A 288358-nucleotide genomic window follows, 5' to 3' on the forward strand; every position below is an offset into this window, starting at 1 on the left:
TGGTAGGAACCCCTGATAATGGGCACAGCAGGTGTACAGACCCAGGAACTCAGCACAGGGATGGTGGGAACCCCTCATAATGGGCACTGTGGGTGTACAGACCCAGGAGCTCAGCACAGGGATGGTGGGAACCCATCATAATGGGCACAGCGGGCGTACAGACCCGGGAGCTCAGCACAAGGATGGTGGGAACCCCTGAGAATGGGCACAGTGGGTGTACAGACCCAGGAACTCAGCACAGGGATGGTGGGAACCCATCATAATGGGCACAGCGGGCGTACAGACCCGGGAGCTCAGCACAAGGATGGTGGGAACCCCTGATAATGGGCACAGTGGGTGTACATACCCAGGAACTCAGCACAGGGATGGTTGGAACCCATCATAATGGGCACAGCGGGCGTACAGACCCGGGAGCTCAGCACAAGGATGGTGGGAACCCCTGATAATGGGCACAGCGGGTGTACAGACCCAGGAACTCAGCACAGGGATGGTGGGAACCCCTCATAATGGGCACTGTGGGTGTACAGACCCAGGAGCTCAGCACAGGGATGGTGGTAACCCATCATAATGGGCACAGCAGGCGTACAGACCCGGGAGCTCAGCACAAGGATGGTGGGAACCCCTGATAATGGGCACAGCGGGTGTACAGACCCGCAAACTCGGCACGGGGATGGTGGGAGCCCCTCATAATGTGCACAGCAGGAGTACAGCCCCAGGACAAAGTCAGCACAGCACAGGGATGGTGGGAGCCCCTCATAATGCACACAGCAGGGGTACAAACCCAGAAGGAAGTTGGCACAGCACAGGGATTGTGGGAGCCTCTCATAATGAGCATACTGAGTCGATGACTGCCATATTGAGAAAGGTATTTTTGCTTTTTAAATTCATCATGACGAACGTTTGTAATTGTTACAAAAAGTTAACGAACCTGACGAAAATTCGTATTTCATACGAATCCAAATTGAATTTCTGACCCGAATTACGAAATACGAATTAACGGCTGATACGGAACAGAACAAAATGAATTTATTGCCGGCGTACATGTCTACTATTCATATGATTAGAAAAGCAACTACTCAGGTCGTGGTTTAATTAATAGCCTGTCTCCTTCTTTCGGTACTGATGCTTAATTTGATATAATAGTGGTAAAAATAAACGTACAAAAATGGCATAAGTGAAGTTCAAATGTATGTTTTATGACTTTTGAATTCAATTTTTTGTTTAACTTTTGTACAAATAATTCTTATTATGGCTGAGTTGTGTAAAAGTGGTTGAGAAAGACCGAAGAAAAAAAAGCATCAGGACTTCACAGGCCACAATAAAGAGGAAAGTGAAAATGCAACCTTAATGTATAGATTTTAAAAAAATTCTTGGAGCTTTTTTTTTATTTTATTTTTTTTTGGCACATTTCTTACTTTTCACAATAAATTGATACCTCAACTATTCTCAGTGGTTTGCAAAAGCACGTTCACTTCTTCAATTTTTTTTCATAATTTGGTATGTAAGGATTTGGGAGGTGTGCAAGACAAGACAAGTTAAATGGAGAACTCCTGTTTACATAAAAAAAAAAATTTTTTTTTAACTTTTTGCATTTACTTTTCATGTTTCCATGTTACATGTGTTATATTTGTTTGGTTACATTATAGACTTTATGTACATTACGTTTCCTGGCCTGGGTTGGTTTCACTAATGGATCAACTTGAGTTCCCTGCTAGGTGGTATTATTCCATAAGGACTGGTGTACAGATTTTTATTTTTTGTGGGGAAGGTGTTAAATATTTTAAGTATTTTTATTCTGGGTTGTATTTGTGGGATATTTTATAATCATAAGTGTTTTGTGATTTATAATAAAGTTGTGTTTCATCTTTCATACATCTCTTTGTGGTGCGGATATTTATTTTAGCAATAAAAACATGACATTGGGTCGAGCCCTTCCCTACTCTATGCAAATTTAAAGAGAGAGTTTGGGCTATACATGTTACTTATTACCAAATTACCTTTCTCTTAGCATTCAAATAAAAAACATCGCTGTATGTTTGGGTTAGGATTTTGTTTTCACTCCGTATTGTTACCATATCACTAAAATATTACCATATCTGTACTGAAAATGACTTACAACCACATGGTCTGTATTGTCCTCTATTGTTTACATTGCATGGATTCTAAATGTCCCTTTTCTCTAGTTGGAAGGTGGTGGGGTGGGGTCATTGGCTTTTTGATTGGACTCCATTCAAGTCAACCTGACACAAACACTACGTCCCAGCTGGAGGCCAAACAATGCGCTGGGACCTCGCCCCGTCTCTTAGTCATTTTTTTTTTCTGCAGAAAACCTTATAGCAGAATTTTTTACAAATTGTACCAATAAGCTATATTATAATAAAAAAATAAATAAATATATATATTATAATTTTTTTATTTTTTATTTACAGAATACATGAGCCATGTTATAAAACCTATAAAATTATCTTTGAAAAATATGCCTCCAGCCACTGGCTACAAGTGCAAAAACACGTACTTTAGCTTGTCATGTGGCCATTCCTACTTGTCTACATTACACAAATATATGAATCTAGACTGGGAGATTATATGTATGTGTATATATATATATATATATATATATATATATATATATATATATATATATATATATATATATATATATATATATATATATATAAGAAGCTTGTGTGTATGATGTAATATTGAACTGTTTGCTGTCTTGCTTACTGGGCACCTAAACCCCCCTCCTGCCCAGACCAATTTTCAGCTTTAACGCTGTCACACTTTGAATGACAATTGCGCAGTCATACAACAATGTGCACAACCTTTTGGTGGTATTTGATCACCTCTGGGTTTTTTATTTTTTGTTAAAAAAATTTAAATACAGAATAAAAAAAAAAATACAAAACTGTTTTATATTTTGTTAATAAATTTTGCAGACAGGTATTTTTTCTCCTTCATTGATGTACGCTGATGAGGCTACACTGATGGGCACTGATAGACTGCACTGATAAGGTGACACTGATGGGCACTAATAGGTGGCACTGATCGGCACTGGCAGGTGACAATGATAGGCAGCACTGCTAGGTGGCACTGATTGGCACCACTGGTGGGCATTGATAGGTGGCACTGATTGCAGGCACTGATTCGTGACACTGTGAGCACTGATTTGTGGCACTAGCACGCAGTACTGGTGGGCACATATGAGGCTCTTCCTCTTCAGGACCGATGTCCCTTCAAACAGAAGCGGTGATTGGCTTTTTTTTTTCTCCTCACACTGTCAGCGTGAGAAGAAAAAAAAAAAATGATTACTGATCTTCTGTTTACATCACGTGATCAGCTGTCATCTGCTGACAGCTGATCACATGGTAAGGGGTCGGGATCTCCATAAGCACCTTCCTTACCTTACAGCAGGGGTAGGCAAACTCGGCCCTCCAGCTGTAGTGAAACTACAAGTCCCATGAGACATTGCAAGACCCTGATAATCACAGGCATGGCTCCTAGAGGCAGAGGCATGATGGGATTTGTGGTTTCACCACAACTGGAGTGCCGATGTTAAAAAACAAGGTGTGCCAACTAAATTCAGTATATTTTAATGGTTTGTTCTAATATACTGCACTTAGTTGGCACACCTTGTTTTTTACCTTGCTTTCCATAGTCTGCTTCGCTCTTAAGGGAGCTGCCACCAGTGCTGTGTTTATTCCTTTACCCATCAACGGACTTTAGTTTCTTACCAGTACTCTACTCCATACTGATCCATTGTCACCATCACTACTAACATTGCCATCACTTATGCCCATTTATTGACATTTTTTAGACCTCATGTGCAGTGTGTGTTTTAGTATGTTCATTTTAGCATTTTCTTTTTATAACGCTGTATTTGCCCTTACTCTTGCGTCATCTTTCCTTTTCTGGATTGCCGAGGTCACCTACCCCTGCCTTGCAGTCTTAAGCTGGCTATAGACTGATCAAAATCTGGCCAGTTCAACAAGAACCAGCTGAATTTCAATCAGTCTATAAGCCTTCAGCAGTGATCATTGTATTTTGTTGGTGGAGAAGGCTCCCCATTCTCCCACGCTCCAGGAGGTATCCCCCCATCTACACTAAGGCTGGATTCACACCTAGGCATGTTTAGTGCTTTTTGAATTTTTAAGATTTGCACTACAGACGTGTTCCATAGGAAACCATGGTAAATAGGCTGTAGTGCAAATCTGCAAAAAGCACAAAAAATGTATAGGTGTGAATCAGGCCTAACTGTGTTGATGGGGAAATCTAGCAATTGTTTGAAGGAAAGAAAATTGTGTATGGCCTGCCTTAGCATTTTTAAACAGGGTACACACTAACTATGCAAGGCTAATTCAGCAAACTCCTCCAATAAGCTGTTTTGTTCTGACAGGGGGATGACCCCCCCCCCCCCACCAGAACTGAGCCATTGGCTGAGAGTGCTGATTGGGAGTCAGCCACGTCTGACAGAAGGCAGCCAAATGTCTGCTTTTTTTTTTTAAGCTCCCATTTTCTCCCAAAATTCGGCCCGTGTGCACAGGGCTTTAGCCTACAACAGGAAGTGATATTATCATCAGGATCTCCAAGCAAGAAGCATTTCAATAGATTCACAAAATAAATATTCCCTTAAATTTTACGAATAGCCACAATTTTTTGAGTGGGGAAGGGTTAAAACCCCTGCCGGGTTATTTTATTTCTGTCTGTGCACCACATTTTGTTTTCACTCCCTGTTCCAGAGAGGCAACGGGAATTTAGAGGAAATCTTACAAAGTGATTGGAATTCTCCTAATTGCTAGTTGTCCCTGGAACATCTTCCCTCACCTCTTGTTCTGGGGACAACTCTAAAATTTTGGACTTCCCCATCACTTTCTTTCTCGGTGACAACGATTTCCAGGACAAATAAAAAAAAGAATGAAGTGGGGACACAGACCTCAATAAAAACTTCATAGAGGATCAAAATCTTCCCGGCCCAAAAGATTTTGCCTACAGATATACTTTAAGAAAACTGTATATGGTACTAAAAAAAAAAAAAAAAAAAAAAAAAAGGTTTCGGGTTTACATAGACCTTCTTAACCTCCCCTGGCGGTACGATTATTTCAGATTTTATGTGCTGAAAGCGGTACCATTATTTTGCATGGAAATTTGGCGTTTTATATTGTAGGCCTGTAATTCTTAGAAATAATTCACTTAAATCTGTCCAAACAAGAGTCTAGTAGACATCCCGGGTATGATAAAATTTGAAATATGAAATCATAAATTATATATATATATATATATATATATATATATATATATATATATATATATATATATTATTAAAATAAATAATTATACCAAATAATAATATAATAATAATAAAAATTATTCAATAATGTAATCAAATCAAAAACACTGAAATATGCTGAGTTGCAGAATTGTTGCTGTCATTACTTTTAGTGTTTGATGATAAATTTCCCCACAAATCGCTATCGCTCAATTCTGCGAGGTGATTCTAATTTATTATTGCTGTTTTCTAGCTGGTCTATAACCACTTTTGATGTAAACTGACATTTTGGGTTGCTATTGGCAAACTCCAGTTTCCTGGCATAAAGAACAGTATTTATAATATAAAACTACATGCAGGACACTGGACAAACCACTAAGGACAAAGGGGATGTGTAATTATTTGATACAGTATACTGTAATCTTACAGATTACAGTACTGTATCTATACTGTGTATTTAACTTTTTGAATTTGAACTCCGTCCCCGTGTGCCGCAACGCTCGCAGGGAATGGAGCCCGGCGATGTGACAGATCGAGCGGAGGACAGCTCGCTGATCACATCGGGGAGACATTGCTGGATCCAGGGGACAAGGTAAGTAAACCCCTACATGGATCTAGTGATGCAATAAGGAGTCTGGCTCGGGAATACCACCAGGGAGCTTAAAGAGAAAGAATATTCTTTTAAAGACAGACAGTGAGTGGTACATGAAAAGAGAAAACAACTTCTCAGCAGGATTTGAGAATAATGCCGCGTACATACGGTCGGACTTTCCAACGGCAAATGTGGGATCGGAGCTTGTTGTCAGAAATTCCAACCGTGTGTAGGCTCCATTGGACAGTTTCCATTGGAATTTCCGTCGCACAAAATTTGAGATCTGGTTCTTAAATTTTCTGACAACCAAATCCGTTTGCGTAAGTTCCGATCACGTGTGTACACAATTCCGATGCACAAAGTGCCACGCATGCTCGGAATCAAGCAGAAGAGCCGCACTGGCTATTGAACTTCATTTTTCTCGGCTTGTCGTACGTGTTGTACGTCACCGCGTTCTTGACATTTGGAATTTCTGACCATCTTTGTGTGCCCGTGTGTATGCAAGACAAGTTTGAGCCAACATCCATTGGAAAAAAACATGGGATTTTGTTGTCGGAATGTCCGATCGTATGTACAGGGCATTAGACCTTCTATGGCTCTATGTCAAACTGGAAAAACCAGATGGAGACCTTTGAAACGACCTGTCACGGAATATAATGCTATCTTAAGTTGGCCATAGATGGTTAGAATTTCGGCCACTGCAGCAAGAACCGTCTGAGGTTCGGACCATGTATGGGCAGGCTGAACGTACCCATTTGATCGATTGATCAACTTGGGTACAACCAGCCAGTGGGATTACTGTGTTCTCCGATTGGTCATGGCTTCTCCCCCACCCATGGAGGCTCCATTGGCCCTGCGGGAGGGATTTCCCCATTAACACAGTCAGTGTTGATAGGGGAATCTAGCAATTTTCTTTTGTTGCAGGAAAGCCATTTATAACAGATAAGGAACATTATGGACACAGACAATTAGATTAGACCGTCTACCAAGACATTTACAACAAAGGTGTAAAGAGACCTTTCATATCACCTGTCACCAAATACGAATCTGAAATTTGAAAAGCAATTCACGTCTTCAGCCATGTACTAGAGCTGTAGCAGCAATACCTGACCCACACTTTCTGGGATTGGATTATGTTAAATAGAGCAGGGTGTTCACACCTTGCAACATGTTGTACAACAGCATAAAATAACCTGATATAGTGTATATTATACTGTAATGTTCTAACCATTTCCTAAAGATGTTTACATCTTCTGATATGTAATTGAATATCGCCAACGGAACTAATTCATGGATTGGGGGCCCCCCCCTTTTTTGTGTTTATTTATTTATTTTTCTTTTTTGGTCTTTCTTCTCCCCCCCCCCTCTCCCCCCCTCTTTTTCATTGGCTGGGCCCATGGTTTACCCGGGCCCTCCCCTGCTTTCCTGGCTCCCCCGCGCTCCCTCTTCTTTCCACTCCTGCCCCCCTATGCCTCCGGGACCTGGTACATCCCCTTTCCCCCCCCCCCTTTTTTCCCCCTACCAAACGCCGCTCACTTTGGTGTAGGAGAATGGTTAATTCTATGCACAGATCTGAAGTATATCCTTTATTTTGTGATAAGTGACCTGTTTGGTGTATGTATATGGATATTTCCCTTTTTCTTGACGGAATGTATGTCTTAAGCTGACCTGTTTATTCTTCTTTGTTCAAATAAAGTTCACTTTTGTTAAAAAAAAAAAAAATTCATGGATTGGGATTCAGCCAGGTTAGCAGGGACTGGCCAAACTTCAATCCATGGGACACCAGGATTGGAGATCGTACTAAATGCTCTTTACCCCTGCAGGAGTGAGGGCTTCTGGTGAGTGCATATCCCTAAGGGGGAGCACGAGAAGTCACCTTATTTGCTGCTCAGAAGTCAAGATAAAGTTGTATCACCTGAAAACCAGCACAAGTCACTTTTCTGGGAATATTAGATATTTAATATTGAGAGACTCTCTTTTTTCTCACATGGACTGAGTATTCATCACACGTGTGTGTGTGTGTGTGTGTATATATGTATATATACACTTTTTTTATTTGCTATGTTTGCACACACGCTTTCTATTTGCCACACAGTTTTTTTTTCTCACTTATTATTATATTATTTTTTTTATTCATTTGTTTATCAGTGGTTCACTTTGTCATATATATTTTTTCCAATATGGCAATAGCATTTGCTAGTAGCCATTAGTCATATGGTAGACACTTACACTTCTTTGATGTAAATAGTTTTAATTTTCACTCTTGTATTTTGGATATGATGTACTATATTATAGTATATAGGGACTCACCTTCATATATTTTTTTTGTTGTCCCATATAGACTTTATACCATTACACACCCATTTTTAAACTCAACACGGTTAGGTAATACACATGCCAATTTCACATTCTTTTTAGCAGCGCCATTTTCCCCTTTTTGTGATTATTTGTTTTTTGGGCACCGCTTTGTGGCGTCTTTGCTCGGGGAGGCTGCAGCTATACTTATACCCAAGCGTGGAATTTTGTGTTTAAACTTCAATCCATGCATGGCAACTGGGGTTAAACAGAAGTCGATCTGCTGATCGACTTCTGTTCAACCACCCTGTTGGAAATTTGCCACTCAACCAGCACCACAGGCAATAGACTGCAGTTCTGATCTGTGTATTTTGATGGTGGAGAAGTCTACCCACTGTCAGAATACAGAGACACAGCGGGGAGGATTCCTCTATCCACAATGAAAGTGCGAATAGGGAAATTGTGTCAGGTTTTTTTTTGTATTTTTTTTTTTTTTTAAGTAAACCACTAGTTGAATGAAAAAACCCTAACTCGTCAATTGCCAGTCTAAGATAACAACAACAAAAAAACCTAATGTGTTTTAGCCATTCCTTAAGTTATCCAAAAAAAATAAAAGATGACTAGAGATACAATTTAACTGAAATATGTGTCACCTTCCAACATTACTTTTAGGCAAACCATCATGTTTGAGAATATACAATGGTAACGTTGTACAGGTAACGAGACAAACACCTCTAAGCACAAAGGTTTATTGGCAGAAGGATCAGCAAAAAATATTAATACGAAAAAGAAACACACAGAGCATTTATAATCATTGGAAACAACATTATTCAAATATAAAAGGATTATAAAATACAAAAATAAGGGAAACATATGGTCAATGCTAAATTTTCTTAACCATGATAATGATGAAAGTGTCTTTACAGCCCAAAACTTTTTTTCCTGTTAGTTTAGGATGGAGTGCGGAAAGGTTAACCCAGCCTTTCTCAACCTTTTCAACACAGAGGAACCCTTGAACTAGTTCTCCAGTCCCGGGGAACCCCTGATAAAAATTAGAAATCTACAACTTGTGATACATTAGTGTGATGGTCAGTGGCAAAAATGGTCCTTATTACACTTGTGGTCATTGGGAAGAATTACCCCCCTTACAGATAGCTAAAAAGATCAATGGTGTTGGTGGGAGCTTATTTGGGAGGCGGAAATGGCCCAATGCTGAAGGAACCCCTAGCAACCTCTGGAGGAACCCTGGTTGAGAATAACTGGGTTAAACATTGATTTTCACAAGTATTATATTGGCTAGGCTGGCCATACCCGGCGTAACGGGGAAATCCCTCCTGCTGAGACATAGTCTTCTCTTAGCGTAAGACGGGGAGACAGTGATTATCACTAGCGGCTATAGCAGCCACTTGCAATAATCGAAAGTGAATCTGGCAAGCTGGTTATACCAAAGTTGATCGATCGGTCACCTTGGTACATTCAGCCTGCCCATACATGGTCCAAATCTCGGCAGGTTCCTGCTGGACCAGCCGAGTTTTGAACCATGTATAGCTGGCCTTAAACATATTTAAAGCTAAAATTATTTTGTTAGTTTTGGATGGAGGTGCAACAGGAAGTGAAAGGAAATCTCTCCAAAGTGAGCAAAATTTCACGCAGTTGTCACCAGAACAGGTAAAAGATTTGCCTTCATCTCTTGGTCTGGTGACAACTTTAACATTTAGGATTTCCCATCACCTTCTATCACAGTCACCAAGACAAATAGAAAGATAGAATTACTCTAGTTGAGATACAGACAGCAATACAATTTGTCAAGGGCTCTAATCTTTTCCTACTCTATCCAAAACTGGAAGAAAAATACTTTGGCCTCTACATACACTTTCAATAAAGTTAATAATAAAAATGATATGTATATATTTAAATGCAATAAAAAATTTCACTTTTTAACTCTATTATAGTAATTACTTTATAATTCTGATGGAGCCTTTTGGAAAAACATAGAAAGCAGCATGGAGGGGCTCGGTGAAGGTGGTGGAGAAGGTGTAGAGGTGCCTGACGGGGTCACACAGCTGGTAGAAGGACAAATGGCCAGCCTCATACTCCAGATGAATCCCGACAGTTTTTATTAAAGATTTGGAGTCTATGTTTGTAGAAATGTTCTTGTGCCTGACTTGAATACCTGAAGTTCTTTGAATCAGACTCCATGATTTCTCATTGCAGCCAATAAATGATTCATCTCCTGCAATCTTCCTCTCCATGCTTTCACAGGCAACCCCTATTAGCCATTCCTCAGCTTCACTCACATCCACCTCCCAATAATGTGTCCCGGATGCAAAGTTTTGGATGCTTAATACCTGGCAGCATTTAAACCTTTTAGGGCCATCCGGCCTGTTTACACTGACGTCGGTATGAGAAACTCTCTTCCGTTTTTTTGATAATATCAGGTTTTCATGAGCCGTATTTATGTCCAATAAAATATCGGATTTCTCCATCACTGAAAAGTTTCTTTTCATCATCAAATCCTTCAGATTGTGAGTAAAGTTGCATAGTCCTCTTTGTAACATCTTTGAGATGGTTCCCTCAGTTATACATCCAGCATTGGTTTCACCATCTGATGTATCAACAATCTCGGGAATAATCTCCCCTCTGTTAGGTGCTTTCTTCAAGACAGTTAAGGGATCTTCAATATTGCACAGTTCTTTCATTTGATTCATTTTCTTGGACAGTTCATCCTTCTGTTGCTCCAACTTCTGGATCAGAGAAGAGACCGTATGTGAGATATGCTTCTTCTGCCTGCATGTTTCCAGCAGGACCCGCTTTTCCACATCTTCCAGTTGTTTCCTGATTTCTCTAAACATCTCCGTGACTCTCCTTACAATGGCAATTGTTTTTCCATTCTCTTCTGTCCTGTGGTTTTCCAGAATTTGGATCCTACTTTGGATCTCCTGTTTCTCAAAGTCCAATGCATTTGTAGATTTTCTCAAATTCTCCTTTATCTTCTCAGAGGCCTCATTCAGAAGGTCCACCTGGTGTCCTCTGTGGTCTCCAGCCACCCAGCAGGACATACAGATACAGGCACTGTCCTCTGAGCAGTAATATTTTAGGACCTCCTGGTGTATGGAACATTTTCTGTCTCCAAATGACGTGGTGGGTTCAGTTAAAATGTGATGCACCGACTTACTGTGGTTGCTCAAGTGCTTATCACAAAATGAGGCCTCACAGTGGAGACATGTTTTAGAAGCCGGTGTAGGAGAATCGCAGTACGTACACAAGACCTCTTTTTCTTCCTGGTTGGTGGATCTGAAACACTCCACGATGTTGCACAGCTTCCGGTTCTTCTCCAGTGGAGGGCGCTCTTTATATTGCTCTCTGCACTCCGGACAGGAATACTCTCCAGAACCCTTCTGATTATCCAGCACAGTTACAATACAGTCCCAGCAGAAGTTATGTCCACATTTCAGTGATATGGGCTCCTTATAAAGATTCAGGCAGATGGAGCAGTTCAGCTCCTCTCTCAGGTCAGCAGATGCCATTGTAGAGATGAAAATGTCCTTGCAAGAAGGACATTCACTTGTGAGAGAACTTCAGCCTCACTTCATCACCTTCATACCTTGGTGAAGAAAGACTTTCTTTGGAAGCTTTGTTATGTAAAGTGAGATCTGAATTCCCTGTAAAGTGAGATCCACCCTTCTCTAGTAACCCTTTATCTGCTGAAGACGGATAGTTTTATACCTTGCTAGCCATTCTGGACCAGGCCTTTTCTGGTATTTTTTTGTTTACACATAAAAATCTGTATTTTTTTTTGTTCACTTAATGGTTTTTCCATTTCAGGTTTTTGCGCCAACGCGGAATAAAAAAAAATTATATATATTTTTTGCTAGAAAATGACATAAAACCCCCAAACTTTATATATATATATATATATATATATATATACATACATACATACATATATAATAATAATTATGTATGTATTTTTTTTTTAGCAGAAGCCCTAGAGCAGTGATGGCGAACCTTGGCACCCCAGATGTCTTGGAACTACATTTCCCATGATGCTCAACTACACTGCAGAGGGCATGAGCATCATGGTAAATGTAGTTCCAAAACATCTGGGGTGCCAAGGTTCGCCATCACTGCCCTAGAGAATAAATTGGTGGGTTTTGCAATTTTTTATGTCTCACGTTGTTTGAGCAGCCATTTTTCCAAACACAATTTTTTGAGAACTAATACAGTTTTTTGAATGTTTTTGTAAAATATAAAACATGGTGTTACGTCAAGTAAAAAGATACCAAAACATGTTCTGCTTTAAAGTTGCATATGCCCGTGCAACGGTGACAAACGATGTACATTTTACTATTCATACGTGACGATTTAAAAGCTTTTATAGGTTACCACTAAGGATGAGCTCAGGCGTGTTCGCATGCTCCACGCGCAGAGCCCACCAGGAAGTCGGCGCAGCGCTGCGCTAATCACAGGCAGTGAGACATTTCCCTGATGTGCGGCTGCAGAGATTGGGCAATGTCTCACTGCCTGTGATTGACGCAGCGCTGCGCCGACTTCCTCGTGGGCTCTGCACATGGAGCATGCGAACACGCCAGAGCTCATCCCTAGTCACCACTTTAGATGTACAGAGGAGGTCTAGTGCTAGAATTGCTGCCCATGATTTGACGTCCACGGCGATACCTCACTTGTGTGGGAATGATCGCTGTCTGCATGTATCCAGGACCTCTATGCAACATTCACCTTTGCGCACGAGGGGGATGGAGGGCAAAATAAAATTCAATTATGAATTAATTTTCTTTTTTTTTTATACTCTGTTGCTTTTTACATTTATTTTTTATTACTTTTATTTCTGTCACAAGGAATGTAAACATCCTTGTGACAGCAACAGGCAGTGACAGGTTCTCTTTATGGAGAGATCTGGGGTCAATAAGACCCCAAATCCCTCCTCTGCCCTTAGAAGCATTCAAAACAGCAAGATCTGTGTTTTCAAATACTTTTTAAAAATGGCGCCGTTGACATCCGAGTAAATAGGAAGTGATGTCAGGTCATTACTTCCGGGCTACCATAGCGGAGAGCCGATCAAAGCCGATCCCGGCTTTGTTTGGCTGTGCAATCAGCTGGCGGATGCACCAGCTGGTCACTTAGGTCTCCCAGTAGGATGTGAGAGCCTGAGCAAGCCATGGAAGGTGGTGGGAGGGTGGGATCGGCTAGTTAGCCGCTAGGATTGCATTTGCAAGAAAGCCAACTGCCAGCTCTAAATAAAAGGCGCCGGGGTGATGCCTGTTATCCCGATGTAACCACTTGAAGTCCAGCGACATATTGGTACATCGCTGGTCTGGAAGTGGTTAATACAGGAACTCTAGAGTTTAAAGCCTTGTACTCACAATGAGAATATCGGACGAATGATCCTCCATTTCATTTTTTTTCATTTTTGTATGCTAGTTTCATATCAAATATGAAGATGTTACTAAACGAAAATTCTCATGCGACAGAATACAACTTCGGAAGTGGTGTAATGTGTTGGATTGTTTTGTAATGTATTCTGTAGTTTCCAAACATGCGCGGTATTGATCTTTTGTTTTGATTTAAACGAAAATAATTTGTTTTGTTATTATATGAGAAAATGTTTTGTGTCCCTTTGGATAATTTCTCATGAACTGTCGTGATCAGCCCTCGAAAGCTGTGTACTAACGATCAGATTATCGTTCGATTGCTTCCACGCCGGTATTCGTCCGTTTTTCTGTGTATTAGGCATAACTCTGGGGTGTCCAACCTTTTGACCCTCCTGGGCCACATTGGAAGAAGAGGAACTGTCTTGGGCCACACATAAAATACACTAATAATAGGGATATCTGATGAGCAGAAAAAGTTGGACAGATCACAAGTTAAAAATCACTGATATAGATATATACATTGAGTAAAGTATTGAACACGTCACCATTTTTCTAGGTAAATATATTTCTAAAGGTGCGATTGACCACATGTCAACCCATGCAATCCATACATACAAAGAAACCAAAACATATACGTTCAGAAATTTAAGTTCTGTGTAATAAAATAGAATGGCACAGGGAAAGAGTATTGAATACTTGAAGAAAGGGAGGTGTAAAAAGGCATGGAAAGCCAAGACACCAGCTGAAATCTATCAGTAATTTAGAAAGCAAACCTGCCCCTTGTCAGTGCAAATTAATATTGGCTTGTTCAGTCTCAACTGATGGCCTATAAGGTGCCTCGTTACCAAGGTGTCACCCAAGGAACATCTCAAGACCTTCACAACCTTATTGCTGCAAAACATACCGATGGCATCGGTTACAGAAGGATTCGTAAACTTCTGAATAAACCAGCCATGACCAACTGCTCCTCGCAAGATTTCTGACAGAGGAGTGAAAAGAATTATCAGAAGAGTTGTCCAAGAGCCAAGGACCAATTGTGGAGAGCTTCATAAAGAAAACAATAAGTAATCCACTCAACCGCCATGGCCTGTATGCACATTCACCATACAAGACTCCATTGCTGAAGAGAAAGCATGCTGAAGCTTGTTTAAAGTTTGCTGCACAACATTTAGACAAGCCTGTGAAATACGGGGAGAATATAGTCTGGTCATATGAGACCAAAATTGAACTCCTTGGATGCCGTAATACACACCATGTTTGGAGGTCAAATTGCACATCACCCCAATAACACCCCCCATACCAATAGTGAAGTTTGGAGGTGGGAACATCATGGTGTGGGGCTGTTTTTCAGAATACGGTACTGGCAAACTTCATATTATTGAAGGAAGGCTGAATGGAAAAATGTACCAAGACATGATACAAATCTGCTGCCATCTACCAGGATGATGCAGATGAAATGAGTGTGGACATTTCAGCAAAACAATGATCCCAAACACAAAGCCAAGGAAACTCTAATTTGGTTTCAAAGAAAGAAAAATAAAGCTGCTAGAAAGGCCCAGCCAATCACCTGAATCCATTAGAAAATCTATGGAAAGAACTAAAGATCAGAGTTTATAGAAGAGGAACACGGAACCTTCAAGATTCAGTTAGCGTGTTCAATACTTTTCCCCAGTGTCACTCCATTTTATTACATATAACTTCATTTCTAATCTTATTTGTTATGGTTTCTTTCTATGTGTGGATTGCATGGGTTGTTACCGACACAAAATTTGAAAATGTTCATATTAATGGCACATTTAGGCTAGGTTCACACTAGTGGGAATTGGATGCTGTGGTTTACCCATATCCGATTTGCAAACAAAGTACTGTATTTATTGGCGTATAACACTCACTTTTTCACCATGAAAATCAGGTGCAAAAAAGCGTGTGCGTGTTATAAGCTGATACTTAAATTTTAGCGGAATGGACAAGGAGGGGCATGGGACGAGAGCCACCAGATCACATACAGTGAGAATCTCCTGTTGGCAGCCTCTGTAATAGGAAGTCCCGTCTCTTGGGCCACCATTGGACCACTGTTCTGTCTATCATAGGAGATTCTCACTGTATGTAATCTGTCGGCGCTCATCCCGCCCCCCCCCCCCATCCCTTCCTGTCCCCTCTAGGCTGCAGATGGACATCAATCAGGCTGCACTTATGGCAATGGTGAGGCTGCTGCATTGATGGCAATGGTGAGGCTACATTGATGTGGACTAATGAGGCTGCATTGATGGAACTTGTGAGGCTCAAGATGGGCATTGGTCAGGCTGCATTGATGGCAATGGTGAGGCTGCAAATAGGCACTGAACTGAATTTTTTTTACGCAGATAAATACGGTATCTGATAACTGCTTAAAAAGGGTGTGCCACATCCCAGAGACATATAGAACTAGAAAACCCCCTAAAGGTGAGACTTTTAGAGGCACTACCACATCAAATATAAAGAAAAAATGATTTATTGTACAAATGAAAAAATACATATACATATATATATATATATATATATATATATATATATATATATATATATATATATACACATAATAATCTCACATAATAGAGGATGCATAAAAATGCACGGCAGGGACAGAAGCGAAATAGACAAAATACAGTTTCCTGGACCCAACGACGTTTCAGAGATGAATTGTATTCTCCTTCATCAGGGGTTATTCACAGGGAGTGGACTGTATCACAATCACTTAAAAAGGTACATCTAAGCATCCAAGAATGTTAAAAATAAAAAGGGAGCATCAAGGCGCAGAGTCATCCACAAATCCCATCCACCGAGAACTGATGCATCGGCTAATATGAAGAAGATAACATCAAAAGGGGCAAAAAGTAGAATGAGATAAGAATCCCTCAATACGCATCCACCAGTCCAACTGGAGCCTAGGGTTACCAGACAGCCAGTGGGCTAATATGTGCACTGGGGCCCAAAGGATTGGAGAATCTACATCCCAAAATGCTGACACTCACAGCCGGCGATGCAGCAGGGGAAGAACAGCCAAGAGCTTAGTGGATCCAGAAACAGAGATCGCTGCCTGGAAAGGGTGCCAAGTAGCTACAGGCTCCAGTTATTGGCTCCACCAGCACCTAAAAGAGCGCCCTTCCCCTGGCCCGATTCGCATGACAGGAGATTGTGACCGGCTCTCTATGGCAGTGTTTCTCAACTCCAGTCCTCAAGGTGCCCCAACAGGTCATGTTTTCAGGCTTTCCATTATTTTGCACAGGTGATTTGATCAGTTTCCCTGCCTTAGTAATTATCACAGCCATTTCATCTGAGGGAAATCCTGAAAACATGACCTGTTGGGGCGCCTTGAGGACTGGAGTTGAGAAACACTGCTCTGTGGAGCCGGTTCACACATCTCTGGGTTGGCTGTGGAGCGTATCGTACAGAGGTCCTTTTCGTCTTTGGCTCATTTTTAAGGCCGAATTCAGGCAAAAATTCCGCCCTGATTCATCCCTGAAACAGAGAACAGGGACGCCACCGGACCTCCTGCTGCAAGCCGCCTGTGAGCCCAGCCTCAGAAATCTATTTACCTAGAAAAGTGGTAACGTGTTCAATACCTAATTTACCCGCTGTACCTATCTGAGTAATAAAACCAAATTTTTTGGTGATATATTATAAAAGTAAAAGAAGGTAACATAAAACTAGTGCAATATCTGACACTGCTTTGATAAAATAACACATCGATATGTGGTTGGATGGATGGAGTAGCACTGAATTCCTAAGGTGCTCATCAGATATTTTGGTCCTAATTTTGCCCTTCATGTGCTTCATCCTTGATAATAGTCGTTCACAAATATAGGTGCTGCCAAAAACTGATGACATGAATAAAGTGTGTGAGGAGTGGGAGATTTTTCTTTAGGAAGATAAAGCTTGCAAAAGAGTAAAGTAAAACGGTAAAGAGATGCTGTCAATCGAAAAAAAAAAAAATCAAATTTTTAAGTTTAAGATTTTGTGTTGGGCCGCATTGATGGAAGTCTTGGGCCGCATGCGGCCTTGTGGACTGCAGGTTGGACACCCCAGGATTAACCCAGTGGCGACTGGTGCTCAATATTTTGGGGTGGCAAACCAACACTTCCCCTGGTGGGAGACGGATGGGAAGGTGGTGATCCCCCCCCCCCCCCATGGGAGACGGACTGGAAGCCGGCAATCATCCCCCGCAGGAGACAGGCGGGAAGGCGGCGATCAGAGGCCTCCTTACCTTAGGAGGCAGATGAGGAGGATCCAGGGTAGGGCGGCTTCTCCTCCTGGCCGAACAGGAAGTGGATCGTGAGAACCGGTTGGCCGGGGAGTCCCAAGACTCCCCGGCCAATCTGGTCTCAGGACCTGCTTCCCGATTGGCTGGGAGGAGAATTAGGAACACAATAGAGAATATTAAAGTGGTTGTAAACCCTTACAAACCACTTTGACCTACAGGTAAGCCTAGATCAGTGATGGCGAACCTTGGCACTCCAGATGTTTTGGAACTACATTTCCCATGATGCTCATGCACTCTGCAGTGTAGTTGAGCATCATGGGAAATGTAGTTCCAAAACATCTGGAGTGCCAAGGTTTGCCATCACTGGCCTAGATTAAGGCTTACCTGTAGGTCCAAGAAATATCTCCTAAACCTACACGGTTTAGGAGATATTTGCCGAAAGACAGGCACCGCTGTCTAGGGCGCATGCGCCCTAGACAGCACCGCGCAGGCGCACTGAGCGCGCCACAGTTAACGGCGATATGCCGCGAGTGGGGGCTCCCGTGCGCATGCGCGGGAATGACATCATCGCGGCTCCGATGAATGACAGCGCGGGAGCAGCGAGACCCACCAAGAAGATGGAGGCTTCGTACACAAGGGGACAGCGGTGACATCGTTGGCTCCTGTGTCAGGTAAGTGACACATAATGGACTACTATGCGATGTATAGTAGTCCATTATGCTTTACCTTTGCAGGGAATCAAAGAGGAAGTAAACCCATCAGGGTTTACTTCCTCTTTAATTCGCTATTGTCACACAACTGGGTGCAGTGCCCTGTGCCCCGAGCTCTAACCATGTGATTCAAAAAGAAAAAAAAAAACATTGAAATCCATGCATCCGGCACCCTGCATGTAGATTAGGGGGATGGCACCCCTGCGCCCCCGTATGGGCGGGCTGCCGCTGTTTTAACCCTTTCACTGCCAGAGCAGTTTGTGCAATTTTTTTGTACACATGCATAAGAAGTCATTTTAGCCCTGAAAATTACATAAAACCCCCAAAACGGTATATGTTTTCTGAAAGCAGAGACCCTAAAGAATAAAATAGTGGTCATTGCAATTTTTTATGTCACAGGATATTACCACAAAAATCCAGAAACGCAAAATTTCAGTAAAAAAATACACTAAAGTTAATTTTAGGGCACACATGCGCAATGGATTACTGCAAATTGCCCCCCATCCACCAGGTGGCCATAACACCGCTGCACACCTGCGAAAGGGCTGTGTATTTGTGTGTTTCAAGAATGCATGCAATTTCACGCACCATCCCACAATGCACAAATGTTTACCTAGGATAAGAGAGAGGCAGCTAAGGGGGGGGTTTGAGGAGGAGAAGAGAGATCTGGGGCTGAGCCATCTTCTCCCTTCCCTGTTGTAGTCACAGATCACACAACCTGGAAGCAGCTTCTCCGTCCTCTCTCCAGTCATGTGATTAGTCACATGACAAAGGGGGGAGAGAAAGAAGGGCAGCCTGCGCTCATTACTCAGCAGTGGCAAGCTGAGACTGAGTTTAGTTCTCAGTCTCAGAGCAGGCTCTCTTCTGCCCCCTGCAGGCTAGAGGGAGGAGAAAACTCCAGCAGAAGCTGGCCATTGCTCCTTCTGCAAGCGGATTATGATGTGATGGGGGAACTCCGATTAAATGGGGGGGCTTCTGATGTAGCAAGTCACCTCTAATGTGAAGGTGGGGCTTATGGGCAAAAGAATGCTCCCCTGGGACTATTTGATGATTTTCAGGCACAGGCAGATTAACCACTTGCCGACCGCACTATAGTCGAATGACGGCTACAGCACGGCAAGCTAGTTCTTGGATGCCTTCCTATCATGGGGTCCAGTGATCATGCCTGCTGATCACAGATTAAGGTAAGGAGCTTGAAATGATGGTGGGAACCCCTGTGAGGACACATACTGTACTTGAAATGATGGTGGGAGCCCCTGTGAGGACACCTCCTGTACTTGAAATGATGGTGGGAACCCCTGTGAGGACACCTCCTGTACTTGAAATGATGGTGGGAACCCCTGTGAGGACACCTCCTGTACTTGAAATGACGGTGGGAACCCCTGTGAGGACACCTCCTGTACTTGAAATGATGGTGGGAACCCCTGTGAGGACACCTCCTGTACTTGAAATGACGGTGGGAACCCCTGTGAGGACACCTCCTGTACTTGAAATAATGGTGGGAACCCCTGTGAGGACACCTCCTGTACTTGAAATGATGGTGGGAACCCCGGTGAGGACACCTCCTGTACTTGAAATAATGGTGGGAACCCCTGTGAGGACACCTCCTGTACTTGAAATGATGGTGGGAACCCCTGTGAGCACACCTCATGTACTTAAATTATGGTGGGAGCCCCTGTGAGGACACCTCCTGTACTTGAAATGATGGTGGGAACCCCTGTGAGGACACCTTCTGTACTTGAAATTATGGTGGGAACCCCTGTGAGGACACCTGTACTTGAAATGATGGTGGGAACCCCTGTGAGGACACATCCTATACTTGAAATGATGGTGGGAGCCCCTGCGAGGACACATCCTGTACTTGAAATGATGGTGGGAACCCCCGCGAGGACACCTCCTGTACTTCAAATGATGGTGGGAACCCCTGTGAGGACACCTCCTGTACTTCAAATGATGGTGGGAACCCCTGCGAGGACACTTCCTGTACTTGAAATGATGGTGGGAACCCCTGTGAGGACACCTCCTGTACTTGAAATGATGGTTGTCTGAACCCCTGTGAGGACACCTCCTGTACTTGAAATGATGGTGGGAACCCCTGTGAGGACACCTCCTGTACTTAAAATGATGGTTGTCTGAACCCCTGTGAGGACACCTCCTGTACTTGAAATGATGGTGGGAACCCCTGTGAGGACACCTATTGTACTTGAAATGTTGGGGGGAGCCCCTGTGAGGACACCTCCTGTACTTGAAATGATGGTGGGAACCCCTGTGAGGACACCTCCTGTACTTGAAATGATGGTGGGAACCCCTGTGAGGACACCTACTGTACTTGAAATGATGGTGGGAGCCCCCGTGAGGACACCTCCTGTACTTAAATGATGGTGGGAGCCCCCGTGAGGACACCTCCTGTACTTAAATGATGGTGGGAGCCCCCGTGAGGACACCTCTTGTACTTCAAATGATGGTGGGAACCCCTGCGAGGGCACCTCCTGTACTTCAAATGATGGTGGGAACCCCTGTGAGGACACCTCCTGTACTTCAAATGATGATGGGAACCCCTGTGAGGACACCTCCTGTACTTGAAATGATGGTTGTCTGAACCCCTGTGAGGACACCTCCTGTACTTCAAATGATGGTGGGAACCCCTGTGAGGACACCTCCTGTACTTAAAATGATGGTGGGAACCCCTGTGAGGACACCTCCTGTACTTGAAATGATGGTGGGAACCCCTGTGAGGACACCTACTGTACTTCAAATGATGGTGGGAGCCCCTGTGAGGACACCTCCTGTACTTCAAATGATGGTGGGAGCCCCTGTGAGGACACCTCCTGTTCTTCAAATGATGGTGGGAACCCCTGTGAGGACACCTCCTGTACTTGAAATGATGGTGGGAGCCCCTGTGAGGACACCTCCTGTACTTAAATGATGGTGGGAGCCCCTGTGAGGACCCCTCCTGTACTTCAAATGATGGTGGGAACCCCTGTGAGGACACCTCCTGTACTTGAAATGATGGTGGGAACCCCTTTGAGGACACCTACTGTACTTGAAATGATGGTGGGAGCCCCTGTGAGGACACCTACTGTACTTGAAATGATGGTGGGAACCCCTGTGAGGACACCTCCTGTACTTGAAATGATGGTGGGAACCCCTGTGAGGACACCTACTGTACTTGAAATGATGGTGGGAACCCCTTTGAGGACACCTCCTGTACTTGAAATGATGGTTGTCTGAACCCCTGTGAGGACACCTCCTGTACTTGAAATGATGGTGGGAACCCCTGTGAGGACACCTATTGTACTTGAAATGTTGGGGGGAGCCCCTGTGAGGACACCTCCTGTACTTGAAATGATGGTGGGAACCCCTGTGAGGACACCTCATGTACTTGAAATGATGGTGGGAACCCCTGTGAGGACACCTCCTGTACTTGAAATGATGGTGGGAACCCCTGTGAGGACACCTACTGTACTTGAAATGATGGTGGGAACCATGGGCGTCCACAGGTAGGGGCAAGGGGGGTCAAGTGCCCCCCCCTCGAATCAGGGATCAGATCTTAAATTCAACACAGTTCCATCGGTATCGGGTTGTGGGCAGTACACACCCCTGTGCAACCCGCCAGTGGGGTGACGCCATCAAGGTGCTGTCAAGCCCCCCTATCAGTGTAGTGTGACTGCGGGCTCTTTTCCCTGCTCAGTCCAGCAGAAAACTCGGCGGCGCTGTGACAAGAGAATGGCAAGCTGCGGGCTATCAGGTTTCTCCCGGTCATCCCCCCCTTTCTCCTGTCAGGAAGAAGAGATGACGGCTCTCACCAGGTTCCTCGCCCAGCTTTCTGCCCGCTCCGTTCCTTCCCTATTTTTCATAACTGAGGGCCAATCAAAGGAGACTAGGAGAGGAGAGCATCATGGGACATGTAGTCCCAAAGTTTGGTGGCCCCATTTTCCACAGGGAGGAGGCTACAGTTCAATCGAGAAAGATTGAGAGACTGCAGCCTGGAAAAAAGCTGAGGGAGAGAGTGCGACAGGAAAAAGAACGAGGAGTGTGCTGGGCGGAAGCAAGAGAGAGAGCCATGCTGCCCAGCACCACCAGAGAGAGAGCTACACTGCGCCGTGCCACCAGAGAAAGTCATGCTGTCCAGCGCCACCAGAGAGAGCCACGCTGCCCAGCACCGCCAGAGAGAGAAACACTGAGCCACTGCCAGGGTACAGACATACTACACTACTGACCAGAGTCACCCACGGGGGAACCCAGAGTGAGCGGTCGTCCAGCCAGAGGGATCACTGCTGTAGTTTCGCTGGGTCTGTTAAGAGGGCCTGTTGGCCATTATCCATTACTTATCCTAGGGATTGTACTATGTCTGCAGTCTCTGACCATGATAATGTGATAATGACATTGTCGAAAAGGGGCGGCGCATGTGTGACCCTAAAATTATGCCCCCCCCTGAAAAAAGTTCTGCGGACGCCCATGGTGGGAACCCCTGTGAGGACACCTCCTGTACTGAAATGATGGTGGGAGCCCCTGTGAGGACACCTACTGTACTTGAAATGATGGTGGGAGCCCCTGTGAGGACACCTCCTGTACTTGAAATGATGGTGGAAACCCCTATGAGGACACCTCCTGTACTTAAATGATGGTGGGAGCCCCCGTGAGGACACCTCCTGTACTTAAATGATGGTGGGAGCCCCCGTGAGGACACCTCCTGTACTTGAAATGATGGTGGGAATCCCTGTGAGGACACCTCCTGTACTTGAAATGATGGTGGGAACCCCTGTGAGGACACCTCCTGTACTTGAAATGATGGTGGGAACCCCTTTGAGGACACCTACTGTACTTCAAATGATGGTGTGAGCCCCTGTGAGGACACTTCCTGTACTTCAAATGATGGTGGGAACCCCTGTGAGGACACCTACTGTACTTCAAATGATGGTGGGAGCCCCTGTGAGGACACTTCCTGTACTTCAAATGATGGTGGGAACCCCTGTGAGGACACCTCCTGTACTTGAAATGATGGTGGACACCCCTGTGAGGACACCTCCTGTACTTGAAATGATGGTGGGTGAGGACACCTCCTGTACTTGAAATGATGGTGGGAACCCCTGTGAGGACACCTACTGTACTTGAAATGATGGTGGGAACCCCTGTGAGGACACCTACTGTACTTCAAATGATGGTGGGAGCCCCTGTGAGGACACCTCCTGTACTTGAAATGATGGTGGGAACCCCTTTGAGGACACCTACTGTACTTCAAATGATGGTGGGAGCCCCTGTGAGGACACTTCCTGTACTTCAAATGATGGTGGGAACCCCTGTGAGGACACCTCCTGTACTTTAAATGATGGTGGGAACCCCTGTGAGGACACCTACTGTACTTGAAATGATGGTGGGAACCCCTTTGAGGACACCTCCTGTACTTGAAATGATGGTTGTCTGAACCCCTGTGAGGACACCTCCTGTACTTGAAATGATGGTGGGAACCCCTGTGAGGACACCTATTGTACTTGAAATGATGGTGGGAACCCCTGTGAGGACACCTATTGTACTTGAAATGTTGGGGGGAGCCCCTGTGAGGACACCTCCTGTACTTGAAATGATGGTGGGAACCCCTGTGAGGACACCTACTGTACTTAAATGATGGTGGGAGCCCCTGTGAGGACACCTCCTGTACTTGAAATGATGGTGGGAACCCCTGTGAGGACACCTACTGTACTTGAAATGATGGTGGGAGCCCCCGTGAGGACACCTCCTGTACCTAAATGATGGTGGGAGCCCCCGTGAGGACACCTCCTGTACTTAAATGATGGTGGGAGCCCCCGTGAGGACACCTCCTGTACCTAAATGATGGTGGGAGCCCCCGTGAGGACACCTCCTGTACTTCAAATGATGGTGGGAACCCCTGCGAGGACACCTCCTGTACTTCAAATGATGGTGGGAACCCCTGTGAAGACACCTCCTGTACTTCAAATGATGGTGGGAACCCCTGTGAGGACACCTCCTGTACTTGAAATGATGGTTGTCTGAACCCCTGTGAGGACACCTCCTGTACTTCAAATGATGGTGGGAACCCCTGTGAGGACACCTCCTGTACTTAAAATGATGCTGGGAACCCCTGTGAGGACACCTCCTGTACTTGAAATGATGGTTGTCTGAACCCCTGTGAGGACACCTCCTGTACTTGAAATGATGGTGGGAACCCCTGTGAGGACACCTACTGTACTTCAAATGATGGTGGGAGCCCCTGTGAGGACACCTCCTGTACTTGAAATGATGGTGGGAGCCCCTGTGAGGACACCTCCTGTTCTTCAAATGATGGTGGGAACCCCTGTGAGGACACCTCCTGTACTTAAATGATGGTGGGAGCCCCTGTGAGGACACCTCCTGTACTTAAATGATGGTGGGAGCCCCTGTGAGGACACCTCCTGTACTTCAAATGATGGCGGGAACCCCTGTGAGGACACCTCCTGTACTTGAAATGATGGTGGGAACCCCTTTGTGGACACCTACTGTACTTGAAATGATGGTGGGAGCCCCTGTGAGGACACCTACTGTACTTGAAATGATGGTGGGAACCCCTGTGAGGACACCTATTGTACTTGAAATGATGGTGGGAGCCCCTGTGAGGACACCTACTGTACTTGAAATGATGGTGGGAACCCCTGTGAGGACACCTCCTGTACTTGAAATGATGGTGGGAACCCCTGTGAGGACACCTACTGTACTTGAAATGATGGTGGGAACCCCTTTGAGGACACCTCCTGTACTTGAAATGATGGTTGTCTGAACCCCTGTGAGGACACCTCCTGTACTTGAAATGATGGTGGGAACCCCTGTGAGGACACCTCCTGTACTTGAAATGATGGTGGGAACCCCTGTGAGGACACCTCCTGTACTTGAAATGATGGTGGGAACCCCTGTGAGGACACCTCCTGTACTTGAAATGATGGTGGGAACCCCTGTGAGGACACCTCCTGTACTTGAAATGATGGTGGGAACCCCTGTGAGGACACCTCCTGTACTTGAAATGATGGTGGGAACCCCTGTGAGGACACCTACTGTACTTGAAATGATGGTGGGAACCCCTGTGAGGACACCTCCTGTACTGAAATGATGGTGGGAGCCCCTGTGAGGACACCTACTGTACTTGAAATGATGGTGGGAGCCCCTGTGAGGACACCTCCTGTACTTGAAATGATGGTGGAAACCCCTATGAGGACACCTCCTGTACTTAAATGATGGTGGGAGCCCCCGTGAGGACACCTCCTGTACTTAAATGATGGTGGGAGCCCCCGTGAGGACACCTCCTGTACTTGAAATGATGGTGGGAATCCCTGTGAGGACACCTCCTGTACTTGAAATGATGGTGGGAACCCCTGTGAGGACACCTCCTGTACTTGAAATGATGGTGGGAACCCCTTTGAGGACACCTACTGTACTTCAAATGATGGTGTGAGCCCCTGTGAGGACACTTCCTGTACTTCAAATGATGGTGGGAACCCCTGTGAGGACACCTCCTGTACTTAAATGATGGTGGGAACCCCTGTGAGGACACCTCCTGTACTTCAAATGATGGTGGGAGCCCCTGTGAGGACACCTCCTGTACTTGAAATGATGGTGGGAACCCCTTTGAGGACACCTACTGTACTTCAAATGATGGTGGGAGCCCCTGTGAGGACACCTCCTGTACTTGAAATGATGGTGGGAACCCCTGTGAGGACACCTCCTGTACTTGAAATGATGGTGGGAACCCCTGTGAGGACACCTCCTGTACTTGAAATGATGGTGGGAACCCCTGTGAGGACACCTCCTGTACTTGAAATGATGGTGGGAACACCTTTGAGGACACCTACTGTACTTCAAATGATGGTGGGAGCCCCTGTGAGGACACTTCCTGTACTTCAAATGATGGTGGGAACCCCTGTGAGGACACCTCCTGTACTTGAAATGATGGTGGGAACCCCTGTGAGGACACCTCCTGTGCTTGAAATGATGGTGGGAGCCCCTGTGAGGACACCTCCTGTTCTTCAAATGATGGTGGGAACCCCTGTGAGGACACCTCCTGTACTTAAATGATGGTGGGAGCCCCTGTGAGGACACCTCCTGTACTTAAATGATGGTGGGAGCCCCTGTGAGGACACCTCCTGTACTTCAAATGATGGTGGGAACCCCTGTGAGGACACCTCCTGTACTTGAAATGATGGTGGAAACCCCTTTGTGGACACCTACTGTACTTGAAATGATGGTGGGAGCCCCTGTGAGGACACCTACTGTACTTGAAATGATGGTGGGAACCCCTGTGAGGACACCTACTGTACTTGAAATGATGGTGGGAGCCCCTGTGAGGACACCTACTGTACTTGAAATGATGGTGGGAACCCCTGTGAGGACACCTCCTGTACTTGAAATGATGGTGGGAACCCCGTGAGGACACCTACTGTACTTGAAATGATGGTGGGAACCCCTTTGAGGACACCTCCTGTACTTGAAATGATGGTTGTCTGAACCCCTGTGAGGACACCTCCTGTACTTGAAATGATGGTGGGAACCCCTGTGAGGACACCTCCTGTACTTGAAATGATGGTGGGAACCCCTGTGAGGACACCTCCTGTACTTGAAATGATGGTGGGAACCCCTGTGAGGACACCTCCTGTACTTGAAATGATGGTGGGAACCCCTCGAGGACACCTCCTGTACTTGAAATGATGGTGGGAACCCCTGTGAGGACACCTCCTGTACTTGAAATGATGGTGGGAACCCCTGTGAGGACACCTACTGTACTTGAAATGATGGTGGGAACCCCTGTGAGGACACCTCCTGTACTGAAATGATGGTGGGAGCCCCTGTGAGGACACCTACTGTATTCGAAATGATGGTGGGAGCCCCTGTGAGGACACCTCCTGTACTTGAAATGATGGTGGGAACCCCTGTGAGGACACCTCCTGTACTTAAATGATGGTGGGAGCCCCCGTGAGGACACCTCCTGTACTTAAATGATGGTGGGAGCCCCTGTGAGGACACCTCCTGTACTTGAAATGATGGTGGGAACCCCTGTGAGGACACCTCCTGTACTTGAAATGATGGTGGGAACCCCTGTGAGGACACCTCCTGTACTTGAAATGATGGTGGGAACCCCTGTGAGGACACCTCCTGTACTTGAAATGATGGTGGGAACACCTTTAAGGACACCTACTGTACTTCAAATGATGGTGGGAGCCCCTGTGAGGACACTTCCTGTACTTCAAATGATGGTGGGAACCCCTGTGAGGACACCTCCTGTACTTGAAATGATGGTGGGAACCCCTGTGAGGACACCTCCTGTGCTTGAAATGATGGTGGGAACCCCTGTGAGGACACCTCCTGTACTTGAAATGATGGTGGGAACCCCTGTGAGGACACCTACTGTACTTGAAATGATGGTGGGAACCCCTGTGAGGACGCCTACTGTACTTCAAATGATGGTGGGAGCCCCTGTGAGGACACCTCCTGTACCTGAAATGATGGTGGGAACCCCTTTGAGGACACCTACTGTACTTCAAATGATGGTGGGAGCCCCTGTGAGGACACTTCCTGTACTTCAAATGATGGTGGGAACCCCTGTGAGGACACCTCCCGTACCTGAAATGATGGTGGGAACCCCTTTGAGGACACCTACTGTACTTCAAATGATGGTGGGAGCCCCTGTGAGGACACTTCCTGTACTTCAAATGATGGTGGGAACCCCTGTGAGGACACCTCCTGTACTTTAAATGATGGTGGGAACCCCTGTTAGGACACCTCCTGTACTTGAAATGATGGTGGGAACCCCTGTGAGGACACCTCCTTTACTTGAAATGATGGTGGGAACCCCTGTGAGGACACCTACTGTACTTGAAATGATGGTGGGAACCCCTGTGAGGACACCTCCTGTACTTAAAATGATGGTGGGAACCCCTGTGAGGACACCTCCTGTACTTGAAATGATGGTGGGAACCCCTGTGAGGACACCTCCTGTACTTGAAATGATGGTTGTCTGAACCCCTGTGAGGACACCTCCTGTACTTCAAATGATGGTGGGAACCCCTGTGAGGACACCTATTGTACTTGAAATGATGGTGGGAGCCCCTGTGAGGACACCTCCTGTACTTCAAATGATGGTGGGAACCCCTGTGAGGACACCTACTGTACTTGAAATGATGGTGGGAACCCCTGTGAGGACTAGTGATGGACGAACTTCCGACGGGACGTTTCGCGAACGCGAAACGCGAACGGACACAAACGTTCGCGAAAACGACCGTTCGCCGCGGGCTCCATTGACTTCAATGGGAGGCGAATTTCGCAAACCTTTAGGTCGAATTTGCGGCCACGGGGTAATTATTAGGGGGTAGCACGTAGTCCCACCACCTGGACAATAGCATAATACATGTATGAGGTGAATTTGGGATCGATAACTACAAGCATTTTTTTTTTATTTGGGAAATTGTTCTGACAATTCAGGACTATGGAGCTAATGAAGGCAATGGAGGAGAGGGAAGGTCAGGGACCAGGGTAGGCAAACAAGAGGGTGCAGGAGATACAGAGCACTGACAGCAGCACCGTAATACAGAGCACTGACATCAGCACCGTGACATACAGCGCTGACAGCAGCTCCGTGACATACAGCGCTGACAGCAGCTCCGTGACATACAGCGCTGACAGCAGCTCCGTGACATACAGCGCTGACAGCAGCTCCGTGACATACAGCGCTGACAGCAGCTCCGTGACATACAGCGCTGACAGCAGCACCGTGACATACAGCGCTGACAGCAGCTCCGTGACATACAGCGCTGACAGCAGCTCCGTGACATACAGCGCTGACAGCAGCTCCGTGACATACAGCACTGACAGCAGCTCCGTGACATACAGCGCTGACAGCAGCTCCGTGACATACAGCGCTGACAGCAGCACCGTGACATACAGCGCTGACAGCAGCTCCGTGACATACAGCGCTGACAGCAGCTCCGTGACATACAGCGCTGACAGCAGCTCCGTGACATACAGCGCTGACAGCAGCTCCGTGACATACAGCGCTGACAGCAGCTCCGTGACATACAGCGCTGACAGCAGCTCCGTGACATACAGCGCTGACAGCAGCTCCGTGACATACAGCGCTGACAGCAGCACCGTAAGCAGCCCCAGGAGGAAGTCAGCACAGCACAGGGATGGTGTGATCCCCTCATAATAAGAACCCCCAGGAGGAAGTCAGCACAGCACAGGGATGGTGGGAGCCCCTCATAATAAGAACCCCCAGGAGGAAGTCAGCACAGCACAGGGATGGTGGGAACCCCTCATAATAAGCAGCCCCAGTAGAAATATGACACCGCTCAACCTCTTCAAAGAGGAGGGTAGGGGCATATAGTACGGTGTGCTTTTTTGGGTCAGGGAAGTGAGCCAAATGAATTAAGAAGGTCTGTGTGCTTGATTCCAAAAATTGTTTATAGACATATACATGGTCTACTGATCACATGTGTTGAATTCCTCCGAGATCCATGCCTCATTCATTTTTAGAAATGTGAGGTAGTTAACACTGTCGTGAGCTAGGCGAGTACGCTTATCGGTCACAATCCCCCCTGCTGCGCTGAACGTCCTTTCGGACAGGACACTGGATGAGGGGCAAGCCAACAGTTCGATTGCAAATTGGGCAAGCTCTGGCCAGAGGTCAAGCCTGCCCACCCAGTAGTCTAGGGGTTCATCACTCCTCAGAGCGTCCACATCGGCCGTTAACCCAATGTAGTCGGACACCTGACGGTCTAGGCGTTCCCTGATGCTGGATCCGGATGACACCTGTCGATGGGTCGGCTGAAAGAATGACCTCATATCCGAAGTCACCAACACATCTTCAAACCGGCCTCTTCTTGCAGGCGCTGTTGGATTGGTACCCGCAAATCCTTCTCTGGGAGTGGGAATTGCTCCTCTGCCAGCGCACGCAAAAGCAGAATGCAGCATTTCTCGAAGCAAGGCCTGGAAGTGCTGCATTCTGACAGCCCTCTGCGACGGCGGTAACATTTCCGCCATTTTGTGTTTGTACCGGGGATCTAAGTACGTTGCCACCCAGTACTGGTCCTTGACCCTCATGCTTTTTATACGGGGGTCCCTATTAAAACACTGGAGCATGAAGGCCCCCATTTGCACTCAAGCGGAAGGTATGTGGTGGTGGTGGTGTTGTTGGTGGTAGTGTCTTTGGGGGTGCACATAGCAGAGAGTGAAGAAGAGGGTGCAGATCGAGAGGATGAGGAGGGTGCAGAAGAATAAGGCTGAGTGAGCCACTCAACCAAGTCTGGTGCGTCCTTTAAAGTAATTGAACGCACCTTCTGCAACTTCCCACTTTGGCTCAAGGCTGTTGCTCCTGCCCTACCCCTACCACCCCTGCGGAAGGGCCTGCCTCTTCCTCTGCCTGTCATTTTTTAAATCACCCTGTGACAAAACTCTTAGTCCCTATACCGCTGAAGGACTGCTGCAGTATAGGGCAGCGGTCAGCAGTAGTGCACGTCAACCCTATGTATTGTGGACCGATAGCGGTCCTTACAGAACAGCAGACTGTACTGCACTCAGGCCTATGTACCGTAGCACCCTATACCAAGTTACCAGTCCTTATAAAAACTTTTGTGGACCAAGCAGGTTGTGTGTTAGTGTTTAGCAGACTGTGCGTCAGTCCCTATACCGCTGAAGGACTGCTGCAGTATAGGGCAGCGGTCAGCAGTAGTGCACGGCAACCCTATGTATTGTGGACCGATAGCGGTCCTTACAGAACAGCAGACTGTAACGCACTCAGGCCTATGTACCGTAGCACCCTATACCAAGTTACCAGTCCTTATAAGAACTTTTGTGGACCAAGCAGGTTGTGTGTTAGTGATTAGCAGACTGTACGTCAGTCCCTATACCAATGAAGGACTGCTGCAGTATAGGGCAGCGGTCAGCAGTAGTGCACGGCAACCCTATGTATTGTGGACCGATAGCGGTCCTTACAGAACAGCAGACTGTACTGCACTCAGGCCTATGTACCGTAGCACCCTATACCAAGTTACCAGTCCTTATAAAAACTTTTGTGGACCAAGCAGGTTGTGTGTTAGTGTTTAGCAGACTGTGCGTCAGTCCCTATACCGCTGAAGGACTGCTGCAGTATAGGGCAGCGGTCAGCAGTAGTGCACGGCAACCCTATGTATTGTGGACCGATAGCGGTCCTTACAGAACAGCAGACTGTACTGCACTCAGGCCTATGTACCGTAGCACCCTATACCAAGTTACCAGTCCTTATAAAAACTTTTGTGGACCAAGCAGGTTGTGTGTTAGTGTTTAGCAGACTGTGCGTCAGTCCCTATACCGCTGAAGGACTGCTGCAGTATAGGGCAGCGGTCAGCAGTAGTGCACGGCAACCCTATGTATTGTGGACCGATAGCGGTCCTTACAGAACAGCAGACTGTAACGCACTCAGGCCTATGTACCGTAGCACCCTATGCCAAGTTACCAGTCCTTATAAGAACTTTTGTGGACCAAGCAGGTTGTGTGTTAGTGATTAGCAGACTGTACGTCAGTCCCTATACCAATGAAGGACTGCTGCAGTATAGGGCAGCGGTCAGCAGTAGTGCACGGCAACCCTATGTATTGTGGACCGATAGCGGTCCTTACAGAACAGCAGACTGTACTGCACTCAGGCCTATGTACCGTAGCACCCTATACCAAGTTACCAGTCCTTATAAGAACTTTTGTGGACCAAGCAGGTTGTGTATTAGTGTTTAGCAGACTGTGCGTCAGTCCCTATACCGCTGAAGGACTGCTGCAGTATAGGGCAGCGGTCAGCAGTAGTGCACGGCAACCCTATGTATTGTGGACCGATAGCAGTCCTTACAGAACAGCAGACTGTACTGCACTCAGGCCTATGTACCGTAGCACCCTATACCAAGTTACCAGTCCTTATAAAAACTTTTGTGGACCAAGCAGGTTGTGTGTTAGTGTTTAGCAGACTGTGCGTCAGTCCCTATACCGCTGAAGGACTGCTGCAGTATAGGGCAGCGGTCAGCAGTAGTGCACGTCAACCCTATGTATTGTGGACCGATAGCGGTCCTTACAGAACAGCAGACTGTAACGCACTCAGGCCTATGTACCGTAGCACCCTATACCAAGTTACCAGTCCTTATAAGAACTTTTGTGGACCAAGCAGGTTGTGTATTAGTGTTTAGCAGACTGTGCGTCAGTCCCTATACCGCTGAAGGACTGCTGCAGTATAGGGCAGCGGTCAGCAGTAGTGCACGGCAACCCTATGTATTGTGGACCGATAGCGGTCCTTACAGAACAGCAGACTGTACCGCACCCAAGCCTATGTACCGTAGCACCCTAGACAGACCAAGTTACCAGTCCTGATAAAGAGCTTTGTGGAACAAGTGAGTTGTGAATGATTAGCAGACTGCAGCAGAAGGGCAGCAGTCAAGTATAATATTCTTTCTATATTTGGAAGAAAGAATATTATACGTGTACAAGCCTATTACCGTACCACTGATACCAGTCCTGAAAAGAACCTTTGTGGAACTAATAGTAACAGCAAGTCTTTAAAATTATCCTCACTGCCTGACACACTGCTTCCTGCCTGTCCCTATACAAATTGGCAAAAAAGAGTAGGCTGGAACGATTAGCTGGAATAGCTCTTTTGTGGACCTGATAGTAACAGCTAATGATGATGATGATGATGATGATGAAGAAAGACTAATCTGGCTGAGCTGTCCCTAAAATAGCAGCATACAGCGCTCTGTCCCTTTATCTAAACTGACAAAAGAAACTCAGGCTGCTGACCTAACACCTATACCAGTCCTGAAAAGAACTTTTGTGTACCAAATAGCTAGCGTTTTCTCTGTCCCTACTCCACACAGGATCCTTTCCCTACAGTGACAGAAGAAAGAATGTAAAATGGCCACCGGATCGGGTGTATTTATAGGTTAGGGGGAATGTCCAAGTGTCCATGAGCTGTCATGTCTCAATTGGTTGTCCTGTAACACATGATAAACGTGTCACGAAAGGTTAAAGTTCTTGTATACATTAAACACGTAAGTCCGCCGGGGCGAACGACGGAAAAAGGCGTTCGAACCCGCGGACGGCGAAAGTCGGAAATTCGCCGCGAAACGACCGCCGGGCGAAACGTTCGTCCATCACTAGTGAGGACACCTCCTGTACTGAAATGATGGTGGGAGCCCCTGTGAGGACACCTACTGTACTTGAAATGATGGTGGGAGCCCCATGTGAGGACACCTCCTGTACTTGAAATGATGGTGGGAACCCCTGTGAGGACACCTCCTGTACTTAAATGATGGTGGGAGCCCCCGTGAGGACACCTCCTGTACTTAAATGATGGTGGGAGCCCCCGTGAGGACACCTCCTGTACTTGAAATGATGGTGGGAACCCCTGTGAGGACACCTCCTGTACTTGAAATGATGGTGGGAACCCCTGTGAGGACACCTCCTGTACTTGAAATGATGGTGGGAACCCCTGTGAGGACACCTCATGTACTTGAAATGATGGTGAGAACCCCTGTGAGGACACCTCCTGTACTTGAAATGATGGTGGGAACCCCTGTGAGGACACCTCCTGTACTTGAAATGATGGTGGGAACCCCTGTGAGGACACCTCCTGTACTTGAAATGATGGTGGGAACCCCTGTGAGGACACCTCCTGTACTTCAAATGATGGTGAGAACACCTTTGAGGACACCTACTGTACTTCAAATGATGGTGGGAGCCCCTGTGAGGACACTTCCTGTACTTCAAATGATGGTGGGAACCCCTGTGAGGACACCTCCTGTACTTGAAATGATGGTGGGAACCCCTGTGAGGACACCTCCTGTACTTGAAATGATGGTGGGAACCCCTGTGAGGACACCTACTGTACTTGAAATGATGGTGGGAACCCCTGTGAGGACACCTACTGTACTTCAAATGATGGTGGGAGCCCCTGTGAGGACACCTCCTGTACCTGAAATGATGGTGGGAACCCCTTTGAGGACACCTACTGTACTTCAAATGATGGTGGGAGCCCCTGTGAGGACACCTACTGCTCAGGAAACTTCCTGGCGGGCTCTGCACGTGGAGCATGTGAACATGCCGGAGCTCATCCTTATTGGATATATGTGAACCCAGCCTTACTGCTTTCTGTAAAGCAGAAAAATTAAATATATTATCCTGACAGAGTCCTAACCGTTCCTTAAAGGAAAAAAAATGATAATATTAGCCAATGATACACCTCTAAATATCACTTCCAATATCGCTTATTCAGATTGTAGGAGGCCTGCTACGTTGTATAAGAGAATATACAATGGTAACATTGTACAGATAACAAGACAAGCACCTCTTTCAAAAAGTGGAAAGGTTTATTGACAGAAGGATCAGCATTTGTAGACAGTTCTGATACAAAGAGCATTTATAATCATTAGCAACAGTGTACAAAAACTAACAAGATACCAATTAAAGGAAAAAATACCAATTAAAGGAAACCTACGGTCTTAATTGTATTGCCAACTATGATGATATAAAAGAAACTTTTTTTTATTTTATTTTTATTTTCAATGGAGTATAGAAGGGTTAAACATTAATAAAATTAAATTAATGCTAAATTAATATTTATAAAGAAAAGCTTTTTTGGATGTTTTTGATTGAATAGAGAAGGGTAAAACACCTGTCAATTTATAATTTTTGCTACTAAATTCCATTGGGGAGATTTTCCTTCACTTTCTCTCCTGGAGATGCAAAATTAAGGCAAGTCATAGATTATGCAATTTTCTGTCCTTGCATTATGGGTGGAAGGAAAGCAAATTTCTTGATTCTCCGATCAATACAGTCAGTGTTAATGGGAAATCCCTCCCGTATCGCTATTGTGTTCTGCCGGCAGGGAGCCTTACCTGCCGCCAGAACACAATGATCAGTGTTGCCAGTCATAATTGTTCAGGAAAATGCAAAGGGAGTTTTTTTTTCCAGTGTGCTGAATTAAAGGTCACCATACTAAGACCAGCCATAAAAGCCTTTGGTTACAGGAAACAAATGCAGTTAATTTGATCAATTCCCTTCCTCCCGCTAAGCCATTGTGTTCTCCCAATGGGGGAAGCCATCCCCGCTGGGAGAACACAGTGATTATTGCTAGCAGCTATAACAGCTTCTTTCAATAATCGCATGTATAATCTGGCAGGCTGATTGTAGACAAGTTGATCAACCAACTTGAGTACAACCAGCCTGCCAGATTACACATGTGATTATTGAAAGCTTGCCCATACATGGTTCAAATCTCGGCCAGTTTCTGCTGAACCGGCCAAGATTTGAATCGTCAATGCCCGACTTAACTAGGCGATGTTAGTGCGGCAATCTCCACTTTTATTGGCTATTGTGTTCTGACAGGGTGACTGCCCTTGCCGTTGGCTGCAAGCGCTGATTGGATGCTGGTTTTATAACATCGATAAAAGCCGGTCCTTAGACTGGCTGCTGTTGGATAGGCTACTGTACACCAGACCGAGTGTTGACTGGTTTGTTGAACCTGCGAATATTCGGCCCATATGTATCAGCCTTAATATGGCTGGTTGTACACAAGTCGATCGATAGACTAGGGCAGTGATGGCGAACCTTGGCATCCCAGATGTTTTGGAACTACATTTTCCATGATGCTCCACTACACTGCAGAGTGCATGAGCATCACGGGAAGTGTAGTTCCAAAACATCTGGGGTGCCAAGGTTCGCCATCACTGGACTAGGGTGCCCATACATGGATAAAAACCAGTCACCAGTCCCTGGTGAACCAGCTGAATTCTGATCGGTGTATACCCGATGATCTATTTAAAGTAATGGGAATTCCATGCAGTTGTCACCAGAACAGGGGCCTCCATTGGGATATTTACCTGCGATTTACTTTCTTATGGTGAAAACTTTAACATTTTGGATTTAAAGTATAACTAAAGGCAAAACATAATTTTTTTCGTTTTGGAAAGAATGGAGATGGATTTTCTAGCATGTCTGTTCAGTTTTTATTGCACCCTGTGCACTTGTTAATGGGATTCACCTTCTCTAATTGTCCTGTTTAGCATTAGCTTTGAGCGTGAAAGTAAAAGAAACCCCAAGTTTTGGGTTGCCCCCAGAAAAATCACAGAGGGAAAATCAGCCAATGGGGACACTAGTTCTGGTGACCTGGAGGTTCCCAAGGAATTCCCATAATTTGCAGAGATTTTGTCACTTCAAGTTCACAAAAATTGAAATCCCTGCAGTGGGATACAGATGGCAAAAATAATTTGTATCTAAAATGAAAAAAAAAAAGTTTTGGTTTTAGTTCTACTTTAGGTCTCAGTAACAAGGACAATCATGTCCCATACACGCGGTCGCATTTTCCGGTGGAAAATGGGTCGCATTTTCCGGGGGGTAAATGTGCGATCGGATCATCCTGTCGGAAAATCTGACTGCGTGTGGGCTCCATCTGACTTTTTCCGTCTGAGTTTCCGACGCACAAAGTTTGAGAGCAGGAACAAAAATTTTCCGACAACAAAATCCGATCACATAAATTCCAATCATGTGTAGACAATTCTGACGGACAAAGTGCCACGCATGCTCAGAATAAACTAAGAGACGAAAGCTATTGGCTACTGGCCCGTTTTATAGTCCTGACGTACGTGTTTGACGTCACCTCGTTCAGAACTTTGTGCAACCGTGTGTTTCGGGCAAAATCCGTGAAAAAATCTGACGGATTTTGTGGTCAGAATGTCCGACCGTGTGTGTGGGGCATCAGAGGGGGTGAATCTAACTAGCTAAAACACAGACAGCAATGGGATTTAAGGAGTACTAATCCTTTCCTACTCAAAACTAAAAAAGTTAGGACTATAAATACATTTTATAGTAAAAAAAAAAATACATTTTATAGTAATATATACAAAAACGGAATTGTGCATTTTACCTTTTAGTATTTAAGTTATAATTCTGATGGAGGTATTTGGAAACAAGTAGAAAGCAGCATAGAGGGGTTCGGTGAAGGTGGTGGTGAAGGTGTGGAGATGTCTGATGGGGTCACACAGCTGGTAGAAGGACAGACAGCCAGCCTCATAATCCAGATAGATCCCAATGGTCTTTAGCAGAGATTTGGAATCGATATGTTTAGATGTGTCCCTGTGCCTGGCATGAAGCCTTGACGTTATTTGACTAAGAGCCCACGAATTGTCATTATATCCTATTATAAATTCACGTCCTGCGATCTTCCTCTCTATGGTTTCAGTGGCCACCCCGATCAGCCATTCCTCCGCTTCACTCACATCCACCTCCCAGTAATGTGTCCCGGATGTAAAGCTTTGGAGACTTAACACTTGGCTGGATTTAAACCTATTTGGTCCATCTGACCTGCTCTCTTCAATGGCAGTATAAGTGGCTATCTTGTGTTTCTTTGATATAAAAATGTTCTCATGAGCCGTATTAATATCGAATACAATATTGGATTTTTCCATCAATGAAAATTGACTCTTTTTCATCAGATCCTTCAAATTGCTAGTAAAGTTGTGAAGCTCTCCGTCTAGAATCCTCGAGATCATTTGTTCATTTATACACGGAGCGTGTTTTGTATCTTTGGTTGAATCTTCTATCCCAGAACTAATATCATCTCCGTTAGGTGGCATTTTCAAAACAGTCAATGGATCTGGAAGCTTACAAAGTTCTTTCATTTGATTAATTTTCCTGGACAGCTTGCTTTGCTGGTTCTCCAACTGCTGGATCAGATCAGAGACGGCCTGGGAGATCTGCTCCTTCTGTCTGGAGATCTCACTCAGGACTCTCTCCTCTACATCATCCAGCTCTTTCCTGATGTCTCTAAACAGCTCAGCGACTCTGCCGGCAACAGCAATTTGTTTTCTCTCTTCTTGCATCCCGTGACTTTCCAGATTCCGGATCCTCATTGGGATCTCCTGTCTCTCAAAGTCCAATATAATTGTAGATTCTCTCAGATTCACTTTCTTTTTCTCAGATGCCACATTCAGAAGGTCCACCTGGTGTCCTCTGTGGTCTCCAGCCACCCAGCAGGACATACATATACAGGCACCGTCCTCTGTGCAGTAGTATTTTAGTACCTCTTGATGTACGGAGCATTTTCTCTCTCCAAATGATGTGGTGGGTTTGGTTAAAATATGATCCGGTGACTTGCTGTGGTTGCTTAGGTGCTTTTCACAAAATGAGGCCTCGCATAACAGACATGTTTTTAAAGCCGGTGTAGGAAAATCGCAGTACGTACACAAGACCTCTCTTTCCTCCTGGTGAGCGGATTTGAAGCACTCCACGATGTTGCACAGTTTCCTGTTCTTCTCCAGTGCAGGATACGCTGTATACCGCACTCTGCACTCCGGACAGGAATAAACTCCAGACTCCTCCTGTGTATCCAGAGCAGTCACAATACAGTCCCAGCAGAAGCTGTGTGCACACTTCAGCGATATGGGCTCCTTATACAGGTTCAGGCAGATGGAGCACTTCAGCTCATCTCTTAGGTCAGCAGATGCCATTTGGAAGAAGGACAAATAACTGGTGATGCAGCTTTGGGACTTCGGTCTTTTAAACTGGTGATGGAAGAGTTGGGGCTTTGGTTTTATATTCTATTGATGAACTAGTCAGTTTGGATGCTTTGTTATGTAAAGTGAAGTCTTCTCTCTTAGTGAAGTGAGACCCTCCCCCGTAAGCCTTTCTCTGCTGAAGATAGATAATCAATGACTAACATAGCACAAGACAATTGCAGAAAATGTACCCTTGACTGGCTAATGTAGGTATTGACCACTTCAGCCCTGGAAGATTTTACTGCTATGCTTTAACTGACAATTGCGCGGTCATGCGACACTGTACCCAAACAAAATTGATGTCCTTTTTTCCTCACAAGTAGAGCGTTCTATTGGTTGTATTTGATCACCTCTGCATTTTTTCTATTTTTTGCACTATAAAATTTTTAAAAAAGCAACGATTGAAAAAAAAAAACGCTATATTTTTTACTTTTTTATCAAAATAGTGTTGCGCTACCATCAATATTCCACCTATAAATGGTAGCGCAACACTATTTATTTATTTTGATATCTAATTATTTGGATGACTGGCCATTTTAGAGTGTTTGCAGCTGTTTTCATGTAGGCACATTTCACTTATTATCCACATTTGCGCTTGAGTATCTTTATCTTGATTTTTTACTTTTTGCTATAATAAATATCTCCCCAAAAAAAACAAAAAATAAACACGTTTTCGTCAGTTTAGACCGATATGTATTCTTCTACATATTTTTGGTCAAAAAAAATAAAATAAAAATTGTAATAAGCATATATTGATTGGTTTGCGCAAAAGTTATAGCATCTACAAACTATGGGATTGTTTTATGGCATTTTTATTTTTTATTAGTAGTAATGGCGGCAATCTGCGAATTTTTATTTTTTTATCGTGCCTGCGACATTATGGCGGACATATTGGACACTTTTGCCACTAGTTTGGAACCATTGTCATTTATACAGCGCATTTATAAGTGCTATAAAAGTGTACCGATTAGCGTGTAAAGGACACTGGCAGGGAAGGGGTTAACCACTAGGGGGCGATGAAGGGGTTAAGTGTGTCCTAGGGAGTGATTCTAACTGTGGGGGGGAGGGGCTACACCTCACATGACAGCGACCACTGCTTCCAATGACAGGGAGCAGTGGATCTCTGTCATGACATAAGGCAGAATGGGGAAATAATATAAAATGCCTTGTTTACATAGGCATCTCCCCGTTTTACCTCTCCACACTGCACTCGCGGGCCGCTGGAGAACATAGAGTTCCTGGGACCTGCGGGCGCGTGCCCACGCCCGAAAGGCGTCAAATGTAAAGGGATGTACCTGGATACTCATTTCCCTGCTTGTGCCATTGTGCCGACGTACATCTGTGTGCGGCGTTTGGCAAGCGGTTAAAGTTGCAAAATTTTGGGATTCTTTAGGTCCCTTCCTCTGGCTTTATCAAATTCTGAAAATGGTTCCACATCTCAGGATGGATCCAAGAGGTCCCAATAGCTTTTATCCTTTGGAAATTCAGTTTAGCTAATAAAATATATTTTTAAATTCCACACTTTAGGCATCTGAAGAAGTCATGCAGTTTAGTAAATAACTCACGCAGATTGTACATTACAAAATTTTCGACATCTCAAATCAAACTGACGAGGAGATTTCAGAGTTGATATAGTTGAGGAGCAAAATACTGGATAGTCACAGCAAACTGTGAGCTGTGAAAATATAAGAGAAGACAAATCAAAGATTATTTGTGATGAGCTCAACTTACAATGGAGCGTCTGCAACCCTTAAGCTGGCCATACATGGACCAAAATTCGAATGGTTCCTGCTGAACTGGTCAAACTGAAATTCAGGTATGGGCACCTTGGTTGTACACGAGCGATCTCTCAGGTTTTTCTCAAACAATTAGTGTGATATATATAATAATGTAATATAAAATATAGCTAGCAACATCGATCATTATGTTCTGCCGGCAGGGAACGTTCCCCATCGACAGAACACAATAGTGCTGCGGGAGTGATTCTCCCATTAACACTGACTGTGTTGATGGGGAATCAAGCAATTTCCTTTCCTTCCACCAAATTACATAGTCTATAGCCTGCCTTAGGCTAAGTTAAGACATGTAGTTGGGGGTTGCCGAGTTGAGCTGCATTTTTAGCTCCCCCTTAAGCTACAATGGGTTGTTTACATGCTGTGGTTGCAATGCTTCACTTCGTGCCTGGGGCAAAACTATCCAACACAGTCCCACTGTACATGGTCCTTTCAGGCAAATAGTGAACCGCTGCTAATACCCTGCAACTGCAAGCAAAGATGGGGTTAAAACAGGAGATGTGGAGGCATTACATTGCCTCCTTTCCACCTGTTAAACGTCTCTGAAAAGTGATCTGAATGTAGATTGCTTTTCAGAGGAGTGGTGGATTTAGATACACATCTTAACCTATTATTATTATTATACAGGATTTATATAGCGCCAACAGTGTACGCAGCGGTTTACAATATAAAAAGGAGACAATACAGTTATAATACAATAAAATACAAGAGGATTAAAGTGGTTGTAAACCCTTACAGACCACTTTTACCTTCAGGTAAGCCTAGATTAATTCTTACCTGTAGGTGCAAGAAATATCTCCTAAACCTACATGGTTTAGGAGATATTTGCAAAAGACAGGCACCGCTGTCTACAGCGCATGGGCCGTAGACAGTGGTGCGCAGGCGCACTGAGCATGCCGTTAGTGGCAGCTCCCGTGCACATGCGCGGGAGTAACGCCATCGTGGCTCCGCCCAATCACAGCACCGGAGCCGCGATACCTGGAAGAAGATGGGCACTTCATGGAAGAGGGGACAGCGGTGACTTCGCTGGCTCCTGTGTCAGGTAAGTGACACATAATGGGCTACTATGCGATGCATAGTAGTCCATTATGCTTTACCTTTGCAGGGAAACAAAGAGGAAGTAAAACCATCAGGGTTCACTTCCTCTTTAAGAGGGCCCTGCTCAGAAGAGCTTACAATCTAATAAGGTGGGGCAGGTGGTACAAAAGGTTGTAACTGTGGGGGATGAGCTGATGAACGTGGTAGAAGATTAGTTAGAGACGTGTTAGGCTTTCCTGAAGAGATGAGTTTTCAGGAATTGCTTGAAGGCAGCAAGAGTAGGGGATAGCCAGACCAGTGGAGGTAGCGAGTTCCAGAGGATGGGAAAGGCTCCGAGAACCTAGCCTTATGCCCCGTACACATGAGCGGAATTTCCATCTAAAATATCTTGGATGGTTTTTCTGACAGAATTCCGCTCAAGCTTGGCTTGCATACACACGGTCACTCAAGTTCTCGGAACTTTCGACTGCCAAGAACGCGGTGACGTACAACACTACAATATTATGACGAGCCAAGAAAATTAAGTTCAATGCTTCCGAGCATGCGTCGAATTGTTTCCGAGCATGCATAGGAATTTTGTGCGTCGAAATTGCTACAGACGATCGAAATAGAGAACCTGCTCTCAATCTTTTGCTGGCAGGAATTCCGCCAGCAAAAGTCCAATGGAGCGTACACAACGGTCGCATTTTCTGACCAAAACCTCACATCGGACGTTTTCTGGCAGGATTTCCGATCGTGTGTACGCGGCATTAGGAGCCATTATGAAAACAGAGACAGGCGGCAGATCATACGCATTAGGGGCTTTTCCTGAAGCCACTCCCTCACATGATCTGCTATCTACAGTCCAAGGCCTCCTTCAAGAAATATTAGGTGACTCCGCTCCCTCCACTATCGTGCCAAATAGCTCCTTCACTGCTCCCTCCACTATTGGCAGAGCCCCTCTGCCGGTTCCACAAGAAGTTAACACACCTAGAGATGTCATTTGTAAGCTACTTACTGTAAATACTCCATAAAGGAATCTGTTATTTGTGCTCAGAGAGGTAAACTACACCTAGATTTTGATGCCACTAATTTATCTCACTTTGTGGACTTCCCCAGGAGGACACTCGTGCAACGGCAACCTGTTCCCACTACTTGAAATCTTATGCCAAGAAAAGGCAGATTATCTCTGGAGGTTCCCCTTTCAGTTGTCAGCAAATAAAAATGTCACCCTGAGGAATAAAGATGATCTGCCTAAACATCTGAAAAATCGGGAACTTCCAGATGTAGACTTCCTGGATTTGTTGTTTTTTTTTTGGGGACATCCCACTGCCACAATGTCCTGAATTCGGAGCCGTATGGGCGCCATTATACTAGAGGCATATCCAAGCTTGTCCCATGAGTCGAATGCCCCATACACACGGTCGGACATTCTGACCACAAAATCCGTCTTTTTCCGGATTTTCTTCTGACGGATTTTGTCCGAAACTTGTGTTGCCTATACACAATCGGACAAAGTTGTCGAAAAATCAGATCGTTCAGAACTTGGTGACGTTTGTTGCTTACAACGGGACTACGTAGAGGATAGTAGCTTTGGTCTCGTAATTTAATCTGAGCATGCGTGGCACTTTGTCCTATCAGAATTCTCTACAAACGATCGGAAAAAGTCAGATCGGATTTTTTTGTCTGAAAATTTAAGATCCTGCTTTTTTTCTGTCGGAATTTCTGACGGAAAAAGTCCGATAGAGCCCACACACAATCGGATTTTCTGACAATATAATCTGATCTTTTCCGTCGGAATTTTGTGTACAGGGCATAAGGCAGGCCATAGACTGTGTGAATTGTTTTCCTGCAACCAAATTATGAGCATCCACTGACCTTTCTCCATTGGAATCTCTCGGTATGACGCCCCAAGAAACAAGATCTCTTCTATCCCATAAGAAAAAAAAATAATAATAAACTTTTACTTGGGGTCCACTTTACAAATGTCCCATACTTTATCAGAAATTAGGAGAAAAAAAAGCTCACCTCCCCAAATCCAAAAGATCATTTGGCTATCCTATGTCTCATCTATAAGCTTTCGGGTCAAAGAATCATCCTAGAACAGTGATTCTCAACCAGAGTTCTGTGGAACCCCTGGGTTCCTCCAGAGGTTGCTAGGGGTTCCTTCAGCATTGGGCAATTTCTGCCTCTCGGATAAGTTCCCACTCACACCATTGATCTTTTTAGCCATCTGTAAGGAGGTAATTCTTCCCAATGACCACAAGTGTAAGGACCATTCTTCCCACCGACCATCACACTAATGTATCATGAGTTGTAGATTTCAAATTTTTAGCCGGGGTTCCCCGAGACCGGAGAACTATTTCAAGGGTTCCTCTGTGTTGAAAAGGTTGAGAAAGGCTGTCCTAGAAGTTCTTGGCCAAATAGTATAGGACCCCTTCCCGCTGGGTGCAAATAGTTCAAGAAATATTTCCAAGGACATATTCTAGTTGTTGGAGGGGTTGTAACCAACTTTTCTTTATTCATGGTAGTCCTGTCCCAAGATCAAGAGCTTTTGAGAAATTACACCCTAGATACAGAAGACCGCTCTTAAACCAATTAAATGTACGCCATTAAAATGTATTTTCCGTGATATACCGTAAACTCTTCTAAGTCATAATAGTGTAACCCTGTATCTACTGAAGGTGGCAAAAAACTTGCATTCCTAGATACTGGAAACAAGCTACATGCCCCACCATGTCAGAATAGAAGGGAGAGTTAAATGACATTGTGGAGGGTAAACGCTGGATCCATGATGTTAAGAACAAACATGGTGAATTTATGTGTCATAAATGGACTTGGGATGGCTGGATTTATTATTCATATTGTTTGTCAGAAACATACATACTCCTTGTCCCACCCATTTTATGGTATATGGATAGATAGTAATAAATGACTGTATGACGTATAAACCTATGGATCATTATACACTATATTACCAAAAGTATTGGTACACCTGCCTTTACACGCACATGAAATTTAATGGCCTCCCAGTCTTGGTCCGTAGGGTTCAATATTGAGTTGGCCCACCCTTTGCAGCTACAACAGCTTCAACTCTTCCGGGAAGGCCGTCCACAAGGTTTAGGAGTGTGTCTATGGGAGTGTTTGACCATTAATCCAGGAAGCGAATTTGTGAGATCAGGCACTGATGTTTGATGGGAAGTCCTGGCTCACAGTCTCCGTTCTAATTCATTGCAAAGATGTTTTATCGGGTTAAGGTCAGGACTCTGTGCAGGCCAGTCAAATTCCTCCACCCCAAACTCGCTCACCCATGTCTTTATGGACCTTGCTTTCTGCAGTAGTCCAAATCATTTGGTGGAGGGGGGATTATGGTGTGGGGGTGTTTTTCAGGGGTTGGGTTTGGCCCCTTAGTTCCAATGAAGGGAACTCTTAGGGCGTCAGCATACCAAGACATTTTGGAAAATGTCATGCTCCCAACTTTGCAGGAATGGTTTGGGGGTGGCCCCTTCCTGTTCCAACATGACTGCACACCAGTGCACAAAGCAAGGTCCATAAAGACATGGATAAGCGAGTTTGGGGTGGAGGAACTTGACTGGCCTGCACAGAGTCCTGACCTCAACCCGATATAACACCTGTGGGATGAATCAGATTGGAGACTGCGAGCCAGGCCTTCTTGTCCAACATCAGTGCCTGACCTCTCAAATGCACTTCTGGAAGAATAGTCAAACATTCCCATAGATACAGTGGTGTGAAAAAGTGTTTGCCCCCTTCCTCATTTCCTGTTCCTTTGCATGTTTGTCACACTTAAGTGTTTCGGAACATCAAACCAATTTAAACAATAGTCAAGGACAACACAAGTAAACACAAAATGCAATTTGTAAATGAAGGTGTTTATTATTAAAGGTGAAAATAAATCCAAACCATCATGGCCCTGTGTGAAAAAGTGATTGCCCCCTAAACCTAATAACTGGTTGGGCCACCCTTAGCAGCAACAACTGCAACCAAGCGTTTGCGATAACATGCAATGAGGCTTTAACAGCATCCTGGAGGAATTTTGGCCCACTCATCTTTGCAGAATTGTCCTAATTCAGTTACATTAGAGGGTTTTCGAGCATGAACGGCCTTTTTAAGGTCATACCACAACATCTCAATAGGATTCAGGTCAGGACTTTGGCTAGGCCACTCCAAAGTCTTCATTTTGTTTTTCTTCAGCCATTCGGTGGTGGACTTGCTGGTGTGTTTAGGATCATTGTCCTGCTGCAGAACCCAAGTTCGTTTCAGCTTGAGTACATGAACAGATGGTCGGACATTCTCCTTCAGGATCTCTTGGTAGACAGCAGAATTCATAGTTCCTTTTATCACGGCAAGTCTTCCAGGTCCTGAAGCAGCAAAACAGCCCCAGACCATCACACTACCACCACCATATTTTACTGTTGGTATAATGTTCTTTTTATGAAATGCAGTGTTCCTTCTACGCCAGATATACTTGGACACACACCTTCCAAAGAGTTCCACTTTTGTCTCATCGGTCCACAGAATGTTGTCCCAAAAGTCTTGGGGATAATCAAGATGTGTTGTGGAGAAATTGAGACGAGCTTTGATGTTCTTTTTGCTCAGCAGTGGTTTTCTCCTTGGAACTCTGCCATGCAGGCCATTTTTGCCCAGTCTTTTCCTGATGGTGGAGGCATGAACGCTGACCTTAACTGAGGCAAGTGAGGCCTGCAGTTCCTTGGACGTTGTTGTGGGGTCTTTTGTGACCTCTTGGATGAGTCGTCGCTGCGCTCTTGGGGTAATTTTGGGCGGCCGGCCACTCCTGGGAAGGTTCACCACTGTTCCATGTCTTTGCCATTTGTGGATAATGGCTCTCACTGTGGTTCGCTGGATTCCCAAAACTTTGGAAATGGCTTTATAACCCTTTCCAGACTGATAGATCTCAATTACTTTCTTTCTCAATTGTTCCTGAATTTCTTTGGGTCTCGGCATGATGTGTAGCTTTTAAGGATCTTCTGGTGGACCTTACTGTGTCAAGCAGCTCCTATTTAAGTGATGCCTTGATTGTGAACAGGTGTGGCAATAATCAGGCCTGGGTGTGGCTATAGAAATTGAACTCAGGTGTGGACAACCACAGTTATAGTATGTTTTAACAAGGGGGGCAATCACTTTTTCACACAGGGCCATGATGGTTTGGATTTTTTTTCACCTTTAATAATAAACACCTTCATTTACAAATTGCATTTTGTGTTTACTTGTGTTGTCCTTGACTATTGTTTAAATTGGTTTGATGTTCCGAAACACTTAAGTGTGACAAACATGCAAAGGAACAGGAAATGAGGAAGGGGGCAAACACTTTTTCACACCACTGTACACTCCTAAACCTTGTGGACGGCCTTCCCAGAAGAGTTGAAGCTTTTATAGCTGCAAAGGGTGGGCCAACTAAATATTGAACCCTACGGACTAAGACTGGGATGCCATTAACCACTTCCGGATGGCCCGCTGCATATATACTGTGGCAGGGTGGCCCAGCTGCACAAAATCACATACCTGTACGTGATTTTGTGCACAAGATCTGGGGTGCGCAGGCGTGCTGCCCCCTCTGTGATTGGACACAGTGGGGGCCAATCAGTGGGTCCGTCGGCTGCAATGGACCTGGCGATTTTCAGAGGAGAGGCAGAACGGAGGTCTGCTTATGTAAACAAGGCAGATCCCCATTCATCAGAGAGGAAAATTGAGATCTTGAGTTTCTGCTAAGCAGAAACACAGATATCTGTTTTCATCTAATGCATCCGTTCCCCCACAGTTAGAAAGCACGCCCTAGGAGCGCACTTAACCCTTTGATCACCCCTGATGTTAACCTCTTCCCTGCCAGTGTCATTTATACAGTGACAGTGCTTTTTTTTTTTTTTGGCCCTAAACACTGTCTTGGTGTCACTGGTCCCCAGATTTGTCCACTGCAATATCCCAATACCGCAAAAAATCGCTGATCACCGGCATCAATAGTAAAAACAATAAAAAAAAATAAAAAGTCCATAAATCTATCCTATAGTTTATAGACGATATACCTTTTGCGCAAACCAATCAATAGACGCTTATTGGGATTTTTTTTACCAAAAGTATGTAGCAGAATACATATTGGCCTAAATTGATGAAGCTATTAGATATTTTTACTGGGTATGTTTTATAGCAGAAAGTAAAAAAAAAAAAAAAATATATATATATATATATATATATATATATATATATATAATTTTTTATTTTTTTTTAATTGTTGTTCCCTTTGTTGTTTATAGCATAAAAAATAAAAACCGCAGAGGTGATCAAATACCACCAAAAGAAAGCTCTATTTGTGGGGAAGAAAAGGCACACATTTTATTTGGGTACATCGTCTCACGACTGCGCAATTGTCAGTTAAAGTAACACAGGGCCGTATTGCAAAAAACGGCCTGGTCGTGACGGGGGGTAAAACCTTCTGGAGCTGAAGTGGTTAAAGTTTATGTGCATGTAAAAGCAAGTGTCCCAATACTTTTGGAATGTACCTGTCAAATGCTGATTCCTTTGGTGCATTGATGGCATTTATTCAAACTTTATACCCATTGGAATTGTTAACCCTTTAAAAACATCTGAGATTTCACTTCCCCTATTGACGCCCCCAGACCAAATCTCAATATTTATTCAGAATTTTCAGGGAATCTGAGCATTCAAATCAAAGATTCAATACAGTGCCTTGAAAAAGTATTCATACCCCTTTACATTTTCCACATTTTGTCATGTTACAACCAAAAACGTAAATGTATTTTATTGGGAATTTTATGTGATGGACCAACACAAAGTGGCACAAAATTGTGAAGTGGAAGGAAAATGATAAACCGTTTTCAAAAGTTTTTACAAATAAATATGTGAAATGTGTGGTGTGCATTTGTATTCAGCCCCCTTTTACTCTGATACCCCCAACTAAAATCTTGTGAAAACAATTGCCTTCAGAAGTCAGCTAATTAGTAAATAGAGTCCACCTGTGTGTAATCTCATATCGGTAGAAATACAGCTGTTCTGTGAAGCCCTCAGAGGTTTGTTAGAGAACCTTAGTGAACAAACAGCATCATGAAGGCCAAGGAACACACCAGACAGGTCAGGGATAAAGTTGTGGAGAAGTTCAAAGCAGGGTTAGGTTATAAAAAAAAAATATCCCAAGCTTTGAACATCTCACAGAGCTCTGTTCAATGCATCATCTGAGAATGGAAAGAGTATGGCACAACTGCAAACCTACCAAGACATGGCCATCCACCTAAACTGACCGGCCGGGCAAGGAGAGCATTCATCAGAGGAGCGGCCAAGAGGCCCATGGTAACTCTGGAGGAGCTGCAGAGATCCACAGATCAGGTGGGAGAAACTATTAGTGGTGCTCTCCACAAATCTGGCCTTGGAAGAGTGACGAGAGGAAATCCATTGTTGAAAGAAACCCATAAGAAGTCCCATTTACAGTTTGCGAGAAGCCATGTGGGGGACACAGCAAACATGTGGAAGAAGGTGCTCTGGTCAGATGAGACCAAAATGTAACTTTTTGGCCTAAAAGCAAAATGCTATGTGTGGCAGAAAACTAACACTGCACATCACTCTGAACACACCATCCCCACCGTGAAACATGGTGGTGGCAGCATCATGTTGTGGGGATGCTTTTCTTCATCAGGGACAGGGAAGCTGGTCAGAGTTGATGGGAAGATGGATGGAGCCAAATACAGGGCAATCTTAGAAGAAAGCCTGGTATGACCCGTACACATGACCGGACTTTCCGCCAGAATAGGTCCGATGGAATCATTCCGTCAAATATTCCGATTGTGTGTGGGCTAATCCAATCGGTTTTCTAAAAAAATTCAGTCAGACCTAGAAATAGAACATGTTTCAAATCTGTCCGATGGACTCAATTCCTATCAGGAAAACCATTCGTCTGTATGCTGGTCCGACGGACCAAATACAACGCAAGGGCAGCTATTGGTTACTGGCTATTGAACTTCTTTTTCTAGCCCCGTCGTACGTCATCATGTTCAAAATGAACGGACTTTCGAATAAACTTTAGTCCATTCATGTGTGGGCAAATCCGTTTGTTCGGAAGTCCAACGTAGCTCTGTCGAAAGCCCGTCGGGAAGACCTTCTGACCTTTTCTGCTGGAAAGTCTGGTCGTGTGTACGCGGCATTAGAGTCTGCATAAGACTTGAGACTGGGGCGGAGGTTCACCTTCCAGCAGGACAACGACCCTAAACATACAGCCAGAGCTACAGTGGAATGGTTTAGATCAGAGATATGCAATTAGCGGACCTCCAGCTGTTGTAGAACTACAAGTCCCATGAAGCATAGCAAAATTCTGACATCCACAAGCATGACACCAGAGGCAGAGGCACGATGGGACTTGTAGTTTTGCAACAGCTGGAGGTCCACTAATTGCATATCCCTGGTTTAGATCAAAGAATATTCATGTGTTAGTCCCTGTACACACGGTCGGAGATTTCCACAACCAAATCCGTCGGATTTTGTCCGTCAAATCTTGTCCGAAACTGTTGCATACACACGGTCGGACTAAGTTGTCAAAAAATCCGATCTTTCAGAACGCGATGACGTTATTTCGTTACGATGGGACTACATTCAGGCTAGTAGCCAATAGCTTTGATGTAGGAATTTGATCTGAGCATGCGTGGCACTTGGTCAGATTTGAATTCTCTACACATGATCGGAGTATGTCCGATCGGACCAGTTGGTCGGGAAATATTTCCAACAAGTTGGAAAATTGGGTCCAATGCATACCACACACAGTCTGATTATCCGACAACACAGTCCGATAGGACACATTCCACCGGATTCTCCGATCGTGTGTACAAGGCTTTAGAATGGCCCAGTCAATGTCCAGACCTAAATCATATTGATAATCTGCAGGAAGACTTGAAAATTGATGTTCACAGACGCTTTCCATCCAATCTGACAGAGCTTGTATTATTTTGCAAAGAAGAATGGGCAAAAATGTCCCTCTCTAGATGTGCAAAGCTGGTAGAGACGTCCCCAAAAAGACTTGCAGCTGTAATTGCAGTGAAAGGGGATTCTACAAACTATTGACTCAGGGGGGCGCCATACACCCGTACCCCCCACTTTTTTCTCATATTTATTTGTAAAAAATGTGAAAAACCATTTATCATTTTCCTTCCACTTCACAATTATGTGGCACGTTATGTTGGTCTATCACATAAAATCCCAATAAAATACATTTAAGTTTTTGGTTGTAAAATGACAAAATGTGGAAAATTTCAAGGGGTATGAATACTTTTTCAAGGCACTGTATATAATCTGATTGGGATGAGCCAGTTATGTTCATCGATTTTAACTATTCTGTATGAAAATGATGCAAATCCTTGGGTTATACAATTTCAGATCATCAAGAGGAAGGACGATAGTATGATTTATGAGTTTAGAAATAATGCAACAATAAAGTACCATATGTTCAATAGAAAATAAATCGCTCATAATAAAATGTTTGATTTTGCAAAGGTAACAACTGAAGTATTACTAAACTATACACAGTTTAAAAGTGCTCTTTTGTTGGCATTTAAAAACATTCAAGAGACTTCTGTACATTGGATAAAATTTCATGTGCAGAAATGGTGAAAGTAATTTTTATAACTCTGTATTATTACCATGTTTCCATATTCCCATACCTGTATGCTAAACCTGTTATAACATTGATGTGTCTGTATTGTCCTGTTTTGTTTACTGCATATGGATTCTGAAGGACTCCGCCTGATGTTCTCCAGCTGGGTGGTGGTCAGACGAGGTCTTTGTCTCGGGTTGTCTCATTGTCCACCTAGTGACTGGAGTCTAAACCATACAATGGATACAATACAATGGAGCCCTCACATTCTAGTCTGCTCTAAGAAAACCCTCTTTGCCTTAGAAAAGTTTTATAATACAAATTGTTATCTATTGTATTATTTATTTATTTTTAAGTTAGCCAAACAACCGACAATGGTGTCCCTTTATTCCTCAGTAACCTACCAATACACACCTTCAGGCATGAAGCTCGAAAAAACAACACCCAACCCAGGGTTCCTGGTTGGGATTGGATTATGTCCTTTAACACATTTCTTGGTCGATCAACATTACAAAACCTCCCAACTTTTTGAGATGGATGGGGGGGGGGGGGGGGGGGGGGAAATCTTTCAGCATGTAAGCAAAGGATGTGCCCCAAGTTTCATCATAAAAAATGAACATGTTAAAGAAATTTGGTTGTGTCCGTTAGTGCTTATTATTTCCACTTCTCTTCCTTCCTCAAAATATTAAATGCAATAATGTGGAGGCCAGGTGGAGGATAACACTTATTACAATTAAACTGTACATTTCCTAATGATGTTTTTATATATGCAGCCGAAAAATGAGGGGCGAAGGGATTTGGTTTGAAAAGAGGGGTCAGTTGTGAGCTACGCAAAATAAGTAAATTTCAATATGGAGGGGAGACCATTTTTTTATGATACACTTACTAGTTACACTTTCTTCAAAACATGGCTTCGGACACGCTTTAAAGCACTCTGAACGCCAGTCAAAGCTCCTGTCGCTAAATAAAATGGTTAGCTTACAGTCCTGTTTACACCTTTCTTCGATTAGGCTTTGGTGGTGCTTCGATGAGGCTTTGGTGGGGCTTTGGCGGGGCTTCGATGAGGCTTTGATGAGGTTTTGGCAGGGATTCGATGAGGCTTTGGCAGGGCTTCGATGAGGCTTTGGCGGGGCTTTGGCGGGGCTTCAAGTGAGCTTGGCCATAGACTTCTATAGAGGCTTTGAAGATGCTTTGAAGCACCGCTAAAGCTATATGGGGTATAATTTTTGAAGCAATGTGTAAAAACAGGACTGTAAGCTTACCATTTTATTCAGTGACAGGAGCTTTGACTAGCATTCAGAGAGCTTTAACAAAGCCTGTTTGAAGCAAGTGTAAACTAGCCGTTAATGTATGTTTAACTACTTAACGGCGACGCTATAGCCGAATGACGGCTACAGCGTGGCACAGTAACTCTGGGAGGGCGTACATTGATGTCCTCGCAGAATCTTGCTCCCGCGTGTCCCCTGGGGGGCACACCTGGCAACATCCGTGACCTGGACCCGGCACATCACGGATCACAGTGGCCGTTTACCACGTGATCGCTCTGTTAAATGACAAAGTGATCACTTGTAAACAAACTGGTGTCGCGTCCAGAGAGATCAGATGCTGCTGCAGCGCTGTGGGCTGGATGTGTAGTGCCCACAGCGCTGATTTGGGCCCACTCCAGCCATTCAGCCAGCCATCCTTCCATTCATGCTCAGCCAGCCATCCTTCCATTCATGCTCAGCCAGCCATCCATACTCAGCAATATACATCCATCCATCCATGCTCAGCCATCTATCCATACTCAGCAATACTCATCCATCCATCCTCAGCAATACTCATCCATCCTCAGCAATACTCACCCATCCTCAGCCAGCCAGCCATCCATACTCAGCAATACTCATCCATCCATACTCAGCAATACTCAACCATTCATCCATCCATGCTCAGCCATCTATCCATACTCAGCAATACTCATCCATCCATCCATGCTGAGCCATCCCATCCACCCCCATCCATACTCCGCAATACCCAGCCATACTCAGCCTTACCCAGCCACCCCATCCGTACCCGGCTGTACCTAGCCACACTCATTCATGCTCAGTCATCCCATCCATACTCAGCCATCCCCATCCACAGCACATCCATCCCCATTCATGCTCCTCCATACCACATCAGTTCTCATTCATGCCACATCCATGCCACTAGAGTGCCACACAAAAGTGTAATAGGTAGTCAAATTTGATTTGACATTTATGTCCCTAGAACGCCTGATGGCGCTCCCTGCATGTTGGGCCTCTCTATGTGGCCAGACTGTGTAAAAGTCTCACACATGTGGTATCGCTGTATTCGGGAGGAGTGGGAGAATCTATTTTGGGGTGTAATTTTTGGTATACACATGCTATGTGTTATAAATATTGTATAAATGTACAACTTTGTGTAAAAAAAAAAAATGCGTTTTCATTTTCTTTACACGTATTCCAGAAGCTTGTAGAAAAAAATGACATGTTCAAAAGACCCATTTACATTGTCCTAATGCTCCAGGGCCTTCAAAATTGTAAGAGGTAATCAAGAAATGATATGTGTAATTTATGCTCCAAGAACCTCTGCATATTGGGCCTCTCCATGTGGATACGCTGTGTAAAAGTCTCACACATGTGGAATCGCCATACTTAAATAGTAGAATGTGTTTTGGGGTGTAATTTATGCTATACATATGCTGTGTGTGAGAAATAACCTGCTATTAACAATTTTGTGAAAATAAAAAAATCTTAATATTGCAAAGAATTGTGGGAAAAATTACAACTTCAAAAAACTCACCATGCCTCTTACTAAATACCTTGGAATGTCTACTTTCCAAAAAGGGATAATTTGTGGGGTATTTGTACTTTCCTAGCTTGTTGGGGTCTCAAGAAATTAGATAGGCCGTAAGTTCTTCAGGTGTGATCAATTTTCAGAGATTGGCACCATAGCTTGTGGACTCTATAAGTTTTACAATGACCAAATAATATACACATACATATTTGGGTTATTTTTACCAAAGAAATGTATCAGTATAAATTTTGGCCAAAATGTATGAAGAAAAATTACCAATTAGCATTACTAATTGGCAACAGACACTGAGGCCGCGTACACACGCGGGGACTGTTCGCCCAACTTTGTCCGTCAAACAGTTTCGGCAAACAGTCCGCTCAAAATTAGCATGGACGGACATGGCCACACACGACGGACGAACAGTTTGCTGAAACCGTACGCGATGACGTGAACGGCACGTACGACGGGACGAAAAATACGAGGTCCTATACACTGCATTATAACTTTCGGCATGAAAATCCTTTCTGAGCATGCGCGCAACTTTGTTTGACGAACAAGCCTACACACGAGCGGACTGTTCGCTGAAACAAGGTTTCAGCGGACAGTTTTTCGGAAATTCCGAAAAACCTTGCCCGTCAAACTGTCCGCTGAAACTGTCCGCTGAAAGCCCACACACGAGCGGACTGTCCGCCCAAACACTGTTCAGCGGACAAAGTTGGGCGAACAGTCCGCCCGTGTGTACGCGGCCTAAGAAAAATGCATTTTTTTTACAGAATTTTCAGTCTTTTTTTCTTTTATAGCCCAAAAATAAAAAAAACAGAGGTGATTAGCTGTTCTCCCAATATCCTGCTTGTCACAGCACTTCCATCCGAGTGTCTGCAACTACAGTCCTGCGACCAGCTGCGACTTCCTGCTACAAGCTTCCGGGTCTTCATCTGCAGGCACTCGTGTTCCTCCTGTTCCACCTTCAGCGGGACCTGGGCTGGAGATGCAAAAGAGACCAACCTCGTCATTTCAGTCTCAATTTAGGTACTTGACATTGCCACATTACTTGCCACCAGATGCAGCTTGTCACTTGCCACGTCACCTGCCACCAGATGCCGATTGCCACTTGTAGCATTGCCTACCACCAGATACAGATTGTCACTATCCTGCAACAGTGACAGCAGAAAAACAGGCTCCTCTCCCCAGCTTTTCAGCACATGTGAGGGCGAGCAGCAGAGAGATGATGTAATCTCTCTGCTGCCCACAGCTGCACAGTGAGGGTGGAATTACGGTGATGCAGGGTAGGCGGTGAGAGATGACGTTATCTCTCTGCTCGCTCACCTGCCCGCTCACTGTCCTGCCTTTCTGTTCACCCACTGTCCCGCTTACTGGTATGACTGCCCACCTGCCTGCTCTGCTCACCCTCTGGCCCACTCAAGGGTCTGATCGCCCACTCCGCTCACTTGCCAACCTGCTTACTGACCTGACTGCCCACCCACTCACCCGCTGGCCACCCACCCAGCCAGCCCGCTCACTATTATCGGGGGGGAGAGCAATTACACCGTTGCCCTCCTTGGATCCCCACTAGTTTGGATAATGTTTGGTTCCATTACGCCACAATCTGTCTTTTGGGCTCATTCTATCTCCTTCTATTATATATTACCAAACAAGAACTATACAAATTTATATCCACTGTGAACCCCAATAAGTGTTGTCAAAATAAATTTATTAGCACAACAAAAAATTGCAATCTTTTGTTAAAAACCACAGTTAAAAATCAACTGCATGTATAAAATTTGCCAATTTGTTATTTCAACAATAGCCTTATTCACGGTATAATTTGTAGATATGGAATATACTATGGATGCATACTTGATCATTTAAACGGTAGATGCACACATCTGTACCAACAATTATAATGACCAGTCAGAAAAATGTATTCCCAATCAATGGATGAATGAATGAATGAAATACTTATATAGCGCACAATGCGAACTGGATCTATTAACATAAAGTGGTGACAAAAAGTGAGATCTGCAGAATACTTACCATGCCTCTTAGCAAATAGCTTGGGGTGTCTACTTTCCAAAATGGGGTCATTTGGGGGAGTTTTGTGCTATCTTGACATTTTATGGCCTTCGAAACTGATAGGTAGTGAGGAGTGAAATCAAAAATGTATGCCCTTAGAAAGCCTGAAAGCGGTGCTTGGTTTTCAGGGTCCTGTACGCGGTTAGACTACCAAAAAGTCCCACACATGTGGTATCCCCTTGGTCAGGAGAAGCAGCAGAATGTATTTTGGGGTGTAATTCTACATATAACCATATTATGTTTGAAAACTATGTTTGATAACTTTGAAAAATGACAAAAAAATTAATAAAAAGAATTACACAATCACTTGTGACAAAAAATGTAAATATTCAATGGACTCAACATGCCTCTCACCAATTTCCTTGGGGTGTCTAATTTCCAAAATGGGGTCATGGAGGGAGGGAGTTGTACTGCCCTGCCATTTTAGCACCTCAAGAAATGAGATAGGCAGTCAAACTAAAAGCTGCATAAATTTCAGAAAATTTACCCTAGTTTGTAGACGCTATAACTTTTGCGCAAACCAATATACGCATATTGACTTTTTTTTTTTTACCAAAGACATGTGGCTGAATACATTTTGACCTAAATGTATGACTAAAATTGAGTTTACTGGATTTTTCTTATGACAAAAAGTAGAAAATATCTTTTTTTTTTTCCAACATTTTCGGTATTTTTCAGATTATATCGTAAAAAAATAAAAATTGCATAGGCAATCAAATACCATCAATAGAAATCTCAATTTGTGGGGAAAAAAGGACATCAATGGACAGGAAGGAGGTAAAATCTTCCGGGCTGAAGTGGTTAAAATAGAACATTTATGGTTTCTTATTTTGGATGAACCCCTGACGGGAGGGCAGCATCTGAACCCACAAAACACCTTGGCTTTATTTTTCTATTGATTTTCTTATAAAACATAAAATCTTTTGGGCAGGCTGATTGTACCCAAGTTGATCGATCGATTGACTTGGGTATAACCTGTACGTCAGATTTGCACATACTTTTATTGCCAGTGGCTATGGATGCTAGCAATAATCACTGTGTTCTCCCACCAAGAGAACACATTAGCTCAATGGAAAAGTTTCCCCATCAACACTGGGTGTGTTGATGGGGGAATCAAGCGATTTTCTTTCCTTAAACCCATGCAAGGAAAAAAATAAAATAAAAATCACACCATCTATGGCCTGCCCTGGAGAATATACAAAGGTAATATTGTACAATTAATGGAACAAACACCTCTTTTAAAAGGCAGAAAGGTTTATTGACAGAAGGATCAGCAAACAATATATAGAGAAAGGAAGCACACAGAGCATTTATAATTATTAGCAACACTTTTTACAAAATACATTTATTAAAAAAAAATATAAAAATAAATATTAGAAAAAAGAATTATAAAATACAAAATAAAGATAAAGTGTTTTTTTTTAGAAGTCCTAATTATTTTGCCAGCACTTAAATTTCATAACGGTGATAATAAAAAGTGTCTGTATAGCCAAAACGCTTTTGCTAGTATTTTTATAATGCGTAGAAGGGTTAAACAGAACTATTATAATGCACAAAGTTTAGTTATATAAAAAAAAAAATTTTGGAAACTTTTCATAGAATAGAGAAGGGTTAAATATATTACATATATTTTTCTTTTGCTGCTGAAATTTCCATTGTGGAGATTGTCCCTCACTTTCTGTCCTGCTGATGCAATAGGAATTAAGAGGAGATCTCTTCAAAGCGAGAGGAACTGTCACCAATCTTCCAATGGGGACAACCTTTCCCAGTTGTCACCGGGACAGGTTGCCCCCATTGGAAGATTTACCCTTGCATCTTGTTCTAGTGACAACTTTAACATTTTGTATTTCAGATGAATTTAACTAGCTGACACACAGGCAGCAATGACATTTGGCAGGAGGTTCTAGTCCTTTCTACACTACCCCAAAACTGAAAGAAAAAAAAGGTTTGGCTATAAATACATTTTAAAGTAAAGGACATGGATTTGCTATAGTAATATATGCAAATACAACAAAAAATAAAAAAGATGTAATTTTACTTATTTCCTTTGTTAGAGTATTTAAGTTTTAATTCTGATAGAGGTTTGTGGAAGCACATGGAAAGCAGCATGGAGAGGTTCAGTGAAGGTGGTGGTGAAGGTGTGGAGGTGTACAACAAGGTCACATATGTGGTAGAAGGACAGGCGGCCGGCTTCGTACTCCAGATAAATCCCAACAGTCTTTAGTAAAGATGTGGAGTCTATTTTAGTAACCATGTCCCTGTGCTGGACATAAAGCCTTGATGTTGTTTGACTTAGACTCCAGGATTTGTGATTACAACCCAATAAGGACACACTTCCTGAAATCTTCCTCTCCATGCATTCACTGGCCACCCCTATCAGCCATTCCTCCGCTTCACTCACATCCACCTCCCAGTAATGTGTCCCGGATGTGAATCTTTGTACACTCAATACCTGGCTGCAGTTGAATCTCTGTGGACTATCCGGCCTGTACACACAGATTTCGGCATTAGTGGCTCTCTTCTGATCCTTTGATATAAGCAGCTTAACGCTAGCTGTGTTTATATCCAGGGAAATATTGGATTTCTCCGTCATTGAAAACTGTTTCTTTGTCATCAGATCCTTCAGACTCAACATCAAATTGCAGAGCCCACTCTGTAGTATCTGGGCGATCAGTCCCTCATTTAGACATACAGGATTTTTTACATCATCGGCTGTATCCTCTGTCCCAGGACTGATGTGGTCTCCAGTTGGTGGCCTTTTCAAGACACTTAAAGGGTCTTGGATGTCACACAGTTCTTTTATCTGACTAATCCTCCTGGACAAGTTGACCTCCTTTTGCTTCAGCTGCCCATTCAGATCAGAGACTGACTGGGAGATCTGCTGCTTCTGTCTACGTATCTCTAGCAGCACTCCCTTCTCGACACCACTCAGCTGTTGCATAATTCCTATAAGCAAGTCAGTGTAGCTCCGGGTAACGGCAAAAGTTTTTTTGTCCTTTTGTCTCCAGTGACTGTCCAGGTCTTGGATTCTCCTCTTGATCTCCTGCCTCTCAGAGTCTAATGTAATTGTTAATTTTCTCAGTTTCTCTTTCTTTTTCTCAGAGGCCTCATTTAGAAGCTCCACCTGGTGTCCTTTGTGGTCTCCAGCCACCCAGCAGGACATACAGATACAGGTATTATCATCTGAGCAGTAAAATTTCAGAGTCTCCTGATGTGTGGAGCATTTCCTCTCTCCAAATGACGTGGTAGGTTTGGTTAAAATGTGATCCGCTGACTTGCTGTGGTAACTTAGGTGCTTCGCACAAAATGAGGCCTCGCATGACAGACATGCTTTAGAAGCCGGTACGGGAGAATCGCAGTACGTACACAAGACTTCCTCCTCGTAAGCAGTTTTGAACAATGCCATGATTTTACTCAACTTCCCATTCTTTGACAGCATAGGGCGCTCCGTGTACTGCTCTCTGCACTCTGGACAGGAATAAAATTCAGACCACTCTTGTGCATCCAGTGCGGTTACAATGCAATCCTGGCAGAAGTTGTGTCCACATCTCAGTGTTGCGGGATCCTTATAAAGGTTCAGGCAGATGGAGCACTCCAGCTCGTTTCTCAGGTCAGCAGATTCCATTTTGGAGAAGAATAACTGGTAGTGGTGCAAGGTCAAATATCTGGTGATGCAACTTTGGGACGTCGGTCTTATATACTGGTGAAGAGAGTTGCTTTGGATGTTTTGATATGTAAATTGAGGTCTTCTCTACTTGTAAAGTGAGATCCACCTTCCTCCAGTAACTCTTTGTCTACCGAAGACATTGTTTTGTACCATGTTAACTTTAGATTATTGCAAAAAGTTTACCCTTGATTGGCTAATTTAAGATTAACCACTTACCGCCCGTTTTACGCCGATATACGTTGACACAATGGCAGCAGTGGGCAAATGGGCATACCTGTACATCCTCTTTAACAGCCGGGGGTAGCAGGCGTACAGCATGACCGTGCCCATGGGACCGGCGGACTCGATGTCCGCTGGTTTCCCAGTGATCACGTCACAAAGCCACAGAACGGGGAAGTGCGTATGTAAACAAGGCATTTCCCCATTCTGCTCCCTGTCATCAGGAGAAGAGGAGCAGTGATCGCTGTCATGTGAGTTGAAGCCCATCCCCCCGCAGTTAGAATCGGTAAGCCGGTGCAGCCCTCCTCAGATAGGGAAATCCAATAGACAACTAAAAAGAAAATGCAGGGAGGCACAAACGCCTAGTGCATTACTGGAGATTTATTGAGAAACCATAAATAACTAGTGGCAAAACGGATACTCACAAAGGTGAAAGATAAAAAAACGTGATAAACGTTAGATACAGACAAGTGCCCGAATCGTGTGACCCTAAGGGCACCTCAATGCTGGCTAGCGGATGCATTTCTGAGTGTGCTTACCTTACCTTTGTGAGTATCTATTTTGCCACTTTTGACATTTTCTTAATAAATCTCTGGTACTGCATTAGGTGTTTGCGCCCCAACCCCCACCCCCGTTGGCATTTAAAAAAAAAACATTCAAGAGACTGCTGTACATAGGATTCAACAAAACAAGATAGCGGACAGAGGGAGAAGAATCGGAGAGGGGAGAAGAAATCGGAAAGTGACGCCGGAGATGTCTTAATAAATTACTTTAAAAACCTATGTACTGCGTTTTTATTTTTGACAATTTTTTTTTTAGATGAATGGGTAGGGGCCGGGATCTGGGGGCCCCCCATGTTAAAGGGGTTTTCCAGATTCTGATAAGCCCCCTGCAGACCCCAACAACCAACGGCAAGGGTTGTCGGGAAGAGGCTCTTGTCCTCATCAACATGGGGACAAGGTGCTTTGGGGTGGGGGGGTGCAGGATACCCCCCTGCCCCAAAGCACCGACCCCCCCCCCCCCCCCCATGTTGAGGGCACTGGCCTGGTACAGTTTAGGAGAGGGTGCTCGCTCATCCTGACCTACCGGTTTGTGTACTTGGATCAAGGTCTGGTATGGATTTTGGGGGGACCCCATGCCATTTTTTTTGGTGTGGGGGTTCCCCTTAAAGTGGTTGTAAACCCTTACAAACCACTTTGACCTACAGGTAAGCCTAGATTAAGGCTTACCTGTAGGTCCAAGAAATATCTCCTAAACCTATACGGTTTAGAAGATATTTACCTGAAGACAGACAGGCGTACTAAGCGCGGCATTTCCAAGAATGGAGCTGCCGCGCGTGTCGACTCCCGTGCGCATGCGCGGGAGTGACGTCATCGCGGCTTCGCCGAATGACAGCGGCGGAGCTGCGAGACGCCACCAACAAGATGGATGCGGCGGACTACAGGGGACTGGGCAAGCCACAGATCGCGGCGATATGCCGCGAGTGTCGGCTCCCGTGCGCCGGAGCAGCGAGACCCAATAAGATTGACACTCGGAAACACAGGGGACAGCGGTGACATCGCTGGCTCCTGTGTCAGTAGTCCATTATGCTTTACCTTTGCAAGGTTTCATGGGTTTACTTCCTATTTAAAATCCAATCTAGACTGAAGGGCCTGGTATGCTCTTGGAGGGGGGAACCCATGCCGTTTTTTTTGTGTTTTTTTTTACATTTTGGAGTTCCCCCTAAAGATTCATACCAGACACAGTGCCTGGTATTGTCGGATCCCTGTTCATTGAAGTCGGACGCATGTCAGACTTCAAGTAGCAAGGCAAAGTCGGATCCACAGTCGTACGACTGTCGTGCCGTACCAGTGTGAACCCAGCCTGAATGGCTATTAAAGGTAACCATCCCCATCTGTGATCTGTTTGTTTGTAATTAGTGTGTGTGTATAAAAGGTCAATGAGTTTCTGGACTCTTGACAGACCCTTGCATCTTTCATCCAGTGCTGCACTGACATTTCTGGATTCTGAGTCATGGGGAAAGCAAAAGGATTGTCAAAAGATCTCTGGAAAAAGGTAGTTGAACTGTAGAAAACAAAATAAAGTGAAGGTTCTGGAGTGGCCATCTCAGTCTCCTGACCTCAATATCATTGAGCCACTCCGGGGAGATCTCAAACATGCCGTTCATGCAAGACGGCCCGAGAGTTTTCAGGAACTGGAGGCTTTTTTCCAAGAGGAATGGGCAGCTTTACTATCTGAGAAGATAAAGAGCCTCAAATACCACAAAAGACTTCAAGCTGACAGGGGGGGCCAGTGTCTCAGTCTGGAGGATGTCAGAGGGGGCCAGTGTCTCAGTCTGGAGGATGTCAGAGGGGGCCAGTGTCTCAGTCTGGAGGATGTCAGAGGGGGCCAGTGTCTCAGTCTGGAGGATGTCAGAGGGGGCCAGTGTCTCAGTCTGGAGGATGACAGAGGGGGCCAGTCTCAGTCTGGAGGATGACAGAGGGGGCCAGTCTCAGTCTGGAGGATGTCAGAGGGGGCCAGTGTCTCAGTCTGGAGGATGTCAGAGGGGGCCAGTGTCTCAGTCTGGAGGATGTCAGAGGGGGCCAGTGTCTCAGATCCTCCAGACTGAGACACTGGCCCCCTCTGACATCCTCCAGACTGAGACACTGGCCCCCTCTGACATCCTCCAGACTGAGACTGGCCCCCGACAGATCCTCCAGACTGAGACACTGGCCCCCTCTGACATCCCCCAGACTGAGACACTGGCCCCCTCTGACATCCTCCAGACTGAGACACTGGCCCCCTCTGACATCCTCCAGACTGAGACTGGCCCCTGACAGATCCTCCAGACTGAGACTGGCCCCTGACAGATCCTCCAGACTTAGACACTGCCCCCCCCCCCCTACATCCACATGACCCGCCCCCTAATTATAATACAACTACGCCTACTGCCAAAAAAGTGTCCCGATTTTTTTTTTTTTTTACAATGTTGGCAACTATGTAAGTACTCAGTTCTTATACAATGGTTAAACCACTTCCACACCTTCTGGTTTACAAACCTGTAATAATAGGACTGGTCATGGCAGTCATACACAAATTGGAGGCCATTCCTCACACAATCCCACCAATGTTGTCAATGCTTGCTGTTGGTTGAAAAACACTTTTTATTTTGATTAATTATACCCGGCATCCATAATACAATGTATAAAATGCAATGCAAATACATACATTTGAACAGTTTAAATTCTTCCAAAATATTAATTGTTACTCAAAATCCTAGCAATCCCTTATATATAGGCTTAACCACTGCATACTTGGCACTTGTACCCCCTTCCTGCCCAGGCCATTTTTCAGCGCTGTCGCACTTTGAATGACAATTACGTGGTATTACGTGGTCATGCAACACTGTACCCACATTAAATGTTATTTTTTTTCACACAGCTTCCCAGACTTCCCTTTCTAAAATAGAAAATTTATGATTTTTTTTATTTTTGTTGTCACTCAGATGGGGTGACAGCGTTTGGACCCACAAAAGAGTTTCTATTGATTATCCAATAAAACATAATTTATCAACTCTTTGGTGTGGGACCTTCTACCTATAGCAAAAATAAATACAATAACTTGACAGATGCTCTAACTATTCCTTTTAATATAAATACAATATCAATATCATTAAATATATATATATATATATATATATATATATATATATATATATATATATATATATATATACACATATATATATATAATTTATGTCAATATAATTATAGGAGACCTGCTACATTGTGTTAATAGGTGGTTCAAATCTCAGACTGTTCAGCAGGGACTGGCTAAGATTTGATCTATATATAGGCAGGCAGACTGTACCAAATTTGATCGATTGACTTGGACACAACCAGCATGTCAAATTTTTACATACGATTATTGCCAGTGGCTATGGACGCTAGCAATAATCACTGTGTTCTCCCACCAAGAGAAAACACATTATCTCCATGGAAAAGAATCCAGCCCATCAACACTGGCTGTGTTGAGAATCGAGCAATTTTCTTTCCTGCAACCCGTGGTTGCAGGAAAGAAAAATCGCACCAACTACGGCCTGCCTTAGAGAATATACAAAGGCAACATTGTACAGATAATGGGACAAACACCTCTTTAAGAAAGCAAAAAAGTTTATTGGCACAAGGATCTGAAAACAATCCTGATAGAGAAATGAAGCACACAGAGCATTTTAAATCATTAGCAACACTTTATAAAATATTATAAAAAAAATATATATAAAAAAAATTATAAAAAATACAAAATACATAACGTGGTTTCCTAGCAGTCCTAATTAGTTTGCCAGCACTTACTTTTCACAGTAGTGATAATAAAACGTGTCTATATATACAAAAATTTTTTTTTTGCTATTTTTTTTTATAGAGTGCAGAAGGGTTAAACAACTATTATAATGCATAAAGTGTATTTATAGAAAAAAAAAATTTGGAAGCTTTTTATAGAATAGAGAAGGGTTAAATATTGATTTTTTTTTTTTTTTTTTTTTGCTGCTGAATTCCCATTGGGGAGATTGTCCTTCACTTTCTGTCCTGCAGATGCAACAGGAAGTAAGAGAAGATCTCTCCAAAGAGGCGAATTCAATGCAGTTGTCCCCATTGGAAGATTTACCCTCGCATCTTGTTCTGGTGACAACTAACATTTTGGATTTCAGTCTTGGTGACCTAGACAACTAGAGAGGATCAATCTAACTAGCTAAGACACAGGCAGCCATGACATTTGGCAGGGGTGAAAATTTCCTTTCTGATTCTACCCAAAAACTGAAAGACAAAAAAAAGGTTTGGCTATACATGCATTTATAAAGTAAAGGACATGACTTTCTATAATATATGCAAATGCAATAAAAAATTAAATTTTACTTTTTACCCGTGTCACAGAATTTAAGTTTTTATTCTGATAGAGCTTTGAGGAAACAAATGGAAAGCAGCATGGAGGGGTTCGGTGAAGGTGGTGGTGAAGGTGTGGAGGTGTCTGATGGGGCCACACAACTGGTAGAAGGATAGACAGCCGGCTTCATACTCCAGATAAATCCCAATAGTCTTTAGTAAGCATTTGGAGTCTATATAAATAGGATTGTCTCCGTGTCGGACATGAAGCCTTGAAGCGGTTTGACTTAGACTCCAGGATTTGTTGTTATAACCTATAAAGGACACACTTCCTACAATCTTCCTCTCCATGCTTTCACTGGCCACCCCTATCAACCATTCCTCCGCTTCACTCACATCCACCTCCCAGTAATGTGTCCCGGATGTGAATCTTTGTACACCCAATACCTGGCTGCAGTTGAATCTCTGAGGACTATCTGGCTTAGCCATACAGAGATCAGCATTAGTGGCTCTCTTCTGATCCTTTGATATAAAAAGGTGATGGTGAGCTGTGTTTACATCCAGGAAAATGTTCGATTTCTCCATCACTGAAAATTGTCTCGTTTTCATCATATCCTTCAGATTCCGAGTCAGGTTGCAGAGCTCACGCTGTAGTCTATCTGAGATCATTTCTTCATCTAGACATTTAGGAGTTCTTATTGTATCACCTATCCCAGGACTGATGTCATCTCCATTCGGTGGCATTTTCAAGACAGTTAATGGGTCTTGGCTGTCACACATTTTTTTCATATGCCTAATCTTCCTGGACAGTTGGCTCTGCTTTTGGTTCAGCTGCCTGGTCAGATCAGAAACGGAATCGGAGATCTGGTTGTCCTGTCTTCGTATCTCTTGCAGGAATCCCTTCTCTACTCCACTCAGCTGTTCCGTAATTTCTATGAAGAGGTCAGTGTAGCTCCGGGTAACGGCAAACGTTTTTTTGTCCTCTTCTCTCCAGTAATTATCCAGGTTCTGGATTCTCCTCTGGATCTCCTGTCTCTCAGAGTCCAACGTATTTGTACATTTTCTCAGTTTCTCTTTTTTTCTCTCACAGGCCTCGTTTAGAAGCTCCACCTGGTGTCCTTTGTGGTCTCCAGCTGCCCAGCAGGACATACAGATACAGGCACTGTCCTCTGAGCAGTAATAATTCAGAGTCTCTTTATGCGTGGAGCATTTGCTCTCTCCAAATGAAGTGGACGGTTCGGTTAATATGTGATCCACTGATTTTCTGTGGGAACTTAGGTGCTTTCCGCAAAACGAAGCCTCGCATAACAGGCACGTTTTAGAAGCTGGTACGGGAGAATCGCAGTACGTACACAAGACTTCCTCCTTGTAAGCAGTTCTGAACCATTCCACGATTTTACACAGGTTCCTGTTCTTCAACAGCATAGGGCGCTCCATATACTGCTCTCTGCACTCTGGACAGGAATAAATTCCGGAGCACTCCTGTGTATTCAGGGCAGTCGCAATACAATCCCAGCAGAAGTTGTGTCCGCACATCAGTGTTGTGGGATCCTTATAAAGGTTCAAGCAGATGGGGCACTTGAGCTCATCTCTCAGGTCAGCAGATGCCATTTTGGAGAAGGACAAATAACTGGTGGTGGTACAAGGTCAAATATCTGCTGATGCAACTTTGGGGCTTTGGTCTTATATACTGGTGATATAAGAATTGCTTTGGATACTTTTGTTATGTAAAGTGAAGCCTTCCCTCCTAGTAAAGTGAGATCCACCCTCCCCCAGTTTTGTACCATGTTAGCTATTGATTATTGCAAAAAAGGTTAAGTTTACCCTTGATTAGCTAACTTAAGTTGTTAAGGTTGCAAGCTTTTGGGAGACATTAGGTTTCTTCTTCGAGCTTTATTAAATTATGAACACGGTTCTGCTATTTTAGGGATTGTAGAATATATCCGAAGAGCGACCAAAAAGGTCCCAAAAGCTTGTATCTTAAGGAAATTAGTTGAACCATTTCAATGCACCATTTAAACTCCAAATTTTCTACATCTGATGAAGACATACAGTTTCATAAATACTTAACATAGATTTTACATCACAGAACCTTCACCATCTTTTCACTTCAAACTGAAAACGTGGTTGCAATAGTAAAAGGAGATGGGACAATGAGACTTCAAAAGTTTATATATTTGAAAAGCAAATCACAGCAAACGATGACATGTGAAAATATAAAGGTCTCTTCTGACAGATTAAAGCGGACCTCCACCCTCAAGTGGAAGTTCCGCTCATCTGATCCCTCCCCCCTCCGGTGCCACAATCGTCACCTTTCAGGGGGGAGGGGGGTGCAGTTACCTGGATAATCCAGGTATCTGCACCCACTTCCGGGACAAGACCTCCGCAGATGCCCCGCCCCCCGTTGTGTTCTGGGAAACACACAGTTCCCAGGACACAGCAGGGACCAGCAGAGACGCGCAGCGCGACTCGCGGATGTGCAGTAGGGAACCGGGCAGTGAAGCCGCAATGCTTCACTTCCCGATTCCCTGACAGAGGATGGCGGCGGGGGCAGCAGAGAGATGAGCGATTGCTCGTCATCTGCCGCCGACATCGCTGGACCCTGGGACAGGTAAGTGTCCATTTATTAAAAGTCAGCAGCTGCAATATTTGTAGCTGCTGGCTTTTAATATTTTTTTTAAAGGTGCAGAACCACTTTAATGTAAAGAAAACAATGCTGGCAATTGCACGGCAATATAAAAATATATATATTAAACGACGTAGGGCCCCCACCTTTGGGTCTGGTATGGATTTTAAATGGAACACTACGCCAAAATAAAGAATTAAAAAAAAGGCATAGGGTCCTCCCCAAATTCCATACCAGACCCTTATCCTGGCATGCAGCCCGGCAGGTCAGGAAAGGGGGGGGGCAAGCTCTGCGCTCACCCCAAAGCACCTTGTCCCCATGTCGTTTTTTGACCGATTGGAATTCTTTTTTTTTTTTTTTTTTTTTTTTTTTTTGCTACTTCAGCGAATTTTTCATGAGGTCCAATCAGATTAACGTTCATATACGTTATCCTCTTCTTCACATCATTGTAGCATTTATTTTCTAATTGAAATCCCGAACAAAGATTCCCCTTTTTTTTTTTTTTCCCCAAATACAAAGAACTACTGTTATCCAGAAGGAAAGGTATACCAACAGAACAAAGAGAGAAAAAAAAAAAAAAAAAAAAGAAAACATTATAAAATTCAACCCTACCCATTTCTCCCCTTCTTCACTCTCTTACACCTCCCCCCCCCCTCCCCCCCCGCCAACCCTCTCCCCCCACCTATGCGTAGAAGTTCCAACCTTCTCAAGATCTGATATGCTCAGCGTAGCTCCATGATTTTTTAAATTTTTTCCACTCATGCCATAACTCTACTCCTGTCTGTCCCCTATCCTCCTGGCTTTCCCTTCGCCTAGTCATCCGGTAAGTCTCTTCCACAGTATCGATCCATTCCCATGTTGCTGGGCTTTCCTCTTTTTGCCAATTTTTTGGTATCAGTCTTTTAGCTGCATTTAAAAGATGTGGTACCAAAGAATTCCGATATTTTTTCATTTCCTCCCTCGTACCATGAAATAGAACCACCCATGGATCCTCGGGGATTGAGATATTTGTAATTTCTCTTATATGGTGTAATATTCTTTTCCAATATTCCTTTATTTTGGGGCACTTCCACCACAGGTGGGCCATTGTTCCCACTTCCCCGCATCCTCTCCAACAATCCCCAGATTTACTTGGATCAATTTTATGCATTTTGTCTGGGGTAGCGTACCATCTGGAAATAAGTTTATAATTCATTTCTGCTGTTCTGCTATCGACTGCAGATTTATGTATAAGTTTAAAATTTTTCCTCTTGGTGCTATTATCACATAGTGTTCCCATATCCATTTCCCATTTCTGCATATAGGGTAGACTCTCCAGCTCCCCTTCCTCAGCCAGGAGCCCATACAGCTTAGAGATTGTTCCCCTGGAGTCTTCTGTTAAGCAAAGCTTCTCCAGGGGTGACCACTCCTCTTCCGTTTTTAGTGGCTGTGGTAGGCTTCTGACAAAGTGAGCCAGCTGGAGATATCTCCACTCGTCTATTTTACCTAGATCCCCTTTGTGTTTCATCTCGTGTAGTGTCAAAATCTTTCCTCCTTTTATAATATCCCGCACCTGTGCCTTTTCTTTCAACCAGTTTCCGCTATTTATTTTTAACCCTGGCGGGAAATATTCATTTTCTTTTAATTCCAAAAGTGGCGAATTATATTGCTTATTTAAATGCTTATAAACCCTATCCCAAACCCTAAGTGTGTTTTGTGTCAATATACTAGTGCCTATATCCAATGTCCTGTGTTTAGGCGGGTTCCAAACTATTTTATTCAACTGTGTTTTACTCAGCCCATTCTCTATGTTAACCCATCTTTTTTCCTTATTATTAACTTTTACCCACTCTATTAATCTCGACAATACGATAGCATTGTAATACTGTTGTATATCTGGTACCGCAAGTCCCCCTTTAAGTTTGCTTCGCTTCAGGATATCGAAGGAGACTCTAGGTTTTTTTTTATTCCATATGAATCCCCCTAACAGAGTCTTAATCTTCGAAAAATAGAACTTCGGTATCTCTATGGGGATTATTTGGAATTTATAAAGGATCTTAGGAACAATGAACATCTTTAAACTAGTAATACGTCCCAACCAGGTCAAGGGTCTATTGACCAATCTATTGCACTCTTTCTTAATTTCATCTAGCAATGGAACAAAATTTAATTTAAATAAATTCTCTAATGGGATTGTAAGTTTTATTCCCAAGTAATTTATTGCCTTCCGCCAGGGAAAACAGAATTTTTTTTGAAGCCCCCTTTTTTCCAGTTCGCCCGTATTGATATTAAGTACCACCGATTTGGCTATGTTAATTTTAAAATTCGAAAGTTGGCCATAATGTGCTATCGCTTCCATTAATTTAGGCATCGTATTACTTGGCTCCCTAATATAAAATAACACATCATCAGCAAACGCAGCCAATTTATGCTCTTCTTGTCCTATTAAGATTCCTTTGATCCATGGATCCTTGCGAATCGAGGCAAGAAGAGGTTCTAGGGATAGCACAAACAGCAGGGGTGAAAGAGGACACCCCTGCCTTGTGCCATTTTTCATCTCGAAAGGTAAAGAAAGCGTACCGTTGATCTTAATCCTTGAGATTGGACGGTAGTAAAGTGTCTTAATCCTTTGGATCATTTTTGGTCCCACACCCATTGTCTCCAGGGTTCTGAACATGAACCCCCAGTCTACCCTGTCGAAGGCCTTCTGGGCATCTATCGACAGGAGTAGACTCGGGGCCCCTCCCCCCTCACCCCGGGACAAAAGGAGCAATGTTCTCACTCCGTTATCCCTCCCCTCCCTTCCAGATACAAAACCCACTTGGTCGGGATGGACTAATGACTTCATTAAAATCTTCATTCTACTGGCCAAAATTTTTGCAAACAGCTTTGTATCGGCATTCACTAACGAAATAGGCCTGAAATTAGAGCACAAAGTCTCTTTCTTCCCTTCCTTCCGTATAACCGTTATGGAAGCAGTCCTTGCTTCTTCACTCAGTTCGTACTCAACCCCTAAATTATTCAAATAATTACATAGGTGGGGAATTAATAATTTCTTAAATTTCTTGAAATAGAATACAGAAAACCCATCTGGTCCCGGACTTTTACCAGATGCTGAGTCCATCAGAGCCTTATTTAATTCCTCCTCTGAAATAGGTTTCTCTAAGGTTTCCATTTCTATTTCTGAAATTTTTGTCAATCGGGCTCTTTCCAAATATTCCTCTATTTTTAGTTCCTTTTCTTCTACCTTGAGTCCTATAGGCTGGTCTACTGCATATAATTTCTCGTAATAACCCCTAAATATTTCCGCGATCTCACTCGTTCCGTGAACCATATCTCCTTTACTTGACTGAATTTTCCCTATGTAATTTCTGGATTTAACCCTCTGTAATCTTCTTGCTAAATATTTTGTAGGTTTGTTATCTCCATAGTACCTATCCCTAGCTAATTGATTAAACGTTTTTTGAGTTTCCTGTTCCATCAAGGTTCTTAATTCATCCCGTTTAATTACCAATTTTTGAAAAATTTCCTTATCCTGATTTGGGTGTTTTTTATGTTGCTGCTCTATTCTAAATATTTCTTCAATCAATGTTTTAATTTTTTCTGATCTCTCTTTTTTTCTTCTGGCTCCCATTGATATCAGGATCCCCCTAATATAGGCTTTGTGGGCCTCCCATAGATTCTGACTTGAAATATGTCCGGTATTGTTGATCGAAAAATATTGTTCTAATTCTTTACTGATCTTCTCCTCTCCCTCTGCATCCTGAATCAAACCTTCGTTTAGCCTCCAGGTGAAAGGCTTACGCTCTCCTCCCCTTAATTGCAGCTTCATCCTAACGGGAGCATGGTCGGAGAGTGAGACCACCCCAATCGAGGTCTCTTCCACCATTTCCAGAATTCTATGGTCTACAAAGATATAATCGATCCGGGAATACGTCCTGTGCACAGGGGAGTAGAACGTGAAATCTTTCTCGTTTGGGTGCTGTACTCTCCAAACATCTACTAATTGACAATTATGAAGTTTTTGTTTTATTCTTTTTAATTGCACCTTACTGGTCCCCTGTGCCCTGGACGTACTATCCAGTCCCGGATCGACACAAAAATTCAGGTCCCCCATCAAGATTACTGGTCCTCTCCCAAAATCTCTTAGTTTCCCCAGGAGGCCCTCTAAATATTTTGTAGGGTCCCGATTAGGGGCATAAATATTAATCAGTGTACATTCCATATCTCTTAATTTACCTCTTAAGATTAGGTACCTTCCCTCCGGGTCAACCATTCTATCTTCTAAATTAAACTGTATTTTCTTTGAGAAACCAATAGCAACTCCCCTTCCTCTACTTGTTATCGCATCACCGTAGTACCACACAGGAAACTCCCTTGAATATAGCTTAATATTGGCCTTATGAGAAAAATGGGTTTCCTGTAAAAAAATTACCTCTGCTTTATAAAACCTCAATTCCTTCAATATCTTATGCCTCTTGCTAGGCGAATTTAACCCTTTGACGTTATATGACATAAAGTTTATGGCTTGCATTATTGAGTCTCTAGATTACCTAATAAGAATATCTTTCTTACCTCCTCTACCATAGGTTTTCCTTCCCTCCCCTCCCCCTGTCTCTCCCTTCCCTTACCCCCCGACCCTCCCCTTCTCTCCCCCCCCTCCCCCCCTCCACCAACCCCTCCCCCCACCCCCTCCCACTCTGTCCCACCACCCACCCTCCCCGGGCCTAAATCTGGCCCTTGGCTCACCGAGTGGTCCGGTAATCCCGACCCTCGATAAGTCCTGTAGATTCTAAGGTACAGAACAGTTTTCGGCCTCTCCATCCCCTCCCCCCCCCCCAGGACATTCCTAAGAGGGGGGGGAGGGGTGGTCAGACCAGCCCCCCCCTGCCACACAAATGCTTAGACATAATTTCACATACTTCTCTCCCTTCCTCCCAGCCACCCACCTCTCCCCTCCAACACCCCCGGATCCCCTTCTATCCAGCCCGGCAAAGCCGGTGCCTGAATACTCAAACTCTCGCAGAAGTCCAGCAGCTCGTCTGGGAAACGCAACCTAGCTGTCTTGCCATCCTTAAATCCTATAAGACAAGCCGGGAACCCCCAACTATAACGTATGTTCTGCATTTTCATCAGCTCCAACAGAGGTTTCAGAAGCCGCTTTGTAGTCAAAGTCTCTGCGGCTAAGTCTGGGAAAATTTGTAGATCTGACCCTGCATAATTTAAGACCTCTCTCCCCTTTAATTTTGACCATATCTCGTCTTTATCTTCACAGAATCTGAATCTGACAATAATGTCCCGAGGCTTATTTAATCCTCCGTTCCTTAATCTACCTACACGATGGACCCTTTCAATTTTGGGGAATCCATCCTCTCCTCTGCCCAGGAGTGGATTAAATATATTTTTGATAATCTCCCTCAGGTCTTCTTGCTTGCTTTCAGGAACTGCACGTAATCTTAAATTTTGTCTGCGATTTCTATTTTCTTGATCCTCTAATTGATACAGGATTTTCCTCTGATTCTGATTTATTGATTTAATATGGTCTTTTACTCTTTCTATTTCTAGGGCTTGCTTTTCCATATTAGACTCCACTTCTTCCACTCTGTTCAATAGGTGGCCCAGATCCCCTCGCAATAGAGCAATTTCTGATTTTATTGCGACTTCAAGATTAGATAGCATTTCTCTCAGGACTTGCTGAGTTAGAGGCAAGTCTACTCCCTGGTGCTCTCCATCTCTACTCAACTCCATTTCGCTTTCGGTTGTAAGGTCATCCCTTGAGTGTTCCCTACTTTTCCCCTGTTTTTTATCTTGACCCTTCTTTTTTCCTGTATTCGGGGGTATTTCTTCCGCCCCCTCTCCTTTTGGGCTTCCCCCTTGGGTCAGATATTGCTTAATTGTGCTGTCAGTTGTATTTTTTGGGGTTTTAAGGCCCCCTCTTCGCCCATTCTGTTTGGAGGATTTATTCATTTTATTGCACGAAGATTGAAAGTTTTAAATTGTCCCTCAATACGTGGGTTCCTGGATGTACTCCTATTCCATCCCAAAAATAAATAAATAAATAAATAAATAAAAAAATAAAAGGACCCACACCACGTTGTGCCCTCCTTAGATAAAGCCTTCCACCATCCCCTGCACTCTTAGATTTTTACGGGGGGTCTTTTAAGACAACACACATAGGGTATAGGACCCCGCAGCACTTATTTAACCAAACATGCAGGGTATTTTGATCTTTAGTCTGGGCCAATAAGACCAGAAGAGCACACAGAGAGAAGCACACACCAGCGGAGCCCCCTAGCCAGTTTTTTTTTTTTTACCGCCTCATGTCCAGATCAACAGGTATTGAAGAAAAAAAAGGGGAAAAAAAAAAAAAAAAAAACATTGAATTAAATACCCCCCTTAGCCGCCATGTCTTATTCTTTTGGAGTTTGAAAAGAGATTGCACTCCGTATATTTAATATAGCCCCCTACTATGTTGCCCAATCAAGCTGGGGTTTCAGTTAAAGCCTCCGGTGGGGTGTCATTGCCATTGCAGCTTTCCACAGGTCTGCTCTTGGGCTTTGCATAATCACACAGCTATTTTTGGAATGCTCATTCACTCCCCCGATCCAGCAACTCTAGCAATGACCACCCAATCACTTTTAAAACCTTCAACACAACTGCAACACAGATCACAAATTCAACATTGCTTATCTGCTCCACGTTGCCGTTTGGTTTCGGTCCTCTCCTTCACTTATGGTTGCGATGGTTGAGAGTCCTTCTCAGCGCCCTTCTCAGCGCTAGGTGCTAGTGGTGAGCCGAACGGCGAGGGGGAGAGGGGGGAAAGACAGCGGGGACACGGAGAGCCCGGACTATATCCTCGTCCTGCCTGTTCCCCATGTGGCATCCAGCGGGGGGGGGGCGGTCTCCGGAGCGGTGGCGTCTAGGATGATACCGGGATGGATGTTTCCTCCAGCTGGAGCCTCTCACTCTCCCAGCTGTCTCCCGCACAGCACGCCGTCTTCTCGCTCCGGCCGACCTCTCACTGCTTCCTCCCTCAGAACCTGCGTCCTACGTCATGACGCTTTGGCAGCTGCCCGATCTCTCTCCCAGCCCGACCGATTGGAATTCTAATCATTCTGAAAAGTTGGAATTCGATTCAATTTAATAAATTAAACTAATTTGAACTAAGGAAAACTAAATTCCAAAACCAAATTAATCAAATTCCATAATGAAACTAAATTAGTAACATAACAAATCTATGCACAACTAAACTAAACAGGTTTTTCCTTTCTACACATCTAATGAAGACATACAGTTTAGTACATAATTAACAGATTGTACGTCGCAAAAAAAACCTCAACCATCTATTCATTTCAAAGTGGTTGCAAAAGTAGAAAGAGATGAGAATTCAAAAGTTTATATATTTCAAGAACAAATCACAGAAAACGATGAAATGTGAAAATATAAGCGATTACATGGGATATGCTCAACTTAAGAAGCTTTTGCAACCCTTAAAAGTAATTGAAAGCCTTGTGCACACCTTAAAAACCACCTGAAATTTCCATGTCCCTATTGATTGAATACCACCTGACAAAATTCCCCAAATTTTGCTAAAATCTTAATATTTATGATGCGGGGATTTCAGAGAATGAAAACTACGTTTTTCTCTGCAATGCTATGAAAATTCAAAACATCGGAGTGTACAAATCAAAGACGAGAAATAATCTGATATAAGGAAACCTGGGTTACGTTCAAAGAGTTCCAACTACTTTTTATGTCAATTATGCAAATCCTTACACTAATAAAATTCCAGATCTAAGCCCTTGTACACACGATCAGAGATTCCGACGGAATGTGTCCGATCGGAGCGTTTTGTCGAATATTCCAACTGTGTGTGGTATGCATCGGACTGTTTCCGTCGGAATATCCGTCGGACCAAATTTTCCAACTTGCCGGAAATATTTTTCCACAAAATGCTCCGATCGGACATACTCCGATCATGTGTAGAGAATTCCGATCGGACAAAGTGCCACGCATGCTCAGATCAAATTCCTAGACCAAAGCTATTGGCTACTAGCCTGAACGTAGTCCCGTCGTAACGAAATAACGTCATCACGTTGTGAAAGATCAGATTTTCCGACAACTTCGTCCGACTGTGTATATCCACTTTCAGACCGGACCATTTTGCTGGTAAATGACCAGAGGTCTTTTTACACTTTGGCACTGCGCTGCTTTAACTGGTAATTGCGCGGTCATGCAATGTTGTACCCAAACAAAATTTGCGTCCTTTTCTTCCCACAAATAGAGCTTTCTTTTGATGGTATTTGATTGCCTCTGCGATTTTTATTTTTTGCGATATAAATGTAAAAAGACCGCAAATTTTGAAAAAAAATGATATTTTCTACTTTTTGTTATTAGAAAAATCCAATAAACTCAATTTTAGTCATACATTTAGGCCAAAATGTATTCAGCCACATGTCTTTGGTAAAAAAAAAGTCAATAATTGTATATTTATTGGTTTGCGCAAAAGTTGTCACATCTACAAACTAAGGTACGTTTTCTGGAATTTACGCAGCTTTTAGTTTACGACTGCCTAGCTCATTTCTTGAGGTGCTAAAATGGCAGGGCAGTACAAAACCCCCCCAAATGACCCCATTTTGGAAAGTAGACCCCCTAAGGAAATTGATAAGAGGCATGTTGAGCCCATTGAATATTTTATTTTTTTGCCTCAAGCGATTGAATAATGACAAAAAAAAAAATTTTTTTTTTTTTTTACACAAAGTTGTCACTAAATGATATATTGCTCACACATGCTATGGGCGTATGTGAAATGACACCCCAAAATAAATTCTGCTGCTTCTCCTGAGTATGGGGATACCACATATGTGGGACTTTTTGGGAGCCTAGCCGCGTACGGGGCCCCGAAAACCAAGCACCGCCTTCAGGCTTTCTAAGGGCGTAAATTTTTGAGTTCACTTCTCACTACCTATTACAGTTTTGAAGGCCATAAAATGCCAAGATGGCACAAAACCCCCACAAATGACCCCATTTTAGAAAGTAGACACCCCAAGCTATTTGCTGAGAGGCATGTTGAGTTCATGGAATATTTTATATTTTGCCACAAGTTGCGGGAAAATTACAAACTTTTTTTTTTTTTTTTTTTTTTTTAACAAAGTTGTCACTAAATGATATATTGCTCATGCATGCCATGGGCATATGTGAAATGACACCCCAAAATAAATTCTGCTGCTTCTCCTGAGTACGAGGATACCACATATGTGGGACTTTTTGGGAGCCTAGCCGCGTACGGGGCCCCGAAAACCAAGCACCGCCTTCAGGCTTTCTAAGGGCGTAAATTTTTGAGTTCACTTCTCACTACCTATTACAGTTTTGAAGGCCATAAAATGCCAAGATGGCACAAAACCCCCACAAATGACCCCATTTTAGAAAGTAGACACCCCAAGCTATTTGCTGAGAGGCATGTTGAGTCCATGGAATATTTTATATTTTGCCACAAGTTGCGGGAAAATTACAAACTTTTTTTTTTTTTTTTTCACAAAGTTGTCACTAAATGATATATTGCTCACGCATGCCATGGGCATATGTGAAATGACACCCCAAAATAAATTCTGCTGCTTCTCCTGAGTATGGGGATACCACATATGTGGGACTTTTTGGGAGCCTAGCCGCGTACGGGGCCCCGAAAACCAAGCACCGCCTTCAGGCTTTCTAAGGGCGTTACAGTTTTGAAGGCCATAAAATGCCAAGATGGCACAAACCCCCCCCAAATGACCCCATTTTGGAAAGTAGACACCCCTAAATTTAGGGGTACACTAGTGAGACTAGGTAATAAATGGCGGGTGCCCTGAAACTATAAAAAAATAACTAACCAACCAGCGTCACCTGTAACAGTTATATGGTGATCACTGGTGAAAGGGTTAACTAGGGGGCAATTAGGGGGCTTTATGCGGTAGTATATGGGGGTCCCTGGCGCTATAAAAAGCTGCAGCGAACCTAAATACCTACCTGCCTAACTAGCGTCACCTGTGACACTAATACAGCGATCAGAAAAACGATCGCTTATTAGGCTGGGTTCACACTGGAGCGATGCGGGAACGCCACGAATGCGCGGCGGGTTCCCGCATCGCATGCCTCCCGGCGGCAGTTCACACTGCCCTATGCGAACTGCTGGGAGTGTCAGTGAAATGTTACTGACACCCCCAGATCAGTTCGCATATCGCAGTGCGATCTGCAAACTCGGATCGCATGGTGTGAACACCCATGCGATCCGATTCTGCTGCGGGCCAAAAAAAGGGTCCCGTGCGAATTTGCGGCGGGTGCGGCGGGTGCGGCGAATGGCTGAACTCGAATCGCACAGAGATCGGATGTGATTTGCACTGCAGTGCGGTGCGAATCACATCCGTTCTCATAAACCGCTGCAATGTGAACCCAGCCTTAGTGACACTGGCGACGGGGGGTGATCACGGGGTTAAACCTTTATTGGGGGGGTTAGGGGGGTACCTTAGAACTAAAGGGGGCTAACCCTAACTGCCCTAACAGTTATTAGTCACAAATGACACCCGCCGGGTGATCAGGGGGTTAAACCTTTATTAGGTAATAAATGGCGGGTGCCCTGAAACTATAAAAAAATAACTAACCAACCAGCGTCACCTGTAACAGTTATATGGTGATCACTGGTGAAAGGGTTAACTAGGGGGCAATCAGGGGGCTTTATGCGGTAGTATATGGGGGTCCCTGGCGCTATAAAAAGCTGCGGCGAACCTAAATACCTACCTGCCTAACTAGCGTCACCTGTGACACTAATACGGCGATCAGAAAAATGATCGCTTATTAGGCTGGGTTCACACTGGAGCGATGCGGAAACGCCGCGAATCCGCGGCGGGTTCCCGCATCGCATGCCTCCCGGCGGCAGTTCACACTGCCCTATGCGAACTGCTGGGAGTGTCAGTGAAATGTTACTGACACCCCCAGATCAGTTCGCATATCGCAGTGCGATCTGCAAACTTGGATCGCATGGTGTGAACACCCATGCGATCCGATTCTGCTGCGGGCCAAAAAAAGGGTCCCGTGCGAATTTGCGGCGGGTGCGGCGGGTGTGGCGGGTGCGGCGAATGGCTGAACTCGAATCGCACAGAGATCGGATGTGATTTGCACTGCAGTGCGGTGCGAATCACATTCGTTCTCATAAACCGCTGCAATGTGAACCCAGCCTTAGTGACACTGGCGACGGGGGGTGATCACGGGGTTAAACCTTTATTGGGGGGGTTAGGGGGGTACATTAGAACTAAAGGGGGCTAACTCTAACTGCCCTAACAGTTATTACAGTCACAAATGACACCAATGCAAAAAAAAAAAAAAAAAAAAAAATGACATTGGTGTCACTGTGACTGGGGGGCAGGGGTAATTGGGGGGGTGATCGGGGGGTAAAGGGGGGGTGTGAGTGTGCCTGGCATGTTCTACTGTGTGTGTAGAGTGTTGGTGCAACTTACTGATCCGCTCTCCTCCGTGTCGGAACGAAAAATACCGACACGGAGGAGAGAATACATCACTTCCTCTCCTGTGTTTACATTACAGGAGAGGAAGTGATGTCACCGGGGATTTCTATTCGTCGGGAGCGATCGCGAGGGGGTGGCCATGAATGAATGGCCGTCCCCTCGTCCGGGATCGCTCCCGTACGAATACCGACCGCCGCAGGCACCGGGCGGGGGCCCGATCGGGCCCCCGACCCGCGGGAGGCAAGGGACGTACATGTATGTCCTTATGCCTGCCCGTGCCATTGTACCGACGTACATCGGCGTGCGGCGGTCGGCAACTGGATATACAACAGTTTCGGACAAAATCCGTCAGACAAAATCCGACGGATTTGGTTGTCAGAATCTCCGACCGTGTGTACAAGGGCTTAGAGTTTAGAAATTAGTTTAGAAAGAAATGCGTATCTAATAAATAAAAACGAAATCACTCATAATAAAACGTTTGCTAAAATGTTTTCGCAAAGGTAACAACTAATTCGTAAATTACATAGACTTTAAAGTAAAAAAAAAAGTGACCTTTTGACACTTAAAGACAAAACTTTCGAGCGACTGCTGTACAGTTGATAACATTTCATATGTGCAAAGGGTGAACATATTAGCTGTTTTTTTTTGTATTACTAGCATAGGGCAAACTCCATTTTAGCACGATCTGTATTGTTTAAAGGACATTATTTCTGCAGGACCACACCTATTCTCCAGCTGGGAGGTGATTAGAGGAGGTTGGATGCTAATCAGTCCTCCTCCTACCTGGAGTCCAAACAATACATTGGGACCCCTCATATGCCAATCTGCTCTTAAACAATCTTCTTTGCCTTTGAAAATACAAATAGTTACCCATTGTTTGTGTTTTTATTGTAATCAAACCACCAACAATGGTGTCTTGTTATCTTTCCCCAGTAATTTAACAATTCCCACCTTGGGGCATGAAGCTCAAGGAGTAACACCTGACCTAGTCTTCCTGGGCTTGATTGGATTATGTCCTTTTAGAACAGGATGTCCACAACATTTCATACCTTTGTTGGTCAATAAATATTACAAAACCTTTTTTTTTTTTTTTTTTTAAAGAAAAGAAAAAATTGAAAAAAGAAGAAAAAAAGAAAAAAAAAGGAAAAAAAGAAAAAAAAAAGGAAAAAACTAAGAAAAAAAAAAAGAAAAAATAAATATTACAAAACCTTCCAACTTTTTGAGATGGGAAAGAAGGATATTTTATGTAAGCAAAGGACATACCTCTACCATGCCTCAAGTTTCATGGACAACAAGTAATTAATATGAAAAAAAAAATGGCTATACACATTAGCACTTAAAGCGGAGTACCACCCAAAAATGGAACTTCCACTTTAAGGGAAGGTGTCCCCCTGACATGCCACATTTGGCATGTCATTTTCTTGTGGGGGGAGAGCGGAAACCCTCTTTTTAGAGGGTTCCAGCTCCCACTTCCTCCCGGGGCATCGGAAGGAAGAACATCTCTTCTCCCTCCCTCTCGGCAATCATCTGGGACACGTCACAGGACCCAGATGGTTGCCCGGCCAGTCACAGCGCGCAGAGCGGTTCGTGCATGCGCAGTGCGTGCCCGGCTGTGAAGCCACAGCCGGGCGCCCACAGTGACAGGAGGGGTAGACGAGTGGGGCTTCCTTCCCTGTATTATGGATACTGGTAAAACGATTTGCTTTAGCGTTGTATGACTAGAATGGGGAAAACCCATTTTGGCACTGATGAGTCTGAACTGTCCTCGATTGGTTACATCATATGGATTTCTGAAGAACCACACCTATCTTTCTCCAGCAGGGTGTTGGATAGAGGAAGTCTAAGCCCTTGTACACACGGTCGGAGATTCCGACAACCAAATCCGTCGGATTTTGCCCGTCGGATTTTGTCCGTCGGATCTTGTCCGAAACTGTTGTATACACACGGTCGGACGAAGTTGTCAGAAAATCCGATCGTTCAGAACGTGATGATGTTATTTCCTTACGACGGGACTACGTTCAGGCTAGTAGCCAATAGCTTTGGTGTAGGAATTTGATCTGAGCATGCGTGGCACTTTGTCGATCGGAATTCTCTACACATGATTGGAGTATGTCCGATCGGAGCATTTTGTTGGAAAATATTTCCGGCAAGTTGGAAAATTTGGTCCGACGGATATTCTGACGGAAACAGTCCGATGCAGACCACACACAGTCGGAATATCCGACAAAACGCTCCGATCGGAGATTCCGACTAATGTTCCGACGGAATCTCCGATCGTGTGTACAAGGGCTTTGTCTAATGTTGGATGCTAATGAAATCACCTACTAGCTGCTGTCTAAACAATACATTGGGAACCCCTAGCCTGCCCTAAAAGTATTTTTTGCCTCAGAATAATTTTATAATACAAAGAATAACTTACATTTTTGTTTATTTAAACAACCATATTTACATTTGTGGTAAAACAATTCAAATATAACAAAACTCTTATTTTAACCAACAACTTTCTCTGTGAAAAAGCTTATGAATAAGGCCTCATGCACGCTGGACATTATAAAAACACCAGTAGCGTTAGCTGTAGAATGATTTTTTTTAGTCTTTTTAGTTTTTTTTTAGTTTTTTTGGATGCGTTTTATAACAGAAAGTAAAAAAAAAATATTTCTTTTTCAAACTTGGTCTTTTTTTGTTTACAGCGCCAAAAATTAAAAACTGTAGAAGTGAAAAATGCCACCAAAAGAAAGCTCTATTTGTGGGAAAGAGACAATTTTATTTGGGTACCGCATTGCATGACAATGTGCAATTGTCAGTTAACCACTTCAACCCCAGAAGATTTTGCTCCTTAATGACCAGGCCATTTTTTGCGATACTGCACTGCGTCAATTTAACTGACGCTGTACCCAAACAAAATTTATGTCCTTTTTTTCCCCCACAAATAGAGCTTCCGTTTGCTGGTATTGGATCACCTCTGCGGTTTTTATTTTTTGCGCTCAAAGCAACTTAAAAAAAGTAACAATTTTGAAAAAAAACAAACAATTTTTTAGTTTTTGCTGTAATAAATATCCCCAAATATTTAAAAAAAAAAAAAAAATGTCTTCATCAGTTTAGGCCAATACCTCCTACATATTTTTGGGAAAAAAAATAAAATAAAAAAAATCGCAATAAATGCATATTGATTGGTTTGTGCAAAAGTTATTGTTTCTACAAAATTGGGGATAGATTTATGGCATTTTTATTTTTACTAGTAATGGTGGCAATCTGCGATTATTAGCGGGACTGTGACATTGCGGCGGACAGATCGGACACTTTTAACAAATTTTTTGTGACCAATGACATTTATACAGCGATCAGTGATAAAAAAAAAATACACTGATTACTGTGTAAATGTCACTGGCAGGGAAGGGGTTAACACTAGGGGGCGATCAAGGGGTTAAATGGGTTCCCTCACTGTGTGTTATAACTGTGGGGGGGATGGGACTGACTGGAGGAGGAGACAGATTGCTGTTCCCAATTACTAGGAACAGCAGATGTTCTCCTCTCCTGTCAGAAAGGGGATTTGTGTATTTACATACACAGATCCCCGTTCTGGCTCTCATGCCCATGATCACGGGTGGCCAGCGGACATCGTGCATCGGGTTCCCCACCATGCAGCGGGAGCACCTGCTATGGCTCTTGAAGAAGCCGAGGTACGCCGATTAGCGGGAACGTGCCGGCGGCTGGTCGGCAAGTGGTTAAAGTAACGCTGTGCAGTATTGCAAAAAATATCTATCAATCTAATCTATATCTATCTATCTATCTATCTATCTATCTATCTATCTATCTATATATATATAAATACACACACACACTAGAAATGTGCAATTCGTAAATTTCGGAAATCCAAAAATTAGAACATTAGAGATTTCATAAATTTGAAAATTCTAAATAATGAATATCTGAGAATTCGGAAACCCAAAAATCTGAAATAACTAATAATAATAAATTATAAGTATTTGAATTTCTTTTCAAATTTGGCGGTTAGTGAACACAACGAATACGAATTTATCCGAAGTTACGAATTATCTGAAATAATGAATGCCACAGCTAAACAAATGGACCGTAACAATCTAATAATAATAAATAACAATAATAATAATAAAAAAACTTTTTATTATTAATTTATTCCATTCCATTTGTTTAGATGCGGCATTCGTTATTTCGGATGATTCGTAACTTCAGATAAATTTGTATTCATTACATTCACAAACAGACAAATTTGAAAGGCAATTCCAATACCTATAATTTAATAGTTATTATTTAGAATTTTACAGATTTTTGATTTTTTTTTTCAGATTTTAGAATTTTAGAATTAAGCAAAAAAACGAATGAAACAAAAACAAACAATTTTTTTGTCAGTGCACATGTCTAATACACTCATACACACACACACACACACACGTACCTGATCATGCACTTCCGGGTAGCAGACGTGAACGTGCACCGCCAACGGCTCGCTCCCGCTGTGATTATTCATGACAGATTGCTGTTCTGTCAGGGGGGGAAGGAATGGATCCTGTGTTCCCCCTAGTAAAAGCACCTCCTACACAGTAAACGCACACGGCTAGTTAACTCTTTGATTGCCCCTGGAGGTTCACCCCTTTCTCAGCCAGTGTCATTAGTGACAGTGACAGTGCATATTTATAGCACTGATCACTTTATTGGTGTTACTGGTTCCCAAAAAAAAGTGTCAGTCCAATTGTCCACTACAATATTGCAGTCTCGCTATAAGTTGCTGTTCGCCGCCATTGCTAGAAAAAAAAATTTGTGTACAGTGTCGCACGACCATGCAAATGTCACTTAACCCCTTGCCGACCATCCCGAGTACATATAATGCGGGGTGGCAGCAGCTCTTCTGGCTCTGCGGCATGCGCGCACCGCCAGCGACCAGCTTCTGCTGTGATGGGCACAGCAGGAACCAATCAGCATGTCCGGTAGGCCCGATGTCCACTGGGACATGCCAGTCATTCATGAGAGGCGCAGAACGGCGGTCTGCCTATGATCACAAGGCAGATTGTCGTTCTGCTAGTAGGGGAGACGGGGATCCTGTGTTTCTGCCAAGCAGGAACACAGATCTCGGTCCTATCGTCAAAGCACCCCCCCCCGGGCACATTTAACCTTTTGATCGCTCCTGATGTTAACCCCTTCCCTGCCATTGTCATTAGTACAGTGACACTGCATTTTTTTTTCTTTAGCACTGTACTGGTGTCGCTGGTTCACAATTAGTGTCAGATTTGTCCACCACAAGGTTGCAGTCCCCAAAAAAAAAAAAATCACTGAGCACCACCATTACTAGAAAAAAAAAATCCATAAATCTATCGAATAGTTTATAGACTTTTGCCCAAACCAAGCAATATAAGGTTATATTGCACCACACCCCAAGATACAAAATTATATTCTTTATTTATTAAAACAGCTAGCAAAAAGTGCTGTACTGACGCGTTTCATACTAGGCATAGTGCTTTCTATTTCAGAAAGTTCCATGGCTAGCACGGGATGTGTCAGACACGAGCCGAGCCAACATGCGGTGTAACTACATAATGTGGACATAAAACCAGAAGGTGAATAAAGAAATAAAACAAATTACCACATAAACCACCTTGTAGCGCTTAACTTATACCACAATAAATGCAACAAAAATTATTGATTGCAATACTGTGTTTTCCCCAAATCTATATAGATTCGCACGTGCAAAATCATGAATAGTGATAAACTATAATGCAATACAGTACAAATGTGAAAAATTAGTGAGAAAAATATATATGGAAAAAAATTATATATATATATATATATATATATAGTCCATAAGAAGAAATCCAAAATGAAGAAAGTTTTTTCTTATGTGAAAATTCAGTGTCCATATAACAAAAGCCTTCACCACACCCTTGTGTTCGTGACCCCCCTCGTTTGGAGCACTCACCAGCTGTAGCGCTCAGCACTCTCGTGTTGAGCCAGAAAAGTGTATTAAAGAGGAGGGCCGGTTATACAAAAAAAAAAAAAAAAAAGTCAGCAGCTGCAAACACTGCAGCTGCTGACTTAATCAACACACTCACCTGTCCAGGGTGCCCGCGATGTCGGCCGCCCGAGGCCGACCCGTCCCTCGGCTCTCGGGTCCCGGTGCTGCCATTTCTTGTAAGGGAAACAGGCAGTGGAGTCTTACGGCTTCACTGCCCGTTTCCTACTGCGCATGCGCGAGTCCCGCAGCTACTGCGCATGCGCGAGTCCCGCAGCGCTTTCTGAATGGGACGCGCTGTGTTCTGGAACACACAGTTCCCAGAACACAGCGCGACTCATTACCCAGAAGACGCCGCGACGAAGACAGAAGACAGAAGATCTCCGCGGAGGAGGAAGAGGAAGATTAGGAGAAAGTGCCTAGCAACAGGCATTTCTGGTAAGTAAAAAAAATAAAAAAATTTCATTTTTTTTTTTTATATTTTTTTGTAATTTTGAATATTTTTTTTGTTTTCAGGGTGGCCCTCCACTTTAAGGTCTTTTTAATGATGTTGGTAAATATCCAGCAATCGCTTGCAGTGTGATTCCCTTCAGATATCACTAGAATTTCCTCTCAAAATACCACCAGTAGAGCACCAAACACACTGCAAAAGGGGGTGTCAAAGGTCAATAGTGATATCCACAAACCCACAGTGCTCCTTCATCGCAGACATGGCCATACAATGACACACAGCACCTGAACTGTAGATCACTGTAACACTGCTCTCAGTCTTGGTGCTGCATTTCCCCACACTGTTACTGTATGTGCTGCTTCCAACATAATGTGGAGTCTAACCTGCCTGGAGCAGCATATGCGATGTTCAGTATTCCCCGGCTGTTCGGTTGCTCCAATAACGCTGTACGTTCTGCATTGTATTGGGACAAGTATGCAGGTCAGAAGCTCCAACTTTATTTTCACTTTAACTCTATAGTTACATCTCAGGTGCTGGTTCAGTCACCTAAAAAAAAGTGCACCTAAAAAAAAGTACCACCAGCAGCAGGAATACTTTTTCAGTAAAATAACCAGCAGTAGGAAGTTCTGTACTGACGCATTTCACCATAGGCATAGTGCTTTCTCTCTGAGCTCTGTGCCTAGTGTCAGTACAGAAGAGTGATGTTGAGCCAGCACCTGAAATGTTTCTTTGAAGTGTGATGTCTAATCTGACCTGGAGCTGCAAATAATACTTTTTTTTATTAAAATACTCAGGAGGAACAGGTTCTGACTGACGCATTTCGCACCAAGCACATCGCTTTCTCTTTGTGCCTTGCACAAACTGCGTAAGTAGAGCTTGTTCCTGCTGGCTATTTTGATACAGGAAGAATTCCTGCCCGATGCATGCACAGTACAACCATGGAAATTCTGACATCTACTGCGCATGCGTCAGATTCCCCACCCGACGCATGTGCAGTGCGGTCACAAGAAATCCAGCATCTAGTGCGCATGTGTCGGATTCCCCGTCCGACGCGTCCGCAGGGTGGCCCTGATAATCCGGCAGTTACTGCGCATGCGTCAGATCCCTGCCCAGAAAATCTAATCCAGGTTCTATCCTGAGTTTTCTTTGTCCATGTAGTGAGGTGTGCCCAGCCTTGGGATCGGTCTTATCAGGACTCGCTCCCTATAGGTGGCAGCTGGAAATCAGAACTAAACAAAGAGGCGAGATAGAAAATGTGATGTACTGGGATGAGTGTGCAGATTTCTGTGCTGTTGTCACCCATGTGAGTCTTCTATAATGGAGATATTTATCTTCTCATTTCCATCTCCACTCAGGGCTTTGTAAGTCAATCTTCCCCACATGTGCCGTGTTCAGTATTCCAACGCATGTGCAGCGTGGCCCCGGGAAATCCCGCATCCTCCATAGAGGAGCCATAACCAAGAGCGCCCCCTACAGGCCATCTACCAATACTATACAGACTGCAATACACCCCTCATATATTCATATTATACACCCCCCATATATTCATATTATACACCCCCCATATATTCATATTATACACCCCCCATATATTTCTACTATACACCCCCCATATATATTCCTACTATACACCCCCATATATATTTTTACTATACACCCCCCATATATTCCTACTATACGTCCCCATATATTCCTACTATAAACCCCCCCATATATATTCCTACTATACACCCCCATATATATTTCTACTATACACTCCCCCATATATATTCCTACTATACACCCCCCATATATATTCCTACTATACAGCCCCCCATATATATTCCTGCTATACAGCCCCCCATATATTCCTACTATGCATCCCCCATATATATATTCCTACTATACACCCCCATATATATATTTCTAATATACACCCCCCATATATATATATATATATATATATATATATATATATATATATATATTCCTACTATACACCCCATTTATATATTCCTACTATACACCCCCCATATATATATTCCTACTATACACCCCCCCGTATATTCATCTCCTGTCCTGCTGCCCCCCTCCTGTGGCCATGCTCCAGAACCATACACTCTGCACTCCTCTCCTGCCACATACTAAGCATTGCCACTGTACATTCCCTATTTAACATCATCACATTCTGCAAGTCACCACAAGCTTTTTTTTTACCACACCCCTTTAAGGAAAATCTTTTAACTGGGGCACCAGTAACAGTCACACGTCTACAGCAGGCCATAGATGGATAGAATTTCAAATAAAAATTCTTAGGAAATGTCTTAGGCTGCTTTCACACTGGGGCGGTATTCAGGCGTTACAGCGCTAAAAATAGCGCCTGTGTAACGCCTGAAAAAAAAACGGCCCCTTTCACTCCAGTGTGAAAGCCGGAGGGCTTTCATACTGGAGCGATGCGCTGGCAGGACGGTGAAAAAAGTCCTGCCAGCCGCATCTTTGGAGCGGTGAATTCACCGCTCCTAAACCGCTCCTACCCATTGAAATCAATGGGACACCGCGGCAATACCGCCGGCAAAGCGCCGCTGCAGCGGCGCTTTGCGGGCGGGTTTAACCCCTTTTCGGCCGCTAGCGGGGGTTAAAACCACCCCGCTAGCGCCCGCACACCGCCGCTAAAACGACGGTAAAGCGCCGCTAAAAATAGCGGCACTTTACCGCCGACGCCGCTCCCGCTGCAGTGTGAAAGCAGCCTTAGGAAATTTCATAGGAAAATTCTCAGAACATTCCAATGTCATTGGAAAGATTTCATTTGCCTTTACCATTTGATTTTGGACTGGACAAAAATCACATACACTGTTAGAAAACATTTCCACCCTGCTTCTTCAATTTTTCTAACCACTGCGGTCAAAAACAACCATCAATTGGCTCCACTAATGATTAGAAAAAAAAAACTTTTTTTTTTTTTTTTTTTAAGAATTTGTGTTTAAAATTCTATCCATCTATTGCCAGCTTAAGGGGATTGATCTCCTCTCAGTTTGGAATGATGTCTACTCATTTTTTGTTGTGTCCTGGTGACAATTAAAAATTTAGAAAATTTCTCTACAATTGTCACCAAGACAAAACACAATCTCTCCAGAACGGACACAAAGCACAATACACTACAAAGGTTGTAACTCTTTCTTCATCTATTCAATACATTAAAACAGTATTTATTCCAATCTCTGCCATTGCTATTTATTTTTAATTCTAATGGAACATTTGTCAAACACATAGAAAGCGGCATGGAGGGGTTCGGTAAAGCTGGCAGTGAAGGTGTAGAGATGTCTGACGGGGCCACACAGCTGGTAAAAGGACAGACGTCCTGCATCGTAATCCAGATATATTCCTATTAATTTCAAAGGAGAATCTGCGCTTAGGGCAATCTGTCTATTATTGTGTGTTGCCACGAAGCGCGTGACAATAGCAAGTCCCCATGATTTGTCATTATAACCGATATAGGATTCATTTCCTTCTATCTTCCGCTCTATGCTGTGACCAACCACCCCAACCAGCCATTTGTCTGCTCCACTCAAATCCACCTCCCAGTAATGTTTTCCCGAGGTGAAGCTGTTTGTACTTAGTATCTGTTTGGATTCAAACCTTTCTGGACCGTCCGGCCTGTTCTGACAGGTGATACTGCAAGAGGCTGTCCTCAGATCCTCGGATATAATAAAATTTTTATGAGCAGTGTTTATATCCAGTAAAATATCCGATTTTTCCATCCCTGAGAATTGTCGCTTGATCTTCAGATCTATCAAACTGTCCGTAAAGTGGAGAAGACTTCTGTGTAGCATCTGTGAGATAATTCCTTCATCCAGGTGTCCAACATCTCCAACGTCTTTGATTGCATCATTAGTCCCAGGAATAATGTTATCTTTGCTAGGTGCCTTTTTTAAGATCGTTATTGGATCTTGGATGTTACATAGTTCTTTCATCTCCTTAATCTTTCTGGAAAGCTCGTTTTTTTGTTGCTCCAGCTGCGGGATCAGCTTAGAGATTGATTGGGTGATCTGCCCCTCCTGTCTGGAGACCTCAGTCAGGACTCTCTTCTCTACATCATCCAAATGTTTCCTGATGTCTCTAAACAGCTCAGTGACTCTCTTGGTGACATCAGCTGCTTTTTCCTTCTCTTCTTTCCTGTGATTTTCCAGATTCTGGATTCTCCTCTGGATCTCCTGTTTCTCAGAGTCCAATGTTTTCGTAGATTCATCCAGTTTCTCTTTTGTCTTCTCGGAGGCCTCATTCAGAAGCTCCACCTGGTGTCCTTTGTGGTCTCCAGCCACCCAGCAGGACATACAGATACAGGCACCGTCCTCTGAGCAGTAATATTTCAGGATCTCCTTGTGTATGGAGCATTTTCTGCCTTCAAATGATTTGGTGGGATCGGTTAAAATGTGTTCCGCAGACTTGCTGTGGTTTTTGAGGTGCTTATTGCAAAACGAGGCTTCACAGTGCAGGCATGTTTTGGTAGCTGGTACAGGATGGTCGCAGTATGTACAGAAGACCTCTGTGTCCTCCGGGTGAGCAGATCTGAAATTATCCACAATGTTACACAACTTCCTGTTCTTCTTCAGTGTAGGGCGCTTTGTGTACTCCTCTCTGCACTCCGGACAGATATAAACACCGGACGTCTCCTGTGTATCCAGCACAGCCACAATACAATCCCGGCAGTAGATGTGTCCACATTTCAGCGATACGGGCTCTGTATAAATGCTCAGGCAGATGGAGCAGTTCAGCTCCTCTCTCAGGCGAGAAGTTGCCATTCCGGAGAATAAATTAAAATTCCGATACGACTGTCTATAGAGGAGCTGCTAGGAGCTAGCTGATCCCACTTTCAGGCAGAGACAAAGAGACGGAGACCAACGATTCTGTGAGCAGGAAGTGAGCTGTGTCACGTGAAATGCGATCCACCCTCTTTACGTAACCCTTTCTCTGCCCAACACACAACAACTCGAGCACACAGGATTTACATTACAGCGCCTTCTACAGCTTTTCCTTGCACACTACACCTATTCTTCACAGCAGGGCGTTACTTTTTTCTTGTATAAGATCTTGTTTACAATGCTTCAGTGCCTTGGGAAAGAGGGGAACAAAAGCTCATGATTTACTCCTGACTAGTTCCCCTCTAAGCCCTTGTACACACGGTCGGACATTCTGACAACCAAATCCGTTTGATTTTGTCCGACGGACTTTGTCCGAAACTGTTGCATACACACGGTCGGACAAAGTTGTCAGACAATCCGATCGTTCAGAACGTGATGACGTTATTTCGTTACGATGGGACTACGCTCAGGCTAGTAGCCAATAGCTTTGGTCTAGGAATTTGATCTGAGCATGCGTGGCACTTTGTCCGATCGTAATTCTCTACGAACGATTGGACAAAGTCGGATCATGTTGTCGGAAAATTTTATAGCCCTGCTTTAAAACTTTGTTGGTCGGATATTCCGACGGAAACAGGCCACACACGGTCGGATTATTCGGCAACACGGTCCGATCGGACATTTTCCGTCGGAATGTCCGACCGTGTGTACAAGGGCTAAGGCCTGATTCACACCTAAGCATTTTTAGTACTTTTTGCATTTTGCAGATTTGCACTACAGAACGGGTTCCATAGGAATCCATGTTAAATGGACTGTAGTGAAAATCTGAAAAAAGTAAAAACCACTAACAATGCATAGGTGTGAATCAGGCCTTAAGTTGTTTTTTTTTTTAATTTCTCGCACACATAGTAAAATCTGCATTTTTGCCTATTAAATTACCCAAAACCCCCAGAACATAATATATTTTCTGAAAGCAGAGGCCCCGTAGAATACAAATATAGTAGTTACAATTTTTTTACCGCTTCAGCCCCAGAAGATTTTACCCCCTTCCTCACCAGAGCACTTTTTGCGATATGGCACTGCGTCGCTTTAACTGACAATTGTGCGGTCGTGCGAAAATGCACCCAAACAAAATTGACGTCCTTTTTTTCCCCCATAAATAGTGTTTGATCACCTCTGTGGTTTTTATTTTTTGCACTATAAACAAAAAACCCATCAATTTTGAAAAAAACTCAATATATTTTAATTTTTCTATTATAAATATCCTCCAAAAATATATATAAAAAAAACGATTTTTTTCCTCAGTTTAGGCCGATATGTATTCTTCTACATATTTTTGGTAAAAAAAAAATTGCAATAAGCATATATTGGTTTGCGCAAAAGTTATAGCTTCTACAAAATAGGGGATAGTTTTATGGCATTTTTAGTATTTATTTTTATTTTTTTACTAGTAATGGCAGCAATCTGCGATTTTTAATCGGGACTGGGACATTATGTCAGACACTTTTGACACATATTTGGGACCATTGGCATTTATACATTTATATTATACTAAAGTGCCTTTTATTGCACACAAACACAATTTCACCTCCAGTTTTTGTACACAATAAAGATGAGGAGTAGAGTAAATAGATACCAAATGTGTTAAGCCTCAAAAGCTGTGTGTGCCCATTAACCTTTTCACTACCAGAGCCGGATTTGTGTTTTTTTTTGCACACATGCTTAATAAAGCATTTTAGCCCTGAAGATTACATAAAACCCCAAAACATGATATATTTTCTGAAAGCAGAGGCCCTAGAGAATAAAATAGTGGTAGGTCCAAATTTTTGTGTCACACAACATTATTGCAAAGGTCTGGGAAACTCAAGATTTCAGAAAAAAAATACACTACAGTTAATTTTAGGGCACACAAATGTAATAAATTACCTAATGTTTTTGAAAAAATATAAAAGACGAGGTTTCACTGAGTAGTTACCCAACGTGTTGAACCTTAAATTTGCATGCACCCAATATTTTCCATAGGCATCAGTTTAGTGTTACGAAGAAGGTCTGGTGCTAGAATTATTACTCCTACTCCGGTGCACGCAGCGGTATGTAATAGGTGTATCACAAACAATATTTTCATGCATAGGCGCTCCCGATGTGTGCATTAACATTCCTACATGCATAGGGGTGTAGGGCCTCAGAAAAAAAATAATTTTGGGGTAGGGCGATGGGGGGTTGTTATGTGCTTGGGTGCAACTTACATTTTTTACTATTAAACTTTTTTTTCTCTTATAGGGTACAAAAAGTTACCTGTAGCAGTACCGGGGTTGCGTGGAAGCAATCGGCCGGCTGCGCTTCCATCTGTCATGCAGGAGTAGAGATGGCCTTGCGGTTTGCCCGGCGGTTGGTTCACGGCGAACTTTGCTCGTTCGCGATTCGCCAAACCGGCGGACTTCTGCCGCTGTTCGCGGCGGACATATTTATTTACATTGTGAAGAACTTTGACCCATGACACATCCATCATGGGGTACAGGACAGCCAATTGAGACATTTCAGCACATGGACATACCTCCTACATTATAAATAGACCTGATCTGGCGGCCATTTTACATTCTGTCTTTTGTCAGTGTAGGGAAAGGACACTGTGTGGAGCAGGGACAGTCAGTCTAATCACTAGCTATTACTATTAGGTCCACAAAAGTCCTTTTTGTAATACACTTATAATATACTTTCTTTCAAATATAGAAAGCATATTATAGTGCACTGCATGCATTGTGGTCCGATTCTTCAGTTGTCGCTTCTCAGTGTAGGGAGGGACAGTTTGGTGTTTGGAGCAGGGACAGTCTGCAATTGTCAATAACCATGAATCAGACTGAGTGTCAGGAACAGTGTTATTGCGTGGATCGCCTGCTGGTGTCACTGTTTCTTTCGCCATCAAAGGTTGCAGTTCTGGTGGTCACCAGCAGGTGTCTCCCAGCAAATGGACATTCTAGTGATCTAGCTGCACCTGATGTGGTATTGCTTGGAAGTATATAAGCCCGCCCTTCACTGAGGCTCATTGCTTCAGAATTCCTTCCTGCAAGCCTTGTCCCTGCCTGATCTGATCCGTTGCCAGAAACCTGTTCCTGATTTGCTTCCTGCCCTGTCCTGGACTCTGTTTCCTGTACTTGGTTCCTGAGACTTGTCCCCTGATTCCTGCCTTGGCTCCCCTTGCTTCTGCTTCCTCCACCTGGCCTCCTGTTCCCCTTGTCTCTCATCCCTGCCTTGTTATATATGTGTTCCCTTTCCATGTGTATATATAGTTAGTTAGGTAGTTAGGTTAGGGTTTTGGGGTTGCTGTGTATTATTTGCATTCATGCTTGTTCATGGTTTGCTGTGTTTGGTTTGCACGTGTGTCTTTATCCTTAATAAATATATATATTTTCACTTACCTTTTGAGCCTGATTCTTTAGTGTAGCCCATTGATCTGTTTACTCTGTGCTGGATGCCTCTGTTAGGCATCCCTCCCATGACACTGAGACAGATGTACAATTAAATCACATTTGTTTATTAATAAAAATAAAAGGGTAAATAGAAAAAGCATAGTCAAGCATAGCCAGAGTCCAGTAACCAGATTGGGTAGTCAGCCAGGCCAGAAGTCAGGGATCCAAGTAGAGCAACAGCAAGCAGGATAAGGAGCCAGAAGGGATGTCAGCAAGCCAGTCTTTAAACAAACCACAGGAGATGGTTTCTAGTGATGTGACCAAGGCGAAGGCAGAGGTGAAGTGAGCTGGAAGGTTTTAAGTAGGCAGGTCAGACGAGCATCATCAGGAACAGCTGGTAGCTGTGGAGAGAGAAGAGAGCTGGCAATTAGCTGACAGCTGAGCGGCCAGCCCAGAGAAGAAAGGGCTAAGCCAGCCCTGACAGCAATTCACTAGCTACTAGGTCCACAAAGGTCCTTTTAAGGACTGGTTATAGGTGTACAGTATATAGGGTTGTAATACACTTATACTTTCTTTCAAATATAGAAAGAATATTATAGTGCACTGCATGCAGTGCTGACCGATTCTCCAGCTGTCGTTTCTCAGTGTAGGGAGGGACAGTTTGGTGTTTGGAGCAGGGAGAGTCCGCAATTCACTAGCTACTAGGTCCACAAAGGTCCCTTTAAAGAGGAAGTAAACCCCACCAAAAAAATGCTATTTTTAAAATATTTCTATGTTTATTAACATATCCAAGCAAAAGATATATTAATAACTCCAAAACGAGCGCTGGAAGTACCTTTTTTTGTAGTTTTATTTTTTTGTATCTTCCGGGTATCGTCCGCGCCATTCTTTGTGCTGTTTTAAGAAGCCGATGCGGACGTCACTTCCGCCCTTAGTTCGTATCCCTGCCGAAATCTCGCGCATGCGCTGTAGCATCGTAACCAAGCCTCGTTCTAAATTGCTGTTACTACAGCAACAGAGCATTGTTCAGTCACAAGGGGGAATATCAGGAAGACCAGAATAATTACAGCATCGCGAGACTTCTCCTCTTTGCCATTCAGAGGAGAATCTCACGCACAGTAAATTCTATGCAAGCAGGAAAGAAACAAATGGCATTATATAAATGCCGCCGTTGAAAGTGCATACTGCGCAATCGCGCATGACGTCATGAACATTAAAAAGATGATTTATATCATAACTACACAAGTAAGTGCACTTTCACAGGCAGCGATCAGCTGCCTGTGTTATGTAGTATCTGATAAGCTTAACTTGTATCTGAGGGTTTACAACCACTTTAAGGACTGGTATAGGTGCACAGTATATAGGGTTGTAATACACGTATGATAAACTTTCTTTCAAATATAGAAAGCATATTATAGTGCACTGCATGCAGTGTTATCCGATTCTGCAGTTGTCGTTTCTCAGTTTAGGGAGGGACAGTTTGATGTTTGGAGCAGGGACAGTCTGCAATTGTCAGTAACCAGGAATCAGACTGAGACAGAAGTACAATTAAATCACATTTGTTTATTAATAAAAATCTCAAGAAGAAGAGCTTTTTAATAAATTACTTTGTCAAAAACCTGTGTACTGTTTTTATTTTTGACACTTTTTTTGGGTGAATGGGTAGGGGTATGATGTACTCCATACTTATTCACATAGAGTGGGGGCTGCGATCTGGGGGCTCCCTTGTTAAAGGGGGCTTCCAGATTCTGATAAGCCCCCCCGCTCGCAGACACTGACAACCAATGGCCAGGGTTGTCGGGAAGAGGCCCTTGTCCCCATCAACACAGGGACAAGGTGGTTTGGGGTGGGGGCACAGGCCTCTCCTGCCTCAAAGCACCCATCCCCCCATGTTGATGACATGTGGCCTGGTATGGTCCAGGAGGAGGGGGCCGCTCGCTCGCCCCCCCCCTTTCCTGGCCTGTCGGGCTGCATGGTCGGATAAGGATCTAGTATGGATTTTGGGGGGACCTTTTTTTGGCGTGGGGGTTCCCCTTAAAATCCTCAGCGCACAAGTTGCACTGCAAGTCAGATCATCATGATCCGACTTCTGGTGCAACATCTATTCAAGTTAACCGGTTCCCGACCAGCGCACGATGATGTACGTCGACTGAATGGCACGGGCAGGCATATTGGCATACAGGTACGTCCAATCTTCAATGCCGCGCTGGTCGGGACCCCCGTGAGTCCGGTCGTGGGACCCGCGGACTCGATCGCCGCGGGCATACCCGCGATCGTCTCACAGGACGGCTGAATGGAGGAAATGCCGTGTAAACAGCATTTCTCCATTCTGCCTAGTAACTAGTGACGCTGATCTCTGCTCCATGTGATTGGAGCAGAGATCAGTGTTCACTAAATGAAAGCCCAACCCCCCCACAGTTAGTAACACACCCCTAGGAACACTTAACCCCTACACTGCCACCCACTGGTTAACCCCTTCACTGCCAGTGTCATTTACACAGGAATCACTGCATTTATATAGCAGTGATTACTGTATAAATGACAATGGTCCCAAAAATGTGTCAAAAATGTCCCCACAATGTCGCAGTCACAATAAAAATCGCTGATCGCTGCCATTACTAGTAAAAAAATAAATAATAAAAAATTATTAATAAAAATGCTATAAAACTATCCCTATTTTGTAAACGCTATAACTTTTGCGCAAACCAATCAATAATTGCTTATTGCGATTTTTTTTTACCAAAAATATGTAGAAGAATACGTATCGGCCTAAACTGAGGGAAAAAAATGTTTTTTTTATATATTTTTGGGGGATATTTATTATAACAAAAAGTAAAAAATAATGCGTTTTTTTCAAAATTGTCGCTTTATTTTTGTTTATAGCGCAAAAAATAAAAACCGCAGGGGTGATCAAGTACCACCAAAAGAAAGCTCTATTTGTGGGAAAAAAAGGACGTCAATTTTGTTTGGGAGCCACGTCGCACGACCGCGCAATTGTCAGTTAAAGCGACGCAGTGCCGAATCGCAAACAGTGGTCTGGTCTTTGACCAGCAAAATGGTCCGGTCTGTAAGTGGTTAATGGGCTCTCATAGGGAACCATTGATTTTCACCTGTAAAAAAGAAACCCTTAACACAGTGTAACAGCGGTAAGCTGCGTATAGCTGCATTTAGCAGCTTTTAGCGGGGTCAGATGTTTTTTCAGCTTGTTTTTACTGCTCCTGGAAGCACAGGCTGTCATTTTTTTCTACTGCCGCTAAACACTTATGCCTTCAAACGCCTTTGACAGTTTGTGTGCATGGACACATAGACTAACATGGAGGTGTTTAGAAGCAGTTAAAAAAAATCAGACGCCCCTAACAGCAGCTGTAAAAACTTCCTGTGTGCATGAGCCCTTATAATTTTTACACAACTGGTGGGAATACTGAAGTAGACCTTACAAAATGAAATGGTTCTGGGAATTAAAATGTAACAGCAAGCCAACCTACTGAAATAAGAATGAATATATTGGTAAGCAGTGACTTCTATCTTTGCTATGATTGCCAAAGTACAATTGCGCTCATAAGTTTACATACCCTGGCAGAATTTGATTTCTTGGCCATTTTTCAGAGAATATGAATGATAACACAAAAACTTTTCTTTCACTCATGGTTAGTGTTTGGCTGAAGCCATTTATTATCAATCAACGGTGTTTACTCTTTTTAAATCATAATCACATCAGAAACTACCCAAATGACCCTGATCAAAAGTTTACATACCCTGGAGATTTTGGCCTGATAACATACACACAAGTTAATACAAAGCGGTTTGAATGGCTATTAAAGCTAACCATCCTGTGTGTGTGTGTATAAAAGGTCAATGAGTTTCTGGACTCCTGACAGAGCCTTGCATCTTTCATCCAGTGCTGCACTGATATTTCTGGATTCTGAATCATTGGGAAAGCAAAAGAATTGTCAAAGGATCTGTGGGATAAGGTAGCTTAATGCCGCGTCAGAATAAACTCTGACCTTCTTTCCGACGGAGTTCTGGCCGAACGGACTTGCCCACACACTATCACACCAAAGTCCATTTGTTTCTAACGCAATGACGTACGAAGGGACTAGAAAAGGAATTTAAGTAGCCAGTAGCCAATAGCTGCCCTTGCGTGATGTCGTATTTGGTCCGTCAGACCAGCATACAAACGAGCGGTTTTCTCTATAGAAATTGATTCCCTCGGAAAGATTTAAAGCATGTTCAATTTCTAGGTCCGTAGGAATTTTTGAAGAAAAAAGTCAGCTGCAGCCCACATATGATCGGAATATCCGATGGAATGATTCCATCTGATCTTTTCTGCCAGAAAGCCAAGTCGTGTGTACGTGGCATAACTGTATAAAACAGGAAAGGGATATAAAAAGATATCCAAGGAATTGACAATGCCAATCAGCAGTGTTCAAACTCTAATCAAGAAGTGGAAAATTAGGGGTTATGTTGAAACCAAACCACGGTCAGGTAGACAAACTAAAATTTCAGCCACAACTGTCAGAAATCGTTTGGGATGCAAAGAAAAGCCCACAAATAAATTCAGGTGAAAAATAGGACTCTCTGAAAACATGTAATGTGGCTGTTCCAAGTAGCATGAGTGGCCAGAAGAAAGCCATTACTACGCAAATGCCACAAAGTATCCCACTTACAATATGCCAAACCTTCTGGCACAAAGTCATTTGGAGTGATGAGACCAAAATTGAGCTTTTTGACCACAGCCATAAAAACTACATTTGCAGAGGAGTCAACAAGGCCTATGATGAAAGGTCCACCATTCCTACTGTGAAACACGGAGGTGGATCCCTGATGTTTTGGGGATGTGTGAGTTACAAAAGCACAGGAAATTTGGTCAAAATTCATGGCAAGATGAATGCAGTATGTTATCAAAAAATACTGGAGGAACATTTGCATTCATCAGCCAGGAAGCTTCGCATGGGACGTACTTAGACATTCCAACATGACAATGATCCAAACACAAGGCCAAGTCGACCTGTCATTGGCTACAGCAGAATAAAGTGAAGGTTCTAGAGTCGCCATCTCAGTCTCCTGACCTCAATATCATTGAGCCACTCTGGGGAGATCTCAAAGGTTCCATTCATGCAAGACAGCCCAAGAATTTACAGTTTTTTTGGCCTGATGAAAGAGCGCGGTCGTCTCTCCACCTCGACCCGAACGCTCAGGAAACGCGTCGCCCGCCGTGACGTCACAATTCCGCGACCCGCGTGTCACAGTCAACCAAGCCTCGCTTTGGATAAACATCCTCTGCGTCCACCGAGCCGGCTTTTTCGAAACAACAAACCAGTGGTAACGCCAGGAGAGGACAATAGGACACTTGCGGACCGGGTTTCAAATCAGATGACACCTCTTATCCTACATGCCATTTTATTCTTTGGAAAATGTGAGTGCAAAATCTCTCTGTTTTAGACTTGTGAATAAATTGCTTTTAAAAAAATCTACACCCAGAGGCGCCCCCTTCTCCTTCTTTTTCTCTGTAACAGTCTAGGAGCCTGGTTTCAGCTCCCTGCGGTGGCAGCCCTGCATGTTAAATTCCCACCCAAGGAATGAAAGACACTTTCCTGGGACTTGATAACAAAAAGATCTCATATGTATTATCGTCTTATATAACTCTATACAGACAGCCTTTTTGAGTATATTATTATGTGATTTTTGCGCCTCTACTTGTTGTGTACAAGAATTTACAGGAACTTTTTGCCAAGAGGAATGGGCAGCTTTACCATCTGAGAAGATAAAGAGCCTCATCCACAAATACCACAAAAGACTTCAAGCTGTCATTGATGTTAAAGGAGGCAATACACGGTATTAAGAACTGGGGTATGTAAACTTTTCATCAGGGTCATTTGGGTAGTTTCTCTTGCGATTATGATTTAAAAAGAGTAAACACAGTTGATTGATAATAAATGGCTTCAGTCAAACACTAATCATGGGTGAAAGAAATGTTTTTTGTGTTATAATTCATATTCTCTGAAAAATGGCCAAAAAACATAAATTCTGCCAGGGTATGTAAACTTATGAACACAACTGTATTTTCAGCCTGGTCTTCTGCTTAGTATTGCGGTTCCATCTCACCAACCGCCAGTGCATTTAGGTTTGACTAAACTCATACACCCCCTAATTTAAATACGACCCTTTCCACTTTAGGATATATTCAGAGTGCATGCAGCCGATGACCTAATCGGCGCATGTGCTCTGAAGGTCCGGCTTACAGTGCCGGTGTCCTATCACATTGTGTCCCCCATCGGATAGTGTATGCGCATGCACAGTACACAGGACAGACAGATTCCGAAAATAGCCAAAGATAAACGGCGCCTGCGCCATGAGTCCAGGTTCTAGCCTCACCATCCATGTGGACATAGAGTTGGAATAAAAAGTGCAGAGCGCAGCGAGGACGTACCCTAAGCGTGGCGAGCGGCCCTTTAATATTTGCAGCCCTATGTCCACTTGGATGGTGGGGCTAGCACCTCCACTCAGGGCGCAGGCACCGTGAATCTTCTGAGATTTTCCGAATCTCTTACTGCTCCGTACTGCGCAAGCGGTGCGCTTGCGCAGTACGGGGCGGACACTATCCGATGGACGGATGCTATATGCCAGAACACCGGAAATGGTGGCTCCTGCGCGCATGTGCGGGTGTGATGTCATCATGCCCCCGACCACTCATGTAGCCAGAGGCCACAAACCCAGAATGGAGACTGGGGGAATATGTCAGCGGTGACAGCGCGGTGCTGGAGGGCTTTGTTCTAAGGCAAATTTCTCATAATCTGCTAGTATGCTATGTATACTAGCACATTATGACATTGCCTTGCAGGAATTTTTTTTTTTCAATTACCAGCAGTTTACAACCGTTTTAAGGCTTAAACCAAAACCACAGACTGATGGTGAGTAAACCGTTATGCTGATAAATTGAAAGGCCTATTGCTCTAGAAATAATTAGAAATTGTGAAAGGAATAATCTGATGGTTTACACTACAGATGGGGTTTCATCAAATGTAAATGTTATAGGCTAATTTCATCCAAAACGAACATTTGAATTTTGGGAGGTCTGAATCACCAGTTGACTGATCTAGATGTCTAAGTGGCGGTTCATCCTGCTAGAACTCCAAAATCAGACCTCTACTGGGGTCATTTTAAAGCCAAGCTGGAGTGTCCCTGTCCTCTAGCTATATTCTCTAACGAAAGGCAACCTCTTTTGTAACATTACTGTGAGTAGAATTGGAAACCTAGCCACTGGAATTTAAAGCAGATATTGCCACATACCTGGCCTGGGGGCTCCCCTCCTCCTCTTCTCTCTTTTATTGACAGAGCCCGGGCTGGGAGGACGTTATATATCGTTACTTTCTCCCAAGGTGCCACGGCTGGCCAGTCACCAACCGCTTTATGGGGGCGCCAGTCCCTGCCCCCCCCAGGCCAAGTATGGGGGGGCTTTTTTGTGCAGGAGCCGCTGATTTGCCACCCCCCTGAAAAGTGCCACTCTAGGCCTGGGCCTTGTCGGCCTAGGCCAAGATACAGTGCTGCCAACCACTACATCAATACCATGTCTTTTAGCAATGTAGGGGTCCACATGTGGAACTACAGTGCTTAGCAGGGGACAAGGCATCTGACTCTCTTAGAAGGGTTTTGAATGTTAAGAGCAAAGATAGGAGAGAAAGATGCCAGAGTATTAAACTGGTCATAAAATAATAGAATTCCATACGGAAGCTTTCATTTTTGGGAATGTTCATTTCATTTTTTAATAGTGAAAACATTTGAAGAAGCAGGATGCCAATTTTTTCACAAAAAAATTAAATTCTAATTGTGAATGTGGTTTTCAATGCGGAAAAACACGTTTAACCATCTGTTGCCCAAGGACGTCCCTGTACATACTTGAGTTGCAGTGGTTGTACTGGGAAGACAGCTACAGGCATCTCTTTTTTTTTGTTCTTTTGTAAAGTTAATCCTAGCGGCTAATTAGCCGCTGAATCACTTTTACAAGCGGCGAGAGGAGTTCACCCCCCCTCCTTCTGCCTTCTGCCCCCTTCCCTGGTTCTTCCTTCCCACTATGGTTCAAATTGCTGACCGGAAGCGACTAGTATTTTGTCACTTCCAGTTTCAATTGGATCTGATCTGATCTGTGTCTGATTGGCTGCTTTGGAAGCCAGCGGAGAGATCTGGGGTCTAATAGACCCCAGATCTCTCCATAAAGAGAATTTGTTATGACCTATGCTCTCATAAAGGATATTGTTCATCCCTTGTGACAGCAATAAAGTTGATTTTTTTTTTTAAAGAGACAGTGTAAAATAAAAACTTTTAAATAAAACCAACAGTAAAATAAAAAAATATATAAAGTGCCCCCCCCCTCCCCATGCTCGCGCATAAAGAAGAAAGCATATGTAGGTCATTCACTCTTATGCTAACCATGTCCACACCACACACGTGAGGTGTCGCAGCGTACATTATAGCGAGAGCAATGATTCTAGCCTTAGACCTCTTGTGAGACTCTAAACTGGTAACCTGTAATAGTTTTTAAATTATTGCCTATGGAGATTTTTAGGTACCATATTTTGGCACCGTTCCACAGGCGTACACAATTTTAAAGCGAGACGTGTTTGACATCTATTTACTGGGCATAGCATAATCTTTTATACTTTACCAAACAATTACTTATTTTATTTTTTTTTCACAATAAAACTCATTAGATTTTATTTTTTCCAAAAAAATTGGTTTGAAAAACTGCTGCACAAATATATTACATATAGGAGAGAAGTGTCAGAATAGGCTTGGGTGTCGAATGGTTAACACTGTATGTCTGGTATTCTATTCAAATAGCAGTTCTATGTGAAATTTTAAGGACGTTCAAATGAAATCAGTTGAGCCATTGATGGCAAGAAAGAATGTTCAAAGAATATTCTGATGAGAGTCTTTGTTGGAACATTTGTACGAAATTCTAGTAGCGTATGGCCAGCGTGCATGTTATTATGGATTTCAGTTTATAATTCTGAGAGAGGAATTGTTCTGTACAGAAAATGTGGCATACAGGGGCTCATTGAAGTTGGTGGTGAAGGTGTGTAAGTGTCTAATGGAGTCACTTAGCTGATAGAAGGACAGATGACCAGAATCATAATCCAAATAGACCCCAACAATCCTCACTGGGGAAAGTGAAGTTAGATCTTTCTGTATATTTCTATGTGCTACTGAAAGTTTATCTTCTAAATATAGAGACCAAAACTTGTTGCTACAGCAAACGCCAGATGCAGTTTCTTCTTCTTTCCTCTCTATACTTTGACCAACCACCCCTACCAGCCAATCCTTCCTTCCACTCACGTTCACCTCCCAGTAATGTTTCCCTGATGTGAAACTGCAAGTACTTAGCACCTGAAGCGTCTCTTCAAACCTTTCCGGACAATCTGGTCTGTTTTGAGAGACATCAGTATGAGTGACCGACTTGAGATCCTGAGAGATAATAAGAAAATTATTAGCTGTATTAATGTCAAGAAAGATATCGGACTTTTCCATCACTGGGAATGTCCTCTGTAGCCCGGGTTCCATCACACTTTCAGTTAAGTGAAGAAGTCCTCTGTGTAACAACAATGAGATAATCCCTTCATCCAACCTCCCAACTTCTTTTATATCACTGGTGACATCACCTCTGGTCTGTATGGTGTGATCAATCCCTGGGTCTTTTCTAAGGACAATTATTGGGTCTTGGATGTCACACAGGTCCTTTAATTTGGTGATCCTTCTGGACAGTCCATCCTTCTGTGTCTCCATTTGCAGAATTAGACTAGCCACTGACTGCGAGATCTGCTCCACCTGTCTGGAGATCTCAGTAAGGACTCCAGACTTTACGTCATCAAACTTTCTTCCAATGACTCTAAACAATTCATGGAATTTCTCAGTGACCGCAACTGCTTTTCTTTTTTCCCCTGCCATGTGAATTTGTAGATTCTGGATTCTCCCCTTAGTTTCTTCTCTCTTGGAGTTCAGTTTCTCAGCTGTATTCCTCAGAATCGTTTTTTTCTTCTCAGAAGCCTTCAATGGAAGCTCAACTTGGTGTCCCATGTGGTCTCCAGCCACCCAGCAGGACATACAGATACAGGAACCATCCACCGTACAATAATATTCCAAGATTTTTTTATGTACAGAACATTTTCTGTCTGCAGACAAAGCAGTGGGTTCAGATAAAATGTGATCAACCGACTTGGATTTGACATGGGCCAGGAGATGTACTTCACACACCGAGGTCTCGCATGGCACACATGTTTTAAACGCTGGTACAGAAGACTTGGTGCAGTAAGTACAGAAGATCTGTTGCTTTTCTTGCTTGAGTTGGATAGATTGGAAAATCTCAACAATGTTACACAGCTTTCTGTTCTTCTCCAACACAGGGCGCTCTGCATACTCCTTTCTGCACTCCGGACAAGAATAAACGCCAACCTCTTCCTGATTTCCCAGAGCACTTGCAATACAGAGCTGGCAGAAGATGTGCCCACATTTCAGCGATACAGGCTCCGTATAGAAGTTCAGACAGATGGAACACTTCAGTTCCTCTCTGAGGTCAGAAAACTCCATTCCGGAAAAGAAATTCAACTTCAGAAGATGCTCGGTACAGAGGAAAAACAGTGAACAGCTGATAAGTCTCACAGAGGGAGCTGAAAAGGAAAGTATTTATAGGAATGCTTGACAGGAAATGAGCTTAACTGTTTGCCTTCAGACACATACTTAATTTCCCACTTTTGGGAAATGAAAGAATCAATCCCAAATATGGACCTGAACCAAAACGGCATGATTGACTTATTTTTAAATTCTTCTTACAACACAGATGGCCTATATTAGTCTGAACATAGACAGACAGATCTTGATAATGTTCTTCCTTCTCGAAATAATCATTGTTTACTAACCCATAATACATGGGATGCTACAATATGTGTAGTATTAATACATTATAATGGCCATTTTCTATTTCCCTATTTAAAAAAAAGTAAAGGTTAATATATATAGTCAAATGCAAATGTTTGGGCAGCCCCTGCTCAGAAAAGTTTCTTTCTATTTTATGTCAGGTTTATCCGGTTTTATGCCTACTCCCAACATCTATGAGCTTCTTTAAACAGTCGAGTTAGGTTCCAAAGGATCCTGAGGAATTGTTTATACTTACAGTTTTACATTTTTCTTAAGCTGCAAAGGCAGTGAATAGGGGTGTACATATGCCACAACCAACATGGCCGATTTCAGTTTTGCCCACTCAGGCTGCCCCCCCCCCCCATGATCATTGTGCCTTACCCTCCTATCTCCATCCTTGCACTCAGGGCCAGGCAGGGCAAGGGGGAGGCAGTCTGGTGCAGTGAAGTGAGAGAGAACAGAGCCGGTGGGGGGGGGGGTGCAGGCTGTGCTCTCCCCCTTCTGCCAGTGGAACACTCCTCCGTACAGCTGATGACACAGGATCACTATTAGATGAGACTGTGAATGGTTTGATTACCTGCCCCCCTGCCCACTTTTCCTGCTTCTGGGAGATGAGCAGTCCTTGGAGTCAGCAAAGGGCAGGTAATTAAACTGTGTACAGTCCGATCCTGTATCATCTGCTATATAGTGGAGTGTTCCACTGACAAGAGGGGAGGGAGCACAGCCCGCACCTCCTCCAGCTCTGTCGAGATTTTCCACCTGTAGGCTTGGGGGGGGGGGGTCAGGGGGTTGAACTTACCTAACAGTAGAGCTGCACAATTAATCGTCAAGAATCGTTATCGCAATCTTGACTAAAGTGTTTCAAAATTCTATCTATGCAAAGAATTATATCTGCAGTTCTTAAGCCACAGCCCTCAAAAGAAAAGAAGAGAAAAACTGGGGGGTCTGAAGCAAAACATTCTTTATCAGTTGAACTTAAGTATAAACATTGTAACAATTTGTCAATAGAATAGACTGTGTGTAAGTGAAAAAAAGTTTAACCACTTAAACACTAAACCTTTTTCTGGCATTTGTTGGTTTCAAGTTAAAATATTTTTTTTTTGCTAGAAAATTACTTAGAACCCCCAAACATTATATATAGATTTTTTAGAAGACACCGTAGAGAATAAAATAGTGGTTGTTGCAATATTTTACATCACACTGTATTTGCGCAGTGGTCTTTCAAATGCAATTTGTTTAAAAAAAATGACTTTAATAAATAAAAAATAAATAAAAACTTGTATAATGTGAAAGATTTTACGTCGTGAGAATTATCTTTTTATTTTAAGCAAAAAAATTGCGATTCTCATTTTGGCCAGAATCGTGCAGCTCTACCTACCAGTAGCTGAATTGTACTTGGAACAAAATGGGGAAGGGCCAGGGGCAACAATCATTTGTGCTTGTGTGTCCACTAATTCTTTGACCTATAATTCACAAATTAATCATTTACAAATTCATAATGTGGGTATCAATAATTAATAATAGTATACAGCCCCAAAGTTCTATTTAAAGTGCATTCCACTTCAAACCAGTGCAAAAAAACACCCAACGCCTGTCTTCACAGGTGATCTGGGGTGCGCCCCTTGTTTACCCCAGCCTTTCACCTCCAGGGAAGGCCACTAGGGGCCATACACCGCTGTATAATCAAAATGGGGTAAGATCCACTCCTCCAATATCGCTAGGTAAGATGCTGGCTATTGCTTTCTTATCCACCACTCTGAGTTCAACCCATCATACACCAATATAGATCATCCATATCCATACTCATATAATATCTGGGGGAGAGAAGAAAAGGGGCTCCGATGTGTAGTATGTATAATAAACTTTAATAGTATTGCATAAAAACACTTACAGTTAGGCAGTATTCAGTGTGTTCGTAAACAACGGTTCTTCCGGTCTCGGCCGCGACCGGAAGTGACGATCATAACACCTGGCTCCTCCCTGACGCGTTGCGTCACAGCTCTCGTGACTTTTTCAAAGGGTCAAGGAGTCAGGTGTCTATGAGCCATTTTATACAGTCTCTAATGTTGCCGTAGTAACGTCTCTTACTTCCGCTATGTTACCGCAATGTTTTACATAGAGAATTTCATTGTATCCAAAAACATTAATAATTCTTATATCATATTAAAATATGCACCCAGCGTTGCTAATTTGTATATGGTACAATGGGAGGAAGAATCTGTATATAGAAATGTACCTTACAAACTAAAATTATACAAACGGTATATAGATGACCTGATTATTATCTGGTCTGGTAATAGAGAGAGCCTTATGGATTTTTGTTTTAATCTCAATACTAACGAGAAAAATATTAAACTTACCTGGGAGATAAGTACAGATAAAATTAACTTTTTAGACTTAGTAATTGAGAAAGAAGAGAACCAATTAAGTACTTATACACATTTTAAAACAGTAGATAGAAATAGTTACCTAGCACTCGATAGTTGTCATCACAATACATGGTTAGAAAACATACCTAAAGGTCAATTCATTAGATTGAGACGCAATTGCTCTAATGAACAAGTTTTTCGCCAACAAGCAAAGATAATTGGCAAAAAAATTATTCAGAAGGGTTACCAGGCTGATTTTATCCAAGATATAATATCTAATGTAGCACATGTCGACAGGGAAAAATGAATACAGGACAATATTAAAAATATAGAGAAACAGCATTCAATACCCATTATTATGGATTATAATACCCAATATAAACAAATAGAAAAAATTGTGAAAAAACATTGGGAAATTATTAAAATGGACCGACATTTATGTACCATTCTTCCAGAGAGGCCTAAATTTGTTTATAGGAGAGCCCCAACTCTTAGCCCTTGTACACACGGTCGGACATTCTGACAGAAAATGTCCGATCGGACCATGTTGTCGGATAATCCGACCGTGAGTGGGCTTCATCTGACTGTCCGACCAACAACACTTACAGTTTTGTAAGTTCTTTTATTTTTTATTTAATATTATATTATTTATGTCGTAATGATATTTATTATTGAAGAGACTAGTTGTTGTGTTAATCATTCAAAGTGGATGAAAGTTAATTATTGCACTTTATATGGAAAATAGAAAATTATTCAAGACGAAATAAAGTTAGTTTTCTATAAGTCCACTAGAAGGCAGAGTCGATAAATGACTTGTATAACAAGATATATATATACAATAATTTATGTCCACTAGATGGCAATAATGATGGATGTCAAATAAATTTTATTAAAGAAAAGATGCAATAATTTCCTTCACCACTAGATGTCTCTTCAGTCATAATGGATGATTTCTTTGGTTATATATTATCTAAAACTTTATTTTAATCGTTTGTTGCAAATTTAAAAATAATTTGGTAAATTGCAATGAAGATTTTTAATATGATATAAGAGTTATTAATGTTTTTGGATACAATAGAATTCTCTATGTAAAACATTGCGGTAACATAGTGGAAGTAAGATGTTGCTACGGCAACATTAGCGACTGTATAAAATGGTTCATAGACACCTGACTCCTTGACCCTTTGAAAAAGTCACGAAAGCTGTGACACAACGCGTTAGGGAGGAGCCAGGTGTTATGATCGTCACTTCCGTTCGCGGCCGAGACTGGAAGAACCGCTGTTTACGAAGGCACTGAATACTGCCTAACTGTGTGTTTTTATGCAATACTATTAAAGTTTATTATACATACTACACATCGGAGCCCCTTTTCTTCTCTCCCCCGGGTATTATATGAGTATGGATATGGATGATCTATATCGGTGTATGGTGGGCTAGTGGTGGTGCCAAGTCCTACTGAAAAATTAAGTCAGCATCTCCATAAAGTTGGTCAGCAGAGGGAAGCATGAAGTGCTCTAGAATTTCCTGGTAGAGGGCTGCTCGGACTTGATAAAACACAGTGGACCAACACCAGCAGATGTCATCATGGCTCCCCAATTCTTCACTAGACCCATTGGGGTTGCTTCCTAAGTTGAGCGGGCATTGTGATGGAAGTGGTGACACTGTGTCACTGAAAATTCTTGTTTTGGATGAGCACCTGTCAGGGCTGGCTTAGCCCTTCCTTCTCTAGGCTGGCTGCTCTTCTCTCTCCACAGTTACCAGCTGTTCCTGATGATGCTCATCTGACCTGCCTACTTAAAGCCTTCCAGCTCACTTCACCTCTGCCTTCGCCTTGGTCACATCACAAGAAACCATCTCCTGAGGTTTGTTAAAGACTGGCTTTCTGACATCCCTTCTGGATCCTTATCCTGCTTGCTGTTTGGATCCCTGACTTCTGGCCTGGCTGACTACCCGATCTGGTTATTGAACTCTGGCCTGGCTGACTACTCTATCCGGTTACTGGTCTCTGGCTATGCTTTGACTACGCTTTTTCTATTTACCTTTTTATTTTTATTAATAAACAAGTGTGATTTAATTGCACTTCTGTCTCAGTCTGATTCATGGTTTCTGACAGCACCTTTATGAACACTTCGACAAGTCACTTTTATCAATTTATGATGAAGACTTATTTTACTTATTTATCTAGTATTTATTTTTCACTGATGGGACTCTGTTCAATATATATTTTTGAATACAGTGTGTGTGGAAATTTCACATACTTATGTTTCATATGTTTTTGAGTTTTTGTTTGAACAAGCGCATAATTACCAAATTAATTAGCTATATAGTGTTAGAGACCACTGTTTAAATGGCGCTACTGTTCTGTTTGATTATAACACAGTTTGTTTAAAGAGGAAGTAAACCCTGATGGGTTTACTTCCTCTTTCATTACCTGCAAAGGCAAAGCATAATGGACTACTATGCATCGCATAGTAGCCCATTATGTGTCACTTACCTGACACAGGAGCCAGCGATGTCACCGCTGTCCCCTGTAGTCCGGCGCATCCATCTTTTCGGTGGGGTCTCGCAGCTTCGCCGCTGTCATTCGGCGGAGCCACGATGACGTTACTCCCACGCATGCGCGCGGGAGCCGACACGCGCTGCAGCTCCATTGTTGGAAATGCCGCACTCAGTGCGGCGCGCTCAGTGCGGCGCGCTCAGTGCCGCGCTCAATGCGCCGTAGACAGCGGTGCCTGTCTTCGGGCCAATATCTCCTAAACCGCATAGGTTTAGGAGATATTTCTTGGACCTACAGGTAAGCCTTAATCTAGGCTTACCTGTAGGTCAAAGTGGTTTGTAAGGGTTTACAACCACTTTAATACACATAGCAGTGCTTTAGTATTTGTTTATCATATTACTAGTACATTTAGCTGTGTTAGGTGGTAGCTAACCTAGCTGATTTGTAGTCTTTGTGATCATTTTGTTTTTTTTTCCTAAGCTTGGTTTAGCTGTGGTTCCTCCCTTCTGTGAATAGGTGGCACTGTTAGTATGATGAGCTGCAGTGAAGCTAGTCTATGAATATGCATACTTCTCTCAGCCAATCAGTAGGGGTTTCAGTCCCCTAAGCATGCTGGGAGAGAGTATATATTTAAAGGAAGTCAGGTGATCTGGGTCTTCCCACCCAGGCCTGGGTCTGGAGTGGATGTGTGAGGAACAGCTGCGTTGGATGAGGATGAGCCGTATGCTTGAGGCTAGGTTGGAGAGAGCATGTTTATTGCCTAGGGTGCCTTGAGGGTTTTTTCAGGGGTGCCTTGACAAAGGCACCCCTGTTTTTAAACAGCATTTTTTTTCTTTCTGCTAATTAAGGGGAGTGGTTAATTGTTCACAGGTGTATACAAGTATTTATACAAACTCCCCTAATAGTTGAAAACAGGAGTTAAGACAAGAGTTTTTTAACCTGTAAGTAACATCTTAAACTTCCCTTTAAGTAATTGTATTGTAACTGGGAAATGAGTGCTAGCAGGGTTTAAGGTTTTGCTCAGTTCACAGTGTGCCACGTGTATGCAAAATTGGAGCAACAGCTAAAGGATGGATACCGCTGTGACAGATCTGAGCAGGTTGCCCTTCTGGAAGCTCGCATTAGAGATCCGGAGGAGCAAGTTGGAACACTGGGCAGAAAGGACAGCCTTGAAAGGGGTTCCCTGCTCGCTGAGCAGGTGGTCAGTAGGGTTGATGTGGGGGGTGGAGGGGCAAGCCAGAATTATCAGATAGGAAGATAGGTTAATGTAGTTAGAGGGAGTGGAAGGGGCTTGCAGAAAAGGAAGGCCAGTCCTGTATTTGTGCATCAAAACAAGTTGGGTGAAGATGGCAAACACAGAGGTGGCAGCCCTAGATGTCACTGCTACCCCTAACAGCCGGGAGAGGAGCCCATCTAGTAGAAGTGTTGGGGTTGGTGCAGGTAGGCCTAGACAGTTGGTGGTTATAGAGGATTCTATAATCAGAAGGACTGATAGAATATTTTGTTGCCAGGATCGCCTCAACTGAATGGTTTGCTGTCTACCTGGTGCTAGGGTTCGGCATGTGGTGGACCGGGTGGATAAATTACTGGGAGGGGCTGGGCATGACCCAGCTGTCTTGGTCCACGGAACCAATGACCGTACACATGGAAGGTGGGGGCTCCTTAAGAATCTATTTAAAGAACTAGGCTGCATGTTGAAGGGAAGGACCTCCAAGGTGATATTCTCTGAAATGTTGCCTGTGCCATGCGCAACACAGGAAAGGCAGGGGGTGATTAGAGAGCTGAATGCATGGCTAAAGACCTGGTGTAGGGAGGAGGGATTTGGGTTTCTAGAGCACTGGGCTGACTTTTCATTGGGGTGCAACCTATATGCTAAAGACGGTTTGCACTTGAATGGAAGGGGGTCTGCTGTTCTGGGGGAGAGGTTTATGGGAAGGCTGGATGAGTATTTAAACTAAGATTGAGGGGGGAGGGTGAACCAGAATTACATTGGGCTGACAGGTCAGTTAGGGGTTAGACATTAATGGAGGGTGTAATGGGGATAGATGGGGGAGGGTTATGGCAGGTGACAAGAAATTTCCTATGTTGCAAACAGCCGTTGGAAACTATAGTGCCATTTGTACTACTAAAAATTATATGAAAACACCAGAGCAAAATGTAATGGTGCATTAAAGTGTTTGTACACCAATGCCAGAAGTCTGCCAAGCAAAATAGGTGAGTTGGAAGCTCTGGTGCATGAGAGCTATGATGTAATCAGTATTGCTGAAACTTGGCTTCTATCTTCACATGACTGGGCTATTAATATTCCTGGCTATACACTCTTTCGGAGTGACAGGGTAAAAAGGAAAGGTGGCGGGGTCTCTGTCTATATGAGAAGTGATCTCAAAGCAAGTATGAAAGAGGACCTGGTTGATGGAGAATGTGATGAGTCTGAAGCATTATGGGTGGAACTGCATATAGATATGCATAGTTCAGAGTTAATCATTGGAGTTTGTAATAGACCACCCAATGTTAATGAGAAGGTGGAGACTCGAATCCTTGCACAGATGGAAAGGGCTGCAAGGGCTCGGACGGTGATAATAATGGGGGATTTTAACTACCCAGAAATTGACTGGAGTAATGGCACTCTTAAAAGGCAATATATTATAAACCTATTGCAGGACAATTGTATGGTCCAGTTTATTGAGGCCCCAACTAGGAATCGAGCTCTGTTGGACCTGGTAATCTCAAACCATGCGGAGCTTATTACTAATGTCCAGATAAAGTAACACCTGAGTAGCCGTGATCATAACATGATTTAATTTGATGTTAGCGCTAAACAAGAAATACATACAGGTAAGATAAAAACGTTTAACTTTAAGAGAGCAAATTTTCCAAGGATGAGGGCTGCTCTCCAGGACCTAGACTGGGAGAGAATATTGGCATCAATGGGCACAGAACAGAAATGGGAATTCTTCAAAAAGACTGTTTGTGAAGTTTAAAAGGCTAAAAACAAAACCTATGTGGCTCACGGCCAAAGTTAAAAAAGCTATAAAAAATAAGAGAAGAGCTTTTAAAAAAATATAAAAATGAAGGAACACAAGTGTCATTTAAATGTTACAAAGAATTTAACAGGATATGTAAAAAGTAAATGAAGGATGCAAAAATTAGAAACTAACAACAGATTGCAAAAGATAGTAGGACAAACCCCCAAAAATTCTTCAAATATATTAATAGTAAAAAGGTCAGGTCTGAGCATGTAGGCCCTTTACAAAATAATCTGGAGTGGGTGACTGGGGACAAAGAGAAGACGAATTTATTAAATCAAAAAATATAAAGCTGCGCTAAAACTTATAAAGTGCAAAAATGAAATTGTGACATATTGAATTCTAATATCAAATGCTAAACAGTGTATACTACCAAAAATTGTGCAAAAAAATTACTCAAAATTAAAACACATAAAAAGTCCAAGGGGAAGAGAAACGCAAAGAAATAAATTCAGTCCATTGAAGTGACTCTTTAAAACACCCTTCAGATGTATAGCAGGTGCGCCCAGAGAGAGAGTTTTATCCACCACCAAATTCAGTAAGGCTTACCAGCTGACAAGATCTCTTTTTAGGGAGATCATACAAGCTTGAAAACAAAACAATCGCTCCTGGTCTTTCCAATAGGTTCTGCTGGCGTCTCCAACTCCTATAACTCCTTCTTATGCCGCGTACACACGAGCGGATTGTATGGCGTACTTAGTCCGTCATACAATCCGATGGACAATCCGTCGTAGTTTCCACTGAATGGACTTGACCACACACGGATACACAAACAGTCCGTCGAAAGCTTGCGCGATGACGTGTACAGCACGTACGACGGGACTAGAAATAGGAAGTCCAAGACACAGCAAAGCACCCTTCCGCCGTGTAAATCCTTTCTGGGCATGCGCCATTCTTAGTCCGTCGAACTAGCATACTGACGACCGTATTGTCCGCTGAAACCAAAGTACGACGGACAGATTTTTGGAAAAACCAAAATTCTTAGTACTCCGGACTGCACGCTGAAAAAGTCCGCTGAAGCCCACACACGAGCGGATTGTCCGCTGAAATGTGTTTCAACGGACTAAGTACGTCAAACAGTTCGACCGTGTGTACGCGGCATTAGAGCGTCTCACATTCCACCATAATTAATTGGTAAGAAAAAAAGAGAGCATAATTCCGTATAAAATATTTTAATCCGAACGTAATAAAAGAATAACAAACTCACAAATTTCCAGCTGAGTACAAGCGTGTGTATAATCACGAGCCGGCCGGCTCTCTCCTATTTACACTGCCCGCCCTTCCTGGTCAACGGGGAATGGCGGTGACGTCAGCACGCCGCTCACCCTACGTAGTTTCTTTAAAAATGACTTCTTCCTGGGGTACGGGCGGCGCGCTGATCCACCGCCATAAATACTCACTGGCAAAAAACGTAACCGCCCACTTCCGAGCTCCTGGCTACAGCTCCTAATTCGCCATTTTAAAATAGGGCAAGATTGATCGTTCGCCCTAACCATTGAATAGTAAAGCCACTCTAGGGAATCAGAAACGAAACGTTTCCCAAATGGGTCTACATCGGCCAATTCAACTATGTCCCTTAATTCCCCAATCGGGAGCACACGATCAGACAGAGGTGTCCCTCCATGTCTGATCGCACAATTCCAATATGTGCAACCAAAACACGAAGGGACCCACACTCACTCCCCGACCCTGCTCCCCCTCATGGACAAGGGACATATGCCTAACAAATCATCAGATCGTTTCATGAATATAAAAGTTCGTAAAACTATACATATATACGAAGAGAAGGAACATTCTCATATAAAAACATTATTCCAATTAGCCTTATATGCAAAGGACTATTGGAAAAATTTATATATGCTAAAATATATACCAAATACGTCAAAACACCCCCAAAGATAGCTTAGTTGACCCAATCCCACAAAGGGGATCACTATCCCATGTTTTAACATGGGTCGCCAACCAGCTAAGATAAGTTTGGAATAGGAATAAAAAATTTTTAAAGTCTAAAAAAAACAAGGAATAATGGTTGGATTAAATGGTGTCACAAAATCACAAACCATACCTCAAGATAATAAAATATTGATACTAGCTCATACTGGCTCGTATCAGGCCACAGACCATACCCCAAATCTATAATTAACCCTTAAAGTATATCAAGGGTTCAATACAATCCCCGTATACTAGTAAAAAAGGTTATTCAGGCACACCCCATCACCCACCCCAAAAGGTAAAGCACCTTCCATGGGTGGCCTCAAATGGTGTTAAGGGTGGCCAAGACCACTACCCCTACCAAAACCTACTAGTCAGTACCAGACAAAATATACCCATCACATCTCCTCACGGGGGATGATGTCGGTTAGATGGATATAATCTCGCAGGGCCTTCATGTAATTCAAAATAAACGCCCGTAGCGATTATCAGAAAGAACCAACAAACCCTCTTCCCCAATCAAGTCAAGACTGAGACCAAGGACCCAACCCAGGAATTCGGAAGTGGTTGACATTAGAAGGATCTAGCCGTTATCTATAAAAGCGTTCACATCAACATCCACATTAAGACCATAAGGTGTGTAACATCGTGTTTTATGTATCCACGTCATTTCTAGTCTAGACAAGTCGCGCACCAGGGAACTACCCCTCCAGTGCGCACTAAACTTGTCAATACCTAGAAACAAAGTGTTTGCTGGATTACGGCCATGATATAGGTCATAATGTTTGGATACCGAGTGGAATTTATACCCATTCTTAATGTTTGTGACGTGCTCTCCTAAGCAGACTTGCATGGCTCGCTTGGTTCTCCCTATGTATTGAAGCCCGCAGGGGCATTGTAAAAGGTATACAACGCCCTTAGAGCTACACGTTATAAAAGGTTCGATTTTATGCTCCCTCTGAGTGCTAGTAGAGACGAAAGTCTCAGTTTTTCTCTTTTTACTTTTGTTCAATGTACAGATCTGACATCCGTCGACATTGATGGTACCCTGTTATGTGTTGAAAAAAGGAAACATTCTTAGTGGGAGGGTCTATTACGTTAGGGGCTATCCTATGTCTCATGGAGGGGACCCCTCTAAAGATAATCTCTGGTTTGGCTGGAAGGAAGGTGCTGATGATTCTATCATTAGACAACAGATGCCAATGTTTACGCAACATCTTTTTGACTAGATAATGTTGGGTGGAAAAAGTTGTAACAAAAGGGACAACAGGCTTCTCCCTTTCTTTACCCAAATCCACCCTCAACAGAGAGGTTCTGTCACCATCGGCAATCTGTTCTATAATTGCATTCATAGATTCAACATCATACCCCTTTTCTTCCAGTCACCCTTTTAGAATATTAGCCTGCAACCTAAAGTCGCCAACATCAGAGCAAATCCTCCTCATTCTTTTAAATTGACCTTTAGGGATTGACGTCCCATAGTGAGTGGCATAGATTCTGTCACGTCCCGGGTGGGGAAATATATTGATTTTTTTCTTCAGCCACTAGTCCAAAAAATGCCCTCTTATCTGAAAGATACGAGGCATGTGATCAATTTACTGTCTGAGTTGAGATCTAGTGAACACACTTTACTGGTGACAGCTGATGTCACCTCACTTTATACGATCATTCCATCCCATGAATTGGGAGTCGCGGCTGCGACATACTATCTGAACACTGTCCACCTTGTCAGTACAGCAGCAACAGTTTGTCATTGATTTACTGGAGTTTGCTGCAAGCCATAACTATTTTTGGTTCGAACAAAAGTATTTCAAACAGATTCGGGGAGTAGCAATGGGGGCGAAGTACGCCCCTAGCTTAGCGAATCTCTTTATGGCTAAGTGGGAGGAGGACGTCGTCTATAAGGACCGAAGCCCGCATCTGACGTTCTGGGCGAGGTATATAGATGACGTCCTCCTCCTGTGGGAGGGGACTAGGCCCCAACTGGAGGAATTTTTTCTCAATATCAATAACAACGATAGGGGTATCAGATTTTCAGTGGAGGCCAGTTCAGAGAGTGTCCATTTTTTGGATTTGACAATCAGTAAGTCTGAAGGGGGTTTTAAAACGATATCCTATTTTAAGAAAACTGATAGGAACTCTTTCATACCCACAGAGAGCTGCCACCATAGTTCCTGGTTGAGATCAATCCCTAAAGGTCAATTTATAAGAATGAGGAGGAATTGCTCTGATGTTGGCGACTTTAGGTTGCAGGCTAATATTCTAAAAGGGAGACTGGAAGAAAAGGGGTATGATGTTAAATCTATGAATGCAATTATAGAACAGATTGCCGATGGTGACAGAACCTCTCTGTTGAGGGTGGGTTTGGGTAAAGAAAGGGAGAAGCCTGTTGTCCCTTTTGTTACAACTTTTTCCACCCAACATTATCTAGTCAAAAAGATGTTGCGTAAACATTGGTATCTGTTGTCTAATGATAGAATCATCCGCACCTTCCTTCCAGCCAAACCAGAGATTATCTTTAGAGGGGTCCCCTCCATGAGACATAGGATAGCCCCTAACGTAATAGACCCTCCCACTAAGAATGTTTCCTTTTTTCAACACATAACAGGGTACCATCAATGTCGACGGTGTCAGATCTGTACATTGAACAAAAGTAAAAAGAGAAAAACTGAGACTTTCGTCTCTACTAGCACTCAGAGGGAGCATAAAATCGAACCTTTTATAACGTGTAGCTCTAAGGGCGTTGTATACCTTTTACAATGCCCCTGCGGGCTTCAATACATAGGGAGAACCAAGCGAGCCATGCAAGTCTGCTTAGGAGAGCACATCACAAACATTAAGAATGGGTATAAATTCTACTCGGTATCCAAACATTATGACCTATATCATGGCCGTAATCCAGCAAACACTTTGTTTCTAGGTATTGACAAGTTTAGTGCGCACTGGAGGGGTAGTTCCCTGGTGCGCGACTTGTCTAGACTAGAAATGACGTGGATACATAAAACACGATGTTACACACCTTATGATCTTAATGTGGATGTTGACGTGAACGCTTTTATAGATAACGGCTAGATCCTTCTAATGTGAACCACTTCCGAATTCCTGGGTTGGGTCCTTGGTCTCAGTCTTGACTTGATTGGCGAAGAGGGTTTGTTGGTTCTTTCTGATAAACGCTACGGGCGTTTATTTTGAATTACATAAAGGCCCTGCGAGATTATATCCATCTAACCGACATCATCCCCCGTGAGGAGATGTGATGGGTATATTTCGTCTGGTACTGACTAGTAGGTTTTGGTAGGGGTAGTGGTCTTGGCCACCCTTAACACCATTTGAGGCCACCCATGGAAGGTGCTTTACCTTTTGGGGTGGGTGATGGGGTGTGCCTGAATAACCTTTTTTACTAGTATACGGGGATTGTATTGAACCCCTGATATACTTTAACCACTTTCAGACCGGACCAATTTGCTGGTCAAAGACCAGACCACTTTTTGCGATTCGGCACTGCATCGCTTTAACTGACAATTGCGCGGTCGTGCGACGTGGCTCCCAAACAAAATTAACGTCCTTTTTTCCCCACAAATAGAGCTTTCTTTTGGTGGTATTTGATCACCCCTGCAGTTTTTATTTTTTGCGCTATAAACAAAAATAGAGCGATAATTTTGAAAAAAACACATTATTTTTTACTTTTTGTTATAATAAATATCCCCCAAAAATATATAAAAAAACATTTTTTTCCCTCAGTTTAGGCCGATACGTATTCTTCTACATATTTTTGGTAAAAAAAATCGCAATAAGCGATTATTGATTGGTTTGCGCAAAAGTTATAGCGTTTACAAAATAGGGATAGTTTTATAGCATTTTTATTAATAATTTTTTATTATTTTTTTTTTACTAGTAATGGCGGCGATCTGCGATTTTTATTGTGACTGCGACATTGTGGGGGACCCATCGGACATTTTTGACACATTTTTGGGACCATTGTCATTTATACAGTAATCACTGCTATATAAATGCAGTGATTCCTGTGTAAATGACACTGGCAGTGAAAGGGTTAACCAGTGGGTGGCAGTGTAGGGGTTAAGTGTTCCTAGGGGTGTGTTACTAACTGTGGGGGGGTTGGGCTTTCATTTAGTGTACACTGATCTCTGCTCCAATCACATGGAGCAGAGATCAGCGTCACTAGTTGCTAGGCAGAATGGAAAAATGTTGTTTATACAGCATTTCCTCCATTCGGCCGCTCCGTGAGACGATCGCGGGGATGCCCGCGGCGATCGAGTCCGCGGGTCCCGCGACCGGACTCACGGGGGTCCCGACCACCGCGGGAGCGCGCCGCCGTCGGCGCGCTCCCGATGGCACGGCGGCAACGAATATTGGACGTACATGTACGCCAATATGCCTGCCCGTGCCATTCTGTCGACGTACATCGTCGTGCGCTGGTCGGGAAGTGGTTAAGGGTTAATTATAGATTTGGGGTATGGTCTGTGGCCTGATACGAGCCATTATGAGCTAGTATCAATATTTTATTATCTTGAGGTATGGTTTGTGATTTTGTGACACCATTTAATCCAACCATTATTCCTTGTTTTTTTTAGACTTTAAAACATTTTTTATTCCAAACTTATCTTAGCTGGTTGGCGACCCATGTTAAAACATGGGATAGTGATCCCCTTTGTGGGATTGGGTCAACTAAGCTATCTTTGGGGGTGTTTTGACGTATTTGGTATATATTTTAGCATATATAATTTTTCCAATAGTCCTTTGCATATAAGGCTAATTGGAATAATGTTTTTTATATGAGAATGTTCCTTCTCTTCGTATATATGTATAGTTTTACGAACTTTTATATTCATGAAACGATCTGATGATTTGTTAGGCATATGTCCCTTGTCCATGAGGGGGAGCAGGGTCGGGGAGTGAGTGTGGGTCCCTTCGTGTTTTGGTTGCACATATTGGAATTGTGCGCTCAGACATGGAGGGACGCCTCTGTCTGATCGTGTGCTCCCGATTGGGGAATTAAGGGACATAGTTGAATTGGACGATGTAGACCCATTTGGGAAACGGTTTGTTTCTGATTCCCTAGAGTGGCTTTACTATTCAATGGTTAGGGCGAACGATCAATCTTGCCCTATTTTAAAATGGCGGATTAGGAGCTGTAGCCAGGAGCTCGGAAGTGGGCGGTTACATTCTTTGCCAGTGAGTATTTATGGCGGTGGATCAGCGCGCCGCCCGTACCCCAGGAAGAAGTCATTTTTGACGAAACGACGTAGGGTGAGCGGCGTGCTGACGTCACCGCCATTCCCCGTTGACCAGGAAGGGTGGGCAGTGTAAATAGGAGAGAGCCGGCCGGCTCGTGATTATACACACGCTTGTACTCAGCTGGAAATTTGTGAGTTTGTTATTCTTTTATTACGTTCGGATTAAAATATTTTATACGGAATTATGCTATGGGAGCCTTTCTCTTTTTTTCTTACCAATTAATTATGGTGGAATGTGAGACGCTCTAAGAAGGAGTTATAGGAGTTGGAGACGCCAGCAGAACCTATTGGAAGGACCAGGAGCGATTGTTTTGTTTTCAAGCTTGTATGATCTCCCTAAAAAGAGATCTTGTCAGCTGGTAAGCCTTACTGAATTTGGTGGTGGATAAAACTCTCTCTCTGGGCACACCTGCTATACATCTGAAGGGTGTTTTAAAGAGTCACTTCAATGGACTGAATTTATTTCTTTGCGTTTCTCTTCCCCTTGGACTTTTTATGTGTTTTAATTTTGAGTAATTTTTTTGCACAATTTTTGGTAGTATACACTGTTTAGCATTTGATATTAGAATTCAATATGTCACAATATCATTTTTTATAAGTTTTAGCGCAGCTTTATATTTTTTGGTTTGTGTATATTGTGGGTATCTCACATTGTGTTGCAGCAAGAATTTATATTTATATTTAGTTTATTGTTAGTATTCATACTATTATTTTTAGCGCTTGCCTCACTGGCTTAGGCCTTCTTTTGAATAATTGAGTAATTTTGTGGACAGCGCTGTTTTCCAAAGTTTTTTTTAATTTATTAAATACTTTCTTCAGCTCTGTGTATACAAAAGAGCATGGGGGAGCTCATGTCCATAATGGGGGTGGTAGTGACACAGCCCCGAATGATCCACAATGGCTCAAAAGTGATATGGTCCAGAAATATTTAGAGAGAATAAAGGTGGATAAAGCACCTGGACCTGATGGCATCCACCCTCAGATCCTAAAAGAATTGAGCTCTGTAATTTCAGAGCCATTGTATCTAATTTTTAGGGACTCATTAATGACAGGAATAGTACCACTGGATTGGCGTAGGGTGAACGTGGTGCCTATATTTAAAAAGGGATCAAAGTCTTTACCAAGTAACTATAGACCTGTTAGTTTAACTTCTATAGTCGGCAAGATACTGGAGAGTTTAATAAAAGACCACATTGATAAGTTCTTGCTGGGAAAAAACATTTTAACCACTTGCCTACTGGGCACTTAAACACCCCTCCTGCCCAAACCAATTTTCAGCTTTCGGTGCTCTCACACTTTGAATGACAATTACTCAGTCATGCAACACTGTCTCCAAATTAATTTTTTGTCCTTTTTATCCCACAAATAGAGCTTTCTTTTGGTGGTATTTGATCACCTCTGGGTTTTTTTTTTTTTGCGCTATAAATGAAAAAAGACAAAAAAAAGACAAAGAAAATTTTGAAAAAAAACAACAAATTTTTCTTTGTTTCTGTGATAAAATTATGCAAATTATAAATTTTTCTTCATAAATTTTGGCCACAATTTATACTGCTACATATCTTTGGTAAAAATAACCCAAATTAGTGGATATTATTTGGTCTTTGTGAAAGTTAGAGAGTCTACAAGCTGTGGTGCAAATCATAAAAAAATTATCACATCTGATGTACTGGTGGACTATCTCATTTCTTGCGACCCGAACAAGCCAGGAAAGTACAAATACCCCTCAAATGACACCTTTTTGGAAAGTAGATATTCCAAGGTATTTAGTAAGAGGCATGGGGAGGTTTTTGGTGGTGTAATTTTTTCCCACAATTCTTTGCAAAATGAAGTTGTTTTTTTTTTTTTGCCCACAAAATTGTCATTGTAATAGGTTATTTCTCTCACATGGCATGTGTATACCACAAATAATTCCCCAAAATACATTCTGCTAATCCTCCCGAGTATTACGATACCACATGTGTGGAACTTTTTCTCAGCCTGGCCACTTAGAGAGACCCAACATTCAGGGAACAACGTCACGTGTTCTAGGAGCATAAATTACACATCTAACTTGTTGACTAACTATTACACTTTTGAAGGCCCTGGAGCACCAGGACAATGACACGTGACACTGACGTGGCACTGATGGCAGATGGCACTGATACGTGGCACTGATGGCACGTGAAACTGATGTGACACTGATGACAGATGGCACTAATATGTGGCACTGATGACACTTGACACCGATGACAGATGGAACTAATATGTGGCACTAATGACACTTGACACTGATGACAGATGGAACTAATATGTGGCACTGATGACAGATGGCACTAATACGTGGCACTGATGACAGATGGCACTAATACGTGGCACTGATGACACCTGACACTGATGATAGATGGCACTAATATGTGCCACTGATGACACGTGACAATGACAGGTGGCACTGATACGTGGCACTGATGACACGTGACGCTGACAGGTGGCACTGGGCACACGTGGCACTGGGGACAGGTGGCACGTGGCACTGGGGACAGGTGGTATTGGGGACAGATGACACAGGTGGCACTGGGGACAGGTGGCATTGATAGGTGGCATTGGGGACACGTGGCACTGAAAGGTGGCACTGGGGACAGATGGCACTGATAGGTGCCACTGGGGACAGGTCGCACTGGGGACAGATGGCACTGATAAGTGGCACAGGGGACAGATGGCACTGATAGGTAGCACTGGGGACAGGTGGGCATGTGTGTGTGTTTCACTGTGTGTGTGTTTTACTGTGGGTGTGTTTTACTCTGTGTGTGTGTGTTTTACTCTGTGTGTATGTGTGTGTGTTCTCACTAACACTGCAGCTGCAGCACAGAAGCTCTCCCTCCTCAAACGCTGTCTCTGTGTGAGGAGTGGAGCCGGCGATGAGAGATGATCTCATATGTTTACATATGAGATCACCTCTCATTGGACAGGCCGATCGAGTGCAAAATGGCCGCTGTGATTGGCCATTTAGTACGATCAGTGATTGGCTGTGTCCGAGGGACACGGCCAACACAGAAATTCCCCGATGCGTGCCCGCGGCGACGCTTAGAGGGGAAGCAAATAGGAGGACGTCCGGGGATGCCCTCCCGGCAGATAGCGTCCTCTCTGTAGCCGTCTTTTGGTTATAGAGCGGGCGCAAAGTAGTTAAGCAACAGACAGCATGGATTCATGAAAGACAGAAGTTGTCAAACAAACCTGATTTCTTTTTATGAAGAGGTAAGTAATACTTTGGACAGAGGGGTGGTGGTGGACGTGGTATACTTGGATTTTGCAAAAGTGTTCGACACAGTTCCCCACACATGGCTCATGTGTAAGGTAAAGTCTACAGGCCTGGAAATATCAGCTTGTAAATGAATAGAACACAGGCTAAAAGACAGAATTCCGAGAGTAGTGGTTAATGATTCTTACTTTGAATGGTCTAAGGTTATCAGTGGTGTACCCCAAGGTTCAGTGCTGGGACTCTTACTTTTTAATACCTTTATAAATGACATTGGGTCTGGCATCAAAAGTAACATTTCTTTTCTTACATCAGTGGACACAGAGCCATAGTAATTACTATTAGGGCTTATGCTTGGACTAGTGCATTCTCGCAGAGTTCTGTGGCTGAAATATTGATCAGCCGAAGCACCAGGTGAAAGCTCTTAGCCAGTTTGTTTCCCTTCCTGGGGTATGGCTATTTAGAGAGGATAAGTACATCCAAAAGGGTAAAGCTCTCTTTACCAGTAAAAAGAGGTTTAAACATTTCTCCTTTTATCATGCTGCCTCTCCTATGCCTGGGGCATCTGCCTCTAAGCAGTCTCAATGATTTCAATCGACAGGTTCAAGGGAAAGTCCCCAACGGCAGCACCAGGATCTTGGGGCAGAAAGCCCACAAAGCAGAATGCTAAAACCTTCTCATGAAGAAGGAGGAGGGGAAAGGTCCTGCGATTCTCAAGATCTGGCAGGAACAATGTCAAGAGCAGAGGAATTTCTGCAATTTTTTCTCTAGGTTACGAATAGAGTTCTGAGAGCCCGGATGGCTCAGTCGGCTTTTGATCTGAGGGTCCAGGATTTGGGTCCCTGTTTGGGTGCTGCCTGTGGGATCCTTGGGCTGCTGATGGGGCAGTCTTTATACAAGAGTTTCCGTCCCCTCAGAGAATGTTCCTAAGGATCCAGAGAAAAAAGAAGTCTCTCTTTCTGGCCTCTGGATCAGCTGTTATCCCAGTCGGTGATATCAGAGGTTCCCTTAGTGGAACAGGTTTTTTTTTGGCTCAAACCTTTTAAGGTTCCAGAACAGAGAGCTAAGACCCATTCTAGATCTTGAAGATCTCAATCAGCACTTAAACATCCGATCCTTTTATAATTCGATCGGCTGTGTCCATCCTGCAAGGAGGAGAGTTGCATATCTCCATGTGCCAAATTTTCCCGCTTACCAGAAATTTCTGCGGTTTGAAATATAAAATTATCTTTTCAGTTGTGGTCCTGCCATTCGGCTTAGCCACAGCACCACGAGTCTTTTGAAAAATTCTGGCACCTCCTTTAGCCAGATTAAGGGCTCAAGGCATAGCAGTCCTAGCCTATTAGAAGATCTACTTTTAATAGATCATTCAGTCTCAGGTCTAAAACCAGAGTCTGATCTCAGCCGTAAATATCTGAAATCTCTAGGTTGGATACTCAACCTAGGACGATTCTCCTTAAATCCATCAAGGAGATTACAGTACTTGGGGGCTGCTTATACATACCATACAGAAGAAGGTATTCTTACCCCAGACAGGAATCAGTTTCCATTGTAGGACTAATTCAACTTTATCAAAACAAAGGAAAATTCCTTCATCCGGCTGTGCAGGAGATTTTTAGGGGAAATGGTGGCCTCCTTCAAGACCGTCCCTTACACGCAGTTTTACTCAAAAGCTGCTTCAAGACACCATCCTGTCGGTCTGGAATAAAAAAGATTCAGGCCTTGTTTGTTTCCAAAACTCTTGGCTCCTGACATAAATCAGAGCCTAAATTGGTGGCTGTTATCCAGCAAAAGGGAAAATCTTTATCCTGGAAGGTTTTAACAACAGATGCCAGGCTTCTAGGCTGGGGAGCAGCCCTGGAAGATAGTTCTGTCCAGGGGAGATGGTCCAGGTTAGAGGAACTTGCCTATCAACTTTATTTTTGGAAGTTTCAGGCAGTACTTCTGGCCCCAGAATCTTCGCGGTCAGACTACGGGGCTGTCCTGTCAGGATTCAGTTTGACAAGGCCACGGCGGTGGCTTACATCAATCACCATCAAGAGGTGAATAATTTTCTAGCTTGGGCAGAACACACCATTCCTTGCCTATCGGCAATTTTAATTTTTCAGGCGTACTACTTGAGTCGCCAACAATTATTTCCAGGAGAATGATCTCTTCACCCTGACATCTTCCTAGCGATATGTCAGATGGGGTATTTTGGACATGGACCTATTCGTGTCCAGATTCATCAACAAGGTCGACAACTTTATGTTGAGAACAAGGGGTCCGCTAGCAGACACATTAGTCTTCCCATGGGATCAGTTTTCACTGATCTATGCATTTCTTCCAGTTATGCTAGTTCCATGCCTTCTCCACAGGATTAAGCAGGAACAAAAGGAGGTGACTCTGGCGGCCCCAGTGGGTCCCAGAAGATCTTGATTTACAGAGATCATAAGGATGGCAGTAGGAGTCCTTCGGACTCTGCCATTATAGCCAGACCTTCTTACACAAGGTCCGGTATTTCATCCTACCTTATGGACGAAAAGTTTAACAGGTTTGACTGTTAAATCCCACTCTATAAAAGATCGTGGGTGATCTCCTTCAGTAGTGTCTACTTTGACTATTGCCAGGAAGCCGGCTTTCAGAATCACTTACTTTAGAGTCTGGAAGGCATAGGTTTCTTGGTGTGGATCCAGGGGTTGGCACCCCAGGAAGTATGTCATAGGCAGGATTCCTGATTTCCTTTATATGGGATCTGAAATAAAGCTGGCCTTGACTTCTATCATGAGCCAGAGCCCGGCCTTGTCAGTGTTTTTCCTATGGCCTCTTGCGTCCCACTCTTGGTGCGTAGCTTATTCAGGGGGTAACACGGTTTATTCCCCCTATCAAGGCACCTCTAAATCCTTGGGATTTAAAATTGTTCTTATTGGCTTTGTTGAATCAGCCGTTTGAACCTTTACAAGTAATTTCCTTGGTTCTTTTGACAAGAGAATCTTTTCTGGTTGCCATTTCTTCGGCTAGAAGAGTATCAGAACTAGCGGCTCTCTCTTGTAAGAGCCATATTTCATCATGTATAAGGATGAAGTGGTTTCATGTCCTCATCCTGAATTCCTACCAAAGTGGTAACAGGTTTTCATTTTAACCAAGATATTCTTTCTTCTTTCTCCCCAGAGCCTTAATCTGGGGAAGAGAAAGCACTACATTCTCGCAAAACACAGGTTTTGTTTGTACTGCCAGAGGGTCCAAGATGTTGACAGGCAGCGTCAAGATCCACTATTTTCCAAATGGATTTGTCATGTGATTATTCAAGCTTCAGCTTAAAGAAGAAAATTCTTCCTTCTTTTGTTAAGAGCACACTCATCCAGGGCGATTAATGCCTCTTGGGTGGTGCATCATCAGGCCTCTATGGCTCAGATCTGTAAGGCCGTGACTTGGTCTTCGGTTCATACGTTTATCCGATTTTTATCAAATCGATATTAAAGGTCAGGAGGATATTGCCTTTGGCCTCCTGTTTTTGTTCTGTCTCCCCCCCCCCCCCCCCCCTTCAGTTGCCATTGCTATGGGACATCCCACATAGTAATTACTATGGCTTTTTTCCCCACCGATGTAAGAAAAGAACATACGATTTTTATAACAGCTTACCTGTAAAATCCTTTTCTTTGATATTCATCAGGAGACACAGAGGTCTCTCCCTTCTTTGGGATGCACTTGTATTGCTTGCCTACAAAACTGAGGACTCCCAGTAATGGGAGGGGTTATATAGGGGAGTACACGCCTTTAGGGGCGTGCCATTGTCCAGTGCCTGTCAGTCCGATATAACCCACATAGTAATTAATATGGCCCTGTGTCCCCTGATGTACATCAAAGAAAAGGATTTTACAGGTAAGCTGTTATAAAAATCCTATTTTCTGTCTTTGCAGATGACACCAAGCTATGCAGTAGAATAACGTCCTTACAGGATGTCTCCAATTTACAAGCCGCCCTCAATGTCTAATTTGGTGACGATGTGGCAGATGAGGTTTAATGTTGAGAAATGTACTTGGGGGCTAAGAATATGCATGCATCATACATACTAGGGGGAGTACAATTGGGGGAATCCATAGTGGAGTAGGATCTGGGGGTTTTGGTAAATCATAAACTCAATAATAACATGCAACACCAAGCTGCGGTTTCCAAAGCGAGCAAAGTCCTTTCCTGTATTAAGAGAGGTATGGACTCCTGAGATAGAGATATAATTTTGCCCCTGTTCAAATTATTAGTAAGACGTCACCTGGAATAAGGAGTTGAGTTTTGGGCACCAGTTCTCAAAAAAATATAGTGGGGAACTGGAGAAAGTTCAGAGAAGAGCAACCAAACTGATAAGGGGCATGGAGGAACTCAGCTATGAGGATAGTTTAGAGGAACTGAATTTATTAACTCTTGATAAGAGGAGATTAAGGGGGGATATGATCAACATGTTCAAATATATAAGGGGTCCATATAGTGAACTTGGTGTTGAGTTATTCTCTTTATGGTCTACCCAGAGGACACGGGAGCACTCTTTACATCTAGAGGAAAAGAGATTTCATCTTCAAATATGGAAAGGTTTCTTCACAGTAAGAGCTGTGAAAATGTGGAATAGACTCCCGCCAGACGTGGTTCTGGCCAGCTCAGTAGATTGCTTTAGACCCCTTTCACACCAGGGCGTTTTGCAGGCGCTATAGCGTTAGAAATAGCGCCTGCAATCCACCCTAAAGAAGCGGCACCATTGTGTGTAGTGTGAAAGCCCGAGGGCTTTTACACTACAGCGGTGCGCTGGCAGGACGTCAGAAAAAAGTCCTGCCAGCAGCTTCTTTGGAGCAGTGAAGGAGCAGTGTGTTTACCGCTTCTCCGCCGCTGCTCCCCATTGAAATCAATGGGGTAGCGCTGTAATTTTAACCCTTTCGTGGCCTCTAGCGGAGGGTAAAAGTGCCCCGCTAGCGGCCAAAATGCGCCGCAAATCCAGCGGTAAAATGCTGCTAAAAATAGCGGTCTTTTACCGCCGAAGCAATGGGCGGTGTGGTGTGAAAGGGGTCTTAAGAAAGGCCTGGATACTTTCATGAATGTACATAATATAACTGGGTACTAACATTTATAGGTAAAGTTGGTCCAGGGAAAATCCGATTGCTTATCGGGGGATCAGGAAGTAATTATTTTTCCCCCCTGCTGTAGCAAATTGGAGCATGCTCTGCTGGTTTTTTTTTTTTGCCTTCCTCTGGATCAGCTGTGGGTATAAAATTGGGTATATTGGATTGTACGACATATTTATTTTATTAATTGTTTTTAAGGTTGAACTGGATGGACTTGTGTCTTTTTTCAACCTGGCTAACTATGTAAAATGCCTAAAAATTGCTAAAAAATTGTATACAAGCTGGCATGTGGATAAAGGATGTCTTTTAAGCCGCGTACACACGTAGCCGTCTGTCCGACGTACTTAGTCTGGCGGACTTCCCACCAGACTGTCCATCGGACTTTCCGAACGGGCTACTTGCCCACACACGGCACTTTTTCAGCGGACTAATACGGCGTACTAAGTCTGCCGTACTATCCGCCCTACTTTTGAAATGAACGAACTCGCCCACACACGCGGAGGAAAGTCCGCTCATTTCGAGTGTGTCTCCAGGTAGGCAGGGCCCGCGAAGGATACGTCACTGGCCCCGCCGCCTGGTATGGACTTAAAGGGGAACCCCAACGCCGAAAAAAATCGGCGTGGGGGTCCCCCCAGGTCCACATCAGACCCTTGTCCGAGCACGCTACCCGGCCGGCCAGGGTTAAAATAGTTTATTGCACAGCTCCGGGGGTCTTCCGTCTTCGGGGGTCTTCTCGCCGGACTCCTCCGCTATCTTCTTGTAGCTCTTTTACTAGCGGAGGAGCCCGGCTTTCTTCCTCGCCACCGCCCTTCTTCCGACTTCGGGGGTCTTGTCCCCCTCTTCGGTTCTTCTGCCGGGCCACCGCGCCTTCTTCTAGCTCTTTTACAGGCGGTGGCCCGGTCTTCTGCCGCCGCCGCCTTCCGTTCTTCTGTCCTTCTCCTCTTCTTCTTCTTCTTCTTCAGATGTTGCCTCGCCGAGCCCTCCGCTCACAATGACGGGGACCAGGCACGCGGCGACTTATATAGGGACAAGGGGCGGGGTCTTCGGTTGATGTCACATGGGTTGATATCACATGGTGACCCCGCCCCTTACAATGTCACAGTCCCGGAGGATGCTGGGACTGTCGCCATGTGACATCAACCCATGTGACATCAACCCATGTGAGATCAACCGAAGACCCCGTCCCTTGTCCCTATATAAGTCGCCACGTGCCCAGTCCCCGTCATTGTGAGCGGAGTTCTCGGCGAGGCAACATCTGAAGAAGAAGAAGAAGAAGAGAAGGACAGAAGAACGGAAGGCGGCGGCGGCGGCAGAAGACCGGGCTACCGCCTGTAAAAGAGCTAGAAGAAGGCGCGGTGGCCCGGCAGAAGAACCGAAGAGGGGGACAAGACCCCCGAAGTCGGAAGAAGGGCGACGGCGAGGAAGAAAGCCGGGCTCCTCCGCTAGTAAAAGAGCTACAAGAAGATAGTGGAGGAGTCCGGCGAGAAGACCCCCGAAGACGGAAGACCCTCGGAGCTGTGCAATAAACTATTTTAACCCTTGTGTGTTGTGTTTTTTTTTGTACTTTATTTTACAGGTGAATGGGTAGGGGTACATTGTACCCCATACTCATTCACATAGGGTGGGGGGCCGGTATCCGAGGCCCCCTTATTAAAGGGGGCTCCCGAATTCCGATAAGCCCCCCGCCCGCAGACCCCGACAACCAACGGCCAGGGTTGTCGGGAAGAGGCCCTTGTCCTCATCAACATGGGGACAAGGTGCTTTGGGGTGGGGGGGCCACGTGGCCCCCCTTCCCCAAGGCACCCCCCCATGTTGAGGACATGCGGCCTGGTACGGCTCAGGAGGGGGGGGCGCTCGCTCGCCCCCCCTTTCCTGGCCGGCCGGGTAGCGTGCTCGGACAAGGGTCTGATGTGGACCTGGGGGGACCCCCACGCCGATTTTTTTTAAGTCAATACCAGGCGGCGGGGCCAGCGACGTATCCTTCACGGGCCACGCCTACCTGGAGACCCGCTCGAAATGAGCGGACTTTTCTCCGGGCGGGAAAAGTCTGTTCATTTCAAAAGTACTGCGGACTGGCATACACACGGCCGGATTGTCCGCCGAAATGCGAGTCCGGCGGGAAGATTGGAGTGTAAAACTACTTTCTAAGTCCGCCGTACTTTCGGGTCAAAAAAGTATGCCGGAGGCTACACACGGGGGGATTGTCCGGCGGACTTGAGTTTGCCGGACTTTTCCACCCGCTTGTTTGATCGTGTGTACGTGGCATTAGTTACACTAAGTCACAGGTTTTCATTGTGCACCATTTACAACCTCTTGGCTGACAGCGTTCTAACAATCAATGACATCATCAGTTGATAAAAAGGATGTCAGTCACCTGCATAGCTTCCCTGTTTGACACCCCCCTCTCCATCAGTATTGGGGTCACATTAGCTGAGTGATGTAGAAAAACTGAGGGAGAAGAGAAACATTGGAATACTAGTCAGTACCAGTTTGCAAAAGTATATTTGCTTTGGAAGAATAAATCACCTCTAACGTTGGGTGTCCTATTTGGACTTGTGGATGTTGCTGCATTATGTAAAACTATTAGAACAGGTTTTACATTTCAGAATGGGATGCCTGAAAGCTGTCCATATTTTTTTTCATCTTGTCAAGAGCTACGCAAACTGTTGGCGCTATATAAATCCTGTATAATAATAATTAAAGGGTGCCTTGACTGAAAAAAAGGTTGAGAAACACTGGTCTAGAGGCATGGAGAAGGATGGGTCAGAGAGAGCCTGGTTGGTGCCTGGAGGCATCAGGAAAGGGACAGAGTTCTGAGATGGAGCACCAGAAGAAGTTACTCCTCCACAAGCTGGGGATTGTGGAGAGGCTGGGAAAGCATCAAGAGGGACTCATCCAAGAAAACCCTGCATGGTACTGTGAGTTATTGGTTGCTATTGGAGACAATGTTGCTATGCAGAAACAGAACATTGGGTGCAAGCCCAAGGCCCTTGTTATGTATTGCTGTCTACCTTAATGGTTTTGTTTTTAGTGTTTTTGGAGTCTGCTCATCTTTCTGCCTACTGTCCTAAGGGTGTCCTGTGCCCTAATCCTCTCATCTTGCATTTTTGTTATAGTGAGCAATAAGCTCACCTTGTTCATTATTGCAAGTGACTGGCACCCATCTTTCCTGCAACACTTCACACCGACTATTTCTAAGAACCAGCACCCTGAGGTGAAATGTCAGCCCTCCCTGTCTCCGGGGGTAGTTTGAGGGTTACCTGATTGACACATCTGTTCAAAGGAAGTTAGTGGGCTGTGTTGATGACTAAGCAGGGATCTAGCAAATTGTGAGAGTTATTGAAGCCGCGTGTTCTGTCATAGTGAGCGGAGACAGCGACGAGGCAACATCTCCAGAAGAGAAGAACAGAAGACGGAGACATCGGCAGCGGCGACAGAAGACCGGGCCACTGCTTGTAAAAGAGCTAGAAGAAGGCACGGTGGCCCGGCAGGAAGAACCGCAGATAGGGACAAGACCCCCGAAGTCGGAAGAAGAGGGCGGCGGCGAAGAAGAATGCCGGGCTCCTCCGCTAGTAAAAGAGCTAGCAGAAGATAGCGGAGGAGTCCGGCGAGAAAACCCCCGAAGACGGAAGACCTCCGGAGCTGTGCAATAAACTATTTTAACCCTTGTGTGTTGTTTTTTTTGTACATTTTTTTTCACAGGTGAATGGGTAGGGGTACATTGTACCCCTACTCATTCACATAGGGTGGGGGGCCGGGATCTGGGGCCCCCTTATTAAAGGGGGCTCCTGGATTCCGATAAGCCCCCCGCCCGCAGACCCCGACAACCAACGGCCAGGAGCTCATTCTCTAATTGGCCACGGTAAAAGTCGCCTGGCCTGGGGCAACTTAAAGTCGTGTTGTAAGTCGCCCCAAGTCGTGTTCAAGTCATGTCCAAGTTGCCAGGCCAGGCAACTTCGCCGTGGCCAATCAGAGAATGAGCTCTGAAGGGGGAACTCCACGCCAAATTTAAAAAAAAAATGGCATGGGTTCCCCCTCAGAGAGCATACCAGGCCCTTAGGTCTGGTATGAATTCTAAGAGGAACCCCCCTACGCCGAAAAAATGGCGTGGGGGTCCCCCCCAGATCCATGCCAGACCCTTATCCGAGCACGCTACCCGGGCCGGCCAGGAAAGGGGGTGGGGACGAGCGAGCGCGGGCGGGGGGCTTATCGGAATCCGGGAGCCCCCTTTAATAAGGGGGCCCCCAGATACCAGCCCCCCACCCTATGTGAATGAGTATGGGGTACAATATGCCCCTACCCATTCACCTGTGAAAAAAATTTACAAAAAAAACACAACACACAAGGGTTAAAATAGTTTATTGCACAGCTCAGGGGGTCTTCTCGCCGGACTCCTCCACTATCTTCTGTTAGCTCTTTTACTAGCGGAGGAGCCCGGCATTCTTCTTCGCCGCCACCCTCTTCTTCTGACTTCTGGGGTCTTGTCCCCCTCTTCGGTTCTTCTTGCTGAGCCACCGCTTGTAAAAGAGCTAGAAGAAGGCGCGGTGTTCTGTCGCCGCTGCCGCCGCCTTCTGTTCTTCTCTTCTGGAGATGTTGCCCCGTCGCTGTCTCCGCTCACTATGACAGAACACGCGGCCCTCTGGCAACTTATATAGGGACATCACCGGATGATGTCCCCGCCCATTATGATGTCACAGTCCCAGCATCCTCTGGGACTGTGACATCATAATGGGCGGGGACATCATCTGGGATGTCCCTATATAAGTCGCCGCGTCCCTGTCATTGTGAGCAGAGACAGCGACAAGGCAACATCTCCTGAAGAGAAGGCAGCGGCAACAGAAGACCGGGCCACCGCTTGTAAAAGAGCTAGAAGAAGACGCGGTGGCCCGGCAGGAAGAACCGAAGAGGGGGACAAGACCCCCGAAGTCAGAAGAAGAGGGCGGCGGTGAAGAAGAAAGCCGGGCTCCTCCGCTAGTGAAAGAGCTAGCAAAAGAGCAGAAGATAGCGGAGGAGTCTGGCGAGAAGACCGCGGAAGACCCCCAGAGCTGTGCAATAAACTATTTTAAACCTTGTGTGTTGTGTTTTTTTTGTACATTTTTTTTCACGGGTGAATGGGTAGGGGTACATTGTACCCCATACTCATTCACATAGGGTGGGGGGCCGGTATCCGGGGGCCCCCTTATTAAAGAGGCTTCCGGATTCCGATAAGCCTCCCGCCCACAGACCCCGACAATCAACGGCCAGGGTTGTCGGGAAGAGGCCCTTGTCCTCATCAACATGGGGACAAGGTGCGTTGGGGTGGGGGGGGCGCGTGGCCCCCCCTTCCCCAAGGCACCCCCCATGTAGAGGGCACGCGGCCTGGTACGGCTCAGGAGGGGGGGCGCTCGCTCGTCCCCACCCCCTTTCCTGGCCGGCCAGGTAGCGTGCTCGGATAAGGGTCTGGTATGGATCTGTTGTACAGGAACCTTTTCTGAAGTCGGAGCGACTTCAGTAGTGTGCATTAAGACGGCTGTCATTCACTTACATTGATTTTTACATGTTGTCCGACCTGAGGCGACTAAGGGTGACCTGAAGTCGGATCTGAGTCGCCCCTGTGTGAACCGGCTCTAAGGAATAACGTTGAGGGTCAACCAGAGAAGGATAGTCAACAGTAAAGTGTCACTTAATTAGGACTGAGGTTGGTATATGGGTCAGAAGTGTAGCCTTGTAATATAGCCCAGATTTAGGAAGAGCTGCTCCAATATGTTCTGTTTTTGTTTTGCTAACTGAGTGCCTAATAATACTTTAATAATACTTTTATTCTCAACTTGGGTATTATTTTGGGGCCTGCTTGCACTATGGCTTCACACTGCTACAGTCTCTGAAAATTGATTCAGATTGTTGAAATTATGTATTGCCAGAATTAAAGGTCATTTATAGTGCTGCATAGTCTGTTGAGGTGCAGTGTTTGGTCACAGACCAGGGGTATGGGACTCATAGCCCTTTTCCTTGCTCTGGCCCAGTGGACTCAACCTCTTCTGAGTTGTAGCTCCTGTCCTTGTTTGCAAGAAGGAGAAGTTTGGGGTATTTAAAAAAAAAAACATCCATGCTCACCTCTCTGTTGCAGCGTGCAGCTGCTAAGCCCAGGAACTCAGATGACATGACAGCTTCAGCCTTGTTGGAGTGGAGAGCAGTGTTAGTCAGCTACTGCTTTCTGCTCTGTCCCTCCAGCACTCACTTAAGCACCTGGCTGGAGAAGGAATGGGTACAGTTGGCTTCTTCTCTCAAAAATTGTAAAAAATAACAATAAAAAATAAAATAATAAAAAGCTACTGACACTAGTGGCAGAACTACCAGGGTTGCAAAGGTTGCATATGTGACCGGGCCCTGAGGCTTCACCACCGTTAGGGGGGCCACAGTCAGGGGTCAGGGTGCCTTTATGGTTTCTGCACCAGGGTCCTGAAGGTTCTAGATATGCCTCTGCTGTGAGCCCAGCCTGCTTACACACCACCTAGAGCAGCCATTCTCAAACAAGGTTTTATGGAACCTAGAGTTCCTCCAGAGTCTGTTAGAAAAATGAAAATGTGGCTGATTTACCTACCATTTGATGATGCCTACATATTTCCAGGACCAATGCCACATGGCAAAGCCAGAAGCATGACATCAATTATCTTCTTAGCTGTCTGTAGGGTTGCATTCTGATCACCACTTCAAGGTTTGTATTCTTCCTACTGACCACGAATATAAAAGTAAGCAGTTTTTCCATTGACCTTTGATGAATTGCTTTTGGTAGAGGTTTTCTGAGAGATGAGTTCCTCTTGGGTAAAAGGGTTGGGAAAAGGTGCCCTAGAGGGTGCATCATCATGCAGAGGTCCATTCATCAGATAAAGTGATAATCACTTATTGCAGGAGATCGTGATGTGCTGTAGAGCTCTGGAGGAAGCTCTGGTTATTTTTCTTATCTATACATGCAGTGGAAATATATTTGGTTTAAAATTTGTTTATTTGGTTTATTATTTAAATATAAGCCATTTAAATCATGCCACAAAGTGCAGGGAAGAAAATAAGTTAAGTAATGTGAAGAATTTAGATATGATTGGTTGATCACATATATTTTCAGAAGGTTTCTTTCCTTGCTCGACATTAAGGATATATTCTGGATTACCCAATGAGGGAAATCATTCAATAATCCTAATAATGTACAAAGAGAAAAGTATAAAAAAAAGTTTTTATCTGATTGTAATTGGTAATTTTTTCCCTGTTTTTCTATATTGATAAAAAAAATATTATTTTTTTTTCTTTTTTTGTACATCATTAACCACTTCATAGTTACATAGTAGGTGAAGTTGAAAAAAGACACAAGTCCAATCTATAACCTATGTGTGTGATTATATGTATTACATGGTATCTCTCTGCATTTTGTGAGACACTAACAATCCAGGACAGTACAAATATCCCCCAAATGACCCCTTATTGGATTGTAGACAGTCCAAAGTATTTAGTAAGAGGCACGGCAAGTTTTTTTTGAAGTTGTAATTTTTTTATCATAAGTTTTTTTTTTTGTTTTTTTGTTTTTTTTTACATACTGTCACCAGTGCAGTACAGCGTCATAATATAACAAGTGTGGTGGTGATAAGGGACAATGACTTAAAAAAATAAAAATAAAAAATAAATCATATTTTCTTTTGTATTCTTTTTTTCTACGATTTTTTTTTTTTAACAGTCTTTGACCAGAGCAATATAAGTTTACATTGTACTACTCCGGGGAAATTACCAGTATTTTTTTTTTTTTTTACACACATTATGTTTGCATACAGCAATGAATGTCATTGCTATACGCAAGCATTTTACTGAATGAAATCGATTAATTCAGTCTGTTTTGTTTTGATTAGCTGTGATCAGCCAGAGCTAATCAATCACATGGTACAGATGGGTTGTGATTGGCCCTGTCTGTACCATGTGATTTCACTGACCAATCGCCGCTAGCAACACAGTTGTTTCCGATGGATGGTATGAAAGGAAGCCATCCATTGTTTACAACTGTCATGTGACCTGCTGTGATTGGTCCTGTGGTCACATGGTACCGGTAGTGAGCCAGTACTTATCTCAGTCGCCGTGTCCCTTTCCCATGGATGGTGACAGATTGCACCGCCGAGCGGCCCTACGATCCAGGGGAAAGTCATATGACATCCGCCCAGATCAGTGAGAGGTTCCCACCGGAGTCATCTGCCCATACACCGGGAGGGAACTGGTTAAAGTAGAACTATAGGCAAAACTTTTTTTTTTTTCACTTTGTAAAAATAATGTGCATAAAATGGCTGATTTTGGCTCTCCCTTACCCTGTCCAATTTCCCATTTCTTGTGACACAGTCAGGCTTGTTTAATAAAACCAAACAAGATTCAGTCCGGGTTCACATATGTGCGAATTGGATGCAGATTTCCCTGCATCCACTTTGCATAACATGCAAGTGTAACCGACTCTTGTGAAAAAATGAAAAATGCCCATATAAAATGTAATATACAGAAAAAATTCAATCTCAAGTCCAACAAAGTGTGATAAAAAAGGTGTAGCTCAAAAATCGAAACCATACACCATATATCCACCACTGAGTGATCTGTGCCGATTCCACTCCCTTAAGGATAAAGCTCACCAAATGTTGTTTCCATTCACTCCCGTGTCTGGCAGGTATCACTTTTTAATATTCAAGAGCTGTTACAGATGGCCAAACTGTAGATGCAACACCAATTGCCACATGTAGGGACAAAACTTGAGACAGAGCCTTCAATAGTGTAAAAACCTTTAGGTACCCACTTTATTAAAAAAATAATGCACTTACATCACTGTAGTATAAAAATCGCATTCACATTTAAAATCAATACCAATGCGTTTCGTCACTTCTGATTTTATTACAGGGGGTGGCTGCACGGAACGGCAATGGAGTTTAAATATCCTCCTCCTCCTTGCTGTAACCCTTAAAGCTCTGACTCACTGGGCATTACTCATACTGTAGTGTATGTAAACTCTGCAGTATTGTCCGTCTGTTCAATTTACCCCACATATGCTGGATATAATTTAGACTCAGCCAAATTTAACAAACCTTTAAGCAGGGGTGGACTGACAACTCATGGGGCCTCCAGGCAATGGGAGATTACGAGGCCCCCAGGCAATCAGAGATTATGGGGCCACACAGTATACAATCACACAGTGTGTATACTGTATGTACATGTATAGACATGTTTCTATTGGCTGAGAAGGTACTGGAGAGGTGGGGCAGCTATAATCTCGGAATTTTTAGACCAAAAGGATGTCGGTAAGGGACATTTCAGAGACAGATGTAAAAAAAAACACATATTTTTACATACTGTCCCTGGTTTTACTGAGGCTGGCAACCCTGATGGGGCCCCCTTGTGGCTCGGGGGCCCTCGGGAAGTGCCTGATTGGCCGAATGGTCAGTCCGCCCCTGCCTTTAAGTAAAATTGTCAACCTATATCTCCTAAGTGAACTGGATCATTAAACACCAGTCCAATGATCAAATAATGACCAAATGATTTTAGATAACTTAATGAAGTTCACCTACAAAGATTATTGGGGGTTGGAGGAGTGATATTTAAAATTTACAAATTCAATTTAAAACTTACATCTTTATGTTATAAATCAGCTTTACAGTGATCTTAAAAAACATATATAAATTGTAATAATTTTGATGGTTCAACCTCAAGCAACACCTAAGACGGCCATCAGTCGACATGTTGGCCTCTTCCATGCCTTCAATCCCAAATTTATCACCTTTTCCGCACTTGAACATATCCCCCTTGATGTGAGAGGGGGCAGTGTGGATAATATCTTACTTCAACATGAAGCTGAATGGATTTTCAACCTAAGGGCTACAATTCCACCTGGCTTCAATGAAAACTTAAGCTTCAAACCTTTTTTATGATATAGAAACCTTTTCTGGCCTTTCAATCTTGCTGACCGCTCTTCTGAGAGGGAACCTGGTTGGGTTCCCATTTCCCTTTCCCCTCCTTCCCCTTTTCCCTCCCCCCCCTCCCCCTCCCTCCCCCCCCCCCCTCCCTTCTTTTTTATTTTTATTTTTATTTATTTTCTCATTGTTCTACTGTATTATTTGAAATTTGTCTGTATTGATTTGTTTTGAGTATAAAAATACATCATGTATATGTCTATATGTTTACGATATTATTATGTTTTGTTATGTGCAGCTTTTAGAGAATTATTTTTTTGTTCTTCCCTTTTTAGGATTTCCCACCCGAATGGTCCACCTCTACGGCTTCCCCATCAGTGCTGTTCGCACGGACACCCGGGGGCACAGGCGCCTTGTGTGCCATTGCCCCTTTTCAGCGCTGCGACGCTCCCCCTACATTGGTCGGAAGGATTGGCTATTTCTTCTGCCATTCTGTTCCGACCCTCTTTTCCATCGTTTTTTGCCTCTACGCCTGACCGGGCGGTCAGATTGATGGCCGCGTTCGTTTATGCCTTCGCTTTCTACGAAGGCATCGATCGTTCCCCTCTTTCCTCCGCCCACATGCCTGAGGCATTATGGGGTTTGTAGGCCTATTCAGTCTCGTCCCATTGGTGAGCATGCGCAATAGCGCTCCTTTTGTCCGCATCAGGCCGACTACGTCAGACGCCGGCTTGATGGCGGGGCATATAAAAAGCCTTCGTAATATCGTCATTCCGTTGCGGGTTGCAGCCAAGGGTGACGCTTGATCGTTCAGACTCTGTACTTTTCGGTAAGCTTATTGTTATATTCTTAAACATTTATTCGATCGGTCTTTTTTTCATTTGAAAACGTTCACGTATCTCTCTGCCGGTGTTTCAACCCTTTGGACCTAGGCTACTGTCTATGTCCCTTTTTATATGCTTGCATTAACTCCCTGGCTTTGAATTCTATGCCTTGGGATGCGAATGTTTAACTCTCTGGGTATATCTATATGCCTGAGGGTTGGTGTCTGTATAACACTCAGTTTATGATGTACACACCACCCTTTTGAGATACATTTTTTTTTTTTTTTTTTTTTTTTTTATTTCAATTTTTCTTATCTTCGTTTTGTTTTTTCCTTGATTGGCCACCCAGCTGGTATTTCTATGCAGGTGTGTCTCCCTGATTGCTCAAAAAGATTTCTTCTCAAAATGCGAGCGTCCCCACTGCTTACAATTATCCAACCTACGTAAGTAATACATTTGAAACTAAAATACATCCTTGTATTATTTTTTCTCAATTTTTATACTTTAGAGGGTCCTTCACCCCCAAAAGGTTGTTTTATTTTAGCAACCTTGAAATTAAGCTAGGTACTCAAAGAACTTTAAATCATCCCAAAATTTCAAATTTGGTCTTACTATATATTCCTTTTTTTATCAGTTTTCTTGGGTTGGCTTTTTAGCCCCCTGCGATTCAGCACTGCTGTGGCTAACCCCCGAGGTGGACAATCCCACTACTTTACCACCAACGTAGTGGTTAAAGGTGGGTTTGATGTGTGTGTGTGTCTGTTGTTTCCCCTCCCCCTTTCCCCTTCCCCTCTATTTCTGCATTTACGAATGTTGTGACATACTTTATTATTATTTTGTACTTTGTATTTTCGGTTTAGATCTTGTTCAAACTTTCACACATCCCCTGAAGAAGCAATCTAATGCGAAACATGTCGGGACTATGTGTGCTTGACGAGAACAACCACTGTATTGCATTATTCTGAATCTTTTAAGCATATATTGCTACTGATTTTAAGCTCAAACTTAATAAATTTTTGTACTACTAACTTTGTACTTCAATTAATTGTATTTTGTTAATTAGCACCGCAAAAATCCCTAATTTCCCTTCCTGTCCTTTGATTCATGTTTCAAACTTTCAGGGATGAGGTGCCATCTTTGTTAGGTGTTGCTTGAGGTTGAACCATCAAAATTATTCCAATTTTGTCCCCTGGTGTTTCAATACACTATTTTCTCCTTGGTTCCTCATCAACAACACAACATATGTTCTTACTCTGCTATTTCAGTAAATACTAACGTGTTTTGCATTGTGTTTTTTTTTTTTTTTTTTTTTTTTTTTGTTTTTTTTTTTTTTTTTTTTTCTCTTCCCCTCCCACACGTTCCCTTATCTCGGTATGGCGGCCTTTAGTGGTGAGGCCTGGGATGCTCTAATGGACAAAGTCCAACTTACACAAAAAACAGGCGACATTTCAGATAAAGATCTCGATTTTGCTTTCCTCAGATTACAACGCCTCCTCGAACGAAAGGTTCGAGTTTTTTGGCACAAAAAATATTTTCATAAATACATAGAAAATCTTATTGTACCTTTTGGACTGCGAATCCAGATCTTTCCTAATATTAAAAAAGTTGATGATATCATTAAATCGAAGTGGGAAGAAAATCTACAAACATGCTCCTTTGGCATGATGTCTTTGTTATGTATTCAGTATGATCATGAACTTTCTATACTGGACAGCCTAATTTCCCATTGGTATGAAGATCATGAATCTAGAATTTCCACCACGAGATTCCAGAAAAAGGAACAGGACCTTCAAGTCCTTATTGAAAAATATATTTTAGAAATTATTCAAATCAAAGAAAATAAATTTACCAGGGATAGCCTGGCCCACACAAATGGTTATGCTTACAAATGGACTCGAGATTCCAAACCTAAATTCACTAAATCTTTCAATTCACGTACAAATAGAAATAATGATAACACTCCCAATGTCTCTCCACCCTCCTCTTTTTCTTCTACACAGTCCACCATGTACCGTGACCTGTCTGAGGACAGAGTACCGAAAAAAAGAAAAGGGAACTCTGAACACGCCTCCACTGAGTCCCTTCGGAATCAATTGGGCACTCCGCTCTCTCGTCGGGCACCACCATTTTCATCGAAACCAACACCTGCTGGTACACTTGCGATGTTTCACCCCTCTCACTCTCTTTCTTTAGGCTCTCGTGGCACACAATCAATGTCAAATCAATGCACAGCCCCTTCGGCCCAGGCAACTTCCTCCATAACTTCTTTGCAATCTGCGAATCCATCGGTAAGCACTACCAATGTCATTATCTCGCCTCTAGGTACTCCTTTACCTGCAGATTTGAAATTGGCACCTATTTTTTTAGGCAAGGACCAGATTCCACCGATGATTTGAATGACATTTATGTACAAGGTAACCTTGATTCATCTACAAATGAGTTGTCAATAATAAATTTATCATCACAGAGATTATCCGAACCTGAATTGGAAGTCTTGAAATTAGGACTAACCTTTTGTCCTGATTCAAACACAACCAAATTTCAACTTATTAAGGATTTACATCTTTTTGCCCGTAGACTGTTATATCGAGTTATCTTTGATAAGCCTGTTACTCCAGACTTTGATAGTAATGACAATGTCCGGTCTTATGAAAATATGACCGAACATTATGCCATCAAAAATTTGATGGAATTATGGGAGGAGGGAAACACTGATGACGACGACTCGGAAGCAATTTCCACTCCTAGTCTGTCAGTCCCAGGTGTTTCCTTCCCCCCCCCTCCATCCTTTAAATGCAAATCTAGAGCATTTCCTCTACTCAATGCAAACCCAAACATTTGGGCGTTTATACAGCAAACAACTATAGAGATTGAGAAATTGTCGTTTCATTCACCTTTATCTAACAATCTTTCGTTACAACATAGAGCAGCTATTAAATCCTTACAAAAAAATACAAATTTAATTATTAAGCCCGCAGACAAGGGCGGAAATTTGGTGATCATGGAAGTTGTACAATACACCTCCATGTGTCGAAATATACTGTCCAATAGAAATTGGTATCGTCCTATTTCTAAAACTGTCATTCTAAATTATCGAAATATCTATTTGAATCTCATTTTTAAGGCATATCAACAAGGGGTCATTGACCTCAACACATGGAAATTTCTAAACATCAAGGATCCAAAGATTCCAACTTTTTACGCACTACCGAAAATTCATAAGTCTCAAACAAATCCCCCAGGACGTCCTATCATTTCCGGATGTTCCTGTTTAACTGAAAATGCGAGCGCATTAGTTGACAGCTATCTAAGTCCACACGTCATCTCTCTATCTTCATATGTTAAAGACACCATCGATTTGTTAAGAATGATTGAGGGACTGTCTCTCCCTCCCAACTCATGGTTGGTTGCCCTGGATATCGAAAGCCTCTACAACACAATTCCCCATGACAAGGGAGTTGAAGTTGTACGCAGGTTTCTTTCTGAAAGAGGTTCCTCTTTCTTACAATATAGTTCTTTTGTTGTGGACCTTCTTGAATATATTCTTAAGCATAATGTCTTTGTTTTTGACTCCACCCACTACCTCCAGGTGCAGGGAGTTGCGATGGGGACTAAATGTGCCCCATCGTATGCAAACCTGTACCTGGGGGGGTGGGAAAAGGAAACTTTCTCTAGAGAAGATTTGTCACCGTTCTTGGATAAAATTATTTCATGGTTTCGTTATATCGATGATGTTCTTTTCTTTTGGGCAGGTACGGAAACAGAATTAAAAACTTTCTTTCAATTGATTTCTATTAACAATTTCAATTTGAAATTTACTATGCAACATAGTCAGTCAATAGTTAACTTTTTAGACATAACTATCTCGGTGGACAGTGAAGGTAGACTCAACTCTCTCTTATTTAGGAAACCATCTGCCGGTAACACGGTTTTACACGCTACTAGCTTTCACCCAATTTCTTTGATTAACAGTATTCCCTATAGCCAATATTTGCGTTTAAAGCGAAATTGTAGCAAAAATTCAGATTTTAATATAGCAGCTGATGACCTTTACCAAAGATTGAGAAAAAGAGGATACAGTCATAAATGCTTGAAACGAGCCTATAACCGTGTAAAACCTAAAACTAGAACTTCACTTATTTTTTCAACCCGACGTCCCAATACAAATGATTCAGTTAGAATTATTACTCGCTATTCCAATCAGCATCGTAAGTTCAAAGAAATTTTACACAAGTTTTGGCCACTCCTTCTAGCTGACCCTATTACCAAGAAACATATTAAAAACTTTCCCGAAGTTACCTTTAAAAGAGTTCCCTCTCTCAAAGATAAATTAGTGCATAGCCACTTTGAACAACCAAAGTTGGACACTAGAGAAGTAACCAGTGGCACTTTTCCTTGTGGCCATTGTGACGTTTGTTGTTATGTCAATTCACATACCAAACTTAAACTGCCAAATGGCAAATGGCACTCCATTAAACATCGAGTCACATGCCAAACACAGGGCGTTATATATCTGGCCCGTTGCCTTTGTGGCGGGTTTTATGTAGGTAAAACAAAGCGACAATTTTGTATTCGAATCAAGGACCATATCAAACCCATTATCAAGAAGAAAATGGAGACGGCCATCAGTCGACATGTTGGCCTCTTCCATGCCTTCAATCCCAAATTTATCACCTTTTCCGCACTTGAACATATCCCCCTTGATGTGAGAGGGGGCAGTGTGGATAATATCTTACTTCAACATGAAGCTGAATGGATTTTCAACCTAAGGGCTACAATTCCACCTGGCTTCAATGAAAACTTAAGCTTCAAACCTTTTTTATGATATAGAAACCTTTTCTGGCCTTTCAATCTTGCTGACCGCTCTTCTGAGAGGGAACCTGGTTGGGTTCCCATTTCCCTTTCCCCTCCTTCCCCTTTTCCCTCCCTCCCCTCCCCCTCCCTCCCCCCCCCCCCCCCCTCCCTTCTTTTTTATTTTTATTTTTATTTATTTTCTCATTGTTCTACTGTATTATTTGAAATTTGTCTGTATTGATTTGTTTTGAGTATAAAAATACATCATGTATATGTCTATATGTTTACGATATTATTATGTTTTGTTATGTGCAGCTTTTAGAGAATTATTTTTTTGTTCTTCCCTTTTTAGGATTTCCCACCCGAATGGTCCACCTCTACGGCTTCCCCATCAGTGCTGTTCGCACGGACACCCGGGGGCACAGGCGCCTTGTGTGCCATTGCCCCTTTTCAGCGCTGCGACGCTCCCCCTACATTGGTCGGAAGGATTGGCTATTTCTTCTGCCATTCTGTTCCGACCCTCTTTTCCATCGTTTTTTGCCTCTACGCCTGACCGGGCGGTCAGATTGATGGCCGCGTTCGTTTATGCCTTCGCTTTCTACGAAGGCATCGATCGTTCCCCTCTTTCCTCCGCCCACATGCCTGAGGCATTATGGGGTTTGTAGGCCTATTCAGTCTCGTCCCATTGGTGAGCATGCGCAATAGCGCTCCTTTTGTCCGCATCAGGCCGACTACGTCAGACGCCGGCTTGATGGCGGGGCATATAAAAAGCCTTCGTAATATCGTCATTCCGTTGCGGGTTGCAGCCAAGGGTGACGCTTGATCGTTCAGACTCTGTACTTTTCGGTAAGCTTATTGTTATATTCTTAAACATTTATTCGATCGGTCTTTTTTTCATTTGAAAACGTTCACGTATCTCTCTGCCGGTGTTTCAACCCTTTGGACCTAGGCTACTGTCTATGTCCCTTTTTATATGCTTGCATTAACTCCCTGGCTTTGAATTCTATGCCTTGGGATGCGAATGTTTAACTCTCTGGGTATATCTATATGCCTGAGGGTTGGTGTCTGTATAACACTCAGTTTATGATGTACACACCACCCTTTTGAGATACATTTTTTTTTTTTTTTTTTTTTTTTATTTCAATTTTTCTTATCTTCGTTTTGTTTTTTCCTTGATTGGCCACCCAGCTGGTATTTCTATGCAGGTGTGTCTCCCTGATTGCTCAAAAAGATTTCTTCTCAAAATGCGAGCGTCCCCACTGCTTACAATTATCCAACCTACGTAAGTAATACATTTGAAACTAAAATACATCCTTGTATTATTTTTTCTCAATTTTTATACTTTAGAGGGTCCTTCACCCCCAAAAGGTTGTTTTATTTTAGCAACCTTGAAATTAAGCTAGGTACTCAAAGAACTTTAAATCATCCCAAAATTTCAAATTTGGTCTTACTATATATTCCTTTTTTTATCAGTTTTCTTGGGTTGGCTTTTTAGCCCCCTGCGATTCAGCACTGCTGTGGCTAACCCCCGAGGTGGACAATCCCACTACTTTACCACCAACGTAGTGGTTAAAGGTGGGTTTGATGTGTGTGTGTGTCTGTTGTTTCCCCTCCCCCTTTCCCCTTCCCCTCTATTTCTGCATTTACGAATGTTGTGACATACTTTATTATTATTTTGTACTTTGTATTTTCGGTTTAGATCTTGTTCAAACTTTCACACATCCCCTGAAGAAGCAATCTAATGCGAAACATGTCGGGACTATGTGTGCTTGACGAGAACAACCACTGTATTGCATTATTCTGAATCTTTTAAGCATATATTGCTACTGATTTTAAGCTCAAACTTAATAAATTTTTGTACTACTAACTTTGTACTTCAATTAATTGTATTTTGTTAATTAGCACCGCAAAAATCCCTAATTTCCCTTCCTGTCCTTTGATTCATATATAAATTGTATCCACAAAAATCTTCAGTATTAACCCATTATTTAATCTTATTTTCCTATAACTACTAATAAAACAAAAAGAACATTTTCTTATATTTCTTACAAAATTCTTATAATTACTAATAAAACAAAAAGAAAAAAGAAAGAAAATTGTTTCAATTTTCAAACAAAATTGAAGTGTGGATGTGTCTCTTGCGTGGCATCGCTTACAATGTTCAGATACACTATGATAGCTATACCCCTTGATAATGTTAGTCACATGTCCCTTATTCTGACTTTGAGGGTTCTTTCAGTCCATCCTATATACAGTAGTCTGCATGGGCAGACTAATGCGTATACAACATGGTTGGGATCACAGGTTATGAGATCTGTGATCTCATAATCTCGACCAGTTTGGTCAGAATGAAAGGAACGCCATCATTTGACATTGTTCTTTGGTAACCTTCCTATAAATAAAGGAAGGTTTCTGGGGCAATATCGGATTTAATACTCTATCCATCATCAAGACATGCCAATGCCTAGAGAATATTTTTACAATATCTCTGTATTGGCAATTGAAAGCTGAGATGAAACTCCATTGTCTATCTTCTCCACCATTATCTTGGACCCTAGTGTCCAAACACTGATCTCTTGGGATAGTCAGCGTTCTCTGAATCTCACTATCTATCTGTGTATCAGAGTACCCATTTTGCACAAAATTTTCATTAATATATTTAGACTGTTAGATAAAGTCCTTATTGAATGTACAATACCTTCTAATGCACATTAGTTGGCCTCATGGAATATTGTGCAGCCAAGTAGGGTGATGGCCACTCCTTATTGATAAATAACTATTTCTATCTGTAGGTTTAAAATAAACCTTTGTGGCCAAAGAGTTTTCTTCCCTAAATATAGTTAAGTCCAAGAAGTTGATGGTGCTGGCACTGAACTGATAGTCAAGTTTAATATTAATTGTATTATTATTAAGGTTATATGTGAATTGGTAGAGTGATTGTTCCGATTATTCCAAATAAATAGAAGATCGTCAATAAACCTCCTGTGAAAACGTAACTTGGATCTAGATTTACTAAATACATCCCTATCCTCCCACTCCTGCCATAAAAATACTGGCAAATTTAGAACCCATGGCTACGCCATTTTGTTGGCTGTAAAAGATATTTTGGTGCCAAAAATAATTGTGTGATGGACAAAAATCTAATGACTAATTCCTCCCTCTGACTAAGCACCCAATTTAGTGCCAGTAGAGAGTATACAGGCATACCCCACGTTTAAGTACACAATGGGGTTTATTTACTAAAGCTGGAAAGTGAAAAATCAGACTCACTTCTGCATAGAAACCAATGAGCTTCCAGGTTTTATTACCAAAGCTTAATTGAACAATCTGGGGTTAGAAGCTCATTGGTTTCTATGCAGTAGGGAGCCTGATTTTTCACTTTCCAGCTTTAGCAAATAAACCCCATTGAACGTGGGGTATGCCTGTAATTATATTATTATAGAGTATTAATTATATAATTATAATTGTATACAGTGAAAAAATGTCTGCTGTCACTAGGTATGTAGAATTTGTGTCATATAATTTTATTTAGATATGCCTGAGTTTTTAAAACACTAGGTTGTAGAAATTTGTCTAGATCACGTGTCAAACACAAGACCCGCGGGTCAAATCTGGCCCTCCGGGCCATTTTATGTGGCTCTCACACCTCTCCTCCAGCTGCGGTACCCTTTTATGTAGCTGTGGAGAGGCTCGTCTTTGTCCTCCTGTCTCAGCAGTCAGCAACAGAGAGAAGGACAGAACTATTCCTACAGATCCTGTGCCTCTCTGTGCAGCCACAGCACCCACCACCATCTCCACCTCCCCTGGTTTCAGCATTCAGCAGACTCTAGCCCCCCTCTGGTCCTCCTCCAGCCCCTGCACTTTCTGCTTCCCCGCTTTGCCCCCAACTTCTTCCCAGCAGCAACACAAGCTAAGAGGGGTTCACATCTGATATAAGAGGGGTTGGGTGATCTGGGCATCTAGATTTACAGATGCTACCGGCCCTTTGAGGGCAACGATAATGCTGATGTGGCCCACAATGAAATGGAGTTTGACACCCCTGGTCCAGATATTCACCAAATTTCGCTGTGACTGACCCTATGCCATTAACAATGGGGCGGCCGGGAGCAAGAATCATTTTTATGCACTTTCGGGAGAGTGTATAATAATAGGAATTTTACATACACTAGGGACCAAATATTTCCTTTCTTTTTTGTTTAATACATGCTTTCTAAACCCAAAATCAATAAGGTGCTTTAACTGATCTTTATGGGTCAATGTGGGATCTTTTACCAGTTTCTAATATGTACATTCATCAAACAGCATCTCAATCATCTGTCTTTATCAAGTCCCCTCATCCTATATCAGCAGGTCTCACTATAATCTCCTTCTTGTTTCTAGGGATTCAATTCCTTCTCTAGTGTGTTTTTTTTTTCATCTCTCTTTAGTTTTTAGATGGTATATGATTGAAACTGATTATTTTATTTCATCAATACTTTATAAACATAAATAAAATGTATTTGTTTCCTGAAACTTTTTTAGAAGCATGTTTTTTTTTGTTTTGTTTTTTATTGAATTCATATCAGGCACGTTACAGGATTAAAGTGACACTAAACTCTGATTTAAAATAATATATATTATTTTAAGAATGTATTATTAACTCAAAAAGTACTTTCTAACTCCTCCAAATCCTTTTTTGCTTTTTTTTGGTTATGTAATCTGACTTCTTGTTAGAAGGTGGCTACATTCGTTATCCATGGTCCTGCTATAAGAGCAAAGCCACCCTCTTTTGCTCACTCCTTTGAAGGATTATGGGACAGACAGAAAGGCAAAAACACATAGTAAAACATAATAGGCCTGTAATCTGTTTTGGATGTGTATGGATTATTTTTGAAAAAATAAGAATATTGTTTAGTGTCACTTTAAGCTAAGCCCCTCTGGTAAACTGAATAGGTGATCTGACACTGGAGAGCCCAGCACTAAGAATACATTGTTACTATATTATTCTTATGGTGGAATTGTCAAACACATAGAAAGCAGCATGGAGGGGTTCGGTGAAGAAGGTGGTGAAGGTGTGGAGGAGTCTGATGAGGTCACACAGCTGGTAGAAGGAAAGACGACCGGCCTCGTATTCCAGATAGATCCCAACTGTCTTAAGAGAAGATTTGGAGTCTATTGTTATATGTGAGTTGTTGTGCCTTGTAAAGAGAGTGTCTCTTTGGGTTAGACCCCATGATTTGTTATTATAACCTATATAAGACTCATTTCCTACAATCTTCCTCTCTATGGTGGGACTGGCCACCCCTATCAGCCATTCCTTCGCTCCGCTCACATCCACCTCCCAGTAATGTCTCCCTGATGAGAAGCTCTTTATACTTATTACCTGTTTGCATTCAAATCTCTCTGGAATATCCGGTCTATTCTCTGATTTATTGGTGTAAGTAGCTGATTTCAGGTCCTGTGATATAATAATGTGGTTATAGGCTGTTTTTATATCCAGTAAAATGTCTGATTTCTCCATCACTGTGAATTGTATCTTTATCTTCATATCTCTCAGACTGTCAGTAAAGTGGAGAAGTCCTCTGTGGAGCATCTGTGAGATCATTCCTTCATCCAGACATCCAGCATCTCTTACATCACCGCTCCTAGTAATGATGTAATTGCTGATTATTTTTTTCTTTAGCACAGTTAATGGATCTGTGATGTCATCATTGATAATGTCTTTCTTTAGCACCGTTAATGGATCTGTGATGTCACATACGGCCTCCATGTCATTAATCTTCCTGGACAGCTCATCCTTCTGTGTCTCCAGCTTCTGGATCATATCACAGACTGACTGGGAGATCTTCTCCTCCTGTCTGGAGACCTCAGTCAGGACTTTCTTCTCTTCATCATCCAGATGTCTCCTGATGTCTCTAAACAGCTCAGTGACTCTCCTGGTGACATCAGCTGCTTTTCTTTTCTCTCCCATCCTGTGATTTCCCAGATTTTGGATTTTCTTCTCAGTCTCTTGTCTCTCATTGGTCAGTTTCTCAGTAGCATCTTTTAGTTTCTCTTTTTTCCTCTCAGAGGCCACATTCAGAAGCTCCACCTGGTGTCCTTTGTGGTCTCCAGCCACCCAGCAGGACATACAGATACAGGCACTGTCCTCTGTGCAGTAATATTTCAGGATCTCTTTGTGTACGGAGCATTTTCTGCCATCAAATGATTTGGTGGGTTCAGTTAATATGTGATCCGCTGACTTGCTGTGATTTCTTAGGTGCATATAACAGAACGAGGCCTCACATAGCAGACACGATTTAGTAGCTGATACAGGAAGATTACAGTAAGTACAGAAGACCTTTGTGTCCTCTTGTTGACCAGGTATGAAATTATCCACAATGTTACACAACTTCCTGTTCTTCACCAGCCAAGGGCGCTCTGTATACTTCTCTCTGCACTCCGGACAGGAATAATTGGTAGCCTTCCTCTCTTGTGTATCCAGCGCAGTCACTATACAGCCCCGGCAGAAGTTGTGTTCACATTTCAGTGATACGGGATCCTTATAAAGGTTCAGGCAGATGGAGCAGCTCAGCTCCTCTCTCAGTCTAGAAGTCAGCCATTCTGGGGAAAAAAATAAACTTTTGCTACAACTCGGTGCAAGAGAGAAGCTGGGAGCGTCTGATCAGTCCCATACACGGAGGTGAATGTGAAAGTATTTCTGTGAACTCTTCTTAGAAAGGTAGTGTCCTATAAAATGAGATCCTCCCTGTTCACTTAACCCTGTTTGCTCTGGTTAGATACAGTGACTCTATTGGTTCCGGAAATTTTCTATATTAACCAGTTCCCGACCAGCGCACGCCGATGTACGTCGGCAGAATGGCACGGGCAGGCATATTGGCGTACAGGTAAGTCCAATCTTTAATGCCACCCTGCCATCGCGAGCACACCGCCGGAGGCGCGCTCGTGTGCTGGTCGGGGACCCCCGTGAGTCCGGTCGCGGGTCCTGCGGACTCGATCGACGCAGGCATACCCGCGATCATCTCACGGAGCGGCTGAATGGAGAGATGCCATTGTAAACAGCATCTCCCCGTTCTGCCTAGCAACTATTGACGTTGATCTCTGCTCCATGTGAAAAAAAGGGCGTAAATTTTGTTTGGGAACCACGCCGCATGACCGTGCAATTGTCAGTTAAAGCGATGCAGTGCCGAATCGCAAAAAGTGGTCTGATCTTTGGCAAGCAAAATGGTCCGGGGCTGAAGTGGTTAAAGTGTATCTAAACCAAACTAGTGAAAAAAAACAAAAATGTTGTCACCCTGACTTTATAGATTGCCTTCTTATTGCTATGCAGGTGTGCCGTGCAGTATGAAACTAGTAATAAACCCTCAGCGTTTTTTAGTTTAACCACTTGTAGACCAGGCCAATTCTGACGCTTCTCTCCTGCATGTACAAATACGTATTTTTTTCTATAAAATTACCTAGAACCCCAAAACATTATAAGTATAATGTTTTAGTAGAGGCCCTACCTAGAAAATAAAATGATAGTTGTTAAAATTTTTATGTTACATGGTATTTGCGCAGCGTTTTTTTAACCACTTAAGGACAGAGCCTCGTTTTGAGATTTGGTGTTTACAAGTTAAAACATTTTTTTCTAGAAAATTACTTAGAACCCCCAAACATTATATATATTTTTTCTAACACCTTATGCCGCATACACACGAGCAGATTATACGATGAAAAAAAACTTGGATGGTTTTTCCGATGGAGCTTGGCTTGCATACACACGGTCACGCAAAAGTTCTCAGAACTTTCGACTTCCAAGAACGTGGTGAAGTACAAAACTACGATGAGCCGAGAAAATGCAGTTCAATGCTTCCGAGCCCGTGTAGGAATTTTGCGCATTGGAATTTGTACAGACGATCGGAATTTCCAGTCGGAACATTTCCCTATCGAAAAATAGAGAATCCGCTCTCAATTTTTTGGTGGCTGGAATTCCACCAGTAAAAGACCGATGGAGCATACACACAGTCACATTTTCTGACAAAAAAAGCTCTCATCTGAGTTTTGCTGTTGGCATTTCCGATCGCGTGTACGCTGCATTAGAGAATAAAATGTCGGTCGTTGCAATACTTTATGTAACAGTAAAGTTAGGCCATTTTTTTTTTGTTTACAACAAGTTTTATTTGGAAGACAGGAAATTGTACAATTTCAAACAGTATAAGATACATGCAAGTATGGGTTACAGAGCCGGTGAAGTGTATAAATATGGCACATGATAGAACTTTTGCGATGAGGAATCATACAGAATATCTGATAAGTTTGTAGAGGAGTGGTAGTACACACTAGGAATGAGGATTGGTTAGTTAGAGTACAGAAGTAACATTTGGACTATCTGATGACATTATGAGGTAGAGTCCGTAGGTAATGACCAGTAGATCCATTTGTTATTGAAAGTGTGCATATTATCGAACAATGTATGGTGGATACGTTCTGATAACTTAAGTGCTTCCATTCTGGATTCTACCTGGGGCCATGGTAGGTTTTGTGACCTCCAATTAAAAGCAATCATACATTAAATAGTACTGATCAGTGAGGGAATTATTCTGTTACAGGGAGGGGGGACATCAGGAACCATAGCATATAAGAGGCATATCTGTGGAGTGAGGGTGATCTTCTTTCTCAAGTCTGTTGACCATTGCAATCCATATAGGATCCAGGAATTTGCAGCTCCAGAATATATGGAGAAAGTTGCCTTCCTCAGGACAGTCTCTGAAACAGTGAGGGGAGGTTGCAGGGTAGAATGTATGTATTCTAGATGGGGTCATGTACCATCTAGTGAGTAACTTCAAAGGGGACTCTCTAAAGGCTGCTGCATGATTGCATTTACGGAGGTTCTCAATCATATAGTACCAAGTTTCTGTGGAGAATGTGCATTCTAAGTCAGTTTCCCAACTCAACACAGGGCTAGACTTTTCAGGTTGAACTAGTGTATTGAGGTAGTTATATAGTTGAGAGATGAATACTTTGTCTCTAGGAGATGATATGCAAATGTGTTCAAACAGTGTACTAGGAGGGGTAATGTAGAGTGCATAGTAGGCTGAGTAAAAATCCTGAATCAATATGTACTGCGAGATTTCTGGGGGGTGTAGATTGAATTTAATTTGTAGCGTGTTGAAAGGGAGAAATTTCGAGTTAGAGCCTAATGATTTGAGTGTGGGGAGTCCTTTTTGGGTCCAGGCCTGAAAAAGGGTGGGGTTTATAAAAGCAGTAGGTAATCTGGGATCCCCGAGGTATGAGGCTAGCGGAGGTGTTTGTGAGGAGAGTTTGAAATTGTCTTTGATTCTATACCATAGGTGTACCAAATTGGCTATTATTATGTTCTTTTTAAGGAGGGTGTGGTTGATTTTGGTGGTGGGTCAAAGAATCCCCCTTAAGTTAAGTGGTGCAATGGAGGAAGTCTCAAAGTTCAACTAGGGAATGTTGGTGTTAGGAGAGAACCACTGTGCTAGCTGAACTAGTCTGGCAGCCAGGAAATAAGGTGTGGGAGGCCAAGACCACCCCGAGGTTGTGTTCTATGCATAAGAGAGTAACTGCATCTGGGTTTTTTATTGTTCCATATAAATGTATTGATCTCGCGTTGGAGAGCTTCTAGTCTTGTTTTAGGGACGTTGATAGGAAGTGCTCTAAAGTAATATAGTAATTTAGGGAGGATGGTCATCTTAAAAGCACAGATCCTACCTAGGTACGAGATGTGGTATGATGACCATGATTTTAAAAGGGAACTTATGTGAGAAAAGAGGGGGAGATAGTTCGTTTTATATAGGAGATTATGGGAAGCTGTGACAAGAATCCCTAGATATTTAAAAGAGTGGGAGCACCATATGAAGTTAAAGTCTTTCTTGAGTGAGGTTAAGAGGTTTGGGGAACAATTAAAGTGGGTGTAAACCCTTACAACACACTTTGACCTACAGGTAAGCCTAGATTAAGGCTTACCTGTAGGTCCAAGAAATATCTCCTAAACCTATACGGTTTAGGAGATATTTTCCCGAAGACAGGCACTGCTGTCTACGGCGCAGGTGCACTGAGTACGTGTCGGCTCCCGTGCGCATGTGCGGGAGTGACGTCATTGCGGCTTCGCCGAATGACAGGGCGGAGCTGCGAGACCCCACCGAGAAGATGGATGCGCCGGACTACAGGGGACAGCGGTGACTTCGCTGGCTCCTGTGTCAGGTAAGTGACACATAATGGACTACTATGCGATGCATAGTAGCCCATTATGCTTTGCCTTTGCAGGGGATGAAAGAGGAAGTAAACTCATCAGGGTTTACTTCCTCTTTAATGGGAAGGGCAGAACATTTGTTTGAATTGATGTAGAGAGCAGATAGCCTATAGAAAGCACAGAGTTTGGAGAGAAGGTTAGGTATTGATATAAGTGGGTCTAGGTCAATTCTTTATATTGTGAAAGATGACATTACGCTGAGTAAACTGATACCCAACATGTCACGCTTCAAAATTGCGCCTGCTTGTGGAACGGTGACAAACTTTTACCCTTAAGGCCGGGTTCACACTATAGCGATGCGGGAACGCCGCGAATCCGCGGCGTTTACCCGCATCGCACACCTCCCGCCGGCAGTTCACACTGCCCTATGCGGACGGCTGGGAGTGTCAATGTTATGTAAATGACACCCCCAGATCCGTCGGCATATCGCAGTGCGATCTGCCGACTCGCACAGGAATCGGATCGCATGGTGTGAACCCCCATGCGATCCGATTCTGTTGCGGACCCAAAAAAGGGTCCCGTGCGAGTTTGCTGCGGGAGCGATGCGAATTCAGCCATACTATCTGTATGGCTGAACTCACATCGCTACGGAGATCGGATGTGATTTGCTGTGCGAATCACATCCGGATCTCCCCCCGCAGCGGTGTGAACCGGGCCTTAAAATCTCCATAAGCTTAGTTTAAAAAATTCTACAGGTTGCATGTTTTGAGTTACAGAGGAGGTCTAGGACTAGAATTATTGCTCTAACGATCGAGGTGATACCTCACATGTGTGGTTTGAACACGGTTTTCATATGTGGGCGCTACTCAAGTATGCGTTTGCTTCTGCATGTGAGCTTGGCGTTTGTTTTACTTTTTATTTTTACACTGGTCTTTTAAAAAAAAAAAAATTGTCACTTTTATTCCTATTACAAGGAATGTAATCGTCCCTTGTAATAGAAAAAAAGCATGCCAGGACCTCTTAGATATGACAATAGTAACAATAACTGTCAGCACAGGATACAGTGTAGTGCAAAATAAGATTGATTAAAATCAATTCAAATAAATTAAAATAGTGATAAGATCACTAATACTGGATATATATTGGAAGGGAGGTCATGAGTTCATAAGGATGATAACAGTAGTCCAAGAATACAAGTAGTAATAATGTAATTAAGGCGTCTGCAGTCCTCAGAGAGCTGGCTCTGTATGCAGATAAAAAGGGGAGAGAACAAAAGGAAGCGCCACCTAAGTGCAGTATTAAAGCTGGTTTTTAATGGCATGATAAACATGTACACTCACAAGAAGTAGATAGGGTACAGGCTCATCTTTGTGTTTTTTTCCTGTAGTCTCCTTGGATCCAGAAATGGTTCCTGGTGCATTGGTGCTATGATAGCAGGTCCTCAGTGCATCCTGTGGCCACAGGAGCTAGAATGTTGGAATGGTGAACAATGAAAACCTGTGGCTTTGTGTAACTAAAATTCAGGCTTCATCCACCCACCAGCTTGTATACAATTTTTGGGCAATTTTTGGGCATTTTGTCAAGGCACCCCTGGTTGAAAAAGGCTGACCTAGACGATAGAGGTGATAGGAAATGATCCTGTCTCTGGTACCGCCAGATCGGATCCCAGGCCAGTATGGGAAAGCCCAGAAAGACACCAGAGGGCAGCCGGAGGGGGAGACCCTGTTCCCTTGCCTGTAAAAGCAATCCAGCAGTTAATTAGCCACTAGGATTGCTTTTACTTTATAAAGCATTGCTGGCTGATGAAAACAATACCAGGGTTATGGCTGACCAGCCACAGAAGATTTACCCCCTTCCTGACCAGAGCACTTTTTGTGATTCGGCACTGCGTTGCTTTAACTGACAATTGCGCGGTCGCGCGACGATGCACTCAAACAAAATTGACGTATTTTTTTCCTCACAAATAGCTTTCTTTTGGTGGTATTTGATCGCCTCTGTGGTTTTTATTTTTCGCGCTATAAACAAAAAAAGAGCGCAAGATTTTTTACTTTTTGCTATAATAAAAATATATATATAAAAAAAAATTTCCCTCAGTTTAGGCCAATACGTATTCTACTACATATTTTTGTTCAAAAAAAAATCGCAATAAGTGTATATTGATTGGTTTGCACACAATTTATAGCGACTCGACTACAAATAGGGGATAGATTTATGGCATTTTTTTTTTTTTGTAGTAATGGCGGCGATCTGCGATTTTTATCGTGACTGCGATATTATGGCGGACACATCTGACACTTTTGACACTATTTTGGGACCATTCACATTTATACAGAGATCAGTTCTATAAAATGCACTGATTACTGTGTAAATGACACTAGCAGGGAAGGGGTTAACCACTAGGGGGCGATGAAGGGATTAAGTGTGTCCTAGGGAGTGATTCTAATTGTGTGTGGGGGGGGGGGGTGGGCTTCAACTCCTCGCATGACAGTGATCACTACTCCTGATGGCAGAGAGAAGTGATCTCTGTCATGTCACAAGGCAGATTGGGGAAATGCCTTGTTTACATAGGCACTTCCTCATTTTGCGGCTCTGTGACACGATCGCCAGGAGACCGGCGGACATAGAGTCCGCCGATCCCGTGGGCACGGTCACGCTGTACGCAGCGGGTGAGCGAATGCTTGCCCCTCCAATTAAAGGGGTTGTACAGGTACGCCCATTTGCCCACGACTGCCATTGTGCGTACGGCGGTCGGCAAGTCGTTAAAGGGATCTCTGGGGGAACCTTTGATGTGATGAGGGATTCTGATGTGAAGAGAGACTTCTAATGTGATTGGGGGAATCTTAAGTTGTGGGAGGACTCTGATGAGATGGGGGGGGGGAATTTATTTTCATCAAGGCGATTATATGCAGATTCCAGTCTGTGGTGGTGGAAAGGAATATTTATCTCTCCAGCTCAGTAGTTTTGCAGGAAGAAAGACAGGAACGGCTACTGAGAAAGAAGGAAATGAAATCACACAAATTGGAGGGTGGATTAACAGAAAAGTAATTCAGGGAAGGTAAAAGATAACTAAAGAAAAACAACTAAACAAAAATGTAATGAATTGCTGATTACCAATCACTGCATATGGTGGCTGCATTCGTTTTCTCTTTTCATTTTTTTCCTCTTTTTTTTTTTACCTGGTGATCCTGCCATTAAAACAGGCCATGCATTGTGCGATTTTCTTTCCTGCAACCATCGGAATCCCTCCCATGTAGCTATTGTGTTTTCCTGGCTGCTGACAATAATCGCATGCTACAAATCCAATATCCTGGATTTGTAGAATGCGATTGTGCAGGGGGGCTTGTAGCATACAAATGTGCAGGGGGGCTCTGATGGGGACACAAATGTGCAGGGGGGCTCTGATGGGGACACAAATGTGCAGGGGGGCTCTGATGGGGACACAAATGTGCAGGGGGGCTCTGATGGGGACACAAATGTACAGGGGGGCTCTGATGTGGACACAAATGTGCAGGGGGGCTCTAATGGGGACACAAATGTGCAGGGGGGGCTCTGATGGGGACACAGATATGTTGGGGGGCTTTGATGGGGATCAATGGATTGACTTGGGTAAATGGATCAATGGATTAACTTGGGTAAAATCAGCCTGCTCATAGATGGACTGAATCTCGACCAGTCCCTGCTGAGATTCGATCCATCTTTGGTTGGCTTAACACACTTCCTGTCCTAGGCTGACAGCACTCACTTCCCATACTGTATATATTGTATGTAGTCAGGTTAGCAGTAGTTACAAAATGTTTTCCCTGTTTGGAAGCTTTGCCCATTACCTGGGACACATGGAGGGTTCAATGAACTGCCTGAATGCTGAGCTGCAATGACTATTGTGGGGAAGACCACAAACAATGCTTATGGGGGGGGGGGGGGGGGGGTGGCCATTTTGGATGAGCCAATATTTATACTGGGTTGGATATATATTGAATGTGTTTTATTAATCCAAAAAAAACATTGTAGCCATAATGATTTAAAATTCAAGCTCTGGTATGCATTATACGAACAATTGGATAGATAGGAATACATGCATCACTTTATACATAGATAATGTGAAAAAAGTTACAACAATTTTCAAAATATTATTCCATTGAATTGAACCATTTGATAAAAAGCACCCTGCTACCCCAATGCATTTCGACCTTCTAGGGATTGTGGTCTTCTTCGGGGGGGACACTGCAAAAAAAAGGGGTGGCTTTGTCACATTTCTGGTAATGTGGATAATGACAGAACTCTGGATGGCTGCACTCCAAAGCTAAAACGATGCTTTATTCAAATAATATTTAGGACACAGCAAATGACATCAAAGCAAAAGATGAGTGATAGTGAGTAAGCACTAGCCCCTCCATTTGATTCAACCACTATGTGATTAAGCACAGAGGCACTTTTAAACTATGGGACCATGTGCCCCTTCACATACATTTTTCCTTTTCACCTAGAACAATAAAGGCCCGCTTATATTTTTCTTGTTTTATTCATGATTATAAATACATACAATTAAGAGGATAAAAGTTATAAAATAAGATCATACACCATTATTAGAACAAAAACAATTAACCCTTATAAATATACAGATCCACACCTATGTCGGTTTAAAAATGTATCAACCGGAATCAAAGGAACCATTTTTCCTTTCTCTTTTATTATACAGATAATGGTAAATATGATACTTATGAGTAATTCAATATATTACTGTTTTCAGGTGCGGCCGCCCGCGGGGCAATATAAACCTCCCTGTTGTTCCCCTTGGGGAAACTCCACAATACTGTCATCTCTTGTAAGTGTGATTATCAATACCTCTGTGGAATGTCCCTCTCCCCCCCCCCCCCTCCCATTTTCAGTGGGTGGGAGGAGTGGGCAGGAACATCACGGCAGCAGGCCCAGGATTACCCTCAGGAGAAAGTGTAGGCCTTTTCTAACATCATAATAAAAGTCTCTGGTTTAAGCGCAACAACTCAGTGGAAAGGGTACATATCATATGAGAATAACAAGAGAAATAATAATAACAAAATAATTCTTTTATCAATGCTTATCTTTTTCCCTTTTGATATTTCGCAGAAATGTGACAAAGTCGCCCCTTTTTTGCACTGTCCCCCCCCCCCCCGAAGAAGACCACAATCCCTAGAAGGTCGAAATGCATTGGGGTAGCAGGGTGCCTTTTATCAAATGGTTCAATTCTATGGAATAATATTTTGAAAATTGTTGTAACTTTTTTCACATTATCTATTGTGACAGTACAGTTCCCTGTCCTAGTAATTGTTGCCCAGGGTTCTCAAATGGGCAGGTTGAGGGGCTCCAGGGGTATTTAATGTGGAGGAATCTGTTTTATCAGTTTCCTCCAAAGTTTGTAAAATCCACTTGGGGACCTGGAGCCTGGAGATTCCATAGCGTTATGGGTGGGATGGAATCTCCAATCCTGGGACCGGGTTTTTGGAACAGCCAGGAGTCTGGCTGGTTGATTGAGCAGGTGGGTCCTGGGCTTATAGCAGAGTAAGACCCCTTTCACACCAAGGGCGTTTTTCAGGCACTATAGCATTAGAAATAGCGCCTGCAATCCGCCCTAAACCTGCTGCACCATTGTCTGTAGTGTGAAAGCCCCGAGGGCTTTCACAATACAGCGGTGCACTGGCAGGACGTCAGGGAAAAGTCCTGCCAGCAGCTTCTTTGGAGCGGTGAAGGAGCGGTGTGTTTATCGCTCTTCCATCGCTGCTCCCCATTGAAATCAATGGGGCAGCGCTGTATTAGCGCCGGCAAAACTCCGCTATTGAGGTGTATTGCCCGCGGTTTTAACCCTTTCTCGGCCGCTAGCGGGGGGTAAAAGCTCCCCGCTAGCGGCCAAAATGTGCCGCAAATCTGGCGGTAAAACGCTGCTAAAAATAGCGGTGTTTTACCGCCGACGCTATGGGCGGTGTGGTGTGAAAGGGGTCTTAGGATTAGGGTTCTGGGCTCCACCCAGAGAGACAGGAGGTCTCCAGGAGTCCAGAGAGTGCAGGTGTGCACTAGTGAATGCCAGAGACCCAAGTCTGAGGATCAGAGCAGTGAGGGGCTGCTTTCTAGATAGACGCTGTGTGTGTTGAAGCTGTGTGCATCTAAGGAGACAGATGAGAGCCTGAAGTGGAAGGCCTGAGCAGCAAGGAAGCTGAAAAGAGGTACAGTAGATGTCGATCGGGAGCACCGGTAAAAGCGGCGGGAGGAGGCGGGAGGGGGGGACGTCCCCTCCCACTCCTCCGGCATAACAGCCGAGCGGCTTTTAGCCACTTCAGTTGTTATGGCTGGAAAGCCAATCGCTCGCTGAAAAAACCCGGTACCGGGATGATGCCTGCAGGTGCAGGCATCATCCCGGTATACCCCCCGGAAGCCGAGTACGTACATCTGCATACGCTCGGCGGGAAAGGGATAAAAGGACTGGTTACAAGACTGTCCATGATGATGTGAGAGTGACCCCAGTTAGTGGGGCCACTGAATGTGTACTTGAAAATGACTTTTCCCTCTACAGTGGGAATGCAAGGGTTAAAGTCCAAATAAAACCTGTGTTGTCTAAAAGTGTTGTGTCTAGTGACTATCAGTCTCAAGTTGGCGTGGGCTAGGACAGCCTGCAAAAGCTAAAAATGCTATAAGTGTTATTGTTAATGAAAATTTTGCTGCTGTTAGGAAAACTTTTGCTCTGAAAGAACCTGGGGCTATCAAAAATGGGCCATTGCCTGTAGCAACTGGTGGTAAGACAGCACCGTTGTCCCCAGAAATCTCCAGGGAACTTCATGTATTGGAGTCAGAGGTTGCCCTGGACAACTGCGATGTCACTCTGGTGGGACAGAGTGGAACTGTACCGTGTAATGGTAATGTGTTAGTGCAAGCTGCTAGTACTAAAAATGTGCAGGTAAATGGTGGATTAACACAACCTGTGCAAAATGAAAAGGTGTGTGAGGTTTATGAAACGCCAGCCGAGCAAGGTGGTGAATATGGTGTATTGCAACCTGTGCTACCACAGTCTGACATGATTTACAATGACTGGTGTAATGAGTCTGCAGCTAAGCCAGTCTGTTCTTATGTGTCTCCTTGGGCAGAGGGATCGGTGCTGAGGAGTACCGCTGAAGGGAGCGCACATACAATTGATCGGGATAGTTGGGGTAAAAATCTCCCTGATAGATAAGGCTTTTATGCACAAAAATAAGGTGGATACGGTTTCTGCTGTGCCAGCAGAAGGGGCTACAGAAAAGCTTGTACCTGAGGGCGTGGTGGCGGCTGCAGGGGTTAACCCTCGTGAGCAGGATGAACCAAATAAGGGCACAGTAGAGACATTGTCCGTGACCCACAAAACGGAGGTTTACATGGAGTGTCAACGTGACGTTGTCACTGGTAATGTTCTTGAGCAGTTCACTGATGCTGAGCCTGAGAAGTTGGGTATAAGTCCAGCACCTGGCAGCGCTCTGGTGGAGCACCAGGCTGTCTTTACCTCCAGCTGGGAGGAGGTTCCGTTAACCGTTGCAACTTTTCAAGTCTCAGCAAGTGAGTCTCTCTGCATCCCGTGTCATGAAAGTCCCCAGGAAGGACTTAGGTCTGGAGTCAAGGGCCTGGTTTATAACCAAAGCATTAAAAGAGATGCTTGAACTTTGGGATGTACAGCCAATCTATACTAGTGTGTCTCCTCCACGGTCTGGCGGAGTACCACTAGGTGGAGCACTGTATGGCAGGCTGTACAGAGCAAAGAAAAACAGGACAGGAATGGTTTATTCCTAAATTTGCTACTTTTGTTAAAAGTTGCCACTACGTATGCTGCTGGATTACATCCAGAAGAAATATTTGAGACAGACTTTGGAGAAATGGAAAATAAAATGTCTGTGGTTTCACCTCCTAACAGCCAGATGGGAAGCATTTCTGCTGCTATGGTTCAGGGTGGTGCTGGTCAGTTGTTGGTGAAAGGCGTGTATACTGCACCAGTGGAAAAAACACATGAGATGGAAGGGCCAAGTGTGGAAATGAAAGCAGCAGAGACCCTGACCAGGGCTCAAACAAAGGTGGTTAAAGAGACTGGGGTCCCAAGTGCAATGGTTGGTTTAGGTGACAAACCTAACAAGGTCCCCGAGACAGGGGAACGGACAAGGAGTGTGATAAAAATTGTATGTGGATCAGACGAGAGCTTACCTGTTCAGGTGGATAAAAATATACCGTATATACTCGAGTATAAGCCGAGATTTTCAGCCTCTTTTTTGAGGCTGAAAGTGCCCCCCTCGGCTTATACTCGAGTCATCGCTGTCTGCCCGCTCGATCAGCGTGTCGAGCAGACAGACAGCGGCCATTCTACTATTCAAAAGCCGCGCCTCCGGCTCCGCCTTCGCCTGTGATAGGCGGAACACTGAATTTCCCAGCAGCCTGTGTTCCGCCTATCACGGACATCGTATCATCCTCGTACTACGGACGAGGATGATACGACGTCAGTGATAGGCGGAACACAGGCTGCTGGGAAATTCAGTGTTCCGCCTATCACAGGCGAAGGAGGAGGCGCGGCTTTTGAATTTTACAATGGCCGCCGAAGAGGGCACGGGACGGAGGCAAGGCAAGGCAAGGCAAGGCACGGCACGGCACGGGACGGGACGGAGGCAAGGCAAGGCAAGGCAAGGCACGACACGACGGCAAGGCACGGCACGGCACGGCACGGGACGGCACGGGACGGAACGGAGGCAAGGAGGCAAGGCACGGGACGGAGGCTCGGGACAAAGGTAGGCTGGACACACACACACACACACACACACACACACACACACACACACACACACACGGATGGATACACACACACACAGGGATGGGTGGATGGATGGAGACACACACAGGGATGGGTGGATGGATGGAGACACACACAGGGATGGATGGATGGATGGAGACACACACACACACACAGGGATGGATGGATGGATGGATGGAGACACACACACACAGGGATGGATGGATGGATGGACACACACACACACAGGGATGGATGGACGGACACACAGGGATGGACGGACACACAGGGATGGACGGACACACAGGGATGGACGGACACACACACAGGGATGGACAGGCATGTCTCACCCTCGGCTTATACACGAGTCAATAAGTTTGCCAGTTTTTTTGGGGGTAAATTGGGGGCCTCGGCTTATATTCGGGTCGGCCTATACTCGAGTATATACGGTAGATGGCATCAGAACAGGTCAAGTGGTAGGACAGCTGCCTGCAGAGTGGGTGAACCCAGGGGAGGTGACATCCTGTGAGGTTCTTGTGGGTGATGGCGGCACTCCGTTATGTGTGCCCTCTGCGGACTCTGCCCTAGCAAATGTTGAAGAAAAAGGCATTGGTGACATGTGCAACATTGAGAGGTCTAATGTTGGTTTGAATATATCTGTCAATGATGAACCAAGTAATGTGTTAATGGTACATGATAATGTGGTGTCCAAAGGTACAGGTAAACCCGGTAAACAATTAGTGACTGCTGAGTCAGGTACCAGAAATAAGAGGCGGGTTCCCGTTATAAACACCATAGAAATAGGCCCCCTACAGTCTCAGAACAGTAATGCTGAGAGAGTTTTGGGGAAACCAGAAACTTGAAGCGTGGAGGCAGAAGGGTTGGTAGAAAGACCAGGGGCACCCTGTTTAAATTTCAAGAGAAGAAGTCCTTATGGAAATGCACCCGGAAGAAGAGTTGGGAAGATCTCAAAACCCATTGCAGAGTGACAGGGGGGCAAAGAGAGAGACACCAATGGAGGTTGGACAGGGTTTGACTTTCGTAAGGTGTAGTTGGCACATAGGTGCCAAAAGGTAACAATGTGTTTCGCCCTCTGGTTCGAAACAAGGGGGAGGGATATGTGACAGTACAGTTCCCTGTCCTAGTAATTGTCGCCCAGGGTTCTCAAATAGGCAGGTTGAGGGGCTCCAGGGGTATTTAATGTGGAGGAATTTGTTTTATCAGTTTCCTCCAAAGTTTGTAAAATCCACTTGGGGACCTGGAGCCCGGAGATTCCATAGCGTTATGGGTGGGATGGAATCTCCAATCCTGGGACTGGGTTTTTGGAACAGCCAGGAGTCTGGTTGATTGATTGAGCAGGTTGGTCCTGGGCTTATAGCAGAGTTAGGATTAGGGTTCTGGGCTCCACCCAGAGAGACAGGAGGTCTCCAGGAGTCCAGAGAGTGCAGGTGTGCACTAGTGAATGCCAAAGACCCAAGTCTGAGGATCAGAGCAGTGAGGGGCTGCTTTCTAGATAGACGCTGTGTGTGTTGAAGCTGTGTGCATCTAAGGAAACAGATGAGAGCCTGAAGTGGAAGGCCTGAGCAGCAAGGAAGCTGAAAAGAGGTACAATAGTTGTACGGGAACCCTGTTATATGGTCAAGAGGGCTGAAGTGTAAAGCCTAGGTGGCAGTACTGCTGAAGAGAGCCAGGTGGCTTGGCATTTTTCATGTATTGTTTTTGGGAGAAGAACCCCTGTGTGAGCAACCAAGTGCATGTATGAACTTTATTTTGTTCCTTTTAATAAAAGTGGGCTACCATGCCCTTAAAATAAAGTTCCTGTTCGCTGTGAACTTACTGAAAAGGCATCTACCACTGAGTTAAACATCCCCCAATAATGTCACACTATGTACAAAGTGATGCATGTATTCCTATCTATCCAATTGTTCGTATAATGCATACCAGAGCTTGAATTTTAAATTGCTATGGCTGCAATGTTTTTTGGATTAATAAAACAATTTTAATTTTACTTACCATTGTTTCTTATTGCTGCCTAAAAACCCCAAGGGGAACCCATTTTATATTTCGTAGCACTATATACGGGGTGTGCAGCCAGCACAAAATGAAATTCTTCATGCATCTCCTTCCTACATTTATATATTGAAAGTGGAACTACATTTCCCAGGGTATCCAAGGTGAGGAGACAAAATGCGAAATGTAAGAAAAATAAATAAATAAATAAATGAAAGCCTGCACAGAGAAAAAAAATGCACAAGTGGGCATGCTGTGTGCCGCCCAGTGTGAGGACTGAGGAGCCGCCATTACTGACTGTAAATGCTGCCACCAGGACCGGTGTGCAGAAAGGCTGCTGTGAGCTCTGAGTAAAGCTGCTGCTGTGTGTGTGTGTGTGTGTGTGTGTAAGGACTCAAATGTGTGGGAAGGTTCTTATGGTGACATAAATATGTTGGGGGGGCTTTGATGGGGACACAAGCGTGCAGGGGGGCTCTGATGGAGACACAAATGTGAGGGGGGCTCTGATGGAGACACAAATGTGAGGGGGGCTCTGATGGAGACACAAATGTGCAGGGGGGAGCTCTGATGGAGACACAAATGTGCAGGGGGGCTCTGATGGAGACACAAATGTGCAGGGGGGCTCTGATGGAGACACAAATGTGCAGGGGGGGTTCTGATGGAGACACAAATGTGCAGGGGGGGCTCTGATGGAGACACAAATGTGCAGGGGGGGCTCTGATGGAGACACATATGTGCAGGGGGGGGCTCTGATGGAGACACAAATGTGCAGGGGGGGGCTCTGATGGAGACACAAATGTGCAGGGGGGGGCTCTGATGGAGACACAAATGTGCAGGGGGGCTCTGATGGAGACACAAATGTGCAGGGGGGCTCTGATGGAGACACAAATGTGCAGGGGGGGGCTCTGATGGAGACACAAATGTGCAGGGGGGGGGGCTCTGATGGAGACACAAATGTGCAGGGGGGGGCTCTGATGGAGACACAAATGTGCAGGGGGCTCTGATGGAGACACAAATGTGCAGGGGGGGCTCTGATGGAGACACAAATGTGCAGGGGGGGCTCTGATGGGGACACAAATGTGCAGGGGGGCTCTGATGGAGACACAAATGTGCAGGGGGGCTCTGATGGAGACACAAATGTGCAGGGGGGGCTCTGATGGAGACACAAATGTGCAGGGGGGGCTCTGATGGAGACACAAACGTGCAGGGGGGGGCTCTGATGGAGACACAAATGTGCAGGGGGGGCTCTGATGGAGACACAAATGTGCAGGGGGGGCTCTGATGGAGACACAAATGTGCAGGGGGGCTCTGATGGAGACACAAATGTGCAGGGGGGGCTCTGATGGAGACACAAATGTGCAGGGGGGGCTCTGATGGGGACACAAATGTGTGAGGGGAAATTCTGACGGGTGATGGGGATACCAATTGGCAGGGAAAGGCTGGCAAGGACACAAATGTGCGGGGTGACCCTGATGGGAACACAGATGTAAGGCCCTAATGCACACTTTAAGGCCGCGTACACACGGGCGGATTGTCTGCCCAACTAAGTTCGTCAGACAATCCGACAGACAGTCCGTTCAAAATTTGCATGAACGGACTTGACCACACACGATGAGCAGACAGTCCGCTGAAAGCTTGCGCGATGACGTGTACAGCACATACGACGGGATTAGAAAAACGACGTCCTGTACACTGCAATGCAACCTTCGGCCGTGTAAATCCTTTCTGAGCATGCGCCATACTTAGTTCGTCCAACTTGCCTACACACGAGCGGACTGTCCGCTGAAACCAAGTTTGGACGGACAAAACCAAGTTTGAACGGACAAAATTTCGGAAATTCCGTAAGACTTTGTTCGTCAGACAGTCTGCTGAAAAAGTCCGCTGAAGCCCACACACGAGCGGATTGTCCGCTGAAACACGGTTCAGCGGACTAAGTTAGACAGACAATCCGCCGTACGTGGCCTAAGCTTCACCCGCTGCAGGAGGTTACAGCATATAGGTGCAGACGGAGGATACAGATACAATTCTACTGCTGTGGATTTATTTCTAAATATATTTTGTCGGCCCTTAAGTATGTGTAAAAGACATGATGTGGCCTTCAAAGTGAAAAGTTTGGAGACCCCTACACTGGAATATACAAATCTCCCATGCCAGAAAGATTAATTTATGGACATTCCTTTTACAATTTCCCATTTCTTGTGATGCTGTTGGGCTTGTTTAACCCCTTTCAGACCGGGCCATTTTGCTGGCCAAAGACCAGACCACTTTTTGCAATTCGGCACTGCGTCGCTTTAACTAACAATTGCGCGGTCGTGGGACGTGACTCCGAAACAAAATTGACATCCTTCTTTTCCCACAAAGAGAGCTTTCTTTTGGTGGTATTTGATCACCTCTGCAGTTTTTATTTTTTGCGCTATAAGCAAAAAAAAGCGACAATTTTAAAAAAAAATCGCATTCTTTTTTACTTTTTGCTATAATAAATATCCCCCAAAAATGTATAAAAAAAAAAAACATTTTTTTTCCTCTGTTTAGGCCGATACATATTCTTCTACATATTTTTGTTAAAAAAAAAAAAAAAAATAGCAAAAATCGATTTTATTGATTTGTTTGAGCAAAAGTTATAGGGTTTACAAAATAGGGGATAGTTTTATGGCATTTTTATTAATAATAATTTTTTATTTTTTTTACTAGTAATGGCGGCGATCAGCCATTTTTTTTTTACATTTTTTTTAATTTATTTATTGTGACTGCAACATTATGGCGGACACATCGGACATTTTTGACACATTTTTGGGACCATTGTCATTTATACAGCATCAGTACTATACAAATTCACTGATTCCTGTGTAAATGACACTGGCAGTGAAGGGGTTAACCACTAGGTGGCAGTGTAGGGGTTAAGTGTGTCCTAGGGGTGTGTTGCTAACTGTGGGGGGCATGGCTGTGTTTTACACATCACTGATCTCTGCTCCAATCACAGGACGCAGAGATCAGTGTCACTGTTGCTAGGCAGAACAGGGAGATGCTTGTTTACTTTAGCATCTCCCCGCAGTGATCAAGTCCGCGGGACCCGCGATCGGACTCACAGAGGTCCCGACCGGTGCATGCACATGCGATGGCACGGAGGCAGATTTAACCACTTTCAGACCGGACCATTTTGCTGGTAAATGACCAGAGGTCTTTTTACACTTTGGCACTGCGCTGCTTTAACTGGTAATTGCGCGGTCATGCAATGTTGTACCCAAACAAAATTTGCGTCCTTTTCTTCCCACAAATAGAGCTTTCTTTTGATGGTATTTGATTGCCTCTGCGATTTTTATTTTTTGCGATATAAACGTAAAAAGACCGCAAATTTTGAAAAAAAATGATATTTTCTACTTTTTGTTATTAGAAAAATCCAATAAACTCAATTTTAGTCATACATTTAGGCCAAAATGTATTCAGCCACATGTCTTTGGTAAAAAAAAAGTCAATAATTGTATATTTATTGGTTTGCGCAAAAGTTGTCACATCTACAAACTAAGGTACGTTTTCTGGAATTTACGCAGCTTTTAGTTTACGACTGCCTATCTCATTTCTTGAGGTGCTAAAATGGCAGGGCAGTACAAAACCCCCCCAAATGACCCCATTTTGGAAAGTAGACCCCCTAAGGAAATTGATAAGAGGCATGTTGAGCCCATTGAATATTTTATTTTTTTGCCTCAAGCGATTGAATAATGACAAAAAAAAAATTTTTTTTTTTTTTTACACAAAGTTGTCACTAAATGATATATTGCTCACACATGCTATGGGCGTATGTGAAATGACACCCCAAAATAAATTCTGCTGCTTCTCCTGAGTATGGGGATACCACATATGTGGGACTTTTTGGGAGCCTAGCCGCGTACGGGGCCCCGAAAACCAAGCACCGCCTTCAGGCTTTCTAAGGGCGTAAATTTTTGAGTTCACTTCTCACTACCTATTACAGTTTTGAAGGCCATAAAATGCCAAGATGGCACAAAACCCCCACAAATGACCCCATTTTAGAAAGTAGACACCCCAAGCTATTTGCTGAGAGGCATGTTGAGTTCATGGAATATTTTATATTTTGCCACAAGTTGCGGGAAAATTACAAACTTTTTTTTTTTTTTTTTTTTTTTAACAAAGTTGTCACTAAATGATATATTGCTCATGCATGCCATGGGCATATGTGAAATGACACCCCAAAATAAATTCTGCTGCTTCTCCTGAGTACGGGGATACCACATATGTGGGACTTTTTGGGAGCCTAGCCGCGTACGGGGCCCCGAAAACCAAGCACCGCCTTCAGGCTTTCTAAGGGCGTAATTTTTTGATTTCACTCCTCACTACCTATTACAGTTTTGAAGGCCATAAAATGCCAAGATGGCACAAAACCCCCACAAATGACCCCATTTTAGAAAGTAGACACCCCAAGCTATTTGCTGAGAGGCATGTTGAGTCCATGGAATATTTTATATTTTGCCACAAGTTGCGGGAAAATTACAAACTTTTATTTTTTATTTTTTTTTTTCACAAAGTTGTCACTAAATGATATATTGCTCACGCATGCCATGGGCATATGTGAAATGACACCCCAAAATAAATTCTGCTGCTTCTCCTGAGTATGGGGATACCACATATGTGGGACTTTTTGGGAGCCTAGCCGCGTACGGGGCCCCGAAAACCAAGCACCGCCTTCAGGCTTTCTAAGGGCGTTACAGTTTTGAAGGCCATAAAATGCCAAGATGGCACAAACCCCCCCCAAATGACCCCATTTTGGAAAGTAGACACCCCTAAATTTAGGGGTACACTAGTGAGACTAGGTAATAAATGGCGGGTGCCCTGAAACTATAAAAAAAATAACTAACCAACCAGCGTCACCTGTAACAGTTATATGGTGATCACTGGTGAAAGGGTTAACTAGGGGGCAATTAGGGGGCTTTATGCGGTAGTATATGGGGGTCCCTGGCGCTATAAAAAGCTGCAGCGAACCTAAATACCTACCTGCCTAACTAGCGTCACCTGTGACACTAATACGGCGATCAGAAAAACGATCGCTTATTAGGCTGGGTTCACACTGGAGTGATGCGGGAACGCCACGAATGCGCGGCGGGTTCCCGCATCGCATGCCTCCCGGCGGCAGTTCACACTGCCCTATGCGAACTGCTGGGAGTGTCAGTGAAATGTTACTGACACCCCCAGATCAGTTCGCATATCGCAGTGCGATCTGCAAACTCGGATCGCATGGTGTGAACACCCATGCGATCCGATTCTGCTGCGGGCCAAAAAAAGGGTCCCGTGCGAATTTGCGGCGGGTGCGGCGAATGGCTGAACTCGAATCGCACAGAGATCGGATGTGATTTGCACTGCAGTGCGGTGCGAATCACATCCGTTCTCATAAACCGCTGCAATGTGAACCCAGCCTTAGTGACACTGGCGACGGGGGGTGATCACGGGGTTAAACCTTTATTGGGGGGGTTAGGGGGGTACCTTAGAACTAAAGGGGGCTAACCCTAACTGCCCTAACAGTTATTAGTCACAAATGACACCCGCCGGGTGATCAGGGGGTTAAACCTTTATTAGGTAATAAATGGCGGGTGCCCTGAAACTATAAAAAAATAACTAACCAACCAGCGTCACCTGTAACAGTTATATGGTGATCACTGGTGAAAGGGTTAACTAGGGGGCAATCAGGGGGCTTTATGCGGTAGTATATGGGGGTCCCTGGCGCTATAAAAAGCTGCGGCGAACCTAAATACCTACCTGCCTAACTAGCGTCACCTGTGACACTAATACGGCGATCAGAAAAATGATCGCTTATTAGGCTGGGTTCACACTGGAGCGATGCGGAAACGCCGCGAATCCGCGGCGGGTTCCCGCATCGCATGCCTCCCGGCGGCAGTTCACACTGCCCTATGCGAACTGCTGGGAGTGTCAGTGAAATGTTACTGACACCCCCAGATCAGTTCGCATATCGCAGTGCGATCTGCAAACTCGGATCGCATGGTGTGAACACCCATGCGATCCGATTCTGCTGCGGGCCAAAAAAAGGGTCCCGTGCGAATTTGCGGCGGGTGCGGCGGGTGTGGCGGGTGCGGCGAATGGCTGAACTCGAATCGCACAGAGATCGGATGTGATTTGCACTGCAGTGCGGTGCGAATCACATTCGTTCTCATAAACCGCTGCAATGTGAACCCAGCCTTAGTGACACTGGCGACGGGGGGTGATCACGGGGTTAAACCTTTATTGGGGGGGTTAGGGGGGTACATTAGAACTAAAGGGGGCTAACTCTAACTGCCCTAACAGTTATTACAGTCACAAATGACACCAATGCAAAAAAAAAAAAAAAAAAAATGACATTGGTGTCACTGTGACTGGGGGGCAGGGGTAATTGGGGGGGTGATCGGGGGGTAAAGGGGGGGTGTGAGTGTGCCTGGCATGTTCTACTGTGTGTGTGAGTGTTGGTGCAACTTACTGATCCGCTCTCCTCCGTGTCGGAACGAAAAATACCGACACGGAGGAGAGAATACATCACTTCCTCTCCTGTGTTTACATTACAGGAGAGGAAGTGATGTCACCGGGGATTTCTATTCGTCGGGAGCGATCGCGAGGGGGTGGCCATGAATGAATGGCCGTCCCCTCGTCCGGGATCGCTCCCGTACGAATACCGACCGCCGCAGGCACCGGGCGGGGGCCCGATCGGGCCCCCGACCCGCGGGAGGCAAGGGACGTACATGTATGTCCTTATGCCTGCCCGTGCCATTGTACCGACGTACATCGGCGTGCGGCGGTCGGCAACTGGTTAAAGGGACGTACCTGTACGCCCATTTGCCTGTCCGTGGCATTCTACCGATGTACATTGGTGTGTGCGCCGGTCGGGAAGTGGTTAATATATTCAATCAAGGTACAATGTGTATTAATGCAGCAACTGATAGTATCCAAACAAGTAAACTCTGATTGGATACTGTGATGTACTGCACTGTACATATCATCATTGCAGCATGCACTGTACTATTAACCCCTTAATGACAGAAGATAGAACAACCTTAACACCTTAATCCAGTCTACGATGTGGGGTATTAATGAAACAAAAACATAATGAATCCCCCAGTGAACTTGCATGTACAGTTGTGCTCACAAGTTTGCATACCCTGGTAGAAATTGTGAAATTTTGGCATTGATATTGAAAATATGACTGATAATGCCAAAAAACTGTCTTTTATTTAACCATTACACTACCAGGCACTTTGCCCACTTCCTTCCCAGCCCAATCCCCCCCCCCCCCTTCTGAAGGACGTTCCTGAATGTCCAGTCAGAAGGAGAGAGCTCCCACCCAGCCAATGTATATATAGTAGTTAGTTAAGGATAGTGATTACATGAAGCCATTTATTATCACATTGTTTTTTTAAATCATAATGATAACAGAAATCAACCAAATGGCCCTGATAAAAGGTTTACATACCTCGGAATGTTTGGCCTTGGTACAGATATAGAAGGTGGCACACACGGGTTAAAATGGCAATTGAAGGTTCATTTAACACATTTGTGGCTTTTTAAATCACAATTACTGTCTATGTATAAATAATCAATGGGTTTGTTAGCTCTCACATGGATGCACTAAGCAGGCTAGACACTGAGTTATGAGGAGGTGGAAAAGAACAGTCAAAAGACCTGCGTAACAAGGTACAGAAACTTTACAAAGATGGAAAAGGATATAAAAACATATCCAAAGCCTTGAATATGCCAGTCAGTACTATTTAATATCTTATTAAAAAGTAAAAAATTAGAGGCTCTTTTGATACCAAGCCAAGGTCTGTTGCTGTCCTCAAAGAGCTTCCAATCTAAGGTCCTTAAAGCGGAGTCTTAGACAGGTATCCTGTTTCCACTTCCGGGAGTCCGGGCTGTGGCCGCATGACATAACCCTCCTCCTCCCTCCTCTCCCTGTTACCAGGCCAGTAGGAGAGAGGAGTGGGGCCTTGCGCATGCGCAGTAGGGTTCCCGGTGTGAAGCCGTAAGGCTACACTGCTGGGTACCCTTACCCAAAATGGTGGTGGCAGCACCCAACAGCTGATGGCAACATTAGCTGCGGTGCCGATATCGCGGGACTCCAGGACAGGTAAGTGTCCTATTATTAAAAGCCAGCAGCTGCAGTATATGTAGCTGCTGGCTTTAAATTATTATTATTTTTTTCGGGCGGAACACCCATATAATAGGGCCTATTTAGGCAGGAGACAATTTACCCACTAGCATGTCTTTGGAGTGTGGGAGGAAACCAGAGTAACCAAAGGAAACCCACACAGACAGAGGTAGAACATGCACACTCCAGGCAGATAACACAAGTGCTAACCACTTAGCCAAAGTGCTTTTTTTAACAGACTCTTTTATTTTTATTTTTTACAGACCTCCTAAAGCAAGGAAAAAAAGATACAATATATCTTTTTATCCTCGCAGAGGAGGAAGAGACACGGGGTAGACATCAAAAACAAGTCATCACATGACAGGGAGCCAGTCATCTCATCTCCAATCATTAGGCTAAGTTCACAATATCGCAGGTCTGAGAGCTGAGACTTGTGCGGGCATGGAGGCCGTTCATTTGAATGGGCTGCTGTGCCACCTAAAATGCAAGGTAACTTAAGAGACCAACAACAGATCCACTTGAATGGATTTTATTTGCAAAATGTAGACAATGAACAGTCTCTTAAATTTGGATCAGAGGGTTGGAAAGGAAGTTCAGGTACTCTTATGCCGCGTACACACGATCAGACTATCCGGCGGACCAGAGTCCACCGGACAATCCGCCCATGTGTGGAGGAGGATGCTGGGTGTCGGGAGGATGCTGGGACTGTGACATCATAAGGGGGCTGGTCCCCATGTGACATCACCTGGTGACCCCGCCCATTGTCCCTATATAAGTCGCCGTACAACGCGTCCCTGTCATTGTGGCTAGAGAGAGCGTCGAGTCAACATCTCAAGGAAGAAGAAGAGAAGGCGGAGATAGAAGACCGGGCCACTGCTAGTAAAAGAGCTGGAAGAAGAAAGCGAAGGCCCGGCAAGAAGAACCTGTGCCGAACGCGGGTGTCAGATCCCTGCCCTCCTTGCTAACTGGCGACGAAGGACTGGCCAACCTCACAACACGCTGTCACTTACGTAACAATGCCACACTCAGCTGCGCCCAGCACAAATATTTTCCAGCTTGCGGGAGCACAATCTAGGTGCGGGCAGCCTGAGAGCGATTGTCACTGGGCTAATTACACAATTAACCCTTTAACATTTTAAAAGACAGAGCCGGGGGACTCGTAATTTTAGCAATATCAATTATAATTTTAAAATCTTTTTAGAGACAGGTTTGTTTATAGTTTGCATCAAGAGCTTTAAAGACAAGGTTAACACTTTTCAACATAAGGGTTTATTATGAAAAGGTCAAGGTTGGTGCGAATAAAACATTTACAGAAAAAGGATGTTTCAAAAAATTAAGACAATATACAGCCACAAAGAAATAAGGTAGAATTGGGAAGGAAGAATACTTGCAATTAATGTCCGAGGGTTGATCAGAGTTCGATCGATGAGCAAAGGTAATCAGTTCTCAAACTTGGCAGATGTTCCTGTTTGGATGGTAAAAGGAGAACTGACCATTGCCTCCTCTTGCTCTCCTCTTTTTTGTCAAATCAAAGGGGGTGTTGACAGCGACCAGTGACCAATCGTCTGGTCATCTTGTTTAGGGGTTGGTTGCTGGGAGGTGTCTACAACTCATGACCATGTCCCAGGTACACTTTGTGATACATATTCATATCTCTGCCTCTCTACTGTTTATAGACTGCAAATATCCATTTTAGTGATCAGCGTGATATTTACTTCAAAACAAGTACACACATGACAGGTTTCCCCTTTCAGGGTTACCTAGGAGTAAGGGGTCCCAGTGGCTTTCCATATGAGAACAGGTATCTGTTGGTTCTCTGAATGGAGAGGGTGACAGTTTTACAACAGGCCTAAATATCCTGCCAGGCAACATGAGCCTTGTTTGTTGACCTAGCCTGGTTCTGCTTCCTCTGCTGAGATAACCTTTCTTTCCTTTTGAAATTTTAAAAGCTTTGGATTCCTAAGACAAGGGAGGGGGAAGGAGGGAATTAAGATTCTTCTGTAATGTTACAAGGTTAGCCAAGCTTTCATGGCTGCGTTGCAAACATGGCAACTAGTTACAACATTTCCTGTCCCGGACGGGATATTGTTACAGAACCAAAGAGGGGGACAAGACCCCCGAAGTTGGAAGAAGACCCCTGGGCGGTGGTGGCGAAGAAGAAAGCTGGGCTCCTCCGCTAGTAAAAGAGCAGAAGATAGCGGAGGAGTCCGGCGAGAAGACCCCCCCCCCAAGACGGAAGACCACCAGAGCTGTGCAATAAATTATTTTAAAAACATGTGTTGCGTTTTTCTTTACCCTTTTTTTTCACCAGGTGAATGGGTAGGGGTACATGGTACCCCAATACTCATTCACGTAGGGTGGGGGCCCCCTTATTAAAGGGGGCTCCCGGATTCCGATAAGCCCCCCGCCCGCGGACCCCGACAACCAACGGCCAGGGTTTTCGGGAAGAGACCCTTGTCCTCATCAACATGGGGATAAGGTGCTTTGGGGTGGGGAGCTGCAGGCCCCCCTTCCCCAAAGCACCCCCCCATGTTGAGGGCACGCGGCCTGGTATGGCTCAGGAGGGGGGGCGCTCACTCGTTCCCACCCCCTTTCCTGACCAGCCGGGCTGTGTGCTCGGATAAGGGTCTGATATTGACTTGGGGGGATCCCCACGCCATTTTTTCGGCGTAGTGCTTCCCCTTTAAGTCCATACCAGGTGACAGGGCCAGCGAGGTGTCAATCTCGCCAATGGAGGCGGCGACATTGACTTCCTGCGCTAGTCCCATCTACCTGGAGCCACGTTCAAAATGAACGGACTTTCCTCCGTGTGTGGGCAAGTCCGTTCATTTCAAAAGTCTGGCGGACTCCCGCCATAGTCCGGCGGTTTGTCCGCCGGAAAAGTTCGCTCGTGCATGGGCAGGTCCACTCGTTCAGAAAGTCCGGTGGACCTCCGCTTCAAAGTCTGGCGGTTTGTCCGCCAGATTAGGTCCGCCAGATAGTCCAATCATGTGTACGTGGCATTAGTGTCAAAGTCAAAATGTTGAAGAACTTGCTTACTTTGACTGCATCCAGAGAATAGGCATTCGCAACTGGATGATCACTCAGGTTGGACAGTCCCTCTCTCACAAGGCCTAGCAGTCAACAAGGTGCTTACTCAGGAACAAGTCTCTGCCACAGACGTTGTTGTAGAACGTACAAGATAATGTCTCTGCCACAGACGTTGTAGAACACGTAGGGAAACTAAGCTTGAAAACACTCGTAGGATACCTGGATCTTTCAGCCATCTTGGCGATATCCACAAGACCGGATTCTCTCAGGTACTTCAGCCCTTCCAGGCTTTTACTAAGAAACCAACCAGTATGTGATCTCTGAAGAGTCCTCCCCTGGAATGCTTGAAGTCACTGGGTCTCTCCCAAACCGGAGACGGCACCCAACCACCTCAGAATCCTTCTTTAGTTTCCTTGCCTCAGGCTAGCCAGCCCTGAGACATCAAAATCAGGTGGATCCACACCCCAGGCCATAGCCTTCCTGGGGGCTGGTCAGGAGGACCAGGACCATGAAGTCACTACATTGTTCTGGACCGGAACCCCCGAATCACGTGACTCCCGCATCTTAAATGCCCTCTCCCAGAAAGCACAGCGAGAGCGCCATTCCCACTGGGCTGGCTCCAAGAGAGAGAAACTTAAGCACCTAACCAGACCATGATTCCATGCCTGCCAGAAGAGACAGTGCCCCCTGTGGCCAGGCTGAACATCTCACAGTCCAGTCAGACTAATGCTGAAGTCCAATTTAGACAATTGCACCCAAACTAAACTGCAGTTTAGGCATAACTTTAACTTAAAAAAAAAAATGCATAGCGCGTGCTCTTCGGGAGCCGCCGCTACATACAGTATATGACTAATACTGATCCTTTTTTTTTTTTAAGCTTTTTTTTAAGCTTTTTTTTTTATTCATGTTCTTATATCACAAAATACATGTTTAAATTTTACATCAGGTATTAGAAACTTGAGATGTCTTCTATTAAGTACAAATATTGATGCTTTAATGACTACTTCCAAAATGCTTCCTGTGTATAAACTGTACACAAAAACAAGACACTATACACTGTTATAAGAACACTTTCAGTTCAACATGTAAGCACAGAAAAAGAAAAAAAGGTGAAGTACATAGCGGTGCTTTTATCTCGTCATTCTTTATAAACATCATTATACATGTATTTGTTTCCTGATACTGAGCTATTAGATGCATTTTTACATCTAATATATATCAGAAAGGTTGCAGGATTAGGCCACGCCCCTTTCGTAAATTGAATCAGTGTCTGACTCTGCAGCCCAGCACTAAGAATACATTGTTACTATATTATTCTAAGGACAGAATCTTCAAACACATAGAAAGCAGCATGGAGGGGCTCAGTGAAGGTGGTGGTGAAGGTGTGGAGATGTCTGATGGGGTCACACAGCTGGTAGAAGGAGAGACGTCCCTCATCATATTCCAGATAAATCCCAACTGTCTTTAGAGAAGATTTGGAGTCTATTGTTATTCCTGAGTTGTTGTGCCTTGTAGTGAGAATGTCTCTTTGGGACAGACCCCATGATTTGTTATTATAACCTATATAAGACTCATTTCCTGCTGTCCTCTCTATGGTGTGACTGACCACCCCTATCAGCCATTCCTTGGCTCCGCTCACATCCACCTCCCAGTAATGTCTCCCTGATGAGAAGCTCTGTCTACTTATTACCTGTTTGGATATAAATCTCTCTGGAACATTTGTTCTATTCTTTGGTTTCTTGGTGTAAGTAGCTGATTTCAGATCCTGTGATATAATAATGGCATTATTAGCAGTGTTTATATCCAATAAGATGCCTGATTTCTCTATTATTGAGAATTTTCTCTTGATCATCATATCTCTCAGGCTGTCAGTAATGTGGAGAAGTCCTCTGTGGAGCATCTGTGAGATCATTCCTTCATCCAGACATCCGGCATCTCTTACATCACCACTTCTAGTAATGATGTCATCACTGATCATTTCTTTCTTTAGCACAGTTAATGGATCTGTGATGTCACATACGGCCTCCATGTCATTAATCTTCCTGGACAGCTCATTCTTCTGTGTCTCCAGCTTCTGGATCATATCACAGACTGACTGGGAGATCTTCTCCTCCTGTCTGGAGACCTCAGTCAGGACTCTCTTCTCTACATCATCCAGATGTCTCCTGATGTCTCTAAACAGCCCAGTGACTTTCTTGGTGACATCAGCTGCTTTTCCTTTCTCTCCCGTCCTGTGATTTTCCAGACTCTGCATTCTCTTCTCAGTCTCCTTTCTGTCATTGGTCAGTTTCTCAGTAACATGTTTCAGTTTCTCTTTCTTCTTCTCAGAGGCCACATTCAGAAGCTCCACCTGGTGTCCTTTGTGGTCTCCAGCCACCCAGCAGGACATACAGATACAGGCACTGTCCTCTGTGCAGTAATATTTCAGGATCTCTTGGTGAATGGAACATTTTCTGTCATCAAATGATGTGGTGGGATCAGTTAATATGTGATCCGCTGACTTGCTGTGATTTCTTAGGTGTTTATTGCAGAACGAGGCCTCACATAGCAGACACGATTTAGTAGCTGGTACAGGATGGTCACAGTACGTACAGGAGACCTCTGTGCCCTCCGGGTGAGCAGATCTGAAATTATCCACAATGTTACACAACTTCCTATTCTTTTCCAGCGGAGGGCGCTCTGTATACTGCTCTCTGCACTCCGGACAGAAATAAATCATAGATTTCCTCTTCTGTGTATCCAGCACAGTCACTATACAGTCCCGGCAGAAGTTGTGTCCACATTTCAGTGATATGGGCTCCTTATAAAGGTTCAGACAGATGGAGCAGCTCAATTCCTCTCTCAAGCTGCAAGTTGCCATTATAGGGAAAAACATTATCTTTTACTCAGTACAGGAGTGAAGCTGGGAGAGCTGGATCTGTCCCGTACACGGAAGTGAAGTATTTCTGTGAACGCTTATCAGGAAGTGAGCGTCATACAAAATGAGATCCTCCCTGTTCACTTAACCCTCTATTTCTTCTAGTTTGTTTCAGCGACTCTACATGATATTGGTTGAGGAGGTCTCTTATATTAGATATATGTATGTAAACCTAACTAGCAAAAAAAAAGTATATATACAGTATCTCACAAAAGAGTACATCCCTTACATCTAGTTGGAACATATACACAGTATCTCACAAAAGTGAGTACACCCTTCACATTTTTGAACAGAGTATACAGATCACAGATATGGTATATAGATCAGCACCACAGATACGCTCTATAGATCAGCACCACAGATAGGGTATATAGATCAGTACCACAAATACGGTATATAGCTCCCCACCACAGATACGGTATATAGATCATCACCACAGATACGGTATATAGATCATCGCCACAGATACGGTATATAGATCAGCACCACAGATACGTTATATAGATCAGCACCACAGATACAGTATATAGATTGTTTAGGGTGGAGAGGCAAGAGAGGGTCCGTTTTAGGGTGGAGAGGCAAGGAGGGTTTGTTTAGGGTGGATGCAGGAAGGGGGGTTATTATTTAGGGTGGGGAGGCAGGGGGGCGTTTTAGGGTGGAGAGGCGGGGGGGCCATTTTAGGGTGGAGAGGAGGGGTGGTATTTTAGGGTGGAGAGGCAGGGAGGAGGGGGAGCCATTTTAGGGTGGAGATGCAGGGGGATGGGCCATTTTAGGGTGGAGAGGCAGGGAGGAGGGGGGCCGTTTTAGGGTGAAGAGGCAGGGGGATTGTTTTAGGATGGAGAGGCAGGGGCCATTTTAGGGTGGAGAGGCGGGGGGGCTGTTTTAGGGTGGAGTGGCAGGGAGGAGGGGGGGCCATTTTAGGATGCAGGAAAGGGGGAGGGGGTTGGGAACCCATCAGCTGCCAGTCACTGCCATGCACCACAACACTCAGTAGCCCCCCCCCATGAAGCTCTGCAGGGGAGGGGGGGCCAGGCTCACTACACAGCGAGTGGAGCAGTCCTCTGTAGCTGCCCTGCAGAGGAGTCTGAGGAGGGGGATGGGAAACATGTTGCTAGAAGGGAGAGAGATGCAAAAATCCTCTGTGATGACCGTCATTCACGCTGTGAGAGAGATCACATCGGACACCTCCAATCCCCGCACTCAGTCACTCACACTCACCTTCTGCTTTCTGTACACCTCAGGCTCAGCTCTGCATCCACCCGCCACATCTCTGCTCCCCGCCTCACATTACAGGGTCCCGGGTTAAAATAAAGAAGTCCGCAGTGTCCGAAATCCACTCTGAATCCTGGGAAACTCAATTGCTGCCGCAGTGCTGAAAAAGCTCCGCCAATTCGCCTTCCAGTCCTGGCCAATGAAAAACAATGCACAAGAGCCAGAGACAAATCACTGGAGAGTGGGAGTGTGTGAGGGCACACAGCTTGCGCCCTGCACACTGGCAAATCAGCATCCCAGCTTGCAGTCAGCTGATTGCATGCTGGGAAGCTACCCATAGACCGCTGTGTGTGTGTGGCGCCTGGTGACTCTTAAAGTGACTTTTTTTTTTTTTGCCAAAAGCTTGGGGGGGGGGGGGGGGGGAGTTGGGGACATGCCCAAGTGCCCCCTATGGATGGGCCGCCACTGGTACACTCACTACTTTACCTTGTAGCAAAGTGTAATTTCTTCAATGTTGTCACATGAAAAGATATAGTAAAATATTTACAAAAATGTGAGGGGTGTACTCACTTTTGTGAGATACTGTGTGTATATATATGTGTATATGTATGTATGTATGTATGTGTGTGTGTGTTCCAACCAAATAATGGACACGGGAAAGTGCATCTGCAATATTCAGGAGTTTCTATGTTCCACTGTGAACTTAAAAACTTGAAGGGCAAGGAACCACATTTTCACCCGCTTGTTTTTCTCCTGTTATCACACATCCATTTAGGAGGGGCATGATCAGTGACTAGTTTGAATGGTCTCCCCAACAGGTAATATTTCAGGGCATCTAAATATTTGATAGATAAACATTTTTTCTCATATCAATGGCGTAGTTTTTCTCATGTCTGTTAAGCTTTCTGCTCAGGTAGACCACTGGATGCTCCTCCCCCTCTCTGATTTGGGACAGTACGGCACCCAGTCCCACATCAGAGGCATCTGTCTGTACCACAAACTCCTTTGTGAAATCTGGGGTCATGAGCACAGGTTGTGCACAAAGAGCCTGCTTCAACATTTGAAATGCTTTCTCTGCATCAGGATTCCACTTAATAATGATCGACCCTCTAACCTTCCTCAGATCTGTCAGTGGGGCTGCAATGGTGTAGTACCCTGTGATACCAAGAAATGCACGAAGTTGCATTTTTATTTATAGGTTGGGGCCACTTTTGAACCGCCTCAATTTTGTTGATCTGAAGCTTGATCAGCCGTCAACCAATAATGTAGCCAAGGTATTTGGCCTCTTCCACGCCTATGGCACACTTTTTGGGATTGGCCGTAAGTCCTGCTTTTCTAAGGCAATCTACTACGGCTTGCACCCGGGGCAAATGAGATTCCCAATCTGGGCTGTGGATGATGACATCCTCCAAATAGGCAGCTGCATATTGGCAATGTGGTCTCAATGTCTTGTCCATCATTTTCTGGAATGAGGCAGGAGGACCATGCTAACCAAAAGGCATCCATTTATACTGGAATGACCCCTCAGGGGTAGAAAATGCTGTCTTCTCTTTTGCAGATTCTGTTAGGGGTATTTGCCAATAACCTGTACCGGGCATGTCTCAATCTGTCAACAAGCTTGTCGACCCGAGGCATTGAATTTGGACACACTGTTCAACTTCCTGAAATCATTACAAAACTTTATAGTGCCATCTTGCTTTGGGACCAACACTATGGGACTTGACTAGTCACTGTAGGACTCCTCTATCATGTCCAACTCTAACACGTTCTTTATTTCATTTGCACCTGCTTCTCACCTAGCCTCGGGTATTCTAAAGGTTTTTTTTTTAATTTATGCGGACACCTGATTCCATGATTACATATATGTTTAAAGTTGTTAGACCAGTTCTAGGGACAGACTGTCATATCCATATCCCTTAGAAGTAGATTGGAAGAAAATTTGGGAGAACATCACTCTCCCAAAAGGTGTTGGGACTTTCATGGGTATGTCACTGTCACTGAGGTAAGCACGTACACAGTAGATAATAATAAAGTATATATTTATTACAGAACATATAAAGCATAACATTTTGACAGTAGCATTAGGCCATATAGATCATTGGCCAAAAATGATACTCAGTCCATGTAAAAACTTGAAAGATGCTTGTGTATGAACTAACCCAATGTGTTTTCAGGTTTTGGGACATACCAAAGGTTCATGACCCATGTCTAGCCCGGAGAATTGCCCAACTGAACCCAACATGTCATACATCTCAAATAGACTGACCACATCAATGCAACAATATAATAAATATTATGCCACCCTCTAAGGAGCAACAGGAACTAATGTTCTAAGTATCTAACCATAATTAACTAGGGCCATTCCAGCCCATGACTAGTTACCTGGATATAACAGAAGTGACCTGCATGGTTGTGTGTAGATCTAGGGTGCAGATTCCCCTCAACCTCAATACCATGCCTCACCACCGCCATAGTATCCCACTAGCTATGACTGTCACTTCTGCCTTTATAGACGCAATCCCGCTGGAAATGACTGAACAAGACATGGCTCACTGACGTCATATCCGGCACAGGTGCCCCTGTAGGAGCGCATGTGCCCAACGTCCAACCGTGTCAAAGACTGCAATGAAGAGGCGGCACACACAGCGCCTCCTGTCTGCCAAAGGAGCTAAGGCAGATAGATACAGAGGAGACAAGAGCCTCCTCATCCACCAGGGGCGCCCGAATGCCTCACCACATAACCACACCGGACAAGGACCAGACCACCCCCAATGATGCCGGAAGTTCGAAAAAGAATCAAAAACAATACATACCATAAAATTAAAATATATATCTCTCAAAGGAAAAAAAAAATTACAGCAATTATGTTCCCAATTACATATTCACAATACCTGTGAATTCCCATATCGTTTGATCTAAAGTGCAGCAAAAACAGGTCTTAAAAGTCCCTCTAGGAATTATTACACTTGTACAGGAATGGTTTAAAAGTGAGTGCTGTGTTCATTCCTGGGGGTATAGTTGCCTTTTCATTATAGATCCATTTGGCCTCCTGTTGTAGGATCTTTTTATTGAAATCAAATCCACATAATTGCTGGGGAATTACTTCTAAAGCAAAAAATTTAATAAGTGAAGGGTCCTAACTATGATTGAGACCTACATGTTTACATATTGGTGCTTACCTCAGTGACAGTGACATACCCGTGAAAGTCCCATCACCTTTTGGGAGAGTGGTGTTCTCTCAAATCTTCTTCCAATCTGGTTCCGTAATTATGTCATGCTGTAGAAGACTGGTCTATCCGGGTAGGTGAGAGAAAAAGTCTCTATTCTTACGCACAAACTCTTTAATGTCCTTCTGTTGGGCCACTGACAAGGTTTCAGTTATGGGTACCTCAGGTGTCATGAGGGCCATGTCCTTTTGGGGGGTTCGCACTGCCAGTAAAGTCCCTCTATCCTTCCAAGTTTTCAAGAGATTAGCGTGATATATTTGCTCTGGTTTCCTTTTCCCTCATTTCAAAGGGACCTTGCCACTTTGCTAGGAATTTACTCTCAACTGTGGGGACTAGTACCAGCACTCTCTCCCCAGGGTTGAAGGTTCGGGTCTTGGTACCCTGATTATAAACCCTTCTCTGGGCCTTCTGGGCTTGCTCAATATGAGTGAGATATGCTGGTAAATGTGTCGTAAATCCATGACCACACGCTCCACAATCTTAGGGACTGACAAAGTCTCTGGCTGCAGCCACTCCTTGGTGAGGTCAAACATTTGGGAGCGGAGTGGTTTGTCAGTACAGTATTATACCCGCTGAGTCCTGCCCATTGATCTTTTTGCCATCCTTCTCAAACAAGTGACTCTTTGAAAAGTCGCTAGGTAAGCTTCCACATCATCTGCAGGTGTCATCTTCTGCAGGTAATAGCTGTCACGCACCATTTTCTGTTTCACCGGCAAAGGACCTGTGGGCCCCTTCTTTAACTCCACCAGGGCTTCCGCAAACTGCCGGTTGATTTCCTGCTGGGCTGCAATGGCTTCCTGTCGGGGTTGCAGTTGGCTGCAGCAGGGCTTTTAACACATCCTCCATCTTTCCACTGGTTCAGGAAGATGTCCGCCAAAAATTCACCATATGTGGGGTGTTAGCTCAATGGGGATCACCTTCCTTTGGAAAAAGGGTAGTCCAAATGGAAGTTTTTGTTAAAATCTGACTTATAGCCAGTTTTATTTTTAAAAGGTTGCACGAAAATCAGATAAACAAAAAACAGGAAACAAATCCTTGCAACAATTCTTTTTTTTCAGATCCTCAGAGAGTTATTTGCCATGAGGTACCATGTTAAACTTCCAGTGACCAATATGAGAGAGTGAGAGCGATAACACCAAATTTAACACACCTGCTCCCCATTCACACCTGAGACCTTGTAACACTACTGAGTCACATGACACTGGGGAGAGAAAATGGCTAATTGGGCCCAATTTGGACATTTTCACGTAGGGGTGTACTCACTTTTGTTGCCAGAGGTGTAGACATTATTGGGTGTGTGTTGAGTTATTTTGAGGGGAGAGCAAATTTACACTGTTATACAAGCTATACACTCACTACTTTATATTGGAGCAAAGTGTAGTTTCTTTAGTGTTGTCACATGAAAAGATAGAATAAAATATTTACAAAAATGTGAGTTGTGTACTCACTTTTGTGAGATACTGTATGTGTCACTAGAGGTCGACCGATATATCGGCCGGCCGATATATCGGCCAATATTTGCCGTTTTTTAAATAATCGGCATCGGCCGATTGTGCTGATAAAAAGCCGATTTAGAACTACAGCGGGACTTTGAAATGACTTCTGTATAGAAGTGAGTGTGAGTTGCCTGAGTTGTCATAGCAACACTTTCCTCCTCTCTGGGCTGCCAAGAAAAGAACTAAATGATACAATGTTTACACTTCTGAATGAAATCATCTCTGTGTGTAGAAGTTCTCAGTTTAACCATTTAAAGACTAAATCTTTTCTGACACTTGTTGCTTACAAGTAAAAATCCTGTATTTTCTTCCAGAAAATCACTTAGACCCCCCAAAAATGATATATATTTTTTTAGCAGAGATCCTAGGGAATAAAATAGCGGTTGTTGCAATATTTTATGTCACACGGCATTTGCACAGAGGTCTTTCAAATGCATTTTTTTGGAAAAAAAATACACCATTTAAAAAATAAAAATAAAATAAAAACAGTAAAGTTAGCCCATTTTTTTTTTTTTTTGTCCAAAAGTTTTGACTACCTGTTTTTATTTAATATATAGTTTTTTTTTTTTTATCTAAATCATACATACAAGTAAACTGATTGGAGGTTTGTTTTGTTTAATAAATGTTTAAATGTAAGAAATTTTCTGTATCACTTATGAAGACTGCTTTCACACTGGAGCGTTGATGGTAAAACGCAAGTTTTAGCGGCTCTTTACCATCATTTTAGCGGTGCTATTTGGCTGCTAGTGGGGCACATATAACCCAGCTAGCGGCCAAGGAAGAGGTTAAATGCGCCCATGAAGCACTGCTGCCAAATCACATTGCATGCGCTTCGGCAGTGGTGCCCATTCATATCAATGGGCAGGAGTGGTGGAGGAGCGGTATACACCACTCCAAACGTGCTGCTTGCAGGACTTTTTTTTTTTAAGATCCTGCCAGCGCATCGCCTCAGTGTGAAAGCACTCTGTCTTTCACGCAGACTGCAGGGGAGCCATTTTGCAGGCACTTTACAGGCGCTATTTTTAGCCCAAAAGCGCCTTAAAAAACGCCCCAGTGGGAAAGGTGTGTTAGATCAAGGGGGGTTAAAAATAAATAAAAATAAAATCGGCCTAACATATCGGCCCAAAAAAATCGGCATCATATATCGGCTATCGGCCGCCATGATTTCTAAATATCGGCATCGGCATCGGCCAGAGAAAAACCCATATCGGTCGACCTCTATGTGTCACCTTGCTTTTTTAGATTACCATGTACTGTATATCTGCTTTTTTATATTCCTATGCAGGTTTCATTGATTGTAAATGCTTGCCCCGGCCATGTTCTGTGATAGGGGAACAACAATGCTTTTATAGAGTAGTAGCTCTCTTTGTGGACTATAACATAAAGTTTTGTGGTAGGCAGATAGTACCGCCTCTATGTTCCCCTACTCGTTAGGCACCATATGCCGCCCTTAACCTGGATTCACACCTAGGCATTTTTAGTGCTTTTTGCATTTCGTAGATTTGCACTACAGAACGTGTTCCATAGGAAACCATGTCAAATGGACTGGAATGCAAATCTGCAAAAAGCACTAAAACTGCATAGGTGTGAATCCAGCCTTAGCCCCTGTACACACGGTCGGATTTTGCCCATCGGATTTAGTCGGCGAAAGTTGGCGAAAAATCCGATCTTTCAGAACGTGATGACGTAATTTCGTTACGATGGGACTACATTCAGGCTAGTAGCCAATAGCTTTGATGTAGGAATTTGATCTGAGCATGCGTGGCACTTGGTCAATGCTCTACACATGATCGGATTAGGTCCGTCCGGCCCAGTTGGTCGGGAAATATTTCCAACATGTTGGAAAATTGGGTCCGACGGAGATTCGGACGGAATCAGTCCGATGCATACCACACACCGTCAGATTATCTGACGACACGGTCCGATAAGACTCATTCCGACAGATTCTCTGACCGTGTGTACAAGGGCTTAGACATAATAAGAAGGCTGAGGTTCTTGTCTCACAGATGTTTAACCACTTCAGCCAGAAGATTTGGCTTCCTAATGACCGGGCCATTTTTTGTGATTCAGCACTGCATCGCTTTAACTGACAATTGCGTGGTCGTGCGACGTTGCACCCAAACAAATTTGACGTCCTTTTTTTTCCCACAAATAGAGCTGTCTTTTTGTGGTATTTGATCGCCTCTGCGGTTTTTATTTTTTGTGCTTTAAACAAAAAAAGAGTGACAATTTTGGAAAAACAACTATATTTTTTACATTTTGCCATAATAAATATATTGATTGGTTTGCGCAAAAGTTATAGCGTCTACAAAATAGATAGATTTATATTATATTTTTTACTAGTAATGGCAGCGATCTGTGATTTTTACTGGGACTGCGACATTATAGTGGATACATCGGACACTTTTGACACATTTTTGGGACCATTGGCACATATACAGCGATCAGTGCTATAAAAATGCACTGATTACTTTAAAAATGTCACTGGCAGGGAAGGGGTTAACACCAGGGGGAGATCAAGGGTTTAACTGTGTTCCCTAGGTGTGTTTCTAACTGTAGGGGGAGGGGACTGACCAAGTGGAAATGAGAGATCGTGGTTCCTAGCTATTAGGAACTCATGATCTGTCACTCCTCAGAGAACAGAACACGGATTTGTGTGTTTACACACACACCCACACACACTTCTGTGTTCTGCCTCTTGTGCCCACAATCGATTATGGCCGGCGGTCACGAGCATCGGCACCCCCGCAGTGCAGCGGGCAGGTGCGCGCCTGCTATCCCGAGCCGACGTATAGCTATGAGGGCTCTTGGGATCGTGCCGACCTGTCGCATTAAAATGATGGCGGCTGGTCAGCAAGCGGTTAATGTATATATCAAGTTCTTACACCGACACCTACATCAACACCGTAGAACTAAATAAAGAGGACAAATACGAAGGACAAATCATCAGACATACAGTGAATTACATTTAAAGAAAGGACTCTCATAGGGTATTAAAGTGACAAAGTCAGCATTTAATAAAAAGCAGAATGTGCAATTGCATAAGTAAAAAGCTAAGCATGGCTATTTTACACTGCATACATCTCAGTAGCAAAGACCCTCCTTCCAGTTCAACTTCTGGTAAAGCATGAGTGATGCTATGTTCACTAGCCCCACCCAACACGTTTTGTCATAGTAGACGTCATCAGGTGAAGTGGGAATTACTCTGGTTTCATTACCTTGTTACGCAGGTCTTTTGACTGTTCTTTTCTGCTCCCCATTGCTTAGTATCTAGCCTGCTTAGTGCATTCATGTGAGAGCTAATAAACTCATTGACTATTTATACACAGACACTAATTGTGATTTAAAAAGCCACAAATGTGGGAAATTAACCTTTAATTGCCATTTTGACCTGTGTGTGCCACCTTCTGTGTCTTTACCAAGGCCAAACATTCCGAGGTATGTAAACTTTTGATCAGGGCCATTTGGGTGATTTCTGTTATCATTATGATTTAAAAAGGATCCAACAAGCTATGTGATAATAAATGGCTTCATGTGATTGCTATCCTTAAATAAAAGACTGTTTTTTGGCATGATCAGTCATATTTTCAATATTAATGCCAAAAAGTCACAATTCCTGCCAGGGTATGCAAACTTTTGAGCACGGCAGTATATCTCCCTAATGACAAATGCTAGCAGCATAAGGATTAAAATAGTTACATAGTTACATGGTAGGTAAGGTTGGAAAAAATACACAAGTCCATCAAGTCCAACTTATGTGTGTGATTATGTCAGTTTTACCTTGTATATCCCTCTATGTTGTGGTCGTTCAGATGCGTATCTAAAAGTTTTTTGAAACTATCGATGCCCCCCTGCGGAAACCACCGCTTGTGGAAGGGAATTCCACATCCTTGCCGCTTACATTAAAGAACCCTCTACACAGTTTTTTTTTATTTATTTCCCAATGGGATGCACTAGCTAATGCCCTTATTTAATATGCTCTTAAAGAAAACCCATCGCTCTTCTGTGTTCTTTGTTCCTAAGATTTTATCCCAATTTATATCTTCTAAGAAGGCTCATAGTTTAGGGAAGTTGGCTCTTTTGAAATTCAGTGTCTTTGTATTCCCCTTATGTTTCCTATTTGTGTGATTTATACTGAAGTCAATTGACCTGTGATCGCTGTTTCCTAAATTGCCCCGTATTTCCACATCCGTGATCAGGTCTGTATTGTTGGTAATCAGTAGATCTAGTAGTGCCTTGTTTCTAGTTGATGCGTCTACCATCTGACCAATGAAATTGTCCCGCAAGACATTTAGGAACCGGCAAGCCTTATGCCGCGTACACATGGGCGGACTGTATGGCGTACTTAGTCCGTCGAAACACATTTCAGCGGACAGTCCGCTCGTGTGTGGGCTTGTGCTGACTTTTTCAGCGTGCAGTCTGGCGTACTAAGTATTTCGGATTTTTCGAAATTCTGTCCGTCATACTTTGGTTTCAGCGGACAATCCGCTCGTCAGTAGGCTAGTTCGACGAACTAAGAATGGCGCATGCTCAGAAAGGATTTACACGGCGGAAGGGTGCTTTGCTGTGTATTGGACTTCCTATTTCTAGTCCCGTCGTACGTGCTGTACACGTCATCGCGCAAGCTTTCGACGGACTGTTTGTGCATCCGTGTGTGGTCAAGTCCGTTCAGTCGAAAGTATGACGGACTGTCCGTCGGATTGTATGACGGACTAAGTACGCCATACAGTCCGCCCGTGTGTACGCGGCATTAGACTGGGCGGAGGGAACCACGCATTCGTCTATGTCTGGATAATTAAAATACCCCATTATGATAACACTTCCCATCCTTACTGCTAATCCAAATTGTGATAGGAGGTCCATCTCCCCCTCCTCCCTCAAGTTAGGGGGCCTATAGCATCCCTTTGGAGCTCTACCCATAAGGATTCCACCTCCTCCCTAGCTCCCTTATTGATGTCATTTCTCACATTCGCTTGTACATTATTCTTGATATATAGGCATACCCCCCCCCCCCCCCCTTAGTTAATGTTGCTTGAATTTGTAAAATCCTGCTTTAAAAGGACCCTCTCCCCGGTGTATGGCTGTGTGTTCCCCCTGGCAATATTCACCTCCCCTTACATTTTTTTTTAACAATAGCTGTGCTATTAACCTTAAAAATGGCCAAAATTTAGTATCAAGAATTGCCACCCCCTTAGACTTTAATGGATTCACTGCTAAGTTTAGATTTCATAAATTCCAAGCGGGTTTGACAAACCTGGGCACATTCACTCATCCCTACATGCAATGTGCCTCAGAACTGGATAGAAAATGTGACCACCCCATGAAGAGTCAATTACCCAGCACAGCCCACCTTCTACTAGCACATCATAGCCCTCTCCTCTTCTGTGACTGTCTAATTACTGTCTGTGATGGTCCATCTCCTTCTCCCCTCATCTCCCTATGTAACCTTTTTTTCTTTTATGTAGCTTTGGGGAGAGGAGTGGAGGCGAATAATATAGAATATCACTTGAGTGACAGTTCTGAGTCTGCTGGGGCTGCTGACATCACATTCAAGATGGTGGCACCCAGCAGCAGTCTTGTGACTTTTGGATGTCCACTCAAGAGAGAATTTTACAGGTAAATAACAAATAACATACATTAAATGCACACAAAATATTTTGGAAATGTAGCACCCTCTAGTGTGCTACTAGTGTGAGTGTATGTATGTTTTAGCTCATATTTGGCTTGTGAGTCTTAATTGGGTCATGGGATTACTGCAGGTTAGGCTGGATGACTCATACAAGCAGGTCTCTGGTGCTTCCCCCTGGTTCTGGAAGTTTGGAGGGCAGAGACGAGGAGGGTTAATTTGCATACTTACTGAAACTTGGCCAATCCCTAGGCAGTGGCCTAGCATGGTGGCTGAGCAGTCCTTAAATATGAATGAGTTATAGCAGCAGGGGAGTTGGGTTAAAGATGGAGTGCTGAGGAGACTGTTGGTGGCCTTAAAGGGGAGCGCCTGGTCTGGGTGGTTCTGCCTCGAGCTCGGGCTGGAGCACTGACAGCAGTGTGGTTTAAAAGGAATCTTGCCCTAGAAGCAGTGGGAGCAGGGAGGACAGTGTGAGCACATCAGCACACCTTGGAACATGCAAGGGTAGAGACTGCCACATGTAGCAACGCTTAATGTAAGACAGCGTTGTACTTAATATTTCCTTTCCTTTGTCTTGGCGGTCTTTGGAGCAGTCGAGTGGGTTGGTGAAGAAGCAGCCAGGTGTGCTGGTAGTTCCTGAAGTCAGTGGAGCTGGGATCAGTGTCCACAGTGGGGTTGGAGATACTCTGGTATGCTAGTCCTTAAAGTGGTTGTAAATCCTCCCCCACGACTTTTTTCCATGTAAATCAGCATAAAAAACCCTATTGAACACTGCTTGTAGATATCTCCTTACTTGCTTAGTATTGTTGTAATCCTTGTTGTTCTGTAGAATGAAGTCACTGAGCATGCCCAGATCTCCCCTGATTTACGGCACACTCTCTATGTCTTATCTATCTGTTATCAGGACTTCCTACGGCACAACACTGAACTCTGCAAATCACTCAGATTCCTCCTACACACCATGTGACCATGTGACCTCACATACAGTCATAACTTGGCCATTACTGCAGTCTTATCAGCTGAAGCTGTTAAGTCTGACAAAGGCAAACATTAGACATCGGGACAAGTAAATACTATGAAATAAAACAAGTAAGCTATGAACAGGGAAGCAAGGTTGCCATAGAAACGTTGGATTGAGAAGGAGACTTGGTTAACAGTACAGGAAGTGCTCAATGTAAGGGTGGAAATACACTCCACTGTGGAGTCAGAAAACAATACTTATGATGGTGCTGCCTAACCCCTGGAAACAAGTTTTTTTAAATTTCTTTAAACAGTAAGTAACATGGGATTTGGACTGGATTACAGTGGCTATAGTCTGATAATTACTTATTGTAATGGACTAAATGAAAAGAAGCATCAGAGTGGGAGAGTTTACTTCCTCTGTAAGAGGCTTTTACATTTTTCTTTATCAGAGACTGTCAGTGTTCAGGACAGTTCTAGACCATGTACATATGGAGAAAGTTGTTTTGTTGCAAATAAATTGAGCATCCCATAATTCCTATTCCCCATCCGAGTTATTAACCCTACTAAACAACAAACAGCAAGCTCAAAGACTGTTCCTTGTGTCTGGATGGAAGTTGGAAAATGCTTATTGCCTTGCTGTGAGCGAATGGGGAACCCAGTCATCTGCAAGCCCTGTGCGGGTAGTGCTACATTTTTTGGATCCCCTCCACCGCCGTTATAAAAAAATCCAGATTTCTACTTATTTTCTCAAGGCTTTTGCACTATCCCTCCTTCCTTCTCTGTCCAGCACCAATAGTCTTCTTTCAGGCATGAATGACAGTCAAGTCATTCTGCCCATTTTATGTGGACCCAGCCTGTTTACACACTTCCTAGAGCAGCCATTCACAACTGGGGTTCCATGGAAACCTAGGGTACCTCCAGAGTTTGTTAGGGGTTTCTTGAGCTTGATGGTGTCTGCATAGTTCCAGGACTAATGCCACTTGGCAAAGCTAGAAGTATGACACCAATGATCTTTCTAGCTGTCCGTAGAGTGGAATTTTGATCACCACTGCAAGAGTTGTATTCTTCCTATTGACAAAACCAATATAAAAAGCAATTTTGCCAATTATACCTGATGAATTTGGTTTTAGTAAGGGTTCCCTGAGAACTGAAAATTATTTTAGTGGTCGAGGTTGAGAAAGGCTGCCCTAGGGGGTCCATCATCATACAGGCTGGGCTCACAGTACTCCAGGACAGGACATCGCTCACACATCAATCCAAGAAGAATGCCCAATCCCACCACCACTGGAAGAAGAACCGGAAAACTGCAGACCAACAAAAAAGGTTTATTGAGCACAAAGCATACAGTAACAATGCCAAACAAGACATTGCACATTTTTACACACAGATATCCAATGCTACCAACATTTTTTATCTAAAAAAAGAAAAGAATACTCAATGTTGCAAACAATAAAAGGTGCACTCGTGCGCCATCATGAATTACAATACCCAACACCGCAATGTTTTCCTTGGCCTAAGACATCGTCTCATTTTGCCAAAGGGGACTGAATTCAATAAATCCAGACGCTCGCTGGAGGTATTTGGCTTTCCAAGTTTTCTGAACGAGGTTGTACATTGGGAAAGATTTGTGGCCATTTGTCTAAACTTCTCAACCACTCCCATCTCTACAACATAGACACTATGGGGGTTATTTACTAAAGGAAAATCCACTTTGCACTGTAAGTGCACTTGGAAGTGCAGTCACTCATGGGCGTCCGCAGAACTTTTTACAAGGGGGGGGCATCATTTTAAGGCCACTCATGCTCCGCCCCTTTTCGACAATCTCATGAAAATCTTTCCACTGGAAATACATATGTGTTATATAACAGATAATTCATCTTCACTTTGTATTGGAAGTTACTCTGGTGGCTGTGTTCCATGCCCATATAGCCTAGAGAATGTACATCTTTTTACATTGCAATACATCTGTTGTGGCCATATTTTGATCTCATACTATCACTGTATAGGCTGTTTTCATCAAGATAAAAATATGGCAACAACAGATGTATTGCAATGTAAAAAGATGTACATACTCTAGGCTATATGGGCATGGTACGCAGCCACCTGAGTAACCTTGCGGAAGCCCATGCTTTCAAAAATACCAGCCTCACAGCATTATCATACCAGCCCAACAGCATAACGTCATTATTTTCGTGTTCATGAAAAGGAAAACCATACATTTTAAAGCATATTTGATGAAGAGCGTAATATATATATATATATATATATATATATATATATATATATATATATATATATATATATTTATTCAAATTCCAGTTAATAGTGGTAAGTGATCAATCATCAAGGGGGACCCCAGGAACTCAGAACGTGGGGGGTCACCTTCTGCAGAAAGAATACTCTAAGGTAAGGGGGGGTGGGTTACTAACATAAGGAGGAAACCCTTAATATCAGTGCCCCTTACATTATCACATTCACTCCCCCCTTACATCAGTGACCCCCCCCCCCGACTGGCCTGGCGGTGCTTTCACTGACCTCCTCTCAGGTGCACTGTGCAGGGCTCAGTCAGTCGGCTCCAGCTTGGTGGCTCTGGTTTTATCCTATAGTCTCCTGTCCACAGTCCACACAAGTCTGACTTTTCCCATGACTTTTCCCACTCTTGACTCCTCTCCAGACTCCCTCAGAGACTGCAGACATGCTACAGGAGATGGTCAGAGACTGCAGACATGATGCACGAGCTCAATGCAGCCTCACCAGTGCCCATCAAATGCAGCCTCACTGAGCCCACCAAATGCAGCCTCACTGTGCCCACCAAATGCAGCCTCACTGTGCCTATCATTGAAGCCCCTCCTGTGCCCCATGTCCCAGTCTGCAGTCCCTGTCTGTGGGAAGGTGTGTTGTTGATGCTTGGTATGGTACCTTGCATGCCAGCAGGAAATCCATGACGGGCAGCAGCAGGCAGGGTCTGTTCTCGTTTTGGATGGGGATGGTGCTCCTTCCAGAGGATCTGTCTGCTGTGAGATGGAGCGGTCCCTGGCCACCTGCACCTTCAGCCGTCCTCATTTTCCGGCCCCAGTCAGCCTGTCCTCTTGTCCTGGGGAAGTGGAGAGCACTGAGTGGGAGTTGGAGAGAAGGGGGGGCCTACTAGAGAGTAAAGAGTACTGGCGGGATTGGAGAACACATGGATGGGGGCAAAGAGAGAGGGGGAGTGGAGATCACAGGGGTGGGGAGCAGAGAGCACTGGGGGGGAACTTGAGAGCACTGGGGGGGCCAATAAGAACAGGGTTAGAGAGCACGGTAGGCTGAGAGCACTGGGGGGGCTAAAAGTGTGGGGCGGTGAAGAGCACTGGGGGGGCAGAAAAACAGGGGTGGAGAGCACAGGGCTGGAGAGTACTGGGGGGGTACAAAGAGCAGGAGGGAGTGGAGAGCACCAGTGGGGGCCAGAAAGAACAGGGGTGGAAAGCACGGGGGATTGGAGAGCACTATGGGGGGTGGAGAGCACTGGTAGGGTTGGAGAGCACATGGGTGGGGGCAAAATGCAGGGGTGGAGAGCACGGAGGGTAGAGAGCACTGGGGGGGGCTGGAGAGCACCAGGGGGGCAGAAAGGACAGAGGTGGGGAGAATGAGGGGGGTTGGAGAACACTGGGGTGGGGGCTGGAGAGTGATGGGGAGAGCTGAAGAGCACTGGGGGGGGGAAGAACAGGGGGGAGAGCACGGGGGGAGAACAGGGGGGGAGAGCACTGGGGGGGAGTGGAGAGCACAGGGGGGGAGAAAGAACAGGGGGGGGGGGAGAACAGGGGCGAGAGCACTGTGGGGGAGTGGGGGGAGAACAGGGGGGAGAGAACTGGAGGGAGTGGAGAGCACTGGGAGGGAAAGAACAGGGGGGAGAGCACTGGGGAGGAGAACAGTGGGAGAGCACGGAGGGGAGAGGACTGGGGGGAGTGGAGAGCACTGTGGGGGGGGGGCACTGTGGGGAATGGAGAGCACTGGGGGGAACAGGGTGGGAGAGCACAGGGGGGGACAGGGGGGAGCACTGGGATGGTGGCTAGAGAAGGATGGGGAGAGCTGGAGAGCAGGGGGGGGGGGCAGGAGAGTGTGGTGGTGGAGGAGAGCACAGGGGGGCAGGAGAGTATTGTGCGGTGAGGAGCACTGGGGGAGCAGAAAAACAGGGGTGGAGAGCACGGGGGATGGAGAGTACTGGGGGGGTACAAAGAGCAGGGGGGAGTGGAGAGCACCAGTGGGGGCCAGAAAGAACAGGGGTGGAAAGCACTGGGGACTGGAGAGCACTATGGGGGGTGGAGAGCACTGGTAGGGTTGGAGAGCACATGGGTGGGGGCAGAATGCAGGGGGATTGGAGAGTACAGGAGTGGGGATTGGAGAGTGCTGGGGGGAGCCAAAAAGAAGAGGGGTGGAGAGCACTGGGTGGGGGCTGGAGAGCACCGGGGGGCAGAAAGAACAGGGATGGGGAGAATGGGGGACTGGAGAGCACTGGGGTGGGGGCTGGAGAGTGATGGGGAGAGCTTAAGAGCACTGGGGGGGGGGAAGAACAGGGGGGAGAGCACGGGGGGAGAACAGGGGGGGGAGTGGAGAGCACAGGGGGGGAGAAAGAACAGGGGAGGGGAAAGAACAGGGGCGAGAGCACTGTGGGGGAGTGGGGGGAGAACAGGGGGGAGAGAACTGGAGGGAGTGGAACGCACTGGGAGGGAAAGAACAGGGGGGAGAGCACTGGAGGGAGTGGAGAGCACTGGGGAGAAAGAACAGGGGGGAGAGCACAGGGGGGGGGGAACAGGGGGGAGCACGGAGGGGAGAGGACTGGGGGGAGCGGAGAGCACTGTGGGGGGACAGGGGGGAGCACTGGGATGGTGGCTAGAGAAGGATGGGGAGAGCTGGAGAGTTAGGGGGGCAGCAAGAACAGGGGAGGAGAAAACTGAGGGGGCAGGAGAGTGTGGTGGTGGAGAGAGGGGGGGAGGAGAGTGTGGTGGAGGAGAGAGGGGGGGGCAGGAGAGTGTGGTTGTGGAGAGGAGAGTGTGGTGGAGGAGAGAGAGGGGGGGCAGGAGAGTGTGGTGGTGGAGGAGAGCACTGGGGGGGGGGGGGGGCAGGGAGCACAAGGTGAACTGGGGACAGTAAAATAAGTTGGATAGGAGAATCGGCAGGGGGCCCCCTGCAGCCCCCCCCCCCCCTCGATCCTCCTATCTAGGCACTGTGGCACATAGGGCGGGCTGTACCTGCAGCATCTCCTTCTCTTGATCAGAGTGCTGGATGGCTCTGTGTACTGCGGCCGCTCTGTAACATGGCCCCGCCCCCCCCAGACCGGCTCATGTGATAAGGGGAACGTTGATTCTCTTTACTATCACACGAGCTGGACTGAGGGGGCAGGACTGTGTTACAGAGCGGCCGCCGAACACAGAGCCATCCAGCGCTCTGATCCATAGGAGTCGGAGAGGGCGGGTGATGCAGCCGCCAGCGGACAAAAAAAAGTGAAAAAAAATGCAGCATGGCGGCGGCTACGGCACCTTGGGGATTCCAGGGGGGGGGGCACTTGACCCCCCTTGCCCCCTGCTGCGGACGCCCATGCAGTCACTGAAGATCCGAGAGGGACATGCAAGGAAAATAAAAAAATGCATTTTAGCTTGCACATGATTAGATGATAAAATCAGCAGAGCTTCCCCTGATTTCAGGTTTACCCCTTTGATTTAGAGCAGGGATATGCAATTAGCGGACCTCCAGCTGTTGCAAAACTACAAGTCCCATCATGCCTCTGCCTCTGGGTGTCATGCTTGTGGCTGTCAGAATATTGCTATGCCTCATGGGACTTGTAGTTCTGCAATAGCTGGAGGTCCGCTAATTGCATATCCCTGATTTAGAGGGACTGCATTTCCAAGTGCAATTTCAGTGTACTTTCAAATGCACTTGCAGTGCAAAGTGGATTTTCTTTTTGTAAATAACCCCCTATGGGGTTGATTTACGAAAGGCAAATAGACTGTGCACTTTTGCAAATGCACTTGCTCCAGAGCTTAGTAAGAGCCATTTCACACTGCCAGCGTTTTTCAGGCGCTACATCGCTAAAAATAGCGCCTGTATAGCGCATGAAAAAAGCGGCTCCATTCGCGCTGGAGTGTTGCACTGGCAGAGTGTCACAAAAAGTCCTGCCAGCAGCTTCTTTGGAGTGGTGAAGGAGCGGTAAACTCAAAAAAAAAATACTCAATCACGTGCAAGAAAAAAAAAAGCAGCATTTTTGCTTGCACGTGATTGGATGATGGATGTCAGCATTTACTAAGGCCTGGGGCAACTGCACTTGCAAAGTGCACAATCTATTTGCCTTTAGTAAATCAACCTATAATTATTCTGTAGTCCAAGTAAAGAACTAAGAGGTCCAATTGGACTCCTTGAAATAACACAGGGAACGTGCACAGGACAGCTCTGAATTTCAAATTTTATTAACAAGTATATTTTGCAATTGTGAAACAAGTATAACAAAATCTCCTAATGGTATACAGCATTTAACAGTCCAAAAGGTAGAATGTAAGAGAAATTTATTGTTATGATTTGCATACACTGTAAATAATCAAAAATATACATTTCACTAATTAAAACCCTTTGCTAAAACTAATCATTAGAGTACACAAATGCCCCACACCAAAATCATTAATTTTATGGACATTATTTTTACATCCATTTCCTGTTTCTTGTGACACTGTTGGGCTTCACTTTTGTTGAGAAAAAAAATCATTCCCCTCGGGGTGATCTAAGTACATTGCAGGGATTTTAACAAACTTTGTTGCAGATTCCTACTTTTTGCTATTCTGAAGAAATAGCTGTTTGTCTGTGTTCATGAGTGAATGTGTATGGGAGTGATTTTATAATTATCATTTAGCTGCTGCACTTGAAGGGTTCTAATGTGGAAAGTGGCAGGGTCTGCATCCCTTTAGACGCGATTTCCCTTTGGGAGTATCTCACCAAAAATGACATTTTTGTTGCAGATGATGCCCCAAAATCTGACTTGTATCTTAGTGTAGGCTTCTGGGAAAATCAGTGAGCCAATCACACAAGCAGTAAATTACATTTCTGGGGGCCGTTCTGTACACCATCTGTGTACAGAATGCTTCCAGGCTGCCATATTGCATTTCATTTTACAGAAAAATATAGCGCTGCAGAGAAAAGGAAAGGTCATTTTTAATAACATGTCATTACAATATGACTTGTGTAACAATTGTACATACTGTATATATATTTTTTTTATTTTTTATATTTTTATATGTCAGCAAAAATCCCCCCACAATAACACTGAGCACTAATCTGCAGGATTACCACCTTCATCTTAAATTCCCCCTCCTCCCAGTACAAATCCAACCCACTGCTGAAATCCTCCCCCCCCCGCTTACCACAAATCTTTGACCCCTCCATCCCCCCATCTCAAATGCCCCCCCCAAAAAAAATTCCCCCTCCTAACACAAATCTACTACCCCGAAAATTTCCCCTCCTAGTACATATCTTCTCCCCTCCTCACTTCAAATTCCTCCCAGCACAAATCTTCTCCCCCCTCTCATCACAACCCCCCCCCCCCCCCCCGGATGAGCATTCTTAGCACCTCCTCAAATTTCCCCTCCTAGAACAATTAGTTACCCCCGCCACCCCAAGTTCTCCCTTCCAACACAATCTCCTTGTGTTGCCCCCCCACCTCACATGATACCACAGTGCCCAGGGCAGCTGCCCCTCCTGCCCCCCCCCCTTTGTCCTGGCACCAGCCGTGCTGCTTTTCCTGCAGGCTTCACCTTGGCTCTCTCAGGTGAGTGGTGGGAGAGCCCTACTGAATTGGGGGGCTCCTGTGCTGTGTGCAGGGCTCTGTAATGTATATGCACTTCTGAACTGTAAAGGCTCTCTATACTGTGGTGGGGCCCTGTACTGTATGGGGCTCATATACTGTGGAGGCTCTCTATACTGTGGTGGGGCCCTGTACTGTATGGGGCTCCTATACTGTGGAGGCTCTCTGTTCTGTGAAGGCTCTCTATTCTGTGGTGGGGCCCTGTACTGTGTGGTTGGATCTATACTCTACGGGGCTCCTGTACTGTAGTGGGCCCTGTACTGTGTGGGGGATCTGTACTGTATGGGGCTCCTATACTGTGGAGGGGCCCTGTACTGTGTGGTGGGATCTGTATTGTATGGGGATCCTATACTGTGGTAGGGCCCTGTACTGTGTGGTGGGATCTGTATTGTATGGGGATCCTATACTGTGGTAGGGCCCTGTACTGTGTGGTGGGATCTGTACTGTATGGGGCTCCTATACTGTGGAGGGGCCCTGTACTGTGTGGTGGGATCTGTACTGTATGGGGCTCCTATACTGTGGAGGGGCCCTGTACTGTGTGGGGGATCTGTACTGTATGGGGCTCCTATACTGTGGAGGGGCCCTGTACTGTGTGGTGGGATCTGTATTGTATGGGGATCCTATACTGTGGTAGGGCCCTGTACTGTGTGGTGGGATCTGTATTGTATGGGGATCCTATACTGTGGTGGGGCCCTGTACTGTAGTGGGCCCTGTACTGTGTGGGGGATCTGTACTGTACGAGGCTCCTATACTGTGGAGGGGTCCTGTACTGTGTGGTGGGATCTGTACTGTATGGGGCTTCTATACTGTGGAGGGGTCCTGTACTGTGTGGTGGGATCTGTACTGTATGGGGCTTCTATACTGTGGAGGGGTCCTGTACTGTGTGGTGGGATCTGTACTGTATGGGGCTTCTATACTGTGGTGGGGCCCTGTACTGTGTGGTGGGATCTGTACTGTATGGGGATCCTTTACTGTGGTGGGGCCCTGTACTGTGTGGAGGAATCTGTACTGTATGGGGCCCCTATACTTTGGAGGCTCTCTATACTGTGGTGGGGCCCTATACTGTAAAATTACACTTGCGAGCCCAGCACTAAGAATACATTTTTACTCTATTATTCTAATGATGGAATTTTCAAACACATAGAAAGCAGCATGGAGGGGCTCAGTGAAGGTGGTGGTGAAGGTGTGGAGGTGTCTGATGGGGTCATACAGCTGGTAGAAGGAGAGACGTCCCTCATCATAATCCAGATAGATCCCGACACTCTTTAGAGAAGAGTTGGAGTTTATTTTATTAACAGTGTCTTTGTGCCGGGCTTGGAGACAAGTTCTATGAGTCAGACCCCATGACTTGTCATTATAACCAATGAAAGATTCAATTCCATCTGACTTCCTCTCTATGCTTTGAGCGGCCACCCCAACCAGCCATTCCTTCGCTCCACTCACATCCACCTCCCAGTAATGTCTCCCTGATGAGAAGCTCTGTCTACTTAGTACCTGTCGGACTGTAAACCTCTCTGGATCATCCGGTTTGTTTTCTGGTTTATTGCTACCAGAAGCCGATTTGAGATTTTTCGATATAAAAGTGCGATTGCTGGCTGTTTTTACATCCAGTAGGATGTCTGATTTCTCCATTATTGAGAATTGTCTCTTTATCTTCAGATCTATCAGACTGTCGGTAAAGTGGAGAAGTCCTCTGTGGAGCATCTGTGAGATCATTCCTTCATCCAGACATCCAGCATCTCTTAGATCATCGCTCCTAGTAATGATGTCATCACTGATCATTTCTTTCTTTAGCACAGTTAATGGATCTGTGATGTCACACACAGCCTCCATGTCATTAATCTTCCTGGACAGCTCATCCTTCTGTGTCTCCAGCTTCCGGATCATATCACAGACTGACTGGGAGATCTTCTCCTCCTGTCTGGAGACCTCAGTCAGGACTTTCTTCTCTACATCATCCAGATGTCTCCTGATGTCTCTAAACAGCTCAGTGACTCTCCTGGTGACATCAGCTGCTTTTCTTTTCTCTCCCGTCCTGTGATTTTCCAGATTCTGGATACTCTTCTCAGTCTCTTGTCTCTCATTGGTCAGTTTCTCAGTAACATCTTTCAATTTCTCTTTCTTCTTCTCAGAGGCCACATTCAGAAGCTCCACCTGGTGTCCTTTGTGGTCTCCAGCCACCCAGCAGGACATACAGATACAGGCACTGTCCTCTGTGCAGTAATATTTCAGGATTTCTTCGTGGATGGGACATTTTCTGTCATCAAATGATGTTGTGGGTTCAGTTAATATGTGGTGCCGTGACTTACTGTGATTACTTAGGTGCATATCACAAAATGAGGCCTCACATAGCAGACATGATTTAGTAGCTGGTACAGGAGGATTACAGTATGTACAGGAGACCTCTGTGTCCTCCGGGTGAGCAGATCTGAAATTATCCACAATGTTACACAACTTCCTATTCTTCTCCAGTGGAGGGCGCTCTGTATACTGCTCTCTGCACTCCGGACAGGAATAAACCGCAGACTTTTCCTGTGTATCCAGCACAGTCACTATACAGCCCTGGCAGAAGTTGTGTCCACATTTCAGTGATATGGGCTCCTTATAAAGGCTCAGGCAGATGGAGCAGCTCAGCTCCTCTCTCAGGCTAGAAGTCGCCATTCTGGTGAAAAAATAAACTTCTACAACTTGGTTCAGAAGAGAAGCTGGGAGCGGCTGATCTCTCCCGTACACGCAGATGAATGTGAAAATATTTCTGTGAACGCTTATCAGGAAGTGAGCGTCATACAAAATGAGATCCTCCCTGTTCACTTAACTCTCTATTTCTTCTAGTTTGATACAGCGAATCTACATGATATTGGTTGAGGAGGTCTTGCACACGGGGCATTCTTACAGCTGTTGTTAGCAGCGTCTTTTTTTTTGCAGCTTAAAAACGCCTCTCCATGTTATTCTATGTGTCCATGCACACGCAGGCTTATAGGAGCTGTAAGTGACATAAGAGGTTTCAAGCTGCAAAAAAACCCAGGGCCAGCGTGTTCTGAGGACCGGTGTTAGCCCTTGCACACGGTCGGAGATTCCGTCGGAATGTGTCCTATAGGATCGTTTTGTCGGATATTCCAACTGTGTGTGGTCTCCATCGGACTGTTTCCGTCGTAATATCCGACGGACCAACTTTTCCAACTTGCCGGTAAAATTTTCCGACAAAATGCTCCTATCGGACATACTCCGATCATGTGTAGCCTACTCCGACGGACAAAGTGCCACACATGCTCAGATCAAATTCCTAGGCCAAAGCTATTGGCTACTAGCCTGAACGTAGTCCCGTCGTAACAAAATAACATCATCACGTTATGTACAATTGGATTTTCCGACAACTTAGTCCAACCGTGTGTATGCAACATCACTTCCGGACCTCTTCCGGAATTAATCCGTCGGAATTACTCCTACGGATTTGGTTGTCGGAATCTCCAACCGTGTGTACAAGGGCTATGAGCTGTAAGAATGTTTGACGCTGGTAAAAAGCTGCTAAACATGGCTTGACGCTGGATTCGTTAAGCCTCGTCAATCGTTTTCTTTTTTTACATGTCAAAACCAATGGTTCCCTATGAGAGCCCATTGATTTGTATAGAAGTCGCACCAGAAGTGGGATCGTGATGATTCCACTTGCGTTGCGGCTTGTGCATTGAGGATCTTGAAGCGGAACCCCCCACCAAAATTAAAACAAAAACAAAAATAACGTGGGGTCCCCCCCCCCAAAGATGATACTAGACCCTTATCCGAGCATGCAGCATGGAAGGTCAGGAAAGGGGGTGACGAGCCAGGCCAGGGATTTTCTTGAATCCCTTGGCCTGCTGAGAGAGCCTATATATTCAGGTGGAGTCAGGTGATCTATGTTCCGTGCCACCTAGACGGGCACATCTGGCTGAGAGGCTGTCTGAGGGCCTATCCAGAAGCGAGAGAGCAGCGTAGAGTTGGGATTGCAGCTTGCAGTCCAACCAGAAGTGGATACGCAGATATCGTGTGGCATAAAAAGTTGCAACAACCAATGCTAATTTTGCCATGTATGTGAGAACAGTCAAAATTGAAAATTGCCTTGGATGGCAGGTGGTAAAGTGTATATAAACCTAACTAGCAAAAAAGAAAAAAAGATATGTCACATTGTTTTTTTTAGATTATGTATACAATATATCTGCTTTCCTGTGCAGGTTTGTTTTATTTGGCTGTAAATGCTTGCCCCAGCCATTTCCTGCAACATTACCTTTTTTATGGTCTACATGTAGTGGGAGTGTTGTCAGCCGAATCAGCATGTTCCCATCCAGAATCCGCTTCTGTCTTGTATTTAAAGCGGAGTTCTGCCTAAAAAAAAAAAAGAAATAAAAGTCAGCAGCTACAAATACTGACTTTTATTAATCTGACGCTTACCTGTCTCAGGGTCCAGCGATGTGGAGAATCGAAGCCGGCATTGTAACTGTGGGCGCCCGGCTGTGGCTCCACAGCCGGGCACCCACTCCACGTGCACGAGCTGTGCGTCGTGACTGGCCGGGCAATCATCTGTGACCTGTGACGTGTCCCAGATGATTGCCGAGAGGGAAGGGGGAGAGGTGTTCTTCCTTCCAGGTGCCGCGGTGTGCCGGGAGGAAGTGGGAGCTGGGACTCTCTAAAAAGAGGTTCCCCCCCCCTCCCCCCCAAAAAAATGACATACCAAATGTCAGGAGGTCATCGCCCTTAAAGCGTAAGTTCCATTATTGGGTCGGAGTTCCTCAAAGGATATACACAGATAACAGTACAGCCCTGGCTAAAACTTTTGAGAATGAATATATAAATATAAATTTTTACAGTCTGCTGCCTCAGTTTTTATGATGGTAATTTGCATATACTACAGAATGTTATGAAGAGTGAGCAAATGAATTGCTATTAATTGCAAAGTCCTTCTTTGCCATGAAAATGAACTTAATCCCATAAAAAAAACATTTCCACTGCATTTGGCTGCCCAAGAAAGTCCAGTAAGACGGCTTTCACACCAAGCCGCCCATAGCATCGGCGGTAAAACGCCGCTGTTTTTAGGAGTGTTTTACCATCGGATTTGCAGCGCATTTCGGCCACTAGCGGGCGCTTTTGCCCCCCCACTAGCGGCTGAGAAAGGGTTAAAACCGCCCGCAATACGCCACAATAGCTGTATTTTGCCTGCGGTATTGCAGCACTGCCCCATTGATGGGGAGCAGCGGTGGAGGAGCGGTAAACACACCGCCCCTTCACCGCTCCTGACAGCGGTGGCAGGACTTTTCCTGACGTCCTGCCAGTGCACCGCTCCAGTGTGAAAGCTCTCGGGCTTTCAAACTGGAGACAATGGAGCAGTAGTTTGAGGGCGGATTGCAGGCACTATTTCTAACGCTATAGCGCCTGCAAAACGCCCTCGTTTGAAAGGAGTCTTAGCGTCAGGACCATCTCCTACAGTTGATTCAGCTGCAGGATCAGGGCACCACCAGTGCAGAGCTTGCATCAACACCAAGGCAGGTGTGCTTGCATCTGAGGTGAAGATTATCTGGTGTCAAGAAGGGCAGCAAAGAAGCCACTTCTCAGGAAAAACATCAGGGACAAATTGATATTCTACAAAAGGTACAGGGATTGGGCTAACAGAAAGACCCACTCTGGGTGTATGAGCCACGATATCTCCTCCCCCAACAAGTAATGGGTGCCGGCTCAGTATGCAAGTAGCATATAGCAGAAAAAGTAATCCAGATGGCCGCACTCCAACAAAATTCTCTTATTAATAACAATCTATACAGCAAAGAAGGATAAACAGATCCTTTTATCCTTTTTTGCTGTATGGATTGTTATTAATAAAGAGAATTTTGTTGGAGTGTGGCCATCTGGATTACTTTTTCTGCTATATATTGGACTGCTGAGGACTGGGGTAAAGTCATTTTCTCTGATGAATCCCCCTTCCGATTGTATGGGGCATCTGGCAAAAACCTTGTCGGGAGAAAAAAAGGTGAGCGCTACCATGAATTCTGTGTCATGCCAACAGTAAAGAATCCTGAGACCGTTCATGTGTGGGGTTGCTTCTCAGCCAAGGGAGTGGGCTCACTAATAATTTTGCATAAGAACACAGCCATGAATAAAGAATGGTACAAAAACATCTTCAGAGAGCAACTTCTCCCAACCATCCAAGAACAGTTTTGTGACGAACAATGCCTCTTCCAGCAACTAAGCGGCTTGGGGAACAAAACATCAACATTTTAGGTCCATGGCCAGGAAACTCCTCAGATCTTAATTCCATTGAGAACTTGTGTTCAATCCTCAAGAGGCAGGTGAACAAAAAAACCCACAAATTCTGACAAACTCCAAGCATTGATTATGCAAGAATGGACTGCCATCAGTCAGAATGTAGCCCAGAAGTTGATTGACAGCATGCCAGGGCGAATTGCAGAGGTCTTGAAAAAGAAGGGTCAAAACTGCAAATATTAAAACTTAATGTAATTGTCAATAAAAGCCTTTGACACTTGTGAAATGCTTGTAATTATACTTAAGTATACCGTAGTAACATCTGACAAAAAGATCTAAAAACACTTGTAGCACCCTGATGTTTAGGCAGGGTTGCTATCAAATTTAGTTACCAGGTGATAGTTACCTTGGCCAATTGTTAGGAGATCAATTGATTTCACCTTAATTCTGGACTTGCTGCACTTCTCTCTTCTGTCACTAGGTGGTATTGTAGCTGGTGACATTAGATAGGACAAGGGTATACCAAGGACAGATTAGAAATAAATGGGGTGTCTCAGCCAATGGGCAGGGTTTTTTTTTTTGGTTCCCTCTGCCTGCTGGGAGAGTCTATTTATTTGGGTGAGGTGATTGGGGTTCTGTGCCACCTGGATGGGTGTTTGGGTGGATGTGTGTTGTACTGCCCCAGGCTGCTAGGTCAGAAACCTAAGGCCTATCCTGGGGACTTCTGGCTGCTAGGCTGTCTGAGGGCTTATCCAGAAGCAGGAAAAGCAGTGGGTTGGGACTGCAGGCTTGTAGTCCAACCAGAAGTAACGGTTCAGACAGCCAGGGAACCAGTGGTGGTCAGAGGTAGAGGGGAAGCTCTCGCCAATAAGGGACCATCCACCTTGATACCGGAGACCACTGTGAGTAAGCTAAGGCAAGTATCAGCGCAGACTTCTTTCCAACCAGGGATGGTGAAGAAGTGGTGAAACTTCAGCAAGTGCCAAGTCAGGGACCCAGTGTGACAGCAGAGGTGAAGTTTGTGGGGAATCAGTGAGTGCCAAGTGAGGGACCTAACGTGTCAGCGTGGGTGAAGCTTGAGGAGTATCTGTGATTGCCAAGCCAGAAATCCAGCAGAAAAGCGGGGCTGGCGCTTGAGGAAGATACTCAGTGCTAAAGTGAAAGAGCTCAAGGGATCCAGTGGCTAGTGGATCTGAAGTCTAGTGAGAGACTGGGAGCTCATTGAGTGAAGACCTACACTAAGTGAATGTGGGGTAATCTGAGAACTGTTTGTGTTGAAAATAGTTGGATATAATTAACTTTAGTAACAGCTACAAGATTGTTGCCATAGGAGACAGCGGCCCTACCTATACAGAAGTGGTGTCCAGCTGGAGGCCTTCACCTGATAGCTGTATGCCTATAGAAGTCTCGGAGTCTGCTAATCATCTTTGCACCTACCTAAGGGTGTCCTGGCCCTAGCCCACAGTTCTGTTTAAGAAACAATAAATCTCTTTGCATTCAAAAAGTGTCTGGCGCCCACCTGTTCATCTTGCATTACACCCACCATGCCTTGTAACCCACTCTATGCTGAAGGATGTCAGCTGTCCCTAACTCTGGAGGTAACCATTAGGCCTGAAGAGGCCCAGGACTTTGATACATTTGGCGCCCAACGTGTGGTACACCACACGTAAAATTGTATATAATGTCTGTTATTTGCCCTTGTGTGAACTGCCACTTGCTCATGTATATGTTATGCATATTTGCTTCATGTGGTCACATGTATTGTATTATTATTCCTTTAAGCCCAACTTCAGCCTTTTGAAAGAATTTAACATTTTTTATATGTTTTGTATAAATAAATGTATAATTCAGTTTTGGCTGCAATACTCACTCTGCCGCAACCAACTATCCTCCAGCACCAATCTTCTTCTGGGTTGAACAATGCCCAGTGTTGTTTCAAAAGAGGGGAAAAAAAGGGATTGATTTACTAAAACTGGAGAGTGCAAAACCTGATGCGACTGTAATTTGTTCAATTAAGCTTTGACAATAAAAACCTGGAAGCTGATTGGTTTCTATGCAGTGCTGCACCAGATTTTGCATCAGATTTTAGTAAATCAACCTCAAAGTGTGCCACAAAACCCTCCTCCCTCCCAGTAGTCTGAATAAGAAAGATTTGTGGGTGGTATCTGATGACATTATAGTATATCACAGAGATATCTCCATCACACACCGGACCTATACACATCCAATCACTGGCTGCTTGAGCAACTGGTGGATAGTGCCACAGAAATCAGTTAAAAAATATATTGTTCTGTCAAAAAATGTCCGCCTATCGAATAGTGTCCACTGTGTACTGAGCAGGCGGGGCGCTTGCGCAGTATGGAGTACAAGAATATTCGGAAAATCTCAGAAGATGAACGGCGCCTGCGCCGTGAGTGCAGGTGCAAGCCCCACCATCCAAGTGGACATAGGGCTGCACCTAGAGGGCCCCTCGCAGGCTCGCTTCGTTCGCCACGCTTTGCTCGGCTTTTGTATTCTAACTCTATGTCCACTTGGATGGTGGGGCTTGAACCTGGACTCACGGTGCAGGCGCCGTTCATCTTCAGCTATTTTCGGAATCTCCTTATCATGGGTACTGCGCATGCGCAGTACACTGCGGACACTATCCGACGGGGGACAGTATTTGACTGGACACCAGTACACCTCAGCCTTCTGAAATAAGAACCATCCTTACTGATGTTTTTTCAGCATGTCATGAAGCAAATTGCAACATTTCGGAACCGCCATGGGTTCTTTCATCATACAAAGTGACCGTCCTTAATTGCAGCAGATTACAGCTGAACTCCAGGATAAGAAAATATTGTCTAATTATATTATATATATATTATTATAGCAAATATGGTCTAAATAACAGGAACCATGTATTCTTCCATGAATCTTGGTGTGCTTTGTATATTTCTTCCAGATCTGTGCAGTAATCCAGTGTGAGACTTTACCTCTGTGCAGAAGCTTCCTGTAATAAAGACCGCTCACTGCTGCTCTCATTCCTTGTGCAGGGTGACCGGTCTTGTCTCCACCCCCTCCTGTCGTTTTCTGTAGGCAGCCTGTAGTGGGTGGAGCCTCCTGGGTCCCTCCCACAGCTCTCCTCTCTGCACAGGGTGTATACGGCACAGTGATGATATCGCCACCACTAGAGAAGTGTTTGGTTTAAATTTTTTTTTTTTGGGCTTTAATATTTTTAATGCAAGCCATTTAAATGACAAAAAATACAGGGATACATTTAAATGAATTAAGTACTCCGTTTTGATTATGCTGATCATAGGTATGTATTTAGAAGTGTGGTTACATTTAGTAGGAATAATTCTAGATTACTATTGGAAAGCCTTCGTACATCAGCAAAAATTCTAGTTACAAAAGAGTTTATTCACTTTCTGATGGATATTTACTAGACAAATAAAGGATGTATGTGTAGCACATCCCTGAAGGGGCTGCTGATAATTTTGATCCCCCTCTTCTGCACAACGAGGCACACCAAGTCTTCACAAGCACTCAGAGACAGGGAACGGTCCGTGGCTTTGTTTTTATGTTTTATTAGGGAGTTCAAACTTGAATAGGGGTGGGAGATTATGGAATACCCACTTGACTTGAACAACTTCAGGTTCAACTTCCTATATACCGTCTCTATATACAGCTTCCTCTTCTTCGGCCATCTGCATGCACATGGTTCCTGCTGGCACACTCCTTGAAGGGAACTGACAGGGCCTGACTGTCAGCCCAGCAATAGCCCATTACAGGCAGGACCTTGCAGTCCCTTGAAAAAACAGCACACTGGAGTGACACAGCTTAGACTTTCATATCACTTCCTCACTGTGGTCACTGGTCCTAACTCTCCAGGCCAGTCCTCCAGATGGACTCTTCACCAGCCCACCCAACTGACTGTCACTAGCCCACCCAGCTGACCCTGCAGGAGATCTCCCAGGGAAAGGATGAAGACTTGGCACACCATGGTCTTCATGGAGAACTGGCTAGATATGGCAGTCTCCCCCCTTGTGAGTTCCCAGTAGTGTTGCTCTACTCAACCTGTCCTCTCTCTTGTTTCCGTGCCTCCAGCAAGGGCTTCCTCCTTGTGTAATTGCAGGTTCTTCCCAGCAGCCAGGGTGTGGCCTAAGAGCCCTGAGGGCCACCAACAGCCTCCACAGCACTACATGGCCCATGTCTATTTATGAGGTGAACCTGCCCCCTGCCAGCCCTTTGCTGTAGATTGGCCCAAGGTCCTCATAAATATGCACGACAGCACCTCCTGCCCTCTAGTTCTAGAAGTTTCTACAAACTTCTGGACCAGGGGGAAGTGCCAGAGAGAGCTGCCAGGTGAGTTATCCAGCCCTGAACTTGAGTGATCCTGACCCAATTCACAGCTTAGGCTTAGCCCTGAGCTAACTAAATTTACCTACAGTAACAAACCTACACTATTTCTAGCACACAATAGAGGGTGTTACATTTTTTTATAGAGACACAACTCTCTTATACATCAATTTACTATCCTAGTTCCGTCTAATTTGGGCCACAAAAATGTATCTACAGCTCAAAAATAACTCTTCTGTCTGTCCTTTAGAAGGGTAAGCAGTAATTTGGTATGAACCTGGGCAGGACCAAACCCAGGAGGAAGCTGTCATTCCTCCCCACTGCTGCCCAATCGACTGTGTCCGGGGCATTCCCCGCACCATAGCTGCACATACACAAATGGGTGGGCTGCCAACTCACAGCATTTTTGTAGATTGAGTGGTATCAGCCCTGCCAGTTTTCTTTTGCTAAATTTCTCGACCACTTCCACTCCTTTCATCACAATAGTATTCCACAAATATTTCTGTAGTTCAAGCTAAGAAGTAGCTCCTTGAAATAACACAGGAAAAATCCACAGGTCATCCATGAATTTCAAATATTATCAGCGGGTATTTTTTGCACTGTGGTCACATAGAGCTTGTAGCACCATTTAAAGGAGAAGTATGGGAATGCAAAAATAGGTAGTACATGCTACCCTCATACCTGCATTGCAATTCTTTCTTTCTTCAGTCCTTTCGTTTTTGCAGAATAGTCTTTTGAAAAGTCCAGTAGCAGCCTCTAACGGTTCTTTCTCTCTCTCAGTTCAAAGGTTTCCAGGGGGTGGATACAGCTCCACAATCCAGCCTCTTCTTCACTACCTCCCTCTGGAGGACATGTGGGTGTACTTGGTGAAGAGGTGCACACCCAGGCTGCTATCTAGAACAAGCACGTTCTTCGTGTGCCTCTAGTTTCCATGGCAGTGTGTCCCCAGCTAAAACACAGGAGCAGAGGCAGCATGACAAGCAGTGAAGTCCTCATCTTTACCTGGCTGTTATCTGCAAGCTCTCCGCTGCGAGACTCTGACACCTCTCCCCTGGGCTTTGATGTTCCTGTGTCCTCCGTATCCCTCCTCACTCATTCAAAGTCCATGTCAGCATCTCCTCCAGCCTATGGGGGGAGGGGGGAGAGTCACTGAACAGTTCTCATGTCCAGCAATGAACACAGGTGATCTCTCTACACATAACACTGTGTTATTACAGAAGAGGAGACATGGTGAGGAGCATAGTGACCTGTGCCCTGTGTCTGTTCTCTGAAATAAACACAGTGCTATGTATAGAGAGCATACCTGTGTACAGTACATAGGAGAGGGAGACTGAAAACTCCCATACATCTAAAGTGACCCCCTGATATGTCTCCAGAGTCTCCTGTATTGTACGAAAAAATTCATCCCTCCCATCACTGATCCCATCCCCCCCACCACCATCCCTCTGCCATTGATGTCATCCCTATCCTCCCATCATCCCCATCCCCTGCACTCCTATACAGTCTTATCATCCCCATCCCCTGTACTCCTATACAGTCCCATCAACCCCCTCACCTGTACTCCTATACAGTCCGATCATCCCTATCCCCTGTATTTCTTTACAATCCGATCATCCCCATCCCCTGTACTCCTATACAGTCCCATCAACCCCCTCACCTGTACTCCTATACAGTCCGATCATCCCTATCCCCTGTATTTCTTTACAATCCGATCATCCCCATCCCCTGTACTCCTATACAGTCCCGTCACCCCCCTGTACTCCTATACAGTCCTATCATCCCCTGTACTCCTATACAGTCCTGTCATTCTCTGTACTTCTATACAGTCCTGTCATCCCCATCCTCTGTACTCATGGGCGTCCGCAGCAGGGGGCAAGTGGGTCTAGTGGCCCCCCCCTGGAATCCCCAAGGTGTTGCAGCCGCCGCCATGCTGCATTTTTTTTACTGAGTCCACTAGCGGCTGCATCCTCCGCTCTCTCCTCTGGATCACAGCTGGCTGGCTCTGTGTTCGGCGGCCGCTCTGTAACACAGTCCCGCCCCCCAGACCAGCTCGTGTGATAGTAGAGTGAATCAACGTTCCGCCTATCAGATGAGCCGGTCTGGGGGGGCGGGACTGTGTTACAGAGCGGCCGCCGAACACAGAGCCAGCCAGCGTTGTGATCCAGAGGAGTAGATGCCCATCTGTACAGCCCGCCCTGTGTGCAACAGTGCCTGGATAGGAGGATCGAGGGGGGGTTACAGTGCACCCCACCAGTGCTCTCCTCCACCACCACACTCTCCTGCCCCCCCCCAGTGCTTTCCTCCACAACCACACTCTCCTGCCCCCCCGTGCTCTCCTCCACCACCACCACCACTCTCCTGTCCCCCCCAGTGCTCTCCTCCACCACCACACTCTCTCCTGCCCCCCGTGCTCTCCTCCACCACCACACTCTCCTGCCCCCCCACAGTGCTCTCCCCCCTGTTCCCCCCCAGTGCTCTCCCCTCGTTCCCCCCAGTGCTCTCCACTCTGCCCAGTGCTCCCCCCCTGTTCTCCCTCCCCCACAGTGCTCTCCACTCCCCCAGTCCTCTCCCCCAGTCCTCTCCCCCCCGTTCTCCTCCCCAGTGCTCTCCCCCCTGTTCTCCCCCCAGTGCTCTCCCCCCTGTTCTTTCCTCCCCAGAGTGCTCTCCCTCCCTGTTCTTTCTCCCCCAACTGCTCTCCCCCCTCAGTGCTCTCCTCTCTCCCAGTGCTCTCCCCCTGTTCTTTCTCCCCAGTGCTCTCCACTCCCCCCAGTGCTCTCCCCCCTGTTCTTTCCCCCCCAGTGCTCTCCACACCCCCCAGTGCTCTCCCCCCTGTTCTTTCCCCCCCAGTGCCCTCCACTCCCCCCAGTGCTCTCCCCCCTGTTCTTTCCCCCCCAGTGCTCTCCACTCCCCCCAGTGCTCTCCCCCCTGTTCTTTCCCCCCAGTGCTCTCCACTCCCCCCAGTGCTCTTCCCCTCTGTTCTTCCCCCCCCAGTGCTCTCCACTCCCCCCAGTGCTCTTCCCCTCTGTTCTTCCCCCCCCAGTGCTCTCCACTCCCCCCAGTGCTCTTCCCCCCTCAGTGCTCTCCACTCCCCCCAGTGCTCTCCACTCCCCCCAGTGCTCTCCCCCTGTTCTTCCCCCCCCCAGTGCTCTCCCCCCTGTTCTTTCCCCCCCAGTGCTCTCCACTCCCCCCAGTGCTCTTCTCCCCCCAGTGCTCTCCCCCCTGTTCTTTCCCCCCAGTGCTCTCCACTCCCCCCTGTTCTTTCCCCCCAGTGCTCTCCACTCCCCCCAGTGCTCTCCCCCCTGTTCTTCCCCCCCCCAGTGCTCTCCACTCCCCCCAGTGCTCTCCCCCCTGTTCTTTCCCCCCCAGTGCTCTCCACTCCCCCCTGTTCTCCCCCCAGTGCTCTCCCCCCTGTTCTTTCCCCCCCAGTGCTCTCCACTCCCCCCTGTTCTCCCCCCCAGTGCTCTCCCCCCTGTTCTTTCCCCCCCAGTGCTCTCCACTCCCCCCAGTGCTCTCCACTCCCCCCAGTGCTCTCCCCCGTGTTCTTTCCCCCCCCCCAGTGCTCTCCACTCCTCCCAGTGCTCTCCCCCCTGTTCTTTCCCCCCCCAGTGCTCTCCCCTCCCCCCAGTGCTCTCCCCCTGTTCTTCCCCCCCCCCCCAGTGCTCTCCACTCCCCCCAGTGCTCTCCCCCCTGTTCTTCCCCCCCCCCCAGTGCTCTCCATTCCCCCCAGTGCTCTCCCCCCTGTTCTTCCCCCCCCCCAGTGCTCTCCACTCCCCCCAGTGCTCTCCCCCCTGTTCTTTCCCCCCCCAGTGCTCTCCACTCCCCCCAGTGCTCTCCCCCCTGTTCTTTCCCCCCCCAGTGCTCTCCACTCCCCCCAGTGCTCTCCCCCTGTTCTTCCCCCCCCCCCTCCAGTGCTCTTCAGCTCTCCCCATCACTCTCCAGCCTCCCATTCTCCCCACCCCTGTTCTTTCTGCCCCCCTGGTGCTCTCTACCCTCCATGCTCTCCACCCCTGTTCTTTTTGGCTCCCCCCAGCACTCTCCACTCCCCACCCCTGTACTCTCCACTCCCCCTGCATTTTGCCCCCACCCATGTGCTCTCCACCCCCCATAGTGCTCTCCAGTCCTCCATGCTTTCCACCCCTGTTCTTTCTTGCCCCCACTGGTGCTCTCTAGCTCCCCCCATTGCTCTCCACTTCCCCCTGCTCTTTGTACCCCCCAGTACTCTCCAGCCCCGTGCTCTCCACCCCTGTTTTTCTGCCCCCCCAGTGCTTTTCAACACCCCACACTCTTAGCCCCCCCAGTGCTCTCAGCCTACCGTGCTCTCTACCCCTGTTCTTATTGCCCCCCCCCCAGTGCTCTCAAGTCCTCCCCCCCAGCGCTCTCCGCTCCCCACCCCTGTGATCTCCACTCCCCCTCGCTCTTTGCCCCCACCCATGTGTTCTCCAACCCCGCCAGTACTCTTTGCTCCCCCTTCTCTCCAACTCCCACCCAATGCTCTCCACTTCCCCAGGACCAGAGGGCAGGCTGACTGGGGCCAGAAATTAGGAAGGCTGAAGGTGCAGGTGGCCATTGACCACTCCATCTCACAGCAGACAGATCCTCTGGAAGGAGCACCGTCCCCATCCAAAACGAGAACAGACCCTGCCTGCTGCTGGCCGTCATGGATATCCTGCTGGCATGCAAGGTACCGTACCAAGCATCAACAACACACCTTCCCACAGACAGGGACTGCAGACTGGGACATGGGGCACAGGAGGGGCTGCAATGATGGGCCCAGTGAGACTGCATTCACGGCACAGTAAAGCTGCATTTGATGGACACAGTGAGGCTGCATTTGATGGGCACGGTGAGGCTGCATTTGATGGGCACAGTGAGGCTGCATTTGATGGGCACAGCGAGGCTGAATTTGATGGGCACAGCGAGGCTGCATTTGATGGGCACAGTGAGGCTGCATTTGATGGGCACTGGTGAGGCTGCATTGAGCTCTTGCATCAAGTCTGCAGTCTCTGACCATCTCCTGTAGCATGTCTGCAGTCTTTGAGGGAGTCTAGAGAGAAGTCAAGAGTGGGAGCACCGCCGGGATGGGGGTCATGGGAGAAGTCAGACTTGTGGGGACTGTGGACAGGAGACTATAGGATAAAACCAGAGCCACCAAGCTGGAGCCGACTGACTGAGCCCTGCACAGTGCACCTGAGAGGAGGTCAGTGACAGCACCGCCAGGCCAGTCGGGGGTCACTGATGTAAGGGGGGAGTGAAAAGATAATGTAAGGGGCACTGATATAAAGGGTTTCCTCCCCACCTTACCTTAGAGTATTCTTTCTGCAGAAGGTGGTCCCCCCCACGTTCTGAGTTTCTGGGGTCCCCCTTGATGATTGATCACTTACCACTGGAATTTGAATATATATATATATATATATATATATATATATATATATATATATATATATATATATATATAGCCCTATGTGATTTCATATCAAATACTCTCTTTATCAAATGTGCTTTAAAATGTATGGTTTTCCCTTTCATGAACAAGAAAATAATGACGTTATGCTGTTGGGCTGGTATAATAATGCTGTGAGGCTGGTATGAAATTTTTTCCAGGGCTGGTTTTTGAAAGCATGGGCGTCCGCAAGGTTACTCTGGTAGCTGTGTTCCATGCCCATATAGCCTAGAGAATGTACATCTTTTTACATTGCAATACATCTGTTGTTGCCATATTTTTATCTTGATGAAAACAGCCTATGCAGTGACAGTATGAGATCAAAATATGGCCACAACAGATGTATTGCAATGTAAAAAGATGTACATTCTCTAGGCTATATGGGCATGGAACACAGCCACCAGAGTAACTTCCAATACAAAGTGAAGATGAATTATCTCTTATATAACACATATGTATTACCAGTGGAAAGATTTTCATGAGATTGTCGAAAAGGGGCGGAGCATGAGTGGCCTTAAAATGATGCCCCCCCTTGGAAAAAGTTCTGCGGACGCCCATGTCTGTACTCCTAGCAGTGTGAAACCAGCATATGTAAATGGAAGGCTCCGTGACTTCAATCACATAGAACTATCTGCATAGCCAATATAATGATGAAATCACAATATTAGCTCTAATTGTTTTAAAGTAAATGCAGGCAATGCTGACAGAAGCCGGTTCTGTATCTTACTTTAAAATTGTATTCTTTGCATTATAATTTTAGCAGGAAAGTAGAATATAATCCACTGTACAGATCACTATCCCTGACATCTACACTCACCAATGCCTGCTGTGAATTCTGAATGTGTGCTGAGATTGTTCTGCCTGCAACAGAGGGGAGGGGGGGGGGGGAGGAGGGGGTGGGGAGCAGCTCTTTGTGTTGTGTGAAGTCTTGGAAAGTCTGTAGCCCCTCTCATAGGTAATGAACTCTCTTTTAACAGAAACAGTGCACTTCTCAGAGGGCAGGAAAGATTTGTAGATACTAGCAGCTCATAAGGATTAGGATTAAGCAAAACAATTTCCCCGCCAGGGTTCACAGTATGGGAGCAGGTATATGTTCACTGATCCATAAGTATAGGTATAGCAAAGTATGACACCACTCAAGTGACATTTTCCTGAAGTCTTTTTTGTAATTATCAAACAAATATAAAAAAATCTCCTGAGAATATATCTAATAGTCCAAAAGATAACACATAATGCCGCGTACACACGACCAAACTTACGTCCGACAGACTTCCGAAGGAGTTCTGCCGGAGTTCCGACAGAGTTCTGACGGACTTTTCGATTGAGCGGACTTGGCCACACACAATCACACCAAACTCCAATGGATTCGAACGTGATGACGTACGACTGGACTCGAATAAGGAAGTTCATAGCCAGTAGCCAATAGCTGCCCTAGCATCGGTTTTAGTCCGTCGGAATAGCATACACACGAGCGAATTTTTCGGAAGGAACTGGGTCCGGCAGAGTTCTGGCGGAAAAATTTGAAGCATGTTCCATTTCTAAAGTCTGTCAGACTTTTGCGAATCAAAAGTCCGTTGCAGCCCACACACGATCGAATAGTCTGACGGAATCATTCCGTCAGACTTTGGATGTTGAAAAGTCTGCTCGTGTGTACGGGGCTTAAGAGAAATGTATTGTTAGGATTAGGGATGAGTTTCGTGTTCGAGTCGAACATACGTTCGACTCGAAACATCGGCTGTTCGCCCGTACAGTATACATCTGTATATACCCCTTTATCTCTGGTGTTCTATAAAAAAGGCATCTGCAGGAGTTAGTGGGTTTTTTTTGTGCCACCAGCACAATATACACCTGTAGCTACCCTTTATTGCTGTTCTCTAATAGAGCCATCTGCAGGGCTTAGTGGGTGTTGTGTGACTCAATTACAGTATACCCCTTTATCTCTGGTGTTCTATAATAAAGGCATCTGCAGGGCTTAGTGGGTGTTGTGTGACTCCATTACACTGCTGTTTTACCCAACTTCCTTCAGGCCATTACCATGTCTGGAAGGCCAGCAAGGAGAGGCAGACAGGCGCGAGCCGATAAAAGAGGGCAAGCAGGCTCTGTGTCTAGAGACAACAGTGCTGGTCGTGGACGCGGTGCATTGTCATCAGCACGTGGCCATGGGACACGCTTGTCCTTCTTTTCGGCAGCTGGACATGTTGAACCGCAACATGCCAACGACTTGGTAGAGTGGATGACCAAGCCCTCTTCATCCTCCTCATCCTCTCTCACCCAGTCTCAGGGTACTAGCAAAGCAGCTGCCAATGCATCGTCTTCCCTCCTCTCAATGTCATCATCAGTGACTCCTTCCCTAGACCCACCACGTCCTCCTAAGGAGTCTCCTGAACTCTTTGAGCACAGTGTTGGGTACATGCTCCAGGAGGATGCCCAGTGTTTTGTGGGCTCTGATGATGACACTCAGCTAGAGGAAGGCAGTAGCGTGAGCGCAGAGAGAGGGGATGCTCAAGAAGGACAGCAATCTGGCAGTCATGTTCCACAAGCTGCAGCATACTGCCAGGTTTGCTACAGCGATGAAGAGGGAGGGGATGATGAGGGCACTGACTCCACGTGGGTGCCTGGTAGGAGAGAGGAGGAGGAGGAGGAGGAGGCACATGTCCAACGAGGCAGGATGCCCTCCGGGGGCCAGCTTAGGGGAAGCACACCGACTGAATCACACCGCAGAGCTCCGCCTGTGCAGGGCGCTGCCTCTGCGCGTTATTCTAAAAGTTCTTTGGTGTGGGCCTTTTTTGAGACGAGTGCATCAGATCGCACTGCTGCTATTTGCAACATATGTCTCAAGCGTATCTCGCGTGGCCAAAACATCAGCCGCTTGGGCACCACATGCTTGACCAGACATATGTTGACCTGCCATGCAGCTCGTTGGCAAGCGTACCTCAAAGACCCACACCAAAGAACAAAGCGGACCTCTCCTTGCTCCTCATCAGCTGGCATCTCCAACCCCACTAGACCTTCAGTCCTCTCTGAAACCTGCTCTGAGAGGAATGAAGGTGTAGAATTAGGTGTGTCACAGCCAAGTGCTTCCGGGAACTCTGCTAGCAGTACACCCATGTCCGATTATAGCAGGCAAATGTCCCTGCCCCAGCTGCTGGACCGGCGAAAGAAGTTCACTGCCAGCCATCCACATGCCCAGCGGTTGAATGCTAGCTTGGCTAAATTGCTAGCACTTCAACTACTGCCTTTTCAGTTGGTAGACTCGGCCCCCTTCCGTGAATTTGTACAATGTGCGGTTCCTCAGTGGCAGGTCCCCAAACGCCACTTTTTCTCACGGAAGGCGATTCCGGCTCTCTACCGGCATGTGGAAGGTAATTTCCTTGCCTCGCTGGACAGGGCGGTCAGCGGTAAGGTGCATATTACCGCTGACTCATGGTCCAGCAGGCATGGGCAGGGATGTTACCTGTCTTTCACGGCCCATTGGGTCACTCTTCTGGCAGCTGGGAAGGATGCAGGACAAGGTGCAGTAGTGTTGGAGGTTGTTCCGCCACCACGCCTCCAAAATGCTACTATTGGTTGTGACACACCTCTCTCCTCCACCCCCTCCTCTTCTTCTTCCTCCATGGCCTCTTCCAGTGCTCTGTCCTCAGAACCAGCGGTGCTCCGTAGGCGTTCCAGGGGCTACGCAAGTACGCAGGAAAAACGATGCCATGCCGTGCTTGCGCTGGTTTGTTTGGGGGACAGGAGCCACACTGGGGCGGATGTTTTGTCAGCTCTGCAGGGGCAGGCCGAGAGGTGGTTGACGCCATGCCAGCTTAAGCCAGGAATGGTGGTTTGTGACAATGGCACCAACCTCCTCTCCGCCCTCCGACAGGGACAACTGACCCATGTGCCCTGTGTATCTCACATCCTTAACCTGGTGGTGCAGCGGTTCTTGGGCAGGTACCCTGGCTTACAGGATGTACTGAAGCAGGCCAGGAAAGTCTGTGTGCATTTCCGCCGATCATTTAATGCCTGTGCTCGGCTGGCTGAGCTCCAAAAGGAGTTGAACCTGCCCAAGAACCGCCTTATATGTGACATGCCCACCAGGTGGAACTCAACGTTGGCCATGCTGCAGTGGCTGCACACGCAGCAGAGGGCCATCAATGAGTACCTGTGCGACTACGGCACCAGGAAAGGGTCAGGGGAGCTCGGTTTTTTCTCACCACGCCAGTGGGGCATGCACTGTCCTGTCACCGTTTGAGGAGGCCACAAGGATGGTGAGCAGTGACAGTGCATGCATCAGTGACACTGTACCTCTTGTCCACCTCTTGGAGCATACGCTGCATGGAATAATGGACAGGGCACTTGAGGCAGAACAGAGGCAGGAAGAGGAGGACTTCCTTGCCTCTCAAGGCCCCCTTTATCCAGACAGTGTTCCTGCTGTGCCACCCATCACACAGGAAGAGGATGAGGAGGAGGAAGAGGAGGAGGAGGATGATTGTGTCAGCATGGAGGTGGAGGCTGGCACTCAGCAGCAGCAGCAGCAGTCTTGTAGGGATGATTTACAGTCCCAAGAAACACGTGGACTTGTACGTGGCTGGGAGGAGGTAGCTGCGGATCATGTTGCCCTTAGTGACCCAGAGGACTCCGGACCGAATGCCTCAGCTAACCTACGCTGCATGGCCTCCCTGATCCTGCAAAGCCTGCGGAAGGATCCTCGTATTCTTCGGATCAAGGAGAGGGACCATTACTGGCTGGCCACTCTCCTTGATCCACGGCACAAGGGTAAGGTTGCCGACCTTATCTTGCCATTGCAGAGGGAGCAGAGGATGAGACATCTCCGGGAGGCCTTGCAGAAAGGTCTGTGCAACGCGTTCCCAGAGACTGGGAGGTTACAAACTCCTGGTCCTGGACAACGTGTTGCTGAGGCATCGGTCAGAAGGAGCGGTGGAGAAGGTGGCCGTCTGACTGATGCTTTCAGACAATTTTTTAGTCCGCAGCCCCAAGGTATGATCGGTTCCAGCAACCATCGCCAGCGTCTGATTTACATGGTGCAGGAATACCTAGGGGCAAGGTCAGACTTGGACACCTTTCCCACCGAAAATCCTCTGGCTTACTGGGTCTTGAGGATGGATCACTGGTCAGAGCTTGCAGAGTATGCAATTGAGCTACTGGCCTGTCCTGCATCCAGCGTTCTTTCGGAACGCACCTTCAGTGCTGCTGGTGGCTTTGTTACCGATCACAGGGTGCGCCTGTCCACCGAATCAGTTGATCGACTGACCTTCATCAAGATGAATCAGTCTTGGATCACCCACAGCTACCAAGCACCTGAAGCTGATGTAACCGAATAATTTTTTTGGAAATATCACATCCCTTCAAGACTGCCTATGCTGATGCTGAGTGACTGTCCTGTTATGTTGATTGTCTATCCTCTTCCTCCTCCGCTGATATGTTGGAAGAACATTTCTGGCTCTGGGTGATGCCATTAGCCCAATTTTTCTGCCGCTGTTTAACAGGGGCGTTTAAGTACAATTTTTGATGCAATGCTTTGCAGCAAGGCTAATTCCTGCAATAAAACTAGAGTATATGGGAGAGGTTGCAGTGTCATGGCACCAGCACCAGTGCCTAAGGCCCAATTTTTCTGCCCCTGTTTAACAGGGACATGTAATTACAATTCTTGATATATTTCACAGGAGGGCCCGTTCCTGTGCCCACCCAGAGTAACTGTGAGGACTTATAGTGTTGTGGCACCAGCACCACAACCACCAAAGGTCAATTTTTCTACCACTGTTCAACAATGGCATGTAATTACAATTCTTGATATAATCGTTCACAGCAGGGCGCTCCAGCGCCCACCAAGAGTCACTTTGAGGGCTTACAATGTTGTGGCAAAACCAACACCTTGTTCCGCCATTTCTGCAGAGCATATAGGGCAGGCCCCTACTTTCAAACATCCAACTTACAAACATCTCCTACTTACAAACGAAAGGAGACAACAGCAAGTGAGATGAAAAAAGATGGACGACAAAATTATACAGGGGTGATAACCCTTCCCTATGTTTTCCAAAAAGCTTAAAAATTGATTTTTTGACTGGAGCTACACTTTAAAAATGTACCGATTGAAAATTACAAACAGATTCAACTTAACACAACAAACCTACACAGTCCCTGTCTTGTTTGCACCGCCTGTATACTGCTGTTCTAAGTATATAGGGCCTGGGGGGGCCACACGCATTTCCTTTTTTTAATATGGGTACTGGGTTCCCCTTAATATGCGTACAAGACCCAAAGGGGCTGGTAATGGGCGGGGAGGGCTACCCATGCCATTTTTCTCAATGGTTTTCAACCATATTGCAGGAACCAGATATAACATTAAAACCGCAAGCAGTTTTCAATGATGTTATTTCTGTTTAATGTCATTTTGTGCAGGGACGGTTCTAAACACGGGAAACACGTGGCACTTCACAGGCATACTACAGACACCCCCAGGCACCATATTTAAAGGAATATTTCACTTTTTTTTTCACTTCAATCATCATTCAAATCAGTGCTCCCGCCAAAACGGACATTTTTAAAAACATTTTAGGCATTGACCCATGTCCCCTGGGGCAAGAGCCAGGTCCCCAAACCCTTTTTAGGACAGTATCTTGCATATTAGCCGTTAAAATTAGCACTTTTAATTTCGAACGTTCGAGTCCCATAGACGTCAATGGGATTCTAAAGTTCGTTTGAATTTGGGGTCCGTTCGAAAGTTCTGGTGCGAACCGAACCGGGGGGGTGTTCGGCTCATCCCTAGTTAGGATGTGGATTCACCATTTAACGCATTTTGCTAAAACTAATCACCAGAGTACACAAATCCCCCATGTCAAAATCATTAATTTTATGGACATTATTTTTACAACAATTTCCAGTTGCTTGTGACACCATTGGGCATGTTTAAAACCAAACAAGGTGCAATTATTGGAGAAGTGCAGCAATTGGTAACATCCAGATAAGTGAATTCTGATTGGTTACTGTGATATATGGTACCGTAGATCATATATGGTACCGTACAGATAATCTTTACAGTCTGCACTGCACTATTAAATAAAACGGCTTAACAATGTGTTGGGCTTAACAATAAATCCTGTACTGTGGTGGGGCTATGTACTATGTAGGTGGGCTCCTGTACTGTGGTGGGGGGGGGGGGCTATGTACCATGTGGGTTGGCTCCTGTACTGTGGTGAGGGACTATGTACCATGTGAGTGGGTGCCTGTACTGTGTGGTGGCTCTGTATTTTGGGGGGGTATACCATTTGGGTAGGCTCCTGTGATGTGTGGGGGCTCTGTACTGTGGTGGAGGGCTATGTACCATGTGGGTGGATTCCAGCACTGTGTGTGGGCTCTGTATTGTGTGGGCACCCTCTGCTCTGAGAGGCTCTGTACTGTGGGGTTTGGTGGGTTATTTTCTGGGATAAGGATGAGCTCAGGCGTGTTCGCATGCTCCACGTGCAGAGCCCGCCAGGAAGTCGGAGCAGCGCTGCTCTAATCACAGACAGTGAGACATTGCCCCGATGTACGGCTGCAGAGATCGGGCAATGTCTCACTGTCTGTGATTAGCGCAGCATTGCGCCAACTTCCTGGCGGGCTCTGCACGTGAACCATGCGAACACGCCTGAGCTCATCCCTACTCTGGGACCCTGAGAAAAACAGCCTTGAGTATGGTCATAGTTTCAAGATTTTATATAATTGAAACTGATCATTTTGCCTCATCAGTGCATTATAAACAAAATGTAAATGCATTTGTTCCCTGATACTGAGATTTCAGGAGAAAATTTATATCTAATTGATATAAAAAAGGTGGTTGGATTAAGCTATGTCCCTCTTGTAAATTGAATAGGTGATCTAACACTGGAAAACCCAGAACAAATGTTATACATTCTTATTACATTATTCTAATGATGGAATTTTCAAACACAAAGAAAGCAGCATGGAGGGGTTCAGTGAAGGTGGTGGTGAAGGTGTGGAGGTGTCTGATGGGGTCACACAGCTGGTAGAAGGAAAGACATCCCTCATCATAATCCAGATAGATCCCAACTGTCTTTAAAGAAGAGCTGGAGTCTAATTTTTTAACATAGTCTTTGTGCCGGGCTTGGAGACCGGTTCTTTGTGTCAGACCCCATGATTTATCATTGTAACCTATGAAAGATTCAATTCCCTCGGTCTTCCTCTCTATGCTCTGAGCGGCCACACCGACCAGCCATTCTGTTGCTCCGTTCACATCCACCTCCCAGTAATGTCTCCCTGATGAGAAGCTCTGTGTACTCATTACCTGTCGGACTGTAAACCTCTCTGGATCATCCGGTTTGTTCTCTGGTTTATTGCTACCAGCAGCTGATTTGAGATTTTTCGATATAAAAGTGCGATTGCTGGCTGTTTTTATATCCAGTAGGATGTCTGACTTCTCCATTATTGAGAATTGCCTCTTTGTCTTCAGATCCATCAGACTGTCAGTAAAGTGGAGAAGTCCTCTGTGGAGCATCTGTGAGATCATTCCTTCATCCAGACATCCAGCATCTCTTACATCACCACTCCTAGGAATGATGTCATCACTGCTCATTTCTTTTTTTAGCACAGTTAATGGATCTGAAATCTTCCGTAAGTCCTCAACTTCATTAATTTTCCTGGAAAGCTCAATCTTCATTTTCTCCAGCTTCCGGAACAGACCACAGACTGACTGGGAGATCTTCTCCTCCTGTCTGGAGACCTCAGTCAGGACTCTCTTCTCTACATCATCCAGATGTCTCCTGATGTCTCTAAACAGCTCAGTGACTCTCTTGGTAACATCAGCTGCTTTTCCTTTCTCTCCCGTCTTGTGATTTCCCAGATCATGGATTCTCTTCTCAGTGTCTTGTTTCTCAATGTTCAGTTTCTCAATAACATCTTTCAATTTCTCTTTCTTCTTCTCAGAGGCCTCATTCAGAAGATCCACCTGGTGTCCTCTGTGGTCTCCAGCCACCCAGCAGGACATACAGATACAGGCACCGTCTTCTGTGCAGTAATATTTCAGGATTTCTTCGTGTATTGAGCATTTTCTGCCATCAAACGATGTGGTGGGATCAGTTAAAACGTGATGCAGTGACTTACTGTGATTGCTTAAGTGCATATCACAGAACGAGGCCTCACAGTGTAGACATGATTTAGTAGCCGGTACAGGAGGATTACAGTACGTACAGAAGACCTCCGGGAGAGAAGATCTTATATTATCCACAATGTTACACAACTTCCTGTTCTTCTCCAGCGGAGGGCGCTCTGTATACTTCTCTCTGCACTCCGGACAGGAATAACTGGTAGACTTCCTCTTCTGTGTATCCAGCACAGTCACTATACAATCTCGGCAGAAATTATGTCCACATCTCAGTGATATGGGCTCCGTATAAAGGTTCAGGCAGATGGAGCAGCTCAGCTCCTCTCTCAGAGTAGAAGTCGCCATTCTAGGGAAAAAATTAAACTTTTGCTACAACTCGGCACAGAAGAAAAGCTGGGAGCGTCTGATCGCTCCCGTACAAGGCACGGAAATGAATGTGAAAGCAATTCTGGAAATGCTCCTCAGGAAGTGAGCGTCATGAACAATGAGATCCTCCCTGTTTAACCCTTTATGTGCTCTGCTTGGACACTAGGGCTGAAACCAATGATTACTTTCATACTCGATTAGTTGGCTGATTATTGCTTAGATTAATCGGTTAATAACCTTAAAAAAAAAGTGTGGTGTATATTTTAGTTAATATGTAAAGTTTAAGAAAAGGCAATTTATTCCTAAATATCTCTATACGCAGGGGTAAATATAAATAACCAACTATATGGTTATGGAGTAAAATCTTTAACCCACTCTGAGAATAACAAACAATAGGAATTTTCATAAATTACATAAATTTCATAATTTCATAAATTTCAGAAATTACATTGATTTTAAAACAGAATGTTAAAAGCAAGTGAAAATTTCAAACATTCTTTCATTCAGCGAATGTACAAAGATTTTTCGCATTAATAGTCTCATCTGAAAATTGATCCGTGTGGCCAGCATAAGGCTCAGTACACACCTATGCCGTTTTCTTTTGATCAGTTTACGCAGTGCTTTTTGCTGTGCATGTTGATTTTTTTTTTTACTGCGATTTGCTTTTTTTTATGTCTTTTTTAGGCCAATTTGTTGTTGGGCAGATTAAAAAACACAAATTGCTGCAAAAACGCACGACGTGCTTTTTTGCAGATTCTCCATTGAAGTCTATCGAACCAAAAAAGCACTGTTTTGCGTTGGAAAGGGTCAAGGAACTTTTTCAAATATGCAGCAGCTGAAAAAAAGCATAGATGTGAACGTTAAATGAACTGTAGTGCGTTTCTGCAAAAAGCACCAAAAAACCACATGGGTGGGAACAGGGCCGTCTTTAATGTTGATTGGACCCTGGACAAAAATTTTCTTGGGCCCCCCCCCCCCCCCCCATGCAATTTTGCTCTCCACCTGCTCTGAGACACACAATAAATAGCAACCAGACTCAAAATCTGTTTACTGAATCAGATCAGGCAGCGATTGTGCTTGTTTGCCAGAGGTTATAGTGTACCATTACCGCTCTCTGACTGGTTGCTAGAGGTTACAGCACATGATTTCAACTTGGTGACTGGTTGCTAGAGGCTACTGCACATCATTACAGCTTACTGATTGGTTGCTAGAAGTTACAGCACATCATCTCCTCACTGCCTGCACACCATAGACTGGGGAGGTGAGGGGACCCATGAAAAAACTCTTATGTCGCACACACACGACCAGACTTTGACAGCAAAGAACGAATCAGCCGGACAAGTCGACTGTGTGTGGGCTTCATTGGACCTTTTGCTGTCTAAAAATCAGACGAACTTTAGATTTAAAACATGTTTCAAATCTTTCCGAGGGACTAGAGTCCGGTCGAAAAACCCGTTCATCTGTATGCTAGTCCGGACAAAAAACAACGATAGGGCAGCTATTGGCTACTGGCTATGAACGTCCTTATTCTAGTCTGGTCATACGTCATCACATTAGAATCCGTCAGACTTTGGTGTGGTTGTGTGTGGCAAAGTCCGTCGGAACTCTGCCGAAAGTCCATCGGGAAGACCGTCGGACCTAGTCCGTCAAAGTCCGGTCGTGTTTACGTGGCATTAGCGATCCTGGGATCAGTGGCAGGGTGAAGGGGAGGGTGTGATCAATGTGTCAGGGCTGGCTTACCCCTTCCTTCTCTGGGCTGGCCGGTCAGCTGTCGGCTAATTGCCAGCTCTCTTCTCTCTCCACAGTTACCAGCTGTTCCCGATGATGCTCGTCTGACCTGCCTATTTAAAGCCTTCCAGCTCACTTCTCTGCCTTCGTGTTGGTCACATCACAAGGAACCATCTCCTGTGGTTTGTTTCAAGACTGGCTTGCTGACATCTCTCCTGGCTCCTTATCTTGCTTGCAGTTGCTCTCCTTGGATCCCTGACTTCAGGCCTGGCTGATTACTCGATCTGGTTAATGAACTTTGGACTGGCTGACTACCCGAGCTGGTTACTGGACTCTGTCTATGCTTGACTATGCTTTTTCTTTTTACCCTTTTATTTTTATTAATAAACAAGTGTGATTTAATTGTACTTCTGTCTCAGTCTGATTCACGGTTTCTGACACAATGGCAATGCCGATTTCTTTTCACCGACTACCAATATAAATAGGAGTTTCAACACTGGCCACCAATAAAATAGGGGTTTACACTGACCACTAATGTAATAGGGGTTTACACTGACCACTAATATAATAGAAGTATTCACAATAACCACCAATGTAAGGAGGGATTTACACTGACCACCAATGTAAGGGAGGCATTCACACTGGCCACTAATGTGAATAAAATGATTATACACCAAGCAAAAATGTAATGAAATTTACACTGACCACCAATGTAACTGAGACATTTAGGCTCGGTTCACACAAGGGCGACACGACTTCAGGGCGACTTTGTGAGGCAACTTGGAGACGACTTTATAGACACGACCTGGGGCGACTTGGAGGCCAGGCGACTTTTGCTGTGGCCAAGCAGAGAATGAGCTCTGAAGGGGAACTCCACGCCAAAATTCTGAAAAAAATTTGGCGTGGGTTCCCCCTCCGAGAGCATACCAGGCCCTTAGGTCTGGTATGGATTCCAAGGGGAACCCCCTACGCCGAAAAAACGGCGTGGGGGTCCCCCCCAGATCCACACCAGACCCTTATCCGAGCACGCTACCCGGCCGGCCAGGAAAGGGGGTGGGGACGAGCGGGCGGCCCCCCCTCCTGAGCCGTACCAGGCCGCGTGCCCTCAACATGGGGGGATCCTTGGGGGAGGGGGGGCGTGCGCCCCCCCACCCCAAAGCACCTTGTCCCCATGTTGATGAGGACAAGGGCCTCTTCCTGACAACCCTGGCCGTTGGTTGTCGGGGTCTGCGGGCGGGGGGCTTATCGGAATCCGGGAGCCCCCTTTAACACAAGTTTCGGGCAAAATCCGTTTGAAAAAATCTGATGGATTTTGTGGTCGGAATGTCCGACCATGTGTATGGGGCATAAGACATTTAGTAACATAATGGAGTTAAAAAAAATAAAAATAAATTAGCCCTTCATAGTACAAAAAGAGCAAATAATCGCTACTGTAATGCCGCGTACACACAATCGGAATTTCGGCCAGCAATAGACCGATGAGAGCTTTTCATCGGAAAATGCGACCGTGTGTATGCTCCATCAGAATTTAGCTGTCCGAATTCCCGCCAGCAAAAATTTGATAGCATGTTCTCAATTTTCCTGACGGAAAAACTTTCCGTCAGGAAATTCCGATCGTGTGTATGCAATTCCGACACGCCAAAAATCACGCATGCTCAGATTCAACTACGAGACAGAAGCTATTGGATACTGGCTATTAAACTTCCTTTTTCTAGTCCCGTCGTACATGTTGTACGTCACTGCGTTATAAATGATCGGAATTTGGTGTGACCGTGTGTAGGCAAGACAGCTTGAGCCAAATTCCGTTGGAATTCCGTCGGGAAAACCATCCGAGCTTTTTCCGACGAGAACTCCAATTGTGTGTACGCAGCATTAGAGCGGAAATTCCGTTGGAATTCCGACGGGAAAACCATCAGAGCTTTTTTCCGTCGAGAATTCAGATCGTTTGTACGCATCATAAGGGGTTCGTTTTTTACGGTACAACAGGGAAAGTAATATTTACAGTAGCGATTGTTTGCTCTTTTTGTACTAGAAAGGGCTACTTTTAGTTTTTTTAACCGCGTTATGTTACAGGCCTTTTAATCGATTATGAAAATATTAATCAATTCATTTCATAATCAATTAGTTGTTGATTAATCGATTAGTTGCTTCGGCCCTATTTGACACAGCAACTCTACATGATATTGGCTGAGGAGGTCTCCTATATTACACGCTTCCCATCCAGCGTACACATTTATACATCCTGGATTGGAAGCAGTTAAACCAGAATCATGAAACGAAACCCGTGAAAGAAATCAGTGCTTAGGGAATAAAAAAGGTTCTAAGATGTAGCAGCTAACACTATACCTTGATACAAGATATACACAAAATCAAATGGAAAAATGCAGCTTTAATGTTACCCTCTTGCCGACCTCCCACAGTACTTTTATTGCAGACGGGTGGCATGTACAGGCAAAGTGACGCTTTGCCGATAATGACACAGGGGCGCCCCCCTGACCGCTGCCCCTACCGGACAAAGCTGTTATGAATCAATGTGATTCATACCAGCTTTTCTTTCATTACTAGTGAGCTGTGATTGGCCCACAGCTATTGCATGGTACCTGGGGCTAATCGCAGCACCCTGTGCCATGTGATTAGCTTTAGTCAATCACAGATCACTAGTATTTGTCATGAACTTAAAGCAGTTGTATAGTCTATTTTTAAACTTGTACCTACAGGCAAAGTCTATAATAAGGCTTACCTGTAGGTAAAAAAAAAAAAATATCTCCTAAGCCTGTACGGTTTAGGAGATATTCCCCGTGCAATGAGCCGCTGACTGTAGCGCATACGCACAGGGGATTCTCGGCTGAAAGCCCAGCAGATGCTGGACCTTGCCGGAAAGAAGTCTCCCATGTGCATGCGTGGGAGTGACGACATCGTGGCTCCGGCCACTCACAGCGCTGGAGCTGCGATACCCGGAAGACACACAGAGGCAACAGGTCAGCTCCCTCGGCATGGACCAGGTGAGTTATCGACGCCTCATTCGAAGGTGAGTATTTCATAATGAGCTAGCTCATTACTCAATACTAGCTCATTATGCCTTTTGCCTTACAGGGGTATTAAAAAAAAAGTGTCAGCGTGTATACAACCGTTTAACCCATTCATGACCGTCCAAAGCATTGCTGGTGCAACCATTTATTTATTTATTTTCGGGGATATTCATTATAGCAAAAAGTAAAAAATATTGCTTTTTTTTTCCAACATTGTCACTCTTTTTTTGTTTATAGCCCAAAAAATAAGAAAACGCAGAGGTGATCAAATACCACCGAAAGAAAGCTCTATTTGTGGGGGAAAAAAAGGACGTAAATTTTGTTTGGGTGCAACGTCGCACAATTGTCAGCTAAAGCGACGTTATCGCAAAAAAATGCACTGTTCATGAAGGGGGTAAAATCTTCCGGGGCTGAAGTGGTTAATTGAAAACAATATAATGAATCCACGTTTCCTGTAAAGTACAATATTAGCCTGTGTTCACACTGCCGTGACTTCCAAAGTCAGGTGGGCATCCCATAATACCCCTATTTCCATCCAAGTTTATTCCCCTCAATAAAACAAAAAAAACAACAACAAAGCACTGGACTGTTCCCTGACTGCTGTGTGCTTGTGAAGATGCGGTGTGCCTGGCTGTGCAGGATGGGGGATCCCTTTCACCAGCATCTGCTGGGGGGGTAGCGATACAACTGGTAGGAAAAATGTCCCTGCGTCTGTGGTGTCGCTGAAGGGAAAATTTGCTCTGATATAGATGAGTTCAGCCAAATCCACCTTGAGTTAGGGGAGGGGTCAAAATCAATCCCCACAGAATTTAACCCTTAATATGGAGCCATCATGGACCTTACAGTCTGCCAAAAGACAAACAAAAAGCACCAAAAAAGAAAAACACAAAACAACAATAGGATACTTTGAATTTTAAGGTTCCACAAGAGGGTGCTCTTCTCTATGTTACAATCATCAGAAAAAGATCTTCTGCTAAACTTCCCACATAAGCGTGCGCACAGGGTGTACTAGGGGTGCCTGGGCACACCCTAATCTCCCTGTGTGGTGCAGATTCCCACTGTTTAGACCTCTGATATTTCACCAAGTCCCCCTAATGGGGCTCCTAAAAAAATTGTAAAACAAAAAAAATTATGAAAAAAAATAAATTGTTAAAAAAAAAGTCTCTGCCCTACTTGATACGGTCCAGTAGGACTCTACTCACAGATCAGAGTAAGGGGGCGATCCCGGGCCCCTTACCACGTGATCAGCTGTCAGCCAATGACAGCTGATCACGTGATGTAAACAGAAGATCGGTAATCGTTTTTCTTTCCCTCTTGCTCTCACTGGCTTCTGTCAGAGGGTCCCTCACACAGAGAACCGCGGCTGCCTCATCTGTGCCCACCAGTGCCACCTATCAGTACGCAACAGTGCCATCTACCAGTGCCCACAGTACCACCTGCCAGTGCCCACAGTGCAACCTACCTTTGCCCAACAGTGCCAGCTATCAATGCCCATCAGTGCCTTATCATCAGTGCCACCGATCAGTGCTGCCTATCAGTGTCACCTACCAGTGCCCATCAGTGCCACCCATCAGTGATCATCTGTGCCCATCAGTGCCACCCATAATTGCCTCCTTATCAGCGCCCATCAGTGCAGCCTCATCAGCGCACATCAACGCACAACACAAGGGAAGCTATTGGCTACTGAACATCCTGTTTCTAGTCCCGTCATACAGTGGTGTGAAAAAGTGTTTGCCCCCTTCCTCATTTCCTGTTCCTTTGCATGTTTGTCACACTTAAGTGTTTCGGAACATCAAACCAATTTAAACAATAGTCAAGGACAACACAAGTAAACACAAAATGCAATTTGTAAATGAAGGTGTTTATTATTAAAGGTGAAAAAAAATCCAAACCATCATGGCCCTGTGTGAAAAAGTGATTGCCCCCCTTGTTAAAACATACTATAACTGTGGTTGTCCACACCTGAGTTCAATTTCTCTAGCCACACCCAGGCCTGATTATTGCCACACCTGTTCACAATCAAGGCATCACTTAAATAGGAGCTGCTTGACACAGTAAGGTCCACCAGAAGATCCTTAAAAGCTACACATCATGCCAAGACCCAAAGAAATTCAGGAACAATTGAGAAAGAAAGTAATTGAGATCTATCAGTCTGGAAAGGGTTATAAAGCCATTTCCAAAGCTTTGGGAATCCAGCGAACCACAGTGAGAGCCATTATCCACAAATGGCGAAGACATGGAACAGTGGTGAACCTTCCCAGGAGTGGCCGGCCGCCCAAAATTACCCCAAGAGCGCAGCGACGACTCATCCAAGAGGTCACAAAAGACCCCACAACAACGTCCAAGGAACTGCAGGCCTCACTTGCCTCAGTTAAGGCCAGCGTTCATGCCTCCACCATCAGGAAAAGACTGGGCAAAAATGGCCTGCATGGCAGAGTTCCAAGGAGAAAACCACTGCTGAGCAAAACGAACATCAAAGCTCGTCTCAATTTCTCCACAATACATCTTGATGATCCCCAAAACTTTTGGGACAACATTCTGTGGACCGATGAGACAAAAGTGGAACTCTTTGGAAGGTGTGTGTCCAAGTATATCTGGCGTAGAAGGAACACTGCATTTCATAAAAATAACATTATACCAACAGTAAAATATGGTGGTGGTAGTGTGATGGTCTGGGGCTGTTTTGCTGCTTCAGGACCTGGAAGACTTGCCGTGATAAAAGGAACTATGAATTCTGCTGTCTACCAAGAGATCCTGAAGGAGAATGTCCGACCATCTGTTCGTGTACTCAAGCTGAAACGAACTTGGGTTCTGAAGCAGGACAATGATCCTAAACACACCAGCAAGTCCACCACCGAATGGCTGAAGAAAAACAAAATGAAGACTTTGGAGTGGCCTAGCCAAAGTCCTGACCTGAATCCTATTGAGATGTTGTGGTATGACCTTAAAAAGGCCATTCATGCTCGAAAACCCTCTAATGTAACTGAATTAGGACAATTCTGCAAAGATGAGTGGGACAAAATTCCTCCAGGACGCTGTAAAAGCCTCATTGCACGTTATCGCAAACGCTTGGTTGCAGTTGTTGCTGCTAAGGGTGGCCCAACCAGTTATTAGATTTAGGGGGCAATCACTTTTTCACACAGGGCCATGATGGTTTGGATTTTTTTTCACCTTTAATAATAAACACCTTCATTTACAAATTGCATTTTGTGTTTACTTGTGTTGTCCTTGACTATTGTTTAAATTGGTTTGATGTTCCGAAACACTTAAGTGTGACAAACATGCAAAGGAACAGGAAATGAGGAAGGGGGCAAACACTGTTTCACACCACTGTACATGTTGTACGTCAATCGGACTTTGGTGTGAGTGGAACTCCGTCGGAAAAACCGTCAAGAGTTTATTCTGATGGAAAATCCAGTCGTGTCTACGCGACATTTTGTGTTCAGAGTAGATGGTTCGAAACTCATCCGGTTCACCAGGAACAGGCCGAGATTCATGTATGGGCAGGCTGAATGTAGTTGTTTGATCAACTTGGTTACAACCATTCTGCCAGATTTTTTTGTGATTATCGCTAGTGGCTGCTATTGGCTCCTTCTGCTGTCAATCACAGCCAGTGAGCCAATGTGGAAAGAGTGGAGGGGGCAAGCAGGGCTCTATGTGTAAAAGGACAGTGTCCATTCACAGGAGTGCGGCTCAGGAGTGAGCCTGATTGAGTGCCCCGTAGCAAAAGGCTTGCTGTTGGGGGCACTCGGGGAGGAGCCAGGATCGCCGGTGGGGGAACCAAAAAGAAGAGGATGGGGGCTGCCTTGTGCAAATCCATTACACAGAGCAGGTAAGTATAACATGCTTATTATTTTAATAAAAAAAAAAAAAATCAAAGCTTTAATATCACTTCAATGAAACCGAGTAAGTAGAGACCTGCTTTGTTACTTTGTATCTGTCTTTCACTTGTGCCAGCTAGAGCTGCTATATTTACACAGCAACTCCCAGATTTCATTTACAAGCTTGGAATTGGCAGCAAGTGGGAAGGGGGAGGGCAGTGCAGCAGTAGCACAGAAGGACTTACATGTTAAAGAGGACCTGTCATCAGATATATTTTTCATGGTAAACACGTGTATTGTATGTGTAACTTTACTGTTTCGTTTTTTATTCAATTAATTAAAGTGTATTTTTTCAAAACAAATTGCGTTTGAAAGGCTGCTGCGCAAATACCATGTGACATAAAATATTGCAACAACCACCATTTTATTCCCTAGGGTCTCTGCTAAAATTATATATATATATATATATATATATATATATATATATATATATATATATATATGTTTGGGGGTGCTAAGTGATTTTCTAGCAGAAAATACTGGATTTTTACTTAAAGCAAGCAACACACATCAGAAAAGATTTAGATCCCTTTCACACTGGAAGCTAAGCTCCTAAAGCGTCCCTGCCCATTGAAATCAATGGGCAGTGCCGCCAAAGTGCCTGCAAAGCGCCTTGGCAGTGGTGATTTGTGGGCACTTTTAACCCTTTATTCAGCCGTTAGCAGGGGTTTAAAAGCGCTCCAGCTAGTGCCCGAAAATGGCTGCAAAAACTAAGGTAAAGCGCCGCTTTACCGCTGACACCCGGGCGCTGTCAGTGTGAAAGGGCCCTTAGTCTTTAAATGGTTAAACTAAGATCTCCTACACACCAGTTCAGTCCTTTTGATAAGTAGAAGCATTGCATCTCTGCTTCTTTTATCAGCCATGTTCTCAGACTTGGCAGGCTGCCCAGATAGGAGAGACAAGTTGCTCCACGGGGAGACTTCAGACGACTTGCATAAACTTCTATTACAGAAGATATTTGCAAGTCGTAGTGAAGTTTTAATTGGCCTAATTTGCAGCACAATCCGCCTATGCAGATTAATTAAAAAAATGACAAAAATCAGCTGATGTATATCGGGCGACCTGTAGTTCTTAAGTCCACTGAGCTCCCAGTCTCTCTCACTAAACCTTCTGATTCACTGCCACTGAATTCCTTGAGCTCCTCCAATCCTTACCGTAGTATCTTCCTCAAGCGTCACCCCCATTTCTCTGCTGGGTCCCTAGCTAGGCACTCAAGATACTTCTAAAGCTTCAATCCACTGCCCTGCTCGGCCCCTGGCTTGACACACAAGCCTGCTCTGCAAGCGTCACTGGTTGGGTCCCTGGCTTGATACCTGCTGAAGTTTCCCAATTCTCCACCGTCCCCGGTTGGTGAGAATTCTGCTCCGGTACTTGCTTCAGCTACTCACTGAGGTCCCTAGTAATAAGGTGGTTGGTCCCTTAGTGGCGACAGCTTCCCCTCTACCTCTGACCACGACAGGTTCTCCGGCCTGCAGAACTGGCACTTTTGGTTGGACTGCAAGCTGCAATCCCAACCCTACGCTGCTCTCTTGCTTCTAGATAGGCCTTCAGACAGCCCAACAGCCAGATGTACCCGGGATAGGCCCAATCTCCGGCCTAGTAGCCCAGGCAATTCAACATACGTCCACCCAGACAGCCGTCCAGGTGACACAGAATAAAGATCACCCGACTCCACCCAAATATATAGGTTCTCCCAGCATGCCAAAGGATTCAAGAAAACCCCCACCCATTGGCTGAGATACCCCATATACCCATAACCTGACCTTGCAGTGCCCTTCTCTTAACTAATGTCACCAAGTGCCCAGCCACCTAGTGACAAAAGAGAAAAGTGCACCAATCGCAGGCTTAGAGTGAAATCAATTGATCCTCAACAACTAGCCAAGGTAGATACTCCTGGCAGGTACATTTAGGAGCAACCCTGCCTAAACACCAAGGTGCTACATCTATGTAGAGCAACCATTTTTTTTTCAGATCCTCAGAGGGCTCTTTGCCATGAAGTGCCATGTTGAACTTTCAGTGGCCAGTATGAGAGAGTGAGAGTGATAACACCAAATTTAACATACCTGCTCCCCATTCACACCTGAGACCTTGTAACGAGTTGCATGAGGGATGAAGGAAAATGTCTAATTGGGCCCAATTTGGACATTCTCACTTAGGGGTGTACTCACTTTTGTTGCCAGCAATTTAGACATTAATGGCTGTGTGTTAAGTTATTTTGAGGGGACAGCAAATTTATTAATGTGAGGGATGTACTCAGTTTTGTGAGACACTGTGTGTGTGTGTGTGTGTATATATATATATATATATATATATATATATACATACACACACACATACTCTATATACTGTATGTATAAATGTATCAAGGCATGGACGTTGTCAGTAGGGCAGTGGACAGTGCCAATCCCTCACTTTGTTCATCCAGAAAAAGAAGGGCCAGGTAAATGACATATTTGCCAGCCCCCTCCCCGCTCTCCATCCTGAAACGATCTTCCACAGCAGGCAACGGGAGAGGAGAGGAGGGGAAGCTAGCAGCACTGCAGGGGGAGGAGGGGACCAGGGGAACACACAGGGAGGCCTGGGCAGCATAAAGAAGAGGAACAGGGACAGGAGGGGTGGCAGGGGCAGCATATACTTGTGCCAAGCCCCAGAATCTTCCCCCTATAGCAGGTGAATGCCAACAGTAGGGAGAAAAGGAGAAGACTGCTTTCAACTGGAGGAAAATACAGAATTGTTCTAAATGCCCCCCCCCCTCCCGGTTCTGGGGGTCAGCAAGGAAGGATTGCTGTCTACTTGTCGCCTGACCATGATCGACACGTAGATCACGATCGATAGGTTGCTGATTGTGTATTAGGGTGTGCTCAGGAACACCTGCCTCCCTCACCTGCCTCCCTTCTTGGCTGTTACTAGGCCAGGCTTGAGACACAACCCTGCCATTAAATGAACCTGGGACATCCTCTCAAGTTCTCACATTCCAGCCCACAGTGTCTGCACCCTGATACTTGTGTTTTTCCTTCACCCATGCAGGCCCGTCTCTACTTCCAGAGGTGCTTGGACAGTAACTGTGCAAGAGGCCACCCTTGTCATCTCAGGATCCGCATACAGATATAGGACAAGTGGTGTCGGCCTTGCCCAGTTGTTGCTGAACTTCTTCACCTCTCCCACCTCTACAACATAGACACTAATTATTCTATAGTCCAAGCGAAGAACTATGAGGGCTAATTAAACTCCTTGAAATAACACAGTGAAAGTTCACAGGACAGCTCTAAATTTCCAATATTATCAACGAGTATTTTTTGCAATTGTCAAACAAATATAACAACATCTCTTAACGGTATATCTACTAGTCCAAAAGGTAGCAAGTAAGACAAATGTATTGTTGGGGATTACATACATTTTAATAATCAAAAATATAAAATTCACTATTTAAAACACTTTTAAATCTAATCACTAGAGCACACAAATTCCCCACCCCAAAATCATTTGTTGTATGGTCATTATTTTTACATCAATTTCCCGTTTCTTGTGACACCATTGGGCTTGTTCAATAAAACCAAACAAGGTGCAATTAGTTGAGCAACTGATAACATCCAAATACATGAATTCTGATTGGTTCCTGTGATTTACTGCACCATACATATCATCATTGTGGTCTGCACTGCACTATTAAGAAGATGGCATGTGTTGGGCTTAACAATAAATCAGGTTGTGGAGTACAGCCATAGATTCAAGCTTGTTTATGATTGAAACTGATTATTTTATCTCATCAATATTTTATAAACATAAATAAATTGTATTTGTTTTCTGATACTGAGATTTTGGATGCCGTTTTTTTATCTGATTGATATCAGACAGGTTACAGGATTAAAGTGACACTAAACTCTGATTTAAAAAATATATTATATTAAGTATTTATTATTAACTTAAAGAGTTTTTTCTTTTGCTTTCAGACTCCTCCAAATCCTTCTTTTTCTTTTATCTTTTTTCTTTGCTACTGTGATCTGACTTCTTGTTAGAAGGAAGGTGGCTACATCCGTTCTCCATGGTCCCGCTATAAATAAGAGCATAGCCACCCTCTTACTCCTGCATTGTACTATGGGATGTGTAATGTACATAGAGCAGTGTACAACGACCACAGCTTATGTGTACTGCTTGTTCCAAACAAACATGAGTGAGGGGAAGAGGTCCAGGAGCTCACAAACAGAAAAAGAAAAACACAGTAAAAAACAATATCATGAAAAATAGATTACAGGCCTTAAAGCGGAGCTCCACCCAAAAGTGGAAGTTCAGTAGACATGTGCACACTGAAATATTTTGTTTCGGAATTTTGTTTTCGTCCGAAAAATAAATGTATTTAGTTACTCCCAAAATTCGTTTTTATTTACTTTGTTTCATTAAAAAACGCATTTGTCCGATAATCCAAAATAATTAAGGTTGAATCTGTCATTGAAGGCTTATGGTGTCCGTCGAAATCTTCATGTCGAATCTTTTCTCTCTATGTTGAATAATTTTGGACTAAGAGTTAGGTTAGGCACATTCAACCTTTTTTGCTATTGTTTCTATAATGTTGAATCTTTTCTCTCTATGGTCAAATCTTTTCTCTCTGTGGAATCTTTTCTCTCTATGTCGAATCTTTTCTCTCTGTGTAGAATAATCTTGGACTAATAGAGCTAAGGTTAGGTACATTCGACCACAGGTTCAAAGGACACAGCTCGCTATTGTCAGCGTCATGTCGAAACTCCTATCTATATCGAACTGTTGTCACAGCGAAAATGAAAATGTCGGTTTTCGGATTCTGCACGTTCGTTATCGTTTGTTAAAACGATAACGAAAATACCCGAAATTCAGAGGAAAATGCATTCGGACGAAAACGAATGCACATGTCTAAAGTTCAGCTTGTTTGCACCCTTCCCTCCCTCCACTTCCACATTTGGCACTTTTTGAGGGGGAGCGGGTACCTAGTTGACAGGAACCCACTCCCACTTCCGACTCAGATCCCTGCGGCGATCAGAACCTGGAAGTTTGCCCCCCTATCCTTCCCCCGCAGGATTTGAAGCTGCAAGGCTTTACCCTCTGTTTCCCTTACTTGCTATGCCTGGGCCTGCACCTAAAGCTGATTGAGGAATTGGTTTGGGTGAGGACATCGCTGAATCCCTGGACAGGGAAGTGTCCATATATTAAAAGTCAGTAGCTACACTATTTGTAGGTGCTGATTTCAATTTGTTTGGGGGGGGCGGCGGGATGGAGCTCCTCTTCAAGTAGTGTATGTGTATGGATTATGTTTGAAAAATAAGCATATTGTTTAATGTCACTTTAAGCTAAGCCCCTCTGGTAAACTGAATAGGTGATCTGACTCTGGAGAGCCCGACACTAAAAAAAATTGTTACTATATTATTCTTATGGTGGAATCTTCAAACACGAAGAAAGCAGCATGGAGGGGTTCAGTGAAGGTGGTGGTGAAGGTGTGAAGGAGTCTGATGGGGTCACACAGCTGGTAGAAGGAAAGACGACCGGCCTCGTATTCCAGATAGATCCCAACTGTCTTTAGAGAAGAGTTGGAGTCTATTTTTATGCCTATGTTTTTGTGCCAGGAAAAGAGAGTGTCTCTTTGAGTCAGACTCCATGATTTGTCATTATAACCTATAAAAGATTCATTTCCTGCAATCTTCCTCTCCATGCTTTGAGCAGCCACCCCTATCAGCCAGTCCTTCGCTCCGCTCACATCCACCTCCCAGTAATGTCTCCCTGATGAGAAGCTCTTTATACTTATTACCTGTCTGCATTTAAACCTTTCTGGAATATCCGGTCTATTCTCTGATTTATTGGTGTAAGTAGCTGATTTCAGATCCTGTGATATAATAATGTAATTTTGGGCTGTTTTTATATCCAGTAGGATGTCTGATTTCTCCATCACTGTGAATTGTATCTTTATCTTTATATCTTTCAGACTGTCAGTAAAGTGGAGAAGTCCTCTGTGGAGCATTTGTGAGATCATTCCTTCATCCAGGCATCCAGCATCTCTTACATCACCACTCATAGGAATGTCATCATTGCTAAATTCCTTCCTTAGCACAGTTAATGGATCTGTGATGTCACACACGGCCTCCATGTCATTAATCTTCTTGGACAGCACGTCCTTCTGTGTCTCCAGCTTCTGGATCATATCAGAGACTGACTGGGAGATCTTCTCCTCCTGTCTGGAGACCTCAGTCAGGATTCTCGTCTCTTCATCATTCAGATGTCTTCTGATGTCTCTAAACAGCTCAGTGACTCTCCTGGTGACATCAGCTGCTTTTCTTTTCTCTCCCGTCCTGTGATTTTCCATATTCTGGATTCTCTTCTCAGTCTTTTGTCTCTCTGTGTTCAGTTTCTCAGTAACATCTTTCAATTTCTCTTTCTTCTTCTCAGAGGCCTCATCCAGAAGCTCCACCTGGTGTCCTTTGTGGTCTCCAGCCACCCAGCAGGACATACAGATACAGGCACCGTCCTCTGTGCAGTAATATTTCAGGATCTCTTTGTGTACGGAGCATTTTCTGTTTTCAAATGTTGTGGTGGGATCAGTTAATATGTGATCCGCTGACTTGCTGTGGTTTCTTAAGTGTTTTTTGCAGAATGAAGCCTCACATAGCAGACACGATTTAGTAGCTGGTGCAGGAGGATTACAGTACGTACAGGAGACTCTTTCCTCCAGGTGAGCAGATCTGAAATTGTCCACAATGTTACGCAACTTCCTGTTCTTCTCCAGCGGGGGGCGCTCTTTATACTTCTCTCTGCACTCTGGGCAGGAATAAATGGTAGACTTCCTCTTCTGTGTGTCAAGAGCAGTCACTATACAGCCCCGGCAGAAGTTGTGCCCACATTTCAGTGATACGGGCTCCTTATAAAGGTTCAGGCAGATGGAGCAGATCAATTCATCTCTCATGCTGGATGTCGCCATTCTGGGGAAATAAACTTCTTCTACAACTCAGCACAGAAGAGAAGCTGGGAGTGGCTGATCTGTCCCGAACGCGGATGTGAATGTGAAAATAATTCTGGGAATTTTTTCAAACAGTAACCTGTGTCTCAGAAAAATTAGATTCTTCCTGTTCAGTTAACTCTTTGTTTGCTCTGGCCTGATACAGAGACTCTACAAAATATTGATGGAGGAGGTCTCCTACATTAAAGTGTAGCTAAACCCAATTATAAAAATAAATGTCACCTTGCTTTTCCAGATTGCTAAAGTATATGTGTTTTCTTTTTTTTATCCTGTTGCAGGTTTGATTGATTAGATTGTAAACACTTGTCCCAGCCATTTCCTGTGATAGGATGACAACGCTGTCTTTTTATGGTCAGCATGCAGAGGCAGTGTTGTCACCAATATCTTTATGCTCTCTTTGTGGACTATAACATAAAATGCACACATGGGGGGGGGATTTACTAAAACTGGTGTAGCTGTGTATAGTAACCAATCAGCTTCTAGGTTCTATCGTCAAAGCCTACTTGAATAAGCTGCAGTTAGAAGCTGATTGGTTACTATGCACAGCTGCACCAGATTCTGAGTGCTCTAGTTTTAGTAAATATCCCCCATGGTGTGCCCACACATCCAGACTCAGCTGCCATCTTGTATTTGCATAAACTTTCTTCACCACTAATGTATATGGTATGTAGTAGGGATGCACTGATGCCATTTTTTTTTTACGAGTACCGATACTTTATTTTAGTACTCGCCAATTACCAATACCTACCCGCAACTGTTTTGTTTTCACTTCACCTGTCAGCAATGGTACAAAGCATTGAAAAGTTATTTACAAATAAAATAGATTTTTTTTTATAATTTTGCGCTTTTTCAATGTGAAATGTGTAAACATATGTTAATATATATGTGTAGCAATGCTCTTTTTACTAGTCTGTCTTTATCTTTTTGAACTTCTAGAACTCTGGCCAATTTCCATTGACTTCTAGGTAAATCTTCTTTCACTAATACTATGTCACCAACTTGTACATTTCTTTTGGGTGTTTGCCATTTATTTCTTAAAGTAAGATTGGCTAAGTACTCTTTCCTCCATCTATTCCAAAACTGTTCTGATAGATATTGAATTCTTCGCCATCTCTTTTTGGCGTATAAATCCTCTTTGGTAAACTTGTCAGGTGGTGGTTGTATTTAATCAGCCTTAAGGTGAAGTAGATGGTTGAGAGTTAAAGGTTCCAAACTTGTTGGATCATTGATGTTGTCAACTGTAAGAGGACGACTGTTAACCATAGACATTACTTCATAGAATAGGGTCCTAAGCATCATCTATTCCTCCGGAGCTCTTTCTCAACACTGAACTTAACACATTTCTTAGCCCTTGTACACACGGTCAGAGATTCGGATGGAATGTGTCCGATCAGACCGTTTTGTCGGATATTCCGACTGTGTGTGGTCTACATCGGACTGTTTCCGTCGGAGTATCCGACGGACCAAGTATTACAACTTGTTGGTAAAATTTTCCAACAAAATGCTCCAATCGGACATACTCCGATCATGTGTAGAGAATTCCAATTGGACAAAGTGCCACGCATGCATAGATCAAATTCCTACACCAAAGCTATTGGCTACTAGCGTGAACGTAGTCCCGTCGTAACGAAATAACGTCATCACGTCGGATTTTCCGACAACTTTGTCCTACCATGGGTATGCAACAGTTTCGGACAAAATCCGTCGGACAAAATTCGACGGACAAAATCCAACGGATTTGGTTGTTGGAATCTCCAACCGTGTGTACAAGGGCTAACAGTTCTGATTTGTCTTTCCCAAACTCCTCCTGTGTGACTTGCATGCGGCACATTCATATAAAAATCACACAGATTCTTTGACAAATACTCAGTTACCTTTTCTTTATCGATCTCTTTTAGAGCTTTCTTCAATTCATTCTTTACTCTGACAAAATTAGATCCTTGCTCAGATCTAAGCTTTCTGACAGTACCCCTAATGGCTATAAAACATCTCAAGACATTAATGAATGCATCAGTTGACATATCTTCTAACATTTCCAGATGAATTGCTCTGGAGCTTAGACATGTAAATATTAGTCCATATCTCTTGTACTCCTTGCGGTTTTGTTTGGTGATGAATGGACCGAAACAATCTATTCCACTATCAAGAAATGATGGTGATGGGTTTACACGATCTTCCGGTAAATCTACCATTCTTTGTTCTTCGGTAGGCCTATGTGCCTTTCTACAGGTTACGCATTTACTTATATACTTTGCTATAACTTTGTTTCCCCTTACTATCCAGTAACCACCTTCTCTCAAACAGTTCTGAGTAAAGCTTCTTCCTTGATGCAAGGATTTGTTGTGGTTGTGATCGATAATCAATCTTGTGAAGGTAGCATTTTTGGGCAGAATTGCTGGATGCTTCACTCTGCTGGGTAACGATGCATTTTCCAGTCTCCCTCCGACCTTCAGTATACCATCCTGTAGAACAAGATTAAGCTTGTACAATAGGTGGTTGTTAGGAAGCCTTTTGGGTTCTTGACTAAGTCTCTTTAACTCTTCACTATAAAATCTCTGTTTAATGAGTCTTATGACTGTTTCTTCAGCTTTCATCCTTTCCTCTACATTCAATGATTCCTTCTTTCCGATTCCCTTTGCCAAACGTTGAATTCAAGCTACTATGTTGATGACCGTATTCCATTTTGAACATCTGGCTAGTCTTTCAAGTATGCCATCTTGACACTTGGTGGCAGTGCTCAATGTTTGTACAATTTTTACTTCTGGATCACCTATAGACAATTCTGTGTGACTTTCACTGGGTATGATTTCCTTTTCTCAAAGGAACTCTGGACCGGTGAACCAGTTAGAATTTTTCAATTCTGTTACATTCAGGCCTCTTGAAGCATGATCTGCTGGGTTATGCTTTGTATCAATGAGATACAAATGTTCCGGAAGTGTTATTTCCCTAATTTTCTGAACTCTGTTGGCGACAAAGACATGGAATCTTCGAGCTTCGTTGTTTATGTATCCTAGGACAACTTGTGAGTCTGTCCAAAAATATTCTTCATCTATTTTTATAGAAGTTACCTTCGAGAACTTTCTTTGCTTCTCCACCAACATATTTCTGAAGGTAGAATAACTTTTCAACTGACCTGGAGCAATAATGCTCAATGATCAAAATAATAAAGCTCAATGTTTCAAAACTTGCCTTCCAGATCTTTAGTGACTGCAGTACATGTGTCCATGTTCCTTACAATATCCTGGGGAGGTGTCGTAGATGACCGCAGGTTGACATATGCTGCCATAAGCTCTGATTCAGATTCTTCTAGTCTCTATCATATCACTCAAGTTTCCTTTTCTTGCTTTAGCCTTCTACGAACATCTTTAATGTAAGATTTCCACCTATCATACATTCTGGTGAACTTTTTTCCTTTTAATGCTGCTTCTTGCTACAAGTTTTCCAGCATCTTTAGGAACGCCTTAGTTCATTTGTTTGGGATGTATTTTTTTGGGCCATGGCCAATGCTGCATCAGACTCCTCTACCTCAGACAGGTTCACTTGCTCTTAACTTAACTTCTATCTCATCTATCTTTGTATCCTCTAACAATGGCACAACAATACTAGACTTATACATCTTACTTTAAGTGCTATAACAATCAATATGACTATTAAGGAGACTTTCACAGGCTTTGGGCCTAGCGGTGGGAAACTAGCTGGCTACAGTGCGTGGCCTCTTTGTGCGTAGCGGTGTAGGCGCTCTAGCTCTGGACTTCGGTCTCCCACCATGTGTCTCTTTTTCTAGGGATCGCAGGAGGGTTGGCGCTCTTTCTGTAACTATCTTGCCTTTGCCGTTCTGCCACTTTAAGAGTCGGCTGCAGATTGACTAAACCACACGTTCTATAGCTTCTATGGTAGCTCGGCCGCTCAAATGCACTCTTCTCTGTGCAAGCTGAGGAGCATTATCGCTTCGCCCTCAAAGGCAACTAATAGTTCCACTTTGGCAGACGCAGCACTATGAAGTGCCTTATGCACTGTGGCATTAGAAGAATTTTAATCTCTGACCTTTTAGTCCAAACAGGACTATCTCTTACCCTATAATTCCTCTAGCACCGTTCTATGGAAGCAGTAGGTTTAAAGAGCACACCAAACCTCTATGATATCTTCTTTATTAACTTCAGCTTTTCTTCATATATAACACTGACAATTTAGCAGCAGGCAGTGCATGTACAAACGTGTTGAATAAAGTATAACAAACAGTGGTTCAACTGTTCAATCTTGTCATTCTACATAAAATGGTAGATATATTTCTCTCTTCAGTATCTGTACTTTCACTTTAAATACTTTAGACACTTTATGATCTCTCTGAGAGGTATATCTGAGGCTCAAGAAATAGTTTTGCTTGTTGGAACGCTTGCTATGATGTTTGTTTGCTTGAACATTTGTTTGATAATGCTTGCTATGGTGTCTGTTTACTTGTTTGGTGGGACTACAAGTGAACACATAACTAGTTCAGTATACAGTTCTAATCACATTGTTTAAAAATGGTAACATATATAACTGTATTAAATACCTATCTTGGCCACTTGCTTCCATAAAACTCAACTCTGGCTGGATCTTTAATCTGTGCAGGTCCTCTCTCTCTGGTGTAATGAGTTCTAGCAATGTGCTGGGTAATTTGCAGACAAAATAATAGGTGTAAGGCTGGCTGTGATTGGCCAAGACTCTTGATCAGTGTGAGATTGGCTGCCATTGGCCAAAATTCCTCTTAAAGGTTTAACTCTATGTTTTCTGGTTTCAATTCTGCTGTGTTGCGCTTACCTTTTACTGTCATATAATGAATCTTAAAAAAGGCATATGTAGCACTGAGCCCCGAAGGAGCGGCTGGGTTTTTGGGCTTACCGTTACCTTCTCCTGCTCATGCTCGTCTAGGGGTTTCCCAAGGTTAATGGCCCAATAAACGATAGAGACCGACACTTGAATCCACTTTAGGGATTTTTATTTGCAAAACTTTAAACAGAACACAGTCTCTCAGAAGGGAATAGAGGGTATGGGTAGTAAAGCTCAGGTACTCTTGGAACTGTTGACACTTGAAATGTCTCTCTCTATACAATCCAGGGAATAGCCATTCGCAACTGGATGTTATAGCTATCTGATAAATCCCCTTTTTGTGGACTTAGCAACTGACAGGTGATTCAAAAGAACATAGTCTCTGCCACAGACTTGGTTGTAACTGAAGGATGAAACTAGGAACGTTCATATGGTACCAGTATCTTGCAGCTGGTCCCAGAAACCGTAAGAATGTGGATTCACTTTGGTGTCCTTTCCAGCTTCGCTTCCAGGTTCCTTCCGAGCAGCCAGCCTCGTGCATGGCCCTCTTCTGAGGAGTCCTCCCCTGGTTACGTTCTCAGTTGCTGGGCCTCTCTAAACCCGAGACATCACCAGACGACCTTGGAACCCTCCTTCCAGTTACTGTGCCTCGGGCTAGCCAGCCCCGAGACTCGGAAACGGATAGATCCGCACCCCAGGCCATGAGGGCCTCTGGGGGCTGGTCAGGAGGACCAGGACAGGGAGTCAGAACATACTTCTGGACTGGAACCCAAAATCACATGACCTCCACACCTTAAGTACCCTCTCCTGGAATACACAGCAAGACAACGTACCCACTGATCGGCTCAGAGAGAGAGATTGGTACCCAATACGTCCAACCAGATTGCGTTCCAATGCCTGGAAAAGGTGACACCCACACCTAGGTCCTGGAAGAACATAATACAGTCCAGCCAAACTGATGCTGAGACCATAATTTACCATAATTAACCCTAAAACCCAACTATGGTCTTAGGAAAAACGAAATTTACAAAAACATAGCATGTGATCTTCAGGAGCTCGGCGCTACACATATGTTTCTCGTTTGCTTCTGTGAACACAATATACAACTGTTACATGACATTCATGTATAAAGTCACGGTAAATAACTCTGTTTTTATCTCTCACATGTAAGCGTATAAACTTTATTAAGGTTATTAGCAGGTCCAGCTGTATATGCATGTAAATCACATTAGCAACCTAGGACAGGTTTTAGCTGGCCAGCTACACCCTCATTGGCGCCTTACTGTGCCCTCATTGCCGCCTTATTGTGCCTTCACTGCCGCCTTATTGTGCCTTCACTGCCGCCTTATTGTGCCTTCATTGCCGCCTTACTGTGCCTTCATTGCCGCCTTACTGTGCCTTCATTGCCGCCTTACTGTGCCCTCATTGCAGCCTTACTGTGCTCTCATTGCATCCTTACTGTGCCCTCATTGCAGCCATTCTGTGCCCTCATTGCAGCCTGTGCCCTCATTGCAGACTTTTTGTGCCCTCATTGCAGCCTTACTGTGCCCTCATTGCAGCCTTACTGTGCCCTCATTGCCGCCTTACTGTGCCCTCATTGTCGCCTTACTGTTCCTTCATTGCCGCCTCATTGTCGCCTTACTGTGCCCTCATTGCATCCTTACTGTGCCCTCTTTGCAAACTTTCTGTGCCCTCATTGCAGCCTTACTGTGCCCTCATTGCCGCCTTACTGTGCCCTCATTGTCGGCTTACTGTTCCTTCATTACCGCCTCATTGTCGCCTTACTGTGCCCTCATTGCATCCTTACTGTGCCCTCATTGCAGCCTTTCTGTGCCCTCATTGCAGCCTTTCTGTGCCCTCATTGCCGCTTGATTGTCGCCTTACTGTGCCCTCATTGCCGCCTCATTGTCGCCTTACTGTGCCCTCATTGCCGCCTTACTGTGCCCTCATTGCCGCCTTTCTGTGCCCTCATTGGCCGCGTTTCTGTGCCCTCATTGCAGCATTTTTGTGCTCTCATTGCCGCCTTACTGTGCCCTCATTGCCGCCTTACTGTGCCCTCATTTTCGCCTTACTGTTCCCTCATTGCTGCCTCATTGTCGCCTTCCTGTGCCCTCATTGAATCCTTACTGTGCCCTCATTGCGGCCTTCCTGTGCCCTCATTGCGGCCTTCCTGTGCCCTCATTGCGGCCTTTCTGTGCCCTCATTGCGGCCTTTCTGTGCCCTCATTGCCGCCTTACTGTGGCCTCATTGCATGCTTACTATGCCCTTATTGCATCCTTACTGTGCCCTCATTGCATCCTTACTGTGCCCTCATTGCATCCTTACTGTGCCCTCATTGCCGCCTTTCTGTGCCCTCATTGCCGCCTTACTGTGCCCTCATTGCCGCCTTACTGTTCCCTCATTGCCACCTCATTGTCACCTTCCTGTGCCCTCATTGTCGCCTTACTGTTCCTTCATTGCCGCCTCATTGTCGCCTTACTGTGCCCTCATTGCATCCTTACTGTGCCCTCTTTGCAGACTTTCTGTGCCCTCATTGCAGCGTTACTGTGCCCTCATTGAATCCTTACTGTGCCCTCATTGCAGCCTTTCTGTGCCCTCATTGCAGCCTTTCTGTGCCCTCATTGCTGCCTGTGCCCTCATTGTTGCCTTTCTGTGCCCTCATTGCCGCCTTTCTGTGCCCTCATTGCCGCCTTACTGTGCCCTCATTGCATCCCTACCGTGCCCTCATTGCATCCCTACTGTGCACCTCGTTGCAGCCTTTCTGTGGGATCATTGCCGCCTTGCTGTGCCCTCATTGTCGTCTTACTTTTCCCTCATTGCCGCCTCATTGTTGCCTTACTGTGCCCTCATTGCCGCCTTACTGTGCCCTCACTGCATCCTTACTATGCCCTCATTGCAGGCTTTCTGTGCCCTCATTGCCGCCTTACAGTGCCCTCATTTCCGCCTTACTGTGCCCTCATTGTTGCCTTACTGTTCCCTCATTGTCGCTTCATTGTCGCCTTACTGTGCCCTCATTGCATCCTTACTGTGCCCTCATTGCTGCCTTACTGTGCCCTCATTGAACCCTTACTGTGCCCTCATTGATGCCTTTCTGTGCCCTCATTGCTGCCTTACTGTGCCCTAATTGTCACCTTACTGTTCCCTCATTGTCATTAAATAAGGGGTGTCATGAAACTTTTTAGATCCACTTGTAATGGTGAAAGAACATCAAGAGCAGGTATTCACTGGGAAGGCACGGAAAGGAAGAGGAAGGAAAGGAGGGGGAGGGAGGGTTGAGAGGTGAAGGGGGAAGACGAGAGGGGGGGGGGGGGAATTTCCCTTTCCCTTCCTTTTTTTATTTCTCTGTCTCTCTCTCTTTTCGCCCCAGGGAGGGGGGGGGGGGGGGGGGGGAGTCAACCACCGAGGAAAACATAAGCTTAAAGGGCAAGAAAGGATGCTTTTATTGTTTATTACTGTTTATACGCGATACATTTAGAATTTTTTTTTGTAATCAGTGGAAAAAAAAAAAGTTTAATAAAGTTTGAATTATAAATATATATATATATATATATGTGTAAAAATATTCACCAACAAAGCAAACAAAAAAAAAGTTTCCATTGTTTATCGTTTATAAAAAGACGTGAACCAAAAAAAAAAAGCAGGAAAATAATAATTAAATGGAGGAGAATAGGGAGTTAATTAAGGCTGATTAGAGTAAATTAAGGGTTAATAAGGGGTTAAACAGAGGAACATTTGTTCATCCCTTTGATCTTCAGATGATGAAACAGAAAGATACAAAAAGAAACAATGTTTCTTTTAATTTTAGTGTTTCAGCATTGTGGCTGCTTTTTTTTTTTTAATCGCTCCAATTACCGGACTTCTTTAACATTTCAACTGCAACAACAGGGGAGACCCACTGACAGCTCTAAGAACGGAGCCTGAAATTATGGGTTTCAGGTATCGGTGCATTTGCAAATACTCTGTATCAGTGCAACCCTAGTATGTAGCATACAAATGGATCTTATAACTTTAGTCCCAGGGCAATATCTCCATGTCTTTGAATAGCAAAGTGCATAGGCATGCACTTATACAGAAAGTTATTGTGTTTATAAAGTCATTTTTGATAGAGTAGGAAAGGGTTAATTTTTTTTTTTTTTAGCCATCTGTGTCCCATTATGGGGAATTCCCTTCACTTCCTGTCCTGTAGACACAACAGGAGGTGAGTTGGATTTTTTCCAATGTGACCGAAATCTCCTCTCAGGCTGTTGTCACCAGAATAATGTTGCCGTTGGCTGATTTCCCCTCTATTTCTTTCCTTGTGATAATTGAAAATGTATTATTTCCCCTCACTAACCTTTCTCTACTCTGTCCAAAACTACAAATAATACTAAAACAACAATCCTGCAGAACAAAATGTGACTTACTAAAGGCTGGTCAGCCCCCTCTGGTTCAGTGTTGCTCCAATACTTGTTATTGTACAATCCAACTGTCGATGCCTGTAGGCAGGATGCTGTGCCGTTGTTAACCCATTTAGGGACAGAGGGTCACAAGGTCTCAAAAAAAGTGCAATATTATCAAAAAACTGTACAGTATCTGGTTTTCACTCTGAAACACATGCACCCTAAGTGATCAGCCTATCCAAGCCATCCTGGGGTTGCCCCGCCCCTACACCAAGAAGGATATGGTGTCCTTTCTTGGCATGGTCAATTACTGTAGGCAATGGATACCTGACTGCTCGTACTATGACAGCATCTTATGTCAATGTACGAATGTCGAGGCGCCCGACCTCATACAATGGAACCCAGAGCTATTACAGGCTTACAAGTCCTTGAAGGGAAACTTAGTTTCGGCTTCCAGTCTGGGTTTATCTGATTATACAAAATGTTTTCATGTGTATGCTAAGGACAATTGTAAAACCATGGTGGTTCTTGTAGCACAGGGACATGGAGAAAACATGAGACCAACTGCTTTCTTTTGCAGAGTAGTTTCTATCCTGGTACAGGGCATGCCAGCTTGGGCACTGGCTGTGTGTGTGATGATAACCTTAGGTCATGACAGTCTTACACACCACACATCTTTTACTACGGGTGTTAAAAAAAACCTCGCTACACAATGTCACAAACAGTAGCGGCTTGTAGGTTTCTTTGGTGGGGCGGCAAGCCAAACCCCTCCGCTCGCTCACTAGCTTCTGGTAGGTTTAGAAGCAATGTGCAGTTATCAGCAGTGCTTACAGTATAGGGCACAGGTCTCTGGAGTATTGTGCGGGGTGCAGGAATCCCACAGGGTTCAGGGACAGGTATTACACAGGGCTCAGGAGTGGGTAACACAACAGTAAAGAGCTCTAACTGCACCCGGTACATAACTTTTCCTTCTATCATTATCCAGGTATCACCATGGGAATTTCTTTTAACCCATTATCACTATCCAGGTACCATCATGGGATTTACTCTGAACAAATTATCATTATCCAAGTATCACTACGGGATTAACTCTGAACCCATTATCATTATCCAGGTACCATCATGGGATTTACTCTGAACCCATTATCATTATCCAGGTACCATCATGGGATTTACTCTGAACCCATTGTCATCATCCAGATACCATTATGGGATTAACACTGAACCTATTATCATTATCCAGGTACCATCATGGGATTTAGTTTGAACACACAATCATTATGCAGGTACTATCATGAGATTAACTCTAAACCCATTATAACTATCCAGGTACCATCATCCAAGTAATTCCCATGATGGTACCTGGATAATGATAATGTGTTCACTCGCTCATCCATGTCTATGGACCTTGCTTTGGTCCAAATCATTTGGTGGAGGGGGGATTATGGTGTGGGGTTGCTTTTCAGGGGTTGGGTTTGGCCCCTCAGTTCCAGTGAAGGGAACTCTTAAGGCGTCAGCATACCAAGACATTTTGGACAATTTAATGCTCCCAACTTTGTGGGAACAGTTTGGGGATGGCCCCTTCCTGTTCCAAAATGACTGCACACCAGTGCACAAAACAATCTCTATAAAGACATAGATGAGCGAGTTTGGGGTGGAGGAAATTAACTGGCCTGCACAGTCCTGACCTCAACCCAATAGAACACCTTTGGGATGAATAAGAGCAGAGACTGTGAGTCATTCCTTCTCATCCAACATCAGTGCCTGACCTCACAAATGTGCTTCTGGAAGAATGGTCAAACATTCCCATAGACACACTCCTAACCTTTGTGGGCAGCCTTCCCAGAAGAGTTGAAGCTGTTATAGCTACAAAGGATGGGCCAACTCAATATTGAACCCTACAGACTAAGACCGGGATGCCATTAAAGTTCATGTGCGTGTAAAGGCGGGTGTCCCAATACTTTTGGTAACATAGTGTATTTTGTTATAGGAAAACTGATTTTTTTATATATCAATTCACAGTCCTGGTTCTTTCAAACTCGGGCCACACACATAACTACAGTTCTAGAATAACTCTTCTAAATCTTGTAAATCCTTTATATGGATAATGTCCATAAAGAGTACTATGCCAGTTTATAGTTGCACTTCACAGTTCTTTTTTATAATAAACATTAAACTGACTCATACCTGAGCAGTCCATTCCTAGCAGATGGAACCAAATGTTAAGACAAATCAACAGATACAGAGATAGCAGTAGCTGAATATATATTTAAATCATAACTTTTTCTATAAAACTGCAGTTTGTCCCTTCCCACCTCCTGCCTCTAAACTCAAGAAGAAAAATGTTATATATTGTAGATTACTAGTCATTAGGTGTGGTGACTGCATTCATTTTCCAGGCTTTTTTTCCTTTCACCTGGTGATCCTGCCAATACCACACTTCCTGTCCTACGGTGATAATCCTCACCGTACTATACCTGTATCTATGGAGGAGCCGAGTTGTCACCCTGGGACAGGAAGTGTGTTAGGACTACAGAACGCCTCCTCTCTCCTCATCTTCATAACATGGGGAGAGGGGGGGGGGTGTAACCCACAGAGATAACTGGGAACAATGTAACTAATAAAAGTGCAGCACAAACAGATAGCACAGGAAGTTTTCAGATGGCAGGATCAACATGTATGCTTTGGACTCATTGCACAGATATAACAAAATGCTTTCAATGGTATATTTATTGGAACAAAAGGGAGAAAAACAGGAGAAGCTTGTTGTTGGGTTCTACACACCCTTTAAAATGATGTACATTCTTTTCAACCAATAGGAAGGTTCAGAACCCATGATTTGTTAGTGTGCCGCTCAGGATCGATCACTGTGGGGAGTAGTGTGGGTGATGCCACATCCACTGTTCCATTCCATTTTATTTTGTCCTAAATAGCTGTTCCCATCCCCCTATCTTCATTTCATTCGCTTACTCAATATAATCCCTCACACCCATATACATTTGTATCTTTTATCCACATATCCTTTGCCATCTCACTCTTTTATCTCACATACACTTGTTATTATCATTCCCTCCACATTCACTTCTCATTTTTCATTTTTATTTTATTTATTATTATTTACATTTTTTACTACTATGTTGATATTAATTTTCATATTTTTATTTTTCATTTACATTTTTACTAATTTTTTTTAATTATTTTTTTTTTTTTTTTCCTTTATCTGAGTCTTATTTTGACTTTTACATTCATCCTTCCCATATATATATATATATATATATATATATATATATATATATATATATATACACACACACATAACCTTATTTTTTTTCACACCCATCTCTATTTTATTGATTTTTTTCTTATTTACAACTCTCATTTCCCTTTACATCCTCTTTTCCTGATTTCAGTTTCCCTTTCACCCCTTCCCCACCTCACCTCATTATTCCTCCCTTACAGCCAGAACGATCAACCACACACACATACAGGCTTATTTACTCCCCACACGCATTGGGATCTTGCAGTGAAACGCGTTGGGGGCGTGGCCTGGCGGGAACCCAGGCGGAGGTGGTCTATCCCATAAACCTCACAGGACACTGTGGATATGCGGCACCAGGGATCTTTTCTCTCATCCTTCTAGGAAGGTTCAGGAGTTGGTATAGTTTAGAACAGGGATCTCCAAACTACGGCCCTCCAGCTGTTTTGGAACTTCACATCCCATGAGGCATTGTACAACTCTGACATTCATAGACATGACTAGGCCTGATGGGGATTGTAGCTCCTGAATAACTGGAGGCCGTAGTTTGGAGACCCCTGGTTTAGAAAAACCTTAGTGTTTGTAGGAAAAAGAAATCAAACTACATATACAGTACTTATACATTTTTCTTTCACAATATTTTTATTGAATAAAATATATATACTACAAACTAATAGGCCTTTTACATGGTATAACCAGTAACAACAAAGAAAGATGAAAAGTAACCAGGTGAGGGTACCTCGGTACTATATCGGTCTGTTAGGGCAGTGGTCATCAACCCTGTCCTCGGGGCCCACTAACAGGCCAGGTTTTATGTACCCTGTTTCCCCGAAAATAAGACCTAGCGTGATTGTTGGTGATGGCTGCAATATAAGCCCTACCCCCCACAAATAAGCCCTAGTAGGTCTTATTTTCAGGGTGGTGCTTATTTGGGAGGTAGGGCTTATATTGCAGCCATCACCGACAATCACGCTAGGTCTTATTTTCGGGGAAACAGGGTATTACCTTGGGTAGATGCAGACCAGAATGCTGCAATCATTAAGCAGCAAATTATATCACCTGTGATGTATTTGAGTTATCTTGCAAACCTGGCCCGTTAGTGGGTCCTGAGGACAGGACTGATGACCACTGTGTTAGGGTAATAGCGAACCACGCTCAATGGTCTAATGGTCAAAGTCTAGAGCAGTGTTTCTCAACTCCAGTCCTCAAGGAGCCCCAACAGGTCATGTTTTCAGGATTTCCTCCAGATGAAACAGCTGGGGTAATTACTAAGGCAGTGAAACTGATCAAATCACCTGTGCAAAATAATGGAAAGCCTGAAAACATGGCCTGTTGGGGCGCCTTGAGAGCTGGAGTTGAGAAACACTGGTCTATAGAATACACTAAGCAAACAGTATTTCAGAAATCATCATGTAAAAAATACCACGCACTACCTGAGATTGATCTTTGTTCATTTGTAAAGATAAAGTCCAAGAGCCCTAAGAGAAAAAAAAAGGGTGGGGGGGCGACTATCTTGTAAGCCTCCTGATGTACAAGGGGGCCGCACCCACCCCAAAAGGCAGATAAGCTATATAAATAAAAAAATGTAACCCAAAAGTGTGGTCAGAGCAGTTAACAGACTCAGCGTACTTGCATCTGGTGGCAAATACCTGAAAATAAATAGAAAGAAAAAGTTAAAAAAAAACTGAAAAAAGAAAAGAACAAGGAAGAGAAGGAAACCAAAGAAAGAGGAGTCACGAAGACTTGCTTGACTTGCAGGTGCAGTTCAAGTTAACAATTAAGCTCCTTGAGAACACATGGAAAAAGCACAGCTTCGAATTTCAAATATTATCAACAGGTATTTTTTTTTGCAATTCTGAAACAATTATAATAAAATCTCCTAATATCTAAAATTCCAAAAGGTAGCAAGGAAGGTAAATGTTTTGTTAGGATTTACAGAGACGTTAAAGTGGTTGTAAAGCCTAAGGGTCTTTTCACATGGGCTGTCCATTCAGGTCCACCTGTCAGTTTAGCAGGCGGACCTGATGGGACCCTGCATTGTCCTCTATGGAGCGGCAGATGTCAACAGACATCCAATCCGATCCTGCCGGCAAAAAACAGACGGATGGTGGACCTATTTTCCATCTGTCTGGCAGGTCGAAATTAGATGGGAGCGGATGAAAACTGACAGGCGGTTTTCCAATAGAGGAGAGTGGGACCGTGTCTGTGCCCACTCTGCATAGCGGAGAGGAGCGAACTTCTAGACATGGACGCGTCAGATGACGTCAGAGTGACAAAACGCATAGAGCGGAGCCAACACACGTTCTTGCATCACTTCGGGTCATCGGCAATAGTGTCAGCAAAACATGCTTAATGCCCTGTACACACGGTCAGACTTTCAGATGGAAAAGTGTCTAAATGTGAGTACATTTCCACATATTTTCACTAAAATAAAAGGTTTAATAGTATTACACTATTGGGATCCTTCTCTCCTTTACATGGTACATGAGTGGAATACTACCAAAATATCTTGGGTTGGCCAGGCTCTCAGGGTGCTACACAGTGTAAAATACTGTGAATGCTTTATACCCCAGGCGGGTAAGAAAGTTCTGGTGAGTGCAGTCACAATAGGAGCACGGATAAGTCATGTATGCTGTGATCACCTTTCGAAGGGAAAATTTGATCAGCGCCATCCTAATATTTTTTCACCAGCACAAAGCACTTTATTGGACATCATTACTTAATGCAACGTGATTTTTATACTTTATATAATTAACTTCATTCATATTTTGCATCAGGATTTTTATGTTCACTATTTGTATGCACATATTTGCACATGATTGTATATTAAGTTCACTTTTATATCACTATTAGTTGTTATTTTGGTATAGTGGCATGTGAGCGTATTTGATTGTAGTAATTTTGAATCACTGAATTTTATTATTACATCACTATTATTCAATTTTTAGTCAAGTTAGCATTCTATTTATTAATGAACAGCGCCACACCTACTTTATTTTTTATTTTTTCCTAGGACATGTCATCTGCCTGCTCAGTAGGGATCAGCGGAGAGATCCCCCGCTGAGCAAGCAGAATCCATAACACGGAGGCACCCGTGTGAAAGGACCTCTAAGGTTTTTTTACCTTAAAGCGTTACATTGAGTTACTGCTAATGACTGGGTGAGCTAAGGGGTCTTGGATAGTGCTGGTTCTGGACAAAGGAAGCATTTACGGTGGACATGTTAAGTACGGGGGTCCGTCACACTATGCATTAACCACTTGTGGACCGCCTCACGGGGATGTACGTCCTTTTTTTGAAGAGGGATATCTCGGTAACGGCAGCAGCTGCTGCCACAACCGAGATATCCATCTCTTCAGGCAGCGGTCGGCTGTACGATAACGGTGGTCTCCGCGGCGGATTTGCCGCGAGATCACCGCTATCGGCGGCGGGAGAGGTGCCACCCCCCCTCCTGCCGCCCTCCCGCACCTTCCGCTGCTTACCGGAGCCGTCGGTAGCGGCGGAGGCGATCGGGTCCTCTTCCTAGCTGGGCATAGAGACAAGTGAGGCTAAGATGGCCCCCACTCGTCTCTATACCATAGGAGGGCGGAAGCGACGTCAAAACGTCACTTCCGCCCATACCTCTTAAAGGTATATTTTTTTTTAAATGTCAGATTTTTTTTTTTTTTTTTTTTTTTTGCATTTTAGCCCAAATATGAGATCTGAGGACTTTTTGACCCCAGATCTCATATTTAAGAGGACCTGTCATGCTTTTTTCTATTACAAGGGATGTTTACATTCCTTGTAATAGGAATAAAAGTGATCCATTTTTTTTTTTTTTTAAAACAGTGTAAAAATAAATAAAATCAATTAAAATAAATAAGAAAAAAAAATATTTTTTTTTAAAAACCCCCCGTCACGTCGAGCTTGCGCACAGAAGCGGGTGCATACGTGAGTAGGGCCCGCATATGAAAACGGTGGTCAAACCACACATGTGAGGTATCGCCGCGATCGGTAGAGCAAGAGCAATAATTCTAGCCCTAGACCTCCTCTGTAACGCAAAAAATGCAACCTGTAGAATTTTTTAAATGTCGCTTATGGAGATTTTTGAGGCTAAAAGTTTGACGCCATTCCACGGGCGGGCGCAATTTTGAAGCGTGACATGTTGGGTATCAATTTACTTGGCATACCATTATCTTTCACAATATAAAAAAAAATTGGGCTAATTTTACTGTTGTCTTATTTTTTTATTCAAAAAAGTGCATTTTTTTAAAAAAAAAGTGCGCTTGTAAAACCGCTGCGCAAATACGGTGTAAAAAAAAGTATTTCAATGACCGCCATTTTATTCTCTAGGGTGTTAGAAAAAAAACAATATAAAATGTTTGGGAGTTCTAAGTAATTTTCTAGCAAAAAAAAACAGTTTTAAACATGAAAACACCAAGTCTGAAAAAGAGGCCTGGTCCTTAAGTGGTTAAGGTAAAAAAAAACTTCTGTGCTGCATGTGTCCCCCCCCCCCTCCCCAGGCCCCCCACTTATACTTTCTTGAGTCCCATCTTGATCCAGCGATGTGCATGAGAGCTGCGGCTCTCCCGCCTCTCCTCACAGCACAGACTGATGGCCAATGGCTCACACTGCTGTCAATCAAATTCTGTATGAGTGTGGGACCAGGCCAACCTGGCCTGTGTCAATGGACACAGACACGTGTCCCCCCATAGGAAGTAGTACTTCCTATGGAGGCAATGAATGAAGAGATGGAGCCACGAGAGCTGGCGGCGGACATGAGAAGAGGAGGGTCAGGGCTGCTCTGTGCAAAACCATTACACAGAGCAGGTAAGTATAACATTTTTGTTATTTTAAAGAGAAAGAAGGAACCTTTAATATTACTTTAAACAACCAAACATATAAAATCCACTCTTGAAACCACTTTGGTAAATCTAATCCCCGTAGCACACAAATTCCCCCATGCCAAAACAATTTATTTTATGAACATTATTTTTACAACAATTTACAGTTTCTTGTGACACCATTGAGGTTGTTTTTAACTACTTGCCTAGCAGGTCAATTCTGACACGTCTCAAGTACATGTAAAAATCAGCAATTTTTTCCCTAGAAAATTCCTTACAACCCCCAAACATTGTATTATTTTTAAGCAGAGGCCCTAGAAAATAAAATGGTAGGTGTTGCATTTTTTTTGTCACATGGTATTTGCGCAGCATTATGTCAATTGCAATTTTTTTTTGACAAAATACACTTTAATGAAATTTTGTGAACACGAACACAATAAAATATCCAATTGTTTAGTAAAACATAAAGGATGTTGTTACGCCGAGTAGATACCTATCATGTCACGCTTTAAAGTTGTTTACGCCCATGGACTATTGCCAAACTACGGTACCTAAAAAATCTCCATAGGTGACGCTTTAAAAGCCTTTACAGCCTACTAGTTTAGAGTTACAGAGGAGGTCTGGTGCTCTTTCACAGAGATACTTCACATGTGTGGTGCAATCACCATTTACTACGTATGTGTTCACATTTGTGCATAATAATATTTTATTACTTATTTTAATAGAAACTGTTTTACACTGTCCCCAACAGTGGCGGCTGGTGCTGTATATTTTGGAGGGGCGGCAAACAAGACACCCATTGCCAACCCAACCCCACCCCCTGCTGGTGGGTCAGTCAGTCATCCAGTCAAATCAACCACCCCTCGTCGCTCGCTCATCCCCCCCCACCAGCCCCGCACTTACCCCCTCTAGTTCCTGCATCTCCTCCTCAATGGCTTCCCTCGGGCCAATCAGGTCTTAAGACCCGCTTCCTGATTAGCTGGGAGGAGAATCAGGAAGACAATAGCGAATACTAATTCGCTATTGTCATACAACTGGGTGGGCTGTGGGTGCAGTGATCTGCGCCCCCCCCCCCCCCCGAGCCCACCCTTTTTTTAAGCCAATTAGAGCTTCAGGCTCTAATCATGTGCTTAAAAAAAAAAAAAAAAAAAACATTGGTATCTATGCGTCCGGTGCCCTGCATGTAAATTAGGGGCCGGACACATGGATTAGGGGGGCGGCGCCCCTGCGCCTATAATGACGGGCCGCCACTGGTCCCCACTTTCATTTTTTTATAAACTTGATTGCTATAAAAAGGGATTAACATTATCCCTTGTGATAACATGGGCCAAGACAGGTCCTCTTTATGGAGAGATCTGAGGTCTATTAGATACCAGATCTCTCCTCTAGCCTTCAAAGCATCTGATCAAACTGAGATCGGTTTGATCAGTTTTCTTACAAGCTGCCAACAGCAGGTAAACTAAAGGCCAAAATCAGAAGTGAAGAAATTCTGGTCACTTCTGGCTCACAGAGCTGGAATGTCAGTTCCTCTCTCTCCCCTATTCAGTCCACAGGATGACGCCAGTGGGAGGAGTCCTGAGCTACCTGATCAGATGTGAGCGTGGGAAAAGCGGCGGCAGGAGGGGAGCACACCATTCCCCCACCTGTACAAGTGATCAAGCGGTTATATAGCCTCTCAAATCACTTCTACATGAAACAGCATCGCTGGCTGAAAATGTTGTACCAGGATCATGCCTGTAGCTGCAGGTATCATCCTGGTACAACCACTTCAATGCTAGGATGTTATATGATGTCCACCCAGGGAAAAGTGGATAGTAAAATATAATAAAACCAAAGAATGTACAATTAGTGGAGAAGTGCAGCAACTCATAATATCCAGATAAGTGAATTCTGATTGGTTCCCGAGATTTAGGCCTCATGCACACGAGACGCAGATGAAACCTCTGTTAAAAAAAAGCTGAAACGCGCGTTTAGAAACGCGCGTTTTGCCGCGTTTGCATGTCGCGTTTAGACGCGTTTAGACGCGTTTGCGTTTAGACGCGTTTATAAAGATAACATCATGTAGACCCTCCCCAAGCTCTCAAAGCATTTTTTTTAACTATTTCTGCTATTTTGATCAGAGTGAGCAGCAGCAGCATAGAGAGCAGTTGTACACTTGCATTTGCCGTGTCACTTGCCACGGCACCTGCCACAAGTTGTGGATTGTCCACTTGCCACGTCACTTGCCACAAGTTGGGGATTGTCCACTTGCCACATCACCTGCCACGTCACCTGCCACAAATTGTGGATTGTCCACTTGCCACGTCACTTGCCACATCACCTGCCACGTCACTTGCCACGAGATGTGGATTGTCCACTTTCCACGTCATCTGCCATGCCACCTGCCACAAGCTGTGGATTGTCCACTTGCCACGTCACCAGCCACATCACCTGCCACAAGTTGTGGATTGTCTACTTGCCGCGTCACTTGCCACATCACCTGCCACGTCACTTGCCATGTCACCTGCCACAAGTTGTGGATTGTTCACTTGCCACGTCACCTGCCACGTCACCTGCCACAAGTTGTGGATTGTCCACTTGCCACGTCACTTGCCACAAGCTGTGGATTGTCCACTTGCCACATCACTTGCCACGTCACTTGCCACGTCACCTGCCACAAGTTTTGGATTGTCCACTTGCCACGTCACTTGCCACGTCAGCTGCCACGTCACTTGCCACGAGATGTGGATTGTCCACTTTCCACGTCATCTGCCATGCCACCTGCCACAAGCTGTGGATTGTCCACTTGACACGTCACCAGCCACATCACCTGCCACAAGTTGTGGATTGTCCACTTGCCACGTGACTTGCCACATCACCTGCCACGTCACTTGCCACATCACCTGCCACAAGTTGTGGATTGTCTACTTGCCGCGTCACTTGCCACTTCACCTGCCACGTCACCTGCCACAAGTTGTGGATTGTTCACTTGCCACGTCACCTGCCACGTCACCTGCCACAAGTTGTGGATTGTCCACTTGCCACGTCACTTGCCACATGCTGTGGATTGTCCACTTGCCACATCACTTGCCACGTCACCTGCCACGTCACTTGCCACGTCACCTGCCACAAGTTGTGGATTGTCCACTTGCCACGTCACTTGCCACATGCTGTGGATTGTCCACTTGCCACATCACTTGCCACGTCACCTGCCACGTCACTTGCCACGTCACCTGCCACAAGTTTTGGATTGTCCACTTGCCACGTCAGCTGCCACGTCACTTGCCACATCACCTGCCACGTCACCTGCCACAAGTTGTGGATTGTCCACTTGCCACGTCACTTGCCACACCACCTGCCACGTCACTTGCCACGAGATGTGGATTGTCCACTTGCCATGTCACTTGCCACGTCACCTGCCACGTCACTTGCCACGTCAGCTGCCACGTCACTTGCCACAAGATGTGGATTGTCCACTTGTCACATCACCTGCCACATCACTTGCCACATCACCTGCCACAAGTTGTGGATTGTCCACTTGCCACATCACCTGCCACGTCACCTGCCACAAATTGTGGATTGTCCACTTGCCACGTCACTTGCCACGTCACCTGCCACGTCACCTGCCACAAGTTTTGGATTGTCCACTTGCCACGTCACTTGCCACGTCAGCTGCCACGTGACTTGCCACGAGATGTGGATTGTCCACTTTCCACGTCATCTGCCATGCCACCTGCCACAAGCTGTGGATTGTCCACTTGACACGTCACCAGCCACATCACCTGCCACAAGTTGTGGATTGTCCACTTGCCACGTGACTTGCCACATCACCTGCCACGTCACTTGCCACATCACCTGCCACAAGTTGTGGATTGTCTACTTGCCGCGTCACTTGCCACTTCACCTGCCACGTCACCTGCCACAAGTTGTGGATTGTCCACTTGCCACGTCACTTGCCACAAGCTGTGGATTGTCCACTTGCCACATCACTTGCCACGTCACCTGCCACGTCACTTGCCACGTCACCTGCCACAAGTTTTGGATTGTCCACTTGCCACGTCAGCTGCCACGTCACTTGCCACATCACCTGCCACGTCACCTGCCACAAGTTGTGGATTGTCCACTTGCCACGTCACTTGCCACATCACCTGCCACGTCACCTGCCACGTCACTTGCCACGTCAGCTGCCACGTCACTTGCCACAAGATGTGGATTGTCCACTTGTCACATCACCTGCCACATAACTTGCCACATCACCTGCCACAAGTTGTGGATTGTCCACTTGCCACGTCACTTGCCACGTCCCCTGCCACAAGTGGATTGTCCACTTGCCACGTCACTTGCCACGTCACCTGCCACAAGTTATGGATTGTCCACTTGCCACGTCACATGCCAGTCACCTGCGACAAGTTGTTGATTTTCCACTTGCCACGTCACCTGCCAAGTCACTTGCCGCGTCACCTGCCAGGTCACTTGCCACGTCACCTGCCACAAGTTGTCTATTGTCCACTTTCCACGTCACTTGCCACTTCACCTGCCACGTCACTTGCCACAAGTTGTGGATTGTCCACTTGCCACATCACTTGCCACCTGCCATGCCACTTGCCACAAGTTGTGGATTGTCCACTTGCCACGTCACTTGCCACAAGTTGTGGATTGTCCACTTGCAATTGCAATTGTTTAAAATATTTTTCTAATGGTTTTTCATCATTTGCAATCATTTTTGAGATTTTTAATGTAAAAAAAAAGGTCACCTTTAAAAACGCATATAAACGCAAACGCGGCTAAACGCGGTAGCGGCGTTTTGCCGCGTTTTACCGCGTTTTGCCGCGTTTTGCGTCTGAAACGCAGAAATTTTTGTTTCTGAACGCATTTTTTTGCTTCTGGAAAAACGAGATTAAACGCAACTGCATATAAACGGAAAAAAACGAGACTGTGTGCATGGACACATAGGATAACATTGAATGAGTTCAGGTGCAGTTGAAAAAACTGTCCAACTGCATCTGAACGCGCGTTTAACTGCGTCTCGTGTGCATGAGGCTTTACTGCACCGTACACATCGTCACTGCGGTCTGCACTGACGGTGTGTGTTGGGCCTAACAATAAATCCAGTTATGGAGTGCAGTCACAGTTTTAAACTTGTATATGTTTGAAATTGATAATTTTACCTCATCAATACTTTATAAACATAATTAAATGTATTTGTTTCCTGATATTGAGATTTAGGATGCATTTTTATCTAAATGTATTTATTATTATTATTATTATTTATTTTATCTAATTTATAATACACACACACATACACACACATATACACACTGTATATATTTATTATTGTGTATTCTCAATACAGAAAGTCTCTATTTTCCCTTCTATTGCTCTCAGCTTCCTCCAAATCCTTTTTTTTTTTGCTGCGGTGATCTGTCAGGCCGCGTACACACGCGCGGACTGTTTGCCCAACTTTGTCCGTCAAACAGTTTCGGCAAACAGTCCGCTCAAAATTAGCATGGACGGACATGGCCACACACGACGGACGAACAGTTTGCTGAAACCGTGCGCGATGACGTGAACGGCACGTACGACGGGACGAAAAATACGACGTCCTATACACTGCATTGTAACTTTCGGCGTGAAAATCCTTTCTGAGCATGCGCGGAACTTTGTTTGACGAACAAGCCTACACACGAGCGGACTGTTCGCTGAAACAAGGTTTCAGCGGACAGTTTTTCGGAAATTCCGAAAAACCTTGTCCGTCCAACTGTCCGCTGAAACTGTCCGCTGAAAGCCCACACACGAGCGGACTGTCCGCCCAAACACTGTTCAGCGGACAAAGTTGGGCGAACAGTCCGCCCGTGTGTACGCGGCCTCAGAGTGGCTATGTTTGTTTGTTCTCCATGGTCCCATTGTAGGGTTGTCTCCCATGTAGCCACCCTCTCTTTCTCACTCCTGAGATGGACTATGGATGTGTAGTGTGCATAGAGCAGTAGCATGCAATGTTTGTTCCAAACAAGGGAAAATGAGAGGTTCGGGAGCTCACATTGGATGTTACAAGGAGGCAGAAAAGAGAGATTATAGGCCCATTAAGTATTGGATGTGTATGGATTATTTTTGAAAAATAAGGATATTGTTTAGTGTCACTGTAAACTATGCCCCTCTTGTAAACCGAATAGTTGATCTGACTCTGGAGAGCCCAGCACTAAGAATACATTGTTACTATATTATTCTTATGGGGGAATTGTCAAACACAAAGAAAGCAGCATGGAGGGGTTCGGTGAAGGTGGTGGTGAAGGTGTGGAGGTGTCTGATGGGGTCACTCAGCTGGTAGAAGGAAAGACGTCCCTCATCATATTCCAGATAGATACCAACTGTCTTTATAGAAGATTCGGAGTCTATTGTTATTCCTGATTTGTTGTGAATTGTAGTGAGAGTGTCTCTTTGGGTCAGACCCCATGATTTGTCATTATAACCTATATAAGACTCATTTCCATCTATCTTCCTCTCTATGGTGTGATTGACCACCCCTATCAGCCATTCCTTGGCTCCGCTCACATCCACCTCCCAGTAATGTCTCCCTGATGAGAAGCTCTTTGTACTTATTACCTGTCTGGATATAAATCTCTCTGGAACATCCGGTTTATTCTCTGGTTTAGCGGTGTAAGTAGCTGATTTCAGATTCTGTGATATAATAATGCGATTGCTGGCTGTTTGTATATCCAGTAGGATGTCTGATTTCTCCATCACTGAGAATTGTCTCTTTATCTTCAGATCTATGAGACTGTCAGTAAAGTGGAGAAGTCCTCTGTGGAGCATCTGTGAGATCATTCCTTCATCCAGACATCCTGCATCTCTTACATCACCACTCCTAGGAATGATGTCATCACTGATAATGTCTTTCTTTAGCACAGTTAATGGATCTGTGATGTCACATATGGCCTCCATGTCATTAATCTTCCTGGACAGCTCATCCTTCTGTGTCTCCAGCTTCTGGATCATATCACAGACTGACTGGGAGATCTTCTCCTCCTGTCTGGAGACCTCAGTCAGGACTCTCTTCTCTACATCATCCAGATGTCTCCTGATGTCTCTAAACAGCTCAGTGACTCTCCTGGTGACATCAGCTGCTTTTCTTTTCTCTCCCGTCCTGTGATTTTCCAGATTCCGGATTCTCTTCTCAGTCTCTTGTCTCTCATTGGTCAGTTTCTCAGTAACATCTTTAAGTTTTTCTTTCTTCTTCTCAGAGGCCACATTCAGAAGCTCCACCTGGTGTCCTTTGTGGTCTCCAGCCACCCAGCAGGACATACAGATACAGGCACTGTCCTCTGTGCAGTAATATTTCAGGATCTCCTGGTGTATGGGACATTTTCTGTCATCAAATGATGTGGTGGGATCAGTTAATATGTGATCCGCTGACTTGCTGTGGTTTTTCAAGTGTTTATTGCAGAACGAGGCCTCACATAGCAGACACGATTTAGTAGCTGGTACAGGATGGTCACAGTACGTACAGAAGACCTCTGTGCCCTCCGGGTGAGCAGATATGAAATTATCCACAATGTTACACAACTTCCTGTTCTTCTCCAGTGGAGGGCGCTCTGTATACTTCTCTCTGCACTCCGGACAGGAATAATTGGTAGCCTTCCTCTCCTGTGTATCCAGCACAGTCACTATACAGCCCCGGCAGAAGTTGTGTCCACATTTCAGTGATATGGGCTCCTTATAAATGCTCAGGCAGATGGAGCAGCTCAGCTCCTCTCTCAGGCCAGAAGTCGCCATTCTAGGGAAAAAAATAAAAATGAAGCTACACAAGAAAAGCTGGGAGCGGGTAATCTGTCCCGTACACGGAGGGGAAAGTGAAAGTATTTCTTGAAATGCTTCTCAGGAAGTGAGCGTCATATATATAAATAAGATCCTCCCTGTTCACTTAACCCTTTATTTCCTCTAGTCTGATTCAGTGAATTTACATAATATTGGTTGAGGACGTCTCCTATATTAAACCGTAACTTAACCTAACTAGTAAAAAAAATAACAGTGTGTTTTTGTTTTGTTTTTTCGATTACTCCAGTATATATGCTTTCTTATTCCTGTGCAGGGTAGATTGATTCGATTGTAAACACTTGTCCCATCCATTTCCTGTGATCAGGTGACAACACTGCCTTTTATGGTCGTTAGGCAGTGCCCAAAGCTATATGCCCCCTTTGTGGACTAGAATATTAAGTGCCCGGTGCGCCTATCCATCAAGCTGCTATCTTGTATTTGCATGAACTTTCTCAGCAACACCTACTACACCTGTGATTGGCATATAGCATACAAATGGATCTTAGAACTTTAGTCCTGGTCATGTCTGCGGGTCACAAAGTAGCAAAGTGCATAGGCATGCCCTCGTACAGAAAGTGTTACTAAACCCACAACAGTAAAATCAGTGTATATATTCAGTAAAGCATGCTTGTTATACTCATTGTGGATCCCAAGGGGTTAATCCTCTGCATTGTGTATAAAGGCTGTTTGATCTTGTCTTCTCTGATCCTCCCCTTCTTCCACTAACTCCAATGTATCTCCTGATATTTACAGAGCCAGAGGACAGGCTGCACATGCTCAGTTTGGTGTGTATTACTAGAGTTTTTTTTTTTTGGGAAAGTGCATGTGATCAGCACAGGGCCAATCCAGCACTGGCCAGATAGAAGGTTAGGGGTCCTGCATTCTCATAGGACAAACATGGGAGAATAAAAATAACTCCTACAAGCTTTAACCAGACACTGATAGAACTGACTAGACTGCTCTAACTGCTGATGAGAAAAAGGTATTTTTCAGAATTTTATATTTACTAAAATAATTGCATTTACATGTTGTGTGTAGTGTGTGAGACCCAATATACTGAATGCAGGGTCCTGGGTTTAGTAACACTTTAAAGCATAGGTCCTGCTCAATCTGTGGCCCTCCAGCTGTTGCCAAGTCCCTACATGCCTCTGCCTTTGAGAGTCATGCTTGTACCTGTCAGTCTTGCAATGCCTTGTAGGACTTGTAGTTCTGCAACAGCTGGAGCACCACAGGTTGAGCACTCATGCTTTAAAGTATATCTAAACCCAATTTGGATACAGTAGGAAAGGGTTAATTTTTTTAAGGCATCTGCATCTCATTAGGGAGAATTCCCCTCACTTCCTGTCCTGTAGGAAGTGAGAGGAAGGATTTCCAAAAACTTTGCATAGCAATTCGCCCAGTAAAAGTGAATGTGCGAATGGGTACAAAAATGTATGTTGGGCTATTTCCTTTGCTGTTTGAATGTTTTCCATTGATTTTAAATAGAAAATGTTGCACTTGCCGATGAGAGGAAATTTTTCCAGTGTGAGAGAAATCCCCTCTCAGGCAGTTGTCGTCATTCGCAGATTTCCCCTCTATTCCTTTTTTTGTGACAAATCAAAATTTAGCGTTTCCCTTCACTTTTAGCTTCAAGGAAAGTGATCAACGTAGTTACATAGTCGAGATGAAAAAAGACACAAGTCCATCCAGTTCAACTACAAAAAAAAATCATACAATCCCATATACCCAATCCTACACCCACAGCTGATCCAGAGGAAGGGGAAGAACCCCAGCAGAGCATGATCCAATTTTCTAAAGCAGGGGAAAAAAATCCTTCCTGATCCCCCGAGAGGCAATCGGATTTTCCCCGGATCAACTCTGCCTATAAATGTTAGTGCCCAGTTATATTATGTACATTTAGGAAAGTATCCAGGCCTTTCTTAAAGCAATCTGAGCTGGCCCGAACCACCTCTGCAGGGAGTCTATTCCACATTTTCACAGCTCTTACTGTGAAGAAACCTTTCCGCATTTGGAGATGAAATCTTTTTTCCTCTAGACATAAAGAGTGTCTCTTTGTCCTCTGTGTTGAGCGTAAAGTAAATAACTCAACACCAAGTTCCCTATATGGACCCCTTATATATTTGTGCATGTTGATCATATCCCCCCTTAATCTCCTCTTATCAAGAGTGAATAAATTCAGTTCCTCTAATCTTTCCTCATAGCTGAGCTCCTCCATGCCTCTTATCAGTTTGGTTGCCCTTCTATGCACTTTCTCCAGTTCCCCAATATCCTTTTTGAGAACTGGTGCCCAAAACTGAAAGGGTAACCCAGATGAGGTCTTACTAATGATTTGAACAGGGGGGCAAAATGATATCTCTCTCTCTGGAGTCCATACCGCTCTTAATACAAGAAAGGACATTGCTCGCTTTGGAAACTGCAGCTTGGCATTGCATGTTATTATTGAGCTTATGATTTACCAAAACCCCCAGATCCTTCTCCACTATTAATCCCCCCAGTTGTACCCCCACTAGTATGTGTGATGCATGCATATTCTTAGCCCCCAAGTGCATAACTTTATATTTATCAACATTAAACCTCATCTGCCACATAGTCGCCAAATTAGACAGAGCATTGAGGAAGGCTTACAAATTGGAGACATCCATTAAGGACATTATTCCACTGCATAGCTTGATGTCATCTGCAAAGACAGAAATGTTATTTTTGATCCCAGACCTAATATCATTTATAAAGATATTAAAAAGTAAGGGTCCCAGCACTGAACCTTGGGGTACACCACTGATAACCTCAGACCATTCAGAGTAAGAATCATTAACCACTACTCTGAATCCCTGTGCTGTGCTGACATCCTCCTGGGGCTGTACCTCTGCTGTGCTCAGTATGTCAGTACAGCACAGGAATGGTGGAAACCCCTCATAATGAGCACAGCAGAGGTACAGCATCCGGAAGAAATCAGCACAGCACAGGGATGGTGGGAGCCCCTCATAATAAGCAGCCCCAGGAGGAAGTCAGCACAGCACAGGGATGGTGGGAGCCCCTCATAATAAGCAGCCCCAGGAGGAAGTCAGCATAGTACAGGGATGGTGGGAGCCCCTCATAATAAGCAGCCCCAGGAGGAAGTCAGCATAGTACAGGGATGGTGGGAGCCCCTCATAATAAGCAGCCCCAGGAGGAAGTCAGCACAGCACAGGGATGGTGGGAGCCCCTCATAATATGCACAACAGAGGTACAGCCCCAGGAGGAAGTCAGCATAGCACAGGGATGGTGGGAGCCCCTCATAATAAGCAGCCCCAGGAGGAAGTCAGCATAGTACAGGGATGGTGGGAGCCCCTCATAATAAGCAGCCCCAGGAGGAAGTCAGCATAGTACAGGGATGGTGGGAGCCCCTCATAATAAGCAGCCCCAGGAGGAAGTCAGCACAGCACAGGGATGGTGGGAGCCCCTCATAATAGGCAGCCCCAGGAGGAAGTCAGCACAGCACAGGGATGGTGGGAGCCCCTCATAATAAGCAGCCCCAGGAGGAAGTCAGCACAGCACAGGGATGGTGGGAGCCCCTCATAATAAGCAGCACCAGGAGGAAGTCAGCACAGCACAGGGATGGTGGGGGCCCCTCATAATAAGCAGCCCCAGGAGGAAGTCAGCACAGCACAGGGATAGTGGGAGCCCCTCATAATAGGCAGCACCAGGAGGAAGTCAGCACAGCACAGGGATGGTGGGAGCCCCTCATAATAAGCAGCCCCAGGAAGAAGTCAGCACAGCACAGGGATGGTGGGAGCCCCTCATAATAAACAGCCCCAGGAGGAAGTCAGCACAGCACAGGGATGGTGGGAGCCCCTCATAATATGCACAACAGAGGTACAGCCCCAGGAGGAAGTCAGCATAGCACAGGGATGGTGGGAGCCCCTCATAATAAGCAGCACCAGGAGGAAGTCAGCACAGCACAGGGATGGTGGGAGCCCCTCATAATAAGCAGCCCCAGGAGGAAGTCAGCACAGCACAGGGATGGTGGGTGCCCCTCATAATAAGCAGCCCCAGGAGGAAGTCAGCACAGCACAGGGATGGTGGGAGCCCCTCATAATAAGCAGCCCCAGGAGGAAGTCAGCACAGCACAGGGATGGTGGGAGCCCCTCATAATAAGCAGCCCCAGGAGGAAGTCAGCACAGCACAAGGATGGTGGGAGCCCCTCATAATATGCACAGCAGAGGTATAGCCCCAGGAGGAAGTCAGCATAGCACAGGGATGGTGGGAGCCCCTTATAATAAGCAGCACCAGGAGGAAGTCAGCACAGCACACGGATGGTGGGAGCCCCTCATAATATGCACAGCAGAGGTACAGCCCCAGGAGGAAGTCAGCATAGCACAGGGATGGTGGGAGCCCCTCATAATAACTGAGTCATCGTCAATGCGACGACAACTAAATCGGAAATTCGTAAACAAAAATTCGTATTGCGTACAGAATTCGGACGCATGGCAATTTGTATTTCAGATCCTCCCGAACGTACGAATTTTGGGAAACGAATCGCACATGTCTACAATTTACCACGTGATCACGCCTTCCAATGACACCGCCCTTATAGTGTGTAATTTTGTAGGTTGTTAGTTTCACTTTGACTTAATTGTCTGTGCTGCATTATTTTGCAAAATATTCCTCAAGATGTTGTGACTATTTAAATCCGTAATAGACTGTATGTATGTGGGCGCAGTGCTTTTAACTAATGTTAATTTCCTCAGAAAAATGGTCAGACCTCAAAACCATATTCTGTTAGTGTCTCAAATTAAATTGAACATACATGTGTTTTTTGCTTTCTTTGCTACAAATTTTATTGGTCAACAAAACAGGACTTGGAAAAGAGCAAAATTTTATTTTATTTTTTTTGTTTTGCAGATGCATGCTCAATCCAAGTAATGCATTTTACACTACCCCCCCCCCCCCCCCAAACAATTTTTTAATTGAACAGATTTCCCAGCTACAGCTTAACTAGGCTGATTGCCATGGTATTTGTCTAAAAGCTACTTTCATGGTGCTTTCATGGTAGCATATGCATGGATTGTGCATATGCTGCCATGGATAGACACCGGGAAAGGAAAATTAGGGAGCGGTAAGTATTCAATTTTCCATTTTAGAGCAGTGGTTCTCAGCCTCAGTTCTCAAGTACCCCCAACAGGACATGTTTTGGGAATTTTATCTTGGCTAAAATAGCTGTCCAAAATACCAAGCCATTGACTGATTTAACCACTTAACAACCGGCCCATAGCCAAATGACGGCTACAGGGCGGTTGTTTAACTCTGGGAGGACGACATATGACGTCCTCCCAGAACTCCGCTCTCGTGCGCCCCCTGGGGCGCGCACTCGAGAGCATCCGTGGAGCATCATGGATGGATCACGGTAAACGGCCACTCATCGCGACCGTTTACCACGTAAGCGCTCCGTCAAATGACGAATTGATCACTTGTAAACAAACCGGCGTCATGTTATGACGCCGGTTCCTCCCTCCCCCTCTCTGTACCGATCGGTACAGCGGAGGGTGAAGAGATCGGTGTCAGCAGCGCTGTGGGCTGCATCTGCAGTGCCCGCATCGCTGCTCACCGAAAATTAACCCCTCAATTCCCTGCCAATACTCTGCAATACTCTGCAATACCCTGCAACACTCTGCAATACCCTGAAACACTCTGCAATGCTCTGCAACACCCGCCAATACCCTGCAACACTCTGCAACACCCGCCAATACCCTGCAACACTCTGCAATGCTCTGCAACACCCGCCAATACCCTGCAACGCCCGCCAATACCCTGCAATACCCTGCAACACTCTGCAATGCTCTGCAACACCCGCCAATACTCTGCAACACCCGCCAATACCCTGCAACACTCTGCAATACCCTGCAACACTCTGCAATGCTCTGCAACACCCACCAATACCCTGCAACACTCTGCAACACCCGCCAATACCCTGCAACACTCTGCAATGCTCTGCAACACCCGCCAATACCCTGCAACACTCTGCAACGCCCGCCAATACCCTGCAATACCCTGCAACACTCTGCAATGCTCTGCAACACCCGTCAATACTCTGCAACACTCTGCAACACCCGCCAATACCCTGCAACACTCTGCAATACCCTGCAACACTCTGCAATGCTCTGCAACACCCACCAATACCCTGCAACACTCTGCAATGCTCTGCAACACCCGCCAATACCCTGCAACACTCTGCAATACCCTGCAACACTCTGCAACACCTGCCAATGCCCTGCAACACTCTGCAATACCCTGCAACACTCTGCAATGCTCTGCAACACCCGCCAATACCCTGAAACACTCTGCAATGCTCTGCAACACCCGCCAATACCCTGCAACACTCTGCAACACCCTGCAATGCTCTGCAACACTCGCCAATACCCTGCAATGCTCTGCAACGCAATACTCTGCAACGCCATACTCTGAGATACCCAGCCATAGTCGGTGATACCCTGCATTACCCAGCCATAGACTCCCCCCCTCCCGCCGCCCTCCGGTGCTTCTACCGACTCGCCAATACGATCAAAGCCAGAATCTTTTTTTTTTTCAGGCTTCCCAGCTTAGAGGTGAGATGTGGGGTCTTATTGACCCCATATATCACTGTAAAGAGGACCTGTCATGCCATATTCGTATTACAAGGGATGTTTACATTCCTTGTAATAGGAATAAAAGTGATCAAAAAATTTATTTTTGGGGAAAAAAATGTCAAACTAAAATAAATTAAAAAAAAAAAATTATTGTTCATTTTACTTTAAGCGCCCCTGTCCCCATGTGCTCGCATGCAGAAGCGAACGCATACGTAAGTCCCGCCCACATATGAAAATGGTGTTCGAGCCACACATGTGAGGTATCGCAGCGAACGTTAGAGCGAGAGCAATAATTCTAGCCCTTGACCTCCTCTGTAACTCAAAACATTTAACCAGTAAAAAAAATTTAAATCGTCGCCTTTGGGGATTTTTAAGTGGCGACGTTTGGCGCCATTCCACGTGTGTGCAATTTTGAAGAGTGACATGTTAGGTATCTATTTACGTAACTTCATCTTTCACATTATGCAAAAATTGGGCTAACTTTACTGTGTTTTTTTTTTTTTTTTTTTTTTTTAAGCACAAAACTTTTTTTTCCAAAAAAAGCATTCGAGAAATTGCTGCGCAAATACCGTGCGAGATAAAAAGTTGCAACGACCACCATTGTATTCTCCAGGGTGTTTGCTAAAAAAATATATATAATGTTTTGGGATTCTATGTAATTTTCTAGCAAATAAATGATGATTTTTACATGTAGGAGAGAAATGTCAGAATTGTCCTGGGTGCTCCAGAACGCCTGATGGCGCTCCATGCATGTTGGGCCTCTGTATGTGGCCACACTGTGTAAAAGTCTCACACATGTGGTATCGCCGTACTCAGGAGTAATAGCAGAATGTGTTTTGGGGTGTCATTTGTGGTATGCATATGCTGTGTGTGAGAAACAAACTGATAATATGACAATTTTGTGAAAAAAAAAAAGTTTAAAAAATCTTGATTTGCAAAGAATTGTGGGAAAAAATGACAACTTCAAAAAACTCATCATGGCTCTTACTAAATGCCTTGGAATGTCTTCTTTCCAAAAAGGAGTCATTTGGGGGGTATTTGTACTTTTCTGGCATGTTAAGGTCTCAAAAATTGAAATAGGCCGTCAGTACTTCAGGTGTGATCAATTTTCAGATATTGGCACCATAGCTTGTGGACTCTATAACTTTCACAAAGACCAAATAATATCCACCACTTTGTACTTATTTTTACCAAAGATATGTAGTAGTATAAATTTTGGCCAAAATTTATGAAGAAAAAATTACTAATCTGCTAAATTTTATAACAGAAACAAAGAAAAATTCTTTTTTTTTTGCAGAATTTTCGTTATTTTTTCTTTTATAGCACAAAAAATAAAAAAACTCAGCGGTGATTAAATACCACCAAAAGAAAGCTCCATTTGTGTGAAAAAAAGGACAAAAATTTCATATAGGTCCAGTGTTGCATGACTGAGTAATTGTCATTCAAAATGTGAGAGCACCGAAAGCTGAAAATTGGTCTGGTTATTAAGGGTGTTTAAGTGCCCAGTGGTCAAGTGGTTAAAGCACCTGTGCAAGATGAAGGAAAACCTGCAAACATGACCTGTTGGGTGTACTTGAGCACAGGGTTGAGAGCCACTGATTTAGAGCACTGAGCTCAAATCTAGTGCAAGACAACCCTATTCTAATTGTGGGCATTTGAGGGAAACCAAGTGAGTGTTGGAACCCCCTGCTTGTCTTTAAGTTGGGCTTTGTCACTTTTCTGAAAATTGGCTTTACTTCCTGTCACATAGCCAAACAGGAAGTGAGGGTAAAACCCTACCAATGTCTTTCCTTGGGGACCCACACAGTTCAGTCTAACTAGTGTCCCCATTAAGCAAATTTCACTCAAGCACTTTGCTGTGTACACCCCAAATTATTATGTCTTTTGGAGTTTATTAAAGGCAAATGCACTCTGCAATACAATTGTAGTCGCTGTAAATCTGAGGGGAAGCACTGGTGATTTTATCATGCAAAAATGTTTGTTTTCCCCTGCTCCCCATATTGCTTTTATGATTATAACATTTTTGTGATCACTTTTTTATCTCGTGGTTTTTTGATATTTTTTTATCTAATAAACCATTTTGGTTGACCTGCGCCATGTGGAGCTCCTTCTTTTTTTCCTCCATATTTGTGGATTGATGGTCCTCCTTCTCCTGCCATCCATTGTGTGGATCAATCTTTTTGCCGCCTATCTGGAACCATCTGTCTTGAATGGTCATCCAACCACAATCGGATTGTAAGTGCAGCCGTGACATCGGCATCACTCCTGGCCACGTTCCATCACTGAGGATCCAGTATGTTAAGCGCATTAGGCGCACTGCCGTACGGTATGCGTGTCCATCTGGTGCGGTAAGAGTACCCATCTTCACATTTTGAATATTCTCAAGATATACTGTTGATCATCTACATTTTTGATTTACCCATCATTTCTGCATGCCCTGCACTTCAGTTTGAGATCCAAGAGAAGTTCTCTATTTTAGGACATCGCACTTGTGGACACTTTATGGGTTATTTGGACCACTGTGGTTCACCAGTATCAATTTAATACACTGTTTTGATTGTATTTTTCACATATCTTTTCACCTGACCGTCAAGGTTTTGACAGGTTGAACTACCAATTATCACTGTTTAGCGCTACATTTAAATTTTTTTTTATTGTATTTTGGACTTTGTTCGTGTGTAGCTGCTTCTCACATTTGTGACACTTTATTTTTGGGTTTGGCGCAGTATTTTCACTCCTTTTAAACCTTCCCATAGACACACTCCTAAATCTTGTGGATGGCCTTCCCAGAAGAGTTGAAGCTGTTATAGCTGCAAAGTGTGGGCCAACTCAATATTGAACCCAATGGACTTATGCCTCATACACACGCTTAGATTTTCAGGCGACCGAACGTTTGTTTTTGTTTTTTTGTGGCATGCTAGTCTCATGTCAAAAGTGAAGAGGCTACTCACAATACAAAAATTATCATACGACAGAATACAACGTCAGAGGTGATGTAATGCGTTGAATAGTTTTTTTTTATTCTTTTGGTTTCTGAGCATGCGTAGTCTTGCTCTTACAATTTTTTTTTTTTTCATACAAAAACCATACTAATGAAATGCAAATCAGATGTTGAGTTCACATCCGACAAATTTTATAGTCTGCACATCCAGCTTTTGTCTGACGAAAAAGCGAAATCGGCTGTCGAAAGCAACGTCCTAACGATCCAAAAATCAGCAGACAGCTTGTCGTGTGAATTTTTCCACCTTATTTTCGTATCGTGTGTAATGGCATTCCAGCCTTAAGGCCCATAAAGTTCATGTGTGTAAAGGCAGGAGTCCCAATACTTTTGGCAATATAGTGTACAGTATATTGTACTGGCTGGACCTTCCCAATCACCAGGAACATGTTATCAGATATCAAAGCTTTATTTTAACACATATATGAGAACATTTAAAAATGAAATTGCTGAACTTGTTATAGTGAGTACATTAGGTTTTAATACATGTAGGTTGGCATGGTAAATTGGCTACAAAATTGAGGTTACCTATAAAATACATAGTTGGTTGAAAAGCGAAAGATTCAGTTATCATATGCCCACCCAAAACTATAGGTTGGCACCCATTTTCATCTAGGCCCCTTTCGTTCAGAAATGGAATCAAGTCTGTAGTTCAAAGGTACTATGTTTCCCCCGAAAAATAAGCCCAGGTCTTATATATATTTTGGCAACAAAAGATCCAGTAGGGCTTATTTTCAGGGTAGGGCTTGCCATGTGCTGTTGTCCCTCCCTGACTGTCAGGAATCCCCAGTGGCCAGTGGAACTGAGTTAAAAGTGCCTGTAAAATGCACTGCATTACAGTACTATACAATGTAAACTGTGCATGTCTCTGCAATCCACCGGTGACAAACACTGTACCTTCCTACAGCGTTTCTCTGCGCTTCTGTGACCCGCTTGATTGGTCTTCTCCGCTGGCAGAAGAGGAGGAGTGCAGTGGGGGATCAACTGAACATCAAGTGGAACCGCAACAAAGGTATTCACCACAAACAGACCAGACACTTGCAGTCTAGACCACACAACACTGTAATACAGTACATTTTAGGACTTCACAACTCTTCCAAATTAGGGCTTATTTTGGGAGTAGGGCTTATATTGCAGCCCTCCCCAAAAATCACAGTAGGGCTTATTTTCGGGGTAGGTCTTATTTTTGGGGAAACAGTTTTTGAGACATACAGGGGTATATTTAAAAAAAAAAAACAAATTCATAGAAACTCGCCCGGTGAATGTGTACCACCTTACTAGCTAGGTTTAAAAAATACGTGTTTCTAACTTTCTATAGTACAAGTTGTAGGATGTGTCTTTGCAGTATATATTGGCAAGCATCAAGGATTAAAGGAAATGTGTCTGTGTGGTTAAGCTGGCTGCAAGAATACATGTTAGCAATGGAAGTTCTGTGATATGAACTATACAAGGTGCTGTATATACTAAGAGCAAAATATCATTGTTTATATTGCTTTTTTATACAATAGCTGACCACTGTAATATTATGAATATATATCTCTCATACCACAATGAGGGTGAAAAGCCTTGCAGGTTACTAATGTCAATACATTCACTGATTTCACTGCTCAACTTTCTGAAATAAAAATGCTATTGGTGAGGTCAGACGAAAAAACAGAAAAGAGAGCGCACCAGCCTTGTGCATTATCCTTTGATACATTTATTAAAGCGGTTCTCCACCCAAAAGGGGAAGTTCCGCTAATCTGATCCCTCCTCCCCTCCAGTGCCACAATCGGCACCTTTTAGGGGGGAGGGGGGTGCAGTTACCTGGATAATCCAGGTAACTGCACCCACTTCCGGGACGGACCGCCACAGACCCCCGCAGATGCCCCCCCCCCCCCCCCGTTGTGTTCTGGGAAACACACAGTTCCCAGGACACAGCGGGGAACAGAAGAGACGTGCAGCGCGACTCGCGCATGCGCAGTAGGGAACCGAGCAGTGAAGCCGCAACGCTTCACTTCCCGATTCCCTGACAGAGGATGGCGGCGGAGGCAGCAGAGAGATGAGCGATCGCTCGTCCTCTGCCGCCGACATCGCTGGACCCTGGGACAGGTAAGTGTCAATTTATTAAAAGTCAGCAGCTGCAATATTAGTAGCTGCTGGCTTTTATTTTATTTTTTTAGGTGCAGAACCGCTTTAAGAAGAAAACATAATTAAGAGCTACTCACAAAGGTAGAGAGAAAATCACACTTGTATCACTCCTTGGTTTGTGACAGTCCATGTACTGATGGCAGTCTGCAGATCCTAGGGAGAAGACGTACTTTCTGACGCATTTTGAAGGCTCTGAGGAAGAAGGCTAACTTTCTAAACACGCCAGCCAGTAGCAGTCCGTTTTTCTTAATAAATGTATCAAAGATCATGCACAAGGCTGGTGCACCCTCTTTTTTTTTTTTTTTTGTCGTCTGATAGCTAGGATACCACTATCCAGGGGGGCAGTAAGGCCAAAGGCTATTGTCCACCCCGAACTTTGGACTGTCTGGCTAACACATTTGTGCGCAAGAGTATTTGTTATGCTGTATTGAATATTGGTGAGATCAGCATGAGCATAGAACACCGGTCTCATAGCCGATAGCATGAGAGACGGGAAGAGAGCGCCATGGGGCAGATGGTGGGCACTTAAATTTTTGGCAGATTTAGATCAATTGAAAGGCTCTCAGCCATCCATATGCTATAAGTTTATAGTTTCATAGAGTAAAAGAATGCAATCACCATAAAGTTTACCAGCCCGGTTTGTGACATCACTGCCCCACCTTTCCACCCCCTCCAAAATCAGAGAATGCCTTATAATCATTTAAAGATGCAAGGCTTTCACTGTTTGGCAGCAGTGCTAAGCTAGCAACACCCTGTGGTTGGGGTTGCCACCTCATCCCTTTAAACCTGAACACGTATGAATTACACAGGTTCTGAGGCTAATTTAATGCTGATAAGGCAACAAGTGAGTTTAATTACCACCTTAATCCGCAACAGAACCCGTGTAATATGTGTTTGATTTAAAAGGGATGAGGTGGCAACCCTACCTGTGGTTACTATGCAAAATTGCATCCTCTCTGCACTGGACACGGAACAGTCACTACTGTTATATCTGGACCAATGCAACTATGCAAAAAAATAAAATAAAAATCATAGTTGTAAAATGTACCCTTTCTGGGCCCCAGACAGACACAGAGCCCCCCGCCCCTTTTTGTTTGTCTTCAATAAAAATTGATGTCCCCTTTATGGAAAAGTATAACATAGTCACTTTATATACTTTAAAATCCTCAACAAAAAAAAACAACAAATAACATTACATTTAACTGACCTGAGGTCACTTTTGTACGTCAGTAAAAATTTCCTAAAAGGGTTTACCCATAATGTAGTCTTGCAAGAGGTCCCATTCCAAAATCCGTGGGCAATAATATGACATTAGGAAGGTGTGATGATTACATGTCTACATGCATATGGTCCATAGAGTATTTGCTGAAATATTATTTTAGGATGGTGATTCCAGAACCGTCATATACATAGAAGGCAGCATTGAGGGGATCGGTGAAGGTGTCTAGTGGGGCCACACAATTGGTAGAAGGACAGACGTCCAACCTCATATTCCAGGAATATCCCAAATGACCGCACAGGGGAATCCGTGGAGATTTGGGTTTTAACATTGTTGTGCCACATGCTAAGGTTGGCATCTACACCTAAACACCAGGATCTCTCATTGTAACCAATGCGCGAGTCGTGTCTTGCTGACTTCCTGTCCATATTATTATAGGCAACGCCAATGCTACATTGTGTTCACCTCCACCTCCCAGGAGTGATTCCCCGATGAGAAGCTGCACTCGCTTAATACATGGTGGGATCGGAACCTCTCTAAACCAATGTCTCTAGTCTGACGTTTTTTTCTGTATAAATGGCAGATCTGAGATCATCAGATAGATAGATACAATATTTTACAATGAGCTGTCTTTATGTCCAGGGTGACCTCTGATTTCTTCATCTTTGGAAAGGCATCCTTTTAGGATCTGTTTATTTAGAACATCAGAATTGTAAGGCCGCGTACACACGCGGGGACTGTTCGCCCAACTTTGTCCGTCAAACAGTTTCGGCAAACAGTCCGCTCAAAATTAGCATGGACGGACATGGCCACACACGACGAACGAACAGTTTGCTGAAACCGTGCGCGATGACGTGAACGGCACGTACGACGGGACGAAAAATACAACGTCCTATACACTGCATTATAACTTTCGGCGTGTAAATCCTTTCTGAGCATGCGCGGAACTTAGTTTGACGAACAAGCCTACACAAGTTTTACGGAATTTCCGAAAAACCTTGTTCAGCGGACTGTTCACTGAAACTGTCCGCTGAAAGCCCACACACGGGCGGACTGTCCGCCGAAACACTGTTCAGCGGACAAAGTTGGGCGAACAGTCCCCGCGTGTGTACGCGGCCTAAGAGTTCCTTGTGCAGCATCTCAGAGATTGGGGTTTCATCAAACATATCACCACTTATTTGGCCGTGTTCAACATGGAAGATCCCGGGGGGGTGGGGGGACCCCCATGCAGTTTTGCTCTCCACCTGCTCTGAGACATACAATAAATAGCAGCTAGACTCAATCTGTTTACTGTATCAGATCAGGCAGCAATTGCGATTGGTTACCAGCGGTATCATTACTGCTCAATGACTGGTTGCTAGAGGTTACAGCACACATTACGGCTCACTGATTAGTTGCTTGAGGTTACAGCAAATGATTTCTGCTTATTAATTGGTTACTAGAGATTACTGTAAAGCAATACTGCTCACTGATTGGTTGCTGGAAGTTACAGCACATCATCTCCTTACTGCAGGGGAGCATGATACACATATGAATACCACCTTTATTTACATATCAATGCTGCCAGCTGCATCTATTTACTTAGTAATGCCGCCACTATTTACATATGAATGTCGGTTATTTACATGTAAACACAGGGTCTGCAGGTGAGTTATCTGTACATAACAATAGGGCAGAGCTGGGCAGCATTAGTACCAGCACTTCACACTGAGATATTGGGACTAAAACTTCAAGGGACAAGGGAATTTACACTGGGATAGTTGGCAAGTATGAGGCAGCTGCTTTGGGCCAAACAACAATGACAGGGCCCAGGGCAGCTGCCCCTTTTGCCCTGCCTTAAAGACGGTCCTGCAGCTACGTAGCAGAGCAAACAGATGAGGGCGTCATCCTCTGTGCAGTAATGATCCTGGAGCTGCCGGTGCTCGGTACATTTCCTTTTCTCAGGGAATGCAGTGGGCTCTATCAGAACATGTTCAGGTCCAGTACTGTGCTTTGTTAGGTGTTTGCCACAAAGCGAAGCATCACAATGCAGACATGTCTTCTCTGCAGGGGCATGGTCATCACATTATGTACAAGGGACTATCTGTTCCACTGACATCTGCATTTTCTTATGGGGCGTTGGCGGGTGTTGTTTAAATTGTGTCCTACATTGTGGACAGAAATAAACTTTAGAACTTGTCTGGGTGTCCAGTTCATACAAAATACAAAGTCTGCAGAAGCTGTGTCCACACAGCAGTGACACCGGGTCTGTATAGGCGTCCAGGCAGATGGAGCAGCTCAGATCTTCCTTCACAGCTGCCATTCTGTTAAATACACAATAGAAGGAAATGCACTGAGTACACAGTGTACAAGGGGTGGGAAATTAACCACTTTCAGGGTAAGTAAGATTAAGAAATTGCAATTGTAGCAATTTATCCGGCAATAGAGATAGAGAAAAAGAAATATAGATACTAGGTTTATCCAGTCCTGTTATAACTCTTCCTTTTACAAATATCACAAATTTCAAACCCCAAACAATTTTTGTGTAACAAGGTCTCCAGTCTCCTTAAGCTTAAAGTGATTGTAAGGGTTTGTTATTTTATTTAAATTTAAATATCATGCTTACATCCACTTTGCAGCTCAGTCCCCCGGCGGCTCTTGCAGCTCCTCCCCACATTAGATATCCCCCTAGGAGAACAGCTCTCCTGAGGGGGTTACCCTGCAGGCGCGCTCCCGAGTCCAGCATGCTGCCGAATGTATGACTCGGCTCCGTCCCCCCCGGCGCTCACGTCCTTGGATTTGATTGACAGCAGCAGGAGCCAATGGCTGCACTGCTATCAATCTATCTGTTTTTCTTGTGCAGAGACAGCATGTCCCCGCCAGGTCAAGTTCCAGGGCTCAGGTAAGTAAAATGGGGGGGGGGGGCGCTCACTGCCAGGTGTTTTTTCACCTTGATGCATTGGATGGTTTACACTAAGTTTTACAACCCCTTTAATGAGAACCTGCAGAACCAGAGATAGCGGACATCCTTCTGTTTTTGGGCGTAGTGGGTGCAAGGTGGATAAAGTTATTGGGCGCCAGACACTTCTTGAATGCAAAATATATTTATTTCTCTTCAAACTTTTATGGGGGAAAGAGGGTTGGGGCCAGGAAGTCCAATTAGCAGACTGAGGCTTCAATAAGGGGACAGCCATGCAGGGAAAGGTCTCAGTGAGCAGTCACATCTGCATGTGCAGGAATGCTGTCTCCTATGGCAACAGTCTTTAACAGTTCCTAACACCCACGTAACAGTTCTTTCACCTTCACTACAACTTCTCCTTGTAGTTCTTCAGCCCACTGAGCTCCCGGTCTCACTAGACCCTCTGATTCACTGTCACTGAATCCCTTGAGCTCCTCCAATTTTCATATATCCTCTCAAGTGTCACCACTGCCTCTCCGCTGGGTCCCTAGCTTGGCATTCCCGATACTTCTCAAGCTTCACCTCACTGGCCTGCTTGGTCCCTGGCTTGACACACAAGGCTGCTTTGCAGGCATCACTTCTGCTGGTTGGGTCCCTGATTAGATCACCGTCTGAAATTTCCCGATTCTTCACCGGCCCCGTTCAGTGAGAATACTGCTCCGGTACTTCCTTCAGTTACTCACTGTGGTTCCTAGTAATAAGATGGCTGCACCCTTAGTGGTGACAGCTTCCCTTCTACCTCCGCCCACTGACAGGTTCTCCGACACACGCAATCCCAACCCTACGCTGCTCTCTTGCTTTTGGATAGGCCCTCGGACAGCCTAGCAGCTAGACACCCCTGGTATAGGCCCAATCTCTGGCCTAGCAGCGCGGGGCACATGACAGACGTCCACCCAGACAGCCATCCAGGTGGCACAGAACCCCGATCACCTGACTCCATCCGAATATATAGGTTCTCCCAGCAGCCCAAGGAAATCAAGAAAACCCCTGCCAATGCGCTGACATACCCCATACACCCATAACCTGACCATCTATCTAATACCACCAAGTAATCGGCCACCTAGTGGTAGAAGAGAAAAGTGTAATAAGGCCAAACTTCGGGAGAAATCAGTGGATCTCTAACAAGCAACCAGGATAACTATTCCTGGCAAATTTGTGAGGAGCAACCCTGCCTAAGCTTCAGGGTGCTACATCTTTAAAAAAAAAAAAAAAAAAAAAAAAAGGGACATGTAAAAGTATGGTAGGTAAGATAGTGGCAGGGTATGTAATACATTGTAGTGTGTATCCAGTAGAGTGGAGATCAGTATATCACACAGGGGAACGGGGTACAGAGTGGAGAAGGGTGCAGTATAGAGCACACAGCACAGTATATAGAATGGAGCAGTGTGGAGTATAGGGCACACAGCACAGTATATAGAATGGAGCATTAATTTGCTAATGTCACACAGCTGGCCATCCATGCATCTGGTGCCCTGCATGGAGATTATGGGCCAGGCGCATGGATTGGGGGGTGGTGCCTCTGTGCCCCTAGTCGATCAGCTGACACCACTCCACACTGTACACTGTGCTGGGTGCTCTATACTCCACATCACACTACAAATGGCCGCTATGGGAAGAATATTTTTATAGTATGGGGTGGGATTAAGAGAAATGAGCCATGATTGGATAGTCATCATGACAGTGTTCAGTGATGGCTCTGACATTGTTCTGTGCCCTGATTGGGCAACGCTTTCGTTTCTTCAGCCAATCAGAGCTTTTAATGAGGCGAAGTGCATTGTGGATGTTCGTCTAACGAGCAAACCGCCAATGTTCGGCACATACTCTCGCTCGGGCTGAACCGTTTGCCCAACTCTACTTGCTACGCATTGTGTATTTAATGCATTCCGTACATTAATGTAAACTCCTTACTACTTGTTCTACCCCCACCCCTGAACACTTACCTGACTCTTCTCACTGCTCCTGCACTGTCCTCACTGTAACACCGCTCCTCTGAGGAAGGAAATCTTTTTTGCTTTCTAACACCTGTAAATAAGAGAAGGGAAAATGGACAATGTCTCCTTACTCAATCCTATATCCAAAGTACTAGATCAGGGGTAGGGAACCTATGGCTCTCGAGCCAGATGTGGCTCTTTTGATGGCTGCATCTGGCTCTCACCTCTCGTGTGGTGTGCCGATCCGTGGATTGAGCCCATAGGAAAGGCCGCAGCTTCGGCCTAGCTCTGGAGATGTGGCCATCTTAGTACACCCGGCGGCGGCCTAGGTGAGCGGCGCGCTGGCGTCATCATCACCCGCCTCAACTGCTCGTGGATCTGCCTTCCTGTGTAGTGGTAAGCAAGCAGACAATCGTAGGGGAGATGTGGATATTACAGTGGGGGAGGTGACGTGGATATTAGTTATAATTGAAATTAGTCGATTAATCGATAAAAAAAAAAAATTGTTTAAACATATTGTATGGCTCTCACGGAATTACATTTTAAAATATGTGGCATTCATGGCTCTCTCAGCCAAAAGGGTTCCCTACCCCTGTACTAGATGGTTAGTTTTGTTTCTTATTCCTGGAAATAAGTTCCTCCCCTCCTGTAGCTATGAGGACAGAATTTAGTTTCGCTTCTTTCTCCTTTTATGTGAAGAAGTGAAACTTGTTTTGTTTCTCATTTAGGATTCATCTGTAAAACATCATTGCTTGAGGCTTCCTTTTCTAGAAGTAGATGGTTTTTATTTAGAAACATAGAAAAGTGGCAGCAGAAAAAAGTGTTTCATTGAGTTTGCCCTTTTTTTGATTTTCTTTCTTTAAACTTTTTGGCTGAGTATATATCCTGGGCTTGTTTAAATTTGTTTGTTGACTGACTTCCTACCTCTGCCGGAAATCTGTTCAATGCATCAACAACTTTGTAAAAGATTTAAATAGCAAGTATAGATATCTATTGTCACATACCATCACTGTACCAACATCCCAAGAATGCCAAGGTAAATGTATTTTTTTTAGAGCGCCAATCATCACGTCATATTTTAAAGACCTCAAATAATAGAGTACATATGAGCTGGGACTACAATTTTTTATTTTTTATTGAACTCTTGCTCAACCTTAGGAATTTATTCAAGGTAGTTACTCTAGTGTGTACGAACTTTAATGGCATCCCAGTCTTAGTCCGTAGGGTTCAATATTGAGTTGGCCCACCTTCTGCAGTTATACCAGCTTCAACTCTTCTGGGAAGGCTGTCCACAAGGTTTAGGAGTGTGTCTATGGGAATATTTCACCATTCTTCCAGAAACGCATTTGTGAGGTCAAGACTAATGTTGGGCAAAAAGCCCTGGCTCAGTCTCCATTCTGATTCATCCCAAAGGTGTTCTATAGGGTTAAAGTCAGGGCTCTGTGCAGGCTAGGCAAGTTCCTCCATCCCAAACTCTCTCATCCTTGTCTTTATGGGCCTTGTTTGTGTACTAGTGCACAGTCATGTTGGAAAAGGAACTGCATCCCTAAACTTGGAACATCGCACAAAGTTGTGAGCATGAAATTGTCCAAAATGTCTTTGTATGCTGATGCCTTAAGAGTTCCCTTCACTGCAAAGACGAAGCCCAACCCTGAAAAATAACCCCACACCATAATCCCCCCCTCCACCAAATAATTTAGACCAGTGCACAAAATAAGGTCCATAAAGACATGGATGAGCGAGTCTGGGGTGAAGAAACTTGACTGGCCTGCACAGAGTCCTGACCTCAACCCGATAGAACACCTTTGGGATGCATTAAAGAAATGAAGAATGAATGAATGAATGAATATATTAATATATATATTATTTTCAAATTTTGCAAATGGAAAATGAGGGCTGCCTGGGAGCAGGGGGGTGAGCACCACCATTGGGCGGGGTTAATCGGCAGCTGTTCTCCCAGCGATCGGCCTGGGGGAGGAGATCAGAGCGTGGATAGCCAGCTGTAACATCTTACATTACAATTGCCTCTGCTCGCCGTCATACACAGCCCTGCCTCCTTCTGACCCTGCGCCCGTCATAGACAGAACGTGGATCAAATGCTGGGATCTGGGATGTGTTCTGTCTATGCAGGTGCGGGGATAGGAGGCGGAGCTGTGTATGATGGCGAGCAAAGTGGAGGTAAGTGTAAAGTAAGATGTCCTGGTGTTCTATCCTGCTCTGATCCCACAGATCTCCTCCTCTTCCTCCAGTCAGGATCTGGCTGCCCTCTCTTCCTACTATGCAATAAACAGTTCCTGATCTCTGGGGGGAACACTTTGGGGTTTATTTACTAAAGGTGGAGAGTGCAAAATCAGGCTCACCTCTGCATTGAAGCTGATTGGTTTCTAACCTCAGCCTGTTCAATAGAGGCAAAAAAAAACCTAGGAGCTGATTGGTTTCTATGTAGAAGTGAGCCTAATTTTACACTCTCCAGCTTTAGTAAATAAACCCTTGTTTCCTCTCATAGCTGATCACATGAGAGGTAATAGCATTCTTTGATCATGCTTGTGCTCCTTGTAATTGGTCACAGCAATCATAGGGTATAGGGTCAATTCCAATGGACACGGCCATTACAGAGCAGGCCAGTGTATCCCCTCCTGTCCCCAGAAGTCATCTGTCCAGCCGTTTATCTACAATGGCCAGAAGGCAGTGGTTAATGTAGGAGACGCCTCACTCAACTCTCAAGTGTCCCTGATTTGGAGCAATGTCCCTCTGTCCCTCATTCCTCCTCATTTGTCCCACATTAGAGTCTGATCTGTACAGATGTGTGTATCGCTGACATCCTTGTGTATTGATATGTATTTGCATACTTTATTATTAAGTCTATGGACATTGCTACGGTTCAGCATTTAGAGCCATCTAGTGACTAAATGAGGTAATGCACTATTATGATTATTTACCTCAGAACAAACACAAAAAGAATGATACAGGAAGTGACTGATGTTTTGATTGAGAAGGTTGACCTTATTACCCAGGAGTCTGTGTGACCTACCCATGAACACTCTCCGAAGCAGTGCATGCTGGGTAGGATATAAAAGGGACCCGAGCGGCCATTTTAGGTCTCTTGGGATCGCGTTGCCAGCCTGTGCGGATCTAAGAGGAGGCTCCTCGGAGACAGTGGCCCACAGCGCAACTCTGTTTGTTTGTGGAGCGGCCGGATGGTGCCTGAGAGACGGTGACTGGATTGAGAAGGTCCAGCGACACATCGGAGCAGTGGAGGACCAGATACATCCAGTGGAATGGTACAGAGTGACTGGCCCAGCTGACAGAGGCAAGCTGCAGTCATGGGTCCCAAGTTACCACACAGAGCTCCGATCCAGTTGGTGAGTGGGTTACGGCCCACCGTTAACTTTTACATGCAGTTAGACTCGCATACAGGCCTCACTGGAATTAGTAGTTCCATGGAGGAGGAGCAGAGCAACTGACACTGAGCAGGCTTGAGGCCTACCTACTCTGGCGCCTCAAGTGGTGCAAATTAGTTATTGGAGGAGCACCTCAACCTAACTTCTCATAGACTGTGGATTACAAATCACAAAGGAGCTATTTTAGCTAGCGAAGAAAGATCATGGACTAAGCACTTTAAGTGAGATCTCATTCTTAGCTTTTAAAGTGAGGGGAGCTCCCAGGTATTAAAATATAATATATATTTATTTTTATTGTTCCTATTGAAATATATTGTGCTGTCGTCCTATGTTGGGATGACAGCACAATTTCTGTAACCACCCGTTTTGAATATTCTACAGTGAACTATATTTCTGGTTAAGTATCCAGTGTTGTGGCATACTATTTCTCCCCACCAGGTGGAGCCAGTGGTTCCTGAGGTTACAATACAGGTACATTGCATCTGTATTATGTTGTATTGTGTTGCATTGCACCACAGCTGTGCCAAGGGGATTGAGTCAAGTTATTGGTAGAGTGCAGGCCCAAATCAAACCAGCAGCTTCTTCGGGGTTAGTGCTAAATGTATATAAAATGCACTTTTTATCTATCAAAGTGTTTTCCAGTGCTAAACCTTTCATCTGAGTCCACAGTGTAGTGCATTTCCGCCCTTACATTGAGCACTTCCTGTACTGTTAACCAAACCTCCTTCTCAATCCAACGTTTCTATGGCAACCCTGCTTTCCTGTTCATAGCTGACTTGTTTTACTTCATAGTATTTACTTGTGGGGATTGTCTAATGTTGGCCTGTGTCAGTCTTATCAGCTTCGACTGGTAAGACTGCAGTAATGGCCAGGTTTACACTGCATGTGATGTCACATGGTGTGTAGGAGGAAGCTCTGAATGTTTCTGCAGCCTCCTGGGATATCAGTGGTGTGCGTAGGAAGCCCTGATAACAGACAAGCACAGAGAGTGTGCCGTAAATCAGGGGAGATCTAGGCATGGTCAGTGACATCATTCTAAAGAACCAGAAAGATTACAATACTAGGCAAGTAAGGAGATATCTACAAGCAGTGTTTATTAGGTTTTTTATGCTGATTTACATGGGACAAAGTTGTGGGGGAGGGTTTACAACCACTTTAATACTTTTTTATAGGGATGGAGGGGTTTAACCTTTCAGCGGTCTGCAAAGCATTTTTCAAATCCATGATAGATAGTATAATAAAGCCACGATTGGATCTATCTATCTAGTATCCTGTTCCACATGGTAGGGTTTGCTTAGTGTGTGTATGGATTTTTGGGCCATTTGCTCGTCTGTTCCCTGGGAGCTGCAATGCGATTTTTGGCGCACCTCCCTCTTCCACCTGTTCCCTTCCTCCCCGTTTGTGGTGGTTGAAGGTGGTGGTTTGGGCGGATGCTCCCTATCGCACTGCGCCACATCAACGCCCTGGCAGGGATGCCTCCCCTTTTTCCCCACTCCTACATAACACTGGGTGGGTCACGCTGTATCGGCTGGGAGCATTTAAATTCGCCTCACTTTGTGTTTATCTTTCTGGCAACACCTCATATACAAGCATTCACCTGTTGATTTTGGTTCCCCACTTCCTTGTGAACCAACAAGGTAAATCACCATAGGTTTCACCTATACTTTCAGCACATTGTTCTTCATTCTCTCTGGTTCCTTCACCATCTCGCCCAGGATGACATTTTCTTCTTTCTTTTCTACACTTTTTTATTTTTTTTCTCCTTCCTATTTGGTGGTTTTTGAGTATCTGTTTTTTCATCTATGCTCGTTTTTTTTCCCCCCTCATGTGACCTGGTGTATGGGCTTTTCACACTGTTCATCAAAAATACCATACATTCAATATATATTACCCATTTAAATTCACAGAAGTTTTGGCTCACCGTCGCCCACATTT

The 288358-nt window shown here is 44.5% G+C and overlaps 11 protein-coding genes, 1 long non-coding RNA gene and 1 pseudogene across 14 annotated transcripts; 1 reads left to right on the forward strand and 12 right to left on the reverse strand.

The window, feature by feature from the left end:
• Window positions 1-9490: 9490 nt before the first annotated feature.
• Window positions 9491-11765, reverse strand: LOC143925553 (E3 ubiquitin/ISG15 ligase TRIM25-like). The gene has a single exon (XM_077450032.1). The coding sequence runs from the start codon at window positions 11678-11680 to the stop codon at window positions 10109-10111; it is 1572 nt and encodes a 523-aa protein (XP_077306158.1). The 5' UTR covers window positions 11681-11765; the 3' UTR covers window positions 9491-10108.
• Window positions 11766-36179: 24414 nt separating this feature from the next.
• Window positions 36180-39343, reverse strand: LOC143925554 (E3 ubiquitin/ISG15 ligase TRIM25-like). Its single transcript, XM_077450033.1, has one exon. It carries the CDS (start codon window positions 38983-38985, stop codon window positions 37414-37416), a length of 1572 nt encoding a protein of 523 aa, XP_077306159.1. The 5' UTR covers window positions 38986-39343; the 3' UTR covers window positions 36180-37413.
• Window positions 39344-57759: 18416 nt separating this feature from the next.
• Window positions 57760-60852, reverse strand: LOC143925555 (E3 ubiquitin-protein ligase TRIM11-like). Its single transcript, XM_077450034.1, has one exon. It carries the CDS (start codon window positions 59960-59962, stop codon window positions 58397-58399), a length of 1566 nt encoding a protein of 521 aa, XP_077306160.1. The 5' UTR covers window positions 59963-60852; the 3' UTR covers window positions 57760-58396.
• A 3647-nt stretch (window positions 60853-64499) lies between these two features.
• On the reverse strand, window positions 64500-90537 carry LOC143925753 (uncharacterized). The gene is made up of 6 exons (XM_077450202.1): window positions 88824-90537; window positions 83618-83675; window positions 72637-73633; window positions 71426-71689; window positions 68840-69304; window positions 64500-66725 (listed from the first exon to the last, which is right to left on the reverse strand). The coding sequence occupies exons 1-6, from the start codon at window positions 90392-90394 to the stop codon at window positions 65137-65139; spliced, it is 4944 nt and encodes a 1647-aa protein (XP_077306328.1). The 5' UTR covers window positions 90395-90537; the 3' UTR covers window positions 64500-65136.
• Window positions 90538-93999: 3462 nt separating this feature from the next.
• On the reverse strand, window positions 94000-224621 carry LOC143925008 (E3 ubiquitin-protein ligase TRIM39-like). 3 transcript variants are annotated; one of them, XM_077449572.1, is made up of 3 exons: window positions 223353-224621; window positions 203321-203418; window positions 94000-94259 (listed from the first exon to the last, which is right to left on the reverse strand). In XM_077449572.1, the coding sequence occupies exons 1-2, from the start codon at window positions 224511-224513 to the stop codon at window positions 203326-203328; spliced, it is 1254 nt and encodes a 417-aa protein (XP_077305698.1). In that variant the 5' UTR covers window positions 224514-224621; the 3' UTR covers window positions 94000-94259; window positions 203321-203325. The 3 variants fall into 3 exon arrangements, with proteins under 3 accessions (XP_077305698.1, XP_077305699.1, XP_077305697.1); XM_077449573.1 differs by lacking the exon at window positions 94000-94259 and adding an exon at window positions 193539-194334; XM_077449571.1 differs by lacking the exons at window positions 94000-94259; window positions 203321-203418 and having other exon boundaries at window positions 221902-224620.
• Window positions 101321-104579, reverse strand: LOC143925002 (E3 ubiquitin-protein ligase TRIM11-like). Its single transcript, XM_077449567.1, has one exon. It carries the CDS (start codon window positions 104437-104439, stop codon window positions 102853-102855), a length of 1587 nt encoding a protein of 528 aa, XP_077305693.1. The 5' UTR covers window positions 104440-104579; the 3' UTR covers window positions 101321-102852.
• LOC143925003 (uncharacterized) lies at window positions 140746-145561 on the forward strand. The gene is made up of 2 exons (XR_013261926.1): window positions 140746-141175; window positions 145381-145561. It is a non-coding gene; the product is annotated as an uncharacterized LOC143925003 (long non-coding RNA).
• LOC143925004 (E3 ubiquitin-protein ligase TRIM39-like) lies at window positions 145630-150324 on the reverse strand (the record flags this gene model as incomplete). Its single annotated transcript, XM_077449568.1, has 1 exon — window positions 145630-150324. A coding segment is annotated over one exon (1668 nt), but the record flags the coding sequence as incomplete, so codon positions are not given.
• LOC143925005 (E3 ubiquitin/ISG15 ligase TRIM25-like) lies at window positions 175040-178747 on the reverse strand. Its single transcript, XM_077449569.1, has one exon. The coding sequence runs from the start codon at window positions 178672-178674 to the stop codon at window positions 177106-177108; it is 1569 nt and encodes a 522-aa protein (XP_077305695.1). The 5' UTR covers window positions 178675-178747; the 3' UTR covers window positions 175040-177105.
• LOC143925006 (E3 ubiquitin-protein ligase TRIM39-like) lies at window positions 198870-203291 on the reverse strand. Its single transcript, XM_077449570.1, has one exon. It carries the CDS (start codon window positions 201721-201723, stop codon window positions 200167-200169), a length of 1557 nt encoding a protein of 518 aa, XP_077305696.1. The 5' UTR covers window positions 201724-203291; the 3' UTR covers window positions 198870-200166.
• An 11927-nt stretch (window positions 224622-236548) lies between the features above and the next one.
• On the reverse strand, window positions 236549-240195 carry LOC143925009 (E3 ubiquitin/ISG15 ligase TRIM25-like). The gene has a single exon (XM_077449574.1). The coding sequence runs from the start codon at window positions 240107-240109 to the stop codon at window positions 238559-238561; it is 1551 nt and encodes a 516-aa protein (XP_077305700.1). The 5' UTR covers window positions 240110-240195; the 3' UTR covers window positions 236549-238558.
• A 23069-nt stretch (window positions 240196-263264) lies between these two features.
• On the reverse strand, window positions 263265-265348 carry LOC143925010 (E3 ubiquitin-protein ligase TRIM39-like). Its single transcript, XM_077449575.1, has one exon. It carries the CDS (start codon window positions 265160-265162, stop codon window positions 263606-263608), a length of 1557 nt encoding a protein of 518 aa, XP_077305701.1. The 5' UTR covers window positions 265163-265348; the 3' UTR covers window positions 263265-263605.
• An 11339-nt stretch (window positions 265349-276687) lies between these two features.
• On the reverse strand, window positions 276688-288129 carry LOC143925754 (tripartite motif-containing protein 14-like; annotated as a pseudogene).
• Between the last annotated feature and the right edge of the window lie 229 nt (window positions 288130-288358).

The sequence above is a fragment of the Lithobates pipiens genome, unplaced genomic scaffold (assembly GCF_037356315.1).
Source record: "Lithobates pipiens isolate NorthernLeopardFrog02 unplaced genomic scaffold, aLitPip1_a1.2 Scaffold_22, whole genome shotgun sequence".
Classification (NCBI taxonomy): domain Eukaryota; kingdom Metazoa; phylum Chordata; class Amphibia; order Anura; family Ranidae; genus Lithobates; species Lithobates pipiens.

Bases quoted from the DNA above. Each gene is read 5' to 3' on its own strand.
- LOC143925553 (XM_077450032.1), bottom strand. From the start codon at position 11,680: ATGGCATCTGCTGACCTGAGAGAGGAGCTGAACTGCTCCATCTGCCTG.
- LOC143925555 (XM_077450034.1), bottom strand. From the start codon at position 59,962: ATGGAATCTGCTGACCTGAGAAACGAGCTGGAGTGCTCCATCTGCCTG.
- LOC143925010 (XM_077449575.1), bottom strand. From the start codon at position 265,162: ATGGCGACTTCTGGCCTGAGAGAGGAGCTGAGCTGCTCCATCTGCCTG.
- LOC143925005 (XM_077449569.1), bottom strand. From the start codon at position 178,674: ATGTTTTTCCCTATAATGGCAACTTGCAGCTTGAGAGAGGAATTGAGC.
- LOC143925008 (XM_077449571.1), bottom strand. From the start codon at position 224,513: ATGGCGACTTCTACTCTGAGAGAGGAGCTGAGCTGCTCCATCTGCCTG.
- LOC143925002 (XM_077449567.1), bottom strand. From the start codon at position 104,439: ATGGAGTTTTCTGACCTCAGAGAGGAACTGAAGTGTTCCATCTGTCTG.
- LOC143925753 (XM_077450202.1), bottom strand. From the start codon at position 90,394: ATGGCAACTTCTCGCCTGAGAGAGGAGCTGAACTGCTCCATCTGCCTG. The intron at 83,676-88,823 runs GCAATGGCAGAG...GAATAATCACAG, and splicing joins ATTAGAATTAAAAATAAATA to CGGGAGCGAGCCGTTGGCGG. The intron at 71,690-72,636 runs GTGGGTGGCTGG...ATTGTCAATTAG, and splicing joins GGGGGTGTTGGAGGGGAGAG to TAGATGTTTGGAGAGTACAG.
- LOC143925009 (XM_077449574.1), bottom strand. From the start codon at position 240,109: ATGGCGACATCCAGCATGAGAGATGAATTGATCTGCTCCATCTGCCTG.
- LOC143925006 (XM_077449570.1), bottom strand. From the start codon at position 201,723: ATGGCGACTTCTAGCCTGAGAGAGGAGCTGAGCTGCTCCATCTGCCTG.
- LOC143925554 (XM_077450033.1), bottom strand. From the start codon at position 38,985: ATGGCATCTGCTGACCTAAGAGATGAGCTGAAGTGCTCCATCTGCCTG.